The sequence below is a fragment of the Cnephaeus nilssonii genome (genome assembly GCF_951640355.1).
Source record: "Cnephaeus nilssonii genome assembly, chromosome: 1".
In the NCBI taxonomy this organism is placed as follows: domain Eukaryota; kingdom Metazoa; phylum Chordata; class Mammalia; order Chiroptera; family Vespertilionidae; genus Cnephaeus; species Cnephaeus nilssonii.
This window is the reverse complement of record NC_137072.1, coordinates 92,130,949-92,360,803: the sequence shown is the minus strand read 5'-3', so window position 1 is coordinate 92,360,803 and position 229,855 is coordinate 92,130,949. Positions and strand designations below refer to the sequence as shown.

The 229,855-nt window shown below is 41.3% G+C and overlaps 3 protein-coding genes and 1 long non-coding RNA gene across 8 annotated transcripts; 2 read left to right on the top strand and 2 right to left on the bottom strand.

Moving 5' to 3' along the window:
* Positions 1 to 31,566: 31,566 nt before the first annotated feature.
* TMEM33 (transmembrane protein 33) lies at positions 31,567 to 49,612 on the top strand. Of its 3 annotated transcripts, none has more exons than XM_079773599.1 (9): positions 31,567 to 31,721; positions 31,898 to 31,977; positions 35,969 to 36,063; positions 36,730 to 36,917; positions 37,613 to 37,680; positions 39,148 to 39,281; positions 41,037 to 41,120; positions 43,367 to 43,487; positions 44,351 to 49,611. In XM_079773599.1, exons 2-9 carry the CDS (start codon positions 31,933 to 31,935, stop codon positions 44,354 to 44,356), a joined length of 741 nt encoding a protein of 246 aa, XP_079629725.1. In that variant the 5' UTR covers positions 31,567 to 31,721; positions 31,898 to 31,932; the 3' UTR covers positions 44,357 to 49,611. The 3 variants fall into 3 exon arrangements, with proteins under 3 accessions (XP_079629725.1, XP_079629724.1, XP_079629723.1); XM_079773598.1 differs by having other exon boundaries at positions 43,367 to 43,528; XM_079773597.1 differs by having other exon boundaries at positions 43,367 to 49,612.
* Positions 49,613 to 62,730: 13,118 nt separating this feature from the next.
* Positions 62,731 to 66,147, bottom strand: LOC307103480. The gene is made up of 3 exons (XR_013813819.1): positions 66,082 to 66,147; positions 65,473 to 65,655; positions 62,731 to 64,300 (listed from the first exon to the last, which is right to left on the bottom strand). It is a non-coding gene; the product is annotated as an uncharacterized lncRNA (long non-coding RNA).
* Positions 66,148 to 66,175: 28 nt separating this feature from the next.
* On the top strand, positions 66,176 to 141,933 carry SLC30A9 (solute carrier family 30 member 9). The gene is made up of 18 exons (XM_079777818.1): positions 66,176 to 66,473; positions 77,133 to 77,300; positions 87,142 to 87,189; positions 90,901 to 91,000; positions 92,779 to 92,871; positions 93,252 to 93,334; positions 96,015 to 96,073; positions 96,822 to 96,889; positions 100,618 to 100,720; positions 104,264 to 104,319; positions 107,244 to 107,379; positions 111,123 to 111,162; positions 112,239 to 112,310; positions 112,838 to 112,945; positions 115,615 to 115,780; positions 121,579 to 121,708; positions 124,702 to 124,815; positions 134,938 to 141,933. The coding sequence occupies exons 1-18, from the start codon at positions 66,362 to 66,364 to the stop codon at positions 134,980 to 134,982; spliced, it is 1,701 nt and encodes a 566-aa protein (XP_079633944.1). The 5' UTR covers positions 66,176 to 66,361; the 3' UTR covers positions 134,983 to 141,933.
* Positions 141,934 to 153,057: 11,124 nt separating this feature from the next.
* On the bottom strand, positions 153,058 to 202,453 carry BEND4 (BEN domain containing 4). 3 transcript variants are annotated; one of them, XM_079773413.1, is made up of 6 exons: positions 201,708 to 202,450; positions 200,835 to 201,538; positions 192,282 to 192,854; positions 178,939 to 179,030; positions 172,195 to 172,435; positions 153,058 to 168,285 (listed from the first exon to the last, which is right to left on the bottom strand). In XM_079773413.1, exons 2-6 carry the CDS (start codon positions 201,298 to 201,300, stop codon positions 168,068 to 168,070), a joined length of 1,590 nt encoding a protein of 529 aa, XP_079629539.1. In that variant the 5' UTR covers positions 201,301 to 201,538; positions 201,708 to 202,450; the 3' UTR covers positions 153,058 to 168,067. The 3 variants fall into 3 exon arrangements, 2 of the variants coding, with proteins under 2 accessions (XP_079629539.1, XP_079629540.1); XM_079773414.1 differs by having other exon boundaries at positions 168,143 to 168,285; positions 172,266 to 172,435; positions 201,708 to 202,451; XR_013813617.1 differs by lacking the exon at positions 153,058 to 168,285 and adding an exon at positions 168,308 to 170,472 and having other exon boundaries at positions 170,547 to 172,435; positions 201,708 to 202,453.
* Between the last annotated feature and the right edge of the window lie 27,402 nt (positions 202,454 to 229,855).

The window sequence follows — 229,855 nt, the reverse complement described above, 5'->3', positions numbered from 1 at the left end:
GGGTTGGGCTTGCTGGTCCGTCTTATTTTTTTCAGGAAGACGGGGCCTCAGCCGACAGCCACACTCTACAAAACAGGTTTGACTGGCCTACTCTTTTTAAATAAATAAATGACATTAAAGAGGCTGGCAGTTCTGGGAGGCAGGGTTTTATGAGCTAACCACACCCCTGAGGGGGATTCGGCTGTGTGTGTAGTGTAGTCTCACCCTAGGGGTGTGGTAACCACACCCACCCGTCATGCTTTATTTCTCAGCTAATAAATCACTACAAATGATGTGATCTGCACAGCTACAGCCCTCGGACCTCTCCAGGCACACGCACACAGCCCCCTCCGGTGACACCAGCAGGGAGAAGCCATGTTCTCCAGGCCTCTATTCCCCATCTCGCCCTTTTAAAACACGAGTGTGTTTTAGGCATGCTTATTTTCCTCTACTTCTATTATTCAGGCTTCTTTTAAAAGGTGGCTAATGAAGTGAGAATTTATTCTTTCATTTTATTTGTATTTATTTTATTCCCCCCTACGCTCTTTTCAACCTCCCCTATTCTACTTGAATTCTACAGGGTGGCATTCCCCTGAAATCACCACACTGTTGTCCATACCCATGAGTTCTTTCTCTCTTTTTTTTTTTCCTTTTTGCTCAGTCCCTCCATCCCCCACTACCTCCACCCCCAACACCAGAGCTGTCTGCCTGCTCTCTATATCTATGGGTCTGTCTCTATGTTGCTGGTTAGTTCAGTTTGTTCACTGAACCCCACATATGAGTGAGATCATATGGTACTTATCTTTTTCTTACTGGCTTCTTTCACTTAGCATAATGCTCTCCAGGTCCATCCCTGCTGTCGCAAAGGGTAAAATTTTCTTTCTCCTTTTTAAATTTTTTTTTTATGGGCGAGTTGTATTCCATTGTGTGAATGTACCACAGCTGCTCTACCCACTCATCTAACTGCTGGACACTTGGACTGCTTCCAAATCTTGGCTATTGTAAATAACACTGTATGATCCGGGCATTTAAAACAGTCATTGACACCATTCTTTTGCCACTTGAGATCCTATTAGCTGAGGAAACCCCTTTGATTACTCCGGAAGAGCACCCAGTCTGGATTGTACTAGAGTTGAGGAAGAGGTTTCCCTCAGAATTCTGGTGATTTGCCATCCTGGGGTGAGCAGGCCAGGCTTTGTGTCCTTGCTCTTATTCAAGGCTCTGCTCAGATCTGCGCTGCGCTTCCAGAGGTCTTGCAGCACAATCGGTGTCACTCCCATTGTACGCACACCCCTCCAGCCTCCTTCCTCTCCCTCCCCATGTTCCATCTTCCTCGGCAAAGCATTCTTTCGCTTTAGCTTCACCTAGTCTAATTGACAGGATCCATTGTTGTCTGCCTCACACTTTTGTGCTTCTTCTCTCCCTCCGTCCCCCCCCCCCAAAGTGGGGAATGCTGTGCCCATCTTTCTTTCTTTTTAAGATTTCTGGGCCGATTCTATACAGGGCGGCATTCTACATGAAAGGCAATGGTTAACCCAGGACAGAGAAACTTACAGATGCCAGAAGCCCATGCTAGAGCTGGTCACCAACCAGAAAAAGGGGCCCCCCCATCCACGGTCGGGCAAGGGTCAAGAAGACAAACCTGAGTTTACAGAGTGGCGTTTTCCTCTTGGGGTTTTGCAAAGCTCAAGAAAGAAATATAGCCGAAACCGGTTTGGCTCAGTGGATAGAGCGTCGGTCTGTGGACTGAAGGGTCCCAGGTTCGATTCCGGTCAAGGGCATGTACCTTGGTTGCCGGCACATCCCCAGTAGGGGGTGTGCAGGAGGCAGCTGGTCCATGTTTCTCTCTCATCGATGTTTCTAACTCTCTATCACTCTTCCTTCCTCTCTGTAAAAAAAATCAATAAAATATATTTTTTTAAAAAGAAAGAAAGAAAGAAAGAAATATAGTTAAACAGGAACAGAACTTGTACTCTACCTACTTGAGACAAATTTGAGAACTTACTACCAAATCTGGAGGCATCACATTGGGGAAAGAGATTCCGCCTCCAACGTAAGCCCCGAGGGGAGGTGGTAACTGTGCCAGCATCAGTGGCCAGGACAGCTGGAAGCCTTGCCTCGCAATAGCCACAGTTGCCTTCTTGGCAGTTGACCTGGGCTTCCTGGTAAGGGGTCTCCAGGCAGTGGTTCCGACCCCACTGCCCATGAGCCACGGGGCCTGTTGTGTTTGGGTGGGAGGGAGAAGGAGGGGGCTTGGTGAATTGTCCCTGGAAGATCATCAAAAGGGGCCTCCGCCATTGATGGTTAGCTAGAGAATCTGATCTCCACTTCTCAGTTACTTCACATTAGGGACATGCCACTTTCTCATAGGTGAATTTGGAGCTCAGGGGCTATCCATTAGCTTGGCTAGTAAAATGTTTGGTTAATGGATTCTACTAGACATTCTAATTTAGATTTATTCTCTGTTCCATATTACGCTCTTGCTAAGTACAAAAAATTTACCAAACCGTTCTCAGCCTCAGAGGCACACCTCTCTGTCCAACAGTAATTATCATCAAGGAAGGTTTACCTGAGAGCTGCCTGCCAGGCTGATTAATTCCGCTCCTCAGCTTCCACAGTAACAGTGCGGTCAAACAGTGTGTCTCTGTAGGGACCAGTTCTTCAGTATCTAGTCTAGGGGGTGCCTTACGCTGCCATACTTTCCCCCACATCTGGAAAAGCGAACCATTACATGCACATTGATTCTTTCTCTCTAGCCTGACTCCTCCTCAACTTGTCTCCTCAACTTCACATTTTCCTGCCAACCCACTTCTTTGACCTCTTCCATCTTTTATCATTTTTTGTAACTTGTGCCCGGTTGAAACTGTGGCCTCCCTTCTGTAGACTGTGAGGGTTGACACGTGGAAGCAGAAAGAGCACTGTATTTGGAGTCGGAGGAACTGGCTCTGGGTTCCAGCTTTGCACATTCCCACCGAGGATGGAGTAGAAGAGGAATAACTCTCTTACAAAGCATTCTTGTTTAATTAGACTGTGATGGAATCTGAGCCTCAGTACTTTTTACAACTCACCAGGGCATTCTTATGCAAACAGAAGGTTAAGAACTTCTGTTCACACCTTAAACTTACACTACATTATATGTTAATGATATCTCAATAGAGCTGGAGAAAAAGAAAAAAGCCCTCTATACTCTTGGCTTTTATTTTATAGTAGTGATGCACGTCTATTTCAGGCTGAGAACGGTTTGGTAAACTTTTTTGTACTTAATAAGAGTGTAATATGGAACAGGGAATAAATCTAAATTAGAATGTCTTGTAGAATCCACTAATCAAAACATTTTACTAGTCAAGTTACTGGATTTGACTTTCCCTTTAGCTCAAATGCATTGACACAGCACGTGGGGTCCATGAATTACAGGGCCAGAAGGCTGGGAAAGCCAATGGTGGGGCATCTGACTTGGACTCTCGCTTTGTTCTGTTCTTTAACGGGGAAGAAACCTCTACGATATGTTCGTGTTCATTGTGAATAGTGTCTAGGAACATTCACTGAAAGGGGAGGAAGCATGCATGAGCCCAAGTTCAGGCTCGGTGACCTTGGACACACCACTTATTTCTCTTGGACCCAGTTTTTCAAGGCCCCGTGGAGATGGCAATCTCTAGTGCACAGGATTGTCATTAGATCGAATTGTAACAACAGCTGCCACTCGTTGCACGCCTGCTCTGATGCCCAGGCACCCTCCACGGGCTTCATGTGAGTGATCTCTTTGCACTCGTGCAAGATCCCATCTGAGGAAGGTCTATGGGGAGGCAGGGCATTGAAAAGTGCTTTGTGATGGGGAAAACTTTATGAATATATGATATGATCATGCTCCACATGGTAGAAAAACATACAGATCTGACTTGACTTTATTTCTTTTTTATGCCTTCAATTGTAGCCCTTCATAGTTTTCCAAAACTCTCTTACCTACCTCTGCCCAAGTCTAACTGAGAAATAAAGGCACTAGGATTTCCACTTGGCTCTTTCAACACTGAGATCATTGCTATTTCCACTATACTTGACTGGTTCCTGGCTCATTGCAAACTGTAGTATCTTTGAACCCAACTGTCGCTTAGTTCCTTGCTGTGCAAAGGGTGATCCTTCGAGTTGCAGCATTGGCTTCACCAAAATCCAGAGAAGGTTTAAAGTTTAAAATGTTTAGTTTCGCCCCAGCCAGGTTGGCTCAGTGGATAGAATGTCAGCCTGCGGACTGAAGGGTCCCAGGTTCACTTCAGGTCAAGGGCACATGCCTGGGTTTCGGGCTTGATCCCCAATAGGGGGTGTGCAGGAGGCAGCCAATCAATGATTCTCTCTCATCATTGATGTTTCTATCTCTCCCTCTCTCTCTTCCTCTCTGAAATCAATAAAAATATGTTTTTTTTAAAAAAAGATTAAATAAAATGTTTAGTTTCATTCTGACATTAAGTATGGCTTTTATTTTATGGTAGCGAGGCACATCTATTCCAGGCCTAAATGTCAATTCTGGGCAAATAGAATATGGTCATTTCTTTGGATGCGAAGTCCTTCAGATTTGCCAAAATGTGTACCAGTTAAGGATGGATGTCCTAACTGAGATGCCCATCATTGTTCTGCTTTTACAGATACTGTTTTTCTCACCACGTTTTTGGGGAGGTAGGAGACATAAAACACCCCTTGGTGAACATGTCTGTACTATAAGCCTGGATTGTCCCACTAACTGTCACTAGTTATTTTGCATTTAAATCCTGTTCATTTCAGTGAATTTAGCCTTGATCCATTTCACTTCCTTCATCTGCCCCGCTTTGAGACTGGGTTGCATTTCAGTATCACCTCTTGTTTTCTCCTTACTCTTGATAGTCTATCTGCCAGGGAATATTAACAGAGACCAGTTCTGCTATGTGGTTGTAGCTCTAGTAAAAGGTGTATGGAAATAGACACTAATTTAAAAAGTTATTTTAAAAAAAATTACGGATTTTATTTATTGTCATTTCTGTCCTTGTTTTTAAATGAGTGGACTGCCCCCTGGTGGACAAGAATTGTAAGCTCACATGAAAACTACTATTTTTGCTACTTGAGCTAATAATCTGAATTATTTCCTTTAAGTTAATATGGATTCTAGTCACCTAAGCAGTAAGAATTGAATCAATAATATCTCAAATTCAATAAAACACAGAACTCTAAGATTCCTTCAGATAGTCTTGGAACATCCTCCAGCACAAGGACAGGGTCTTTCTTAATCTTTGCAAGTAAATTTCCATTTTCTGGAGTGGTTGAGGAGTTGTGAGTTCCAATTAGTAGGTTACCCCAGAGTCACTGATGTATCTTACATAAAATAATCATCTGCAAAAAAAATTACTACACAGTTTGTAACAGAATACATGGACTGCTAAATATCAATTTCAGTAGTACTTGACAATAGCTAATACTTATATAACTCACGCTGCTTGAGTATTTAATTCTTTAATATCCCCTTTCCTATGAGGTACGTGTGGCTGCTACCTTTGTAGGTGAGGAAACTGAGACCCGCCACACAGCTAGGAAATGACAGGGCTGGGATTTAAAACCTTGGTAACTGGGCTCCAGGGAGCATATCCTTCTTCTTTTTAAAACAAAAAAACAAAAAACAAAATAAGTCTGATATTGTTTGGTGACTTATCATGTGCCAGGCATCGTGCTATTGGCTCCTCATGGCCGCCCGGGGCGGTGGGGACAGGTGCTGCCCTGTGTTACAGATGAGGACGCTGAGGCACAGAGAAGCGAAGTTCCTTGCCAAGGTCACAGCCACCTCCAGGGGAACAGGGCTTCGGTTGAGTCTGGTTCCAGAGCCAGCCTTTAATCATACACTCTGATGCCTGTGTCATAGTTCTTCTGCAGCCAAGAATTTCAGTGGTGCCTACAGAGCTCAGAACTGTAGAAAGCGAATGTGCTAATAATGTAACTCTGAGTATTAAGAGGCAAGGAGAGCTGATGCTCTGGGTACATCCTCCCGGCATTGCCCCGGGCCATTGCTGGGGAAAGATTGTGCAATGGGGGCCAGAGAGCATCTTTTTAACCCTCTCATCCCCACAGCACACTGCAGGATGCCACAGGCCTCTTCCCTGAGCCTTGCTGCCCATCATGCCGGGCTATCCATGTAGACGTTGTAGGACAGGCGTCCTCAAACTACGGCCCGCGGGCCACATGCGGGTGTTTTTGCCATTTTGTTTTTTTACTTCAAAATAAGATATGTGCAGTGTGCATAGGAATTTGTTCATAGTTGTTGTTTTTTTTATAAACTATGGCCCGGCCCTCCAACGGTCTGAGGGACAGTGAACTGGCCCCCTGTTTAAAAAGTTTGAGGACCCCTGTTGTAGGAGGTTAGAATGAACCTATCGCAGACCTTCCTGCACCTTCCACTACTTAGGTGTGGAAGGTGTGACACCTATCAGAGGCATATATCAGAGGTGCAGTAAATATCTCTTGTCAGTGAGCTTAGATTATTCAAAGTTTTGTGTTTGTTGTTGTTGTGTGTGTGTGTGTTGTGGGGGGGGGGGGGCGTTAAAAGCTCAGCTCTCAGTGTGCCATTCATTTCTACTTCACAAAACTATGGTGGGTCCTATATAACCCAAATCTGGTAATTTGACTGTTTAATTAAAGATAACAGGTTAGGTTCTTCCCACACGTTGGAATCCCGTGTGGCACATCCAGGCCAAAGCAGGCCTTCCCCAATTTGCCAAAGGAGGTTTCATCCTTTTGGGGCAATTTTTCTTGTTCAAGTCAGACAAACCAGGTCCGCACTTCCACACACAGCAACTTAAAGGGGATCTTTGACACCAGACCTCATCAAGGTCATCAAGGGTTTATCGAAAATCGCTGAACTCCAGAATGAGATCTATACAGCAAACTCTAATATCCCGTGGTTCACTCTCCCAAGGGGAGGGGGCTGGGAGCACGCCAGTCCTGAATGCCATTCTGGGTGACCTTTTCTGGCTAGCCCATGTTATTTCTGTTGGAATATTTGCTTCTGGTTTCAGGCTCCTGTGGACTCGCTCTCTGTCTTTCCCTCCTGACTGCTTTGTGGCCTTGATCTTCGAAGGGGTTTGATCTCTCTCTTGGTAACAAGGGCCATGTCCTATTCAGAAAACCAATGACATCTTCCATTACACAGAAATATGGACTCTCGGCATTTACCAAGCCACATTGCTTAATCCCTTCGTGTCTAACACGGCGTGGATACCCCTGCACACCGCTCAGTGTCAATAGCATTCAGAAACGATGTTGGCCTTCATGCATCACTGGGAGCACTCCACAAACCAATTTTGTGTTTATACAACCATTTTCCTGGGAATCAATGAGGCTCTTGGAAACTGCTTCAGGACTCTGTATACAATCATAGACTTCAAAGATAGTTTTGAAGATACTAAGCGGAGGACTCTCTCCCAGTGGCCTAAGAAGAAGAACGTGGCTTCAGAAGACTTCACAAAACCATGGTGGGTCCTATAGAACTCAAATCTGGTCACATTTCTAGCAACACAGGCGTGTCAACTTGTCTTTAAATTAAATATGAAGGGACCCAGAAATCCTCCTGTTTGTCCCTGCTTCTAATAAAGCTTATTTTATATGGTATTTTGTTGGGTTTTAGTAAGCCTAGAAAGAAAAAAAACACACTTCCGTTAATGATGCAACTTTAAAATATTACATTTTCACACATACAAAAAATGAAATTCTAATACTGCTCAAGCCTGAAGTATTGACATAATTAATAAGGGCTTTAATTAAGTTTCCTTTTTTTTTCCCCCTTAAAAAAAAAAATACTTAGCATCTGCATTCACCCAGAAGCACATTCATGGTTGAAATCAGACAGTCTGGGTGTTGTGGACACAAAAGGAACCTTTGAGAACTCTGATCTGAGCATATGGGTGTCAAGAACCCCCACAACAGAGCCAGTCCCAACCCTGCTACAGTGTTTCCATTCAGAGAGCGTCAATGTGCTTCTTTAATGGTTTTTCAGAATCCCAGGAAATTGAGATTACATGGCATTAGCTTTCGTTTTCTAAAGAATGGATGAAAAGCATGAAAGTCCTCTAAACAATGTGAAGAAAAGTATTTTTGGTTCTGGTAAACTTCTGCTGTTCTCCGATAAAACTACATAGAAAAACGCCTTTAAGATGCCACATGATGATATAGACAATTGTAGCTCGGCCGTGTGGGTGCTGGGGAAACTACAACCTCTCCAGCCTGAAGAAAAATCAAAACAAAAACAAACAGCTATTGTTCTCCCTGAACTCTCACTTAGTCAAGGATGGTATTCATTCTAGTGATATCATGAATTTAATTTTCTCCGTTAGATGTACTTACTTTTCCATGGATTTGAGGAGGAAATATTTCCAAGTAAATCACTGTAGGTGTTGGTAGAAATTTATTTCATCTAGCGGACTCTACATTTGCTATATAGAGGAGGAGAGTACTCAGTACCCCGTGATGGGAAATTGTGGAAATAACACTGACCTGGCTGTATTAGATATGTACTAGTAGTATTTATTGAATGGTCAACAAAAAGCACCAAGACCGGGACCAGATCATCAGTGACTTCTAAGGACATTTACATGAACCCAAAGATTCCTTCAAGGTTGAGGTGAGAAGCCACAGTCTAAATCCCACAATATTTTAGGACAAGATAAGGATTGGGCCTACCACCACTCACACTATTATCAATTCAATGTACTGTTATCATCAGACGATACCAAGTCTTATCGGAGACCTCAAAGGCTCTAAATTCATGCCCCTTGAATTATTTTGTTGTTGTTGTTAACCCTCACCCGAGGATAGAGAGAAAGAAAAACATTGATGTGAGAGAGATACATTGGTTGGTTGCCTTATGCACATGCCTTGACCGGAGCCAGGATTGAACCTGCAACACACGTATGTGCCCTTGACAGAGAATTGAACCCACCATCTTTCGGTGTAAGGGCCTACGCTCTAACCACTGAGCTACACTGGCCAGAGCTGTGCCCCTTGAATTTCAATGAGTAATGATTGCTTGGATAGGCATTTCCTTATTAAAAATGCATATTCTCAGCCCTCCCCGCCTCTCCCCAAAGATTCTGACTCATTATATCTGGGGTAGAACTCAGGCTCCAGATCTGAACCAACATACTAGGTGATTCTGATGCAGTGGTCAATGGTGGACTCTTAAAGAAATAAAGAAGTTTCCTTAACCCCCTTTTTAACCACTTTTCATATTCACCTCCTCTGAACCTTCGGATTACCCCCACCTGTCAACATGCTTTTGCTTAGCTTGTTGAGATTAAGCCGCCTCACAGTTTGTATAAGGAATTTTTATTTCCTCTCTACATAGTCATATAGTCGGAAACGGCCCTTCCACTGTCACCCAGAAGGGGCGGCTAAGGGACAGACACTTGGTGGAGGAGTTCGACCACAGCCACACGTGTCTCGGGACAATTCAGTTAGAATGGGCTTTCCTAGGCCTGCGCCTCTGTTACTTCGCAGTGATCTGGGGAACAGTTACGTGCATTTGTCCCTCGTCATATAATCTTGCTATTCAAAGTGCAGGCCGTGCACCACCGTCAGCAGCAGCTGGAAGTTTATAGAAATACAGAATCCCGACCCTAACCGGTTTGGCTCAGTGGATAGAGCATCGGCCTGCGGACTGAAAGGTCCCAGGTTTGATTCCAGTCAAGGTCATGTACCTTGGTTGCGGGCACATCCCCAGTAGGAGGTGTGCAGGAGGCAGCTGATTGATGGTTTTAGCTCTCTATCCCTCTCCTTTCCTCTCTGTAAAAAAATCAATAAAATATATTTTTTAAAAAAGAAAAGAAAAAATACAGAATCCCACACCCCATCCAGACCCACTGAGTCAGACTCTGCATTGGACCAAGATCCTAGGTGAGCCCGGTGCTCGTGAAAGATGCATATGATGGACAACAGCCATATTCAGAAAGGAATAAATGGTGAGAATAGATTTCTTGGCAGCAAAATCAAGCATGCCCTAAGTGTTATCTCATCAAAATGGCCTGCCTGGCTGGTGTGGCTCAGTGGTTCAGTGTGGACCTATGAACCAGGAGGTCACAGTTCAATTCCCAGTCAGGGCACATGCCCAGGTTGCGGGCTCGGTCCCCAGTAGTTTCTCTCATTGATGTTTCTATCTCTCTCTCCCTTCCTCTCTGAAATCAATAAAAACATTTTTTTTTTAAATGGCCAAGTAAGTTCTATGGGCTGAGGTGGACACTTATTTCCTTCCAAGATCACCTATTTGACATATTGCAAATGGTCAGTCTGACCTCCACCCCCCATTTTTTTGCCCCTGAAGCCCAGAGAAAGCCCTGACATAGATTGCCTCCAGTTTCCTATCGCTGGGACAGGATTTCACCACCATGTGCTAGCTGCCTCCCCCAGCCTCGGCCCAAATCCCTCCAGATGCCAAGTCTCACTTCAGCAGACAGGACCAGCCTCTCCTATGAGCAAGGCCCTGGCAGAGGGGCTGGGCAAAGAGAACCAAGAAGCCCTCTGCCCCCTGGAAGACTGTGCTAGTAATAACTAACCTGGGGCTCAGGGATGCAGGGCCTCCTTGTCAGCTCCTGACAAGTATTAACGCAGTTACTCTCCACAACAACCTGAGGAGCATGTGAGCCGTCACTGGCCAAACACCACCCAACCAGGAAGGCCACGCCTCTGGGCAGGGACAGAGGGCCGGCTGCCGGCCTGGGCTCTCAGCCCCGCAGAAGAGGGCAGCGGAGCTGAAGGTCACTGCTGGGGGAAAGGGGCCACATTGCCCTCCCACAAAACCTCCTTCATGATGAGATCCATTATGTCTGGTCTCCTGTGAAGTCCCCCAAGCTCCCAGCGCTACCCGGACTCCTGCACTAAATCTTCCTAGAGGAGGTTCTGGAATTTGCACTGAACATTGGGTGTGTTTGCAAACTACATCTCTGCAAGGTGGGCAAGTGCCCTGGAGATAACAGCAGAGCATTGTGCACGCCCAGGGAGTCGTAGTTCCCCTGAGGGAATCGGGCCGTAAGGAATCTCGCTTGCAAATTAATTTCCAGGCTTCCTGCAGGAAGCGGCATTTGAGTCAAGCCTGTGGGTCGTGCTGGTGGCTAAGAGGCAGGGGGCCTTCCAGGCAGTGGGCACGGCGTGGGGCGGGCGTGGGACTGGACATCTCTAAGCTCCATCTGATGTAACGAGCTGTGTTTAGGGGCTTGGAGGAACAGGTAAGGGGGGCAGGAGGAAGCACAGCCGCCCTCTCCTCAGAGCCGGCTCGATCTGCCGTGTGAGGTAATAAAGGGAACAGAGGTCTCGGGCCCACGTGCTTGTTCATCAAAGCCAGGTGGCTCAGTTTTCAGGTTAGCCAGTGGGGAGATGGGAACCCACCATCCCAGCAGGGGAACCCCTTCCTTGGCCAGAAGCACTTTCTGCCTTTTGGGAGGAAGCTCACCTTGGAATCTGACCATGTCCGTTCTGGGATTTGCACTGCTCCCCTTACTTGTCCCTCTGCGCCCCTGAACACAAGGTCAGTTTCCCAGCCTCCCTCACAGCTCGGGCCAGGCGTGCGCTGACATCCCTGTCAGAAGAAAATGCTGAAAGGAGTGGAATCCGGGGAGAATCCGTGCTGGAGAGAATGGCAGCAGAGGTGGCAGATACACACGGTGTGAAGAGCTGCCAGTGTCTGTGGTTTTAGCACTAGTGTTTCTTGTTCTGCGGGCGTGGAGGTGGTTCACGTGGGGGTATCTGAGCCCAGGATGGCGGCAGTGGTGGCCAACCCCAGAGCATGATCTGGGCGTTGCTCTGGCTGTGCTCTTCAGGTGAGCTGTTCAGTATCCTTTCATAAATTTCTTTTCTCCTTAAAACAGCCAGATTTGATTTCTCTTGATTGCAACTAGCAAGCCTGTCACTTTCGGGATGTTGGAAAATGGAGGGTATGCCTATAAGAATTTCAGAATTGAGCCCTTCAAGATCGGTGATCTTGCACAGATATTTGAAAAGTCAGTCGCTGTGTTGATTTCCCAAATCACTTGATGACAATGTTTGTGGAGAGCCGGGGCTGACGTTTGGGAGCCTGTCAGCCAACTGTCAGGAGAAATGTAAAGAAAATGAGGAGATCCTTGTATGAAATGGCTCAAATCCAGGCTGTTCTCTCCCATGGGCCTTTCATGGAACCGGAAGAGGAAGACGAAGGGCTCAGACTCCTCGCTTCTGTGGTGGAAAAATGTGTTGTGCAGCTTGTATTCATTTAGTACTTTTTTGGACTCCAAGATTTATCTACTCTCCACCAGCAGAATGGTATGGAGTGGTGTAAGCAAGAGAAGGCCTGCCCGAAGAGCAGGTGTTTACACTTGCTGTAGGTGGTGAGCACGTCAGTGTGACCAAAAGAATTCTCAAGAACATCCATGGCGGTTCTTTTAGGTTAAGCTGCCAACTGAACTGCACGAGCAGTAAATGCCACCCATCGCCGCCATAATCGCCCCAGAAGATATAGACTTTAAAATATGGCTCTAAATGTACAAGTTTGATGAAACCATCCAATTCACTTTCTCATATGATGCAATTCATAATTTTAGTTGCAAAGGTTAAGTTCTTAAGCAATTTGATAGAACATATAAAAGAACAATATACATTGTTTATCACCTCTAGTACAATGCAAGATCCATGAAAATAGGGCTTTTGGTTGTTTGTTTCAATGCACATGTGTTCCAGCACATAGTAGGTGCTAGATGAAACTGGTTTAGCAAGAAGAAGTCATACATAATCCTTTAGAGTTTGTGAAGAAGAGACTGTGTGTGTGTGTTATATATTGCTTATTATCCTGACCATATCTTCGCAGCAAACTCTTATCAATGAACATTTTTACAGAATAAAGCGTGTTACTTTATCGCCTCCATTTCCCTCCATTTTCAGGTAACGGGGTGCTAACCAGCAAGTCATACCTCAATTAAGTCTTGCTTATTCTGCACATCACTTCTCTCTTTAGGATTTTGTGCTTTCGTATTGAACACAGAGGTTACTTATACAAAAAGGAACTTGACTTGGCATTCTTGGATTTTTCCATATATGTCAACATGTTCTGTTATATGATGGAATGAAAGAATTATTTTGACTTCAACAATGATTCTGGTAAAGTGTGAGGCTGTAGAAACTTCTATGAATCTCCAATATGCTCCTCCTATTTGAAGCAAGCAGTCCTTCAAAGACACCTCTTAGACTTTTCAGTGAGTAACTCCTAAATCAGCAGTTTATTTGTGAATCTGATATCCTCCTTCTACTTTGCATAATAAATATTGTAAATAATACTAAGAATGTTCTTTGATGTTAGAATTTGGAATGAAGATTTAATTTTAAATGTATTCCACAAATAACTTGATAGTTGAATGCCATTTTCAATGTTCTTACAACTGTTTTCCCAACAACTGCTCTGGCAAGAAACCACACTATGCAGCGAATGCTCTTTATTTTCTTGGATTAAATAACACACGTAGTTACCTTTGTCTTCATTTGGTTTTTACTTGGTGGGACTCATTTTGCCAGCTCTGAACATTAAAAATAAAAAGTAAATATATCACCTTTTGTTTTCTTACCATATTTGAAAAAGGATATGTACATACTCAAAATAAGAATATAAAATGCCTCTAATTATTCTATTACAATCCAATTGCAGAAGACAGATGACATATTCATTTTGCAGGGCTCCCATCACAAAGTACTACACATAAGATGGCTTAAAACAAGCGAAATGTATTGTCCCATAGTTCTGGAATCTAGTGAACCCAACACCCGGCCACCCTCCCTCAGAAACCTGTAGTAGAACCTTCTCTGCTTCCCCCTGGCTTCTGGTGGCTTGTCAGGCTCTGGCATTTCTTGGCTTATAGATGCATCACTCCAGTCTTCTGTGTCCACATTCTCTTCTTGGCATTCTCCCTGAGTTTCTACCTTCACTCAGTCATCTTCTTATAAGGACACCAGTTGTATTAGATTAGCCCTAAACCCCCACCCAGGTTGACCTTACTTAACTAAGTACATCTGCACTGATCCTACTTCCAAATAAGATCCCATTCTAAAATACTGGAGGTTAGGAATTCAACATATCTTTTTTATTTTCTTTTTTCATGGAGGGTGGGGGGGGGGGGGAAGGCGGGGGAGAAGGCCACAATTCAACCTGTAACAACATTTATTTTGCTATTATAAATTAACAAATATTTGTATAGTTCTGTTCCCACCAATTATATTATTAAAAGTATTTCTGAGTTAGAAGAAAAATTTGGCCTAGCAATTTGAGAGAAAGATTGAATGTGGGTCAGCAAAACCCCAAGAAGAGACAGTATCGTGCTAGTCAAGACATATTAAGAAGAGCTGAGGTTTAGGGGGCAGGTGAATGTAGTCCTCTCCTCAGGACCATGTCATCAGCTACAAGTATTTGGAAGAAAGTAAAATCTGGTACATGTGGGTTGATTGGTTGCTGTAGGCTGAATGGTGTTGCCCCCAAATTCATGTAGAAGCCCTGACCCCCCCATGAGACAGTATTTGGAGGTGACTAGGTTTAGATGAGGTCCTGAGACTTCTGAATCGCTCTGCTATGCTGCCGCATGGTAAAGTCCCATATTCAAAAATCAAACCACTAATCTCTAAGCAATAATAAGATACTTTTTCTCAGTAACATGGTTCTTTTGGGTAATAATACAAATATGCTGGTATGTATTAGCTAAAAGATTGGGTGTAATTTGTATTATTGCCCAAAAGAAGCATGTTACTGAGAAAAAGGGAAAAAAAACAAACCCACAACCCCACATATCACCAGAAATCATCGTAATTCAAACAAATATTTTGAAGAACATCCAATTTATTTCAAATTAATTTCCTGAGAGTTTCCTTACATTCTTGTCTGGACTTGGATGTACTGCAGGGTAACGAATACACTCACTTTCCTTTTTAGAAAAAAATGGTCGGGTTAGAAGAATAATTAAGTTAGAGTCTGTCACCAACACTGGACAAAAGATGGCTGCTGCAACAGTTGACGTTCTTTCACAATCTTGGATTATTCACATGAAACACACATCTTAGGTTGGGTCATTTTCCATTGGTATAATTGCCCTGAGGTTTAGTGCTAGATGGTATAAAGTCTAAAAATTGACAATTGAACCTAACAGAAGCATTGAGTGATACACTTTTTACAAATACCTTGAAATATTGATCAGTAGCCAATTTGCCTTTATTTCTTTTCCAATACACTTAGCAGTGGTTATATTGTACATGGGTATGTTATTAATGCTGTTTATTGATGATCTTTCTTTATGTATTAGATAATATGTTAACATATTTTATATATGTGTAAGAGGTGTATATTTATAACCATAAATGTATGTGTGTATATGCACAGATTTGTATACACACATATTTGTGACCATTTGTGTACCCCTTACGAGAGCTTGAGTTGTGCACGCAAGTTTCTGAACTCTTTGGACTATGATAAAATAAATATACCTGGTACTCTGGCCGGGTAGCTCAGTTGGTTAGAGCATCCTCCCAATACACCAAGGTTGTGGGTTCAATTCCCAGTCAGGGCACATACAAGGATCAACCAATCCTATATAATAAAAGGCTAATATGCAAATTGTCCCCTCGACCCCGAGTTTGACCACTCGCTATGACGTGAGCTGACCACCGGGGGCGGCGCGGAACATGGCGGGCATCAGCGATATGCTGCGACTTCTCACAGGCCACCTGAGGATGGAGGTATGGTGAGAATGCAGGGTATCCTCTGAGCTCGCTCTCACTCCCCCTGCTACCCTCCCCCAGGACACCAGGGCTCGCACACTGGGGAAGCCCCCCACCCCCGCGGTCAGGTGCTGGGCGCCCACGAGGAGCCCGCACTGCACCTGTGTGGCGTCTTCCGGGTGAGCTGGGCCGCAGCCACTGGGACCGCAGGGGCCAGTCTGCGAGGCCAGCCAGGAGAGAGCACACTGCCCACCTGGCTTCTGTGCGGTGCCGCTGGGCGGCCCAGAGGCCCACGCTGCACCCGGCTCGTGGCATCTGGCCGTGCTCACTGCATCTCTGTGTGGCGACTAGGGTGTCGTGAGTCAGGCAGAGGGGGGCACGCAGGGGCCCGGGGGCCCAGGTGCTGCCCAGGGTCCAGAGGTCAGCTGGGACTTTCTCTTTCAGGCCAGACGCTTGCGCTTCAATTGCCGGCCAGGCCTAGGGACCGCACCCATGCACAAATTTCGGGCACCGGGCCTCTAGTGAATGCATAAATAAGTGGAACAACAAATCAGTGTTTCTCTTTCTCTTCTGCTCTCTTTAAAAATCAATCAATAAATTAAAATAATTAATAGACTGCTAAGCAACTGATGAGTGAAGAAGAAAAGTAGAAAAGGGGCATTTGGTAATTACTTGATATTCCAGCTATGTTTTAAGAATGTGCCCCTCTCAACAGCATGGGTGGACCTAGAGAGTATTATGCCAACTAAAATAAGTCAGTCAGAGAAAGACAAAAACCATATGATTTTACTTACATAAGGAATCTAAAGGACAACATAAACTAACAAACAAAACAGAAACACACTCATAGATACAGAGAACAGACTGATGGTTACCAGACAGGAGGAGGTTGGGGAAAGGTTTGAGAAATACAGATTGGTAGTTAAAAAAATATAAAAAATAAAAAGGAACCCAGTGGAGATCACTGTTCCATTCCTGTCATTGTGGGTTCCATCCCCAGAAGGAGGCGTGTAGGAGGCAGCCCCATCAACGATTCTCTCTCACTGATGTTTCTATCCCTCTCACCTTCTCTCTTCCTCTCTCTGAAATCAATAAAAATATGTTCTTTTTTTTTAAAAAAAAGAATGTGTCCCCCTCATGGAGTCAGGGAGCACTGTTGGATGGAAGGACTTGCTTGACAGTGAGCTATGACTGTCGGATCACTTTGTGAGACTCAAGTCTTGACTCCTTACTTCCCTAGGCTGAAGTTGTCCCATTTGTAAAAGGTGATATTTGAGGACTCTTTTATCTCTAACATGCTATGAATTTTCAGCATTATTAACTATTGATACTTTTCATGACAGCAAGTAGTTGAATCCTAACTGCATTTTCTCTTCTGTGTTAGTGTGTTTCAACCTTCTGAGATTTTGTATTAGATAAGAAATATATTGGACTCTCTTCTTCCTGACATGAGGGAATGCAGCTGGCGGAGTAATTTGTGTCCCTTTTGGGGACTTACATCCACTATTTCACGTTGTCGGGCTGCTTCTGGAGACATCAGGCGTCTGGAAGGAAGAGCACTAAAGCCACTGCTGGGTAAAGACCAGACTTAGAGAAACATCCTTTGAATCTGCAAACTAGAACACACAGTGTTTTAGTGTTTAAGATGTTTAAATTCACTATATTGGCTTTGAGTGGTTTTCTTATTATCATATGGTATCTATTTTGAAGCTTAGGATTCCTGAGAGACCTTCAAAGTCGTCTCAGCATTCAGTGTGAATGTCTCGAGGATTCTTGCCATTCTGTTAAGAGTTCCCTGCCCAATCTCAACTCCCCTGCATTCTCCCCTGCCACACACACCACATGCTTCCAGATTGCTAACTTTTAAAAGTATATGTATTTTTATTGATTTCAGAGAGGAAGGGAGAAGGGAGAGAGAGATAGATACATCAATGATTAGACAGAATCATTGATCGGCTGCCTCCTACACGCTCCCTACTGGGGATTGAGCTCTTAACCCAGGCATGTGCCCTTGACCAGAATCGAACCTGGGACCCTTCAGTCCACAGGTGGATGCTCTATCCATTGAACCAAACCAGCGAGGACCCAGATGGCTAACTTTAATTCAATTCAGCAATATTTATGGACTGCACATTGGGTGCCCAGAACTGTGGTAGATGTTAGGGATATAAGCATATCTAAAATAGGGACCTACCCATATGAATTAACCACAAAGCACTCATCTAGGTTAAGTGAACAAACTGAACTCCTGTGTAGCTTCATTTAACATTGAACTCTTAAAAATTAAATCAGATATTTAATTTAAATATTTTATTTTAAACCAGAGGCCCAGTGCACGATATTTGTGCATAGGGGAGGGGAGTCCCTCAGCCTGGCCTGCACCCTCTCGCAACCCAGGACCCCTCAGGGGATGTCCAACTACCAGTTTAAGCCCGATCCCGCGGGCCTAAATTGGCAGTAGGACATCCCTCTTGCAATCCAGGACCACTGGCTCCTAACTGCTCGTGTGCCTGTCTGAACGCCCCTAACCGCTTGCCTGCCTGCCTGATCACCCCTAACCGCTCACCTGACTGCCTCATCACCCCTAACTGCCTCTGCCTCAGCCCCCGCTGCGGCGGCTTCGTCCAGAAGGACATCCAGAATGATGTCCAGAAGGCCGTTCGGCTATCCGGTCTAATTAGCATATTATGCTTTTATTATTATAGATTTTTATTTTGTTAATATTATTTTTTGTTTTCTTTTTTTCACAAGTAATGATGATCCCTTCAGCTTGCTGATACTAGAAACTTTGTCTTGTATTGCTATGGCTGATTCATGACAACAGAATAACTTCATCAGCATCTTCAAGGACACTCCTATTTACTATTTCAAGAGAGAAGGTAAATATTTCTATCCTTTCATCCAAAAGTTATACCAAACTATTAACATACATTTAAAGGAAGTGGTACTCAAGACACATTGTTTATAATCAGACTTAAAATAATGTGCTCTGTCAAGAAGCCATTCCTGCCCACCCTATTTCTGTAGATGGTATTAGAAGGTCGAGTCGACAGAAATATTAATACCAGAAATCTAAGTAAAGTTCATACACTCTTGGCCCAGCTGGCTCCAGCTCACCAAATCAAAAGCTGGTGAAAGGTGAATAAAAGTTGGGGAAAAGTTTTAATTTGCTTTGCTACATTTCTTTATGAGGTGAAAGAGGATATAGCTAAGTACTCAATAGTAATTAAACTGAAGTCTACTTACTTCTCCTGAAAAGTATTGAAACTGCATTTTACAAAGAAGAATGTTGACCTCTAGTTTTAAGAATCTATCTAGCTAATAATCAGTCTGTTTCTATGAGAATATTTAGAGGTTGGATTGTCTAGACATGCAGTCTCATACAATAGTCACTAGCTGCATGTAGTTAGTGAGCACTTAAAATGTGAGTAGTACAAACTAAGAGGTACTCTAAGTGTGCTTTAACGCACTGGATTTTGAAGACTTATATGAAAAAAAAATTTTAAATATCTGATTAATATGTTGTTATATAGGTTACATGACAAAAAGATAATGTCTTGAACATACTGGTTAAATAAATACATTAAAATTAATTTCATGTGTTACTTTATTTTAATTAAATATATTTTTATTGATTTCAGAGAGGAAGGGAGAGGGAAAGATGGAATCATCAATGACGAGAGGGAATCACTGATCGGCTGCCTCCTGCATGCCCCCCACTGGGGATCGAGCCCGCAACCAGTGCCCTTGACTGGGATTGAACCCAGGACTCTTCAGTCCACAGGCTGATGCTCTATCCACTGAGCCAAACCAGCTAGGGCTCATGTGTTTCTTTTTACTTTAGCAAGATATTTTAAATTACATATCTGGCTTGCATCATATTTCTATTGACAACTCTGATCTATAACCTACTTTAAAGCAGTAAGGGCAATGTTATCACATATGTGTGTAATATGTAATATGTTAGTTTTAATTATATCATACAAATGGATATTTGAAAGTCAACACTCTGGAAAGGTATCTTACAAGCATTTCAAATATCTTTATCCCTAATCTTTCTCTCTAATCAACCCCAGAAGGCTTATGAGGTAGGCTGTATTATTGTTCTAAATGTGTACAATCATATTTTTAGAGTCCTTCCTATTGGATAACTATAGTCCTGGCTTCAGGCTTGGTCATGTGACTTACCGTGGCTAATGAAATGTGAGTGGCAATGACATATACCACCCTGAGCAGATGCTTTAAGGACTGTCACATGATCTGCCAACTCTCTTTCTCCTGGGCCACAAGGGACAGTTCCTGAATGAAGAGAACACAGAGCAGAGCCACAGCTGACCCTTGAGGAATATGTTACCTGAGTAAGAAGAAAAACTTCTCCCAGAAGATGGTCAAAAACATCTGTTTTCTTTTCTGCACCAAAACTAAGTTTAAGCATTTCCAGTTTGGCAGGTGGGCGCCAGAAATTGCTGCAACTCTTCAGGAGAGACTCTGAGAAACTCTAGGTAGGATGAATTCTGTCAGTATCTGATTGCTCATTGCTTGTGTTCTCAGCACCAGACAGGGCCTGATACATAGCAGGTGATCTACCAATATTTGTTAAATAAATGAATGATGACTAGGTTTTAATGCACTTGAAGCTCACATATATTTGGGGACATTCCTTAAGAAAAAAAAGTCCCACATTACTAATACAAAGTTAGATTACAAAAGTGAAAATTTATTTAGACTGAGAAAAAAATCTCAATGTATTAAAAGATCTTAGAACAAAAATACTACAAATATCATGCAAACCTAGGAAAATAACATGGTATATTTACTAATTAATTGCTTGACTCACCTCTATATTAAAATTTTCCATAGATGTTTTGGCTGCAAACTCTTTGGTCTTCTCTTCAGAAGACAACCGTTTGCCAACTTATTTTCTATAGAAAGATCATAAAGATAATTTAATCTTTCCTTTAGCATGATTGATTGAAAAAATTATTACCAGTAATTTAGAACATTTCCTTTAAGCCTCACACAACATTATTGGTAATTAAACTTTTTAAATTATTGGCAAACTTGGTTGAGCAAACCTCCACCAAGTTTCTTTCATGTATGACTATAAGAATATATAAGGGCCTTTCAAATAAATGTTCTTATGTGGTGAATACATTATCTTTGAACTGATGAAACTCGTGGTAGTGGGACATTATGAGTTTTATGTTATTTTCATTGATGATTGTATTACATGTCAAGCAGAAAGAAATTTAAATTTAAATATTTTCCCAAAGCATCTATGATTTACATACTAGAGGTTTGGTGCACGGATTTGTGCACATTGAAAGGAAATTAATTAGAAGAAATATTTTAATATCACTATTCGCCCTTTCTCTATAATAGAAGTGTCAACAAAATTCACAATCAACAATGACATATTGAAACACACATGTGCAGTTGGCACCAGTGAAAGCTTTATATGTATCGTGCATGCACGAGTCAAATTAGCCTTTTATATATATAGAATAAACTTGCTTAATTAGACCTGCTTTCTGATTTAGCTAAACTTTTTCCAGCCTAGTGAAGCACCCCAACTTCTCTTTCAGGTAATTGTCAGCTGCTGGGGGTCTTGTTCCAGCATTAAGAAGGGTTCAGCAATCTGGAGAAAGGCTGTGGGTAGATTAAGTAAGAGTCCAAAGACGAAAGACAATTTTGAATGGCATTGGGGGTCAGAGGAGCCTGGCTGAAGAAGCCAAATTCTCCTTGTCTCAGGACCCCTTGATTTTTATTAACACAAATTGTCCTAAGGCAAGGTGGAGATACACACTTCAAAGGGTAGGGTTTCATACAGAAGCATTGTCAGATTAGGGAATAGCCTATGGCTGTTCAGGTGTTTGGCCAGTAGGAGGCAATAACATATAGATTAAGATGCCCTGAGCTGTCTGGCAGCAAACAATCAATTTAATGCATCCTTTTCAGGTTTGGGGAAATGCCTTTAGCCAATCCCAACAGGAGATAACATATATGACTCAACCCTTGTTGAGTCCCCAAGTTCCATCAACCTTTTGATGAAACTCTTGCAATTATGACATGCTGGAATTGGCTTCTGGAAGTCAGCAACACAGCAGTAAATATCAACACAAAGCAGATTATTATTGTAGATCATGCAGGGAGAATGAAGGGTAAAATATTTAACTGTAGCAGTGTTTGACTATATTCTGCACAGTGAGACAACCTGAAGTCATTTTCAAGGTCCACCATTTCTTACTTCTTTTCACTCGGGTCAAGTTTCTAAACCTTCTAAATCTCCGTTTTCCAGCTAATGAAAATAGGATTCTACTGAGTCTCCTACCTATCTACTCCAGGACTTCTGTGAGGATCAAATGAAATTAGGCACATGAAAATGCTTCACAGACATTTGGTTAAAGTGTAAAATGTTTGCACCTGGCTATAAAGCAAGTCGTGTTCCTGGGCTGAAGAAACTCCAAGGAGGCTAGTTGCTAGGGAGAGGAAGCCAGGTGTTGCTATGTGACATCATTACCCGGCGCCCAGAGCAACCATTTCCGGGCTGGGCTGGGCTGTGGGCCGCATTTTGTGCCATGGGGTCTTGGCAGCATTGGCTGTGATTTGGTACGCTGTCGCTCTGGGGTGTGGCGGGGCTTTTGTCCCACTTGGGGGAAGCCGAGTGTTGCTTTGTGGGTGCCAGGTCCGCAGTGCTATTTCTTTGTAAATGGCCAGTGCGCATCACAGCAGCTCCTGTGTTAAGCGTCTACCCCCTGGTGGTCAGTACACGTCATAGCGACCGGTCAGACAGTTGGATGGACAGTTAGCATTTTAGCCTTTTATATATATATAGATTCCTCCTCGTTAATTAGTTTAACAAGCAGTCTATAGTGGCACATTTTTAATTGCATATGCTGCATTATTGAGTATATTGCAGACAGAAGAGAAATCTCATTTTGACTAAGCCTTAATGAAAACCCAATTCTTCACTTACAGTTTTACATGTGAGATGATGAGAACAATTTTCCACAGACCACCTTCCAGTTCATACATTTTAGATGTTCTTTTTCTGCCAGATGCTGTAGGTTATGTTCAAAATCATCTCTGATTTTGCACCTTCGTGTCATGAAACTGGTAAGTCCACACAGTGGGTGGTAGGAATATTCTTGGAAGCTTCCTCTACACCTGAATGTCTTAATATAACTAACTTAACTATACATCAAAGTGACTAGGAACTACTTAAACCACATCCTACTAAACCCAGACAAAGTGTATTTGCAAACTGACTTCCCTTTGGCTGGATTGCCAAAATTCCTACAGCCTTGACATGAGGGGCAGCGCATGCAGAGGAAGCTGGAGTAGGAAGAGATAGCAGCTTTCATTGTGAACACAACCCTCAACCTTTCCCAGCATCTTGGGAAGAGGCCATGCAAGTAATAGAAACAAGCTTAAGCTTCTTTAACTTCACAGTAAATGCTCCTCTGGTGAAGGGAGAACTGCTCTGCAAAGCTCAGTGACCACAGGGTCCAAAGCAGGCCATTTCCTCCATCCCTGGTCATAACAGAGCACTGGCATCTGAGCACTGGAAGGTTTGGGAAGGACTGGAGGTTTGGATGGATAACGTCCTTTGGCATGGCCATCAATGTTTACATTAGGAGCAGTGTCCAGGGTGAGCCTTTACCAAAGGGCTTTCAGGCAGAGATTGAGATTACGGGCCGCTGCTCCAGGCAGGAAGTCAGCCATGAGATGCCTGAAGCTGATAGACTGGTTTGATAATAATGCTAATGATCACAGATATTATCTGAGTGTTTTTCCTCCCTCTTGGCAGACCAGGAAACCCAGTCCGAAAATGACTTCTGAAGCACAAGTGAAGTCCCCCTTGGGGAACTCTAGGCAGAACTAGTGGACCTACTGAACGCAGGAATTTTAGGATACATGTGAAACATAAGCATAGAATAAAATTCTGGAAAAATAAATTCCAGACTGTAATTAGTATTTATGTCTGGATAGATTGTGGTAGCTTTAATAATTATCATTGCTTATCTATATATGCTGAAATGGTTTACAAACAACATGTACCCCTTTTGTATATTTTATGTTATTTTTAAAAATTTGCTGTTATACATGTAAGAAGAAATGCATGAGTTTCCCCCAAAATATTTAGGGAGAACCTATGGGAAGTTGTGAAGCCCTGTGGAAAACTGAACTGGGAGATGTACCCAGAAATAGCAAGGCTGACCCTTATTGCGGGTTATGGGAAGATCCAGACCAAAGACCTACAATCTGCACTTCGCTGTCTGTGGAAACCCACCTAGGCTTTGTTAAAGCTATACCATCAGTTTCAGCCTCCTGGGGCAGCTGAGTCTGAAAATGGGGCCTTGGGCTCAAGAGGTGCTGCTAAACCAGCTTGGGGCCAGGGTATGCCCATTTGATTGACCCTCCCTAAGCGTACTGGGCCAAGGTGAGACTATGGACCACAGGAATATATCCATGGTATAACACCTAATAGCGGTACATTGCCTATTCCTTTAATGAAATTTCATTTTGCAGGAGGGGATGTTTTTATTAGTTTACAAGCTGTCCAAAAGGATAAGTTTCTATTTCTGGCTGTAAATAGAAATGTTAACACCCCAGAAAGGTAACTAGGAACTATTGTGCTAGGGATGTCTTGGACTTAAGCATTACCTGGTTTGTTCTCTCTCCTATGCATGCATCAGGCCTGTCTTTTTGGCTTTAATTCCTGCTCTTCCTTTACATGTAATGAGCACTCTAGCCAAGGAATAACCTCTAGTTCCCATGCAAGTTCACAATATGCCCTCAGCGTGGAATGCCCTCCTACTCCATCTCTGTAGGTCCCCATCTAAACATCCCTCAAGTGTTTGCTCAAATGCCTTCCTGGTCTGCCATTCCTCTGACCCTCCCTGAAGCACTTGATTAGAAAAATTTTAGAGCGCACATTCCTTTCTTCTTTGCATTTGTTTCTGGAGGTAGGGAAGTAGAGCTTTCATTTTAAGAAGTAGATTGTAAAACTTTCAGCTAGGAGTAATAAACAGGTGATTTTAAACAACTCCTTTGAATTAATAGTGACAAAGCTAAGTTTCAAATGTAGGGGATGGGGGGGGAGGGGTAACCTGATCTCTGACCTTCAACTAGTAGGCATTACATTCCCAGCCAGGTCCATCTCCTGCACATGTTGAAATTTATAAGATGCAAGAGAGTGGGGGGATATGCTCATTTTCTGAAGTTCTAGAACATATTTCTAGTGTATCTATATGTTTTTCTATCTTGAGTAGCTAAGTCTCTGATAAATTTCCCAAACAAGGTAAAATTATGACATGTATAAGAAATATGTTATATCTATTATATAAAAAGCCTGGTCGTCACACCATCACGCTGTCATGACTGATAATCAGGAGGCTGCATGCGCAGGGTGGGCAGGGCTGCGTGCGTGGTGAGGCACACGCGGGTGGGCGGGGACTTGACTCTGGAGGACTTGACCAGAGGCGTGGGTGGGTTTTTGGGTCCTGCCTCCTGCGGCAGCGGCGGAGGCGGCCGAGGGACTCTTTCTGGGTTCCGCTGAGACACAAGACTCTGGGTCCTGGATTTTTTGTGACTTCACATGCTGGGCCCCTAGTTTATAAAATAAGAGATTATACCCAGCCAGCATGGCTCAGTGGTTGAGCGTCAACCTATGAACTAGGAGGTCACGGTTGTATTCCTGGTAAAGGCACATGCCCGGGTTGCAGGCTCAATCTTCAGTAAGGGGGCATGCAGGAGACAGCTGATCAATGATTCTCTCTCATCCTTGATGTTTCTATCTCTCCCTCTCCCTTCCTCTATGAAATCAATAAAAAAATATATGTTAAAAAAATAAAAAATAAGAGATTATTTTATAGTATGTGTAAAATAAACACATGTCAAAGACTTTTATGCAATTCATGAAATAATGAGAACTGGGGAATTTGTTAAAAATGATTCAAAGGAGGAGTCAAAGAACTACAAATTCATATGGAGTAAAGGAATGTTGAAATAAATTTGCAAATAAAAGAAAAATTGAATTTTTCTACAGGAGTGAGTGGGTGATTAGAGAAGTCAATTCAACCTTCACCAGGTGGCATTTACCTGTGTGTGTCTATAGATATGAAAGACAGAATGATGCCTCCCTTTCTGCACCTCCAAGATGCCCACATGGTAATCCTCAGACCCTGTGGGTATGTTAGGTTACATGGCAAAGGGAATGGAGGTTGCAGAGGGGATTAAGATTGCCAATCAGCCTAACCGGTTTGGCTCAGTGGATAGAGCGTCGGCCTGCGGACTGAGGGGTCCCGGGTTCGATTCCGGTCAAGGGCATGTACCTTGGTTGCAGGCACATCCCCAGTGGGGGGTGTGCAGGAGGCAGCTGATCAATGTTTCTCGCTCATCGATGTTTCTAACACTCTGTCCCTCTCCCTCTCTGTAAAAAATCAATAAAAAAAAAAAAAAATATATATATATATATATATATATATATATATATATATATATATATATATTTTTTTTTTTTTAAAGATTGCCAATCAGCTGACCTGATCATAGAGAGATTATCCTGGATTATCCATCTGGGCCCAATGTAACCACAAGGGCCCTTGAAAGTGGAAGAGAGTAAGCAGAAGAGAGTTAAAGGGAGCTGTGAGCACTGAAGAAAGGTCAGAAAGATGCAAGATTGCTGGCTTTGAAGATGGAAAAAGAGGTCCAAGAATCCAGGATGTTTTGGCCTCTAAAAGCTGGAAAAGGCAAGAAAATGAATTTTTCCCAACAACCTCCAGAAAAAAAAAGTGGAGCTCTGCAGATACCTTGGTCTTAGTCTAGAGAGACCTACGTGGGACTTCTGGCCTCCAAACCTATAAGACAGTAAAGTTGTGTTAAATTTTTAAAGGAGCAGTAGGAAATTAACATAATAGACAAGAATTAGTTACATTGCTATCAGTTATCTACAATTTATAGAGTTTAAAAATAGCCTAGTCAAAGTTTAAAAATAGCCTAGTGAAGAACAAAGGTGCTGGGGGGGGGGGGACGTGGTGGGGGACGCGCGACGGGCATAATTAAGACCTCATACTTAAGCTACATTAGCAGAGCTTATGGAGCTTCCTTTTCAGGCAGCAAATAAAAGTTGGAGTGTACTCCTAATGAGATGAATGACTCAGCACTTAGCAATTACAAAGATGCCCTATCCAACCACAGGATCATTAATCACTGATGGAAGCAGAAATGAGCAAATTGATGACTTGATGGTTCAGTAGATCTCCCTTGAAAACTGGGGAGAGCCAAATCATCAATAACTCTGGAATCAATTCTTGCTCCATCAGCCAATTTCTAGCCAAAAGGAGTAAATAGCCTCTTGGTATCGAACTGCTTCAGCTTCAGCGTTTATGTTAAAATTTTCTTTCCTTCAATTAAAATAAGCTGTGTAACACTTATGACTGGACTCTTATCTTATGGAAATTCTTACCAAGTAGAAATTGATTGACAAACACTGAAAAAAACACACAAAAATATAAAAAGCACCAAATAAAAAATGAAGTTTAAAGCAGAATTATATAACTTTTGCTTTCCTGGAATCTATATCTCATTCTTTTCATAACAACACTTAAGAGTTTCAGAGGAAGTTGATCTCATACATATTCCTCTTACCACTCCATTCAGACAAGAGTGGGTGAATGACCCAAGCCTGGCCCATCTGTGTCAATGATAGGTTTAAGAATTTATGAGCCTGGCCAGTGTGGCTCAATGGTTGAGCATCGACCTATAAACCAGGAGGTCATGGTTCCATTCCCGATCAGGGCATATTCCTGGGTTTCGGGCTTGGTCCCAAGTACGGGATGTGCAAGAGGCAGCCGATCAATGATTCTCATCATAGATGTTTCTCCCTCTCTCTCTCTCTCCCTCTCCCTTCCTCTCTGAAATGAGTAAAAATATATTTAAAAATAAAAAAAAGAATTTATGGGATCAAATTTGACCTACTAAGAATCAAGCCTGGGTCATTATTTGAAAAGTATCAGGCAAGAGGCACTTTCTATGGTCTAGTCTTGCTGATGTGGTAGAATATGGACTTGAGTTGAATGAGAATCAGCTTGACAATGAAGTCAACTCAGAGGGAAGCAGAGAGGAGAACACAGAGTCATTTGATATCATTCATACTCTGGGGTATTTTTTTAAATGTTTTTATTGATTTGAGAGAGAGAGGAAGGGAGAATAATAGAGAGATAGAAACATAAATAGGCTGCCTTCTTCACAGCCCTACTGGGGATCGAGCCCAAAACCCAGGCATGTGCCCTGCCTGGGAATTGAACCAGGGACCACAGGGTTCATGGGTCAATGTTCAACCACTGACCCACACTAGCCAGGCTCATTTGTACTCTTAATTCCAGTCATGTCTATTACAAAATTATCTTCCTCTTGTCTTTCCAATATAATCAATTATTTTGTCCCCTTTCCCTCATAAGTCTGTTTGGGCTTAATTTCTGTTATTTGCCATCAGGAGAGTGCTGACTAAGACAACCATGTACACTGAGTGGACAGATTATGATGATCTCTGAACACACAATAATCTGGCCACTCAGTGTGTGTGTGTGTGTGTATGTGTATGTATGTGTGTATGTGTATATATATATATGTATATATATATGTGTGTGTGTGTGTGTGTGTGTGTGTATGTATATATATATATATACATATATATACATATATATCCTACCTAATAATAGAATAATATGCAAATTGACCGTACCATCGCTACACCCACAAGCCACGCCCACCAGCAAACCGTTGCAGGGACGCTGGGGTGCGGCTGAGCCCAAGGCCGGGAGCCTGCACTGATCGAAGGCAACCACTGGGGGTCGGCTCCTAAGATCCATAGCAGGGACGCTGGGTGCGGCCGAGCCCAAGGCTGGGAAAGCCTCCGCCCAAGGCTTTCCCGGCCTTGGGCACCAGCGGGGAGCCTGCACAGATCGCAGGCAACCACTGGGGGTCGGCTCCTATGATCCTTAGCAGGGATACTGGGTGCAGCCGAGCCCAAGGCCGGGAAAGCCTCGGGCGGAGGTTTTCCCGGCCTTGGGCACCAGTGGGGAGCCTGCACAGATCGCAGGCAACGACCAGGGGGTTGGCTCCTAAGATCCGTAGCAGGGACGCTGGGGTGCAGCCGAGCCCAAGGCCACCGCCCGGGGCCAAGCCCCGACCCTGAAAGAAGGCAGAAGGCGGTGGCCACAGCCAAGCCCTGGGTCCCTGGTGCCGGCAGAAAACTGGTGCAGGCAGCCAGGTGAATGAAGGTCTATTGCACGAATCTTTGTGCAAAGGGGCTGCTAGTATATATATAAAATACTAGAGGCCTGGTGCATGAATTCATGCATGGGTGGGGTCTGGCCAGCCTGGCCAGAGGGAGGGGACATGGGCAGTTGGCCGGCCTGCCTACTGGTCGAACTCCTGGTCGAGGGGACAATTCGAATATTAGCCTTTTATTATATAGGATATACACTGAGTGGCCAGATTATTATGCGTTCAGAGATCATAATAATCTGGCCACTCAGTGTATATTTGATAAGTTATCTCACTACTGTTAAAAGATAACCCAAGACATATTAAAATTTTAAGTTTAATATGCAAAAATTAATTAAAATCAGGTAGTGCCAAATCAAAAGTGGTTAGAAGCACTCCACTGACAGGAGCTAGAGAAAAGACTTTTATAGGGAAACGGCAGAAGCAAAGCAATGGAATTATTTGATAGGCTATACTTTAAATATTTGCTTTATTTGAAAAAGACTAGTTGTCTGTGGTTGGTTGTCCTTAAGTTTTGCCTTCTTAACCTTAAGACATGTATAGGCTTGTGTTTTGGATGGCTAAAGTATTAGAACTACCTTGGTCTAATGGCTTCCATATTTAATTAATTTAACATTACCAAACAGACTGATAAAGGAAGAAAGTAAATAAATATACTTGGGGGGTGGAGGAGACAAATTTCAATTGTTAAAAATAAAAAGGACCAAATATCATCTATTCATGATACTTCTTGATAATCACTGCATTCAATAGTTAACACTAACCACTAAAAGCTCTTACAGAAACCAATGTCTTGGCAAAGTGGCTTCAACTTCTACGATAATTACGATGTATTTTATACTGTTCCTAAATCGCCTGAAACACTGTCTTGGAATCCATATCAGCATCTACAGCCTGGGGGAATATACAGAAATGGAGAAAATATAGTCTGCCTGTTACATACTTATGCTCTAAGGAGAGATAACAGAAGAAAATCTAGCTGTTACTAAAAATGAGTGCTATTTGTAAGAATAACTATAGCACAATTTGATAAATTGTTAACCCTTATTTTCATCCATTAAAAACAAGTTATTTCTCCTTTGAAACCTTTCTAGAACCTCCATTGTAGGCCTATATCTGTGGTGCTTTTTAGTCTATCTTCAGCACATCTGAGAATGCAGAAGAAGCAAAGAGAATGAAGTGGGGAGTGGCATGAGATGCCAGGGTCTGGCTAAGACGCAGTTAGAATAATATGATTAAGGTGATTCACTCAGCAAAAATGAAGTCAAACTATTAAAAAGAGTTTTAATGGGGAGTATCATCTTTCATAAATCAAGAAAGCAAACCATGAACCATTTGGAAAGCCACCTGGTTTGTGTCCCCTTTTCATTTATCTTAATTTAGCAGCTTCACGGAGCATGGCCTGGCAGTTCAGTGTGAGGTCTAAGGTTGTGGAACAGAGTGTTCCTCCACCTTTCCCTCATACATAAACTTAGGTTGTCCCCTCAACCCCCCCAGCTTTGAAAGGGAAAGGAAAATTTTCAACTCATAACAAAAGACTAGCATCAAAACATAATTTTAACATTTAAGTATACATTTTTAAAGTTCTAACAAACCAATAATAATGGAGAGTAATAAAAGGCAAAGCTTGGATGGCCTCTTCAAGTCATCTTTCTTCTTCTCTGCCCCCACAACATTGCCTCCGTTTAGATTTCATCACTTCTCTCCTATATGTATGTAATGGCCTCCCAATTGATCTCTGGGCTTTTAGTTTGCCCTGCTGTGATCATCTTCTATCCGGTTGCCAGAATGACTTAAATCTCACGCTGTCACATTTCTGCTTAAAATTGTACCTGGATTGCAAGGTTAAATTCAGATTGTCTCCTTAGCACAGCTGCATGACTCTGTAGCTCAAGTCTTTCCTAATCTCCCTCACTGGCACCTTCATTCTGGCCATACTCAACTAACCACCTGACTCCTGTTTGTTTCTTCATGCATTTTGTTGCTGTCTGGAATCCCCTTCCCCAAGTAGCCAACTTTGCCTGCCCCTCAAAACTTAGGGCCAGTATTACCTTTTCCAGGAAACCTTTCCAGATTCCTTCAGACCTAGGAACCCCTCCTAAGTGCTCCCTGTGATTAACTAGGCTTCTGCTGGTATTACACAGCACTGTGTGTGATTTCGGTTTACTTGTCTGTCTCCCCTGCAGTCTGCAATACTCATCTTTTTATCTTCAATCTATGCCAAGCTTCGGGCCTGTCACATAGCAGCCGCCTTAAGTGCCTGTTGAGAGAATTCATTTCAGAAGTAGAACCAGGGGCTGAATGAGCCCCTGGAGGAAAACAGCAAAGAAGACGTTGCTGAGCCTCCTATATTAGGGAGTAAAGAGATTTCGTGGCCTGGCAATGGCAGAGGGCGGGGGGGGGGGGGGGGGGGGGGGGCATCTGTGAGCTGGAGAAGAGAAAAAAGTTGTTTCACCGGCCTCGACTTTTTAGCTTACTGGGCCAATAGGCGTGCAGGGCAGGTGAAGCCAAAACCAGAAAAACTACATTTCCCATTATGCCCCGGGGCCCCGCTCCGGGTTTCCCCTCTTCAGCACCGCCTCTTCCTCGCGGAAGTGAAAGGAGCACTTCCGATCCCGGCAATAACCCCGCGCCGGCGGCGTTAGGTCAGCCCTGTTGGGCCTTGCTCCGAAGCTCCGCCTTCGCTCAGGTCTTTCTAGAAACCCAGCTTTGCTCTCGGCGGTGCCGGACAGGTATTTCGCGGCCGCTACGGGTGTCCCCGGGGTAGTCCGCCGCACTGGTGCCGGGGGGAACTTTTCTCTATGGAGGGAGTTGGAGTTCTCGCGGGGGCGCTCCTGGCTTGTGGCACCGGCAGAAAAGCCGGTTACGGGGGCCGGGGCTCCGCGCTGACATTTGTTTCTTTTCCTAGTTGCAGCGTCCCAGACGCGCGCGCGTGTGCCCTCCATGGCGGATACGACCCCGAACGGCCCCCAAGGGGCGGGCGCAGTGGTGAGTGAGCCGGCCAGGTGATCTGGCTTGATGTGCAAGCGTTGGGAAGGAGCAGGAAGTGTTGCCGGTAGGGTCCGAGGCGCTCCAGAAGCTCTTGGCTTTCAGGACTGGGGTTAGTGATTGGGGTAGGGTTGAGGGTGGGGCAGAGGGGGATCGTGATCGAAGATGGAAGGCACCTACACGTTTCTTTTTCCGAAGCGACATTTGGCTGGTTGCCGGGCCAGCCTGGAGCAGGTGGCCCACACCTGTATGCCGTGGAAGCTGGGCCTTCTTGCCTCTCGCACCCCTCGGTCTCTATCCTAGGTCCCAAGGTTGAAGATGCCACGTGAGATCGTGCCAGGACACGCCTCATTCTGCACACTCGTGCTGGCAGAGAATGTTTCTGCTCAGTTTATGCCATTATCTCTAGTGTGTGTGTGTGTGTGTGTGTGTGTGTATATACGTGTGTATACACATATACATATACATATATATATACATATATATATATACACACACACACACACACACTCTTTTTTCTTTATTTTGCAGACCCTTTTCAGAGTTAGTTGCATACATCGTGATGGCTAACCCATAACTAATTTCGTATTCTTCATGACTACAATGCAATCATCACTGCAGTTTTTGCAGTTAAATTTCGGAAATTTAACATTGATTCATGTTATAACCTAATATTCAGTCCATATCCAGACCCGTTGTTGTGCAGAATACTCCTCAAATTGGAGTTGTCTGAGAAGTGATACTCTGTCCTTCTCAGCACATTATATATATCAGGACGCATTTTATGTTGATTTATCCCATCATCTGAGATACTAAGTTTGATTATCTGGTTAGGGTGGTATCCACCAGATTCTCCATTGTAAAGATATCTTCTTTTTTGCCTTTGTAATTAAAAAGTAGTCTGTGAGCCCTGGCCTGGGTGGCTCGGTTGATTGGGCATCATCCATGGGTTCACCGTCAATTCCCAGTCAGGGCACTTATCTCAGTTATGGGCTCCATCCCTGGTAGGGGGTATGCAAGGTAGTCAATTGATGTTACACTCTCACATCGTTGTTTCTCTCTTTCCCTCTCCTGTCCTCTTCTTCTGAAAATCAATGAATATATATATATATATATATATATATATATATATATATATATTTTAAAGTCTATGACAGTAGTTTGACACTGTGTGAATAGTTTTTCACCTTAATAGTTTTTCACTCAAAGATTCAGTAATATTTTTTGCCTGAACTATTTATAACATGATTGGGCAGTTCACTCTTAAAATTTAGACCAGTGGTTGGCAAACTCATTAGTCAACAGAGCCAGATATCAACAGTACAACAATTGAAATTTCTTTTGAGAGCCAAATTTTTTAAACTTAAACTTCTTCTAATGCCACTTCAAAATAGACTCGCCCAGGCCGTGGTATTTTGTGGAAGAGCCACACTCAAGGGGCCAAAGAGCCGCATGTGGCTCGCGAGCCGCAGTTTGCCGACCACGGATTTAGACCAATACACCTTTTAAAATCTTTTTTGTTGTGTGATAAAGCTACACACACATAAAAATGTACAAAATGTAATGTATAGCTCAATGATTTATCACAAAGTGAACACCCTAAACACAAATAGGTTTTAAGAAAGTGTTCTAAAATTAGAACATTTGTAGAATCTGAATGTTAGTATAGAAACAGCATAGTGATCTAGATTCATCCTTTCACTTGGCTACTGATGATCATTTAAACTTAAAGGTGTCAACAATATAGTTGTATAGAATAAACTAGAGGCATATTTCCAAAGTTACCAGCATACTGTTAAAAAGACATGCAATAAAACATCCTTGAATTTTAAAATATACTAGCATTTTTTTCCAAAAGTTTTTTACTATATCTTCTTGCAAAAGATAATTATATTAGATTAGAGGCCTGGTTCATGAATTTGTGCACGAGTGGGGTCCCTCAGCCTGACCTGTGGGATCGGGCTGAAACTGGTTCTCTGACATCCCCTGAGGGGTCCCAGATTGGGAGAGGGCAAAGGCCAGGCCAAGGGACCCCACTGGTGCACGATCAGGGCCAGGGAGAGACCGGGGAGGTTGGCCAGCCTGGGAGGGACTGCAGGAGGGCTCCAGGATGTGTGGAGCCAGTCTCGCTTAGACCTGATCAGCCAGACCCAGCAGCAAGCTAACCTACCAGTTGGAGCATCTGCCCCCTGGTGGTCAGTGCACCTCATAGTGAGCAGTTGAGCAGCCTTAGCATATCATTAGCATATTACACTTTGATTGGTTGAATGAACAACCTGTTTCAGACTCCAGGTTAAGATGCATTAGTGAGTTTTGAAATCAGTTTAGTGGGAACACTTTAAGTCTTTTTTTTTTTTTTTTTAATGTTTTTATTGATTTCAGAGAGTAAGGGAGAGGGAAATGGAAACATCAGTGATAGAGAATCATTGATCGGCTGCCTCCTGCACGCCCCCTACTGGGGATCTAGCTTGCAACTCCAGGCATGTACCCTGAGTGGGAATCAAACCATGACCTCCCCGTTCATGGGTTGACACGCAACCACTGAGCCACACCGACTGGGCAACAGTTAATTTTTAAAACATTACCTAGAAATCAAAATACCAAAATCTATCACACATAGTATGGGTAAGTATTGTTTTGTGAAACTTTTGTTTATATATTCACACATTTGTGCTGGATCTTGATGTAAAAATTATTTATGTAGGTCCTATCAAAAATTTGAAAGCCACTTTAGAATTTGAATATAAGTTGATTTTTGAATGTAAAAAGATATTTTAAGTTATTGGTGATGGACACATCTATTGGCAAAAAGCAGTAAAGGAACAGAATGAGAAGAAAACAGAAGAAAATGGTATATACAAGTTTAATCGAGGGCCAGTGAAACCAGGGTAAGACTTGTGGGGGAGCTTCCTGGGGATGAGCAAGTTATAAAATCGAAGAGGCAGATGCTGTTTAACACCAGACAGCCATATTTTGAGCACCTAGAGCCGGGGTCAGCAAACTGTGGCTCACGAGCCACATGCGGATCTTTGGCCCCTTGAGTGTGGCTCTTCCACAAAATACCACGGCCTGGGCGAGTCTATTTTGAAGAAGTGGCGTTAGAAGAAGTTTAAGTTTAAAAAATTTGGCTTTCAAAAGAAACTTCAATCGTTGTACTGTTGATATTTGGCTCTGTTGACTAATGAGTTTGCCGACTACTGACCTAGAGTATGTCGTGCCCTTGTGTGTACATGGGCAAATCACCCTCCAGCTGAGTTCAGTAGTGAGTTACTGTTAGCATGGTTTTACATTTCTACTTTGTAGGGTTTACTTAATCCAAACTGGCTTTGTATACTACCTTTTTATTCAGATCTGAGACCTACCTATTTCAGTTTGAGATTTTTGTAAGAATAGGCATTCTGGTTCTCTTGAGAGCAGTTCTTATTTAACAGTCTTAAAATAGATGAAGTCAGTTTTACAAGTATAGAAGGAATACAGACAACTGTAATTAAATCTCTGAACAAATTTTTCTTTCCTGATTAGTCTTTTTTAAATCAGTTTTAGAGAGAAAGGGAGAGGGAGAGAGAAATATCGATGGGAGAGCGAGACATCAATTGGCTGCCTACTATGTACCCCCCTATGAGGATTGAGCCCACAACCAGGGCATGTGCCCTGACCATGGGGAATCGAACCAGCCACCTCTTGGTGCATGGATCAATGCTCAGCCACTGAGCCACACTGGTGAGGCTCCTGATTAGACTATTTTTTTATATGTCTACTGGTATTTTCCTATTTAAGTACTTCCTGTGCTTTCCACATCAAAACAGTAGGGTGTTTGGACTTGTTAGGTGAAGTGATTGCTTTAAGAGTTTTCACCTAATGATCTTAAAAAAACAATGTATTATTACAGAATTGTTCAAACATTTTGAATAGGAATAAAACTACATAATTTTCATCTTTAAAAACATTTTGCAGCCTTAGCTTACTACAATATTTTTCTTTTTAAATTCAGCAATTCATGATGACCAATAAACTGGACACAGCAATGTGGCTTTCTCGCCTGTTCACAGTGTACTGTTCTGCTTTATTCGTTCTGCCTCTTCTTGGGTATGTATTATATCTATTTCTGCCTTTGTTATTCAGTTCAGTCAGTTTTTATGAAATATCTTTTAAGTGCAAGACTTGCTAAACTGCAAGGGATTCAGGGACAAATAAAAGACAAGTCTTTAAGGTACTAATAACCTAATGTTACTAACAAGAGGAATATATTACGTGCTATGTGGAAACTGACATCACATTGAAATCTGAGAGAAAACAGATGTGTGGAAATGAGTTTATATTTTTTTGCATTTTTTACTTAACAGGAAAAATGGCTGCTTTGTAAAATTCAATTGGGCATATATATGAAATGATGCTTCTAATGATTCTAGTAAATTCTAAAAAGATATTTTTATTGATTTCAGAGAGGGAAAGAAAGATAGAAACATCAATGGTGAGAGAGAATCATCAATCTGCTGCCTCCTGTGCACGCGTGCGCGCACACACACACACGTTGGGGATCGAGTCTGAAACCCGGACATGTGCCCTGATGGGGACTTGAACCATAACCTCTTGGTTCATAGGTCGCCACTGAGCCACACCAGTGTAATTTTTTTCTGCTTATAATTAAGTAATAGATTTAGCTGTTGTGCAATTATGATGCAATTCACAAAGGAGGAAGAGGCATGGTAGTTGTTTATGTCTCATGATAACCTCTCCTCTGGTAATTTGCAGGTTGCATGAAGCAGCAAGCTTTTATCAACGCGCTTTGCTGGCAAATGCTCTTACCAGTGCTCTGAGGCTGCACCAAAGATTACCGCACTTCCAGTTAAGCAGAGCATTCCTGGCCCAAGCTTTGCTAGAGGACAGCTGCCACTACCTGCTGTATTCACTCATCTTTGTCAATTCCTACCCTGTTACAAGTATCCTTTGTACCTTTTGACAATGGAATTGCCCATTGCTATGGACAGAGTAGAAAATATAGTCACTGGATAATCTCTGGAGCTAATGAAAATTAAAGAACTCATCTGGAATTTGTATGTTTACACATTCAAAAGTGTTGTGGGATGATAATAGGTATTCTAAAAAATGGGGAAGGGATAAAGAAGGGGGTGGGCTGTTTAGTCTGGAAAGAACTAGGTTAACCCATAGGTTTCTTTACTATAGGACCTTTGAAATGCTAATGTACTTTGTGAGACTAAAAGTTACTAGTGTTTTCTAAACTTACTTGTTTTAATTGTTATTTTCCTCCTGTGGATCATCTCTCAGGAAAGTGATTTGTGCTTTGAGAAGTGAGAAGTGCTGCTCTTAAGAGTTTTTGAATAATTTATACAACTATACATAATGGAAGCACAATAAAATATATCTTTTAAGACTAAATGCTGCCTTTTTAGATAATAAGTCTTAAAGGGAATAGGAGGAAAGTGAAATTATTTGAGCACCTATTTCGCCATTATATATGAATTTGACATATTTAATCCTTGTAACACTGAAAAAAATTGTCATTGAACTCATTTTAGCAGATGCCATTTCAGATGTGAATATTTGGACATAATACATAGCCTATTTTGCAAAGTACTTGATAAATTTAAAATGTTTCCTTAATTGTTTTCTTCAGTGAGTATTTTCCCAGTCTTGTTATTCTCTTTGCTTCATGCTGCCACATACACAAAAAAGGTTCTTGATGTAAGTAAAACTATGCAGGGTTGTTTTGTTTGTTTGTTTTCTTTCTTTTTTACTCCTGACATGAGTTTGAGCTAGTTGACATGAATTTGTACCGGGAACCAATTCCAGCATGTAATAATTACAAGAGCTTCACCAAAAAGTTGGTGAAGCTTGGGCAGCTCAACAAGGGTGAGCCACAAATGTAGTTTACCTGTTGGAAACGGCACTTCCTCCAAACCTGAATAGGATAATTGTTAACTGCCAGACAGCTCAGGGCATTTTATTGCCTCCTGTTGGCCAAACACCTCAACAGCTGTAGGCTATTCCCCAAACTGACAATGCTTCTGTACTCTACCCTTTGAAGTGTATATGTCCACCTTGCCTTAGGACAAATTGTGTTTAATAAGTACCATGGGGTCCTTAGACGAGAGAGTCTTTAGTTCCTTCAGCTGAAGCTCCTCTGACCCCCAGTGCCTTTCAAAATTATCTTTCGTCTCCAGACTCTTGAATCATCTACCCGCAGCCCCTTTCTCCAGAATGCTGAACCCTTTGTAAGGCTGGGACAAGAACCCCGGCATTATGGCGCCCGAACAGGGATCAACCTTTTTGATTTTTTAGTTAAACAATTTGAACACTAAGACATTTTGGCTTTTGTCACAAAAAGCTCCTCTAATCCTTACAAACTTATCCTAAATTATTTAATGATTTGAAAGTTTTAAGTTTGGAATATTTTATTTACATTTCATAATACAGTATATTTTGTAGATAAAATAGTGCATTTAAAATTATCCCTTAGTTGCCAGAGGAGTTTCTGAAGTTGAAATAGATCTCTTCATTATTTAAAGGAATTGAATCTTTTAGGTTTGATAAGTTGTTAGAGAGCTGTTCTGTCAGTATTAAATTCTAACATATCAGTCAAGTAGAGTGTACTGAATTTCTTTTATTCTAATGTTCTGAACTGCTACTTTACTAAAATTTCTTATCCTGGGGTTGGAACATTAAGCCTAACATAAGTGTGCTAGGCAGATTGACTGCATATGCACTGAAGTTTGAATGAAAATATCAAAATTTGCCTTGTGTTGGCCTTTTTCTTTATCCCTATTGTTCTTTGGTCACAGCAGTAATTGGACTCGGTGATTTCTACCTTTAGTTAGCTAAGGAGTCACAGATACTTTAACTGTATTACTGGATAGTCAGGTTTTGTTATGGTTGGAGAGAAATAACCATCATTTTTCTAATCTTAAGAAATGTAAAGGACTTGTATTAAAGTTGTTTTTATTTTTAAATTTTCAAGTACATAAAATATAATAAAGCAAGAAAATACACTAACTTTTGTCCTTAAGTAGTTTCTTATTTTATATCATCATTTCCAAATATTTGTCTTTTGCTTGTATGGCCTGTTGAATATGCTATTTATCTAAAGAAAGAAAATAATAGAGTGATCAGAAATGCTTTGTTATTTCTAATGTTTGTTTTCTTCTGTTTTAGGCAAAGGGTTCAAATAGTTTACCTCTGCTGAGATCCATCTTGGATAAATTAAGCACTAATCAACAGAATATTCTGAAATTCATTGCTTGTAATGAAATACTCTTGATGCCTGCTACAGTTTTTATGCTCTTTAGGTAAGAATGAAAATACATTTGTTTTAGGAGGTTGATGACTAAGTGACTGTAATAAATATATTAACTCAAATTTTATCCTGCTTCAATCTGTTGAAGTAGATCCTGATAATGTAGAGCTAGATGGATCTTAGCAATTATCTTTTCACTTTATAGTGGAGAACCTGAGACATTAAAGTAAACCTGGGAACATGTCTTATTTATCATTCTTTGTCATTTATCATTTAACATTTGGAAAGTTAATTTCAGAATAACTACATTTGAAAGAATCTTGGGAAGTCTAGTACATTCTATTATTAAGTTGATTTTTCTTTATACTAGAGAAAAATCTGGAATTGTTACCTATTGTTCTTCTAATTAATTATGGTCTAGAATTAACTGTTGCTTACTACCACCTCAGTAGTTTGTATCTTAATTGTAGAAGTAAGGCGAGGGAGGGAGGGAGGGAGGGAGGGAGGGAGGGAGGGAGGGAGGGAGGGAGGGAGGGAGGGAGGGAGGGAGGGAGGGAGGGAGGGATAATACATGACTAAAGAAAGTCTTCCTTTTAAAATTTAAGAAAAGTAGAGCATTGATCACTCCATCAATATTCTTGCGTTTAAGTCAGGATTATTGCTTTTTCAGTTTTTACTTTCACAAGTATTGGGACAGTACATTTGACTATGAATCCTAGTAGCAATACTGTCCTCTCCTTCCCAGATATATGGAGTTTGATAGTGTACATGTATGCTGTCTTTAAAAACACGCAGATGGGTATAAAATGTATATTATTATATTGTGGGTAAAGGGTTTTGTTTATTTTTTATATTACATCAAAAGTATCATAATGCATCAGTTGTCTGCATCTTGCCTTCTTCACTCATACAGTGTATTTTTGTGACCTATTTATGTTGTCATACAGAGTTCTTATTTGTGGCTGTGTAGTGTTCCATCATGTTAGCATGGAACATTTTATTATGCATTCCCTTATTCATAGACATTTGTTTCCAACTATTTACTTTTCCAAATATTGATGCATTAAACATGTTTTTATTTGCCTGCTTATACTTTTCTCTCAGTGTTATCTCTAACATAGATACCTAAATTGATTTTGCTGAGTCTAAGCTGGATGCATTTTATATTTAATAGACCATGGTTTATGAAGTATTTTAATGTTCATTGCCTGAGGTTTTTATGTACCTGACAGTTATTCCTTTCTTTAACACTCTCTTTTCAAGGTAGTAAGAGTTTTATAGATTTCCTCACAAAGGCATCTGTTCCATTCTTTTTAGTTATGTTTTCCCCTGGAAAAAAAACAGAATCACCACATATTACTTAAGTTGTTGGGTCCCAAATAGATAGTATAACCTAAATAAAGTTCTGGAACGATATAATGGATTTAGATACGATAGGTATTACTATGACCATCTATATATATAAAAGCCTAAGCAACCATCTGACCGGTTGCCCGGTAGCTATGACACACAATGACCACCAGGGGGCAGACGCTCCAACCAGTAGAGGAGGGAGCCCGATTCCTTGTGGAATTGGCATGGGTTAGGTTGCTGCTGGGGCACTGTTGGCCCCAAATCTGCTTCACCCGCACCCCGAATTGTGAGAGGGTGCAGGCCAGGCTGAGGGACTCACTGGTGCATGAATCCATGCACCGGGCCTCTAGTTTGATTAATAAAGACATCCTCCAATTAAATTGCCTTTAAGTTTTGAGAGTATATATATGAATTAATGATGTATACTTATTACCTCTGTATTTGTTTCTTTTAGCGGTCAAGGAAGTTTGCTCCAGCCTTTTATATACTATAGATTTCTTACTCTCCGATACTCTTCTCGAAGAAATCCATATTGTCGGTAAGCTGGAGATTAGTTCAAATTTGTTTTATTTTTTAAGAGTGTTGTTAAATACAGTATTTGTAATGTTTTAAGTTATTTTGCTTTATATATATATATATATATTTTTTTAATTGATTTCAGAGAGGGAGAGATAGAAACATCAATGATGAGAGAGAATCATTGATTGGCTGCCTCCTGCACATCCAATGTGGAGAGGAGACTAAGCCCAAAACCTGGGCATGTGCCCTGACCAGGAATTGACCATGATATCCTGGTTCATCATAGCTCAAAGCTCAACCACTGAGCCATGCTGGCCAGGCTAAGTTAGTTCAGTTTTATGTTAGAATTTACAAGCAAACAATGTTTTTATACATTTAAGTTCTAGGCTTTAGAACTGTCTAGGGTTGGTGAGAAGGTGGTTGTATTTCCTTTTTTTAAAAAAATAAACTTCTATTGATTTCAGAGAGGAAGGGAGAGTGAAAGAGACATCAAACATCAATGAGAGAGCATCATTGATTGGCTGCCTCCTGCACACCCCACACTGGGGCCCGAGCCCACAACCCAGCATGTGCCCCAAACAGTAATCCAACTGTGACCTCCTGGTTCATAGGTTGATGTTCAACCACTGAGCCATGCCGGCCGGGTGGTGGTGGTTGTATTTCTTTTCAAAAACTGAGATTGGCCCTAGCTGGTGTAGCTCAGTGATTGGGCATTTTCCCATGCACCAAAAGGTTTCTGCTTCCATTCTGGGTCAGGGCAAGGCCTGTGTTGTGGGCTCCATCTTTGTTAGGGGGCATGCTGGAGGCAGCCGATTGGTGTTTTGCTCACACATGGATATTTCCAAATTTCCTTCTTGTCTTTGTGCAAGGGCATGTTACATCCCCCCCTCTTTTTTTTTTAAATATTTTTATTGATTTCAGAGAGGAAGGGAGAGGGAAAGAGAGATGGAAACATCAATGATGAGAGAGAATCATTGATTGGCTGCCTCCTGCACCTCCCCCAATGGGGATCAAGCCCGCAACCCAGGCACGTGCCCTTGACCGGAATCGAACCTGGGACCCCTTAGTCCTCAGGCTGACGCTCTATCCACTGAGCCAAACCAGCTAGGGACCCCCCCTTTTTTTTTTTTTAATCCTCACCTGAGGATATGCTTTCATTGATTTGTTTGTTTTGAGAGAGAGAGAGAGAAAGGGAGAGAAAGGAGAAACATTGATCAGTTGTCTCCCATATGTACCATGACCAGGGATTGAACCCACAACCTTTTAGTGTATAGGACAATGCTCTTAAGTAGCTGAGCCACCTGGCCAGGGCTCCTTTTTTATTTGTTATTTTAAGCAGTACATTATTGCTTTTTCCTAACCATAAAAATAACATGGAAGATACAGAAAAGTAGAGCAGGAGTTGTCTTTATACAGGATGAGTCAGCACATAAGTTGAAAATTATTACCTTTGATGATCAATTACAGTACAAGATACATGATATTGTGTCTGCTAGCCTGTACTATATATGTGTGATGTGTACCGTGTATAATAAAGAGTACTTTGTGGGCAGCGAGCGCAATTAAGGCAAAGTCGAGTCTTCAACCTGTTTTGGGCACAAACATGCAACATAAGTGGAACATGAGAGTCGGGGCAGAGAGTGGCAGGAGATGAAGAAGAAAATTTGATTGAGACCAGATTCTGGAGGGCATTAGATGTTAAGGAATTGGGCTTTAGTCTGAAGGAAGACAAGTGCCAGTTTGATCAGTGTAATGATCCAACTGGGAAGTAATATCCATTGAGCATCTTCTGTGTTATCTCATTTAAACTTCACTACAACTCCATAAAGTGCCTATTCCTATTTTTCAGATGAAAGCTCTAGGAAACAGTATGTTTATTTAAGGAAATGGTAGGTGGGATTGCCCATGTTATATAATTTTCACTTTCTTGTTCTCTTTTTTAGAACTAGTTGAATTTGCCTAAGTTAAATGTGAAAATGATACGATTCTACTGTAAAGATATAAATCATCCCTAATCTCAGCCCTCAGAGGTAGCCATTTATTAAATGCTTTTGTTAAATGAACTTTTCTCCCCAGAAGGACAGGTGTTGATTTGAGAATTTTATTTTGTGTTTTCTAGGGAAAACTGTTGGCAATACATTTTAGTTATTTCTTTTACTTCTTCAAATTCTTTAATGGCTGTGGGAAAGTCTGTCATCAGCATTTGCTTTGCATTGTGTTGCTTTTTCCCTTGTGTTTCTGAAAGAAAACTATTTTATCTTGCAGGACCTTGTTTAATGAATTGAGGATTATTGTTGAACATATAATAATGAAACCTGCTTGCCCTCTGTTTGTGAGAAGACTTTGTCTCCAGAGCATTGCCTTTATAAGCAGATTGGCACCAACAGTTGCGTAGTTTAATATCCAGCTAAGTTATATATGATATAAGTAAGCATTATTAGCAACTGGTACTTCTGCCAGGGGTTGTGAATTCCAGGTGTGAAACTGACCTCAATCCAACTTACATAATTTACATAAATGCATCTTAACGGAAAAATAATATTTTCCTGGCATGCTAAATCAAGCCTTTATAAAAAAAAAGTTTCCAAGAAAATTCTGTGTTGTGTTGTTAATGGTTAAGGAAGTTTGTATTTTTGTAATAAATGTATCACATTTTTTTTTTAGATGCTACTGTGCCTTTATCATGTACATTTATTTCTCTTGTGAAAATAGTTCTAAAATTTATTTCAACCTAATTGGTAATCTGAATTTATTTATATCTGGCATTAGTTCATTATGGTAAATTTACATATGTGAATTCAGTATATTTTGAGACAGTATTCTTTTGCCATTTATGAATTTTGGTTGATGATTTTAACTAAAGCATTTCCCCCTGTATTTAGTTTCAAATTGTTATTAAATTGATTTTGTGCTGCTTTGTTAGGACAGATTTATTTGGATGTGCCATTATAAGAGGAGTTCTGTATGTGTCTTACACTATGACCTTCTAAAATTTTATTTCCATAATTCTGTGGATTTGAGTATTTTTTAAAAGGCTCACCTATAAGCTTACTAGCCTATTAAGTAAATATTTGGAATTACCTAACCATTTTACATCAGAGAGCAGTAGTCCTACAACTTTCCTTTCAGACCCATTGAGTAAGATTTCTCAGACAGAAAATCCTTCTTTTACAGTGTAGACACATTATTAGTATAGTTTTAGAATTGCCTAGATCAGATTCTTGACTACCAACTTTCTCTGTTTCTTAGGCTTGAATTTTCATGGACAGTTGCAGCAGTGCAGGTACCTTTTGAAAAGAATATAACTGAAGATCATATGACTGATACTTAGTGTCTGTTCTGAAATAATAATGAAGACTATCCTGTAGTTTATATACCCAGAAAATCTTATTGAAAGGTTAAACGGAAAGGTTTATAGGTAAGGTGATTGATTGGGAATGGTGCCTGAGGAGGCATTTTGGGAGAATAGTGTACATTTCAGTTTCATGCTGGATAAATAAAATTGGGGCAATTGGATGTATTATGCAACTGTGATTTGAGTTGTGTAATATGTTAAATCCTACTTGTTGAGCTTCTATCAACTCTATAAAATTTATTTTGATCTTTGTTGTTACATGATTGGAAATGTCTAAAATGTTGCAAAAATTTTAGTACAGAATAATGTAATGGTTTTTGTAACCAATTTTCTTCTGTCTGCATGTAATATGGATTCTTCAAATACATTTATTGGTAATTTATTAGTAACATCAGGTTTTTGTTGTTCAACTTTCAGATCTATAGGAATGTGACATCTACTTGATAGCTCAACCATAACCAGCTCTTTTTGTAATATTTTTCTACTAAGTTAGAGAAGCAGCCTCATAATATACAGTTGATTTTGTGTATGTACATGTTTGTGGCTCATTATCACTATATATGTAATCTGATGATTTCAAGAACTAAATTTTCTAGAGCAATAAAGTGACTATAATGTTAAGTGAACAGTATATTATTGATTTCTAATGTCTTTTTAAAAATTACGTCTTGAATTAAATCAAGAAATTTTGGCAGTGAAGGCATATTTATTTTTAAGTTTAGGTTTTTTATGTTTTGTTTTTTGCAATTTTTTAAATCTTGAGATAATTTTAGATTTATAGAGGAGTTGCAAAAATAATACAGTTCCTATATATCCTTTACCCTTATGTTAACATCTTATATAACTATACATTTATCAAAATTATGGCATTAACCCTGGATAATATTGTTAACTAAAGTATAGAACCTATTCAGATTTCACCAGTTTTTACATTTGTTAATATTCTTTTTGCTCTGTTTTTACCATGATTATTATGGTTTACTTTTAATGCCCTTTAAGTGTGTCTCTGTTTTGAGTTTTTCTTTTTTATTCTTTTTATTGTTGAGGGTATTACAGATGTTCCCCATTTTGTCCTCTTTTGCCCCCGAGTTTTTCTTTTGAAAATTACTGTTGGTCAAAAAGATTTTCTAAGGAAAAGAATTCATGTTGATTTTAACAAAAAGAATATGAACATTTATACCTAAAAGGCTTTCTATCAAAAACAGGATTGTATTTCTGACATGCTCATGTTTGACTTAAAAGGAGGCTTGATTTATAAATAAAACATTTCTATACTCATGCCAAAGTAAATTTTACAATTTGAACATTGCCAGATGTTCAGTTTGCATGAATTTGTAGTCAGAAATTCTATGGTATAAAAACGTACAATAATGGCATCTGAAATTATAGTGCAACGTATACCTAGCGAATCAAAATTAAGGAAACACAATAGCAGTATATAGAATGAATGCAGTAGGAAAAATAGCAGCATAGCTGAACTTATTTCTACTAACAGGATTTTTAAAAGTTGATTTAACATCCAAAATATCGAATTCTTTAAGAGGTGTTACAGTGCTGCTGTTTTTCTAGCACTTTTAGATATCACACTCTCTCAGACAGGTGGAAGCATCTTACAAAACCTGCTTTATCTAGCAGCAAGTCTTCATTCCAAAGAGAAATTTCTAAATAACAAATTGTATTTAAAGTTACTTGGAATAAAATTAGCAAGGTAGATGCTTCTGGAAGTAAGCAAGAATAAAAGCTAGCTTTTTAAATTTTTTTTAAAATTTAGATATTTAAGAACCTCCCTTAAAGGGAAAATCAAGGCATGTTAATATTAGACCAGAAGTTATTAAAGATTTATGAGGTCTTGTATAACTAAGAATTATAAAGCTGTCAGAATACTTCCTTTCTTCCTAAAAGTCAGGATCACAAATTCAGATTAGGTTTGTAAGTTTAGGACATAAATGTTATTCATCTGGAAAAATAAAATGAGTATATATGTAATAAGACAAGTAAAACTGGTTTAGTTTTTTAAAGTTTGCTATCAGAATGAATGATATTAATTTTGAGAGATTATGGGACTTTTTATTAATATAGTTATTCTAAAGCTTCTTCCTTGCCCAAATCCCCTTAAAGATCTGCTAACATCAACGCTATTACCCAGATGTAGATTAACTTCGCTACCTATTTTGTCCAAAACCTCAAGGGAGAAAATAATTACAGACAGGTAATTACAGATCAGTAGGTGGCACTCTCCTCAAGTACCCTACCAGTTTCACATGCCCTGTTGGAAGGTTAAAAGCCACTAAAAGGGCCGAGACAGCCATAAAACTAAGGATCTTAATTCCACGACCTTTTAAAATACATTACTCAATATTCAACCAGTATTTAGCAAGCATTTATTCTGAATACAATTGTAAAATGTTCAAAAGCTGAAAGAAGTATCCTGCTAATACCTGCTTTCTAGGTAAACAGTAAAATAGGCCACAGTTATGAGTGGTATATTCAGATCATGGTCTCTCTCTTTTTTTTAAATTTCATTTTAAGTTTCTACATCACCTAAACACATCAATTATAAAATTGTTCTTTCTCCTTCATTTTCAGGTGTGTAGAATAAATAAAATTTTTCCATGGTCATTTTGTAGGTACACAAGGTATAGACAGTTCAATCTCTTAAAATTTAAACTTCCATAGAAATACAAATGCATATTGAAATTTTTGGATATTGTATCAGGAATGGTACCTAGCCCTAGCTGATGTGGCTCACTGGATAGAGCGTGGGCCTGCGGACTGAAGGGTCCCGGGTTCGATTCCAGTCAAGGGCACATGCCTGGGTTGCAGACTCGATCCCCAGTGGGAGGCATGCAGAAGGCAGCCAATCAATGTTCTGTCTCATCATTGATGTTTCTATCTCTCCCTCTCACTTCCTCTCTGAAATCAATAAAAATATATTTTAAAAAATTTTTTTTAAAGAAAAGGAATGGTACCTAGACTTGTAAATTCTGTTTGAGTTTCAGAGACAATTAGTTCCTCTTAACACCTCATTGGAATTTCTCTAGGATTAGGAGAATTCTACAGAGGCTTAATGATAGTGTAGCTCAACAGATAGTATACAAAAACATGTTCATATATCCAGGGGTTATTTTCAGAGATTGTTTTAATGAGCATTCCTCTTATGATATTCTAGGTGGGACGTTGTTATGGGATCTGAAATTAAGGATAAGAAAGGAGCTGTTAAAATTTGGGGAGGTGACTTGGTGAACACAATACAATATACAGATGATATATTATAGAATTGTACACCTGAAACCTATATAATTTTATTAACCAGTGTCACTCGAATAAACTCAACTTAAAGAACTTGGGCCGGGAGGTTTCCTGATAGTTGTAGTTATTCTAGGACATATTTACCTCCTAAGGTGACATTCAAGTGGGTTCTTAAAAGAAACACATTCCTGTGTGAGGGATTAACTCGAAGTAGTCTTTCTCTATTTGTGTAGTGCAAATAGGAAAACTGACCTGCATTGACTTTTAGATGATGTGAGAAGAGAATAAAGTACAGTATTTTTTAAAATCTAAAGTAGATTATTTTTCTTAGAAAGTGATGGTAAAAAATTATTGATGGATATCTTTGCAGGAATCTAAAAATTAGCTCATATTCCAGGAGAAAAGGGCCCCAAAATCATTTCACTTTTTCCTTCCTAGCCTTCTGAAGCTACTTTTTTGATGTGTTCAGTATTTTTTAAACATTTTTTTCTTGATTTATGACAGTTTAGCTCCAAACATGGACTATATTTTTATAACTTTAAAATAAAACAGTTGCTTTTGACATGAATTTTTGCATACATACATAAGTTAAGACCAGATGGGCAAAGTCTTGGGCAGGTAACATTTGTGATGTGTTATATTGGAAGAAATGTTAAAGGGTCTCAAAGATTAGAGTAAAAAAAAAAAAAAAACTGCTTGATTTATAAATGCATTACTTCTGGTGCTCTATATAATGGGATATATTGAACTAAAAATTTGTATAAATGATATGTCAGCATTTCTTAGTAACTTCTCGAATCCATTTTTAATATCTAATATTGTACAGGTTGGGGAGTTATACTTTTCAGGCCAATACTATCCAGACTATATAAATTTATAAAATAAATTGAAAAATTCTTCACTCCCTGGTATTCAAGACCAAAGCACATAAATGCTAATGTAGGGCTCAGAGGGGAAATATATTTCTCCTGAATATTTGAGAAAATGTGAAGTCCCTTCAGGAAAATCTAATAAACATAATAATCATAGCCTGCTGACACTAAGGAAAAAGGACCTCATTTGCTCTTTCTTTTATTCAGCGATTTACTGGTCCCTACTGATTTCCAAATTGGATCACTGTAGTAAATTATCTATGCTGGTACCTGTGAAAGTAAGCCCTGGGATCCACATTTGTTTTGTGTTCTGCTTAAATCAGCAAGAATGATAAATTTGCTGGTGTGGAATTGGAAGTGTCAAGGGCTTTCTCTGGTGATTGAGCAAAATAATGTCTCCACTTGTAATTTATTGTGCCCCCTTTTCACTGTATGTTCTTTGTATGTCTAATATTTATTTCAGTACAAATTAAATTGTTGTTCCTTCATCTGTATTGTTATATCTAAGATTTTATTGATGTAAAAATCAAATTGTATAATAAAAACCTCTCTGGATTTAAGCAGATTTGAAAATGTTATGTTGCAGAAAACATTTACAGTTAGAATTCAGCTTTCTGTTGTGCTTCATTGCTTTACTGTTAGGATAAGGTGAATTTGAACATTTCTGTTGTCCTCAGTTCATCACAAATAATAGAAATGGTATAATTTTGTGGTCTAATATGAAACTGGAAAAAAATTACAGTGGATCTCTCAGTGGCTTGCCTGCTTCCTTCTGTACTTTTTTTGTTAGTGAAATTTACAGCCTACTGTAAAAGGTTTTTAACCATAAAATGATTCACAATATACAATACATCCAAAGTCTTAAGTCAATACAGGACGACACAATGTATTTTCCTTGTAGGTGTTTATAGTTGGCAGATATTTATTTTCTGTGGAAATTTTTAACGTGTACTAAGCAAAACACAGTACAAGCAAGTTAAACAAATCTTTGTCCATTTAGAGATCATAATGTAAGAGGCATTATGGAAATCAGTTGTGTAAAGACCATTCTGATAGTTGAATAAATACTAAATTAGTACATGAATTATCCACATAAGGGGAAAAGAGTATTAGGAAAATTGATTTCCTAAAGATTTAATGGTGAAGAGTCTTCCCTAAGAGTCTTATACATTGTTGATTCATATGTTCTTCCCTTTATTGTGTGGGAATACATGGAGCTGTTTTATAACATAATTCTGTGCTTTGAGAAGGGAGGGGTCATCTCATTCCTCAAGGCTGGCTGATAGGAGAGACTCCTCAAAGAAGTGGCCCACTGAGATCCTTGAGAGTTGTCAGTCTAAGCAGGTGATTTGTCAACAAAGTGCTTTGTAAAAGTTATTATGGTGAGTTAGGAACTTACATAAAAATAGAATGTATAATGAACCTCCCTTCTATTACCCAGCCTTAACCAGTCCTGCAACCCTGCCTTATCCTCACCTGTGTTCACTTTCCCTTCTGATTTAAGTAATTTCACACCACTTAGTAAAATTTTCATTATGTGCCTCAAATAAAAATCCCTTTTTAGTATCAATAGAAAAAAATAATTAACAGGTTTTTTTAGAATGGATGACTAGAAGTGACTAAGAATAATGCCCTGATGTGAAAAAAGACTTCCACAATTTTATAACAAGCATGAGATGAAGGGAGAGGGAAATTCTGCTATTTTTCAGAAAAAGACTTTTCTCCCTATATTTGTGCCCTCAGAGAAAGACAGAGGCCACCATCCTCTTGGCAAGAGGATAGATTTTTGCCTTCCCACACTATACTACCCTCCCGTAAAGGAGATAGTTGAAAACATGGAAGTGTGGGATTTTGGTGGTCTTACCAGAACCAGTGGGGCAGGTAAGTTCTCCAAAGAAAGGGAGTACTGCTACCCATAGAAGGGGATAAGTAATTTGGCACTGTGACACTAGATTAAGAAAGGGATTTCAGGTGGGAGAAGGCATAGAGGGGATAAACGGTGATGGGAAAAAAAATGTTCTAAGCTAATATTAGAACCATTGTTCTTGTTAAATTTCCTTGTAAATAGTTCCAAGTAATTAAATTGTGAGATTTAGGTCAGTTTACTCCCAATTTTATTTTTAAATTTATATCCTTTAAAAAATACCCAGTAGTTTGTGGTTTTGTTTTTGGTTGTTTTTTTCGTGTGGTTTTTTTTTTCATTACATTCTTCAAATTTGGAGCTCTACAAACGTTATTACTTACAGTCCCAAAAGTAATAGGACAATTCATTTAAGTAACAAATCAAAATCCCTGAAGACAAAAGAATGAAATTTGCAGTGATCCAGAATAAAGTGGATATATCTTTTTTTCAACTCATAAAAGATACAGTTATATAAACAGGCTTCTCCAATCTGAAATAACAATCTTTGACACTGAATTATCAGGTTCATGTTTCATAGTTCAATTTAGTAAAAGCATAATCTTTTCAAATGTTTATAAATTACATTTTTGTTCCTTTACCTAAAAGGCTAAACTTCATTTTTGGACTTGTACTATTGGGCATATTTTGAATTAGTGTGGGGTTTTTTTAGGTCAACTTTATTTTTATTTATCCTCACTGGAGGATATGTTTTCATTGATTTTTAATGAAAAGGGGAAGGAGAGAGAAAAATATCAATTGGTTGCAACCTATGTATATGCCCTGATCAGGAATCAAACCTTCAACCTTTCAGTGTATGGGATGACACTCCAACCAACTGAGCCAACCAGGCAAGGCTTGAATTAGTGTTTTTTATATGAACTTTATAGTTCCCTTAACTGAGGACAATCCTCAATTTCAAAATAAAAACAGGACATTTCTTTTTTATATATATACTAGAGGCCCGGTGCACAAAATTCATGCACGGGGGGTGGGGTGTCCCTCACCCAGCTTGCACCCTCTCCAATCTGGGACCCCTCGAGGGATGTCCAACTGCCCTCTCACAATCCAGGACTGCTGGCTCCCAACTGCTTGCCTGCCTGCCTTCCTGATTGCCCCTAACTGCTTCTGCCTGCCAGCCTGATCACCCCCTAACCACTCCCCTGCCAGCCTGATTGATGCCTAACTGCTCCCCTGCCAGCCTGATTGTCCCTAACTGCCCTCCCCTGCAGGCCTGGTCCCTCCCAACTGCCCTCCCCTGCTGGCCTAATCACCCACAACTGCCCTCCCTTGCAGGCCTGGTCCCTCCCAACTGCCCTTCCCTGCTGGCCATCTTGTGGCGGCCATCTTGTGTTCACATGGGGGCAGCGATCTTGTGTGTTGGAGTGATGGTCAATTTGCATATTACTCTTTTATTAGATAGGATATTTTTATTGTTTTCAGAGAGGGAGAGGGAAGAGATAGAAACATCAATGATGAGAGAGAACCATTGATCAGCTGCCTCCTGCATGCCCCCCACTGGGGACCGAGCCCACAACCCATGCATGTGCCCCCGACCAGAATCGAACCTGGGACCCCTCAGTCCACAGGCCGACGCTCTTATCCACTGAGTCAAACCAGCTAGGGCAGAATATTTCTTACAAAAATATTGGAACAATGTTTAGAAAAATATTTTAATTTGGGCCCTTCTATATTTTCAGTTATATGAATATATTTCTGGGAATAAAATATATTTCAAAGTGAACAGTAATTAAACACCCTAATAAACCTACCAGAGGGATTTTTTTTTTTTTTTTGCCTTTTTAATATTGTGGTAAAGTCAAAGGATATGTAAGGCTTATTACAACTTTATGTTCATTATGCTCAAAAGGTTTTGTGGAAGTTATAGTTAACTATGCATATTTATATAGTACTAATGTGCTTTCAAGAGCATCATAATCTTTTAACCCTTTGACATTAAAATGTACAAATAACCTTGAAGCAGGTTTATAAAGTCTTTCTTTGTCTATTTTCTATATACTATTATCAGATTCTCAGATTTTAAGACATTAGAATCTTATCTATATATATAAAAGCCTAAGTGACCAGGTGACCAGTCGACCAGTCGCTATGACACGCACTGACCACCAGGGGGCAGTCAACTTGGACAGATGAAAAGAGAAACAGGTGATTGAGTCTATGAAAGATCGCAAGCAGGTGGGGTCGAGCTGCAGTTCGCATTGGGAGGCCAGGCCATCAGCCCAAATTCCGCTGCTCCCAAGGGACGGCTCCAGAGGTGCAACACCCCCGACCCCTGTAAACCCCTCCGGCCGCATCCTCCCCGGGCAGCCAGGACCAAGGGACGGAGGGAGGGAAAAAAGAGACCACCAACTCTGTACCTAGCTCCCACGTCCTCCTATCAGACCGGAGCCACCCCATGACTTGCAGGACAGTTCGTGAAGCGGGCGGCCTTGCCACACAACTACGGCGACTCCCCGGTCTGCCCCGGGCACCCCTCAGGCACTCACCCCACTTCTCCGAGCTTCAGTCTGCACCCCTAGCAAAGCTGTGGGAGCTCCACCCTAGGGACCCACTTCTCCATAGCTGGGTGTGGCAGACCAAGAGATGCGAGGGGCAGTGGGGGAAGACGGGGGTTGAGGGGGGGGCAGACGCTCACCTGACCTGGATGAGTGGAACTGGGATGAGCGGGAGCAGCTCCTCCCTGGCTGCCTGCCGCTTTGCACACCACTACATCCCTTGGGGGAAGTTGGATGCCGGTTTCAGCCCGATCCCCGCAGGCCACGCTGAGGGACCCCACTGGTGCACAAATCCTTGCACCAGGCCTCTAGTTTTAATTATAAACAAACTGCCCCCTGGTGGCAACTTTTCTGCAAAATAATCCTAGTGCCTCTCATTTTGCATGTAATAAGAACCATAGGGGTGGGGAGGAAAGAAACATTGCTTGGCTCTTAATTTTATTTCCAGTTGGTTTTTACATTAAATACCTAACCAAGGTTATAAGGGGCTTATTATGATTTCAACCTTTAATGTTAAAAAAGTTTTTAGACAGTTATCATTGGCTAATACTTACTATTTGTTTTCAACATGCCTAAGTAAGCTAATATTTTTTCCCATTACATTTATGACAAGTATGCAGACTTTTTGTCTGTATTTTAAGACTGAGAAACCCAAATTCCACAGATGAGTCAGTGGGAATTCCTGACTGATAATTCCTGACATAAATCATTACAGAGTACAACCCTCATTCAGGCCAGGTTCACTGAGGATGCATTTTAGAGTCTAAGTGACAGTCTTAGGAAACAGCAGTCTCTGTGGATGTTCTTTGGTGTACCATCCTAATGGGTACTCATACAATCAGCTCATTCTTTTTTAAAATTTGTAGAATAAATGATTCAATACTTAGGAGATGCCTCTATCATATTTGCTGTTTGTCCAATCTCAGAAGGTCATCGTAGACATTTACATGTCTTCCAAGTTTTGAGCAAAGAAGGACAAGCGGAGATACTCTTCTGTAAATGAACATTTTTTGGTTATCAGTATTGGTTGTCTTATAAATGGATGTAACTACCATGCCAAGAAAAAAAGTACTGCATAACCATTTACACCAAATATTCCAATTCTTTCATTGAGTTAGCACATTATCATTCACAGACATCAGAACTTAACACTGGTTATTTTAATGTCATTTCTGTATAATATATGGTTGGGTTTTGTTTTGATTGGCTTTTTCCATCCCATTTCCCCCCAATACCGCCTACCATTTTGAAATTTATACACACTTGCTACTGTATTGTTGTTTTCATTAAACTTTAGAAATCTGAACATGCATACTTAATAAAGTTTGAGGTTAAAAAGATTTACAGTTGCTTCTGCCAGATGCCTGGAGCACTACCAAACTGGGAACACTTTAAATTTTTAGCTCTGGATATTATTTTTCTGTATAGGAAGTATAAATTTGGGGCACAATATTATGAATACTGGCTTTTGGTTATGACTTCTCAGGGGAGATTTTTCTTCACTGCACCTGGCACACAGGTAGAAAAAGGCAAATTTCCTAGTTGTCTCATTTGACTTCAAATACAGTGGTTATGCAAATGTCTCCTATTAGATTTTCCTCCTTGGGTGGTCCTTTTTTAATATATATATATAATTTACATATATATATATATATATATATATATATATATATATATATATATACACACACACAGATATATGATATTTTTTTAATTTATTTCAGAGAGGACTGGAGAGGGGGAGAGAGAGATGGAAACATCAGTGATGAGAGAGAATAATCAATTGGCTGCCTCCTGCATACCTCTCACTGGGAATTGAGCCTGCAAGTGCCCTGATCAAACGAACTCCTGGTTTCATGGGTTGATGCTCAACCACTGAGCCACACCAGTTGGGCTGGGCCTTCTTTATCTCCTGCATTCAGTGTCCTACCCTTTCCCCCACGTTCACTAGGATCTAGAATAGATTACCTGTGTGCATTCATATATTCTGAAAATTCTATACATTTTGCCTTCTTGGGAATTGCTTTTAAGGTATGTATTTCCTATTTAACATGTTTTTGGTTGATTTTAGCTGAAAGATTATTTCTGGTGTGCCTAGTTCACCCTGCTAGCAGAAACAAATCAGTCCAAAGTTGGGCTTTGAGATTTGAGAATCAGTAAGCATTCAGAGAAAGATTTGTTGGTAGGGTTTTATTCTGAAGAATCTGAAGGACCCAAAGATAGATGCACCTGAATGATCCTTTATTGCCCATCAACATGGAAATGGGAACCTAATGGGAAACAGAGGGCAGGAAAAGACTTGGAAGATTGGATGGGTAGAGGGAAGAAGATGGTGGAGAGGCAGGGAGCCAAGAGAGAAAGGAAACTACTATCTATTTGAGGTAGACTGTGATCTGATAAGAGACTCTATGGGAAAAGTAAATAAATGTTGCACCACATTCTCTGGGCTCTTTTTTAATCCAGGATGGCTCAGCTCAAATGCTACAAATACATATGGCATCAGGATAATGTCAGGAAGCCCACAGTGGTACCTCTAACCTGTATACATCCTGTTTCATTGGCCTTCAATTTCTTCATTTGTGGAATGTGGCCAGCATAGAATTATGTTGAGAATTGTTGAAGGTGAATAACTACATTTTATGTTATGCTTCTCATTTTACCTTAGGAGATTCTGGGACTCTTGAAATTTAAAGAACTTCCCTACTTGATGAATCAATGGTGGTTTAAACTTATGTTGCTAAACTTTATGTCAACACCTTTCTGTGCAAAAAAGAAACTTTGGACCTGTTAAGAGAATTTTTTTCCCCTTTCCCTCAGTAAAGTACACAACCTTGTGTTGACAGTTTTTTTTTGTTTTTTTTTTTTAGTTTTTGTGTTTTTTTACTCTCAGGTAAATTCCAGGAACAGAAAGTAAAAGTGCTATTACTTAGCAAAATCAGATCAGTTTCTGTAACAAGAGCTCTCCCAGAAGTACATCTTCAAAATCAGTAACTGATTAAAAGTCCCCTTCAGTACATGCTTTTGTAAACTTCCCCAAATGAATGCATAAAAAGGATGCAAAAATAGTCTATAAAATGCTCAAAACTAAATTTATCTATAATATGCACAGAATGAGGCCCAGAATTACAATTCTGTCTTCTTTAGGGAATCTGCCAAAAATGGGGAGTGACTTGATTCTTATCCTAAGTGAGTAGAGGAAATAAGAACATCATCAGGCAGGCACTAGAGCTTGGCCAAACTGTAGGGTTCAGTCACTTCTTAGCTGTGTGATCTCTGTTTCTCCTATAAAATGGTGATAATACCCCATACATTGTGAGATGACAAAATGAGCCAACCACATAGAGGTTTAAAATAGTGCTTCAGATAAAAGGGCTCAACACATTTTGGCTGTTATGATCTGTAATTTAGAACAATTGTATGGAGTGCATTACTGAATAAATTGAGTAGTTGTTATAATTTCCCACTTATTTATATCTCAAACAGTTAGAAAATAACAAACTATTTTCCAGGTTTGGTGAGTACTAATTAATATTTGTAGTGTTGACCACATCCCATTTTCTCCCCTACCCAGGTGCTGTAAGTTTTTTAATTGTCAAAGAAAGTTTAAATTTTAGAGATTACAGGATATCTATTCATATAGTAGAGGAATATGCAAATTAGCCAGGATGCCGTAACGCCAGGACCAAACAGGAGGGACCAGAGGCTGCATGGCGCCTCGCCCCAGCGCCCGGCCGGGGGACCTCAGGCCGCACCCCCTGCCCAGTGGGGCTTGACAGGGACCTCAAGCTGCGCCCCTTGCCTGGCGGAGCTTGACAGGGGACCTCAGGCCATGGCCCCTGCCCAGTGCCAGGCCAGGAGACCTCATGCCATGCCCCCCACCCCAGCGCCGGGCCGGGGGCCCTCAGGCCGCGCTCCCCGCCTGGCAGGGCTTGACGGGGACCTCAGGCCGTGCCCCTGACCCCAGTGCTGGGCCAGGGGACCTCAGGCCATAGCCCCCACCCAGCGGGCCTTGACAGGCCACGCCCCACCGCCCTTGCACCGGGCCAGGGGACCCGAAGCTGCACCCCCGCACCCGGCAGGGCTTGATGGGGAACCTGAGACTGCGGCCCCCACCTGGTGCTGGGCCAGGGGACCTGAGGCTGCACCCCCTGCCTGGTGCTGGGCCGGGGGACCTGAGGCTGCACCCCCCGCCTGGAGGGGCTGGACGGGGGTGGGGCCAGCCGGGTCTGGGTCTCACCCAATGGGGGTTGGGCTGGCCGGGTATGGGTCTCCATTTTTGAAGCACTTGCGGGTGGTGGGCGGGGACTTGACTCTAGGTCCCGTGGCATACCCCAGACTCTGACAGGAGGGAGATTTTCATATACATTTTACTAATTTTCTTTCATCTCTGACACTTCTATTATAGAGAAAGGGCAAATAGCAATATTAAAATATTTCCTCCAATTCCCTTTAATGTGCATGAATTTTGTGCACTGGGCACTAGTTGTAATATAATGGTAAAAGCATAGAATACGGGTCAGAACCAGGTTTCAGTAGTTACCTACTTCACACAGATCTATGACTATCTGTAATACATTTAACCACTCTTCATATCTGTTCATTCTTTTAAAGAATAGAGCAATATAAGATCACAATTATTTATGTATGATGAGATGGGGTGTTCTTCCCTGCCATTCCTTTCCATTTTCTAGAACACTGAATTATAGAGGCTACATTAATAGAAGGGTGTGGGGTTTTTTTGTTGTTGTTGTTGCTTTTTAAAAAATAGAAGTGTGATACCATCTTACACCTGTCAGAATGGCTATTATCAACAAATCAACAAACAGCAAGCGCTGGCGAGGATGTGGAGAAATAGGAACCCTTGTGCACTGCTGTTGGGAATGCAGACTGGTGCAGCCACTGTGGAGAACAGTATGGAGTTTCCTCAAAAAATTAAAAATGGAATTCCCATTTGACCTAGTGATCCCACTTCTAAGAATATATCCCAAGAAAACAGAAACACCAATCAGAAAGGATATATGCACCCTTATGTTCATAACAGCACAATGTACAATAGCTAAGTGCCCATCATCAGACGAGTGGATTAAAATAGCCTAAGTGCCCATCATCAGATGAGTGGATTAAAAAACGGTGGTACATCTATACAATGGAATACTACGGTGCTGAAAAAAGAAGAAACTCTTACCATTCGCAACTGCATGGATGGATATAGAGAGCATTATGCTAAGCAAAATAAGCCAGTCGGAGAAAGATAAACATCACATGACCTCACTCATTTGTGGAATACAATGAACAACGTAAACTGATGAACAAAAATAGATCCAGAGACATCAAAGCTTCGAACAGACCATCAAATCTCAGAGGGAAGGCAGGGGAGGGTGGGTGGGGAGAGGGGGTAAGAGATCAACCAAAGGACTTGTATGCAAGCCTATAAGCATAACCAGTGGACATAGACAGTTGTGGGGTGAGGACTTGTGCTGGGGGTGGGAGTGGCCGGGGAAAGGTCAATGGGGGGAAAAGGAGACATATGTAATACTTTAAACAATAAAGAATTTAAATTTAAGAGAAGAAGTGTGGTAGGCAGATAGACATGAGCAGAGCAAGGACAATGAACCAGGTACAAAAGGTCACCAGGATGGAAAGCCCCAGGTGACTAGCAAAGAACAATGTAGCTGGAACCTTGCCCCCAGGGTGTCCTTTTCTCCCCTAGCATATCTTGGTCATGTAGTTTTGAGAAGGCTAAAAAGGCTAATTCCAACGTCACCTTGATATTTGGGGGGCTAGCAATCTGAATCTGTGCCAGCAAGCCCAGTGTACATTCTTGATAACCTATAATTAAGTCACTGCCTCTTTCCCAGAAGCTGGCCTTATAAAACCTGTTACTTAAATACAGAGGCCATAAACTCTGAACAATGCACAGCCCCAGAGGGTGGGGGTTATTAGTGCTGGCGCCAGGCCAGACCATCAGATAGGGTGTCAAGACCCCCAACACCTGGGACCTTTTTGCAAAGCCCGCAAAGGGACTGGAAGCATAATCCATATTTGAGGGACAAAGACCCCAGAAAGATATAAAAGAGAAGCCCCCTGCATGTTACTTTACTCAGATTTGGGAAGTTATTTCGCTGAGTCCGCCGGCATAATAAACAGTATAACTCCTTTTCTCTAAAGTGTTGCTTGGTTTTTCTCTGGTCTTCTGCAACAGTTTGGGCCCCCTGACCTTTCCTCCCTAGAGAGAACATTTACACCTCAGTTGTATTTCAGCTCCAGGCCCAGAAAAGCAACAAAACTGAACCGTGTACAGCACAGCCAGGGGTGAACCTGAGGATGGGCGGTGAAGGATTAAAGAAGACAGACAAGAGAGTACATTTGGGGCTAGATAGGATCACTGCTCCATCCATTGAGCCAAACCGGCTAAAGCAAAGATAGTTTCTTACTGCAGTTTCTATTGGAGACAGTCATCATCATTGTGGGGACACTCTCCTGGACTTCTGCCCCTATTACCTCTGAAAACTGGATGTATCTGTGCCTTACATCTCTTCCCTTGCTAGAATATATTCCAAGAGGTGCCTTGCTTTTCCCATTTTTTCTTTCCGTTTGAAGCCTTTCTAATGCTTGGTTAGAGCCTCTGTCACATCTGTGGGCCCTAGCTGCAAAGGAGCCTGGGAAAGCAAATTCCAAACACCTACCTTGGGGAGGTAAACCCACAAGTTAATAAATTTCTGGGCAAAAGAGAAACTTTTGACCTGTTAGGAGAATTTTTTTTCCTTTTCCCGCAGTAAAGTACACAGTATTGGAAGTATGTTCAAAATATGCTGGGCAGCCACAAAATATAAATGTCCTTCACTGGCACCGAGTTCTATCATTTAAGGAAAAGTTCCAGCCCTGGCCAGTTGGTTGGGCATCATCCCACGCACTAAAAAGATTGCCAGGCAGGAGGCAGCTGATCGCCGATCGCTGTTTCTCTCTTACATCGATGTTTCTCTCCATCTCCCTTCCTCTCTATCAAAAATCATTTAAAAATATTTTAAATAAATAAATAAATTCCAGATAAGGATACCTGAATTTAGTAAAAAACTTTGTTTAATCCAGAATTTGTTTTCAATAGCAACTGTTATACAATCTGTCTGCTTTCAAATTTATATGTCTTCATTTCTGACCTTGGTTCTAAGCTTTAGCAGTTGCATATTTTCTCTTTTGACATCCTCATAAATAGCCAAAACCCATTGTCTGGAGTACAGTTTCCATCACAGACTGTACTTCTTGGCTGGGGGTGCAGCGACTAAATAATTAGATGCTTTCTTTACTTATGGAAAAGGAATAAGAGAACAAGCCCATTATTAGAAAAAAAAATAGGGAGGGTGTAAAATATTGAACCATCTTAGAGGTTCTCACTTGTTGCCATAAAAACCACTGTATTCAACAGCTAGGTCAGTCAGTGAGCAGCTGCTGGCCAGTTTGAATGTACTCAGTATTAGATTCTATGACTAGTCGTGATACTATTTAACCACTTTTTCAATAAATTTTTTTTTTTTTGCAAATATGGAACAGGAATGACTGCTAAATTATTAGATACTTAAGTTTAGAATTCTGTCATTACTGTGTAATTCAGTTGCTGAAATAACATGTAGCAGATGCTACAGTGCAAGTTAATGAGTAATTATTTTTGTGTACTCTGGCCTTTCATTTGTCACAGCCATGTGGGTTAAGTAATTATTCTTTTGCTGCTTATTTAAAGATTTTCTTTTGTTTGTTTCGTTCTTTTTTATTTGTTTAATTCTTCCATTTACCCCAAATTCTTTGGAAAGTCTTATGGCTCTTAATAGCCTACTTCTGTTTAAGTAAAAAGAGAAATTTGAAATTCTTCAATTGATTTACTCATTATTGTAAATAAGCCAAAACCACAGTCAAACTTGTTTACTATTTCACGGGCGTTGTGCTGGCCTCAGCTTTCAAGGGCATATATTCAGCTTGGCTTCCCTTCTCCAAAGCTGGCTCCTTCTTAACCAGGAAACAAGGCAGGGACAGGCTTCTTCCCTCTCCTCCAACTCCACCCCCTTGTCTCAATTTCTCTGTAGCTGTTTGTGTCCAGAAGTAAATGTAGCCAAAATTAATACCAGAATCAATTCAATTCAACCTATTTTTTAATTTAAAAAAATCAAGCTATAAAATAAAGGCCTGGATATTTGGTGTAAACTTTTCACAGAAATCTGATACATGTCAGATGAAGGTTTTCCAGCAAGCTCCCCAATGACAAGGGATGTTGGAGGTGTCAGGAGAAAGTGTACTAGAGTTAGTGGGAACAATGAAACTCTAAGGAAGATGTCCATGCTGTTGAAATATTTGGAAGATGGGTTCACAGACGGTTGAAAATAAAACAGAGCAAGAATCTAGGCCTGTCCTATCCCACTTGTATAGATATTTGAGGCAAAAAGAAGAGGAAGCCCTGGCCAGTGTGTCTCAGTTGATTGAGTGTTGCCCCAAAAGGTCACCAGTTCAATTCTCAGTCAGGGGTGCGGGAGGCAGTCAATCAATGTTTCTCTCTCTCCTCCCTTCCTCTCTCTCTAAAATCAATAAAACCTTTTTTTTTTTTTTTTAAGGATGATGGATATTACCACCTATTTCTCTCTCCTTGATTCCCAGCAGTGATGCTAAACTGGGGAACTGGCTTTAGACATGGACAGACCTGGTGGATGGGAAAACCTGTTAGTATTAAGATGCATGTGTAAAGATTTAGGAATTTAAAAAATATATAAATACATACACTGCCTGGCCGGCATGGCTCAGTGGTTGAGCGTCAACCTATGAACCAGGAAGTCACGGTTGGATTCTTGGTAAAGGCACATGCCCGGGTTGCAGGCTCAATCTCCAGTAGGGGGCATGCAGATGCACAGGTAGGGTGCCTAGCAGCTGCCAGCTGCCAGCCAGGGCCTCCCTTCGTTTCATGCTGCCCCCTGGTGGTCAGCACATGTCATAGCGAGCGATCGAACTCGCAGTCGGTCGAACTCCTGAGGGGACACTTTGCATATTAGGCTTTTATATCCTATCTAATAAAGAGGGAATATGCTAATTGACCCTCATGCCATCTCAAAGATGATGGTGCCCACAGCCAATAAGGAGGGAATATGCTAATTGACTGCCCCGCCCTCAAAGATGGTGGCGCCCACAGTCACAAGATGGTGGCACCCAGTCCCCTCAGCCCCGCCGGGGCAGCAGGCGCATGGCAAGGCTGGGCCCATGCGCTTGCCTCCGGAGGCCCCCAGTCACCTCAACCCCCCAGGGCCGGCCCGAGGTGCAGGCAAGCCTCAGATGGCAGCTGCCCAGCCTCTCAGGGCCTGCCCGAGGCACAGGCAAGCCTCGGATGGCGGTTGCCCAGCTTCCCAGAGCAGCCTGAGGCTTGCGCTGCTGGCAGTGGCAGCAGCAGAGGTGTGATGGGGCATCGCCTTCCCCTGACCACCATGTCGCCTCCCGCCCCTGAGGCTCCTGGACTGAGAGAGGGGGCAGGCTGGGCTGAGGGACCCCCCCCTCCAGTGCATGAATTTTTATGCACCAGGCCTCTAGTATATAGATAAAATACACACATATTTGGTAGAAGCTGGTGGACATTGCCTTTATTTTTTAAATATATTTTTGATTTCAGACATTCTTGCAGGCATTCTGGTGTATGGTATTAATCAACTGACACTTCACCTCTCTCCTACTTCTATTTTCATCTATCTGACTTAATAGTTACCTATATTTAGGCATCTATTTATATCACAAATCCTCACAAAATGAAAACAATTTAATATGTTGATCACACATAAATGGTGTAAGAAAATCTGGGGAAATGCTCTTTCTTGATCTATATTTTAGAAAACAATGAAAGACCACATTGCCATTCACATCTTTTGAAAAACCTCTTATTTTCTTTCAAAGGACAAAACCCACTGACATAGAAGTGTGGTGGTAAAGAGCAAGATCTTTTTGCCTTACTTTCTTCATCTATAACTTGCTAAAGTGTCATGAATGAGATAATAGAGGGTGTGGCAATTAATAAATGATCAATACTACTACTATGAATATCACTATTTAAAAATGTTCTATGTGTTTATTGTAAAATTTTGTCTCCTCCAATAGAAAATAAGCCCCATGATGCTGGAATCTTACCTGTTTATACATATAGGCAACTGCCGAATGTGTCTCAAGTGGAGCATTAAAGCAGTCTCTTGGTAAGGATGGGACTTCTCAAAGAATTTAGGGTCAAAGGAAATTCCTCTAACGAACTCTAAAACTGAAATTGCCTCAATTTCCAGCACTAGGGGAAATTTTGAAGACTGCCTAGCAGAACAAAGTATATGATGACAATATAGGTATAAGCACCAAGACAACTGCAGAAATATTTTAATCCAAGTCCTTGGAGACCTTATTATGTGATATAGCATTGTGAGGGTTAAACAAGATAAAAAAGCATAATCCACTTTATTCTTCAAACTTATTTGGCAAGCCAAGGTTTCTGGAGGTTTATAAAAATTAATACAGTGTTTAAGTCAAGTTATACCCCAACTATATCAGTGGAAAGGAGGGTAGGAAATAATGCTGGTGAAAATGTACTGTGCACCAACATTTTGCATATCATGCAGCTGTATTATTTTAACAACCCCACAAAAAATATATTTATCACAGAAGGGATGAATATTCCTCTAAAAGAATGATCAGAAAATGTATATAAACAAAAATTAAAATTCTATAGTACATAATAGACTCTAAGAAGCTTTTATCAGTTTGATTAAAATGATAGTTGAAACCAGGGGCTATTTTTAAGAATTAAAGCATTTAAATAGTATTACAGCAAACGTTAGTGATATTTACATAGTTATCATAAAATTAAGAGTTAAGCCCTTATGTATTTTATATCATAAAGTTGAATTTCTGTTAAAGTCTATCTTAATAGTAATATTCAGATATTTGAGCCAATTTGAGATTATGAATATTTACGGAACAGCATTTTTTTGATATGTAATAAAGGTTAACTTTTATTTTTACTATTAGTAGTAGTAGCAGAAAACAGTAAAGGCCAGTGGTAATGTCTATTAATTTGCTTGGGTTATCATTACAAAATATCAACAGACTGGGTGTTTTCAACAACAGAAAATGTATTTTCTCACAGTTCTGGAGGCTGAAAGTCCAAGATCAAGGTGTGGCAAGTTTGGTTTTGATGAGGCCTCTGTCCTTGGCTTGTAGATGGATGCCCTCTCACTGTGCCTTTGCATAGTCTTCCCGCTGTGTGTGCACATCCCTGGTGTTTCTTCGGATGTCCAAATTCCTCTTCTGCTAAGGATCCCAGTCAGATTTTATTAGGACCCACTCTGATGACCTCATTTTAACTTAATCACCACTTAAAAGGCCCTATCTCCAAATACAGTCACATTCTGACGTGATGGCAGTTCGGGCTTCAACATAAGAAGTTGGGGGGATGGCACATTTCAGCCCACATCAGAAGCCAATCTCAGGACCAGGATCTCTGAGGGTCAGACAGAGAAGGCCCTCCTCGGGAGCCAGAAATAAAAGTGGGACCCAAGCATGTCTGGGGAAGCAGTGGGCCACACTGTGGCTGCCCAGGCAACTCATCCAATTGGACCTTGCCAAGGTGCTAGTATAGTGCATTTAGTTTCATAGCCCATAGTGGGTCTGCCTGACCCCAGCCTGGCAGGTGTGGGTGAGACCAGCTCAATGGGTAGCATGAGGAAGTGAGTATGGGAGATCCCGAAAGGAAAGAACATGTGGTGGTGAACAGCATTTTTAAATGTTTGACCACTTAATGTTTAAGCTATGTTTGCCTTAGGAAGTTAAATTTGCTTACCAATCTTGATGTAATTTAATCACCAGGACTTCACTAATTTGGCTTTACTTATCTCAGTCTGTAGAAGACGGTTGATTCTTTTAAAATTAGGAATATGCTAATTGATTTCCCCTCGAAATAGCTATTGTGTAGTAATATAGTTAAGTGGCTGAGATTAATTTGAAAATAAAGTACTGTGCTTCCCATTCAACCAATTTATTTGTGCCACACATTGTTTTAACCCCTGGGAAACGGCAATGGACAAAACACAAGATTCCAGCATCACGACACTTTATTTTCTATTTTGAGACAGAAAATAAAATTGATACTTTCACATAGTGATACGTGTCTTGAAATGCATACAGGGCAACAAGGCAGAGAATAACCAGGCCTAACCAGCAAGGGTGGTCAAGGAAGGCCTCTCTTAAGTTTGCGCTAAGACCCGAATAAGCATGTCAGAGATAAACACAGTTAACGCCGCGGCGAATATCGGTGCGGGCTCTTTCTGGGACCAGCCTGATTCCTGGTGTCGATGTCTGCGCATCTCGATTATGCAGACAAATCTCGAATTTATAAAATGCTTATTCTACCGTATTACAGACCAGAATCTGCGGTCCAAAGGTTAGTAGGGCAAGTAACTGATTCCGAACTCGGTACTTGCCTTCGTGGTCCTGGGTGCAAAAAGGCATTACAGGCGAAGAACGATGTGCTCCGGTCAAGGTTCGGACAGCACTGAAGACATGGTGGCCTCCTTTTGGACTTATCCGGGCAGGCACCCGAGAGAGAATCAGAAGACCAGCGTCCGTCCTTCCTTCCCACCTTTCTTCCCACGAACAACACATGGCTCGGGTTTCGAGTTCGGAAAAAAAAAAAAAAGTAAAAAAGCAAGCAAAAGCCCCAAAGGCTGTCACTTCTCTCAAGGCTTTCTTGACTGTTAAGGTGCAAACCACGTACGCGATGATTTCCAGGCAAGGAGTAAACGTGCAGGTGCGGAGGAGGACAGGAAGAATACACACCAGGGGGGCGGGTCTGGGGTGGAGGAGGTCAGTGGGTAAAAAAGGGGACACCTGTAATACTTTCAACCGTAAGATACATTTAAAAAAAGAGCATATGAGCCTAACCAGCGGTTAAGGACAACAGGGGGGTGGAGGCATGTGTGGGGAGGGGTGTGGGCTGGGAATGGGGGGATGAGGACAAATATGTGATACCTTAATCAATAAAGAAATTTAAAAAATATATTATAAAAGAAAGAAAAAAAAAGAATACACACCAAAATTCACCTGCAGCCACGCCTTCCCCACCCCGGCCCAGTCTAGGTCCCCGGACTCAGAATCTCTTGATTCGCGCTCCGCGTTACGTCACTTCCGCTGCTTCCGCGCCGGCGTCCATAAATGACGTTTCCATTTCCGGGTCACTGAGGCCGCCAGTGGCGGCGCAGGCGTCGTCGCTCGCCGGTACCTCGTTGGTCCCCGGTCTATGGAGTCCGTTGGTGCCGGTGGTGGCGCGGAGGCCGGAGACGCTGTCCGAGTAGGGGCCTTTGCCCCGCCAGGATGTTGCCGGGCTTGGCCGCCGCCGCTGCGGCCCACAGATGGGGCTGGTCCTCCCTGTGCCGGCTCCGTCTGCGCTGCGGGGCGGCGGCCCGCGGCTCCGGCGAGCTCCAGGGTGAGTGTCGCGCCCCGGCCGGCCGCCGATTCCGCGGAAGCCGGACTGGAGGGCCAGGCCGAGCTCGGCGCTCGGCGCCTCGCCTCGGGGCAGTGCGCCCGCTAGCCCTCCTCCGGCCCCAAACCCTTTCGGGTCTCCGCCTTTGCAGTTTGGCCCGCCCCGCCAGGGGGGCTCCTGACAGGCCTCGGTGACCCTGGTGTCGCCTCCGATCCTAGCACAGGGCAGGTCTCGCAGAAACTTGCGGACAGGGTCGCCACCTTGAAGCCGTCCACGTTGCACCTAACAAACACTAAGTGCACATCGCCGTGTCCGCGATGACACCCTCTCCTCTCACCCCCTGGCCTGGGCAATGACTGACTCTTCCAAGTCCCAGGTCTTTTGAGCTCACGACTCACCTTCCGTGTAGCGGAGTAGCTTTTCTTGCCCTGCTCCTTTCTCGTATTCCCAACTTGTTTTCTTAAATTTCCTAAAAGGATGAAGGCGCGGGGGGTTGCTATTTGACATTTACAAATCATTCTTTTTTTAATGAAATGAGGAAACAGTTCTTTTCTTTTTTAAAAAATATTTTTATTGATTTTTTTACAGAGAGGAAGGGAGAGGGATAGAGAGTTAGAAACATCGATGAGAGAGAAACATCGATCAGCTGCCTCTTGCACACCCCATACTGGGGATGTGCCCTCAACCAAGGTACATGCCCTTGACCGGAATCGAACCTGGGACCCTTCAGTCTGCAGGCTGACGCTCTATCCACTGAACCAAACCAGCTAAGGCTACAAATCATTCTTAAATATGAGGTTATGGCCATCTCACAGTCATTGAATTGAGCCCAATTTTTGGCTGAAAAACAAAAGAACAATCTTTTATTTTCCGTTGAACAATCTTTTTGGTGAAAAAATATCTACCGAGCTGTAATTTTTTATCCCTCTACTTCAACATTCTTTTCTAATTCAAATTGTCCGATAGTTTCCAAAATAGTTTTGAGCTTGTAAGTCTTAATCAGGCTTGTCTCCCTTTTGGCCATAGATTGGCCTGCCGTAGGGTGACACTTGAAAACTGTGATAGAAACAGTGAGGGGGGAGACTGAGCCAAATCCACCCTTAGTCCTCCAGCTTCTTGAGGATACAGAGTATTTGCAGAGACATTTTTCAAAAATTCATGTTTGAAACACTTGTAGGATGTTTGTGACTTCGCAATAGAAGTTGTCAAGTTATTCAAATGTACACTATAAGCTCTGGCAACGCCTATGCTGTGCAAATAATACATTTGTATTTTTTATTTGCAATAAAGGTAAAAACAGGCCCTTAAATTTTCAGAAATGTTCTTGAGGCTTTTTGGTGGTGATGGAAAAGTATAATTGTTGAGCTTTCTTATATTGGCAAGATACCTGATTCTCTTATGAGCAGAATGAATCATTTGGTTATACTCACTTTAAAATACCCAAGTAAGGCCCTAACTGGTCTGGCTCAGTGGATAGAGCGTCGGCCTGCGGACTGAAAGATCCCGGGTTCGATTCCGGTCAAGGGCATGTACCTTGTGTTTCTCTCTCATCAATGTTTCTAACTTTCTATCCCCTCTCTATCCCTTTCCCTTTCTCTCTGTAAAAAAATCAATAAAATATATTTTTAAAAAATGCCCAAGTAAGCCCTAGCGGGTCTGGCTCAGTGCATAGAGTGTCGGCCCGCTGACTGAAGTGTCCCGGGTTGGATTCCAGTCAAGGGTACATACCTCAGTTGCAGGCTCAGTCCCCAGCAGGCTCCTGCAGGAGGCAACCAATCCATGTGTCTTTCTCAAATTGATGTTTCTCTTTCTGTCTCTCTCCCTCCCTTCCACTGTCTAAAAGTTCATGGAAAAATATCCCCGGGTGAGGATTAACAACAAAAAATACCCAAGTAAACTTTATAGCATTGCCTCTATTGACCACATAATTTCTGCACTTTGCATTTAAATTAGTTGTAGTGGCTGTTGAATTTAGGCAAAACTGCCCTTCAAATATTGGTTAAAAGGAGTTGAAATAGTGTAATATGTAATCCTATTCTCTGTAACTGGCATGTCAAAAATTATGTGCTCTTATCATCTGGGAACCATAAATAATAATTTCCTATCTCACCAGTCAGAATGACTTGGCAGAGTTCTTTGGAATGTTTATTGCTAAAAAATTAAAATGTGTTTTCACACTTAAAAACACTTAGTGGGTTTTAAAAATAATCTTGTTTCTGAAAATTTAGTTTCAGTAATACTGAAATTGTTTTAAAAGGGTTACTATAATTATGGTAAAATTTAAAAATCATTTAGAAAAAGAGTACTGTTTAAGTGTAAGAAGAAAACAATATTTGAAGAACTTTTGGGAAAAAATTCTAAAAACATACTTTTTTGTCAAGAAATAAAGTTTATTCTATGCTTATAAAATTCCTGTGTGGGAGAATATGGGATTGGGAAAAACTTATGAAGAGTAAAGAGAGGAGGAAACCTTGAGGGAAACAATTGCTTCATTTGTATACTTAAAATGAGAAATATCTGTTTGTCAAACTTAACACAGAAAATATTTAAAGGTGAAAAGGAAAACAGTATTCTAGAGCAGTACTGTCCAAAAGAAATATGTGAGCCATGTATCTAATTTTCAGTTATCTGATAGCCATATTTTAAAAAATAGAAATGAAATTAACTTTAATATATTTTATCCAGTATATTAAAAATATTTCAACATGTAATCAATATAAAAATTATTGAGATATTTTACATTATCTTTTTAAAAAATATTTTTATTGATTTCAGAGAGGAAGGGAGAGGAAGAGAGAAATAGAAACATCAATGATGAGAAGGAATCATTGATTGGCCACCTTCTGCACGCCCCCCTACTGGGGACCGAGCCCACAAGCCAGGCATGTGCCCTTGACCGGAATCGAACCCAGGACCCTTCAGTCCGCAGGCCAACGGTCTATCCACTGAACCAAACCGGCTAGGTCTACGTTATCTTTTTGTACTAAATTTTTGAAGTCCAGTGTGTATCTTACACTTACAGCACATCTTAGTTTAGAGTAGCCACATTTCAAGTGTTCAATGAACAGTGACTACTTTATCGGATACAGTTAGAGTTAGTATCCCTAATTTAAAAAGAATTTTTGTAAACCAATGTACATTTCAGTGGAAAAGTGGGCAAAGGAGGTAAATAAAGAGTTCAAGTGACCAATAAAAATGCAAAAATGTTTTATACTCACTAATAAACATAGAAATATAAGTTTAAAGGGTTTACTACTCATCGCCTGTCTGTGTTGGCTAAGTTTTTCATAATGATGCCTCATATTGAGAGTCCAGGAAAGCAGGAACTTTCTTACTACTGATTGGGACATATAGTTGACCAGTGTTTTATAGATCAGTTATTCTTTGTATAAAAATAACTTTAAAGGTTACAAACTTTTATAAAAACTTCTGACCCAGCAATTCTACTTAAAGGGATTTACTTTAATGGAATAATCAGGTATGTATTAAAATGTGTGCATAAGTTCATTATTCATAGTAATAAATTGGCAACATAATTATAAATTATTAAAAACTGAAATATAGTAAATTTATTATGGGCTGGTGATATATGCAACCCCTTTTTAAAGTAATAATTTAGAACATTTAGTGACATGGAAAAATGCCCTTGTACTATTAGGTAAAATTAGAAAAAATTTAGTAAGAAAATATACTGCGATATTAACTGAGTTTCTCTAGGAAAAATATTTAGCTTTGTGTTTTTCAAATGATCTACAATAAACATATACTTTTAAATAATAAAATGTTACTTAGTTTCTATAGTGAATATATCTTTTTTGTTTTAAGTTTCTTTGGCTTTGCATAGAACACTTAACTTTTTTTTTTTTAAATATATCTTTATTGATTTCAGAGGGGAAGGGGGAGGGAAAGAGAGATGGAAACATCAGTGATGAGAGAGAATCATTGATTGGCTGCCTCTTGCAAGTCCCCTACTGGGGATCAAGCCCACAACCCAGGCATGTGCCCTTGACCGGAATCAAACCTGGGACCCTTTAGTTCGCAGGCTGACGCTCTATCCACTGAGACAAACCAACTAGGGCTTATTTTTTCATATATTTATAAAAAAAAAAAAAATGACCAAAATTTGAGGTCAGAGGATGCTCCTTTAAGTACTTACCGCATATCAAATGAACAGACACATGCTTTTGTTTAAATCTGAGATTAATGAAAGTTTTTAAATAAAAATATAGAAATTAAAGCTTTGTATTTTATTCCTGTAATGTGGTCATATTTACTACCATAAGAAAAGTAGAGCCCTAACCGGTTTGGCTCCGTGGATAGAGCGTCGGCCTGCAGACTGAAGGGTCCCGGGTTCGATTCCGGTCAGGGGCATGTACCTTGGTTGCGGGCACATCCCCAGTGGGGGGTGTGCAGGAGGCAGCTGATCGATGTTTCTCTCTCATCGATGTTTCTAGCTCTCTATTCCTCTCCCTTCCTCTCTGGAAAAAATCAATAAAATATATATTTAAAAAAAAAAGAAAAGAAAAGAAAAGTAGAGTAGGGATTTTAACAATTTAACTTTTGTCCCCAGAACTCCCTCCCTTAAATAACTAATAGGAACATTGACAATTATAAGAGACCATTTTGGCAGACGGACAGCATGATTCTGTGTAGTTCAAGTTAATGATCGGATTTATAACTGTAAAATGAGGGTAACCTTAGTATGTTCTTCATCGAGTTTTTGTGAGTAAGGATTATTCAATAAAGAGGTGCTAGACATTGTAGTTACTATGGTGTAATGCTGAACAAGAGACACAGTTTTCACCTTTATTGGGCAGACACTAGGAATGAGAAAACGTAAGTGTTGTGCAAGAAATACGCAGGGTGCTGGGCTAGAAAGTAGCCAGCATGGACTGTTTCATTACATATGCTGGCCTGGGACTCTAGCTTTCCTGTTACTGTTTTTACTTTTTTTTAAAGCAAATATTAACAAGAATTAAGCAAGGCAATAGAGATGTATGCCAAGAAGCAGTGCAGGAAGTTGCCAGCATCTCATATTCTTTACTTAAAAAAAAAAAAGATGTCCTATTGCTTACTCTGTTCTGGAGAAAAATCACATCAGCACTAGTCTTTTAGGTTTGAGCTACCCAGTTGAGGTCACACTTTTGCTTGTTAGCTGATTAGGCATAAAAGAGAATTCTCTGCATTTTTGCCTAGCTGAAAGCATAAAAGTAAACTAGAGATAGTGTGTTAATACTAGCAGTAATAATATTAAAAGTAATCTAGCAACGATAATATTTTAGTTTTTAAAATTTAGGCATTTTTTGAAAATACAGAAAAGTATGGAGAAAAAATTATGCAAAATCCAAATATTTTACCAGTAACATTTGTAATAGTTGAATTCAGACTTTATTCTTTTGTCTCCTATAAATACATTATAGCATGAGTATTTTTACATGTTATTAAAATTTTTTGATGAACACACAATGAAAATACAGGGATGTCTCATAATGTAATCATTCTCTTGGGGAACATTTAAGTTGTTTCTAGTTTTTGCTATGATAAATAATACCATAAAGAACAGTTTTTGCATATAGTATTCTATATAATAATAGTATATTGTATGGGCCAAGCAAGCTTTTGCTGTGCTATTCTACTTATTGTCTATTTTAAATTCACGGTTACTAACCTCTTTAAAATTAAGTGATTTAGTAACCATGATTTAGTTTTCAACATGTCAGTGCTTTAGAAATTTTGGGGGAAAACTACTGAAATAGTTTCTTAAATAATGAGACTGGCCTCTAAAAGACAGGGTGCACATTTGCCTCTGATTCTGTTTGTTTTTAGTTATTGTTACTACCTAACAACATGTACAGTATGTCAGTTTACATGGGAGAAAAAGTGTTTCTTGTGTTGTTTATTGTTGTAGTCTGAAAAAGAAGGCTAAATTTCCTCTGAAAGCCAGAGTAAGTGGTAGATGACAAACCAGATTGGAGAGGGATGACAAGAGGTGATCAGTAGCAGTGGTCATTAGGAGCTACAGAGGTACAGTAAAATAAAAGCGGAGAAGAGGAATTGTTGTGACCAGACTGATAAAATACCAGTAGCTTGCAGTCTTGATGAAGAAATCGCTCTTATTTGTACAGCAAAAAGAAGGTCCTTGTCTAGACCTGCAGAAGAGTGAGCACCAAACTTAAGACTGATCTGTATGTAGCTTATTTTAGAAGTCACCTTGAAGAAAGGGTATTAATGGTGGGTAATATTTTTTAATGTTTTTCTGCCTCCTAGAATTAATTAATGAATTAAATCATTTATTTGACAGATGTTTGTGTTTTTACTGCTATGTGTAAAGTATTACTAGTATATTTGCTTTATTGACTCAAATGTGGTCGTGTGTATTTTTTAGAATATAAAATGTTAAAGGTAGTAATGCATTCTGTAAGTTTTGTGTAATTTTTTAATAGTGTAAAATTTTAATGCCAAAAATTTTTAATGTATTTATTGATTTGAGAGAGAGAGAGAGAAAGAGAGAGAGAGAGAGAAACATCGATGTGAGAGAGAAACATTGATTGGTTGCCTCCTGTATGCATCCCAACCAGGAATTGAACCCACAACCTGGGTATGTGCCCTGACCCGGAATCGAACCAGTGATCATTCAGTGCATGGGACAGTGCTCAACCAACTGAGCCACAGAAGCCAGGGCCCAAATATGTACTTTTAAAGTTGCTGATACCTGAAATTTTCCTGAAGTTAAAAATTAAGGACTTTTCAAAACAGCTGGCAAGGAAGCTATCAAAGGTTACTAGGATAGTGCCAAAAGGACACAGGTGTCCATTTGAAGAGACTACTAGCCAAAAATGGGACAGTCTGAGCATTAATCAGGATAATGACTAAAATGGATTGAAATACATCAAATAATGTTTAAATCTATGAAATCATAACAGTACATGCACACACACAAATTAATTGTCACTACTGTAGGATGGTAATGAACTCATTATTTTGAGAACTAAGAAATAAGGGAAAGAGTTAAGTATTTAGCCTGATTTTCCTATATGAACTATACTGCTGAATAACCAAATAAATGAAGGGAATGTTCTCTTTGTAGAAGTATTTGATGAATAATGAAGAAGTGATAAAATTAAATTATCACTATTTTGTAACCACCTAATGAATTAATGGTTCTAGGCTTTGAACAACAGCATACACTGTCACAGATAGACAATCAAATATTATGTGGCTCTTGATGAAAGAACTCATCACCACCTAAACAAATAGTGTTGTAATAAAAAGAACCAGAATTTGAATGAAGCCTTTATTTATTTATTTTTCTTTTTTTCTTTTTCTTTTCTTTTTTTTCTTAAAGCCTTTATTTTTTTATTGATCTTTAGAGAGAGAGAGGGAGAGAAAGATGGATTTGTTTTCCATTAATTTATGCATTCATTGGTTGATTCCTGTATGTGCCCTGACGGGGATCAAACCAGCAACCTTGGTTTATTAGGATGATGCTTTAACCAACTGAGATACCAGGCCTGGATAAAGCCTTTAGTTCCATCAATATATAGAACATGATAAACTATACAGGGAATTAAATCAACAAAATTTAGATTGGAAAACTACCAGGACAAAAATTTAGGACAAACATCTTGGTCTCTTCAATATAAAAACTGCTCTTAAAAAAAAAAAAAAGACATCCTGTAGCTTAAAAGAGACTTAAAAGGTCACAGTATGTGGACCTTGTTAGGATCTGTTCACACACACAAAAATTGTAATACCTATAACAACTGGAAATTGGAAATTGATGGTATTTGATGATATTAAGAAATTGTTATTAGTTTTTACTTTTAAAAGTTCTTGTTTCTAAGAATTCATCCTGAAATGTTTATGAATGAAACTAGAGACCCGATGCACGAAATTCGTGCAAGGGGCTCGGCTCCCACTGCAGTGGCGGTGGCCACCTCTGCCTCAGCCCCTGCCCGCTGCCACGGCCACTGCCGCGGCTTCGTCCAGAAGGATGTCTGGTCTAATTAGCATATTATGCTTTTATTATTATAGATTTTTTTATGTCTGAGTTTTGCATCAATTAATATGGAGGTGAGGAGATACTGGTATAGATAGAGATGAGACAAGGTTGACTCTGAGTTGATACTTATTGAAAGTAGGCATTAAGTATGTGGGTGTTTATTGTACAGCTTTTTCTACCTTTGCATATGTTTGAAAATTTTTATAATAAAATGTTTTAAAATCTAAGGAGGAAAAAACCCCAAGGATCAAGTCATGGAAACATTGTCATCTCCTGAAGAAGGATTTTTAGACTGTGGAGTAATCCCTCTTTCAACACCTTAGTGCAGTCTCTATAAAATCATTTCATTCAGTGAGTGGGGGGAAAAAAGGTGTTGTGGCATATTGTCTTTGTTATGTAATAATCACAAAAGATATTTCAAATAGGGCTAACAAGACAACACTATTGGCCTGCTGTGAAGATGCTTTCCTGGAGGATGGGTTTCTTGGGAGAATTTGCTTTAGCCTTTGCTTCACTAATTTTGCTGGTAGCCTACATATTTTAATGTGCAAGAAGATACACTGTTATATTTGCTTTTCTCAGACTTTAAGAAATAGAGGCAAATGACCAAAACTATACTGGGCCTTCAACAGTTATTTGCCAAATGAAAAAGTACGTTGACATCAAGAAGTTTTTAAAGCAAATAAGTTCCAAGCCTGAAACGAGTGAATACTTATGCTGCCTCTGTCCCTTATGCTTTTCAAATTATCTTCAACATTTACAGTATTTTATGTTCCTGATGAATTTGCTGAGCCATTAAGAAAGTATTTATTTTCATTTCAGAAGGCATATATCTGCCTTCTGCTCTTACATTTTGTAAGATCATTATTAAGCATTTAGAGAAGTTTTAACTCTTAAATACTTAACCAGCCAGTCTTGGAAAAACAATTATTTCACAATATAATTTCATTAATACATCTAAACCTTTAGAAAATACAGGGGGTCCCCAAAAAATGTATACACACTTTAACAACTGATAGCTCAATTTTGAAAATGAAATGTATTGTAATAAACACTGTGTTTATAATTATTCAAAGTGGCCCTAGCCATTTTGGCTCAGTGGATAAAGCATCGGTCTGCAGACCAAAAGGTCCCAGGTTCAATTCCAGTCAAGGGCATGTACCTCGGTTGCAGGCTCTTCCCAGGCCCTCCCAGGCCCGGGTTGCCTCCCAGGTCAGGGCTTGTGTTGGAGGCAACCAGTTGGTAGGTTTCTCTCACAACAGTGTTTCTCTGTCTTTCCTTCTCTCTTACTCTTCCTAAAAATCATGGAACAAATATCCTCGCGTGAGGATTAACAAAAGTTATTTAAAGTGTGTATATACATTTTCTGGGGACACCTTATATATGTTATTGCTGAACGTTGGGCACCATTTATCGCCGGTGGGTCTTGATCTGGCATCTAGAAGGGTTCTGGAATCTGGAGAAGGGGCTGTGCGTAAATTAATAAAGAGTCCAGAGACGAAATGTAATTTTGAAAGGCATTTGGGGGGCGGGGGCAGAGGAGCTGGGCTGAAGAAACTAAGTTCTTGTCTCAGGACCCCTTGCTTTTTATTAACAATTTGTCCTAAGGCAAGGTGGAGATATACACATCATAGGCCAGGGTTAGTCTACAGAGTCCATTGTCAGATTGGGGAATTGCCTGTGGCTGTTCAGGTGTTTGGCCAACAGGAGGCAATAACATGTAGATGAAGATGCCCATGAGCTGTCTGGCAGCAAACAATCAATTTATGTATCCTTTTCAGGTTTGGGGGAATGCCTTTAGCCATTCCCAATAGGTGATAACATGTGACTCAGCCCTTGTTGAGTCTCCAAGTTCCATCAACCTTTCGATGAAACTCTTGAAATTATGACATGCTGGAATTGGCTTCCGGGATGTTATAACTAGACAGGATTTGAATTCTTTTAGGAAGAATTATAAGTAGACGTATAAATAAAAGAGAAGGGTCACATGAGCCTAGAGGTAGACAGATTTGCTTTTCTACCACTTCAGGGCAAGTGTGGAGTCTTTTTTTTCCTTCTGTATTTCAGCCCTCTAAAGCCCATAACCAACCCAGATGCAGCAGCTGAAGTGCTTCATAATTAATATTCTATTCCCTCAATTAAAATCCCCATAACTCACTCATTGATTAGGAAATGAAAGGAATAAATCTGCAGCTAGTAGAAAGAGAACATAATTTTGAGTAGTTTAGTATATGGGCATTTTAAGTAGGAAGCCCTCCTGATCTCCTCCCACCTCAAGATTTCTATATCTTGAAAAGTACATGCCTTTTTTTTTTTTAACATGTAAGCAGCATATAAAATGAGTATTTCAGAATAGCTGAATAATATGAATTTTTAGAATATATTTTAAAGGTTTCCATGTGATTAAGTTTACAAATGAGAGAAAATAGGAGTATTATCCTTTACTTTTTTCTTTACAAAATTATATCCCTGTATACCTAGGTGTCAGTGAACCACCTCCAGGGGAGAGAGTGGTTTGGCACTGTACATTTGGGTATCTTGCAGTATGAAAGTTTTACTGTTATTCTGTAAAACTTCTCATACTAATCATAGTAGGCATGTTTTATTGGGTATAAAAATTCTTGTGTTTGTTTGAAATTAAAATAATTTTTTTCCTTTAGAATGGCAGAATTTGGTGACATTTGGAAGCTTTTCAAATGTGGTTCCCTGTAGTCACTCATACTTTTGTACACTGAATCAAGTAAAGTTGTATTCTACGAATGTTCAGAAAGAAGGGCAGGGATCAAAAACTCTCCAAGTGGAAAAAATACCGTCATTTGATGAAGCAGGTATGTATAAATCTTTTAAAATCATTCTGTATACTGGAATGATTTGTTTGAGAATATTTGTTTCTTGAATATTTGATAGAACTTAACTATAAAAAAATCTTACTGATGTTTTTATACAGTTCTGGAATTCTATAATTCTCTGTCACTGTCCCTTCAAATGTTGTCTCTTTCCATTTCTCTCTTATCTCCTTTTGGAACTCTCATTAGAAATATGTTACATCTTGCTTTATTTTCCATGTCTCTAAGCCTGCCATATTTTCTATTCTGAATTTTATATTTCTATTTTTGTCATTTTTATATTTCTATTCTGGATTATTTTTTTTAGGTCTGCCTAATTCACTAATTACCTCTTAAGTTACCTCTAATCTGCTGATTCATACATATGTTGGGCTTTTAATTATTATATTTTTCATTTTTAGAAAGTATTTGTTTTTTTATCTTGCTTGGTTCATCTCATGTTTCTTGCTTATATTTTCAAACTTTTCTTTTCTTACTTAGCCACATTAAACATAACTACTATATATTCCAACAGAAAATTATACTATCTGAAATCTTTTGGTTCCTATTACATTATCTTTTTTCTCTGTTTCTTGCTTTCATTTATGATACCATATTTGTGTTTTTTAACCAAGAGTTGTTCATTTTCTGTGCAGTTCTGTATCTTGGAATTATTTGATGTCTCTGGATTGAAGATGTGGTCCTGTATTGAGAGTTTGCTTTTTGCCTTTTAGCTACTGGGAATACAACTTGGGACCATATTAAATTCTCTGCTTTACATTTTTAGACCACATTGGCAGCATGAATTCTGAGTGCAAATTTTCATGAGGGCTGGTTTATTCTTAGGGTTTTCAGGGGAGTTTTCCCCTTGCTACGTAACAGGAAAGTAAAGGCAGGCATGCTTCCCTGTTGTTCCCTTCTGTGTGTATTATTTTTAGTTCACGGTTATACCAGGTGTGTGGCTTTTTTCCTGAGTGTTTTCTGTTAGCAGACACTTTTTTTCTGAGTGTCTCCATCTTGAGCAGAAATAGTCATCTTCTCTGGTCTCCCATGCCCCCTGTAGCCATGAAGTTCTGTAGAAGCTCAAAAAGTATAAGTTCAACAGAAATCACTAAGGCAAAAGCTGGCTTTGGTGTGCTCACTTACTCTCTAGAGGCCCAGTTTTTCCTTCGCTTTGCCCTCTTAAGAAAACTTTTTGCTACTTTAGCAATGCATTTGAAAAGATTTTGTTCAGGCTGTCTAATTTGCTGTGCAGCATTAAAAAGAAGTCCTTTATTCACGTATTTATTATTTTATTCAAGAAGTGTTTATTGAGTACTTTTCATATGGCAGCAAGTGAGAACCACTCTTTGAGTTTATAGTCTGTTGCTTAAACAGAAAATTAAGCAAAGAAATATAATACTGTATAGTAAGTCCTTTGATAGGAGAAATACTGTGTGCTGCAGGAACATACTGGGAAGGGCCCCTGAGCTCAAGTGGTTAGGAAAGGTTTCCATAAGGAGATGATATCTAATTGGGGAACTGAAGGATATCTAATTAGGTATTGGTGTGATGAGTGGTGGAAAAGAAGGTAAAAAGTACAAGTAATATAGTGTGATTGAAGTTGTGAGTAGAGGATCTTGGTGTTGGGGTGGGTAGTTTTGAAAAGTTCAAGGGATGAAACTCAAGAGGTAAACAGAGTAGTCGGATCAGGGTTTTGTTCAGGAGTTTGGACTTTGTAGGCAATAGGACTCTATAGGTGTATTTTTAGTAGAGGAAATACTTGACCAGATTTAAAGTTTTAGAATGATAACTAGTTGCAGACTGGAAAACAGATTGCAAAGGAGGCAGTAATACAAATAAGGGTCTAGACCAGGCTAATGGCAATGATTCTTTTAAAGGAGTAAATAAACTCAGGAAATTTAGAAGCTGAATAATTAGGGCTTGGTGATTGAATTTGGGGGAATGAAGGAAGGGGTCAAGTAAAGGTCAGTGCATGGTTACTGCATTGGGCAATTGTGTAGTAATGTCATTGGTTTCTAAAATTAGCAATACCAAAGCTAGATGGAGTATATTTTGAGAAGATGATTTAATTTTGGACATCTAAATTGTAGGTGCCTCTGAGACATTTTAACAGATATCTAGTAGGCAGTTGGGTATACTACAGACAATCCTCAGAGATATTGTGGGGTCAGTACAAACCACTGCAATAAAGCAAATATTACAGTAAAGTGAGTTATAAACTTATTGGTTTCCCAGTGCATATAAAAGATGTGTGTACACTATATGTAGTCTATTAAGTGTACAATGGTATTATGCCTAAAAAAGGTCTGCACCTTAATTAAAAAATACTTTATTGCTAAAAAATGTTAAGCATCATCCGAGCCTGCAGTGAATTATAATCTTTTTGTTCATGTTGATGAGAACTCATTATCTGTGAAGTGCAATAAAGCAAGGTACAATAAAACAAGCTGTACCTGTACTAGACCACTGTGAGACATCATCGTCTCTTGACTGGATTACTGCAATAACCATTTCCCTGGGCTCCCTGCTTCCACTCTTACTTGCTCATTATGTTTCAGCCAAACCATCTCCTTTTGGTTCTGGAGAAAACCAAGCTTTTTCTCATTTATAGGGCCTTTGCTCTAATTGCTTTCTCAATCCAAGGTGTATTTCACATGGCTGACCTCTGCTGGTCATTACATTGTAGTTGAAACTGCATCTCTGCACATCATTTTTTAATCACTCAATCTAAAGTAGCCACCCAATAAGTCTTTAATATTATCTTAATTTTAATTCTCTTTTAAATTGTATTTATTACTGACTGGTATTTTCAATATTTATTTACTTCCCACTTCCCACTTCCCACTTGTTTGCAAGCCCAATGACAGCAGGAACCTCAGAGCCTAGAGCAGTGGTTTGCACATAGTAGGAGTGTAATAAATATTTGTAAATAAATGAATTTAGAATTCTAGCCTGGAGATACAGATTTAGAAGATGTTAGCTATATCTAGGTGGTGACTGAAGTCATGGGTATGTTTGAGACAGTGCGGGAGTGTTTGAAATGAAGAGATAAAATCTCTTAGTACAAAACCCCCAACGAGCAGAGACAAATGGAAGAAGAGGAGCTTGCAAAGAATACCTTAGGAGGAGCAGCCTGTAGAGGTAGGAGAAAATCCAAGGAGAGTAGAGTGTCAGGAGAAGAGAGTGTTTGAAGAATAAACCTTTCAAGGCCATCTTTCCCTTTTGAATGTCTTTCACAAGGGAAGGTTTTACAGATTCATTTAGAGACATGTATTCATGTAATGATGTCTTTTTTTTCTTCCTTTTCCCTAAGGCTCACACTCCCTTTGGGCTTACTGTGCAATTTTATTTTATTTTTAGATTTTTCATTTTTAATGAAGTATTATTTTTTTCCCTATTTCTTTTTTTAAAATAAATCTTTATTGTTCAGATTATTACAATTGTTCCTCTTTTTTTCCCCCTCATAGCTCCCCTCCACCCGGTTCCCACCCCACCCTCTGCCCTTACCACCCACCTCACTGTCCTCATCCATAGGCGTATGATTTTTGTCCAGTCTCTTCCCACCCTCCCCACACCCCTTTCCCCCCCAATAATTGTCAGTCTACTCCCTTTCTATACCCCTGATTCTATTATATTCACCAGTTTATTCTGTTCATCAGATTTTTTATTCACTTGATTTTTAGATTCACTTGTTGATAGATACGTATTTGTTGTTCATAATTGTTATCTTTACCTTTTTCTTCTTCTTCCTCTTCTTAAAGAATACATTTCAGCATTTTATATAATACTAGTTTGGTGGTGATGAACTTCTTATCTGTGAAGCTCTCTATCTGCCCTTCAATTCTGAATGATAGCTTTGCTGGGTAGAGTAATCTTGGTTATAAGTTCTTGCTATTCATCACATTGAATATTTCTTGCCACTCCCGTCTGACCTGCATAGTTTCTGTTGAGAAATCAGCTGACAATAGTATGGGTACTCGCTTGTAGGTAACTAACTGTTTTTCTCTTGCTGCTTTTAATATTCTCTCTTTGTCTTTTGCTCTTGGCATTTTAATTATGATGTGTCTTGGTGTGGTCCTCTTTGGATTCCTTTTGTTTGGGGTTCTCTGTGCTTCCTGGACTTGTAAGTCTGTTTCTTTCACCAGGTAGGGGAAGGTTTTTGTCATTATTTCTTCAAATAGGTTTTCAATATCTTGCTCTCTCTCTTCTTCTGGCACCCCATAATTCAGATGTTGGTACGCTTGAAGAGGTCCCAGAGGCTCCTCACACTATCTTCATATTTTGGATTCTTTTTTCTTTTTGCTTTTCCAGTTGGATGTTTTTTGCTTCTTTGTATTTCAAATCTTTGACTTGATTCTTGCGATCTCTAGTCTGCTGTTGGATCTCTGTATATTATTCTTTATTTTAGTCAGTGTATGCTTAATTTCTAGTTGGTCCTTTTTCATATCCTCAAGGGTCTCATTAAATTTATCGGCAGTTTCTAGAATATTCTTGAAAAACCTTATAACCGTGGTTTTAAACTCTATATCCAGTAGTTTGCTACCTCCATGTCTGTCATTTGTGACCTGTTTCTTTGTCTCTGCATTTTGGCTGCTTCCCTGTGTTGATAGAGTGGCTTTGTGTGCTAGGTGTCCTATAGAGCCCAGTGGCTCAGCCTCCCCAATTACCTAAGGTGGACACTCTTGGTGCACCCCTTTGTGGGCTGTGTGCACAGTCTTGTAGTTAAGCCTTGATTGTTGTTGGTATCACTGGGAGGAATTGACCTCCAGGCCAATTGGCTGTGAGGATCAGCTGTGTCTGCGATGGGAGAACTTCTGTGCTGGAGACACCCTTATGGGGCAAGACTTGCTTTAGTGGGGCTTTGGTGCTCTCTGAGTCTGCCCCCTGAGTGTGTCCCTTATGGATCTGAGGAGTTGTAATCTGGATGGACCCACTCTGACCACTGGGTACACTGGCTCTTGGATCTCCAAGGAGGTGCAGATTTAGCCTCTGCCTGAGGCCACCTAGCAGGAGCTATTCCTTGTCTTTGTTTGGGGTTTGGAGGCCCAGCTGTGAAGCAGTACAAGCTGTTGTGGGGCCTTGGGCCTTCTTTTGGAAGTTCGGGGGCTCTCTGACCCAGCTGCAGTTTGTTAGGTAATTTTAGATTGCAAAGGGCCAGGCCATTCAATGTAAAAGCCTCTGCGCATAGCTGGGGTGGGGTTGTAAATTGGGTGGGGCGGGGTCTCAGGGAATCAACAGGGCAGAGCAAACAGCTATGGCTGATCCTCAGCCCTGCACTAAGAGGCCCTCGGGTCTCGGTGTCCCTCGGTAATCGCTACAAGCACCTCTAAGAGAAAGCTGCCCTTGAGTTCCGCCCGAAGCCAGACAGTCCATTTTCTCTCCGTATGAGTCTGGGTCCCCAGAGTCTCACCCAGAACTAGAGTTTAGAGCAGTCAGGAGCTTCTGTTTCCTTCCCTACTGAAAAAGACAACCGCATCCTCAGTTGCCAGTCCTTTCCGCTCGCGCGCCTCCGTACCTCCGCACTTTACTTCTGCACCTCCTCTGAGTCTCAGTGTGCTTTTTTCTTTCCTTCTAGTTGTAGAATTTCCACTCAGCCAGCCTTCCTGTGGTTCTGGATGATGTCCATTTTGTCTTTTAGTTGTAGTTTTGAAGTGGTTGTGCGAGGCAGCAATTTCAGGTGTTTACCTATGCCGCCATCTTGGTTTCTACTCTTACTGTGCAGTTTTAGTCATTTCTTTTTCTTGTGGTGATGGAGAACTGCTGGGGTAAATATTGATTGAGAATTTTGATATTAAAGGATGAAGGAATAGAGAGTGTACCGAGTTCTTAAGTTCCAGAAAGCCTATTTATTAGATCATTAGAATGGGAGAAGAAACAAGGGATGAAATAATACAATTAAAGGTAGTTTATGTTATAATGCTCTTCTTAGGTGAACTTAGACTCAGGCAAAAAATACTTAATGTTGGTCCCTCTATATAAAATACTTGAAATTGAAAATATGAGTAGTTTCTTCTTTGCTGACTGGAATAAAAATGATAGTTTATTTTCTTATATTAGAAATATATTGTTTGTGATGGTTTTATTTTGGGCTCAGTATTTCAGAATTAGCTCAGGCCAGATTAGATCTTGTTAGCCATCAGGTAGACAGCAAGTAATTGCTTGTTTGAAAGATAATTTGTATATTTAAGAGTTTGAGATTGACTTTTGAATAATTCAAATTGCATGATACAGTCAGGAACCGTTCATCAAGAGGCAGAGATTTGCTAAGGAATCCTTAAGTTTTTAAGGAGCATTCAGATGTTTTAAATTTTAGTAAAATTAGTTTTAATTTTGCTAATGACAGCAGATGTGTGGCAGACAGCCAGGACTTGAGCTTAAAACAAAGTGTGTAGAGATATTCATGCATAAAATGCCTGGTTACTTATGAAATCATAAAGATTCTACTCCAGTGATAACATGTAAGTTTATTAAGATGGCAGTGTGCAAAATAGGTATCAGTACCTATTTTTGAGCCACTTGCTAGCATTTCTTGTTTGTAATTCTTAACACTACATAATTAGTGACATCTAGACAGTCTGTAGTGAGAATAATATCCAGAAATTCTTAGAGGACTTCATTTTCTTGTTTGGTTGAATGACTTTGATTATTGTGGAAAGGAGGGCTGTTGGAATGTTTGACAGTAGATTTCAGTTCAGATATTAGGTGAGTGTTGGAAGCTCATTATTCCACCACCCCATTCTCTTTTCTCTGCTCTATTTTTTGTTCACCAAAGCAAAAATTTAAGAAATGGATATATAGATTCTATAAAGATGCTTTAGAATTTGCTTGTAAACAATAATCAAATTTGAAGGTAGACAATAATCAAATCATAATAATCATTTAACTGTTAAATGTCAAATGTTATAAGGTATAGTTATTAAATAGAAGTGTTTTGAAGCCTATTTTAATTTATCAATATGCTATTATAACCTACTTAGGATTTGGTGAATAGTTAAAAAAAAAAAGCCTTTTGGATGCCCTAGCTTAGTGGTCAGCAAACCGCTGCTCGCGAGCCACATGCAGCTCTTTGGCCTCTTGAGTGTGGCTCTTCCACAAAATACCATGGCCTAGGCGAGTCTACTTTGAAGAAGTGACGTTAGAAGAAGTTTAAGTTTAAAAAATTTGGCTCTCAAAAGAAATTTCAATCGTTGTACTGTTGATATTTGGCTCTGTTGACTAATGAGTTTGCCGACCACTGCCCTAGCTGGTTTGGCTCAGTGGTTAGAGCATTGGCTTGTGGACTTAAGGGTCCCAGGTTTGATTCTGGTCAGGGGCACATGCCCAGGTTGTAGGCTCAATCCCCAGTATGGGATGTGCAGAAGGCAGCCAGTCAATGATTCTCTCTCATCATTGATCTTTATATCTCTCTTCCCCTCTTCCTTCCTCTCTGAAATCAATAAAAATATATTTTTAAAAAGCCTTTTGGAATTTTCTGTAAATGTTTTGGTTATCAAAACATAATAAACATACTATGTTAAGTCATTTGATCATTGACTTTCACTGAAAAATAATCAAGACATATACTGAAAGTTACATAAAAGATTTTTTGCTTTTATTTCAAAGGGAGTTTTACCTTTGTTAGTATCTAATCTATAGACATTTAATCCTAATATATAAAAGGCAGGGTTCGTCATGACCTAAACAATTGAACGGATGACTGAGCAGGAGGCTGTGTGGGGTGACCAGGCCGGCAGGGGGGGGCAGTAAGGGATGACCAAATGGCTGGGCCCTGGGCCCTGGCTGGGGTGTGGCAGCAGAAGGGAGCTCTGGGCCCTGGCCAGGGCAAGGTAGAACGCTGGGTCTCCCCTGATCAGGGGCGTGGCCAGCCTTCAAACCTGGTGCCAAGTGCTCCCTGTCATTGCCGCGCCCAAGCCACACCTCGGCAGGGGGAACAGTGAGGGGCTACCAGGCCAGCGGGGAGGGGGCAACCAGGCTGGCAGGGGGGGGCAGTTAGGGGTGACCAGGCTAGCAGGGGGGCAGTGAGGGGAGATCAGGTTGGCAGGGGGCGCAGTTAGGGGCGACCTGGCCAGCAGCGGAGGGCAGTTAGGGGCGACTAGGCTGGAAGGGGGGGAAGTTGGGCGCAACCACGCTGGAAGGGGGAGCAGTAAGGGATGACCAGGCTGTGGGGGGCAGTGAGGGGCAACCAGGCCAGCAGGGGGGGCAGTGAGGCGCGATCAGGCTGGCTGGCAGGTGAGCAATTAGGAGCCAGCGGTCCAGGATTGTGAGAGGGATGTCAGATTGCCAGTTTAGGCCTGCTCCCCAGGGTCCTGGATTGGAGATGGTGTAGGCTGGGCTGAGAGGACCCCTCACCACCGTGCACGGATTTCATGCACCAGGCCTCTAGTTTATCCATAAAAGCCATGAAAGAAGATAAATCAGAAATTCTGATCAAGATGGCATTGTAAACAGATGCTTTAGTACCTGTTTCACTTCTCACTCATTGGAGTCATAGATAAAATATAAAAAGAGAAAATTGAAGGAACAGCTCGATTTAAAAAAAAAAAAAGACATGCTTATGTCCAAGAAATGGAACAGAAAATGCCATACTCTGGGTCTGTAAGTAGGCACTTGCAGCCAGGAGTTTGGCTCGTTTGGGGTAATGGATTTGCAGGTGCTACATTCATAGTGAGGTACTGGAGGCAGACTCACTGTTTGAACTTATGCACCTACCCTTATGCAGGAGGCTGAAAATAGTCTCTTCCATTTGTTACCTGAGACTGTGTCTTGCAGGAGGCGGTAGTAGGGCAGGGTGGTAAGAGGGAACAGGGAACTGAAACCTGCCATTTGCTGGTTTGGAGACTTGATTGAGTGGTAGGAATTCTAACTGCCAGACTGAGATCTGGTTCAGAACAGACTTGAGTTCTGAGCCCTGGAGCATGAGGAGGAGGGGGAAAGGATATAGCTTATTCAGAATAACATTGCAAATTCCAAAATTAAAAAATATAGGAAGGATCATATTGCAATATATAAATGCTTTTCTGTGCAATTTTGTTCTTGTCTTCTGCCTTTTTTTTTTTTTTCTAGTGAGTTGTGTTTTATTGATCTGGAGGAATTCTTAAATATTCTTGATACTTATCCTTTGTTGATTCAAATTGTTGGAAATATCTTCTCAGTCTGAGACTTTTCTTTCTTTTTTAAATGGGATCTTTTGATGAACAGATGTTCTGAATTTTAATTTAGCAGAATTTGTCCATTTTTCCTTGTATTGTTTATATCTTGTTAAGAAATCTGACTCTACCATAAAAATAGGCTATATTGTTTTGTTAGGCATGTAAATGTTATAACATTAAAGTCATTAATCTACCTGGAATTGGTTGTTGATGATGTGAGGTGGATTCCAACTTCCTTTTTTTATTTTTTTGGGGGGATGGGATTATACGGTAGTTTCAATAACTACTTCATTCTTCTTTGAATAGTATTCCCAGGACAGTTTTAAGTAGAAGAATCAACAGTGTATCTGTCCTTGTTTTGTTCCTTATTTTAAAGGAATGCTTCTAGAGTTTCACCATTGAATACAATGTTTACCCTTTATGGAAATTTCTTTTTGTCCTAAGTTTCAAAAAGGGTTCGAAACTTGTATGGGTGTTGAATTTTATTAAATGCTTTTTCTTTACCTCCTGAAATGATTCTATAGTTTTTCTCCTTTAATCTGTTAACGTTTAACTACTCTTAACATTCTTAGGATAAATCCAACTTGTCTATGATATATTATCTTTTTAACACATTGCCAGATTGTTAGCTCATAAGTTTATAGGTTTGTATGCAAGCCACTGCTTAATGTAAATTTTTTGAAACTTTACAGCACAACTCAAAGCTCCACTTACTAAGCAAGAACCTCTCCAAGTAAGAGGTAAATATATCTTTTATCCTATTTTTTGTGATGATGTTTTGAATTAAATATTTAAAATTAGTTTATATAGAGGTCTTTATAGTTATATTATCACTAGAGGCCTGGTGCACCGGTGGGGTCCCTCGGCCTGACCTGTGCCCTCTTGCAATCCAGGACCCCTCGGGGGATGTCGGACTGCCATTTTTGGCCCAATCCCCGCAGGCCAGGCTGAGGGATCCCACTAGTGCACGAATCTGTGCACCAGGCCTCTAGAATGCATATAAGATCTTTGGTTAATCTCTTCCCATCCTCCCCACTTCCCCCTTCCCTCTGAGATTCATCAGCCTGTTCCATGTTTCTGTGCCTGTGCATTGAGCGTCTGCCCCCTGGTGGTCAGTGCGCATAATAGCTACTGGTTGAAAGGTTGCTTAGGCTTTTATATCATATGTACATGTGTGTGTGTGTGTATATATATATATATATACACACATATATATCCTATCTAATAAAAGAGTAATGTGCAATTTAACCATCACTCTGCTACACCCACTGGCCATGCCCACCAGCCAATCAGGAGCAAATATGCAAATAAACCCAACCAAGATGGCTACGGCTACAGAGAGCAGGATGGAGGCTTGAGTTTCCCAGGCAATGGAGGAAGCCAAGCTTTCCGCCTGCCCTTGCCGGCCTAGGCCTCCACTCAAGGCTACAAAGTTTAAATGATAGAAGATACATAAATCCAAACAGAAATGGCGGCAGCCACGGAGCTGGAAAGAGCAGGAGGCTAGAGTTGTCCCCGGCAATGGAGGAAGCCAAGCTTTCCGCACACCCAGGCCTCGGCTTAAGGCTACAAAGTTTCAATTACAGAAGGTAAATAAAACCCAACAGAAATTGCTGCAGCCATGGAGCAAGCAGAAGGCTTGGCTCCGCTCCAGGCTACAAAGTTTCAATTGTAGAAGATAAATAAACCCCAGATACCAGGGCCTCCATTTGGGTTGCGAGGGGGTGTGGCCGGCCTGCAAACCACCACAGGCCCCTCGCCCAGGCCGCCCACACCCCAATGGAACCCCCACCCTGATCTGGGACATCCTTCAGGGCAAACCAGCTGGCCCCCACCCGAGCACCAGGCCTCTATCCTATCTAATAAAAGAGTAATATGCAGATTGAACATCACTCCAACACACAAGATGGCTGCCCCCATGTGGTCAAAGATCCTGCCCCCATGTGGACACAAGATGGCCACCACAAGATGGCCAGCAGGGGAGGGCAGTTGGTCGGGACCAGGCCTGCAAGGGAGGGCAGTTGTGGGTGATCAGGCCAGCAGGGGAGGGCAGTTGAGAGGGACCAGGCCTGCAAGGGAGGGCAGTTGGGAGGGACCAGGCCTGCAGGGGAGGGCAGTTAGGGGTGACCAGTCCTACAGGGGAGGGCAGTTAGGGGTGACCAGGCCTGCAGAGGAGGGCAGTTAGGGGCAAACAGGCTGGCATGGGAGCAGTTAGGCATCAATCAGGCTGGCAGGGGAGTGGTAGGGGGTGATCAGGCTGGCAGGCAGAAGTGGTTAGGGGCAATCAGGAAGGCAGGCAGGCAAGGGGTCTCAGATTAGAGAGCGTGCAGGCTGGGCTGAGGGACTCCCCCTCCCCCGTGCACGAATTTCGTGCACTGGGCCTCTAGTATATATATAAAAGGCTAATATGCAAAGTGTCCCCTCAGGAGTTCAACAGGGAGATCGGGAGTTTGCTTGCTCACTATGATGTGTGTTGACTACCAGAGGGCAGCGTGGAATGAAGGGAGGTCCCGGCCAGCAGCCGGGAAAGGGAAGCCCTGGTTGGCAGCTGGAAGGCCCTGATCAGCCCTGATCTCGGCCAGGCCTAAGGACTCTACCCGTGCACGAATTTTGTGTACCGGTCCTCTATTATATAAATAAGGGCTAGGGTTAGGGTTATTGACCATAAGGATTTAGTATCTGATTTATAAGCTAATTATCTAATGATGTTTACTTTTCATTTTGGTCACAAATTTTGTGGTAATTGTTTTTTTCAAAAGCCCAAGGAAAAGAGTAATGGCAAATAAAAATTATCAATTACTTTATCATTTTAGAAAAGTAATGTGATTAAAGAACAAAACAAGAGGTCAACACCTTTCAGCTTCAACTTTTTCAAATCCAGGAAGAGAGATTGGACATTCTTATCTGACTTTTTTTTTCTAGGAATAATTGCGGCTCTGTTCTTTATAATGAGCTATGACTCCCATTTCCAAATCAGTATGTTTCACTGAGGCAGTAACTCTGTGATGAGGAGCACTGTGGCTTTGGAGTCAGACAAAACTGGGTTCAATTGGTGGCCCCAGCATGTACCAACTGTATGGCTTTGGGCAGTGTACCTGACTTCTCTAAGCCATAGTTTTCTCCTCTGTAATATGGTGCTAAAAATAGAATTTCTTTTGTAGGATAATTTTGAAGATGATACATACTAGTAGTGTGCACCAGGCCTCTAGTAATTAATATTATGATATTATGATAGCAATCATTATTATTAGTAACCTTGGCCAGGACAGGCCAACAGGGATTTCTAGCTACTTTGAAGAAATTTTACAAAAGTAATTAAAAAAAACAACTAATCTTTTAAAAGAGAGATGTAATCCTCACCTGGATTTTGAGTTTGAGGGTTATTGGAGAAAGGCAGTTCAGAGACTTGAACTCATGTAAAAAGAAACTTGAACTTCTTTATATATTGCTTTTTTCAAATAAGGTTTTGATTTTTATATTGAACTTTTATTTTTGAAATGTTCTTAAGTATTTTTTGTACATTTTATTTTAATCATGTGTTATTTTAAGAGTCTTTTTACCTACTGCAGTGATATATAGTTTTAGTCTAAATTTGCTCTTTGAACTTGAAAGTAGAACAGAAAATTTATGAATTAATAGATATAAGACTAGAATGTGAAGTGACTAGGTGACAATTTGTAACAGAACAATACAAGTTTCTTTCTTTGTTTTTCTCTTGAGCTTCAGATATTTGCTTATGTTATTTATATCGTGACCAGAAGTCGACTTTATAATATGACTTATAAACATAGATCAATGTTATTGATGTGTCTGGCTTGTTATGAACATTTGATCCTTGATATTAGGTAAATAATTTAATAGAAGATAGTATTTTACTTAAAATCTGTAATAAACTTCTTATAATTTTTAACTGATAAAAAATGTTCCTTTTGTTTACTCAGCTTTGTTGCATTATGTGAAACAGTCCAGTGGCTTTCAAACATATAGAGATTATTTAACTGTAACAAAAGTGTTCACAAAAAGTACTTGTTCTTAATTTTATGCAGTACTCTGATTACTTCTTATTTTCACTTTTTATAAAATGCTGGTTTTACTCCACAGTTTTAAAAACACTGAACTAGCCTGTAATTTTTAACTGAAGCTGAAATTAATTTTCATTTAGAACCTAAGAAATTTAAGTTTGTTAGTACAATTTAAACCAACAAGTGATATATACAAGGTGTCCATTAGACAAAGGGTTGGCATTTTGGCATCAGTTACAGATGAACTATGGAAATAAAAGCTAGGTGGCTACAAATATTCCATTCTATTCTGCACTTGGAGAAGATTTTTTTCCTGATGTCACTCAGTGCATCAGGAAAAAGATTGATATTTTATGGAATTCATTAGTAAAGCCTCAGTATGACTTTTGTTGTGTATACTTTTGTTTTCCTATGTTTTTTTGGTTTTAGTCAAAGCAGTCCTTAAGAAGAGGGAGTATGGACCAAAGTATACTCAGAATAATTTCATCACTGGAGTCAGAGCAATAAATGAGTTCTGCCTTAAATCCAGGTACAGTTATTATTTTTAAAGGGTAGTTTTATCAATCTAATGTAAATATCCATGTATTTCTTAGAATGTGTTTCCTGCTATCTTCCATCCATGTGGAACTTTCCCATAACTTCTTCCTAATTAAAGAAATATGTTTATTTAGTTTAAAAAATGTTAAAATTATTTGTTTGCAACATTGAATTCTGCTTCAGCATAAGCAGTTTCTGTCTTTCTGGGCTTCTTAAATTCAAAAAGGCAAGTTATTCAAAATCTCTGTGTCACACAAGATCATAGGAGTTTTATTGTTATGTTCACATATGTCAGAATTATTATTAATAAGATAAGATTATTTACTAATTTTCTTGCCATCATAGAGATTTATGGAAATTATACTTGTCACATATTTCTAAATTTTCCCTTCCTTTATGTGTTTATCTAAAAAAGTCATATTTATATGGAAGATTTCTTGGTTTTTTAGAGATCTATTCTCTAAAAATAGATGTGATCTATTCTTTCTCCCCCTCTCCCTCATGGTTATTCTCTATGGTATAGTATCAAGAAATAGGGAATCCAACAATCTGGTTTACAACTTATATAACTAATAAAATAATAATCAATTATAACGTTATAAAAATATATTCTGTTTCACGTAGAGTATTTAATTTAATTCTCACAAAAATTTTGGGAATTAAGTAGGTTAAGTATTGCTGTCTCCACTGGCCAGGAAACATAATAAGGGTGTTACTGATGACCCATCTTATTTTGTGAGTCAGTGACAGAGAGGAAACTAGCATAATCTTTTGGTAGTTGGTCCAAACTGTCTTACCTATGTGTGATAGTTGGTTGTTGATATTTTTAAACTCCAGGTTTAGTTTCTAGAACTTAGTAACAGTCCATCGTTACCACATTTTAATTTATAGGTCTTTTCATTGCCGTTACAAAATTTTCTTAGGAACACCAATGATCAAATATAGAATGACTATTTAGTTGTGACTCGATGAATATATAACCTTTTTAGAATATAAGAGAAGGAACAATTATTAAATAGCATGGACTTGACATTAAACCTCTGTGACTTGATACCTTTAAATGCTACTAACACTTAGTATTAATCTGGATGTAAACAAAAAGGACTGTAAATTTTAAATTCTTAGAGGGATGATACTCTAATCCACGTTCTTTCTACTTTTTGCATTTTTTTATGATGCATGAGACACTGCAGGGTTGCGTACATAGCAGATAAAATGTAAGCACTTTGTAAGGAACTTAATCTCTACATGTTTTGTTACAGTATCTGTATTGAACAACAGGAATATTTCCCTTTCTTTCTACCTCCTTCCCCTCCCCCCTCCCTTCCTTCCACACCCAAGGATGTGTTACTGGAGGGAGTAGAGGAGGGAGGGAGGGAGAAAGGGAGGGAGGGAAGGAGGGAGGGAGGGAGAGAGGGAGGGAGGAACACATCAATTGGTTGCCTCCTATTTGTGCCCTGACTGAGGATCAAACCCACAACCTAGGTATGTGCCCTGGCCTGGAATTGAGCCTGAAACTTTTTGGTGCACAGGATGACGTGTCAACCGAGTTACCCAGCCAGGGCAAGAATAATTGTTTCTTCATTGTCTCTAAACCAGTTTTTGTGTACAAAGTGCAATCTTTATAAACTGATCTTTAATGTTATGCCGATCTATAGTCTTTTAAGATGAGGATCAATGTAGTGGTTTTTATCTGTTCCTAATAATTTCTTTAAGTACATAAACTGTATGAATATTGTCCAAATAAATTTAACATGTTTCTTTCTTTAGTGATCTGGAACAACTTCGAAAAATCAGACAACGAAGTCCCCATGAAGATACTGAATCCTTTACTGTATACTTGAGATCAGATGTGGAGGCAAAGTAAGAATATAGTTCTTTTAGGATAAAAGTACAAGCTGAAATTGGGATTAATAAAAACACATCTTAGATTCTGAATTTTTTAAAGGATATATTTTATCTTTTTAAAGGTAGAATATTTTTATAATTGTAAATTTTTCTGGGAATTACTAGTATATACTACTTAACTAAAAATACGTCCTAATTTATAAGAAAATTTGCTTAATTTACTGTTTTGTTTAGATGTAGTTTAGCGAAGTTTCTTAAATGCTTTATATTTTTTCTAAAGGACCTTATGTATTGCTGTAAGATCCTCATATAGTTATTTAGATGGTTCATCTAGATTTAAATATGATTACAATAAAGTCATTAAAATTGTTCATTGGTCATGTGTTCATGCGTAGATCTTTGGAAGTTTGGGGAAGCCCTGAAGCTCTTGCCAGAGAGAAAAAACTGCGTAAAAAAGCAGAAATAGAATACAGAGAAAGTAAGTATATTCAATTTAAAGCTATTGCAGGTTCATTTCCAGACCACCACACTATCTTTGCTGGTGGTGGTGGGGCGGGGGGTTGCCTTCAGTTTCTGAAATAAACCATTTGTGAAGCACAGTAAAAGCAAAGTTCAATAAAATGAGATGTGCCTGTAACTAACTGGTAGGTAAGAATAGTGCCTGTAATTATGTACTCCCTGATGGTTGCATACTTTTGGCTTTGGCTCTTTTGGTTGTAGCAAATAGTAATATCCATTTGGGACTCAATTATTTTATTAAAAAAATACCTATTTTTTTCTCCTCTGTAGCTTTTTAAAGATGATGAGAGGAAGTGAAGTTAGTTTGTGGTTTCCATAAGACATGAATATTAAAACCAATGGTTTAATTTGAAGATTATGCTTGTTTTAAAAGTGATAGAATAATGGTGCTTTCTTAGAGAAAAGTCTGTTAATTCAGCTACCACATTTCTACCTTAATTAATTAAATCAGATATTTATTCAACACCTATGAACTGGAAACTGCATGATGCTTGAGATTTAGATGTACATAAGACTCTTAGGGAATTTAACAACCCAATGGTTTAGTGACAAAACCACCTTATAGAATTTATATAATATAAAATAGGTTTCAGATAATTTTTTGATTTACATATATATGTACTTATTAATGACGTGATGCATATCTGTGATTTTAAAAAGGATACAAAAACGTGAAGAAGTCTCCTTTTATTTTTTCTAGTAACTGTCTCATTTTTCTTCCTAGACATAACTGTTGTTGAAATTTCTTTGTGTAAATAAACCATCAAATAAATATAAAGCATTTACATGATTCCAGTCACATCTTACAAAATATTTCAGAGAAATTTAGCTTCCATACCAGACCTTTCCACCCTGATCCCTTTCTCTCACATAGATAACCACTTAAAAAGTTAGTCTTAGGGTTATTTTTTCTATTTTTAAACATAAAATAGTATAGGTACATGCATATATTACATACAAAATATAATAAAGTAACATACCACCTCCCTTTCATAAATAAGACATATTAAACATACTTTCTGTCCTTGCTTTTTTCATTTGAGAGTATGTCCCAGGGAGCTCTATAGTAATAAATAGGGACTTTTCTTTGTTTCTTTTATAATGCTCCATTTTGGTGGGTATACCATAGTTTATTCAGTCATTCTCCCATAAGTTGTTTCTGGTCTTTTGCTATTTCAGATAGTGATACCATGAATAGCTTTGTGCATATATTAAAGGAAATATTTAAAGTAACAAAATTTGAGGAAACACGCTAATAGAAAAATATTTCATCCTATATTTTTTAACTTGGAGTTAAAAATGAAGAATTGATTCTTATATCAAGCTTAAATAACTCATTAATTTTAGGTAATTTTAAGAAGAACATCTTACCAAACCGCCTTTATCTCATTGCAAATCCAGATTTCTCCCTGCCTTTATTTTTATTGTGGTTAAAAAATGCAATGTAAAATTCATCATTTTAACAAATTTTAAGTGTAAAGTTCAGATGTGTTAAGTATATTCACATTGTTATAAAACAAATCTCCAGAAAGTTTTCTTTTCCAGAACTTTTTCATCTTACAAAACAAACTATACTTGTTAAACAAGAACTCCCTTTTCCTCTCCCCAAGCCCGATAGCCACTATTCTACTTCCTGTTTCTATGAATTTGACTACTGAAGATACCTCATAAAAATGGAATCATACAGCATTTGTATTTTTTAAAAATATATTTTTATTAATTTCAGAGGGGAAGGGAGAGGGAGAGAGAAACATCAATGTTGAGAGGGAATCATTGATCAGCTGCCTCCTGTACACCCCTTACAGGGGATCGAGCCAACAATCTGGCATCTTCCCTGACTGGGAATTGAGCACTGACCTCCTGGTTCATGGATCGATGCTCAACCACAGCAACACTGGCTGAGCAGCATTTGTATTTTTGACTGAGTTACTTCACATAACATAGTGTCCTCAAGGTTCATCCATGTGACAGGATTTTCTTTTTAAGTCTGAGTAGTATTCCATTGTATGTACATACAACATTTTGTTTGTCTATTCATTCATCCTTGGAAATTTTGGTTGCTTTTATTTCCTGGCTGTTGTGAATAGTGCTGCTATGAACATAGGTGTGTAAATATCTCTTTGAGACCCTGCTTTAATTTGTTTTGGATATATATCTACAGTGGGATTGCTGGATAACATGGCCATTTTTAATTTTTTTAGGAACTTCCATATTGTTTTTCATTGCAGTTGTACCATTTTACAATCCCACCAATGTACATAAGGTTTTCAGTTTCTCCACATCTTTGCCAACATGTGTTATTTTCTGTTTTTATTTTTTAAGGATAGTAGCCATTCTGAAGGGTGTGAGGTGATACTTCATTGTGGTTTTGATTTGCATTTCTCTGATGACTAATGATATGAGCATCTTTTTATGTGCTTGGCCATTTGCATATTATCTTTGGGAAAAAGTCTTCAAATCCTTTGCACATTTTTTTAATTGGGTTGCAAATCCAGATTTTTTATAATAACCTGATTTTTTTGCTGGTAGCTAATGGAGCATATGTAACATAGTCATAAAGAGAATACTTGTGTTAATCTAAAATGTGATTGATAAGAATATATATGAGCTAAATGTGTTTTGTAATTCTTTTCTTATAGGGTTATTTAGAAACCAAAGCATATTACGAGAATATAGCGACTTCCTTGGAAACACCAAGGTAAGGATCTTTTTCTGATAATGATATGTAGGTGTTGCACAGTGAAATTCTAGTGTTAGTTCATTGCGAAATACTAGCACGTACTACTCTTGTGCCAGCCTAATTCAAGATTTTCTTGAGCACATTGTAATTTACAATCTATTTTTGCTCCTGTCTGCTTTATTGAAATTTTAAAAATCAGGACATAAGTTCTCTTTAAATTCCAGACTGTGTTGTAAGCCTAAGATATAGGTAAGAGAGAAAACTATTTTCTCAGGTTTTTAGCAAGATTAAGCTCTCTCATAGCCACTTTTAATTTTCTTTTTTAAAAATATATTTTTATTGATTTCAGAGAGAGAAAGAAGCATCAATGATGGGAATCATTGATCAGCTACCTCCTGCATGTCCCCTATGGAGATCGTGCCTGCAACCAGGGCATGTGCCCTGAACTGAAATCAAACTGTGACCTCCTGGTTCATAGGTAGATGCTCAACCACTGAGCCACACTGGCCAGGGTCCTTTCTGGAAGTAGGCAGGAAATCAGTTACAAGGAAACAAAATAAAAATTAAGATTCTGGAATAGGACCTAGATGTCCTTTAGATTTCCATCTTCCCACTTTTTATAGGGGAAATTATGGAGAAACAAGTAAACCTAGTTGTTTAGAGGTATTGATAGAGGAGATGTTTTCTGGTGTGTCAGAATCACTTATAAGCATTAAAATGCTTCTAGAAATTTTTGAGATTTTTAATACATTGTGTTTTTTTTTAGCCACGTTCCAGAATGACATCAGTTTTTCTTAAGGGGCCAGGAAAGGTGGTGATGGTTGCCATTTGCATGTAAGTACTGAAAAATACGGCTTTTAAAATAGACTTACGTTATTTTATGTATATATTCTTTTTGTTGTTCTTGTTTTTCCTACTGATTTCAGAGAGTAAGGGAGAGGGAGAGAGAGATAGAAACATCAATGATGAGAGAGAATCATTGATGGGCTATCTCCTGCATCCCTCCTACTGGGGATGGAGCCAGCAACTCAGGATGTGCCCTTGACCGGAATCAAACCTGGGACCCTTCAGTCCACATGCCAACACTCTGTCCACTGAGCCAACCCAGCTGGGGCAGTTTATATTCTTTATTAGTTGGTATCTTAATAAAAAGTTAGAGGCTTACATTGTTTTAGGAGGAAGTTGAATGTCTTTGTTTTTGTAAGTTAGTTGATGGGGGAAGAGTCCATATACACTGAGTGGCCAAATTATTATGATCTCTGAACGCATAATAATCTGGCCACTCAGTGTATATCCTATATAATAAAAGGCTAATATGCAAATTATCCTCTAGACCAGGAGTTCGACCAGCAGGCAGGTTGGCCAACCACCCATGTCCCCTCCCTCTTGGCCAGGCTGGCCGAACCCCACCCATGCACGAATTCATGCACCGGGCCTCTAATATATATATGTACACACACACACACACACACACACACACTGAGTGGCCAGATTATTATGCATTCAGAGATCATAATAATCTGGCCACTCAGTGTATATACCCATGCTTGTGCTGTGTATATTTTTTATGTGGTTAAGGTCCAAGAACAGTTGCTATCTGAAAATTCCTATTTTCATTGAAGTTGATAAAAGTCTTTTATAAAAAAGGTTGAGATAGCCAAACTTATTTTAGAGTAATTAAATCAACATAGGTTATAGCTGTTGAAGAGTATCTGCACTATTATTTTTCTCCCACTTACCTTGGTGTAGAACATAATTTCTGTTTTTGTCATTTTTGTCCTCTGTCTTCTTGATTCCTATTGTTTTGTTTATCTTTTTTCCATTTTGTTGAATAACCTATTTTAAAATATTTAAAAGCATTAATTTCATAAATCATTAGTTTGTTCTTTTATTTCCAAAATATATATAATATGTGTGTCAGGAATTGTGATAGGGTCTGAAAATACAAATTTCTTATCTTCAAGGATTAGAGGGGCACTAAACTAGAGGAAGTCATTTACAGTTATACAGAAGAGAGATGATGTTACACTAAACTAAGATAGTGGTAGTATTCATGGAGGGATAGAGACATGGTTAGGTTCAGAAAGTATTTAGGAGGTATGGAAAATGATGTTGCCCATATTTCTGAACAATCTACACTAATAAAAGAGAAAGATGCAAATTGACTGTACCTCTGCTACGCCCACCAGCCAATCAGGAGTGAGTATGCAAATTAACCTGGCGAAGATGCCCCCCCCCCCCCCCCCCGGCTGCTCTGGACCTGTGGGAGTTGGAGAAGTCGGGTGCCAGCACCTGAGGCTGGCTGCAGCCAGGGAGACCAATAAGCCACCTGCCCCATGATCCCAGGCCGCAGCCAGCTGCAGAAGCCACCCACCCCACGTCCGCCCATCCCATGTCCTGGGGGAGATGGAGAAATCGGGTGCCAGCACCTGAGGCTGGCTGCAGCCCGGGATACAAAGAAGCCGCCTGCCCCATGATCCCAGGCGGCAGCCAGTTGCAGAAGCCTCTTGTCTGCCTGCCCCACATCCTGGGGGAGACAGAGAAACTGGGTGCCAGCACCTGAGGCTAGCTACAGCCTGGTAGACAGAGATGCCACCCCGGCCCCCCCCCCCTACAGTCCCGGGCACTCGCACTTGCTGCTGCAGCCCAGGTGAAGCCAACTGCCCACCATCCCCTGTGAATGCAGCTAGACCAGGCGCCTATGGCTGACCAGAGGGAGGGAAGCCTGTATCCCGGGTGCCTGTGGTTGGCTGGAGGAGGGAATCCTGGGTCCCGGATATGGGACCGAGGCAGAGGTGGTTAGGGGCAATCAAGCCAGCAGGGGAGCAGTTAGGGACGATCAGGCTGGTAGAAGCAGTTAGGGGCAATCAGGCAGGCAGGTGAGCAGTTAGGAGCCAGCAGTTCTGGATTGTGAGAGGGATGTCCCACTGCCGGTTATCCCCCGAGGGGTCCCAGATTGGAGAGGGTGTAGGCCGGGCTGAGGGACACCCCCCTCATGCACGAATTTCGTGCACTGGGCCACTAGTTCGATAGATATTGCACCATCCCTGAGAGAAGGGACACACTGGAAGGAGGAGCACGGTGAGAGCAAAGGAAATGTTGAGTTTTGAATTGGAGTTTTTATAGGACTCCCCAGTGGAATTGGTCAAAGGATTAAATTTATTTTTTTTGTCAGTAAAACTGGGTTAGTAATTAAAGTTTTTTTTATCAGAGGAATATATGTAATATATGTAAATTGCTTAGCATAGTATCTGGTATATAATAAGTACTTCATAATTATTGTTAATATTTATTGGTCTGAAGCTTAGGAGGGAGATTTGTATTAGAGATTTAGGGTTGAGAGTTTTTAGTATATAGGTAATAATTAAAGCCATAGAAGAATGTGTATAGTGTCAGGAAGAAAAAGCCCTCAGGAAAAAAACTTGATGAATGCTTAGGTAGAAGAAAAAGAGCCTACTGAAGAAGAATAGGGAGCAAGGTAGGAAGAAAACCAGGAGCTTCATGGAAGCCAAGGAAGACAGTGATTTAAGAAAATAGTGGCAACCCTGGCCAGTGTGGCTCTAGTTGTTTGGAGTGCAGTCCCATACACTGAAGGGTGGTGGGTTTGATTCCTGATGAGGGCACATGTCCAGGTTGAGGGTTTGATCCTCCTTTGCGGGGAGGGGGAGCACATGCAGGAGGCGCTTCTCTCTCTCTCTCCCTCTCTCTCCCTCTCTCTAAAATCATTGAAAAACATATCCTCGCGTGAAGATTAAATAAAAGAAGAAAATAGTAACAGATGCTTCTCTGAGATTAAGAAAAATACTAAAATGTTTCTAAGAACTTTATAGCAAGAAATAGTTGGAGGTATTGGAGGCAGAAGCCATTATTTAGTGCACTGAAGACTGTACAAAGTGGGGAGAATGGAGAAACAGGAGCAGATATGCTTCTTTCAAGACATTATTTGAAGTGGAGGAAGAGGATGTACAGTTTTCTCATTTATGAAATGAGGATGATAATATTTGTATAATAGAATTATAATAAAACATGGTAAATGACTAGTATAGTGCCTCAGATAAATCATGCTAGTCATTACTGTTGGAATCTGAGCAGCTGGCTTGCTCAGAGCTAACCATATTTATTTTAACATCTATGGTCTAGTATGACTCAGAGACTGCTTGGTCTACATTTGTCTTCATCTATTTAACTAAACAATTTTCACCAAAGTCTTGCCTTAGACACTGTTCTACTGGACAATATTGATGCAGATCTTTTACCTACTTAAGACACATAATTTCCTTTCTAATTTTATTTTGTCCAAATGTAGAACATCCTCTTATCAGTTCTTAAAATGCACTTAATTTGCTTACATGCGTCATGCCTCTTCATTTGAATATTTAATACCAAATCTGTATTTTTGAAATTTGTACTCTTGTTACCAGAAACAGTTTTTGAAGGCTAGAGATTCTTTTTAATTTCCTTTGACACAATCTAGTATAGAGGTATATATGGTCAATTAAATAAGCTTTAGGTGAAAATTTTTGTCTAAACCAATGGTAAATTGCTTTCTCTTTCTCTCCTAGCAATGGATTAAATTGCTTCTTTAAATTTCTTGCTTGGATTTATACGGGTTCAGCAAGTATGTTCTCCGAAGCTATTCATTCTTTATCTGATACTTGTAATCAGGTGAGGGATAAAAGCTTTACTCTTATTAATTTTAAAGTAATTTTTTACTGATTTAATCTAAAAGTTGGCCTGTTTTAAAAACTGAATAATTCCTGTAGTTGGCATGTGGAAGAAAAAGAAAATTGTTTTACTTTTGAACAATGAAGCACATAGAAATATGAGCATGATATTTTAAAACAGGTTTTTAGGCTTTAAGGACTTACAACCATGGAATATGAAGTGTAAGATTATCATTCACTAAGTGGGCAGAAGTTTTTGTAGAAGAGATTCTTACTTTAGGTGGAAATTTATATCTGAACATAAGTTCTTATGGTCAATGAATTTAAGAGCCAATGAATTTAAGTTTTTTAAATAACTATGTAAATTAGTCCCATGTGATTCATAAATTAAAATTTCACATTAGACTTGTACTTTGAATTCCTTTTCTGAATTTGCAAATGAAGAAAGATTTTTATAAAATTAAAATACCTTCTTTAATCCAAATTTTGAATACTGTAAATTTAAGCCTTTTTAAAGAACACAACAAAACTTTCTACTTGTGTTATTATTTCACATTTTAAACAATGTGTTGTTTTAAGAGAATGCCCTTTCAGTATTCATTTATTTATACCACTGTTATATAAGAACTAATTTGGGAGAACTTACAATAAAAGACAGCAGATTCAATAAGAATATTTAAGACAAAGTTAAAAATAATGAAATGGTAGGGAGTAGGGAGAGCATCTTAACTAAAAATTAAACCCAAGAACTTGCCTAACTCACTGTCAAGTAGATTAAAACCCTTTGCAAAAGTAAGGAAAGAAGTCAAACATTTGCTATCAGTACTTAACAAATCTTTTCCTTGAATTAAATTTTTGTGCAGTAAATATTTAATAACTTGTATCAATATAATATTTTCCCAGTCGGTTGTGGAGTGGAGAGAGAGGAGAGTGGTTGGGGAGAGATACATATCACATAATCTCTATTTTTTTAAAAACTTACTTGGACTTAAGAAAATTGAAATGTAAAAATATTTGTACATATGGGCCAGGAGTTATGTACAAATGATTAGTTTCATTCTTAGCTGTTATTATTAAAACATTGAAGATAGTTTTTCAGTGTCCATACTCTGAAGGACTATTTAAGGGTTTAAAAGAATGTGGTAATTATAGTTATGTACTGTTCTGAAATGATAACATGATAAATTAAGAAAAAAATCAAATTGTAAACCATTATGTAAAGAACCTTTTCTTCCCGCCATGATGCACTAATGGGAACTGAATTTAGTCTTTTTCTGTAAACAACTAAAAAACTACATAAAATATATGAAACAATATTTTTAAACTTTGGACAATAGTCCATGATCCTGGACAAGACCATGATCCTGGAGAGAAAGAAAACAAATTAGTTGAACTCTATGATCTCTGGCTTGGAACATGTGGGATGGTGTAGTATGGTGGGAGATAACAGTCTCATTAAGCTGAGAAGGCAGAAATTAGAGTTTATCAAGTCTGAGGAGGGTAGCAATTACAAGGCAGAGTTCCACAGAGGGTCAGCGCTCTAAAGGATCAAGCTGTAACTTACTTACCTGCCAGAACAGAGCCCCACACTCTAGAAGGAAGACAATGGAATTCAGAAACTCAATATAACATTCATGGTATTCAGCTTTTAATAATAATAAAAAAAAGTATTTGACATCCAAGAAGCAGAACATTTGACTTATAACCAGGAGAAAAATCAGTCAATAGAAACAGAATCAATTGACGTATGATAAGGATGTTAAATAGCTATTACAACTACATTCATGTATTGAAAGGAAAACATGTATATTGACAAGAGAAATGGAAGATAGAAAGAATGAAATGGAGCTTGTAGAGCTAAAAAATATGTCTGATATGAAAAATTAACTGTGTAGAGTTAATAGCAGACACTATAGAAAAAACAATCAATGAACTTAAATATATGGCAGTAGAAAACAAACATTCATACTGAGGGAAAAAGATCGAAAAAAATGAAGGGAGCTTCAGTGACCTGTGAGACAATATCAAGAGAATACTATCAAACATTTAAGGAATGAGTAATACCAATAGTACAGTCTTTCAAATATAGAGAAGGAAATGCTTTTCAACTCCTCTAATAAGGCTGGCATAACCCTGATACCAAAACCTTACAAAGATGTTACAAGAAAGAAAAATGCAGACTAATATCCCTCAAGGACATAGATGCAAAAATCCTTAAAATATAATGAAATTGAATCTAGCAATACATAAAAATGATAATATATCATAATCAAGTGAGTATTATCCTAGGAATATAAAGTTAATTTAACATTCAAAATCAATAGGAATAGAAGGTTAACATGCAAAAATCATTTGCATTTCTACTATCAGCAAACAAATGGCAAATTAAAAATTTAATAAATTTTATTTAAAATCAGATCAAATAATACTAAATACTTATGAGTAAATTTAATGAAAGATGTGCAAAACTTTTACAGTGAAAATTTAAAATGTGTCTGGGAGAAATTAAAGAAGACCTAAAGAAATGGAGAGATATACCATGTTCATGAATTGGATGACATGATGTAATATGTCAAATCTCCTTAAATTGGTCTGTAGATTTAATGTACTGCAATCATCCCAGAAGACTTTTTTTTTTATAGAAATTGAAAAAACAAATAAAGTCTAGAACTTGGAATGGAAATGGAAAGAACTCAGACTATTCAAAGCAGTTTTAAAGAAGAGAATTTGAAGGACTTCAAAATTTATAAAACTACAGTAATTAAAACAGTGAGATATTGGCCTAAGGAATGACAGACCAATGTAACTTAATAGTAGAGGATCCAGTAACAGAATCATAGTTACATGTGGTCAATTGGTTTTTGATAAAGGCACCAAAGCAATTGAATGAAGAAAGGAAACTCTCTAACAAGTGGCACTAGAAAGGTTTGGATAGCCTTATGGAAAAAAATCAAAGTACCTTGATCCCCGCCACTGATCATATACAAATTTGAAGTAGGTCATAGGCCCAAACTTAACAGCAAAAACTATTAGGATTCTCCTAGATATTAATTTATATGATTTTATTGCACACTTGAGTTTGCCATGTATTAAGTGTTTAGGAAAAGAAGACAGTCCTTGCTCTATCTTTTGTAAGAAGGTCATACACACAAAACAGCTACTAGTAGAAAGATATTCTAAGACAACATTTAAACAGTTGCATGATAGTATGAGGAAAACCTTAAAAGGTAAAGATGATTACAGAAGGGGTAACATTAATAATGCTTCTTAATTACTACGTGCTAATAATTTTAGTTATTTTGCCATTACTCAATGATGGATTTGAGGTTGCTTTCGGATTTTTCATCTTTATAAGCAGTGGTGTTCTGAACCCCTTTGTGTTCATTTTTATTTCTCTCGGGTAAGTATTAGAAACCAGATAGCTTAGCTATTGGACATTAGTGTTTGTGTTTGTCATTTTCAGATTGCATTCTCCAGATTGGCTTTACACTGTTATACTCCTCATTTGCTAGTGATTATTTATCTTTTTGCTTCTTCTCCATAGGGTTTACTGGCATTGGGCATCAGTAAGTCTATTCAAACACCAGATCCTAGTCATCCGTAAGGACAATGCCTTTATCTTTTTTGTTTGTTTTGGTGGCAAGTCATTGAAATAAAAGCAACTTAATTTTAGAAGCCTGCTGTTTCTGTACCTGCAGTTCGTGTTAAAGATTTGGTTATTTCTTCCACTGAAGTGTACTCACTGCTGTGTCAAAGTAAATTTAAGATATAATTTGAAATTAGAGTTTAAACTATTTATATGCTTTGTAACATGGCATAGAGATCTTGTACTTTTTATATTTGATAATTTAAAACAAAGCTCATATTTTGATCTTAGAGTTCTGTTTTATTTGGTCAAAGGAAACATATATTTCATACTGAGACTAATAGACCAATCAATCTAAAATCTTAGCAATAGCCCTAGCCCAGTGGTCGGCAAACTCATTAGTCAACAGAGCCAAATATCAACAGTTCAACGATTGAAATTTCTTTTGAGAGCCAAATTTTTTAAACTTAAACTTCTTATAACGCCACTTCTTCAAAATAGACTCACCTAGGCTGTGGTATTTTGTGAAAGAGCCACACTCAAGGGGCCAAAGAGCCGCATGTGGCTCGAGAGCCGCAGTTAGCTGACCACGGCCCTAGCCAATTTGGCTCAGTGGATAGAGAGCATTAACCTGTGGACCAAAAGGTCGGTCCCAGGTTCGATTCTGGTCAAAGGCACATACCTTGGTTGCAGGTTCCTCCCCAGCTGGGGCCCTGGTTGGGGCTCATGCAGGAGGCAACCAGTCGATGTGTTTCTCTCACATTGATGTTTCTCTTTTCCTCTCTCTTCTACTCACCCTAAAAATCAATGGGAAAAATATCCTCGGGTGAGGATTAACAACAAAATGAATCAATAAATTAATGATTTCTTTGTCTACATATGTAGATAAGAATGCAAGGCCCATGAGGGCTGAGCTTAAAAAAATATAAATAAAATCTTAGCAATAACTCCTACTAAATTCATACTTAATCTATTTTAATCCTCCTGTTGTGATTTGGAAATAGCATTCTGTTAATATTTCAGATTATTTACTTGTAAAATGAGTATGCTTTTTAGCATATATTATTTTGAATTCTACCAGTTGTTTGATAGAGAGAGTTTTTTGTTGCTTCTAACATAACCAGCTAAAACTTTTGAATTCCACATGCATCATTTTAAAAAACACTCCAGTAGTAGAATTCGATGAATCTTAAGACAAAAAAAGCACTTTTATTGCTGTAAAGGAGTCTACCTCTATGCTTTATGTAAATGCCTTTCTTTACTTGAAAGCAAGACACTACTGTTGGTTTTTTTTTAATCCTCACCTGAGGATATTTTTCCATTGATTTTTAGAGAGAGTGGAAGAGAGAGGGAAAGATAGAGAGACATATTGATGTGAGAGAAACACATTGATTGGTTGCCTTCTGCACAAGCCCTGACCAGGGCCAGGGCCAGGGCCAGGAAAGCCTGCAACTGATGTGCCCTTGACCAGAATTTAACCCAGGGCTCTTCAGTCCGCAGGCCGGCACTCTATCCACTGAGCCAAACTAGCTAGGGTGAGACACTACTGTTGTTTTGTGTGTGTGTGTGTGTTTAAATAATAACATTTTTAAAATATTATACTTTGGTGAACAGCTTTGTTCACCAAAAATTTAAAACAGGCTAAAATTTTTAAGTTGTAGGTTATGAAGATTTCTTTTTTGGTTTTTTTTTTGTTTTATAGGTATGAAGATTTCTTAAGATATTTTTAATAATCTGTGTTATTGCTGCCCAGTAGAATTTTCTACAAAATCTGTTCATTATGATAGTCAGCTACATGTGGCTATGGAGCACCTGAAATGTGGCTAGTGCAATTGAAGAACTACATTTAAAATTTTACTTAGTTTTAATTAAATAGCCTTATGTGGCTAATGATTTATTTTGAACAGTGCACATCTACTGAATTAAAAATTTCAATAAGAACCTACAGATTTCTTGAAAATACATAATGAAAGTAATGCTATTTAATTTAGATCTTCATTTACTTTAACTTATATTTATCTCCAATATTACTTTGGTGGGGGAAACTTTTAGAAGCAAGTAAATTTTTTAAATCAAGCTTGTAGAACATTATCACATCTATAAACTAAGAATTCCCTATGTCAAGATTATACACTTACAAAAAGAATTCAAAAATCGTTTTTTAGTAAGAATTCTTGTTTAAATTTTCATCTGCCGAAAGGGTGCCATAGCGTTTTGGGTTTGGGAGTAAATTTCCTAGGAAATAATTTTTATTATTGAGTGATTATTTTCCTTTTATAGTATATCATATTTTTTAACTTAATGCTCAGTATTTTATTGGTACATATAGAAATACAAAAGAATGCACATAAAGACCAAAGATGCTTGAAAAAATAATTTGGATTTTAAAATTTGCCATTAGAAACATTGAGAAAACTGAAGCTCTTAGTCCTAATAATAGTAGTCAGTTACTCTGTGCTAAATTATGTAGAACCAGAAGCAAGTTCTCAGCACCAAATATGGGTAATATAAATCATCCATTGGCTGTACAAAGAGACAAAAATAATCCAATTAGAAGCTGCATTACAAGGAAATTTAAATGTTATCCTGCTCATAAACATCTGATTGCATTTTTAAAAAAGATTAACTTTACCAGCATTTGTTGTGGTACATGATAGTAAAATTCTAAATCAAAACAGACTATATGGAAAAGGAATTAGCAGATACTTATACTAAATTGTATTCATTGTATTTATGTATTTTTTAATGTAAATTTTAAGTTTTGTCCACTTTACATGTTGATTTTCTGATTAGATTTGAGTTTGGCACTTAAACTTTACTTAAATATAAAACCATAACACCTTAATATTGTAAGAAGTTTTTCATTTTCATTATAACATATATTTTAAAAGGAAACCATTTGTATTTCTTGTAAACTATATTACCATTTTTTTTCCAGGTATGGATTTTCAAATATGCGCTATATTGCTTCACTGATTAGTGGTGTTGGTATTTTCATGATGGGTGCAGGATTATCTTGGTACCATGGAATTATGGGATTGCTTCATCCTCAACCAATGGAATCCCTGCTCTGGGTAATTATTTTCCCCCTCTCAGTTTTGAAGTTATATGAAATAGTATTTAATTTTAGTGGAATACCTTTGTGATCTTGATGTTAAAGAACAGGACTAACATACCTTCTTGACTGGGTTATGTAGTGTTATGTATCTGTAGTTGTATTTTTTAGAGTATGGTTGAGCATGACTTCTAAATACATGATTCAGTGATGTCGAACAAGATCATCTCTATAGGTACAGTTATAATATTGAGCAGCCCATTAATTTTTCTAGTTTCTGTTGAAAAATAAGAAGAAAGACTTCTGTTCACTTTTAGTCCCAAGAACAATCGCCTATCAGTGATTAAAATATCCAGTCCCATGTAATAGTCATATGTTGAAATTGTTATAAAGTTAAAGCTTCTCATTTCCCTCATCCTGGTAAGCCTTACTGGAGGAAAGGGAGGAGGGGAGCATAGTCACTGTATGTATTCTCCCACCCCTAGGTTGCCTTCTGGCAGCATTGAAAATAGGGATAGGGGACAAGAAAGTACTACGTTTTGGCATCAATGTCATTTTGCATCAGTTTCCTTTGTAGAGATTTAAAGCTGTTTCTTGGGTTTTGTTTTCTTCTGTCACGGGCACTTCAAGGAAATTACCCTACTTGGCAGCTCCCTTGATGAGCACAGTTGTGTTTATGCGGGCTAGTGGGTTTGGAGCTAGGAGTTGTAAAATCAGGCGTGGGCCACCTATGCAAGGCTTGAATAGATGGTATAGTGCCTCATTTTGGAATGTAGGTTGCTTGTAACCTATTTTGTTCTCAACTGGAGTACATCTCATTTTAATACCTTGTTACACCTATATACCTACATAATAACAAGCCTATTAAACTAGGCTTTTTCTATAGTTCTTATTGATTAGTTTCTTACTATAATACATTTCAGATAATTAAAATGGTATTTCCTCCATTCTGCAGGGGTTTGACCATGTTATAGTTATCTTATTGTCTTAGCATTCATTTAATTAGTACAATATTATTTTATAGAGGCAAAGAAGTTAATCGCTCTGGAGTTAGGGATTGATTAATTAAATTTTCAATTGTGTATATAAATTTTAAAGCTTCTAGAAGTTCTTCTATCTTTTAGTAACTAAATGGGGTTCCTTTTAGTTAGGACTATGACTGTTATAAAAAGTAGATTCAGCACACCATAAACCAGCTTATATTTATTAGGTATTATTTTGGAATCTTGGTGTATATATGGTATCTCCCTTTATTAAATGCTTTCTGGAAAGATATAGAAGGATTAAAAACAATTATAAGGAAGTTTAGTTACTGTGTTTCAGATTGGCAGCATGATTGAGTTTAAAGAACCTAGTATTGAAACGGAAAAGCCTGTGTTCTAATTCTTTTTTTTTTTTTTTTTTTTTTTTTTTTGGTGTGTGTGTTCTAATTCTTACTGTGGTATCATTTTTGTGTTCTCAAGCAAATCACATAGCCTTTGGAAATCTCAGTTTCCTTAACACCGTGGTCGGCAAACTGCGACTCGCGAGTCACATGCGGCTCTTTGGCCCTTTGAGTGTGGCTCTTCCACAGAATACCCCGGCCTAGGCGAGTCTATTTTGAAGAAGTGGCGTTAGAAGAAGTTTCAGTTTAAAAAATTGGGCTCTCAAAAGAAATTTCAATCGTTGTACTGTTGATATTTGGCTCTGTTGATTAATGAGTTTGCCGACCACTGCCTTAACAGGATTATGAAAGTGTTGGACAGGGTTCAAAATTTTCAACCTCTATTTTAGAGAAGCTTAGGGGTCCAAAAAAGTAATGTTAAAAATTCTATAGATGATTGATTTAAATTTCATGTAAAAATTTTAAAAGTTTGTGTTGCTAGTTTAATTCTTTCTATATGCCTTGGATTACAGTTACTGAGATCTTTATTTAATTCCAAGAATGTCCTAGGACTATAAGGAAAGTAGTGTTACAACAAAAAAACAATTACATTTATAGTTATCTTTTGGAATCAGAATTCAGAAAGGATTCTTTTTATACTTGGTATCCAAACAAATCCATACGTTATTTGAGCATGGGAGTGGACCATATTGCCTCTGGTATTCACAACCCCAGATTTCAAATAATTTGTGTTAATCTTGAAGTTCAAAAATTTTATACTAATTAAATAATACTTTCACCTTTTATATCATTAATTGAGCTTAGGTCATGGTATACATTCTGTAATAGTATAGTGCCTCATTTTGGAATGTGGGGTACTTATAACCTAGGACTGTATTATATATAGGGGTGGGCATATATGGAAAATTATATAATAATTAATAAATAATACAGAAATAAACTCTGTTTAGTGTACTCACAAATGTAAACTTCTTTTGCCCACCCATGTATACATTTCTATATATATAAAAGCCTAAGTGACTGCTATGACCAAACGACCAGAGTGAACGGTCAACCAGTTGCTATGACATGCACTGACCACCAGGGAGCAGACGCTCAACACAGGAGCTGCCCCCTGGTGGTCAGTGCGCTCCCACAGCCAACATCCCGCAGCCCTTTCCCTCACCTCCTCCAGCTGGCTGGCCAACCTCCCGCAGCCCCTGCCCCCCCCCCACCCCCTTGCCAGGCCAGCCCCCTGATGGCCCTGATTGGGGGACTGGCCGGCCAACTTCCTGGGGTCCCTCCCCCAACTAGCCAGCACCCCGATAGCGCTGGCCAGGCCGAGGGATCCCACCCGTGCATGAATTCATGCACTGGGCCTCTAGTCCTATATAATAAAAACCTAATATGCAAATTGGCCGAACAGCGGAATGACCGTTGGAACAACTGGTCGCTATGATGTGCACTGACCACCAGGGGGCAGATGCTCAATGCAGGAGCTACCCCCAGCCCACAGGCCCTAGACCAGCCAAGGCGAGTGCCAGCAGGGGCCCCCCCAATCATCCCACCAGTTGCCCTGCAGAGGGAGGCGACCGGCAGCGGGGGGAGGGCCGGCAAGCGGGACGGCGCTGCCCCCTGATCACCCCACCAGTCGCCTCCCGCAGAGGGAGGTGATCCGCAGAGGGAGGTGACCTGGCGCTGCAGAGGGAGGCGACCGGTGGCAGCGGTGGGGGGGCGGAGTCGGCAAGCAGGCAGTGCCAGGGCGGCCAAGGTGGGTGCCAGTGGGGGTCCCCTAATTGCCCCGCCGGTTGCCCCGCAGATTGTCCCTGATTGCCGGCCAGGCCTAGGGACCCTACCCATGCATGAATTTTGTGCATCAGACTTCTAGTAATATATATATATATATATATATATATATATATATATATATATATATATATATATGTATTACTCTTCTGATTACCGTATTTTCCAGTGTATAAGATGACTGGGCGTATAAGATTTTCCTGGGTTAAAAAGTCGTCTATACGCCAGAAAATACGGTAAATATCTATGCAGCTTTGAGCACAAGTCACTTCACCTCTAAGATGGAAATGCCATATTTTCCAGCGTATAAGATGACTTTTTAACCCAGGAAAGTCTTATATGCTCAGTCGTCTTATACGCCAGAAAATACGGTATTATGAAATGAGGTGACCATAACAATTTGAAACTTTTATCTGTTTTCTCATATGAAGATACCACCTATCTCATTTTCCTTGTTTGAAGGATCCCGTCAAGATCCTTATCTGGCTTGAATTCAAATTCATGTTTCCGTTTTAAATATTACAAACTTTATGAACAATTGTGATTTTTAGTGAAATATTCATTTATGCTTTATCTTAATATTTATTTTTCAGGCATATTGTATTTTAGCAGGATCATTGGTATCTGAAGGAGGTATGTATTGTCATAGTATTTCTTTATTCTTAATTTAGTAATATATATTTAGTAGTTAATTTAAAAAACTGGGAAAAGGAATCTAAGCTTTGTCTACTTTTAAGGAGTAAACTCTATATGATGTACTGTGGCTGTTTCTGTAAAGGGTGGGGGCAAGGGGAAAGCTATTTCTTCTAGAGTATCCTATATAATAAAAGGCTATGCAAATCGACCTAACGGTGGAACGATTGGTGGCTATGACGCACAGTGACCAGCAGGGGACAGATGCTCAATGCAGGAGCTGCCCCCTGGTGATCAGTGCGCTCCCACATGGGGAGTGCTGCTCAGCCAGAAGCTGGGCTCACAGCTGGCAAGCACAGTGGTGGTGGCAGGAGCCTCTCCTACCTCCGCGACAGTGCTAAGGATGTCCGACAGCCAATTCCTGCAGGCCACGCCCTCATCAGTGCACGAATCAGTGGAGTGGGCCTCTAGTTATATCATAAAACTCAGAACATTTGAAATGAAGTATAAAAATATAACTATATATGGAGTTCTAAAAAAAATGAGGTTTTAGTATGTTAATCAAAGAAGGCTGTCTTTGTAATACAAGTATGTCAAAGTTTCTGAAAGTTTCAGCTATAGCAGTATTATGACAGAGAAGTGCTACTATCATATGTGAAACTGCCTAATTCACTGCTTTACTCATAGTATGTTTACTTCTGAAACACTGTCACTTTCTATGCATAGTATTTTGTTCATCTTTGTCTATACAATGGTGATAATGCTACTTGCCTCAAAAGGTTGGGAGGATCAAGAATGACTATGCTTACTTAGTGTGGTGCCTGCCAAATAGTAACTGTCCAATAAATTAAGGCTGTTGTTGTATGATATTTAAATTACTGTGGTTTTGAAATATGAGATTCATTATGTTGTGATGATTAATTGGGACCTTGATAATGACTAGTTAATACAAAACTTTCCCTTAATTCCAACCGGCATTAAAGTGTTATACATAGTTATTTATCTTTTGATATACCATCTTTAAAGTTTGGAGGCATGACGTTTCTTCCTTGCTGATATGAATGCTTTTCTTTCAGCAACACTTCTTGTTGCTGTAAATGAACTTCGTAGGAGTGCTGCGGCCAAAGGAATGTCATTTTACAAGTATGGTATGTGCTTTAGGAACCAGGTTTATTATTTTATCTCCTTTATTTGCTTAAAATTGCCTAGTACTATTGCTTTGTTCCTTATAAATATGTACAAAATACTAGTATATCTCAGTGTCTTCCCTATGTGTGGCTCTTATATATGTATCAGTTCATTTTTTTTAATTTAATTTTTTTCTTTATTGTTAAGGTATTACATATGTGTCCTTTATCGCCCCATTGCCCCCCCCCCTGTATCAGTTCATTTAAAAAGAGAAATGTAATGTGATTTGAACATGAATACTTTATATTTGCATTTAACTTAAGTAAACTACAGTATTTATGTATATGCTTATATAACTTAAAAAGCCATTTGAACATGTAAGCCAAGAAATTGTTTGCGCTGAGCAGTGTTTTTAAAATCAGGATATGACACATTTTTAATCTTCATTTATATCTTAATTTTAAATGGATACTTATTAAAATGTTATCTGAGAGTATCAAGTTAAGATTTCAGAAAGTTTCTTTTTTATCTCTCCCCAATGATTAAGTAATGGAAAGTCGTGATCCTAGTACAAATGTTATTTTACTGGAGGATACTGCAGCAGTCTTGGGAGTGACAATAGCAGCCACTTGTATGGGCCTCACTTCTATAACAGGTAAATATTCCTCATATTACAGGTGATTTATTTGTACTACTTAAATAATCCTATGTGGAAATTTTCTTTTACATCATTGAATAATTTTAAATCGATAGATTGTTAGATGCTAATTTTATACTAACCTAACTTATTAACTTATTTGTATAAAACATTTGGTCAGTAAAAGTAAAATTTCTCTGAGTTAAGAATTTCTCTTAGAAATAAAGAAGGCTGTTAATAGAGCATTTCTGTAATACTCTAAACCTTTCTAATTGAGACTTAATGAATTACGCAATTATTCTTTACCATAAGTTACACAATTATTCTTTGTGTAGAAGTATTGATATTTGTTCTAGTGACCTCACAAGTTTATTAAGATAAATGCAAGAGAGAACTTTAATAAACTCTAAAGCACTAAATAAATACATATTGTGGCTCTTGTTAATTTGTCTTTTGCACTATTAGTCCCAATAATAAGTGCTATTGCTTTCCTATTTCCTTGACTCTCAAGTTGGTTCCACCCTCATTTTGGTAGCTAGTTAAGTGTTTTAAAGGCCAGTACAATACAGATGAATCAGAAGTCAGAATGTAAAACAGAGTCATTTAGTATGCAAAGACTCAAATTTCTGAGGTTGGAATAGTCTTGGAATGGAACTCCTTCCATTCTTACCCATTTGTTCTTGCATATTTAAATAATTGGAGGTGATAAGCTCTCATAGTTCTGCAGTGTTTTTAAAAATACTCTAAAATATGAACTGGTCTTTCTCATTTTGAATATATATTTTAAGTCTGAACCAGCATTCTTTGATGTTTTATTGTTTTTCTGGCTAACTTTATCATTTTAGACATAAATCATTACTTAGCAAAATTTCAGGCTTAAGAAAAGTGTGACTTGACAAGTCAACTTTTAATAGATTACTTTCTTTTATATTATAATGTTAGTCAAACATAAAATTTTTGTTTAAGCGTATTCACATGAATTAAATTTTATTTAGTTAAATTAATTCATTTAAATTAAATTTAAATAACATGCCAATAAATAAATATATTTTTAGCTAATATTCCTGTGAATTCTGTAGGATTATTTATATACATATATTTTTAAATAAAAATGATGAAATTTGGATTTCTAAAGTGCAAAGCAATATATTTTATTTCAAACTCTATAATTATATGCCTCCTAGTACATTATACTGTATTCACAAGTGGATCATTTTTAAGACTTTAGTACAGATAAGTCAGTTTACTTTTCAGTGTTATATTTTTGACTAAATATTAGTAAAACTAGTATGTAAATTGAGTTTTTTAGTAAAATATGGTTTATCAAGCATTAAGACAAATTTAATATTGACATTTTATCTTTAGAATAAAAAGATTTCTCTAATCATAAAAGCCATGTGTTGTAATATTAAATTGATGTCTGTTATATAAATACTAGAGACCCGGTGCACGAATTTGTGCACGGGTGGGGTCCCTCGGCCCAAACAGTGAGTGATTGGGGCCAATTGGCGCTGTCTCGTCCAGCCCCAATCGGGGCCACCTGGCTCGGGGGAGGGACCACAGGAGATTGGCCAGCCGCGGGAGGTTGGCTGTGGGAGTGCACTGAGCACCAGGGGGCAGCTCCTGCATTGAGCATCTTCCCTCAGGTGGTCAGTGTGCATAATAGCGACCGGTCGTAACAGTTGCTTAGGCTTTTATCTATATAGATTAATCTACACATTTATAGATGATAAATCATCTCATTGGTTTTGGAAGAGAATTAAGCCCTAACAATCAAAGACAAATTTTAGAATCAGAATTGCCTGGAGGTTGGGAAGACACAGAATCCTGACTCCACCTCCAGAGTTTTTGATTCGGAAGATCTAGGTTAAGGCCTTAGAATTTGCATTTCTACTAAGTTCTCAAGTGATGCTGATGCTGATGGTCAAAGGACCAAAAATATTACTTTGAGAACCACTGCTCAAAGGTACCCAGAGCAGCAATGAATGAACTTTCTTTTTAGTATCCAGAATAGTATTAGCTATGTAATCACCCTTGGTTGAATGATAAAGGAGTAAACCATACACGTTTTAATATGGCTTTTATCATTTTCTCATAGAACTTTGGTAGGAATAAGACACAAAAATTGTTATTTCTTTCCGTTTTTGATCTTATAATTATTTTGTCAACCTGGGATAGGAAAAGTGCTGATACTGCTAACAGAAATGGACTCTTTATTATGTTATTAATCTATCATAATAAAAATGTAATATGCTAATTAGACCGGACATCCTTCCTGACGTCCTTCCTTCTGGACAAAGCCTCAGCAGGCGGGGGCTGCAGCAGAGGTGGCAGAGGCCCCCGACCGCAGTGGTGACGGGAGGGGGCCGGGACCGGGGCCAAGGCCCTTGCATGAATTTCGTGGATCAGGCCTCTAGTATGTAAATGCTCTGAAGCTTCACCCATATAATGGCCAGATGCAAAAAACAGATCTTAAATAATTAAGCCCCATAATACTCCCATGTAATATGAAGCAAGTTGTATCATTCCCATTTTGTAGTAAGGTAACAATCTATTAGGAGAAAGTCATGAAAGGAATCAGAATGAATTTGAAGTCCCTTGATTCATTGATTATGTTCTTTGCTCACTAAAGCTCGTTGAAATAATAGAAAATGTTAATTTACTGACTTCTTATGTGCTTTATTTAGGCAATCCACTGTATGACAGCCTAGGTTCTTTGGGTGTGGGCACCTTATTAGGTGTTGTCTCAGCATTCCTCATTTACACTAACACAGAAGCACTGCTAGGGCGATCCATCCAGCCAGAACAAGTACAGCGGCTTACTGAACTCCTGGAGAATGACCCATCAGTAAGGTCAGTTTATTCCTATGCTGCTGCTAAAGTTTATAGAATCATTAAGAAATAGGTATGTTTGGTTGTAAATATTTCCAGAAGAGGTTTTAGATTCCTAGACTTCAGAACTTTTTAATCTATTACTTTTCAGAGTTGCAAACTTACAACAATTAGCAGGTGAAAGCATTTAGGAAACTCCTTAAGTATCCTTTTAAATTTTGTGTATGTTTAATTTTTAGAATGAGGAACAGAAATTTGCAAAGTAGTTGCCTCCTTAATGTGGAACCACTTGGGTGGATCTTTCATATTTATATTTGCCTTATATTTGTATTACAATTATAAATTGAATATACTAAATTTAAGAAGATTTTTATCATGGGGAAGTGATTACCAAATTTAATATAATTTATATTCCCTTCAAAAATAAATGTATTGTTTTAACTTATTTTAAGTTTTTCCTTATAATCTTTATCTTTCAAATTGTCCTATATAATAAAATGCTAATATGCAAATTGCCCCCTGGACCGAGAGTTCAACAGGAGTTAGACCAAGGGGCAGGGCCTGCCAACCACCCACGGCCCATCCCCCTGGCTGGCCCGGCCCGATCGGCCCCGACTGGGGCAGGCCGGCCAGACCCCACCTGTGCCTGAATTCGTGCACAGGACCTCTAGTCTTATATAATAAAGAGGTAATATGCAAATTGACCATCACACCCTCTCACAAGATGGCCACCCCCATGTGGTCAAAAGATGGCCACCACAAGATGGCCGGCAGGGGAGGGCAGTAGGGGCGATCGGGCCAGCAGGGGAGTAGTTAGGCGTCGATCAGGCTAGCAGGGGAGTGGTTAGGGGGTGATCAGGCAGGCAGGCAGGTGAGCGGTTGGGAGCCAGCAATTCTGGATTGTCAGAGGGATCCCAGATTGGAGAGGGTGCAGGCAGGGCTGAGGGACACCCCCTCCCCCCAGTGCACGAATTTTGTACACCAGGCCTCTAGTATAAGAATAAAGAACAGAAGACTTAGGAGAGAATCAGATACAGAGTCCTATTTTTAAAAAATATATATTTTTATTGATTTCAGAGAGGAAGAGAGAGGGAGAGAGAGTGAGAAATATCAATGATGAGAGAGAATCATTGATCAGCTGCCTCCTGCATGCCCCCTACTGGGGATCGAGTCCACAACCCAGGCATACGCCCTTGACTGGAATCTATCCACTGATCAAAACTATCTAGGGCAAGATAAAGAGTTCTAATAGTATTTTTCAGTGAAATTCAGCAGCAGTGTGGTTTCAGAGTGAAGTGGAAGGAACAATCCTTTAAAATCCCAATTTTAAACTTTAAAATAAGAGTGTATTTTTCTTCTGGGTTATAATTAAACTCTTTGAGTTAAATCTTTTAAGAATGGCCTATATGTCTGAATTGGTAAAACAAATGAGTGATTAAGCCCTGTATGTTTAATCTTGAAAAATAATTACCTAGATGAATCAGGATTAGAAATTGAGCATTCTTTTTGTTGTTAATCCTCACCTGAGACTATTTTTTTTATTGACTTTTAGAGAGAGTGGAAGGGAGGGGGAGAGAAAGAGAGAGAAAGAAACATCAATGTGTGAGTCACACTCCATTGGTTGCCTCCTGCATGCACCCTGACCAGGGCTGGGGATCAAGCCTGAACTGAGGTACGTGCCCTTGATCTGGATTGAACCTGGGACCCTTCAGTCCTCGTGCTGACACTCTATCCACTGAGCCAAACCAGCTAGAGCAGAAGTTGAACATTCTGCGGACTGAAGGGTCCCAGGTTCGATTCTGGTCAAGGGCACATGCTTGGGTTGTAGGCTCGATCTGCAGTAGGGGGCGTGCAGGAGGCAGCAATCAATGATTCTCTCTCATCATTGATGTTTTTTTTCATTATTTTAAATTTTATTGGGGTGACATTAGTCTACATGAACATATACGTTACCTGTGTGGATTACTAATTTACAAAATCTATATATAGGACCATGTGCCCACCACCCAAAGTCAAATCTCATCATTGATGTTTCAATATCTCTCTCCCTCTCCCTTCCTCTCTGAAATCAATAAAAATATATTTAAAAAAAAAGAAGTTGAGCATTCTTAAAATAAGTATTAGGCTTAGTAACTTAATGTAAGAAAATCCATATTAATGTCTTTTTCTTTGTAATATCTTTGATTTTGGTATCAAGGTAATACCTTATAGAATAAGTTGGAGAATGTTTCCTTTTCTTATAATCTTTGGGAGAGTTTGTGAAGAATTGGTAGTATTTCTTTAAATGTTTGGTAGAATTCAGCAGTGATGCCATCTGGGCATGGGCTTTTCTGTGTGACTAGTTTTTTTTTTTATTACTAATTCTAACTCTACTAGTTATACATCTGTTCAGATTGTCTTTTTCTTCTTGAGTCATTTCCGGTACTTTGTGTCTAAGAATTTGTCCACTACTTCTGTGTTATCTAACAACAGTTCATGGTATTTCTTTGTAGTTCTTTTTATTTCTTTAGGTTTAGTAGTAATGTTTCTTCTCTCAATGCTGATTCTAGTAATTTGAGTCTCCTCTTGTTTTTCTTGGTTGGTCTAACTAAAGGTTTGTCAATTTTGTTGATCTTTTTAGAAAACCATCTTTGGTTGAATTCATTTTCTGTTATTTTTCTATTTTCTATTTCATGAATTTTTGCTCTAATCTATATTATTTTCTTTTTTCTGCTTTAGGTTTAGTTTGCTCTTTTTCCAATTTCTCTTAAGATAGTAGGTTAAGTTTTGATTTGCTATCTTTCTTCTTAATACAAGCTTTTACAGTTATAAATTTCCTTCCAAGCTCTACTTTTGCTGGATCCTATAAATTTTGGTATTTTGTGGCTTCATTTTCATTCATTTCAAATAATTTTCTAATCTCACTTTTGATTTCTTCTTTAGCATTGGTGATTTATAAGTGTCTTAATTTCCATGTATTTGTGAGTTTCCCAAATGTCTCTGTGTTATTGATTTCCTACTTTATTCCATTTTGGTCGGAGAACATGTTCTTTAAATTTACTGGTTTGTTTTATGACCTAGCATATGATCTATCTTGCATACTGTTGTATAGATGTCTGTTAGATTTAATTCATTTATAGTGTTTAAGCCTTCTATTTTCCTGTTAATCTTATTGTCTTGTTATTCTTTCCATTACTGCAAGTAGGATATTATAAGTCTCCAGCTATTATTGTTGAATTGCCTATTTCTCCTTTTATTTCTGTCAGTTTTTGTTTTATGTATTTTGGTACCTTGTTAGTTACATATATGTTTATAATTTCACATATATTTATAATTAAAGTGTAAAAAAAGAGCTATAAGTGGAAGGACTGACTGTCAAATTTGAACTTTTCTATAAGAGTGAAGATCTGTATATTAAATTGTTGGAAAAAATAAATGTTAGTAATCCAGAAAGTCTATACAGCTTTTTAGATACTGTATTAGTTATCTATTGCTATGTCACAAAATACCCTAAAATTCAGTGACTTAAAACAACATTTATTACCTCACAGTTTCTGTGGGTCAGGAATCTGGCCATGGTTTATCTAGGTCCTTTACTTCAGGATTTCTCACAGACTGTCATTAAGGTGTTAGTTGGGAAGATAGTCATCTTCTGGGAATGGATCTGCTGCTGAGGTTACTCAGTTATTGATATGATTAATTGTTTTTGCCACGTGGTCTTCTCCAACATGGCAGCTTGCTTAATCAAAGTATGCAAGCTGAGAAGGCAATAGAGATTGAGGGTAAACAAGATAAAAGTGATGAAATGATTCATTCTTATCATTGATGTTTCTATCTCTCCCTCAGTGGATAGAGCGTCGGCCTGCGGATTCAAGGGTCCCAGGTTCGATTCTGGTCAAGGGCATGTACCTTGGTTGCGGGCACATACCCAGTAGGGAGTGTGCAGGAGGCAGCTGATCGATGTTTCTCTCTCATCGATGTTTCTAACTCTCTATCCCTCTCCCTTCCTTTCTGTAAAAAATCAATAAAATATATTTTTTTAAAAAGTGATGAAATGACATCTCATCACTTTGCCATGCTCTGTTGGATAGGAGCAAGTCACCAGGTCTAGCTCACATTCAAGAAGAGAGACTTGTACAAGGGCTTTAAAAACAGGAAGCAGGGATCATATGGAACCATGACAGATAGTACCTATGACAGCTTAGTTTTATATAAGAACACAAAGAAAGTGTGCTTTAGAATATTTTCATTACCTGCTACTCATGTATTAGCCAAATAGTCAAATTTATTAAATATTTTGTAAGGACTGAGGTAGATATGCTTTTTAAAAAAAGAATAAATTGTATAACCTCTTGACAATCTGAACAAGTTTTATTTCAACTTGAACACATATAACTTTATCAATATTAATTCCTTTTTTAAAAGAATAATTTACTGATTTTTAGAGAGAGAGGAAGGGAGCAGGAAAGAGAAATATCAATATGAGAGTGAAATATCGATTGGCTGCCTCCTGCATACCCCCTACCAGGGATTGAGCCTGAAACCCAGGCATATGCCCTTGACCGGGAATTGAACAGGCAACCTTTCGATGCATGGGATGACACCCAACAAACTGAGCCACAACAGCCAGGGCAATATTAATTATCCTTATTTTTACCCTAGATAGTCAATAAACATGTTTCTTTATATAGATAAGACTTTCAGACTCAGTATTTAGTAACTTGCTCAAGATCACTCAGAAATTAGAGTCAAATGTTTTAAGAGTACTTGGAGTCTCATTTAGACTTGTTTTCCCTATAGCTCTCTATGTCCCTAGGATTCACAGTGTTTTCTTATTCTCTTATATATCCTATAAAGATGTTATAGTGATTATCATAGAAGGAAAATAATTTCTCAATAGTTTTTTTGGGGAAGATTGATTCCAGAGGGTATGGGCAGAAAGGATGAAACACAGTTATGCTTGAGCTTCCCTTTCTGGGAGGCAAAATGGTATAATGGAAAGACTCCTGGGTTTGGTTATCTGAAGATCTGGGTGAGTCCTGGCTCTGCTCTTGACTAGTTGAATTACCTTGGACATGTCACTAGTACCCCTGTGGGGCTGTTTTATCATCTATAAAGTAAAGATATCATCGTACCTACTTGGTAAAAGCCATTCAATACTGATTGGTAAATGTCTGCCATGGAATTGGTAACTTTAGGCATTTTATATATGTGTTGACTCAATTTGTTACATTTGTTTCATTAGGTAGTTATTACTAAGCTATTCTAATAGAGTACTTTAGAGCGTTGTTTGAAAACTTTTAAAGAAGCTATTTAGCCCTAGCTGGTTTGGCTCAGAGCTTCCGCCTGTGGACTGACGGTCCCAGGTTCGAATCCTGTCAAGGGCACGTGCCTGGGTTGCGGGCTCGATCCCCAGTAGGGGCCATGCAGGAGGCAGCCAGCCAATGATTCTTTCTTATCATTGATGTTTCTATCTCTCCCTCTCCCTTGGTCTCGGAAATAAAAATATATTTTAAAAATATATTTAAAAAAGAAAAAAGGGACTATGAGATAGAATGACCAGATTATAGAAAAGTAGAGTTGATTATTAAAAGTCTATCAACTTTATAATTTGTATATATACAGATTACCATAAAATAATGTTTATTAAGTTTACACCTTTGGCATTATGTAAAAATAGCTAAATGGACATTTGTTTGGAAAATGATAGGTGGCACTTAATGGTAAACACTCTGAAAGCCATTTTAGTCCATTTTCATCACTGGTGGAAAAAATAATTCTAGACTATGCCATTAAAACATATACATGTAACCATTTGTAACCATTGTTATTGATTGCAGGGCAATTCATGATGTTAAAGCCACAGATTTGGGACTAGGTAAAGTAAGATTTAAGGCAGAAGTAGATTTTGATGGACGAGTTGTTACAAGATCATATTTGGAAAAACAAGATTTTGACCAAATGCTACAGGTAAGTGTATGTATTTATTGTTTTCTTATAAAACCAGCGGTTTAAAAAGTTACTTTTTAAGTAAATGAAATAAATCTTTTAAAAAATATTTTTTTGAGAGAGAAAAAAAGAGAGGGAGGGAGAGACAGAGAAACATTGATGTGAGAGCGAAACACTGATGGGCTGCCTCCTGCACACCTCCTATGGGGATTGAGCCTGCAGCCTGGGCATGTGCCCTGACCGGGAATCAAACCAGCAGCCTTTCAGGGCACGGACGACGTCCAAGAAACTGAGCCACACTGACCAGGGCTAAAATAAAACTTTTTTTTTTATAGCTCATAAAGTCACTTTAGCCTTCAACTTCTTAGGGTTCCAAAATTTGACAGAGATCCTTTTATTTACTGTAGAGTGGACTAGAGGAGAGAGAAGTGCAAACGTATAAAGTGCTGGCCAGACATTTTATATATATTACCTAATGTACTTTTAACAACCTTGTGAGGTAAAGAAATAATATTTTTTCCTGGCTGACATGGCTCAGTGATTACAGTGTCAGCCCATGCACCAAAGGGTCTCGGGTTCGATATCCCATCAAGGGCACATACCTGGGTTGCAGGTTTTATCCCCTGGCCCCAGTGGTCAGGTATGTGTAGGAGGCAACCGATCTAAGTGTCTCTCTCACATCGATGTTTCTCTCCCACCCCCCACCCCCATTCTTCCACTCTCTCTAAAAATTAACAGAAAAAATATCCTGAGGTGAGGATTAACAAAAAATAAATAAAGTTAAAAAAAAGAAACAATATTTTCATTTTTATATATAGGCAAATAAAAACACAGAGAGATTAAGTAACTTGCCTAAAATTGGAGAGCCATATATGGAGTCACACAGGAATTTATATCTCTGTTGCCTCCAGAATCCATTGTTTCTTTTATTAAGAATAGTTTAAAAGATGCTCTAACTGGTTTGGCTTAGGGCTGTGGTCAGCAAACTGCAGCTAGCAAGCCACATGCAGCTCTTTGGCCCCTTGAGTGTGGCTCTTCCACAAAATACCACGGCCTGGGCGAGTCTATTTTGAAGAAGTGGCGTTAGAAGAAGTTTAAGTTTAAAAAATTTGGCTCTCAAAAGAAATTTCAATCGTTGTACTGTTGATATTTGGCTCTGTTGACTAATGAGTTTGCAAACCACTGGCTTAGGGGATAGAGCATTGGCCTGCTCTATAATATTCCATTATATGAATCTCTGAAATTTATTTACCCAGTCTTTAGTTAGTGGACATTTATATTGTTTCTGATGTTAAGCTATTAGAAACAGTGCTACAGTGATATTCTCATACGTGTTTCCTTGTTCACATGTATGAAGAATTTCTTTAGGGAAATATATAGCTAAATTTAAAATAGGTGGGCCTTTGGGTGAACATATCTTCAACTTCTCTAGATATTGGCAAACTTTTCTCCAGAGTTGGTCAATTTAATTTCCACGATTAGTTTATCAAATTTGTTGCTTCACATTCTTCCTAGATTGTATTGATAGTGTTTTGAAATTTTTGTCATATGGTAGGTGTGAAATGGTATCTTGTTTTAATTTATATTTCCCTGGTCGTTGTGAGGTTAATAAATATTGAAATTCATTGACCATTGGGATTCCCTCTACTTGTTTCTTTTTTTAAAAAATATATTTTTATTGATTTCAGAGAGGAAGGGTGAGGGAGAGAGAGAGAGAGAGAGAGAGAGAAACATCAATGATGAGAGATAATCATTGACCTGCTGCCTCCTGCATGCCCCCTACTGGGGATCGAGCCTGCAACCCAGGTTTGTGCCCTTGACCAGAATCGAACCTGGGACCTTTTAGTCCTCAGGCAGACGCTCTATCCATTGAGCCAAACCAGCTAGGGCTTGTTTCTTTTTTTTAGTTAATTTCTCTTATTCTGACAGATTTGTAAACATTTTATTTTTAACATGCTTGATTCTAATTCTCAGTTGAGTATATGCAAATATCTTTTTCTAGTTTGTGATTTACCACTTCAATGTACAGAAGACTTAATGGTAATGTGGTTTGTAATTTCAATGTCAAACTTATAATCTTCTTCTCTGCGTGTTTTATAATCTTGCCCAAGTAATCCTTATCCCATTATCATAAACATACTTCTTTTATTCTCTAAAAGTTTTATGGTTTGATTTTTACTCTTGGGTTTTTAATCTACTTAGAATTGTTTTTGTTTTGTTTAATGGTCTGAGGTAGAGGTTTAATATTTTCTTTATAGAAAAATAATTGCCCTGGCACTATTTATTGAATAGTGTTTTTGTTTTTGTTTTTTTACCACTAATTTCTATGCTACCTTAATGTGGCGTTTTACTCAATTTTTCTTGAATATAAGTTTTTCGGAAATAGGTTGTTTATTGCCTGTGGCTTGAAAGTTGTCTTTTTATTTATTTATTTTTAAAAATATATTTTATTGATTTTTTTACAGAGAGGAAGGGAGAGGGATAGAGAGTGAGAAACATCGATGAGAGAGAAACATCGATCAGCTGCCTCCTGCACACCCCCTACTGGGGATGTGCCCGCAACCAAGGTACATGCCCTTGACCAGAATCAAACTTGGGACCTTTCAGTCCGCAGGCTGACGCTCTGTCTACTGAGCCAAACTGGTTAGGGCATCTTTTTATTTTTTTAATCCTCACCTGAGGACATGCTTATTCATTTTAAGAGAGAGAGGGGAGAGGGGAGAAAGACAGACAGAGAGAGAGAGAGAGAGAGAGAGAGATTAATACAAGAGAGAAATGTCGATATGAGAAACATCAATGGTTGCCTTCTCGTAAGCTCCCTGACTGGGAATCAAAACCACAACCTTTTGGTATATGTGACGTCACTCCAACCAACTGAGCAGGGCTGGCTTGAAAAAGTTTTTCATTTTTCATTAAACTTAATGGTGTTACAACTTTTTTAAAGAAATCATCAACATATTACTATGATTTTATAAAATTTTTATTTTGTTTTTCTGCTATCATTTTCTTTATAGGAAATTCAAGAAGTAAAAACTCCTGAAGAACTAGAGACATTTATGCTTAAACATGGAGAAAATATTATTGATACTTTAGGAGCTGAAGTAGATAGACTTGAGAAGGAACTAAAAGTAAGATATATTCATTATAATATAATATAATATAATAATGTAATAAAATATAACATAATATAATAATTTATTTTTTGAGTACTTACTGTATGTCATACACTATGCTAATTGCATCTTATGTATATTCTCTCAATAACCCATGATGTATTGGTTGCCTTGGGTGAGAAATGATTGGGTTGGAAAAATTAGATAATTTGTTCAAGAAAGTAGGGTAATTGGGATTTGAACCTATGTAGCTCAACTCTAACTTCTTTACGTCTATCACTATTCTATACTGCTTGCTTAGTATTTAAAATAGTCAAATGTTTTTGTTTGTTAAGTTAGGGAAAAAATGGTGTGTGACCTTAAACATACACATGCATCTTGCTTTTTTAGTCCATCTGACGTTATATTTCCTGTTTGTTTTGTTCAGTTGGAGATCATAACAACCTATTGGTTATTTTACTGAAAAATTTTAAAAACTCTCAGTGTTCTCAGATTGTCATTTATTGACATTTGAGATTTGTTTGCAGTAAATAAAACTTGTAAATGATCTTTAACATAGCTTTTTGAAGGCCATGCATTTTTTTTTTCAGTTAATGGTGACCATTCTTTTTTTTCTTTTTTTAAATATATTTTTATTGATTTCAGAGAGGAAAGGAGAGGGAGAGATAAGAAACATCAATGATGAGGGAGAATCATTTATCGGCTGCTTCCTGCACGCCCCCTACTGGGGATCGAGCCCGCAACCCAGGCATGTGCCCCTGACCGGAATCGAACCAGGACCCCCCATTCCGCAGGCCAACGCTCTATCCATTGAGCCAAACTGGCTAGGGCGACCATTCTTTAGTTTTGTTAAAAATTGAAGGGAAACAAAAGCAAAAATTGAGGGGAAACGTATCACTACTTACTCTCTTTTCTTTTATAATCTAGATCTGATCATATTAATAGAAGTACTTCAATTAAGATTATTTTATTAATGTTAATATTATAGTTCACAGACTTTGTCAGGCAATATTTTTGAAGTTTGTACATGAGCAATTCTCACATATTTTATATTCTTAAAAATTATTGAGGACCCAAAGAGCTTTTGTTTGTTTATAGTTGTTGATATTTACCAAATCATAAATTAAAACTGAGAAATTGAAAAATATTTTATTTAAAAACATAAATTGATTACATTAATGTAAATAACATTTTAACAAAAAATAAGTTTTCTAAAATGAAAAAAAATTAGAACAGTGGTATTGTTTCACACTTTTGTAAAAATCAAAGACAGCTAGATTCCTATATCTTTCTACATTCAGTCTGCTGCCATATATTGTTTTGGTTGAATAATATGAAGAAAGGAAGGAGCCCTAAACATATTCTTATACCTTTTCAAATGATTGTGTTATTCTCTTTTGATATACCAAAGCCTGACAACTGATAACCTCTTAAAAAAAAATCCTATATAATAGAAGCCTAATATGCAAATGGACCGAACAGCAGAACGATTGGTTGCTATGACGCACACTGATCACCAGGGGGCAGATGCTCAACTCAGGAACTGCCCCCAGCCCAGCCAAGGCGGGTGCCAGTGGGGGCCACCCGATTACCTCGCTGGTCACCCAGCAGTGGGGTTGGGGGTTGAGGGGTGGGGGCGGGGCTGGTGAGTGGACGGTGCCAGGCTGGCCAAGGCGGGTGCCAGCAGGGGACCCCTCAGTTGTCCCGCTGGTCACCCCACAGATCGTCCCTGATTGCTGGCCAGGCCTAGGGACCCTACCTGTGCATGAATTTCATGCACCGGGCCTCTAGTATATAGCTTATTGATTTCAGAGAGGAAAGAAGAGGAAGAGAGAAATAGAAACATCAATGATGAGAGAGGCATTGATCAGATCCTGCACGCCATTACTGGGGATCAAGCCCGAAACCCAGGCCTGTGCCCTGACCAGGAATCGAACCCCGACCTCCTGGTTCATGGGTTGATGCTCAACCACTGAGCGACACTGGCCAGGCACAACTGGTAGCCTCTTAAAGCTTAGTTGCAGTGTGGAATCTGAAACCATATCAATGAACTTTTTATATCGTTATGAAGTTATGGGGCACAGTCCATGGGGCCACCCTCATTTCTAACACTGTTGCAGAGTTTGAGGGGTTCCTTAAAAGCACCATCAGGTTAGATAATCCACTAGGAATTTCAGAACTCACTAAATGCTATTAAACTCACAGTTACGGTTTATTACAATGAAGAGATACAGATCAAAACTTGCCAAGGGAAGAGAGGTGCATAGGTCTGAGTTCCAACACAGAGCTTCAGTTATCCTCTCCCCATAGAGTCCTGGACAGTATTTCTTTCCTAGCAACTGTTTGACAGTTTGCAAAAAATATTGCCAATTATGGAAGCTTAACTAAGCCTTCATATCAAGAGATTTTTTTTTAGGCTTCATAGTTCACTATCTAAGCAACTGACCTTATATCTTCAGCTTCTTTTGGAGGTAGAGCAGACACTGTGGCTGAAGGTAAACAAAGACATAATTATCAGGCAGGATATTCTAAGGAATTGGAGATCACCTCCCAGTAGCACCTCTCTTTGGGTATGATTAATTCTCTACTAGATACTTTTATATTAAAATCTGTTGGCCTGTCTTGGTACTCTGAATGGATCTTTTACCCATGCATGATTCTGTAGTATTATGCATTGGTCATTTGGAAAACAAGTGATTTGACTGAATCTATGCACATTTTGAAGTAGAAGCTGTCAGGTTCACAGTGATGGTTATGAGTTTTCCAACATTCTGATTTTCACAAATACTTTTAGCTGTTTTCTTTGAAGTAACAGACTCATTTTGTTTATTTTTTAGCAGATGCCTGCCAAATACCCAAATTTGAATAACTGTAGTTTGTTAATTGTTCTTTTAAGTCAAAATGGTATTTAGATTTTTTTTAAAAGCATCTGACTCAGTTCATAACTGAATCAATCACAAAAGTACTTTTCTTTGTGACATCAGACTGAAGTCTGATGACATACTTTCTGTTTGGTCATAGAATATTTTTTAAAGTGTATTCAGGAGTTCAGGTTTAATAGACCAGTACTTTTTAAACTTTTTTATTGATTTCAGAGAGGAAGGGAGAGGGAGAGAGAGATAGAAACATCAATGATGAGAGAGAATCATTGATTGGCTGCCTCCTGCAAACCCCCTACTGGGGATCGAGCCTACAACCTGGGCATGTGCCCTTGACCAGAATCGAACCTGGGACCCTGTTAGCAAGCTGACGCTCCTCCCACTGAGCCAAACTGGCTAGGGCTAAACCAGTACTTTTCACTACTTCGTAAAGGACAGTTTAAAGTGAAATTACCTTTTTTTTTTTCTTTTTTAATTGTGAGTGGCAGTAAAAGAACAAAATGACTGCCATTGTAGTTCGTTACCATTTGCCTTGAATTGTGCAATGGTGCCAGCAGTTTTATCCACCATTGCTTTTATGCCATCAGAGGAAATGTCAATATAGTGAAAAAGGCAAATTACATCTTAGTGTTATTATGAAAATAGTTTTACCTTGGAGTTCCCCTAAAAAGGTCTCAAAACCCCAGTGATCTTTGGAGCACATTTTGAGAACCACTGTTTAAATAAAATGTGAGATGATTATTTTTATGCAGGGTTACACAAGAATGAATAAACTTCGCTTTTGCATTCTATCTGTTCCAGAGAAAATAATCGACTTTTAAACTCAATATTTTAGCTTTACTCTTTAATAGAAACAAGAAGTCAGAAGCCAGATTTAAGAATAAAGACAAAATTGATCATTCTCAACTATACTCATATTATAATCAGACTATAGAGGCCCAGTACACAAAATTCGTGCATGGGGAGAGAGGGGTTCCCTCAGCCCAGCCTGCACCCTCTCCAATCTATATCCCTCTTGCAATCTGGGCCCGCTGGCTCCTAATCGCTCACCTGCCTGCCTGCCTGATCGCCCCTAACCACTGTGCCTGCCTGCCTGATTGCCCCTAATCACCTCTGCCTGCCTGCTTGATCACCACTAACTGCTCCCCTGCTGGCCTGATTGACCCCAACTGCCCTCCCCTGCTAGCCTGGTCGCCCTCAACTGCCCTCCCCTGCCGGCCTGGTCGCTTCTGACTGTCCTCCCTGCAGGCTTTATTGCCCCAACTGCCCTCCCCTGCTGGCCTGGTCGCCTCTGACTGTCCTCCCTGCAGGCTTTATCGCCCCAACTGCCCTCCCTTGCCAGCCTGATCTCACCCCCAACTGCCCTCCCGTGCCAGCCTGATCGCCCCTAACTGCCTCTGCCTCGGCCCCCATCACCATGGCTTTGTCTGGAAGGAAGTCGGATGTCCAGAAGATGGCTGGTCAACCTGGTCTAATTAGCATATTACCCTTGTATTAGTATAGATAGATTTTATAGGATAGGATTGCTTAACTGGGGGGGGGGGGGGGGGGGGGAGAAGCCTTTTTCAGCAGGAGGAGATGCTCTTGGCAGACAAAAATACATAATCCCTACATCTGGACTGATAGCCAGCCATATCCACTATACTGCCAAACCAGTCACGAAAAAATTGAACCGCTTTCTTACACCTTACACCAAACAGCTATTGCCCTTAAAACCCCTCCTCAGCCCCCACCTTAGGTTCTGCCTTCACAGTTCACCCAGATTAGGTTCTGATTGGTCTGTTTCTATGCCAGTCAGTGTCAAAAGCTCTGCCTCCTAGGCAGCCATTGGTTCCTCGCAGTTCACCCAGATTTGGTTCTGATTGGTTGGTTTCTGTGCCAGTCAGTGTCTCCAGGCCTATCTCCGTGGCAGCTGCAGATCAGGCCCTGCTTCTCTCTTCAGCAGCCTCCGAGGCAGCTGTGGATCAGGCCCTGCACACCTCTCTCTCTCTCTCTCTCTCTCTCTCTCTCTCTATATATATATATATATATATATATATATATATATATATATATACACACACACACACACACACACTAGTAGCCCATTTGCAGGAAAAATCCTGCAAGCGGCCGCTGCGGCCGCATGCGCTGCCGCTGCCGCCGCTGTTGCGGCTGCTGCGCCTGCACCCGCTCGTTGCTGCCACCCGCCCTGCTCCGCCCCACTCCGCCCTGCCCCGCCCCGCCCCACCCGGGCTTTCCCTCTGGCAGCCACCTTGCTTTCCGCTTTTCCTCCGTCTTCCTTCTAAGTTGTCTTCAGTCTTCACTCCTCCCTCCCTCCGCGTATGCAAATTAACCGCCATCTCTGTTGGGTAATTTGCATACTCGTCCTGATTGGCTGGTGGGTGTGGCTTTGGATGGTGGGTGTAGCGAAGGTGCGGTCAATTTGCATATTACTATTTTATTAGGTAGGATATATATATATTATATATATATATATATATATATATATATATATATATATATATATGTTTGTATATATATATATGTGTGTGTGTGTATATATATATATGTATATCTGGGCCTTGCCAGCAGCCACTGCAGCTGCTGATAAAGCCCCACCTCTCTCTCTCCGGGCCTTGCCAGCAGCCGAGGTGTCTGCTGATCAGGCCTCACCTCTCTCTCTTTCCAGGCCTCACCAGCAGCCGCGGTGGCTGCGGATCAGGCCCTGCCTCTCTCTCCAGGCCTGATCTGCAGCCGCCGTGGCAGCAGTGAGGTCGTTAGGCCTCTGGCTGGGCCCCGGACTGGAGGCTAATGACCCCACCTTGCCCAGCCCACCTCCCCCCACCACCACCACCCCGCCCGCCCGCCAGCCACCAGCCTTGCTGTGATAAGAGCCTGTGGGCTACAGGCGAGGAACCAAGGGTGTTCCATGCACTTCCTGGTCGTCCATCTGGTCGTTTAGGTTGTGACGGCCCCTGGCCTTTTATAATGTAGATAAGCTTACTGTTTTTTTGCTAACTTTATGTTTTAATAAGAAACTATTTAATCATTAATAGTTTGGACTATCTCATAAGTGTTTTTCAATTATATAAGCCTTTCAAACCAGGAAGCCCACATTTTCAGGTGGAAATATCTCTGACTAAGATAATAAGGCATAAGTAATCTTTTTTTTTTTTTAAATATATTTTATTGATTTTTTACAGAGAGGAAGAGAGAGGGATAGAGAGTTAGAAACATCGATGAGAGAGAAACATCGATCAGCTGCCTCCTGCACACCCCCTACTGGGGATGTGCCCGCAACCAAGGTACATGCCCTTGACCGGAATCGAACCTGGGACTCTTGAGTCCGCAGGCCGACGCTCTATCCACTGAGCCAAACCGGTTTTGGCGGCATAAGTAATCTTAAGTCAAAGAAAGTTCTTTATAATTAAGGCATCAAACAGAAAATGCATGAATATAATTCTCCTTTCTTCTTATGAAAATAAACTGATTTTCTTTGAAAACTGAACCATTGTACACTGGCATATTTCCTCCTTTTTAGTATCTAAGAATGCTTGCCTTCTAATTTTAAAATTTCCTAATTATTGAATTACTTTGGAAGGTCACACTCAGTGAGAAAATTCTGCAGCAGAATAGTGATCTCTGTTGAGTAATGCCATTGATCCAACTACTAGAATAGGTGGTAGTTTTAGCTTAAACTGTATAATTTGCATAGTTGTATGTAAAGATATAAAAAAAATTAGAAGCTAATTTACAAAGTCCCATATTATAAATGTGAGATATATCTTGTTCTTATTTTGTTGTTCTTTGAAATGTTAACTTGAAAGATTTTTATTGTTGTTGTTGTCTTACCTCTATATTCCAATCTATTGGTCAACCCTTCTCTATACCTCCAAGAAGTTTTTTCTTTGTAAGGAAATAATTCTGTTGGAAATGGGAAAAATGCCATAGCATTTGCAAATTCCTAATAAGTAATGTTCCAGTTAAATACTCTGCCCTGTACTTTGTCTTTTGCTTCTCTAATTGCATCCTCCTATAGCATTTTCTTAACTTGAGACTGCAGCATTTCAAAATAGATTACATAATTGGGTCTTTATTGCTCCATAGTATGAGTGTTGGAATAAAATCTGTGGTGTGTAAAATGTTTGTTTTCATTGAACAGAGCTTGGGACACAATAGATCAATAAGTATTTGTTGAATAAGTGAAGGAAAATTAAAAGTTGGACACAGTTATTGATTTTCAATTCTATTTAACAAATATTTATTCAATTTCTATTATGTACATGGCAGCTTCTTAGGTACTAAATATTAAAATTTAAGGATATTAATCCTACTTCTTTTATTTTTCATTCATTTGGCAAACCTTTGTGTATCTGCTTTGTGTTGGACACATTATATTTTAGGAATGTGATTAGTTTTTTTTCTGAAAATGATTTTTAAAAGAGCAAATTAACTTTTTGGTGTCTTTTTCTTGAGACAAGATATTTATTAGTATATATATATATAAAAGCCTAAGCGACTGGCCGACTGACCATCCGACCAGTAGCTATGACGTGTACTGACCACCAGGGGGCAGACACTCAACACAGGAGCTGCCCCTGATCTGCGTTGAGCTCCTGCCCCGTGGTGGTCAGTGTGCATCATAGCAACCGGTTGACCGGTCTTTCAGTCGCTTAGGCTCTTTTACATATATATATATATTCCTTTAACGTGAGTAATATGTAAATGTTCCTAGCATACCTTTTAACCTTTTGCACTCGGATGTTGAGTGTGACTCGACACGGTTAGCATTAGAATAAAGGAATCGAGAAAAAAGGAAGCGAGTGCAAAGGGTTAAGAGATTAATGTCTGGAATCAGGCATGGAATCCACGCTGACTGCATCACTAACCAGCCATGTGACTTTGGACAGGTTAGATTATTTCTTCAAACTTAAATTTCCCCATATGTAAAATGGAAACAATTGGGTTATTATGATAGACTAGGGGCCCGGTGCACAAAATTCGTGCACTGGGGAGGGGTCCCTCAGCCCAGCCTGTCCCCTGTCACATACTGGGAGCCTTCAGGGGATGTCCTACTGATGGCTTAGGCCCGCTCCCCGTTGGGAGTGGACCTAAGCTGCAGTCTGGCCTCCCTTTGCGGGAGGCCACCGGGCTGATCAGGGGAAAGCGCCAGCCCCCTCACCCCGCTGCTGTAGCCACTGCCAGTCACTGCAGGCACCAGGGTATTTTCATCAACACGGACTCCAGTCCCTTCACCATGAAAAAATGACAACTTTCTTTAGGCATTTTCAAGATGTGTCTTTCATAGGATATGACATTTTTTTCTTTATTTTTCTTTTTATCCTCACCTGAGGATATGTTTCCATTGATTTTTTTTCCCTTTCCCTCCGATCGCAGGCTCAGCCCCTTCCCAAGCCTAAAGCCTCCACCCCAGGCTTTAGGCTTGGGAAGCGGCACCCCCTCTCGCCCCTCCGATTGCGGGCTCGGCCCCTTCCCCCCTCCAATGGCCGGCTGAGAGTGACCTGGGTGCCGAGGAGGTTCCCGGGATCCAGGTATGTATGCAAATTAACCGCCATATTTTTGGGTTAATTTGCATGCATACTCTGATTGGCTGTGGGCGTAGCGGAGGTACCATCAGTTTACATGTTTCTCTATTATTAGGTAAGATTTAAAACTACATGCATGTGTGGGGGCATGAATGGGGGGTGGGGGGTAATGGGGGCATAAGGACATATATGTAATACCTTAATAAAGAAATTTTAAAAAATAAAAAATAAAACTACCTGCACGTGAAACCCTTTACTAGCACAGTTCTTGACACGAGTAAGTGTTAATTAAATGTTAACTATTATTATTAACTACTAGAGGCCCAGTGCATGAAATTCATGCATGGGGGTGGTGGGGGTCCTTCAGCCCAGCCTGCACCCTCTCCAATCGGGTACCCGTTCAGGATCCAGCCTAAACCAGCAATCGGACATCCCTCTCGCAATCTGGGACCACTGGCTCCTAACTGCTCGCCTGCCTGATCACTCATAACCCCTCTGCCTGCCTGCCTGATTGCCCCTAACCCCTCTGCCTGCCTGCCTGATTGCCCCTAACCGCCTCTGCCTGCCTGCCTGATTGCCCCTAATCACCTCTGCCTGCCTGCCTGATGCCCCTAACTGCTCCACTGCTGGCCTGATTGCCCCTAACTGCTCTACTGCCTGCCTGATTGCCCCTGCCTCAGCCTCTGCCACTGTGGCTTTGTCCGGAAGGACGTCCAGAAGATTGTTTGGCTGTGTGGTCTAATTAGCATATTACTCTTTTATTAGTATAGATCAGTGATGGGCAACCTTTTGAACTTGGTGTGTCAAACTTCACCAAAAAACTGAGCATAACTCGGGTAGTGTGTCACTTTGAGGAAAAAACATTATTTCGCAAATGTTTCATCCTCGGCATGCAGCCGCCTCAGCGGCCGCGTGTCATCAGAAATGGCTACGCGTGTCGGTGCTGACACGCGTGTCGGTGCTGACACGCGTGTCATAGGTTCACCATCACTGGTATAGATAGTGCTTAAGCTCATGGATGGTTATTGCTACACTTAATCTCCCTGTCTAACCTAAGTTCCTTAGCATCTGAGTATTAAGAGTCTTATTTAATCATAGCTCCAGTTCTAGCCGGTTTGGTTCAGTGAATAGAGCGTCGACCTGTGGACTGAAGGGTCCCGGGTTCAATTAGTTAAGGGCACATGCCCAGGTCTCAATCCCCAGTGGGGGGTGTGCAGGAGGCAGTGGATCAGTGATTCTCTCTCATTATTGATACCCTCTCCCTTCCTTTCTGAAATCAATAAAAATATATTTAAAAAAATAATAATCATAGCTCCATTTCCTGGCAAAATGCCTGGCCCAAGACTATATGGATTGTTACTAAAATAAGTGAATATCAGTGTATTTTTTTCCAATTATTGTTTTGTAGTGCTTTTCTTTTTACCACAAATGAGCATATTTTCAGTGCTTTGTAATGCTTAGCACATAATAGATCCTTAAACCATTACTGTGTTAATGGACATGTGAACAAACTCATATTGGTGAGACTACTTACTCTATCGTTTATAGTATGTTTGATCTATTCATCTATTGGTTTTATTTTTTTCCTTATCAGATCATTTCTCTTGCTAGTATGCTACAATGAAATAGTTTGATCAAATGTTTTCAATGGCTTTAGTGATCAAAAGGAATATAAGAAAGAGAAGATTCTGTTTTGCTCTGAATAACATGGTGGTGATTTTTCCTTCCAGAAACGAAATCCTGAAGTTCGACATGTTGATTTGGAGATATTATAGATTTGATGGAATGAATCACTTCAGAGGAACCTTGGAAACAATTTTGTTGAGCCTTCTCTCCCACATTGAAGGAGTCAACGCCATTCAGAAGCCACTCTTTTTTAAGATGAAGGAAATATTTTATGTAAAAGGGCAATTCAACAATCTACAGAACTAAAACTACTTCTTACTTCTAAGAGACACATTACAAGTTGAACCAGTTTGGAAATCATCATGTTTTTATGTTTTAGTAGGAAACAGTTAACTTAAATTGATCACAATTTCTCATTTTGGCCTGTCAGAGTATATTGTACCTTACAATCATGTTTCCTTTCTTCATATTGGTAAAAATAAGCAGCATCCATAGGGTTATTAATTTTATTTCCACTGAAGACTTCACTCCATCGAAACCTGCCAATACTGAACATGCTGGATAAATCTTGGTTTGTGGTTTTTAAAGTAATGCCGCTTCAGTCTGCCTTTATAGAATATGGAAATTATTTTTACATACCTTATAATTTTGCCCTGAGCATTAAGAGGAGCACTCTCCTAATCTGGTTATCCATAAATGTTCATTCCAGAATGGGCTTGGTTACTGAATTGAAGGAAGGCATTTTAATACAGCCTTTGAGGTCAGAGTAGTTGCCATTTTGTAAAATTTCTTATTTCTCCTTTGCTTTTTTTCTTATTTGGTTTAATTTTTCTGATGGCAAAAGATATAAAATAACCCTATATGTTTCCATGGGCCAGTGTAATGACTGGCTTTTTGTTTTTTTAACTGGCTTCAGTGCCATCCTGTGTATTTATTAGGACATAATGCATTTATAAGTATTTTGACATTCTGTATAATGGACTAGAAATATTTATAATTTTATAGATAAGGTAACATTTTACTTTTAATTTATTTAAAAAGGCACTACTTATGTAAATCTGAACTGTGGGATATTTCTTGCTTTAAGAGAAAGGGAGAGAAGTAAATCTCTTATGCAGAACTTGTGTCCTTGGTTTTTTATAACACCATAGTCTGTAGCATGTCTGTAACCTGAGTTCCTCACAGTTATAAATGGGCATATAGCATAAATATGGCTATAACATTAGGTAAGTAGCTTTCTAATGATCATAAGGTCTCAAGGTGAAAAGAAATACAATTGAGTAATTAAAAATCTAGTGCAAAACTACAGCTCTGTCCCCTTCCATCAAAACAACTCATGCACTTTAAATGGTTCAGGTAGCACTGAGCATTGTCCACACGAGTGATGGCTGAGTGCTCTCTTTGCTGGGTAAATGAGTGCTTGACATAAGGACCTAACTACCTATATGAGGTCAGTGTCTAAAACTTAGATCGAAGTTAATGAATTACAGCAAATTGTAATGCTGAAACAAAACAAAAAAAATAACATTTGATTAAAGGGTTTATAATGATAATTTTTGATCCATAAATGCTATCTACTGGAAAATTGTGAAAGTGTACATTGTGGTACATTTATTTTTACCATTACAGAGCATTTTGCATGCTGTACATTTTAAATGAAATTACATTCCAGTTTTATTTTTTAAGATAAAAAATTATTGTATATATATATAATTTGATTCTCTGTTCTTATGGTTTCAAATTCTTCACTCATTTTTTTTCTGAAACTGTTTATTCCCCATTATAATTCACTCTATACTTTGTGTTCTTCCTCTCTCCCCTTTTCACCTGCCATTTGTTTTTTTATGTCAATGCCAATATGGGAAAGTACCAAATTCTATCCAATTCTCTCCTTGTAAAATTACTCTGAAAAATTTCACGTAGTTACACAATAATAACTTAACTCATTAAAAAATATCTCAAATTTGGTTTTCTAATCTGATTTGATTGAGTTCATAACTATTCTTAAATAATTGAAGGCTTATGTTTGTCTTATTTTCAGTGCTGTTGTGCACTGGTATTTTACAGTTTGTTTAAGCAAAATTGGATATGAAGAAGCATAGTACATATCAAGCAATTTGAATATTTCTGTGGGATCAGGAAATGTAAGACCTCTCTGGACCTTTTTCCTTTTAAACTAGAGTCAAATTTGAATTTTAAAGCCAGGGATTTTGGGTCTCTCTTTTAAAATAAGATATCTCATTCAGGTTTCTTATTTGTATGTGTCTCTGTGTGTGTGTTTCCAAATTAATACTTCTTCTTTTAAGTCTTGTCCTATTCCATAGCATTTGAATATTTAAACATACAAATCTTAATATTTTAAAGGAAACTAGCTCCTGTAGTAGAATAGTAGTAAGAATAATGTTGGACAGAAGAGGACGGTCAAGGGCCCAGACCCCTCTCTGTACTAAGCTGAAATCTGGGAACTATTGGAGGTCAAGTGTGCTTGTTTTCAGCTTTGGCTGAGAATGGATCTCTAATCAGGTCCCGAACTAGGTAAGGTGGCACATTTTTTGACACCATGGCAGAGGGAGGGAGGATGAGGGATGGAAACCTGTTTTTAAGTGGACCATATTGTTGGCCAATAGTATCCAATTACAAAGAGGAAGATTTCTGAACATGGAGAGGAAACTGAGCTAGGATCAGATTGGAAATCTACACCTGCTCCCCCCCCCACACACACCCAGAAAAGTTAATCTCTGCATACATCATCCTACGCACACCCCACATAACCCAGAATAACAAAAGGCATAACAACACTTGAATTTGGGGTATATGATTTTAGTGCTACCTTAATTATCCTATAATTTGGATAATACTTTTTGCTAAAATTATACCATCTAAATAAAGGAAATTACTTATGTCTTAAATCTGGTAACTTTTTGAGGTAGAATTCTAGGAACTACAGAAAGTTGCACAGGCATTTGGAATTTATACTGTCTTTCTCAAATTGTATTTGTCAAGTTTTGGCACTTAAAAATAATGCTGACCTCCAATTCACCAAACTGTCAGAAGTCAGTGAAGCAAAGAATTGAATGTAAAAGGTGGATTCAGAGATTGTCTCTCCTAACTCCCTCATCCCTGTCTCTGAAATGGGACTTTGGAAGGATTTATATAGAAAATTGGTCTTGCAGCCTTTATATTTGCATTTAAGTTTACTAGCATTCCTAGACTTGGTTTTATGGAAAAAGAGAAATTTCATTTCTGTTACATTGTGTTTCAGTTGTCTGATTTCACTGGCAGATTAAGATGGTCCTGGTCCCTCAGGATGCTTTTTTTTTTTTCTTAATAAATGTCTTATGTAAATAAGAGCAGTTCACTTACTAGTTTGGGATTTTTCCCCCTGATAAATAAATGTATTCTTTTGGTAACAAATCCTTCTTTACCTCATGTATTAAAAACTAAGCTCTGTGTCCTGGCTGGTTTGGCTCAGTGGATGGAGCGTCGGCCTGTGGACTGAGGGGTCCCGGGTTCGATTCCGGTCAGGGGCACATGCCCGGTTGCCGGCTCGATCCCCAGTAGGGGGTGTGCAGGAGGCAGCCGATCAATGATTCTCTCTTATCATTGATGTTTCTCTCTCTCTCTCTCACCTTCTCCCTTCCTCACTGAAATCAATAAAAATATTTAAAAAAACAAACAAAAAAAAAACTAAGCTTGTGTAATTGGATACATTTTAGCTTAAAAATCATGCTTATGTTTTTTAACAGAATTTATTCATTGAGTATGTTTGTTAGATTGTAGTTTCCTGGTTTCACAAAACTGTAACAACTTTTTTTTTTAATCCTCACCCAATGATATTTTTTCATTGATTTTTAGAGAGAAATATTGAAGTGAGAGAAGCACATTAATTGGTTGCCTCCTGCATGAGTCCCAACCAGGGCCCGGGGCCAGGGAGTAACCTGCAACTGAGGTACGTGCCCTTGACTGGAATAGAACCCAGGACCCTTCAGTCCGCAGGCCGATGCTCTATACACTGAGCCAAACTGGTTAAGGCTTCAACAATTCTTAATTCTAAAGTCAGTTTTCAGTATAAAGAGAACTGTTTGTTATTAGTCTGCTATTAGGATGTCATGTGTTTGCTAAAGCACAAATCTAAGAAAGTATATCCTTTAGCGATAGATAATATTACATTTTGATAAACTAGAGCAAAACACAGAATTGTGTGTTCGTGTTTAAGGGCTATAGAGGGTTAAAACGAGATTTTAAAGTAAAAACATACCTGTTTGTATTATAACTAGAGGCCTGGTGCACAAATTTTGTGCACCAGTGGGGTCCCTCAGCCTGGCCTGTGGGATTGGGTCGAAACGGGCTCTCTGACATCCCCTAAGGGGTCCCAAATTGCGAGAGGGCGCAGGCCAGGCCGAGGGATCCCACCGGTGCACCATGGGGGCCCGGGAGGGACACAGGAGTTTGGCCAGCCAGGGAGGGACCGTGGGAGGGCTCCAGGGTGTGTCTGGCCAGTCTTGCCCAGTACTGAACGGCTGGACCCCAGCAGCAAGCTAACCTACCGGTCAACTGTCTGCCCCCTGGTGGTAGTGCATGTCATAGCATAAGGTTGAGTGGCCTTATATCATTAGCAAATTATGCTTTGATTGGTTGAATGGCCGACAGGACACTTAGCATATTGGGCTTTTATTATATAGCAGGCGTCCTCAAACTACGGCCCACGGGCCATATGTGGGTGTTTTTGCCGTTTTGTTTTTTTACTTCAAAATAAGATATGTGCAGTGTGCATAGGAATTTGTTCATAGTTTTTTTTAAACTATAGTCCGGCCCTCCAACGGTCTGAGGGACAGTGAACTGGCCCCCGGTTTAAAAAGTTTGAGGACCCCTGTTATATAGGATAGCTATCAACAGGATAATTTTAGCTAGTTATGTCAGGTACCATTTTATATGCATTAACCCATTTAATCCTTACAAAGAGCCAGTGAAGTAAGGGTCTTACTCAGTTTTGTATACGAGGAAACAGATACACAGCGAGTCTGAGGATACTCAGCTGGTAAGGAGCAGTTAGAATTTGAAATCAGATGGTCTAGCTCTGTAAGTCACTGCTGAGCAGAAGAGCCCAAGAGAAGTAACACTATATAGAAAGTAGAATCAAACTATTCATTGTGTTCTAAAATAAGCAAATGAATGAGTTTTCAGTAGTCAGAACAACTAGCCAGATCTAACAGGGATTGCTTGCAACGGGGATGGCAGGATGGATTTGGTGTGGGATGTTGATATTAATGGAAGCCAAGGAATTGTCTGTTACAGTGGAGGTTTATTTTCAAACATTACTTACAGGCCACCTTTTACACTTATCCAGAAGATAATATTTAATTCAACTGCCAGTCATTGACTTGAACCATGTAGGAAAGAAATTTGGGGCAAGGTGTGGAAAATAGCATTAATCAAACTATTAAAATTTTAAAATTGTACTTAATCCCTAGTTACCCATTTATTTTTCTGAGGCATCTAATGTTACAAGCTTGTGATATGTTCTTATATTTGATGTATACATAACCACAAACATAGTGTCCCAAAAAATGTATACATACTTTAACAGCTGATAGCTCAATTGATGTTTCTTTCTTTTCAGATTTAACCCATTGGAATTAAAAATTATTCAAAGTGTGTATACATTTTGGGGGGACACTCCGTGTGTACATACATATAAGTTTGTAATTTATATTTCTTCTGTTCTACACCGATGGTAAAATACATATACATTAATGGATCTTATAATTTTAAAAAGTACACAGCCAGTTTTCAGAGTTTTGTGTTCACTGAAAGTTTTTACATCAAGAGTATATAACAATGTAGTACTGTGCTTTAATATGGTAGCCACTTGTGACATAGGGCTATTAAGTTAATTAAAGAAAATTAAAAATTCAGTCCTCCAGTGGCTTTAGCACATTTTCACGTGCTCAGTAGCTACATGTGGCTGGCTGGTGGCTACCTGTTGGACAGGGCAGGTATGGAACATTTCCATTATTATAGAAAGTTCTTTTGCACAGCACTAATATGGCAGATAAAAGTAATCCTAATCTCTTTAATATTTGAGAGCATCTTTATAGTGTATAATAGAATAGTGCCTAGTTTTTATTGGAGTCAAAGGTAAATTCTAGCTTAGCACTTATAAATGTATTGATATATAACTAGCTCTTGGGCTAAAACTTGAAGCTACCAACTAGTATTACTTAGAACAAGTAAATTTCTCATCTTCAAAATAGTTTGAACTTGACTTCAACTCTCATTCAAATGCACAATAAACATTCTGAATGTTAAGTAACAAGTCAACCAAGAAGTGTTCTTGAGCCATTAGAAGTTCTTACCCATGTTTATTATGTGATTATGAAGGATAATATTGATTTACATGGTGTTCCAGCAAGGTGCTAAATCATTATCACACCATTCATCACCAAATTATGATGAAACTGAGGATTGGTGGGCCCAAATGGTGAGAAGTTACAAGTTTACCACATTTTATATAAGAAATAAGTTCCTGGAAGTTGTGTAAATTAAATATTTTTAAATCTGTATTTTTGAAAGCACCTAAAGATCATGATTTAAAGAAATCTTTTTGCCATGTGAATCTTGTTATCTCTGTTTTGTTTAATCCTGTTGAAAGGAGATTGACTAGATTGCTCCTGGAACTATAGCAGGTCAGGTGAGTTAGAAGGACATTAAGGAATTGGGTGATAGATGGTCTAATACCAATAGTATTGGAATTTCCAAGGAATTGCTTGGATTGGTTTAATTTTTTAAAATATATTTTATTGATTTTTTTACAGAGAGGGATAGAGAATTAGAAACATCGATGACAGAGAAACATCGATCAGCTGCCTCCTGCACACCTCCTACTGGGGATGTGCCCACAACCAAGGTACATGCCCTTGACCAGTATTGAACCTGGGACCTTTCAGTCCGCAGGTCGACGCTCTATCCACTGAGCCAAACCAGTTAGGGCGGTTTAATTTCTTTATGGTACTTTTTGTATGGATTGACAGCCCATGTCAAAATTTATTGAGCACTTACTATATACTGTGTGTGTGTGTGTGTGTGTGTGTGTGTGTGTGTGAGAGAGAGAGAGAGAGAGAGAGAGATGTACTAGAAGAAGGAAGATAATGCAGTGTTAACAAAGCCCCGGCTTTGTCAGGAAGGACATCCGGACATCCGGAAGGTGGTTCGGCTGTCCGGTCTAATTACCATATTACCCTAATCCCTTCTGCTGGTCTAGGGTGGTGGATGTCTCATCCAGATTATCCCCTCCTCTGAGAACCAGAACAGTGAAATTACTCCTGGCTGTGACCTCTGGCTTTCCTAGGTTCACTGAGGTCTGCCTGGATCAGAAACAAGCAATTGGTAATTATGGGTCAGTGATGGCCAGGCTATTTCAGGTATAGACTATGTTGTGATCCTATTATGAATTCACTGAATGGGAGGTATTCTGCGCTATGCCAATAAAGAATTTATTTGTGGCTCTAGCTGGCTTGGCTCAGTGGATAGAACGTTGGCCCTCAGACTGAAGGGTCCCAGGTTCGATTCTGGTCAAGGGCATGTACCTCAGTTGCAGGCTCCATCCCCAGCCCTGGTCGGAGACAAAATTCCTGGATTTTTATAAACGCTGTTATTTCTGCCATCTTGGAAAAACAGACTAAAACAATAACACTAAAAACCCCTTCAACTACTTTCCTATTTCCCTTTACAGCAAAACTCACAGGAGTTGTCTATACTTGTAGTTCTTCCATTTTCTCAGAAGCCCACTCCAATCAGGCTTTTGTCAGTATCTCCATTCACCCTGTCCTTGACCTCCATACTATTCAGTACAGTGGTCAATCTTTTATATATATACTAGAGCCCCGATGCATGAAAATTTGTGCAAGAGTAGGCCTTCCTTACCCTGCCTGCCAGCACCAGCTTCCTTCTGGCACCTGGGACCCTGGCTGGCTTCCCCCGGGCTGCCCGCAGGCACCCAGGATCCTGACCAGCTTCCCTCGGGCCCCGGCTTTGTCAGGAAGGACATCCGGACATCCGGAAGGTGGTTCGGCTGTCCGGTCTAATTACCATATTACCCTTTTATTATTATAGATTTTTAAAAATTGATTTTAGAGAAGGGAGAGGGAGAGAGAGATAGAAACATCAATGAGAGAGAAACATCAACATTGATTGGCTGCCTCCTAGACCAGTACACCTCCTGCTAAGGATCGAGCCCACAACACGGGCATATGCCCTGACTGGGAACCTAACTGGTGACTTCTTGGTGCATGAGTCCATGCTCAACCACTGAGCCACACCAGCCGGGCACAGTGATTAATCTTAAATTCTCATCTTACTTGACCTCTTAGCAGCATTTGACACTGAATTCTTTGGCTGCCAGAACTCCACTCTGAGTTCTCCACCTACCCCACTGGCCACTCTTCAGTGCCTTTTGCAAGTTCCTCCTCATTTCTCTTACCTCCAAGCATTGGAGTGTCCCAGGGCTACACGTTTCAGGCCACATTCATTTTCTTAGTGAGTCAATCCCATTACTTCAAAAACTATTGTTGAAACCTGAACCTGAACCCCAGACTCAAATCTAGTTGCCTTCTTGACATCTCCACTTGGCTGATGTGGTAGATTATATGGTTGTTCCCAATTATTCACTGCCCTTATGTAAGAGGACTATACATCCCAGTTGAATAATCATCCCATTGCCATACCATACTATACATCCCATAATCATCCCATTGCCATGCAGTACCTCCCATTGACAGTAGACTACGCCATGAAACAGGCTTTGGCCAATAAAATGTGAGCATAAGTGGCATATGCCATGTTTGAGCAGGTATTTTACGAGCTATCGCACTATTCCGCCATAGTTGTTTTTCCTCTTCCCTGAGAATGGTATGTTTCAGATAGGGGCTGTTTTTCTACCTAGATTTTTTAATGAAAAAGACATGGGCCAGAAAGGCAACCAACCAATGTATTGTGAGCACCACTGAGATTTGGGAGATGACTAATATCTCAAACTCAACATATCCAAAAGCAAAATCCCCAATTTTTTCATTGTCAAAAAAATCTCTTGCAGTCTTTTTCTTAACAATAAATGGTATTTTCATAATTTCAATTGCCCGAAACCTCGGACTCATGCCTAACTTCTTTCCATTTCTTATACAATGGACATTCAACACCTGAGCAAGATTCACTGATGTATATTTGGAATCCATTTATCATCTCAATTATTATCTAATGTTGGCCATCATCCTATCTTGCTTGAATTTTCAAAATAGCCTCTTAACTGGTTCCCCCTGCAATCCTAGCCCACACATTCTATTTCAGCACAGCAGCTTGTCATGTTTTGAAAATATGTCAGATCATGTAATTTCTTTTCTCAGAGCCCTCCTATGGCTTTTCATCTCACACAGAATAACAAAGTCCTGAAGAAGCTAACAAGTCCTCCCTGAGTTTCCCCACTCTCTCTCTCTGACCCCATTTCCTACTGTTCTCTCTCTCACTGTTCCAGCCAGACTGGCCTTTCTGCTTTTCACACACCCTAAGCATGCGCTCAACTCCAGGCCTTTTCACTGCCTGAAGTATTTATCCCACCACTGCCTGCACAGCATGCTGCTTCAAATATCTGCTCCAAAACCACCTTATCAGTGAGGCCTTTCCTCGCTGCCCCTTATAAAATGGCAAACCCTTTATTTCTCCCTGTCCTATAGGGCCCAGTGGCTCAGCCTCCCCAATTACCTGAGGTGGACACTCTTGATGCACCCCTTTGTGGACTGTATGCACAGTCTTGTTGTAGTTAAGCCTTGATTATTGTTGGTATCACTGTGAGGAATTGACCGCCAGGCCAATTGGCTGTGAGGATCAGCTGTGTCTGCGATGGGAGAACTTCTGTGCTGGAGACACCCTTATGGGGCAAGACTTGCTTCAGTGGGGCTTTGGTGCTCACTGAGTCTGACCCCCTGAGTGTGTCCCTTATTGATATCAGGAGTTGTAATCTGGATGGTCCTACTGTGACCACTGGGTACACTGGCTCTTGAATCTCCAAGGAGGTGCTAAGTTAGCCTTTGCCTAAAGCCACCCAGCAGGAGCTATGGAGAGATCTGCAGATTCCTCTTCTTTGTTTGGGGTTTGGAGGTGCCCAGATGAGGCCCAGCTGTGAAGCAATGCAAGCTGCTGTGGGGCCTTGGGCCTTCTTTTGGAAGTTCTGGGGCCCTCTGACCCAGCTGCAGTTTGTTAGGTAATTTTAGATTGCAAAGGGCCAGGCCATTCATATGCAAGCACCTCTGAGAGAAAGCCGCCCTCAAGTTCCGCCCGATGCCAGACAGTCCAGTTTCTCCCCATATGAGTCTGGGTCCCCAGAGTCTCGCCTGCAACTGGAGTTCAGAGCAGTTGGGAGCTTGTGTCTCCCTCCCGATTGAAAAAGACAACCACGTACTCAGTTGCCAGCCCTTTCCACACACGCGCGCCTCCGTACCTCTGCACTTTACTTCTGCACCTCTTCTGAGTCTCAGTGTGCTTTTCTCTTCCCTTCTATTTGTAGAATTTCCACTCAGCCAGCCTTCCTGTGGTTCTGGATGATGTCCATTTTGTCTTTTAGTTGTAGTTTTGAAGTGGTTGTGCGAGGCAGCAAGTTCAGGTGTTTACCTATGCCGCCATCTTGGTTTCTCCTCTCTTGTTTTTAACTTGGGTTAAATTTAACATTACATTTCAAAAGTTTCCCATAGGGATTTCCACCCCCAGTGATAGGGGCATATACTGTTGGAACTCAACATGGTGGTGTGCTTAACTCTGTTTTAGAGAATCTGAACTACTCTCAGATCTCACTACTGGTCATTGTAAAACAATGTCAGAGAAGACTGCAAAATAAAATCTAAAAACTGAGCCTTTAATCATTACATTCACTCAACGAATATTTTTGAGTGCCTTGTGCTACCCTGTAACTACCTGGGCAGCGTGGGTAGGAAAGCCTCCTCCTGGAAGTGCCCTTCAAGGCCAGGCACACAGACAGTGGGGGTGGAGAGTGTTCTAGACAAGAGGGACAGAACATGTGCAGAATATGCCCATTGCTCTTCAATGGATAGTACGTCCCATCAGTCTAACCCAGTCTTATTCTAACAGGAATTTCAGCGTGCATTTTCATTCCCTGAGTGTAGATACAGATGGTCTGTGGCCTTCAGTATTGAGTGAATTCCACGTGGCTACATTTCTGCAGGATCTGGAGAATCATAATGGATAAGACTCTCGTGTCTGCTTTGAAATGGTATATATACTGTCTCTTGTAGTTCTGTGTATCTAACGTGTTTCCTCCTAAGTGTAGCTTCAAGGTATTGTTTCCTGCTGCAGTTCTGAATTGTGGTTTACCCACTCTCAGTAGAAATATTAAATAAATCTGAGAAAACTCTAAAACCCATTTTTATTGTAATTTTTCTTATTGAATTCTAGATATAGCCTTAGATGATTTAGTAAGAGATGAAAGGAGAGGTGGCTGTTAAGCTCAGATTGAAGCGATTTAAAATTTTATGGGCAGTGTATATTTGATATAGAATTTCTATTTCTTATAAATGTGAAAAAGTCTGGACTTCCAGAAGGAAAGAAATATATGTCAGAGTTGTTTCCACCTCATTTGATCCATGGGACTTCTTTTCTGCCCAGCCTGGCGTTCCTCGTGGGGGAGGGTCTCAGCTACCGTCACTTCTCTGAGGCCCAGGGCCTTGCTGTGTCCTGAAGACCACCCCTCAAAGCTTGGCAGTGTTTTCAGATTAAAGGAATTCAATTTTTCTTATTAGTTATTTACTTCATTTATTTTTTGGAGGTATAATGGACATACAACATTATAGTAGTTCAGGTGTACAGCATAATGATTCAATATTTGCATATATTGCAAAATGATGACCACAATAAGTCTAGTTAAGGTCTGTCACCATACTTAGTTACAAAATATTCCTCTTGGGATGAGAACTTTTAAGATCTATTCTCTTAAAAACTTTCTTTTTTAAAAATTTATCTATTGATTTTTTTTTTTTAGAGAGAGAAACATCGATTTGTTGTTCCACTTATTTGTGCAAAGCTCGACACTCAGTCACTGAGTCATACTGGCCAGGCATGGCTGCAATAAGACATGATAGGTAGTTATTGGTGTTGTAAAATTTAAAGAAAAATCACTATGAATTCTCTTATAAAATAATATTTTTTACCTAATTAATTGGGGGGGGTAGATTTGGAATTGTATCCAAAGTATGACCATAAAATAATGTTAATAGTATTTTTAGTAAACATTAAAGTTCAACTAAGAGTTCCTTTAAAAAGAAATCTCCTATGAGGCTATCTTATTCTAACAATGCTGCCATCTTCAGGATATGTTTGGAACGCCTGTTTGGGAGTTAACTAGAGTATACGTCACCCACCCATTTGTGAAAATAGGTTTGACGGAATGTCACTATTTCATCTGTTGAGGATAAATTTGATTTTTAGGAAGCAGTCAAACCTAGTTAGACCCAAGACTGATGAAGATGGTGGATGGGTAAGGTGGGTTATTGATTGAAAAAAAGGAACACTATAACAAAATCTATTTTGTGTTTGTGAATCATCAATTCATTTTGTAGGAGGAGACCTAATCATGCTATGAACATTGTTAAAATAAGTTCCTGTCGTTTTGTTGCAGACAAAAGGGATCTGGGATTAGCACCCTCGGTACTTGGGTTCTGGCTAGGAAAGAATTCAGAGCCAACACCCAAACTATAAGAGAACATCTATCTATATATATAAAAGCCTAAGCAACTGGATGACTGGACAACTGGCCAATAGCTATGATGCATACTGACCACCAGGGGGCAGAGGCTCAATGCAGGAGCTGCCCCCTGGTGGTCAGTAGCAGGAGCCCCATTCAGCTGACAGATGGTGCCAGACACCAGGCTCACAGCTGGCGAGTGCTGCTGCAGGGCACAAACCTCTCCTGTGGACACTCCCCTGCATGCTCAAGTGCGGCAGGTGCAGCAGGGCTGGGATGAGCAGAAGCGTCGTGGCACCCAGCCCGGGCTCAGGCTACTCCACGGCCACCTGCTGCTTCCCCCACCACCTTGTGCTGTGTGGGACTGACGCAGACAGTGGGCTGGAGCCTGATGAGGTGGTGGATAAGGCCAGACTGCGGCAGCATGGAGGTCCACTGATCCCACAGGCCAGGCCGAGGGGCCCCCGGTGCATGAACCCGTGCACTGGGCCTCTAGTCCGGACAGCCGAATGACCTTCTGGACATCCTTCTAGACATCCAGCCGGACGTCCTTCCGGACGACCTTCCAGACAAAGCCGGGGCTGCGAGGGCCAAGGCAAGCTGTTGCAGCTGCAAGGGCCAAGTCTCTTGCACGAATTTTGTGCATTGGGCCTCTAGTTTATTTATAAAATTACAGAGGTAGGAAAAATAATTTCTAGAAGAAATGGGCTTAGGAAACAAGTTATAGAATTACTAGAGGCCCAGTGCACGAAATTCATGCACTCGGGGTGGGGTGCCTCAGCCTGGCCTGTGCCCTCTCACAGTCCGGGAACCCTCGGGGGTGTCAAGCTGGCAGTTGGACATCCTTAGCGTTGCCAAAGAGGCGGGAGAGGCTCCCACCACCGCCGCTGTGCTCGCCAGCTGTGAGCGGGACTCAGGGCTTCTGGCTGAGCAGTGCTCCCCCTGTGGGAGCGCACTGACCACCAGGGGGAAGCTCCTGCATTGAGTGTCTGACCCCTGGTGGTCAGTGCATGTCATAGCGATTTGCATATTAGCCTTTGGTGGATTCCGCCATTTGGTCGATTTACATATTAGCCTTTTATTATATAGGATTGGAAGGGCTCTAGTTGCTTGGGAGTGAGGAAGGTAATGGTAACCCGCCTCGGGGGAGAAGAAGGAAAAGGGAAAGGCTCAGGGGAAGGAAAAGGGAGAGGACCCAGGAGGGAGAGAGTTCTGGGTCCTCTGTCCTAATGGTTTTAAGGTGGAGTTTTTAGGAGAGGTCCCAGGGGAAGATCTTAATAGAATATTCAGCAGTTTCCCAGGTGTGTCCTTTCAGGGTTGTGGTCTCCACCGATTGATTGACCGGCACCAGGGCAGGGGTCATTATTCAATGCAGCTGGTCCTGAGGTTAGCCATGGAGTCACTAGTCTGGTTTTGTTGCCTTCTGGGACCTAGAGCTGAAATACCACTGTGGCCTAAATGTTGTCTCTAGGGAGAAAAGGTCAGGGGGCCCAAACCACAAGACTAAGGATATGCTAGAGGAGGAAAAGCCACCCTGGGGGTGAGGTTCCTCCCAGCAATTGTCCTTTGCTAGGCTCCTGGGCTTTCCACCCTGGTGACCTTTTGCACCTGGCCTGCTTTACCCCAGCTTCAGTTTTCTTAACTATTAAATGGCGAAAACAGAATCACCCAACCCCAGATGGATTAAATAAGACATCAGATGTAAAACACTATCCTATTTCATGCCTAGTAAGAGACTGATATTATTACTACTAGAGGCCTGGTACACGAAATTCATGCACAGAGGGGGGGTTCCTCAGCCTGGCCTGCACCCTCTCCAATCTGCGACCCCTCGGGGGATGTCCAACTGCTGGCAGTCAGCCATCTCTCTCCCAATCCAGGACGACTGGCTCCTAACCACTCACCTGCCTGCCTGCCTGATTGCCTCTCAGCCCTCTGCCTGCTGGCCTGATTGCCCCTACCTTGCCCCCCTGCCTGCCTGATCACCCCTAACCTCTCTGCCTGCCTGCCTGATTGCCCCTAACTGCCCTCCCCTGCCGGCCTGATTGCTCCTAACTGCCTCTGCCTGCCTGATCACCCCTAACTGCCCTCCCCTGCTGGCCTGATCGCCCCAACTTCCCTCTCCGCCTCGGCCCCCACCACCATGGCTTTGTCCGGAAGGAAGTCGGACGGCTGGAAGATGGCCAGTTGACCCTGTCTAATTAGCATATTACCCTTTTATTAGTATAGATCATTCTCGAAGGTAATTCAAATAGAAGTGGCCTTGACTATTGCCTCAGCTTACTGCCTCGAGCAGTTTCTAGGCTGCAGCACAGATAAAGATAACCCAAACAGCCTGGAGATCTCTGAGGTGGAATTGGAGTTCAAAGAAGATAGAATTTGTGGAGCATATTATAAGAGAAGGGAAATACACAGACAGAAAGCTCTACATATCTGTAAAGACATTCCCTTGAGTGTGGTTAAGTACTGATTAGTGCATACATGTGGTGAAATTCCTCAAAACTGGGAAAAATTGGAAGTCAGTAGGTCTAACAATTCCCAGAGCTCACGCAAAGCTGGGAACAGTTTGTTTTCCCATCAGCCAGAAGGGAGAGAAACCTTATATTCAGAACATTCGGTAGAGTCCTTGGAAGGGTCACCCCTTAGTGAGGTTAAGTTAGTAAAGGCTTCTCTGACCTGCCCTACAAAGCATAAATGCAAACCTCAAAAGAATCAAACTGACCTGCAAGTATTCCATACGAGAACAAAATCCAACACTTTGTATAATACAACAAAATCCATCGGTCAACAACCTAGGATCCACAATATTTAGCATCTGATCAATAATTCCCAGCAGGAAAAGATGACCCATAACTGGGGAGAAAAAGCAATCATTAGGTACAGACCCAGAAAGGAGAGAGATGAAGCAATCAGCAGACAGGTATATAAATGTAGATTTGCTCAGGATCGTAAATGAAAGCATTGTGGGTAAAAAGGGGTTCTATGGAAAGCAACCTCACAGGGTGATCTGATCCTAAATTCCTAACTGGGCAGGTCATAGAGGGTAGTCATGCCCCAGGCATATAACTTCTTTACTAAAAAGCTTCTCTATGTCTTAAGCAAGCCCTGTCCATTGTTCCTGTGCATCTAGGTTAACACACCTTTGAAATAACCCCTTCTAAAGCATGACCATTCTCAAAAGAGTTTAGAATCTTAAGTAGCCGGTGATCTGATCTCTGCCTTGCTTTCTCCCACCCTCATGTAATCTTCCTTATATTCGCTCTTTAATTTTAGATGCATAAAAGAAACTGCAAAACTGCTATTCTCTGGAGCCTTTGAATCTTGCTCCCTGGCATATGTCATCAGTTTGGCTCAAATACAGTCATAAAAATTCTCTACAGGTTTGTATGTTTCTTTACATTGACAATATGAACATAATGAAGACAGATGTGAATGAATATATATATATATATATATATATATATATATATATATATATTCATATTTATTTGTAACAAATGGAAACATCAAGAAATAATAATGTATTTGGAAAGAAAAAATACATTAGATGGGATTAATAGCAGATTAGGCACTGAGAAAGACAAAGTTAATGAATTTTAAGCAATATACACTATCTAAAATAAAGCACAGGCAGAAACAAAGGAGCCCATGTGACCTGTGAGACAATATCAAGCAGTGTAATATATGTGTGTATTTGTTTGCAATTCTATTATAACAGATTAACACACATTGATGGCTTGAGACCACACAAATGCATTACCTTATAATTCTGAAGACTCTGCGTTCAACGAGGCCTCACAGTGGTGACGGGGCTGCATTTCCTTCTGGAGGCCCCAGAGAAGAATCCTCTTCCAGCTGCTACAGGGCACCTGCATCTGGCTTGAGGCTTCCTCCATCTCTCTTCAACACCAGCAACAGTGAGTCAGCTCCTCACATTCATCACTCTGACTTTCTCTTATGCTTCTTTCTCTCACTTTTAAGGACCGTTGTGATTACACTGGCCCACCCAGATAATCCTGGGTAATCTCCCTGTTTTCAGGTCTCCTTTGCCATGGAACCTAACATATTAACAGATTCTGGGGGTTAGGGATGCCTTTGAGGAGTCATTATTCTGTTTTCCACAACATGCAATCAGAGTGCTGGAAGGAGAGGAGAGAGAAGTAAGATCAGAAAATATATTTGAAGAAATGAGTGAAAAAATTTCGAATAGAATGAAAAAGAGAAACCCACAGATCCAAGAAGTTCAACACACTGCAAGCAGAAATATAAAGAAGTAAATATAAAGAAAGCCACACCAAGGCACATCACAGTCAAATCTGAAGATGTGATCATCTAAAGCAATCAGAGAAAAAAAAGGACATACAGTTACAAAGATACTTAGATAAGAAATATAGGAAACGTAACATTAGAAATTATGCAAGCCAGAAGAAAATAGACTGGCATCTTAAAGTGCTGAAAGAGAAAAATGCTCAACCTAGAATTTTATACTCAGTGAAAATATCTCACAAAAATGAAGGTGAAATAAATAATTTTTTCTGACATTATGAAACTGGAAGAATTAATCACCAGGAGGCCTCGACTACAAGAGATGTTAAAGCAAGTTCTTTAGGCAGAAGGAAAATGAAACCAGATGAAAATCTGGACCTACACAAAGGAATGAAAAGCACTGAAGTGATTAAATATAAAAATGTTTTCTTATTTTTAAAATTAATGGATGGTTAAGGGATTAGCCAAAAAATATATACACATAACCTATAGACACAGACAACAGTGGATGATAGCCAGGGCGTAGGAGGAAGTGGGCAAAGTGGGGGAAAAAGGGGATGGAAAGAGACTTTGCTTGGGGTGATGGGCAAATGGGGTGATGCAGTGTGCAGATGATGTTTTATTGAGTTGTACATGTGAAAGCTGTATGGTTTTGCAAACCAATGTCACCCCAATAAATTCAATAAAAAAGACTGATAATATCCAAATAAATGAATAAAACTAAAAAAGATAAAATGGATGATTTACTGTTTAAAGCAAAAAATAATATAGAATATTATGTGGTATATTTTAAATGTAGAACTGAAATGTATACAACAACAGAACAGACACTAGCAGAGAAGAAATACTATGCTGTTATTAGGTTCTTATATCTGCAGGAGTATGATATTGCTTGAGGGCAGATTGTGAAAAGTTGAAGATATATATTTTAACCGGTAAAGCAAAGACTAGGAACAAGAAAAAAAAGAAAAGAGATACAATAAGCCTACAAAAGACATAAAATGGGATCATAAAAATATAGAACCTAAAACAAGGCCAAAAAAGAGTAAAAAGGAAATAAGAAATGGGACTAGAAAACCCATAGCAATATGGTAGATTTAAAATAAACTATATTAATCAAAGTAAATGTAAAATGGTCTAAACACTTCAATTAAAAGGCAGAGATTGTCAGATTAGATAAAAAAAAAAGCAAGAACCAACTATAGAATGCCTATAAGAAATCCACTGTGATTATAAAGATTCACATAGATCAAGCATGATAGCATGGAATGAGATATACCATACCAACACCACTCAAAAGAAAGTTGGAGTAGATATATTAATATCAGACAAAGTAGATTTCAGAATAAAAAGTAGTACCAGGGATGAAGAATGCTATTGCATAATGATAAAGGGGCTAATTCTTCAAGAGGTCAAAAGTATCCTAAGATTTATTTATTTAAAAACAAATAAATAAATTTGTGGCTCAGTGGTTGATTAAAAACCCATAAAATGTAGAATTAAAATATATGATAGCAATAGCACAAAGGACAGGAAGGGAGAAACGGAAGTGTGTTGTTGTAAGATTCTTACACTACTCATGAAGTGATGTGACTTCATTCCAAGGCGGACTGTGATACGTTAAAGATGCACACTGTAAATCATAGAGCAACTTCTACAACACACATGCACACACACAAAGAGGAGTAGCTACTAAGCCAACAGTGGAGATGCAATGGAATCAATACTCAACTAATCCAAAACAAGGCAGTAAACAAGGAACACAAAAAACATGACAAAACATAAAAAATAGCAAGATGTTAGCTTTAATCAAAGAGAGGGAGAAAGGGGGGAGAGAGAAACATCAATTTGTTGTTCCACTTATTTATACATTCATTGACTCATTCTTATATCTGTCCTGACCAGGGATCGAACCTGAAACCTTGGCATATGAGGACAATGTTCTAACCAACTGAGCTACCCGGCCAGGGCTTAGAAGAAGTAAATGTAATATAGTCAAACACTGCTGCAGTTAAATATTTTACCCTTTGTTCTCCCTGCGTGATCTACAATAATAATCTGCTTCGTGTTGATATTTATTGCTGTGTTGCTGACAATTACCTGAAAGAGAAGTTGGGGGTGCTTCAGTGGGCTGGAAAAAGTTTAGCTAAATCAAAAGCAGGTCTAATTAAGCAAGTTTATTCTATATCTATAAAAGGCTAAGTTGACTCACACATGCGCAATCCATATAAAGCTCTCCCTGGCGGCAATTGCACGTGTGTGTTTTGATCGTGAATTTGGTTGACACTTCTATTATAGAGAAAGGGCGAATAGCAATATTAAAATATTTCTTCTAATTAATTCCCTTTCAATGTGCATGAATTTGTGCACTGGGCCACTAGTACAAAATAATCCTGAAGGTAAACTGTAATTCAAAAATAAAGTTTAAAAAAATAGGAAAGATATAAAAAGGTGAAAAAAATGGTCCCCTGACATCACAGAGCTAAAAGTATCACGAGGCATACACATTTAGTGACAATATTGTCATAGTGCTATGAAAGCAACAGAATACGGTGACAGATAAAGGAGGACCTACTGGGAGCAGTTGGAGGAGAAACGGTGGAACAACCCCTGAGTCCCCTGAGAATTATTACCCCGGTAACGTTGCTTGTTTTCCTTTCAGATTTCCAGGGTATTCCTGTGGCTATTCCCTGCTATCCACAATTTCAACGGGAAGAGCCATTTTCTTCCTTTGCCAAACATGTTGAAGACTTTGAAACTATCACAAAACCACCAAGCCCAAAGATGACAATAAGGAATACAGTTTAGTAATAAAACCATCTTTCAACTTTCGCACGTCTGGGCCCAAGGGATTTCTTTTTCACAAGGCATTTCTAGCGTACTCTCTTGAGTAGGAAGGACTGACGCCTGCAATTATTTTGAAAGTTACTCATCCTTTCTACTCTACTAAAAGAATGATGGTTTTTAAGAATGAAGATCTAACTAGGGATTTTTTGCTACAACACAGGCTCTAACCATGGGACTCCAGGAGAAAACCCCTCGCTTTGGGCACGTCATTTAAAAATGGGTGTGGATTTTTAAAAAGCTGTAAGGTTGGCTGTAACCTATGTGACCTAAGTATAAGGGACCCACCCAGATCCATGTATTCATTACAAACTGTGTCCTGGGAGAAACTGAGCCGGGCATGGTCCCTGCAGGAGCCCACTGCCCCGTCTCAAAAAGATCAGCTCTCCGAGGGGCTATTTCTGATTCTTTCCAACCAGGGCCCACTGTTTGGGTGGAGCCCAGTGACAGCTCAGCGGGTGTGAAAGGTGCCCCCGTGTCTTCCTGGAAAAGATCATAAGACTCTTCCTCCATATCCCATCTTCTCCCAGGGGATGGGAAACTGGAGAGCCAAGGGCAGGGCCCAGGACTGACCGCTCACAGAGTGCCTCCATCTCCTAACCACTCCATGAACGCTTTGAAAAAAGGCCCTCGCTGGGTGGCTCAGTTGGTTAGAGCATCATCTTGATATGCCAAGGTTGTGGGTTCGATGCCAGGTCAAGGCACAAACAAGAATCAACTAAGGAATAAGTGGGACAACAAAAATTGATGTGTCTCTCCAATCGATAAATAAAATTACAAAATGTTTCTTAAGGAAAAAGAAGAGAAATAGAAAATAAAATGGGTGTTTAGCTTTGACAGTTCAAAAGGGAGATGGAACTAAAGTTGGTTTTTGTTAGTTGCTGGGTAAGAACCAGAACAAGAGACAAGAAACAATGATTTTAAAGGTACTTGGCAAAAGCATTGGGTCCTTGGTTACTTGTTTGTAAAAGTAGCTTCATTTTAGGAACAAATTTAAGTGGCCAGATTTTCAATATTCTCCCCAAGTGCTTTCATGGCAAGGCACTTAGTACCTAGGCAATCGAAACATCTGCGTGCTGAACAGATACCACTGCACAGTGAAGGCACTCAAACAATTCCACTTGCTTTTCTGATTAGAGCACCGGGGAGGGTGGGGAGGGCAGGAACTCGCAGGGAATGACGCGGGTGGCTCAGTCTGCAGCGTGTCCTGCCTGCAAAATAAATGGGCAGGCTTGTCTGTCTAACAAAATGGGAAGGATTGTTTCCAGCATGGAATAATTGTCCTTAAAAATGTCTCCCTGTACATATTTTTATTAGTATACCATAACGTTTTTAAACAAAAATTTAAATTGATTTTAGAGAGAGGAAGGGAGACACTATAACCAGCTAAGCAGTTGTTCCAAATTATGCATCTGGCCAGGGAAGTTATACCATAAAGTTTTTAATATTAAAGCACCCATCGGATTAAGGCTTGGCACAATTTTGAGAAGTGCACGCATTAATGGTTAGGGTATTTTGGGGAGCGAAGCTGCTTTGCTTCAATAATGATGGTAGCACAATGCTTTTTTAAGAGTGGAATTTTCATTGTGGGAACGGGCTCATCTGTTTGCCTTTCTAATACTCTCTTTCTAGACTAATAGTTTGAGCAATTCATTTAACATTTTACAGCAGTTATCAATATATTTTACTCCAAAGCCTTTCAATGCAGCCAAGTGCTATAAGAAGAAGAAACGAAGTGTAAGATAAACTGTCAGGGAAAAAGTGATTCTGAGCAGAGAATAAGGTTCCCGATTCGGAATTCCTAATGTGGGGACCATGGACTAGCTTTAGGGGATTCAAGAAGTCCTTGAAATTTCCTGGGAAATGCTGAGTACATGCTCATCTAGGGACAGAGTTCCTCATTTTTATGAGATTCTCAGAACGGTCTCCTTTACCCAAGAGTTAGAATCACTCTTGTGATAAGTCAAGATAAGACTAAGTTATGCGGCAGTAACAAGTTAACCCTGAGGTCTCCGTGATTTAAACCATAGTTGTTTCTTCTTAAATTACCTCCCCTTCCAACTCTTTTGTCAGATACGTGCTCAGAGCTTGCTCTGCTTAACGGCTCCCACCTAGGACCCCAGAGAAGGAGTGATCAGGAGCCTTGGCGTCTCATGCACTTCCCTCCAGGCAAAATCCTTCCTTTTTCCTTATCCATCAGATTTTTATCCTCATTGTAGACAAAGAGGGGGCAGAACCCTGGAGGTCCAGCAACAGCAAGGCTGAGAAGATATCGACTCCAGGTGCCTAATTTGGAACAAACAGTTTTAAATGTTTTTGTTGGTGTGGGGATGCGGGGAGTAGACGGCAGAGAGGGGGGAAGGAGATGTCTGATTTCTCAGGTTAGTTTTTGAACACCATTTATGTTCCAGGAAGCATTCTAATGTACATCACCTACTTCCAGGTAGAAATAGGCAGCTTATAATAATAAAGCACTGTTATAATTTCCTAAGATTAATGCAAAGACAGGAATAGAAAAAAGGTGGTCTATGGTGGTAGAGAACATGCTGTCAGAAAAGTTGAGCTAAGAGAAGCATCAACTGAGATACAACTTGACACCGAGTTTCCTGGCAACCAAGGAAAAAAGAGACACACCCAAATAAGGAATTTGGACAAGTGGTTGTAAAAAACCTCATGGTTCCAGGGGACTGGACTATTTTGATATTCATTTAGATATCTGTACTAATAAAAGGACAATATGCTAATTAAACCAGGAGACCTTCCGGGAGACCGGCCAGGGAGGGCAGTTGGGGGCCATGAGGCCGGCCGGGGAGGGCAGTTGGGGGGAGAAGGCTGGCGGTGGGGCAGTTGGGGGTGAGCAGTCTGGCAGGCAGACTGGTTAGGGGCGATCAGGCAGGCAGGCAGGTGAGCGGTTAGGAGCCAGCAGTTCCGGATTGCGAGAGGGGTGTCCCAGATTGGAGAGGGTGCAGGCCAGGCTGAGGGACACCCCCACCCCATGCACAAATTTCATGCACTGGGCCACTAGTTGATAATAACTGCATGAACTTGAGCAAGTTAGAATTTTCTAGGCCTTACTTTTCCATAAGTGATGGCAACTGCCTACTGAATTAGATCTATAAATTTCTTCTACCCATAGAAGGAATGGATTGACACTTCAAAGGATGGGCTTCCTTCATACTTTTCACCAGGATTACATACTTCTTCATTAAAGAAATGTTTATAGTTCCCTATAGATGCATGAGATTTTCTCTGTTATCTATCCTTAAGGAGACATGTGTCAGAGTTCTTCACTCTTTACCCATTTTAAATCTATCATGTATTTCACACGTCATGAGCCTAGTTTTGGCTTTGACATTCTTCTGTAGTCACAGAAAAAGCAGTCTATCCAAAAATACACCAGAAACTTAAAGGGTAATTATTTAGCACAAAGTGTTAATAGAAAACACAACAAAAGCCACAATTAAACACAATTATTATGGGTTTTTTTTCAATTGAATTAAAAATGCTTCTGTGTTGCCAGGAAGGAGAAAAAAATCATAATTGGCACAAAATATGAGACAGACTAGGAGACATTTTCATATCCCTGTTCCTCACATCCAGACAGGGCCTGGATTTCTTCCTGGAATCTGTGTAGAGTGAAGAGTGTCGGTTTTAAATCTCACTTACTGCTGAAAAATGGACCTTGGATTTTAAAAAATATCTTTGAAAAAGTTATTGATCTTAGAGCAAAGGAGTGAGACGAACATCGATTTACTGTTCCACTTATTTATGCATTCATTGGTTGATTCTTGTATGTGCCCCGACTGGGGATTGAATCTGCAACATCGGGACAATGCTCTAACCAACGGAGCTACCAGGCCAGAACTAAAAAAATTGTTTTTATTTTTGGTTACATTTTCTGACCCTCTGCTTCTATTTCACTACGCAGCCTACTGTTAATTGTATTTCATTTTCATTAGCAATACTCTTACATAATTCTTGTGGCTTGATGAGTTTTGAGATTTAATAGTAAAGATGGTAAAAAAAAAAAAGGATTACTCTGGTCCATAACATTTTTATGAAATGAGAATGTTTATCTTAAAGCTGTATTTCAAAACCATGGTTGAATGCAATATATAAAAATTTGACAACTGGTAAGTACAAAGACCAAGATATTCTACTTTATCATTTATTCATTCATTCATAGAAGCAAGCAGGTTTCTTAAAATCAGGAGCAGAGAATACTGCTTGGCGGAGGCACTGAGGCTGTGTCTCTGTAGAGCATCGGGACTGAATCAGAACCAAGACTCGCCTGGCACCCAGGAACTGCACCTGTATTCATCCGTGCATTTTTTCCAGGGTTTTGAGCAGCCGTCTTCTCAGGCCAAATTGAGATGAATTATAGTTTGATCAGCCAGAGCTGGGTAGTCTTAAGAGGTAGTTACTGTTTTACCAGGCTCACTGTCGCAACTTCTTTCTCTCAGTCTTGAAAGTCTTATAGATATTACCTTCGAGGATCAGTTGTTCTGGCGTTAAAACATGGGCTTCTCACCTGGAGTTGGCCCACCTGGTTAGTAACTTGGCTTCACCACTGCGAGCTCTTGACCTTGGGCACATGTTGCTCAGCATCAGTTTTCTCACCTTTAGAGTCGGGGGTGGGGGGGTAATATTAGAGTTTACCTCATGGGCTCGTTAAGAAGATTCAATGCAATAATGATAGTAAAGCACTTACCTACTGACTTAATAAATGTTAACTATTCAAATTATTAAGAGTTAAGGTCATTTATGTAAAGAAGTTAACTCTAGATTTCAATGAGGTGGAACCAGAGGTACCTTTGAACTGTCTGACTTACCCCCATTATCAACGGCGCCCAGTATCTTCCCTTTAGCCCTTCTGCACCCTGTTCATGAGCGAGGGGGCTCACCTGCATGGACATCAATGGGTGCTCCTGCCCCCAGGTTTCGGTGGCTCTCGGCTGGCGTGGCGCCTCAGAGGAGATGGCAGGGAGGAGGAGGGGTTTTGGTTCCCCGGCTGCCTCCCGGCAGACTCTTCACATGAGATCATATGCCCTCTCTTATTGTACAGCCACCAACCAGTCACTTATCAGATATATGATTTGCAAATATTTTCTCCCCTTCTGTGGGTTTTTATTTTTGTAGTGTTCTTTGAAGCACAAACGTTTTTCATTTTGATGAAGTCTAATTTACCTATTGCTTTCTTTTGTCGTTTGTGTGTCATATTGAACAAACCATTGTCTAATTCAAGATCATGAAGATGTACTCTTGTTTTACTAGGAGTTTTATAATTCTAGCTCTTCCATTTAGGTCTATTTAATTTTTGTACACGGTGTGAGGTAGGGGCCCTCACCATTCTTTTGGATGTGGATATCCTGTGGTCCCAGCACCATTTGTTAAAAGGACCATTCTTTCCCCATTGAGTTGTCTGGGCACCTTTGTTAAAAATCAATTGATTGCAAACGGAAGGCTTTATTTTTGTTGCCCATCTGGGTTTCTTGCATTTTCATTTTTGGTTAGCCTGCCAATTTCTAGAGAAGTCAGCTGAGATTTGGATAGGTTGCAATAAACCTGTAGATCAATTTGGGGAGTATTACCATCTTAACAATATTAATTCTTCCACTCCTTTATCATGGGATGTCTTGCCATTATTTTTAGATCTTTTAAATTTTCTTCTAATGATGTAGTCTTCACAGTATACAGAGCCTATATATATATATATATATATATATATATATATATATATAGTTAAGTTTATTTCTAAATATTTTATTCTTTCCAATGTTATTGAAAATGAAATTGTTTTCTTAGTTACTTATTGCTAGTGTCTAGAAATACAATTAATTTTTATATATTGATCTTGTATCCTGCAGAATTTGTTCCTATTTTTTGATCTATAGTTTTACCTTGTACAAACTGCCACAAAACATCCAAAACCCCAAGTCATTTAATCCTTTTACTATTTTAGAATAAAATAATTTTAATTGTGATCCCAATTCAAACTCAGATTATTTGGACTAAATTCTTGCTCTTCCATTCATAACTATGGGTTAAGACATTGCATCTTTCTAGTGCAAAAATAAAACATCTTTATATTTTCCCTAAAATGAAACAATGTGTTTTGTCTTAGTGTTCACTTAAGTCTGATTTATGAAACAATACTTCAATGTTGTTCTATAGGAGTTGATATGTCAGGTTTGTATTTTATGCAATAACTCAAAGTGAGAAGACACCATCATGCCACTTTAGCCATGGCTACTTTGCTTCTGTACTCAGATCACTATTTAAAAACCATAAGCAGCCCGGCTAGAGTGGCTCAGTTGGTTGAGCGTTGTCCTGTGCACCAAAAGGTTGCCAGTTCAACTCCCGAACTTAAACACAGCCATACCTGGGTTGTGGGTTTGGTCCCCGGTCGGGGAGTGTATGGAAGGCAACAGATCCAGGTTTCTCTCTCACACCAATGTTTTTTTCTCTCCCCCCGTTTCCTCTAAGCATGTCCATGGTGAGGATTAAAAATAAAGTAAATAAATAAATTAAATAAAAGCCACATATACTCAGCAACTGTTCATTGTTCAGGGTCATGAGCAGCAGCGGCAGGGTTTTTGCCCCCTCCTGATAGAAAGATACGGTGAGTAGGAAAGATGAGTTTAAAGTGTGAATGTACAAAATACTGGAAGGAAATCTTGGATTCCGTCTCTCCTAGAGAGATCATCACTGGTTGTCCCTTCCATTCGCTGGATCAAATGGAATTTTTTGGACGATTTTTGGTCAGTTCCCTGACATAACTGAGAGCTTTTACTTGGGTATCAAGTATTTCACATTTTCTTGGCATTCAGAGATCAGGAGAAAAGCCTTGGCATTCAGAGATAAGGGAGAAAAACGTTCTCTTAAAAAAACACCCAGAAAAGTGACTTCGAAGAATTGAAGAAAGATACAAAAAAAGCAAGTTAAAACACTTAACAGAGACTTGACATTTATTGTGCAATTTTATCTCCAACAGAACATGTGGCATTCTAGAGGTATATGAGGTAATAAAATCAATACTCCAATTAGAACACCTGAAATAACTGGCTCTAGTAACAAATGTTTCTCATAATTAAAAATATTAAATGCTTAAAAAACTCTTATAACATTTTAAGTTCCTAAAAGAAATGTGCCTAACACTTAAAAAACAACTTACTCTTCTATATAAATTGTTCACAAAAAAATCTTGCTATTCTATATTACACTATGCATTTATAGTTTTATTAACTTGTCCCTAGTGGGCGTTAACTCTACACGGTACAATCAAATAGAAGTGATTCATAGAGAATCAACAAGACTCCAACAATAAAAATATCAGGATCAATGGATTTGTCACAGTTTCTCCACAAGTGTTCATCATAGAAAACAGAGTAAAGGCAAGTTGGCCCCAGTGCCAGGCTGCTCCATGAAGTTCCAGAGGAGAGACAGAAAGGCAATGCTCAAACTGGGCAGGGGCAGTCGGACCAGAGACTCGGAACGTTTCAGGACCCATCTCTGGGTTTGGCATGCCCTGTTTCCAAGAAACACAAGCCACGCCTTCCTGGCCTCGGCATGCTCTTGAACTTAAACACAGACAGAGATGGTAAAGCCACCACCACAGGAAAGAATCGACAGGTTACTGTATTTTCCTACAAAATCTCCACAACAGTTTTCACAGTGACATCAAAAATTAAAACCCTCTTTTCCAACCAGACTCATCAATTCAAAGGCTACGGACACATGTGAGAAGCAAATGGAACATTGGCTAACTGATGCCGTTTCTAACATCTAGGAGGTCACCCCCAAAATATCACTTCGCTCAGTTTAAATTTTTGCTTTTATATCCCTGCATTTTTATACTGGGAAAGTATAGAATAAATCTGAACAAATAAAAGATTTAAATTTATTCACTACTTTTTTAAAAAGACCTTTTTTTTTACTCTTCATCATAGGATCTTAAGTGAATCCTTATGTAGAAACCCTGGCAGCTCCCAGAGGATATATGGTTTATGTGCTCCTACTTAAGCATCAACGGACTTAAAAGCTGGTTTTTAAATAATAACACTTTCCCTCAATGGCATAAATAAAAGAACAAATCCATTCCAAAGGGTTGGGCTTTGAGAACTTTGACTACGGAGAAAACTGAACTAGGCATTCTGCGTAATGAGCCCAAATTGATCCTCTTACTAGCTGAGCATCCTGGGCAGTGTCCTTACCAATAAAACGGTGATGACAGTAACAGCCTTAGCAAAGCACCTGGCACACAGGAACCCAATGACCATCAGCTATAGTCATTCCTGCTGTAGTCAGCGGTTCTGGAGGGGGCCTCCGTTTCCCAACAAGGCGAAGACCCATGGGGCCCTTGTATTGGTGCAGTTATTCTGAGAATGAACTGGTGTTTGAACAAGTCTCATTAGCAGATGTATTTTCATTGCAATCTGGGGAAGTGTGATTCAATGAAAATCCAGCCCTTATATTACCAGCTATGGATGGTCACGAGAAAAATTAAACTGGTCACGTTTACCACAAATACTGGTAATTTAGAGGTTTCAATAGCCAAACTGATCAAGCTAGTCATTAGATGAGCACAGTCCTTCCTTTCAATACTTTTTACAAATGAGTCTACGGTGGAGGGTAAAAATGGTCTCTCGTTTGCAAATATATGTTACAGCTTTAAATTTTACATATTAGGAGGCAAATATGGATGGCTTATTATTTTTGCACTCCACGTTGTCTGGTATCAATTCCTCATTCTCCTCTAAAAAACACAACACAAATATCAGAGCCAATGCCACTGGCTGACAATGCAAGAGGGCCATTGACTGGGTGACATTTTCCTAATTATTCCAAGCAAAGTGGTTATTTTTATCCAGTACTTATACCACTGCAAGAAGCATGTTTAAAGAAATAAATCATGATGATACATACTGCTGTTTAGACACATTTACATTAGAATTCTGACTCAAGCATTCCGTTTGACATGTTTTGCCAGGCAGTTTTGGTTAAGTGTTGCCACATTAAACAGACATCAGCCAGACTTGCACCATATGTGCAAAATCATTTTCTATTACATTTCTAAAAATTTGTATCTGAGCTGTCAAATATCACACAGCTCTGTACTGTGAAATGACACAGTACTGAATGAGAAGTTATACATTTAAATATTTTCTAAAAATGAAGTTACCTAAGAATGAGATATTTTAAATGATTAAAATCTAAGAAAAAAATAAGGAGGCAGTCAGTGGGTAATAGGTTTAAGTTCTAGAGCATATAATAAATGACAGAATCTAAATAAAGGCTATGTTATGTTTGCTTTTCTGAAACTAGTGCACATTTCATCTTATTTGATGCTTCATCCATATTCTGACAGCAACAGAAGGGAGGAAAAGCCATTAAAGGTGGCAGAAAGATGCAGAAATCATGAACTTGTAGACTCCCAAGCTTGGAGTACTGTCCAAATTTGGGGAAAGCATCTGATATTTACTGGACTGAAGAAACCATTCTACTGATATTGGACACATGGAGTAGTTAGATCAAATATATTGTAAAAATTAGACCTCCTTATAATCCTAATGAAGGTATCTCTAAGGTCAATGTTTTTATGACTTAGGCAGGGCTAAGAAAGACCCAGATTATAAAAGTATCCACATCTAAAGCTGTGAAGCAGCCAAATGCACCTGATTCCCCTACCAAAGGGGGTGACAGCAATCTTGTGCAGATGCTGTAATATTATCCTCTACGTTCCTAGCGACGCCTATGAAACACCAACGGTGACAATAACCTAAACGCTTTGGTGAACATGAGGAACGAGAGAGTGATGCCAGGGCTCGAGGGCTGGATGAAATACTTTCAAGCAGAAGGGGATGGTGTGAACTTTAATGCTTAGAGTTTATCTCCAAAGCACTTGGCATTGAGGTTAACCGTTCAATTCTGAACAGTGCACCTTCAAAGACAGTGAGAAATGTGACTTTAGCAGCTCCGCATAGACTATAGTGCCCACAAGTTCCCGGCCTGTGTCCTCCAATGCAGACCACTGAACTAGTATCCTGAGCCCAGCGGAACTCTAGGTCACTGTGAAAGCAGGCACGCTCTGTGACAGATTTTAATTTGGAAAAACCCAGGACACATCAAGACGCTGTCAGTGTTGGAAGGCATGGGCGCTTCTGACAGCTGGGTGACGGCCCACACCCGGTCACTGACAGAAACATCACGGTAGTCGTCGGTGGCAGGCCAGTCCTGCGAGCCCCTCCTCTCGCTGCATGCGGAGCTGTTACCTCGGTCTGTTTTATACCCGTGCTCCACCGACTCAAGGAAGATTCTAAAAGCTGAGTCTACGTTTCTTGTCACGAGAACAATTTGTCCAATTCCAGACAAAGATGCAGAAAATTAAATCAAGAAAATAAGATACATCTTCAGGTCTCCAAAGAGGTCAACGGAAGGCTGACAGCAGGGACAGCGAGCTTTTAACCGTCCTACACAGCGGCCATGCTGGTCCTGCCGAAAAGTGAGCCATCTCTGCAAGCCCCGACCATGCAGGCAACCACCACGAACCAGCCAAGATACTAGCCTTAAAGGGGAAGCCTCGAGGATGGCAGGGGACATGGACCACGGAGACGGCAGAATATCTAAGCAGATCCTGTGTCACAGCCCAGGCGTGCTGTAGCACCTGGGTGGGCTGGGCTAACGGAATATGAATACACGGCGGTGAAGACCATAACAGAACATCTGACCAGGGGCAGGGGGGCGGTAGGTCCTAGTTCCAGGACAGGCATCCGAACGGGCTGTGTGATGCTCAGTCACCTTTCTGGGCCAACATGAAGTTCCAGCATTTTGCAAATTGGGAAATATTGGAGAACAGCCGATACCGAAATAACTCACCTGGGAAGGGGATGAGGGCAAGAGACCAGGGGAGCCTTTGGAGCAAGGCTGTGTGCAGCCAGGTGGCTGGGGAGCAGAGCCTTCCCAGCCGCCTTCTTCAGGGGGTGGGAACGGGAGGGTGTCAGCACTTCGTCATTAGCACGCTGGCCACGAGGCCGTGGAGAGTGCAGACGTGCTCTCGTCGTCGCCATCAGCGAAGACCAGCACGGCACAGGTGGGCACACACCAAGTGATGCTGAGATGTGAAGATGTGTGCAGTCCTCAAGAGTTTAGGAAAATGGTAAGAGCTGATTGCTTTTAAAAGCAGTGGGCAGCCCTAGCAGGTGTGGCTCAGTGGATAGAGCGTACCCTGTGGACTGCAGGGCCCCAGGCTGCAATTCCGGTCAAGGGCACGTACCTTGGATGCAGGTTCCCTGGCCTTGGTGGGGGTGCATGCAGGAGGCAACCAATCGATGTGCCCCTCTCACATCGATGTTTCTCTGTCTCTCCCTCTCCCTTCCACTCTCTCTCTAAAAAATAAAAATAAAAGCAGTGGTCAAATATTGTTGCTATACAAAAAAAAAAAAGGGGGGGGGGGAAGGGGACATGCACTCAGCACTATGGATAACAAAATCCAATGCAAAAAAAGAAAAAGAAAGATGGATTGACAGATAAGGTTATGGTGGTTATTTTTCTTCTGGCCAAGATTTCATGTCACCAAAGAATCTTACAAAATATTGATTTCCTAGACCTCTAAAACTCTTCAGAAGTATCTTTTTCTTTGTATAGCCAGATATTAGTCTCCTGGTTCCCATAAACAACATCTCTTTTGCCCTTATCATTTCTTAAAAACAAAAAAATCCTCAAGATTTTAGGTAACTTTTCCAATATAGGATCAAAATATTAGTTCTCCCCTCACAACTTTACAGATCTGACAAATGACCATCTCTATAAACATTAAACTTTTCAATGGTTGAAACTATTTAAAAAGCTAAAGAAGGACCTATTTCTAGGCCTGTTCATTTCGTTGATGCAAATTATTGAACATAAAGGAATATTTTACTTTAACAAAAAATGGCAAAAATAACTGCTTTATAAATGGATGCTCATAAACTTCAAATGAATTTCCAAAATCTTTATAGTCGTGTCTGTAGATGACATTAACAGCCTTCAACAATGCTGTCCAAAAAAGCCAAAACAAACAAACAGACAAAACCAATGCTGTCCACTTAGCCCTTTGCTTACAAAGGATGTGGCATCGGCATTAGTCGAAGGTCCAAACCTCTCCTGAGGTCCAAACCCGAGGCCCTCAGAACAGATCCTAGCCTCTCTGCAGCATTTGGGTAAGACATGGTTCTAAAGACACTACTGATTCACACATGGGACTCAACAAATTAAACCAGGGACGGTGGGTGTTAACAGAGCTGGTAGCACAGGGGAATATTGGGGGAAGCAGGCACACACAGTTGGGAAGAAACAATTTTCATCAGTGACAACGAGAAACAGAAGTTTTATGCAAATTCTGGAGATCAACGGAGCACAGAAAGACCCTCAGATTTCAGAGAAATTAGACAAGCCCATTGCATAGCTGTCAGAATGGCCTTGAAGCTGTGTGTACGCAATTCCCGGACATCTGGTCAACTCAGTCGATACCATCAGTCACACCACCTGTTTGGTCTTCAGTGCACCAAACAACTGACTGACTGCAATTCTCATTGTTTAACCCGCCACATTGGCATTGTGTCAACAAAGCCTGACTTAAGGTTATTGGAACCTACAAAATCAAGCATTTTACAATGGCTGGCATCTTTGGATGTTTCTTGACTGACATAATGAAAACTATGACTGTCTGTAAACTCCAGAGATCACTTAGTGCCTTCCTGATCAACATGGTAGAGGACTTTTTTGGTAAAAATAATCGAGAAAAATAGCTGACTTTCAACTAATCACTGTCTAGAGATGGCCTCTATTCTCTGGCTTCTATTTAATAATAGGCTCTGTCGATGGAGACAGAGCGTATTATGTCACCTATCTGATGTCTTTGCTGCGAAGCATGAATTCAAGTCTTTGGAAAACATAAAGACGACTTATTTGAATTAAAGAGAATGCTTGTTCCTGTCCCTTTAAGTAACCCATGTCTCTACCTTCCCTCGTGGGCAGGAACGCAGCCCAGTCTTCCACGGGGACCAGCTCTGTGCAGGAAGCAGAACTTATGTGAGGATCTCAGACAGGTGACCAGGCGTTTGTCTCCACCTCCTCATCCTCACCAGGTAATCTTTTAAAATCAATGATAGCCTTTTCATTTTATAATATAGTATTCTGAAAACCTGTGGTAGGCTCCACAGACCTCCCCAACAACCCCAAAATGGATTTCCACCTGGGAACCGCGGCAGAAGGTCAAGAGGGTTAAGACTGAGGATGTGCATTCTGACAGATGCCATGCTGTGGGCTCTACAGTGATGGGGACAGGACAGTCACAATGGCGACTCTGGAGAGGACCGGCTGCTACGACGGAAAGGTTTTGTCCACTAATCCCCAGGCCCATCCTGGGAATTCTTACTGAAGACTTCGTCCTGGGAGGCCTGGTGATCGAGCCCTTCATAAAACGAGCCACCGTTGTGCAGGAAAGTCCCCACCGCGCGCCCCTGCCGGGCGTGACCCACCGCGTCGCTGAACACCTTGTTTATTTGCTCCTCCGAGGGCATCCACCAGTCGGGGTTGGAGGTACAGTGCATCCTAATGAACTCTGTGGGAATATACACAATAAAAAGAGAGAGAGAGAGAGACAGCTGGTTTTTGCAGAAGATGGTAGAAGAGGCTGCGTATACGTTAACGGAAGCTCTGAAGAAAAGCTTTATGAGAACTCCAATGCAATGCCATGATGATGACACTCATTAAACCGTAAGTTTCCTACTCATGCGCAAGAGTCAAGTCCCATAAGCAAGAGGGAGATCCTTTCTAAGGACCATTTGCTATTGAAATTGAAAGTAAACTTGATTTGTAAGACATGGTAGGCGCCATGCCTGGTAAAAGTTAGTGAGTCACATTTTTAAAACCCTTGTTACTGCCTCACATTTTTAGGATGTTAACTATCTCCAGAAGCAGAGCAAATAGTTCACATGGTATTCTTCAGTCAGCTACTAATTTGTAGATCAAGTGCCATAAAATCACAAAATCGCAAGGAGAAATGGCCTAAGTTTCTAGAAGAGGTTTGCACAATCTTAAAATGTTATAGGTTATACTGATTTCTCTAATTGCCTATATATGCACTGACAAATATTTTAAAAATGAGGTTTCCTCTAAATATTTAGTTTCCCCAGAAAGCAATCAGCATGCCTGGAAGAGCAAATACATAAAAAATAGCTAAGCCCCCAATGAAACCAACTTGGCCTCCTGTCGATGAGCCCAAATGAGCCCTTTCGGTTTCCTCAGGGGGTGAGGGCACCTGCATCGTCCCTACGTAGCTATTTCAACAGGAACCGCTGTAAAATGCAGTGACCGCTCTGGGAAAGTTGTAAGTCTGCCTGTGTTTTCTGCCCAGCTGACTGCAAGTTCAGGATGACTGCTGTTCACACGTCTTTTCCTTTCCAGCAATGCTCCCTCTGCAGGACAATAGTTCTGACTGTACAACTGGATTGGTCTGAAATTGCTTTGTGAAATCCACACTCTATCTGCCCTGGGGAGAAGCTAATGCTTTGAGTTCCTGGACCAGCGAACTCCCTCGCCCTGAACTGTGCCCACGTCAGCGGACTCCAGCTGAGAGAAGCGGGTGGGGTGGGGGGGGGAGGAGGGGAGAGGCACCACCCAGGCTGCTGGCTTGGCAGACCCTCTGATTCTGCCTGAGGTGAGATACTCACTCTCCTCCCTCAGTCCCAGCCCTGGTGGCCCTCCTTGGGGAAAGCGCTCTGTTAATTCAGCTCCTCCCTCTGCAAACTGCGGGGAACCTGACGGCCCATCCTGGGGTGCGAGCCTGGGAAACACTGAAGGGCGATTCTAAAATCCAGGTCATCACAGTGCCGGGCAGAGAAAGGAGGTATTCTGGGACCTCAAGGACTCAAACATCTACACCTTATTCTCTCACCACTGTCCTCCAATCATCGCCAGCCGGGCTATTTATTAGCTCCAGAAGCCAGGGACTGGTTCCTATTCCTCTCTGTCCTCCTCAAGTCCCTACTGTATTCAGTAAGCATTCAACAACTGTTTAAATAATTCCCCTATCTGTTCAGATGCCCACTCTCACAAGAACCCAAGGAAATGAGAGACTCAAAAGCATCAGCGAGAGGAAAGAGAGGCTAATGGATGAGGACGCGCTGCTGTGACACTCCCCCGCCTCACGCGCTCCCCATCTACCGCTGTGACAGGACTTTCCCTGGAACTGACAGATATTAAAAGCTAAAGGCAGGGCTCATTCTGTTAAACAGATAGGAAGCATTTCGGGAGCAGGCCAGCCCAGGCTGTGATTCTGTTCCCCGAGCTCCCTGCTTTCCATCACTAAGAGTGTCCAGTGGTCTGAGGCTTCCTTGGCCGCTGCAATCCTGTTCACCACCCCTGGGAGTCACCAGGCCCAAACCTTTAGGGCGGGAATCCCATCTGGGTAACAGGAGGGCCCTAGGACTGCAGCCTTAGGGACAGACATATAAATGCGCTAACCAGCTGCCCTGGGCAGACAACTACCATTCCGTGCCCACACGTTCTCCAGTGGAGGTCATGGCCCCACGTGGGCACCGGCTGGAGAAGGCAGCTCTGCTCAGGCAGCCTGGCTGGCGTTAGTGTCGCAGTGGGTGTGGCAGCATCCTGAGGGCACGGGCACTGGTGCTTTGGGACGTATGCCCCTGTTTCACATACTGGCTAGTGAACATGTAAAATCCTATATAATAAAAGGCTAATATGCAAATTGACCGAATGGCAGAACAACTGGTCGCTACGACATGGACTGACCACCAGGGGGCAGATGCTCAACGCAGGAGCTGCCCCCTGGTGGTCAGTGCGCTCCCACAGGGGGAGCACCGCTTAGCCAGAAGTCAGGCTCACGGCTGGTGAGCGCAGTGGCGGTGGTAGGAGCCTCTCCCGCCTCCGCGGCAGCGTTAAGGATGTCCAACTGCCAGCTTACATCCCCCAAGAGCTCACGGACTGCAAGAGGGCGCAGGCCGGGCTGAGGGACCCCCCCCCCCCGAGTGCACAAATTTCGTGCACTGGGCCTCTAGTGTTTCATAAGGATTTCTGGAAAGGGACACCACTTGAGGCTCCTTATTCCGAGTCCCTTAGCCCCAGGGCAGCTTCTGCAGCACACATGGAGCCTGCGTTCAGGGGAGTCCCAGGCCCGCTCCTGCCTCTGGTCCTCGTGGTGAGTATCCCATCAGCTCTGATGATGTTGGAAAACATAGGACATCATGGCTAGTTGGCTCAGAAAGACCCTGAAAATTTCCATCGTACCCACTCTGAGCAAGTGGAATTTCCAGAACTGCCAACAGGGGGTGCTCTGGAGCACCTGTGCCTGGTTAATATGGGCGTATTCATGCCCGTGGTATTCTGAAGTAAGGGCCACTAGGACCACTGGCATCAGGATCACCGGGGATGGTCCTGAGGCACAGCAACGCAGGCCTCCCCAACCCCGCCCCCGACCAGGTGAATCAGACGCTCAGGACGGGCGTGGGGGACTCGGCTGCTAACAAATACCACACAGGCGCTTAGACACACTAACAGCCACTGTGGGCACCCCAGCAGGGAGCGCAGGAGTGTGTCCTGGGTACAACCGAGGCCTGCTCAGTGCTCAGGCTTTTCCCTGTGGCTTCCTCGTCAGGAAATATTTGATCCATGTCCAGGGTAAGTCACTGTGAAATCTTTCCAACCAATTAACTTACTACTGACCTACCCAGGTGAACAGTTGAGCTTTTTAGTATGACATTTTTCAGGTGTGAACTGTTTTTTTTGTTGGCTCTCTAATGTTCCTAGTTGTCTAATGTCTGTCTGTTTATTTGAACCTGCTGCATGAATGGTGTATCTCTTGATTCTTCCTCCTCAACCCCTGCCTGGCTTACCAAGTGAGGATCAGCTGCAAAGTAACCAGTTATTAATACTGATCAAGTATTACCTAAGTGGTATTTTTAATACAGGAACTTTTTTGAAACTAATAGAATAAAAGTTGGATAGGGCCAAGTAATACTTTAGGCACTGAGGAAAATGAATTATAAATAAATTTAAGGAGTGGGGGGCACGTATTCTTGAGGGAAGCTAGATGGGGAGGGGGTGGGCTCCAGGCTGCAAATGACAATGGGCTCTACCTACCACTTGGCTAACGAAAACAAACCATTTCACGTCTTCCTTCCTCTGTGCCTGTCCCACGGCTCCAGGGTGGCTGGAGACGGCCTCCTCGGCAGCAGAGCAAGTCGGAACGTAAAGCGTGAAACGTGAGGTGCTATGCAGTGCTACGTGCCATTCAGGGACAACACCAAGGCTAAAGCAAACAAGGATGTTTAAAAGAGAGCTTGTCGATACCCGGTAGATGGGCCGCATGAAGCCTATGAGGTCTCAGTGGGGAAAAAACCAAAAAAAAAAACAAAAACAAAAAAAGGAAGGGCTACACTTGCACGCGAGCCACAGCCAATGCGGTGAAATGAGATCACAGATGGCGACGCTGAGCGGAAGGATGCAGTACCTCGGAGGCATGTTACTTTAACTGGATCCAGAGGGCGTCTTTCGGGACCTGTCTCTCCTGACTGCACTGACCTTTTCCTTTTCCCAAGGCCGCATGAGTACTTAAGCTCATCGGTGGTGAAAACAAATCTGATGAGGTATCGCAGGAGCCGCCTCCCATCTTTCTTTGAAGAATTTACAGCCTCGTCCCACTGTTTGCTCGTTATGTAGACAGGATAGTTGTTCAACAGCTGCTTGCTTCCCTGGAAAAGCGAAATATTTTCTCATTACCCACTTAGCCAGCCAGCCAGAAGCCGAGGCGATCTCCATTTCAAAGGCAAACGTGCCTTCTCACCAAGTGGCTGTGTGCTGACAATGAACCAGGTATTGGAGAGCCCACGTAATTGCTCCCACTCATAACGGGCACTTTTCAAATTACATTTGCATTTTCTATAACAAGAGCCAATGAGGTATAATGAACACCTTTGAGAGAGGAGCTATTTATAACTTGCATTTTAACAGGTAGGTTAAAATGTGTCAGGATCCAATGACAGGGAACACTATTTAAATAGAACCCGTAACTTTCCTTTTCAATTTATTAAAATATGCAGAAATGGCTTTGAAGAGTGTGATCAAATAGGCCCCTTCCTCCTGTGGAAATGATGCTGGGGGTCTATTTTCATGAGGTATCACTTGTGCGTATGCACCTAACGCCTCATAGCCATTGATTACATTATAGTGGAAATGTTAAAAAGTAAAATTTAAAAAGGGAGAATTGTGGAAACTGAAAAAAAATTAATAATAGTACAAAACAGGTTTTTTTTCCTTCCTTCAAATTATAGCTTTTGCAAATGCCACTATGTCAACTCAAAATTTTTCGCACTTTTCACCTTCATAATTTATGTCTGCTATAAAATTCCCAAGCTAAATAGCTGCCGTGGGACTAATTATGGGAATTTCTGTAACATTTATAATCCATGTTTAGTCAACTGCTCCTACACAACCATTACTTTAGTTCTGGCTGTCCATAAAATTCTACAGTCCAGGACAATTAATTAACCCATGATCTCAGTTTTAATGTAGTCCTTCCCCAGTAATTAAGGTGTACCAAATAAAGAAGGGGAAACGCGTTCCGTTTTACAACTCTGCAAATTTACTACAGGTTATAAATTTGACAATGTTTGGGTCTATTAGGGTTTTATTTCAAAAAGTGCTCTGTGCGGTTAAGCGCTGAGAAGGGCAAACGGCACAGACGCCAACAGGAAGGGGATGGCCAGATTTGGCTATGAAGCTGTCACCGAATTACACTCATCTCCACAGCATGCATCCTTTCTTGAATTAGCAGTAGTGTGACTCAGCAGTGTGACTCCCATTTTAAGGGAGGATGTTGCACATGGTTTGTATTTGAACTTAAAGTCACCTTGTTCTTTTTTGGTTAATCCTCACCCGAGGATATTTTTCTATTGCTTTTAGATAGTGGAAGGGGGGGAGGGGATTGATGTAAGAGAGACACATCAATTGGTTCCCTCCCCCCACGTGCCCTGATTGGGCGGCAGGGAACAGACCTGCAACTCAGGTACGTGCCCTTGACTGAGACTGAACCCATGGGCCATGGGCTGACGCTCTAATCACTTAGCAACATTGGCCAGGGTTCCATTTGGGTTTTAACTTAATCTTGGCTCCGGGTCTTGTTGTGTTTCTTGAGCAAGTTATTACTTCAACTTGTTGGATCCAAGTTTCCCTAACCGTAAAACGGAAGGAATGAACTAAGTTATCATAGGTTTAAGGTTTAAGATACGAGTATTTGGGAGCATAAATCAGCCCTGACTCTGTGTATTACAACAACAAATGATCAAGTGATGGGCAGGAGCCCAGAGTACCAAGGGCACCTCAGCCAAGGCTGCTGTCTCATGGGGGAGGTGAGATGGAGGAAGGGCTCGAGCCTGTGGCAGTGTAGCTGCAGAAACCAGCATGAAAGATGTAGACTCAAGGGGGTCAGGCAAGCAGTTCAGAGAGCCACGGTATGGGAGCCTGGGAGTCGGGATGATCCCCAGGAGAAGTGGGGTGCCCTTCACAAAGATAAGGATCAGAGGGGAGGTCTGGGAGCAGACAGAGGCAGGTAGCAAGGAAGAGAATTCCACTGCTTCCCCTGCACAGGGAGGGAAGGGGTCACAGGGTTCTGATCAGTTGACCCGTCAGCCCTGAGCGCAGCCCACTGGGGCCTGAGGAAGGTGGGATCCAAGGCTCGCTGCCTCACACCACGAACTGTGTCAAAAGCACTCCTGTGGAAGAGCCTCACTAATAACTATCACCAGGTATCGAGCACGGGTGAGCAGCCCCAGGCTGCCACATGCACTCTGTACCCCTGGCCACAGGCCGAGATGCTGGTGCAAGCACAGTGGTGGGCTCTGGCGCAGGCCCCGGCCAGGTGACAAGTTCTCTCAACTGAAGCCCTCTTCTGTCCCAATAAGGATAATAATCCCAGCCTGCGGGTCTATGGGGAGGAGTCCACCAATCTCCCCACCAGAAGATAAGCCCACGGGGCCTGGGATGATTATCTGCTTTAGTCTGTGCCTTCTTCCAGGGCCGAGAACAGTGCACGGGAGAGCAGGTGCGATGAACATCTGTGACTAACGACGCAGCGTACGCCACCGTGACCAGCACACGGCAGACACTCAGCAATGCGCTGCAATGCAGGCTTCTTGAAGAGCTTCTGACTAGGGAGCAGTCACAAGATCAAGCTGGGACTTGTTTGTGACTTTGCCAGCAGGTCAGTCCGAGGCTTAACCCTATAACTGCTCCCAACAAAAGTTCTTTAACTTTCCAATTTAAAGCACCAGCTTTGCAGTCTGGATCTGTTCTGTGGCCTCAGCCGGGCACAGAAGATCCACCTAGACCCAGCTTTTTCTCTCTGTCTATCATTTCTCCATCCTTCACCACTTCCCTCAGGCTCGCCGAACCCTTGGCTGTGCTGGCGTGGCACAAACTTTAAGGAGACCATCAAAGTGAGCGGGCCATAAAAAAGGACGATGAAGACAGTGGACTCCCACCTTCCGTAAGTGAAAACCAGCTTCTCAGTTGTGGTCCCTGTAAGTACCTGTCAGCCTGGGAAAAGGAGACTGTGCAGCTAGTTTTTAAACCTTGTGGTCATTCAACACTGCACAGGTTTTACAAGGGCTTTCCCTTTGGCGTGTGAGCTCATCTGACAAGCTAGGGTTCCCAGAGCTGTGTGGCCAAGGAGGTGAAATCCTTTCCCGTGGTCTCCCATGCCCCCAAATTCAGAGTTCATCTCTCGGACCAGAGTTGAGTCTATTTGAAGACAGGCGGTACTTGAGATTAGGGAGCCACAATACAAGGAAGGAGCTTTCTCAAATCCTTACAGAATATACTCAGACACCTTTCCTTGAAATGTAGCCCTCATAAAATACAGAAATAGCACTTGGAGGCAATTTTCTTAAAAAAGAAAAAAGAGAAAGTAATTTACAGCTCAAAACAACTCAGAATGCTCTGTGTTGTGGATGAGATTTATCGTACATAGTTAATAGAAATAAAATGTAGTAAATAATACCAATGAGAAAATGCTCATATGTCTGACATGACAATAAAAATAACATAGCATTAATGATGACAGGTCAAGTTTAAGTAGTCCTATACAGAGGAAAGGTAGGTATTTCCCCTACTTTTATGTTTTCATAGAATTCTGATTGCATACTATCCTCAACTAGCCACCCACAGGTTATTAAACCCTGACCTACTGCGGAGCCAACTTTGAAAAAACCAAGATGAACAGTGCTCTGTGTCTTCATAGATTCAACCAAATAGAAGACTCAGGTGGACACGGACTTTTCAGTAAGTGCAAAATTCACCTTATGAACCATGTGCTCGTGGAGCAGAGAGGGTATGGCAATCAGGGAGAGCTTCCCGGAGAAAGCGGGCTTTTCAGATGTGCTTTTTGTACAATAGAAATGTTACGTTAGGAAACCGTGGGCCCTATTCCGGGGAGCAATCAAGTATGTGACATTCATTTTGTATCTGTACTTTAGAAAAGTAAGTTCAGTGTGGAGAATGGAGAAGGCAGAATCTACTGTCAACAGTCCAGGTGAAAAGTGATGAGCGTGAACCAGAGACAAGGAGAGAGACTATTCAACATGGCTGTCAAAAACGTGGATGCCAGGAATGAGGATGACGAAGGAGTCAGTGATGCCCCAGAAATTTCTGCCTAGGGTTGGTGCCTTTTTAAATTTTTTAAAATATATTTTTGTTCATTTCAGAGAGGAAGGGAGAGGGAGAGACAAATAGAAATATCCATGATGAGAATCACTGATCCGCTGCCTCCTGCATGCCCCCGACTGGGGATTGAGCCTGTGACCTGGGCATGTGACCTGACTGTGACCTCCTACCTCACAGATGGACCCTCAACCACTGAGCCACGCCGGCCAGGCAGTGCTGCTTTTATTGTAGATAAAGCAGGAGTCCAGATGGGCATTCAAAGGCATCTTGAGTTCGGGGTGCATGGCATCCACTGCTAGTCAGGCTCTGGACTCCCTGGTCCAGAGCTGAGTCCTGGGGACTGGGGGTCTGGAGCTGGATTAGGGGCTCGTTAACCTACAGGAGGCTAATGTTCAGAGAGAGAGAGAGAGAGAGAGAGAGAGAGAGAGAGAGAGAACGAACATGACTGACCGGGAAAGGGCCATGGAGAGCAAGAGAACAATGCAGGCCCGGCTGCATGGCTCAGCGGTTGAGCATCGACCTATGAACCAGGGGTCACAGTTTGATTCCCCGTCAGAGCACGGGCCTCGGTTGCAGGCTTGATCCCCAGTGTGGGGCGTGCAGGAGGCAGCTGATCAATGATTCTCTCCCTTCCTCTCTGAAATTAATAAAAAATATATTTAAATAAGAAAAGAAAGAAAGTACAATTTAAAAAAAAAGAGAGAGAAAGAACAATGCAGGATGAAATTCTGGCGAACAAATTCTGGCGAACACCAGATGGAAAAGGCTGGGAACCAGAAGAGAGTCCTGACGTGAAGGCCACAGAGATAGTGAAGGGGGGTGAAGTGCTGGGGATGACGAAGGCTGAGAAAGGGCCCCGGGCTGGACAATGGGGCAGTTCTGAGGCTCCTTACAGGGCATTCTGACACGTAGTGGAGCTGGAGACAGATTACAGGTGGTGGGAGAGCAAGTGGAAATTAAGAGGGTGGAGATGACGAATAGAGACCCGTCTTTTGAATGTTTAATCACTTTTAAAAGACGAGGTCACCATTTGGCAAGTGCTTTCAATGGTAGGCACTCGGGAGGCTAATGGGGATGAGATCGGGCCTAGGCTTTGAGGAGGGAGATGTGCTGCGGTGCAGAATGAACGTGCTGACAGAGGATTCTTTGGGTGAGGGAAGGAGAAAGAAAAGAGAGTAATTGGTGGAGAGGAGGAGGAAGAAAAGGAAGGCTTATTGTCAGGGCGGGAAGACTTGAGTGTGTTTGATACTCAGGAGAATGGCCCAGAAACAAGCGAGAAGTCAGTGCACAGGACAGAGTAAAGGATGGCACAAGGTCCTAGAAGAAGGAGGCGGCGCTGGGTGAACAGACGTGGACCAGCGGCACTGGCAAGGGCAATGCCCTCGGTGGGGGTGCAGGGTATGACGAAGGTTGAAGTAAGTGTGGCAGAAGGCAGTACACTGAATTCAACTTGGTATCTTACTTTTTTGCTGAATTCGAGGGAGGGGGTGTGGTGGGACTAGGGATAGGCCGCGGCTGCCGGAAAGCGCCAGACCTCTGACACCCCTCCTCCAAATTTCAGGTCACAAGGCACGTGAGGCTCAGTCTGCACGAGATGACGCCACCCTTTTCATCCCGTCCCTCACAGAGCGGGGAACTGGATCACCCCGTGGCCTTGTATTTCTTCAGCAGAGAGGCACGGGGGTCAGGTGGGAACAGGTGTGCGGCAGGATCTACTAAATGGTAAGCACAGCGATGGTACTTTAATGTTATTTAACTGGACACGGGGAATGCCAATGGATGCATGACCACGAGATGACGGAGTGGGTCAACATCCCATGGTTACTAACTCGGACAACTCACCCGCCAAGTGGAAAAACTGAGCTACTTCAATCCACTGTTATCAATCCTAGACAGGGGTAACCCCCGTAAGGTACAGTGCAGTGGATTTAGGTTCTAAAGTCCCAAAGATGAAAATAACACACCCAGAAAACCGAGCCTTAGATCCTGTACAAATGTACAGTGGTTTAAGAGGTACAACCATTACCATCAAAACAGACCGCTTCTCCTACACGTTGGAAGAGACCGTGGTTTCTTCCACTGGGGTCCAGAGGAACAAAATGCTCACGTTCCGGGGCCCTAATGTTCAGAAAATATCTACCTGAACACTTGAGAACCTCAGCTTGGGTGACGTCTCACAGAAAGAGGCGTTCTGGAACCCTGGCTCTGCCTGAGGAACAACAGGTGGTGACTCCCATCTCCAGCCCCCTCTGTGCCAAAAGAATGGCAGAAAAACTTCCCACGTAATTTAAACTGCTATTTCTCTCTTATTGCCCCCAGAGTACAGACTGACTCTGTGAGTTAAATACACGCATCATCCATCATCTTTTGCCACAGTCCACACACTCACAGGTGATAGACCCATAAGCCTCAGCGAGTCAGAAATGTATTTCGTTAGCCAACTTGTTCTGGTACATGTGGGTAAGCCATCAAGACGCTTCATTTTGAGGAAGTTCCCAATGGAACAACATTTACCTTCTAACAAATGGAGACCTACCTCGGAGGGCTGCTCAACCGGCTGTGGGATCATGAGTTGGTTGTGATGCTGTAGCACCGTCTTCAAGTAATCTAGAACGGTCTGGCAGGGCACTGGGTGGGAGAAATTGCAATGATTATACATTAGCTATCCTGCCACAAGGAAACAAAACACTTTTAAGGTCTAAAAAGACTTTTGATGTAAACTTGTAAAAAAAAAAAAAAAGACACTGTCTAAAGGAAATAGAATCTTCTTGCATTTGACATGTAGTTATTTCCATTTGTGAATACAGAACAGATGCTAAGGTTTGGGGGGAATTTTTAGGCTCAGCACCATTTCCTGAAAACTTTCAAGTCAAACTTAATCTAAGATGAATTTAAGGAACATCTCACGGAAGGAACATGATTTGTCTTCTTTGACTCCAGTTGTAACAGTGGTACCCAATGATGCTCTTTAAAATTAAAATACTGGAAGCTAATACTTTACTACTTTTTAATCAATAACATAACACTAATTTTTAATGACAGATTTATACCTAGTTCTTCAGAGAGCTGCACTGCCATGCAATTTAGTCCTGTTTAATAGGAATACACCTGCCCACACAGTTTCCACTTAGGTGTCCTATTCTCTCTCCTCTCAAGAAACTCAACTGACCTGGCCCAATTCAGACTTGGTTATTGTGTAGTTCATTAACTGTTCATTATTGTTTTGAGGCTTAGTCTTACAGAATCACTGAATAATTACAATAAAATGGACCAGACAGTAATCCAACATAGAGCCTGGCATTTTTTGTAGCATTGCATAAGCAATTCCTACATCTTAAGATTTCTCTCAGAGGCCTTTCAGGAGTACTAACTAATTGTTTTTAATGGCCTTGGTAGCTCAGTTAATAGCCTCATTTATACGAATTATTGCCAATATGTCTTAGCTGTGTGTTTTCTTAAGATGGTTTTGTCACTTTAAAGAAAATAAGAAATATTTAACCTAAGCTCCAATTTTAAAGTACCACCACTGGGCTTTCTTTACGTTTTCTTACCACCTTTTTTTTTTTTTTTCTTTAAGAAAGCAAACAGAAATGATTATCTTTATTCACTGCTAACAGCTTTGGGATTTTTAGGCAACATCACATTGACAAAACAAATCAAAAACCCCATCAACACCCTTTGAAGAATTTGAATGACAGGAAGTAGCAGTGGGTTAGGAAATTTTTCTTGTTGCCGAAAAATTTTTTTCTTAAATAACCATCTTTATAGGCTGCTGCCTTACAGTCCTGTGTCACAGGCCACTCTTGAATCATCATTTAAATATATTCTTCAAAAGTCAACAAAAAGAAAGCGTACCTGTACCAGTCTGAAGTAGGACTTTCCTTAAACCAAAGTTTAATAAGACCAGTCAAGTATCCCCAAGGTCACCTGCCTATTCAAAGTCTAACCCACTTAACTGATTCCACAGTGAGTGAGAACCAATCTCGCAGTGGGCATTAATTACGGGAGGAAAAGCAGCAGACTGGAGAAACTAATGGAGGCAGAACACAGGTTTGTGTCTGGTTCTGGTTTTCACTGACTGCGATCCTCTGGGACCCACGTGACTCACGGTGTGGAAGCCTGCTCTGCACAGGCTGAGCGGGCGGACACCAGAAGCAGCACTCTGTCCTCACCGTTGGTGGTTAGAATCGAACACAACTAGACAGATGTCACTGCTTTGCCAAGTGACACGGGCAAGGTATTACTCTGGATTTAGTTTGAGTTTCAGTAAAATATGTCAATACTGGTGAATGGATTAGGATTTGAATGAAAACTTCATTTGATCCCTTACCCATATTTTACAGCCATTAAGATGTTTATGAAGAAATGTTTAAACGAATCACAAAATGCTTACAAAACGAAATGAAATTCTGCCATTTGAATAGGATGGATCCTGTGCGTATCATGCTAAGCAAAGTAAGTCTGACAGAAAAGGACAACAGCCATGTGATTTCACTCACGTGTGGAATATAAAACAGAAAGCAGCAAACCAACAGACGCATGAACACGGACAACAGGGTGGTGGTCCCAGCGGGAAAGGGGGTGGGGAGAAGTTGAAGAGGGTAGGAAGGGAGTCAAATATATGGTTATAGAAGGAGACTAGACTTTGGGTGGTGAGCACATGATGCATCAAGCAGATGATGTATCACAGAACTGTACACTCAAAGCTAATATAATCTTACTAATCAATGTTGCCCTAATACATCTAATAAAATAAAATAAATTCTGAATATTCAGTATGACTTCCATCTTGTTCAAGTAATTATGTGTCTAGAGAAAGAGACTGGAAAGAAATAAGCCAAAGTGTTAATAATTAGTAATTAACCATGATTATATTTTAGGAGCAGGATTAGTGTAGTTATTACATTTATCCTTTATCGCGCTTGCAAACACCAGTTTTAAACAATTTCCACAGTGGGCATTTATTAGAAGAATCTGACAGTTGTTTGAGGGATGTCTCCATTCCTTTGCTCTGTTACCCTCGGTGCTGATCACGGGCCCTGGAAGTGCTTGGAGGTTGACTCTCCCATTCTTTACACTCCAAATACTAGTATTTGGGCAGCAGTGCGAAGAGCTATGAGCAAGGTCAGCTGCTTCAGACATATTGCACTTAAGGGGCTCCACTTAGGCAAGTGGGTGCTATCGGTTGGTGCCTGGCACAAGGCTGAAGGCCAGGAAGATAAGGCTCAGATTCAGGAAACTGCTAAAAAACGGAAATCACCACTGCCTGGGCCCCGGAGCAGCCCGCCCCTCCCGCCCCCCATGGCAAACTCCCAGGCCTGGTCCTCAGGAGGCAGAGGCGTCAGGACCCTCTCCCCAGGGCCCCTGCCCTCCCGGATCTGGGACATCACCCCTGAAAGAGGGCTCTTTGGAGAGTTGCCTAGATTTACACAGGGAAGCTATAAAATCAAGTGAAATGTTTTCTGTGGAAAAAAATAAACCAGTCAGCCTGGAGAGTGGAGGTAGTTGTGTCTCTTCAAGCAGAGAGGACGGGGAAGAACCATCCTGCCCACAGCGGCCCCCTGCTGCCTGCCCGGGGCACACACAGGGCGCTGAGCAGAACGGTGGAAAACCCGCTGTCCTCTTGCCCTTTGTTCTGTTACCTACAGTTCTGTGGACACACGGGTTTGTGAGTGAGGACGTGGGGCCCTCACGGACGGGGAGTAAAGGGCCAGGGCGTCCTAAGTGGTTTTGTGCAGTCCCGGCCTGACACTGTTCCTTTGGCCTCTCGGGAAAGAGCGAGAGAGGTCAGTCAGGGCTTATGGCAGCAGAAAGATCTCAGAATTCCCAAGGAGCTGACTGATGCTCCAGAGGCCTTCGCATCTAATTGTCTCCTGGTGCACATGATGACTTTCAAGAGTTACTGCTGATGGAGAAGCCACCACCCTCAGCCCCATCGGGCAGGTCTCACTCATGCACGCATTCTGACAGAGAGAGTCAGGTCCATCTAGAACAGTGGTCGGCAAACCGCGGCTCGCGAGCCACATGCGGCTCTTTGGCCCCTTGAGTGTGGCTCTTCCACAAAATACCATGTGCGGGCATGCACATACAGTGCGATTGAAACTTCGTGGCCCATGCGCAGAAGCCGGTTTTTGGCCTGGGCGAGTCTATTTTGAAGAAGTAGCGTTAGAACACTCAAGGGGCCAAAGAGCCGCATGTGGCTCGCGAGCCGTGGTTTGCCGACCACTGATCTAGAAAGGTTTAATAAAAAAAAAAAAATGAGGAACCAAAACTGTAGCAACTTCTTAGTAAAGGAAAGCGAGGCTATGAAGGTACCCTGTGTCCCTACTGCCTGTCCTGATATTGACATTTACCATTTTTCCCTCCTCTACATAGTGACATTTTAAAATGTGTACTTGACAATTCTGGGAAAAGTATAAAATACCTGGGAGGGAGAAAGCAAAGTAGAAAGATCTTTTGCGTCAATCAAGTCCAAACTGAGAGGAGTCGGTTGCCACTATCAGGTTGCAAATACCTGAGCTACCTAAATGAATGTGCTGCTCTCAAAACAAAGATGCCCCTAGCCTGGGTGGATTATGTACGTCATGGTCAGCACACAGACAGGGTCTTCAAGATAGACTGAGAGACCCAGCTGGTGTGGCTCAGTGGTTGAGCATCAACCTATGAACCAGGAGGTCACAGTTCGATTCCCAATCAGGGCACATGCCGGGTTGTGGGCTCAATCCTGGGTAGGGGGCGTGCAGGAGGCAGCCGATCAATGATTATCTCTCATCATTGATGTTTCCATCTCTCCCTCTCCCTTCCTCTCTGAAATCAATAAAAATAAAAAAAGAAGACAGTCTAAGAGAGTACTAGTATGTAACAGTTCACTGACAGAAAGGCTGGGGAATTGGTCCAAAAGTAATTGTTGGATACTATTTTTTTTCCCTTCCTGTACTGACTCTGGCACTTTTGAACTGTGCGATCCTGGGCAAGCTACTTAACCATTTGTATACCATAAGCGTCCATAGACGCAAGCGGCGGACCTTTTTAAATTAAATTTAAAATATCGTGGCAGTTAACTGGTTAACCTCTCTTAGCCTCTGTTATCTCAGTTATGTCATCTATAAAACAATATTACGCCCGGCCTGGTGGCTCAGTTGGTTAAGCGTCATCCTGTACACATAAAAAAGACTGCGGGTTTGATTCCCAGTCAGGGCACATACCTAGGTTGGGGGTTTGATCATTGGGAGGCAACAGATTAATGTTTGTTTGTTTTTCTCTCTATATATAAAAAAAAATCATTGGAGCCCTGCCAGTGTGGCTTAGTTGGTTGAGGGCCGTCCCATGCACCTAAGGTTGCTGGTTCGATTCCTGGTCAGGGTACATGCCCAGGTTGTGAGTGTGGTCCCCAGTCAGGGTGTGTGCTGGAGGCAGGCAACTGAGCCATGTTTTTCTCTTACATCGATGTTTCTCTCCCTTCCTCTCCCTAAAATCAATAAAAATATATTGAAGAAACAAATCAATGGAAAATATCGAGGATTAAAAAAAAGGGCTGTTACTTACTGCATACATGAACTAACTGAAATGCATGTAAAGCAGAAGGCCCCAGTACATACTGCCTAACGTAAGCTATTGTTATTTCATGAATTGGAGCCTAGTGAATTCCTGAGAGGCCACTTACTTGACTCTGCTGACTTGGCTGCTGTCTAGTCTGAGTGACAGCTGCTAAGTACAGCTCTTCCAAGGAATTGCTGCCATTCTCTTTTTGCCTGTTTTAAGGGCACTTGGGTTTCAAGGGCCTAATTTTCATGCAGATTATTGTATGAAAATCTCGATCAGAGTTTCTCTTCTCATTCCTCAAAGCATTATGTAATCCACCTTGCTATATAACTGTTTGTAAACCTCAAAACTCGATCTCAAAATACACCACACACAATTTCACAGGGAGACCTACATTCTTCACTGTCTTCGACGACCATGCCATCTGCGCTGGTAACATCTTTGAGTGTCCTATTTACATCGTCGCTGTAAAGTATGAGCTCCTGAATTGTAAATATCTAGAAATAAACAATGAGCTTTAAGTATTACTCAGCCATCAGATGCATGGTTATGCTTTTGATAATGACAACATTCTGTGTAATTTAATTGACGTGTGGATGCTACATTCCTGACACTGGGCTAGAAAGTAGAAATACAAAGATGACTTGTCTCTGTCCTCAAGGACCTTACATGGCCCGCCTCTCCCATTCCAGGCCATCAGGAGAGAGACACACACAAAAACTAAAACCTTCCCCCGATACCGACGTTAACAGAAATAGGCTTGATGGGAAGTGGTTGATTTTGCCTGGGAACCGTGGGAGAGGTTTGTTGAAGAGGAGTGTCACCTGGACGGAATACTGAAAGGTGAGCTGGAGTTTCTCAAGTGGGAAAAAGGACAGTGTGTTCTTAGAAGGAATAGCAGGCGTAAGGGGAGACCAGAGGCAGGAAGTGCACGGCTCCTCAGGAATGGCACACTGTCCAGTGGGGCTGGGACACTTGGTGCATGGTGGGAAGTGAGAGTCAATCTACAGAGACCGGCAGGGAAAGGGCCGGCAGCAAAGGACCGCGCGTGCCGCACGGAGGGTGGTGGCCTTGACTGTGTGAAGCCTTTAGAAGCTGTTCAGCAGTGGGAGAGCCTGGCGTCTGGGAGGGGAGCTGAGTGGCTATTGCAACAGCCCATGCTGTGCGACAGGCCCCATGAAAGCAGAGGGCGAGAGGAGGGACCCAAACTGATGGGTATGTCAGAGCTGGAATCCACAGGAGGAGACTGAGAGCAGCAGAGAGAGATGCTGTACGGACGGATCTGAGGTTCCTAACCTGGGGAACTAACTGAACGGTGCCTCTTTACAAGGTAAGAATGCCACTTATGATCTAAGAAGACCACTTAAGATTTCTGTCTTACTAGGCAAGGAAGTTTCCCTCTCTGGTTCTTAAAGTCACCATTTACTGAGCGCCTACTGGGAGACCTAGCAGGCACTAGGTGCTACCTAATGAACACAATACTTCCAACATTCCTACAGTATTACTCACCTCACTTTACAGAAAGAGGAAACTGAGGTCAGAATCATTAAGTGATTTGCCCAAAATCACAGCCTGCAAATAGCAGAGCAGAAATCCAAACTCAGGTTTGACTTGAAATCCATTCTCTTCACCTCACGTTGTTCTGTGTCCTTCAGTCTCACCTACGGCTATAACAAGGGGTGTGACGACTTTTACCAAGTTCTAAGTAAAAAAAACTTGATTCTCTGTTCATACCATATGCTCTAACTTTGAAAAAATATATTTTTAATGATTTCAGAGAGGAAGGGAGAAGTGAGGGAGAGATAGAAGCATCAATGATGAGAGAATCATTGATCAGCTGCCTCCTGCACGCCCCACACTGGGGATAGAGCCTGCAACCTGGGCATGTGCCTCAACTGGGAATCAAACCGTGACATCCTACTTCATAGGTTAACACTCAACCACTGAGCCACACCGGCAGCCTCTAATTTTTTTACAATGAAAAATTTACATGTATTCATTGCCCCCGCCCCCCTCCACACACACACATTACAAATATGATCACAGTGTGTTTCTCAGGCCCAGGAGTCGGCCCGAGCATTCTTCCACAAGCACTTCTGGGCACACGTGAGTTTGGAGGGCGGTGTGAGCAGTGGAGGGTACGCGTGAATCCACACTGCCTTCACTCCAAGGGCTTTTTGTTCCGGCAAAATTACTATTACCCCAAAGCTGACATGGATTTCCTTTTAAAAATCTTACTTAGCAAATGACATCTGCGGACTGCCAGGATCAGAACTGCGCAATCCGGGGTTAGTTCTCCAGGTTGTAGCAGGGCGATCCTCTTTATTTGCGGCTTCTGTCTTTGCAAGTTTGCCTGCTCTCTAACGGTCAAATCAATACTCATGGGGCTCGTGCGGTCACTGGCAGGTCACTGGAAAGTTTGAGCAGCCCACGCACACATTCCCAGCTGAGGCCGAGCAAGGTAACGCTCCGCCTATTTCAGCTCTCACTCTACAAACAAGTGCCCTTTTCACGGTCCATTCGGTGCCACACGATTCACATTTTTGCGCTTACTGTTGGTGATTTCGCTGTTTAAAATGTACTCCGAATGTACAACTGAGTGCGTCTAGTGTGGCCAAGTGCAAAAAGGCTGTGAAGTCCCTTACGGAGAAAATCTGTGTCAGGTCAGTTTCATTCAGGCACGAGTTATAGTGCTGTTGGCTGTGAGTTCAATGTTAATCAGTCAACACTATATATTAAACTAGAGGCCTGGTGCACAAAATTCTTGCACGGGGGATGGTCCCTCAGCCCGGCCTGCACCCTCTCGCAATCCAGGACCTTTCGGGGGATGTCCGACTGCTAAACTGGCAGTCGACATCCCTCTCACAGTCCGGGACTGTTGGCTCGTAACTGTGCGCCTGCCTGCCTGGTCACCCTTAACCACTCGCCTGCCTTCCTGATTGCCCCTAACCACTCTGCCTGCCTGCCTCATCACCCCTAACCACTTGCCTGCCTGCCTGATGGCCCCTAACCACTCGCCTGCCTGCCTATTGCCCTGGTTTCTGGTCATTCTGGTCATTCCACTGTTTCGGTTGCTGGGCTTTTATTATATAAGATAAGGTCTCCTTAAATAAAAACAAACATAAAATAAGGTATTAACCGGCTGATAAAAACGCTGTGACCAAAAGCTCACAGTAACCTAGCTCTGCATTTCTCCTAGGAGCAATGGTTCAGTATTCAGTGTCCACGGCAACTTGAGAGAACATAACTACCGTGAAAATGAGAATCGACTGTTCTGAGGGTGGAAGTTGCTAATAAACCAGATCTGGAGTAGAGGCCTGGATTACTCCTAGATCTGCCACAGATATCACCTGTCCAGGTTTCAACACTTCTGTCTGTAAATTGGGAATACTGGAGTTCCGAGGATAAACTGAGATATTAAGTATACTTTTTAAAAAAGTAGAAAGTTCTTTAAAAATATCAACAAGTATTTCTCCCCTATAATGTGTCATAATAATTTTACTTAAGTTATTTTTAAATGACCGTATCCTATGGATCTAACACCTGTATTTTCGTAGTTTACAATCTCTGAACTTGGTATTCGAAGATAACTATAATCTGCAATTACAATTTGCAGTGTTTTTCTTCTTTCGTAATGGAACATAAAGTATTGGTGTGCCTTACATTCACTGGGGTCTTAATTTACATGAAATAATGATATTTTATATCCATCCTCCCTTATGATTTTTTTGTCACGTAGTGCTGATGGTAAGCTTTTTAAATAAATGTGAGTGCTCTAAGCTGAGGCCCTCTCTACGAAAAGTTTCCCCACCATTTTCATTCATTTATTATTATTATTTTTTAATCTTCACCCAAGGATATTTTTCCATTGATTCTTAGAGAGTGTGAAAGTGAGAGAGTAAGACAGAGAAACATCTATGTAAGAGAAACAATTCAATTGATGCCTCCTGCACGAGCCCCGACCAAGGCCCGGGCCGGGGAGGAACCTGCAACCAAGGTATGTGGCCTTTACCAGAATCGAACCCGGGACCTTTGGTCCACAGGCCGAAGCTCTATTCATTGAACCAAACTGTCTAGGGCCCATTTTCCTTCCTTTAATAACCTCGCAGCTCTTTGTATTCCTGATCCAAATATCTTTTCCTGTTGTGGCTTTTTTTCTTTTAACCTGTTTTCACTTTACTTTAAAAAACTTAAACTTTTATACAGTCTGTCTAATTTCTAGTGTGATCATGTAACACAGAAGAAAATGTGCTAATGCGTCTTTGGGATAAAATATTTAATTGCCTACACGTGCAAGTTAACTTTGGAACGTTAAGTTAGCGCGTATTGTCCAGAGCCCTTTGCTTGCAGGTAGCTGATAATTAGTAAGACTTTGTTGAATGTTTCACAAATAGTACAGTAACACAGACCCTCTCAAGTGGTGCTGGAAAGAACACCTCTCCCAACCTTTCCTTTTGGTAAGATCTACCACCACCTTCCTTTCCCCCTTGGGTAGCTACCCACGCGAAATCTTTTCTTCCTGTAAACTAACAGGCTCATTTCTTTTGAACTTTCACATCAAGAACTGCTCTCAGGTACGAATGCTTTATCTCAGGAAAAAAAAACAAAAACGAAAACAAGAATCTCAGTGCTGCTCACCAGCATGACTGTGGAGAGGCAGAGAAGTGGCTGAGGAAAGTGTCTTGGCTCTGGCCTAGAGCAGGTGCCCCCATCTCCCTGTTAACCTTATTTCCTCTGCTAACTGCTGGATGCTACCATCTATACATATAAAACCCTAATATGCAAATAGACCGAATGGTGGAACAACCGAACAACCAGTCACTATGATGTACACTGACCACGGGGGGGGGGGGGGGGTGTGGAACATGGTGGGCATAGGCAGCAGGGGGCAGAGAGTGGAACATGGCGGGTGTTGGCTGCAGCGGGATGGTGGAGCAGGTGAGCAGGGGTGCCAGACCAAGGCGGGGCGCCAGTCGCTGTCATCAGGGCGAGCCTCTGGTGGTTACTGAAAATTCTTTGCTCCTGCTCGCCGTGGTTTCACCCGGTGCTTGCACCCGCTGCTGGCGCCAGAGTCACTGCTCGCACCTGCTGCTGGCCCCGATCACCCCTCAGGACTTCTCCACCTCCCCCTGCTCCTGAGGGGTGATCAGGGCAGCAGCTGCCGCTCAAACCTGCTGCTGGGGCCGGCCCCAATCACTCTGTGCCATCAGTGGGTACAAGTGGGGCTGATGCTGTCAGCATGTGGGAACAGAGGCAGCAGGAGCGGGGCTGCCAGCAGACAGGGGACCAGGGGCCATGGCGGGAGGGGCAGGACAGGGGCACGGAGGATGGGCCGAGACCCACCCCTGTGCCCACCGCAGCCTCGCAACCCACAGTTCCTTTCAAGGTGCATGAATTCGTACACTGGGCCCCTAGTCTCATTATAATCATCCATTCTGATTGGCTGTAACTAGGTTCCACCGGAAGAAAGTCCCAGGTCCTTCCATGCAAATGTACTGGCCTCCAGGACAACAGAGGCCTGCTGGGGCCAGTGGGAAGCGTGACACTGATCCCACATTACACTGGAAAGTTACTGCTTGCAAAATACTCTTGTTATATGCAAACCCAGAGTACTACTTGCTGCATTTTACTTCAAGTAGGTATCTAAAAAGAACAGATTTCCCCCCTCAAAACAGATAGCTCATAGAGTGAAAAGTGGATTCTTGGGTGATCATCAGCCTGGTTGGTTGTTTAGCCAAAACAGAAGTTGGGAGATGAAGGCAAGAGGGCAGTGACGTCCCTTTTGAGTCGAGTTTTCAGCTCCAAGTGACATGTTCAACCTGATGCCCAGTGTTAAGGTGTCCCCAGGTAGTGAGGACTTGCATAGAGTAATCACAAATAAATTATTATTTCCTGCACTTCACAGTCATTATTTTCTATTCATAATAGTCAAAACTGATTTTCATCTCTATAGCTGGGTTTCAGTATAGATCATTAAAGCAATCATTGTTCTCCATGTAAAATGTCTATTGGTTCAAGTTCAGGGTTATCAACGGGGCTGAAATGCTTACAGTAATAGTAATTAGCTAATATCAACCTGTGCTATTCAATGTCTGAGCATCAAGAGGGCTCAAGAAATTGCAGCATTTCTGTCTTCCTGGGAAGTAGACAAGGACAATGATTAGTGGCAGGTCTGTGATGAGCTACCCCCAAACACAGACATTTCATCTGGGACAGATTCAGGAAATGAGAGGTGGACTGAAACCCCCTATTTGCTTAGAACTTGCCAAGGACAGATGGTTTGCCAAATATTTAGGATTAGGAATTAGGCAATAATACCCTGGACATTTATGTCACCAGACCTTGCACTCTAGAACTCTTACCCACAGTTCTGAATAGCTGATATAAGTATCCACAATTGGTTGGTCTCCAGGTCATGATTTTCTCCCTCAATGAAAGGGAAGGAGTGGGGAGTAAAATGGAAAATACCCCTTTGGGGGTAAAACCCATGGTTAATCGACCATGACTTATGGAACTGTGAAAGCTGTAAAATCCCACAATGTGTTAGCTGCACCCATATCTCTCAGACTTGGAGTTCTACTCAGTCTCTCTCCTGCACTCAGTGCCAACCTGGTGGAATACCTGGCAACCTGGCAACAGACACCGTGACTCTGTATCTAACCCCAGGGCTCAAACACAAAAGAGAGAATGGATTTACTGTACCTCTTGCTTCTCTCCCATAAAACTACTGTATTAAATCTAATTCAAAAATATTCTGAACCAAACCTTAGGTCTACTTGAAAATTTCTTTTAAATAAAAAGGAAATAAATTTCTGATTTGGCAATTCTTCACACTTGTTTTTGCTTCCTATGTGTACTAATAAACAAGTGGGTAACTTTTTTCAACATGCCCTTTCTAGATTCAGCCGCGTAATTGGGTGGCACAAAGACACTGAGTTAGGAAAAAAAGTAACTTGGGTTTATATTTATGTATCAGCTTTCAAAAATTTAAATGTAGCCCTGGTTGGGTGGCTCAGTTGTCCTGTACCACTAAAAGGTTGCAGGTGTGATCCCTTACCTAGGTTGTGGGTACATATGGGAATCAACCATCAATGTTTTTATCTCACATCAATGTTTCTCTCCCTGCCCCTTCTAAAACAATCAATGAAACATATCCTCAAGTGAGGATTTTAAAAGGTTTAAATTTATTATGTATGCTTTATTTTGAACACAATGTATTAGTAGAGTAGAACACGTACTATGTAATTAACCAATAAATGTGTACATTGGTGCTCAAAAATTTTTATCAATGGCTATGTAATTAAAGAGGTTAGAAGATACTGCTCTAGCTAATGATCTTAATATCTTTTTAAAAAACGTGTATATATATTTTTTTCTTTTTTTTAGGGAAAGAGGAGAAGGGAGAGGGGAGAGGAGAGGGGAGAGGAGAGAGAAATGACTGGTTGCCTCCCATACGCACTCTGACCGAAGGCACCCTGACCGAGAATTAAACCAGCAACCTTTGGGTGCACAGGACAATACTCCAACCAACTGAGCCACACTGGCCAGGGCATAATATCTTTTGTCAGCCACAGACATGCAGGCATGAATTCAAATACATAAGCAAAATCAGTACCTTGCCATAAAGGTGACTTTTACTTTTGTGCAAATCTAGTATCTCTAAGAGGCAGAAAATGCCTCATATTTTGCCAGGGGCACAAATAGTTTGGGATCAGACTAATTACTGGTCTGTCTTCGATCTATTCCTTTTAGTTTACAGCTGCTTATTAACTTTACGGAGGAGTTTGCATGCTAAAAAGAGACCCTGCCTGTTGAAACTTAACAAGAAAGGTAAGAAACTGATGGACTAGAAGAGTTCATTTGTTCATTACTACTTGAGCCCGGTCTCTCTGAAGGTATCATTTAATTTAATTTCTATCACTGATTAATAAAACACATATATCAATGTCTGTAAAAATACAAAAGGAACAAGGTCATTTTTTTAAGGAAACCCAGGCTCACAGTACTCGGCCTATTCCGATCTCACTGTACCACACCTAGGGATCACTTTTATATCCACAGAGACATCTTCCAGTGTGACTATGGCCTTCAGGCCTATACCCAAGAATGTGGTGGCTTAAACACAGACAGGACAAGGCTAGTGGCTCATCCTGAAATTTCTGTTTGACGCAGGCAGGCTAAGGGTACCCTGTCCATACCTGTTTTTCCAACTTTTCTACATCGCTGGCCAAAAACAAATAAACAAACAACATATATACGTGCATGCATACACACACACAGATGAGACAATGGAAAGAAAGAAGTTGCAGTTGTCTTGTAAGTAACGTGACAGGGTACCTGGGATGCTCTCTAGTTTCCTTCGGAGCTCTTCATTTTCTTGTTGCAGGGAAATGACCTCATGCTCCAGCTCCTGGCACCTGGGGCAGTAGCCTTCCTCCTCCTCCTCCTCCTCCTCCTCCTCTTCGGGCAGCGTAGAAGACGACGGGTGACCATGGGACTCAGACGTTGCCGGGGAGGTCCAGCCTCCTAGGGTATGCACGGGAGAGGTTGACAGAGGGTCCACGTCGGCCAAGTGGCCGTACTCGCTGACCGATGAGGTGTTTGGGGTTGGAAAGCTCCCCGAGAGCAGGTAATTTTGTAGGGAGTCCGTGAAAACTCTCAGGAAGGCAGACGTCTGTTGTTTCCTTTGCATATATTGCATCTCTATGTCCACACTGTCTGAAGTCTGACTGTGGACCCCTTTCCCAACGTGACACGGGTCCTGCCTTTCCGTGTAACTTGAGCCTTCCTGCTTCACGTAAGAAATCATGGACTGAGAATGGCTGGAGTCCAGAAGTTTGCCTCCACAATTTAGGAGGCTAAGCACTCGACTGCACTGCTGGGCAAAGGCATCCAAGATCATGCGACTCTCTGAAACACAGGAAGGGACACGTTAGAGACCAGCAGCCAAAGCCAAGAGATAAGCCAAGTCCCCAATTTTGAGTTTACCATTAAAAAATGTTAATAATATGCATTTCTACCATCACGTATCAAGGTGACCTGGAGAATGCGCTCTTAATGGGATGCACAGCTTCCTGCTGTTCTGCCTGGTGGGGTGCCTGAGGAGGTGTCCCCAGCCCCTTCCTCTGGGACACGGCTGGACGGTGTGCCTTTGGGCCCCGCGGAGAGATTTCCCTCCCTGTGGCATTAACTGGCCTGCACAGGTCTGAACTCACACCTACGGCTTCATTAATGTCGTTCCTCTAATGAATCGAGCCAGCCACTGCAGACTCGATTTCTCATTGATAGGAGGGCTTAGAGCAATCATTACTTCTATTTCTGGAGTGCCCTCTCGCCCTTGCTATTAATCAGCTGGTACAATCCCTGCCGAGAGTACGCTGCTCCCAGATACAAATGGAGAAGAAAGATAAGTCTTTTTGAAGAGCTCACTAGACACCTGAGATAAAACAGAGAGTGGGCCCATCAGGCATACCGTGAGGAGCCCCAGAGCAACACTGCACGTGCCATCCACTATCTGTGCCCACTGCTCCTTCTAATTTCTCGGCCAACTTGGAGTTCTCGTCAAGGCCAATGTTTAGGCTGATCTATAACAGCGTCATCTGAAAAGCAGTAGTGCCTCTTCCGTCAGGTTGCCACATCTCCTAAAATGGCATGTGCTGAGAATGCCAGTTGCTCACATACACGAATTCTAAAGCATATTAACTGTTAATCAGCGAAAGCAAAGAGCAAAAAGAGAAAGCAATCAATTCACTGAAAAAACAAAAGAGAAAAAAAAAAAAACCACCCCAAAACTGTGGAAATGTGATTTAATATTGTCTAAATGTCTTGAAAATTCATCTAAATATAAATGTCACAAGGTAGATTCCCTTCTTTCCTGACCACCACCCAGCATGGATGAGCTACTTATAAGTACAGAGAGAGAGAGAGAGAGAGAGAGAGAGACACACACACACACACACACACACACACACACACGTTTTAGGGCTTTTAGAGTGGTAAGAGGAAGCTTCTCCCTTCCCAGACTCCTCCCTCCCCCCCCCCCCCCCCCAGAATAATGGCAACAAACAAAATTGTAGATTTTTGGTGTCAATTAACTGTTGTTTATGATAGAAGTGTAACCAGCTACTTGCTGTCTCTGAAAATGTTGACTAGCTATATTTTTCCCCCCTGAAAATAAACAAGTAAACAAAACCCCCCACAACTTTTAAAATGAAAAATGGTGAGATCCTCCAGGGCTTCTATGGGAACAAGGAACCAGAACAGTTGTGATTAGAAATTGATTTCTCCAGAAATCCAGGATATATGACCAATGAAACCACCCTTCAGAAACCTCCATGCTCCACTTTGCTTTTTTCTTTAAATTTTATTTATTTATTTTTTGTTAATCCTCACCTGGGGATATTTTTCCATTGATTTTCTTTTTAGAGAGTGGAAGGGAGGGGAAGAGACAGAGAGAGAGAAACATAGATGTGAGAGAGACTCATTGATTGGATTGGTTGCCTCCTCCCGCGCCCCGACCAGGGCCGGGGATCGAACCTGCAACCAGGTACGTGCCCCTGCCAGAATCGGACCGGGGACCCTTTAGTCCACGGCTCTATCCACTGAGCCAAACCCGCTAGGGTGCTTTTTTCTTACTATTCTTTCCTGAAGTAATTAAGGTACTGGGAGAATTAGAGGGGACGGGGGGGGGGGGGGTCCACATCTCCTGTTTCGATTTACCTGGCATACAGGAAGCACCCCTCATATTCCCCCAAATCCACACAATGCTACCGTCCCCAGATCCCTCCGAAACAATCAGAAGTCAGCACACAGAGGCCGGCGCTCTCAGGTTCAGGAGAGGAATAAAGACTACTTTCCGTGAGCACAGTGGGATGGAGTGCACTGGGGTCCGAGGGCCGGCATAGTACCTCAAGAAATGCTATTTACTGAATGCATGAGGGACCCCTGTAAACAAACAGAGGCTCTTATTAGTTCAGGGCAGTGCCAGATTTACTTGGGTGGGGGTGGCAAGACCACTGTAAGCGGGCTGGGAGGCCACAGCAGCATTTTCTTCTTGGCTTGGTGCCTCCTCACTCTTAGGAGTACTGCCCTAGACACAGGCAGGAGGGCCCCGGCCTAGACCCTCCCCCTCTAGCCCACACTCTCCCCACAGAGAGGAATGGAATTCCCTAGTCAAACTGCCCCAAGGGCTGGTCTCTTCCCTGAGCCATCTTCCCGAAGACACACCATGGTGCCAGAGCTTGGAAGTTTCAACTGGGGCATCCATACGTGTGCGCATATGAGGTCCCGGCTACAGGAAGATGACACTGGGGGTGGCAACAGAAGGCCATGGGCTGGCTGCAAGTCAAACGTGGTCATGATGCTGGTGTCTTTGCCAGGGTAGACAGATAGAACCTGTTTTTGTTTGTCAGCTTGAGTAGGTCTTTTAATTATTTAGATATATGGTATGTGGGCTTGCCTTTGTACTCCTGCCCCGAATCCCACAAATAATAGACCAAGGTCTGTTGTGTTACACCACTAGTTTGAGGGCTAAAGGAGGAACCAGATGCCGGGCATAGTTTCAAGCCAGAATGGATAGATGGGCTGGGAACTGGGCTGAAGATGCCACCAAGGTAGTCTATTTCCTGCCCTGGAGAAAAGGGGATATGGACACGGCAAGTATCTCTACACACAGACCACTGGAACTGACGACCCTTCCGCCCCCTGCCAGGTGGAGTGAAGAATTGAGCCCGTGATTCAAAACTTAATGGGGGAAAGACCTCAAATATTTGGGTATCATTTCTTCACCATGACCAAAAACAAGATAGTGAACAGTTGAACCATTTAACGGGGGAGGGTTAAGATGTTGCCCCCTCATTTCTTTACTTCCGGGTTTTTGTTCTTTTATTAGTAAAATCAAAGGATGATATTGATTGGGAATTTTCAATTCTAGCACGCTAGCAGTTTTCATTCATTTTAATCCTATAATCCTATTCTAGACCTGAAGTTGTATTTACTGTTTGCATTTTAATCAGCATCGTCCCAATTGATTTACAGCCTATACACTGTTAACATAACCTTGATGAAAGGAACAAAATATGAAAGGGAAGGTTAAAATAGAATTGTCTAGAAAAGATTGCTCAATATATTTGTTCACTATCCTAAATAAGACTCAGTAGTTTTAATCATATTGATAAATCACATTAGGGTATAGATTTAAGGGAAAAGAATCTGACTTAGGGACAAGTATGATTTGTTTTCTTAATTGAAGGATAAACTCGTAATATGCTGAAAAAGGAATCATTATGTAATACTCTACATTATGAAGATAATGTATTAAAGTGCACTCAGAATATCAGAGAATAGCTACAACCATAAATAAGTTTCTGCCTGCAGTTTTTTTTAAATGCTTCATTCTCAGACTTGACATATGCAAAAACAGCAACTATAAGCGTTAAAATGGAATTTCTTCTCTTTTTAGCATGTTAAAATATTTGAATAGTTTTAATATCAATACATTGAAGAGTGTGATGAAAAATATTACTATTACACTTGGTAGAAAACAGTAAATCTTCCACTTAATACATATTGCAGCCAGCAATACTTCAGCTTTCCAGACAGAACGTAATTAGAAATGCAAGTGTTGTGCTATGCCCGTTATCGCTAAGAAATGGAGAAAAGTTGTTTTCATAGGCACACATTTGAATGGCCACTGATCCATGATTCTTAATTGTGCAAAGTGTGAACGTGTATTTGGAATTTTTAAACTGTTTCCCCCCCTAGTCACAGAATGCTCCACTCAGATGATGGCCGAGAAGTACAAAGGGACTTTAAAACTACTTATTTTATCCCTAACTTCTCTGATAGACACATAAAATGTCAGTCACAAACCACCCTAAAATGACCACTTCCGTCTAACTTATTTTGCTTTATTGTGCAGTCTGTTGGGAGATTATCAGGCTGCAAATTGTACCTACTCTGATTCCAGAACCTGAACCCATGATTATTTTTTTAATTACCAAATTTCATTTCTAGAATTTTTCTGAATTTAAGTGGTTTAATCCATCTTGAATCTGTAAGTGAATAAGACGGATAGGAAGTCAGCAATCAAACCCAGGGCTCCTACTTTAATGTCCTTCTTTGTAAGCAAAGCCTTGGGTGGAATTTGTCCATCACAGCATACCCCCAAGAGTATTCTGTTTCTATGAAGGAGATCACAGCCGTTGAGATTAGTGGTAACCTTTTGATTTTAGCCCAGCCAAGGGTGAAATCTATTAATATTAAAAATGCAGAAGCCGAAAAATTTTTGTGTGACCTACTATTATGTATTTATACAGTATACCTACCCAAAGGATTTCCAGCTAGTTCAAAATAGATTAATTTCCTTAAAACATTAATATAACTTCTTTTTAAGAAAGGACGTCATGGCATAGAAAGTTAGAAAATGAAGGCCTCTTTGGAAGCATCACCCTTGTCTTAAATCAATGAACTATGTCTTTTAAAAAAAATGTCATCCTATTTTTTTTCCGTAATGGCAAACATCAACACAGCAAAACAGGATGCAATTTTTCTAAATAAATAAATCAATGATGTGTCAAAAATTAACAGATGAGTTAATATACTTGGTGCTATCAAAACCAGATGGTGCTTCCTAATACTCATCCTGCTCAGTCAATCCCTGAATATTTTCTGGACCATCGGTATATAAAATAGGATGCTGCTATTTGTGATGGCAAACAAAAGCAATCATGCCTGCCAAGCACATACTATAACAGGCAGCATTTCAGCTCTGCTAGACAGAAAGTAATTAGAATGCTTTTAATGTCCAAAAGAATGATGCTGATAGGCTGCCACAGATGTGTAGATTTATGAATATTTATATGGTGGTTTATAGCTGACACTTTTATCAGTTGAAGAAGATAAAATATCTGCCTGACTCAAAAGCTTGACAGTCAGGTTAATAAAATCTCATTAAAGAGAATGACCTATGCAATTATATAGGATTTATTGTAATTCATTTTTGATTGTACTCTGCTTAAAGATGCAATTTCCCATTTCCTGATGCCAAATTTAGGCTGCATATCAAGATCTACGTGGGTTTTAACTCTAAGCCTCCCACAGAGGAAAAATATGTTTTAAAACCATGGTATATCCCCCCTTTTAAGGAAAATTACACTCTTCATGATATTTTATAAGAATGTTGAAAAAAATTTATTTTTAATCACATATTTCTCCTCTCAATGGTTTATGGCCCATACATAAGATTCACTTCAACCCTTTCATCTTTTCACTGCATTTACTCTGGACACACTTATCTCTCTTCTTCTATCCTTGACTCATTTAATCACACTGATGTTCTGACTATTTTCAGTTTTCTTTACCAGGTGGTTTGAGAAAATTGCAATAACACTTTTGTTAGGGGGCAACAAATAAGTGATCACCCCCACCCCACCCCCACCCAGTATGCTTAAATGGTCATCCCTCTGAGCACACATGCTCATTGGTTCAGAGTGGAACCACTAGTTCATCAACAAGCCAATCAGCACCTCAGGCGACTGTCCCTCTGATGGTCACTCACATCACTGTGCCTGTTAAGAGATGGCCTTGTCCATCAGTGATTAATAGGAACACAATTCATGATGTCTAGTACCATGGGCTATATTTTCCCTCCAGACCAAGCACGTGGTATCCTGACCTTTGGTGTTATCAAACTTACCACTCTATGACCTCTAAAAAAAAAAAGAAGAAGAAAAAAGAAGCCTTGAAAATAAAAGGGGGCATCAACAAGCCCCTTTTTACTTCTTTAGATTGAGTGATGTGATTTCCACCTGGGGACAGAGACAAAGTAGACTAAATAGGACATTAGAAGAAACACGAAAAGAGAGCATTTAGAACATGGTGAGAAAGGAAAACCCCCCCCACAAAACTACTTGTGAATGTACGCAGCAGGGAAAGTGCCAGAGTAGGAAAGACTATGGACAGGATAGCAAGTGACTAGTGCAGAGAAAAGAAGGAAAAAGCAAGGTTAAAATAAAACTACAGGTAAACGTGGAAATGAGAGGGGCAGGTTTATTGTGTATAAAAGGAAGTAAAAGACTAAAAGTCAGCAATGACTGACAAGAGAAAGCAAGATGAGAATAGACTAAACAGGACAGCAAAAGGAGAGGGAAAAACCCGAATGAACACGGTGGAACTGAGGTTATGCAAATGAGTTAAGCAAAATATAGAAAACAGGAAAAGGATTCAAACTTCTGAAAAACAAAATAAAAATATAGGAAGATAAAGCAGCGCTGGGGAATAAAAATGGGCATGAACAAATCAAGTCCCGGGAGAAAGAACACAAACCCCTCCCGGGGGTAAAACAGAAGAATAAAGAGGAAAATAAAAGTGGGCAAGTAACCTGAGAATGAATCTAAAAACACAACAGAATACTGGGGCCAAGAGCAACTGAAACAAACAAAACACCACAGTGAACCATAAGGACACCCACAGAAGAACCCCATTCAAAGCAGCCAAACATCTCCAGATCAGTGAGGTATGTAACAAAACAAGTCTTCACTAAAACCTGCAATTAGATTTTCTTTCTCAAAACCAATCCTTCAAGTGTCAAAATATTGACAAACAACACAACATTGGCGTCGGGCACCTAGAACTCATTTAGAGACAATGCTCGGATTTTCATGAGAAATAAAGCCCTGGACACATTGATATGCAGAATTTGGGGCAAGGGGCCTCTCAAGTGTCCTGAAAGGCCTGAGCAGGAACTTTTAGTTCTGATGAGCCAGAAAAACGTGTTTGCCTGCATGTCCTCAGGGAGCAGAGAGGGCCCTGGTTCGCAGGCCCCGGGCTATGCTGGCCCACCTTCCCTCCCGCTGCCAGGCAGGAGGGCTGGCCTTTCCCCAGGGCTCCCCCTCCTCCCCCACCCCGCCCCGCAGGCTCCAGGTGAAGGAGAGGAACCTGGTACCCTGGGGTGGACCCCGCTCCCCGAGGCATTTCTGCAGGCCCCGGCCCAGACGCTCCGGGGCGGGAGACCCCGCGGCGCAGCAGGGTCCCACGGCGGGGAGGCGCGCGGGGTGGGGGTTTGTGTGCCAGGGCCGGGAGCGCCCGGGCTCTCGCGGCTGGGGCGGGGGGCAGGATGCCTCCTTCCCGGAGGTGGGCCGCGGGGTCGAGCGCCAGTTCCACCTGGTGGCGGGGGCAGAGGAGCCCACGGGCCGGGCTGAGACTTTGGGGTGGGGTGGGGGGGGGGGGGAAAGACACAGAAGCAGAGGCAACGCGCGCACCAGAGCCAGCCGAGCAGACCGCGGCGCAGAGTGCATCCAAGAGGAGCAAAACAGGACCAGGAGGCAGAGGACGAGAGAGAGAGACGGAGAAACGAACGGAGAGAGGGAGGCGAAGGGAAGAAGTGGAAGGAAAAATATCGCGGCAGCGGAGGCTAGGAAGGGAGGGCGTCCCCCCCAGATCGCCGGAGCAGCTCAAGATTCTCCGGGAGCGGCCGCGGCTGTCACCCTCGGGTGTCCGGTCTCCACTCCGGGCTGCGGCCTCGGCGGCCACGGCTGCCTCCCGCGTCCCCGCCCCATCCCCGCCGCCGCCGCCCGGCCACCCGGGCATTTGCCGGGCGCCACGCCGGACCCGAGCGGCGGAGCCACCTGTTAGGAGGCGCGCGCCGTCGGAAGCCCGGGATTCGGCGGCGGCGGCAGCGCTGCGGAGCCCCCCAGAACTTGCTGCCCGCGCGGGGAGGCCTCCGGGGTGCGCTCGGACGCCGCGCCTCTTAGCTGGGTGTTCACCCCCCACCCCTCCTGCCCCGCCTGCCGGGCCCGCGGCGCGGGAGGGTAGTCCGCCGTCCCCCTTCCCCGGCGCCCACCCCTCCCCCCGGCCTGAGCGGGAAGGAAAGTTGCGCGGAAGAGTTGGTACCTGCGCTGAGCTCCAGGCTCGCACCGTCACTGCCGGCGCTGCTGCTGCCCGCGGCGGCCGCCGGACCCGAGCCGTACCGGACGACGGCGGCGAAAGACGAAGATGAGGAGGCGGCGGGGGCGGCGGGAGTCCTCAGGTGGCCCTGGGAGGCGGCGGAAGGCGATGACGAAGAGGGGGCGGCGGCGGCGGCGGCCGCCCGGCCGGGCCCCGGGGGGTAGGTGCTCTGCGCCGGGAACGGCGGCGGCGGCGGCGGCTCGCTGCTGCTGATGGAGCCGGCGGCGCGCGTCGCGAAGGGCGGCGGGGGCGGCCGGACGTGCGGCAGCTCCACCAGGGTGGGTCTCTCGTAGCGCTTGGCCAGCGCCGGTCTCTTGCCCGGGAACGTCTTGAGGACGCTGTAGGGGCTGCGCTGCTTGTAGATTTTGGGGGCGCTGGGCCCCTCCTCCGCTGGCTGCAGGTCTTCCTCCATGCTGCGCCTCGGGGCCGGTCCCCGGCCGCACGCCCCCTCCCCGCCCGGCGCCGGGCTCCGAGGGTGCCTCCGCCGCCCGTCCGCCGGCGCGGCCCGAGCGCGCGCGTGCGGGAGGGTGTGTGTCTGTGCCGTGGCCGCCGCCGCCGTCACTGCCGCCTGTCGCTAAGCCTGGCATCGCTGAGCCCCCGCGCGGGGGGCTGCCGCCCGAGAGCTGATTGACAGGCCGCCTCGCCAATGCCTGGAGGGAGAAAGGAAGTCAAGAGCAAGTGTTTAGGGTAATAGCTGCTAATGATAATGGGGGAGGGGCGGGGCCTGGCGCCGCCGCCGCCGCCGCCGCCCGCGGGGTGCGCCTTCGACGGGGTGGGGGAAGGGGAATGGGGACAGTGGGGGGACCCCCCGAGGGCGACCTGGTGACCGGGAGGTTTCAGCCTAGGTGAGACTTCGGAGTCCCAGATGTAGAGTCGAGGCTTGGGCTGCTGGCGGCGTCCAGTTTCGGGAAGTAGCTCCTGGCACCCCTACACACACACTACCCCAAACTCCTGGCGTTGCTCGGCGAGGCTGGCGGTAGTTGGGACAGACGGGGCGGGGTGGCTAGAGTGCGTGCGTGCGTGCGCGCCTTGCAAAGGGATTCCAGCCAGTTCCCCAGATCGGGAATTAGCCCCCCTCCCCCCAGCCTTGCGCATGTTGAAGGGCTTGACCCGGGTTGCTGCGCCTTGTTTGCGCGCCCAGGGTTCTGCCCACACCCAGCAAGGGGCCTTGGAGTTCATGCTGGTCATAAGAGTGCACAGGGCGTTGCATTTGCACATGATTTCGTTAGTTTTCTGTAGGGGCCCAGAGAGCGCACAGCAGAATCATTTCCCCCATTCTACAGATGAGAAAACCGAGGCTCCTCAAGGAAGAAGCTCAAAGCCACACAAGTGCATCTAGATCGTTTGAATTCACATCCTCACTTCTTTCCGTAGCAGATAGACTCTCTGTGCAATTGAGGGTAAAATATGACCTGACACTTCCCTTTGGGATGGTGATCAGATACTTTCAAATGTTATTTGATATACAGGGTGTCCACCCGCCCCCAAATGTATACACACTTTAACCGCTGATAGCTCTCAATTTTGAAAATGAAATGTATTTTAATAAAACACTACCTTTATAATTATTCCCAAAGTGTGTGTGTGTATGTGTATGTGTATGTGTATGTGTATATGTATATGTATATGTATATGTATATGTATATGTATATGTATATGTATATATGTGCTTGTAGGGCCAAGCTGGCCGGAGAGCTCTCACTCTGCATTGAGCAGGCAGTTCCTCTCTGCATCTGGGCCACCAGGCCACGGTTTCTGGAGGACACCAATGAGAGAAGAGCTTCTGTGGTTTGGAGGGGGGGTCCCATGGCATTAGAGATGTCTCCCAGCCACTTTTTAGAGCAAATCCCCCTTCCCCTAGGCCAACTTCAATATCAGCATACCCTCTTCCAGGTTTGTTTTCCCATTCTTCAATCTCTTTTCTCCAGGTTGGAATGACCCTCTCCTTGATGAATGACCCTCATCTTTCCACTGGGAAGTTATGTTGGTTTTCATAGCTTTCCTTTTAGTCTTGGGGAATGACCCATTTTTCTCTTTCTGGGGGTTCAGGTCTTTGGCTTCTCATCTCCCGCAGCTCCTCCCTTGTTTCGAAGCCTTCTCTCTCTTTCCTGATTCAGCTTCTGTGTTCCTCCACCCTGGATAGTCTCCCTTTCTCCTGCAGCCTCAGACCGTGCTGTGCTTCCTACCCAACCTCCATTTATTAGAGATGAAATAAATAATGCCATAAATAAAAGTATTTGGGAGTCCAGGAACTGTCAGGGCTGATTAGGGCATAGAGGACATTTTCTTTCTCATTATGCAAAAGCATTTCATGGGGAAATAAAAGAGGTTTCATTGTAACTCATGCATGTCATATTTCAAGGAATTCAAGATATTAATCATATTTAACATTATTTGCAACGTTTCTCCCTGGCTTCTGAAATCTGCTAAATGAGGACACGTGGATCACTGGGAAAAAGGGAGACAAGCATGAGAGGGACAGTTAAAAAATAATGAAATGCTGGTGAAAGACAGGGAGAGAGAATGAGATGCCAGGAAGATGTTTCTTAGGCACATAAGTGAGAAATGGGGGAGCTGCTTCTGAGATGCTAGACAGCTGAAATTGAATGATATACCGGAGGAAATAAATGATAACAAACCTCCCCACACTCTTCTTTCTGTAAAGCAGTTCTGAATTTTGCATTGAAATGTTTCCCTCCCACTTTACTCCCAGATAATTTGCCAGTAAGTCCAGGCTTTTGAAAAGAAATCGGGGTAGTGGCAGTGTGTGTGTGTGTGTGGGGGGGGGGGGGGGGGTAGAATTCTTACTGAAGAAGTAATTTCCTATCCCCAGAGCTTCCTCTTTTGCTTATGCATTTTTAATTTGTATCATCTTCATCACTTAAATCACCGTAAGAGACTGGGAATAATACTTCTGTTGTTATATTTTTCCAACTGAAAGGACCTGCCATCCTGTATATCAAAAAGTGGTTGTTTCTATAAAACTAAATGCTGAAATTAGTGATTTCGCTTTTAAAAAAAAGTGTGGGGGGTGGGAGAGTGGGTGGAGGGCTCCTAAAGGGAAAAAATATAATAAATTTAAAAATGATCAGCTTTCAGATCCTCTTGCTAGCAGTTACCTATGTCTGGGCCCATAGAAAAATGAAGTGCTTGATATTCACTCTTTAGAAAAGAAAATGGGTATTTATTCCAAGTGTGGAGTTGAACTCAATTAAAAAAATGTAACTGATTTACTAATTCCTGCCTGGGGTTGTACTTAGTTGAATATTGTACATAAATGCTATGTATTGAAATGTTTATAAAATCACTGGTAGCACTTTGTAAGCTTACAGTCTAAATAAGTGATTTTCAACCCTTTTCATGGCATACATAAACTACCAAAATTCTGCAGCACACCAAAAAGTATATTTTTTGCCGATCTAACAAAAAAATATAGGTATAATTTTGACTCATTCACACCGGATGGCTATTGTGTGGGCTGTTGTCATTTTTTAAATTGGACAATCTAAGGGAAAAGAAGTCAGTACCCCTGACTAAACAGTCAGGTATTGCATATTTTAAAAAGACTGGTTGAAAATCGCTGGGCCACATGATCAGATGGTGACTTTACTGATAGCTTCTCTTTAGGGTCTCATAGGGGCTGGTAGGATAGCAATTGCACTCGTGCTTTAAATCCTTGTAGATATTTACTCTGTATTTCAGAAAAAACATAGATAGTAAACTTTTAAAAGGGAAGTGGCTATTTATGGACGGGGTGATTTTTTGATTGGCAGCATGTCAATTTCTTGAGCCATCCAGAATATGGCTTTTAAATAATGTCAGCCATGGGAAATGCTTTTTATTGCACCAATTTCAATGATATTTAATGAGCTTCTGATTGACTGTTTGATCTCTCAATGTTTTGTGCTACTTTTAATTCATTTCATAAAATAAGGAAAAAAGTAATTGGAATAAAATTTTGTGACAAGATAATGACCTTCCACTTTGAAATTAAATGTCTGATTAGCTTCAACATTTTAATGCTGAGATGATACTGCAGCAGGAACAGGGGGTGCACATTCTGTCATTTGGTGGAAAATGACTGGGGAATGCTCCTTTGCGTTTCTCAGTGCATAGCAGAAAGGGGTGGTGGCCATAAAATCATAGGTTGATAGTGCAAGAAGGAACCTTAACAGTCTTTTCGTCGTGTGACTGAGCTTATGCCTACAGCTTTTCTATGACCCTGTCAGATGCTTAGAAACCTCCAGTGACGGGCACCTCGCTACTTCCAGAAGCATCATTTACTCAGGGAGTTATTCAACAGATATTTATTCACTGTCTACCATATGCTAGGTACCTTTCTAAGCACTGGGGGTATAATGGAACCAGATTCCCAAATCCTACTATTATGGAATTGGGGTGGGCAGATAATAAACAAACTAGTAACTAACTGAACACTATTAATATACAGGTGCCCCCCAAAAAACTGTATACACACTGTAACAGCTGATAGCTCAATTTTGAAAATGAAATGTATTTTAATAAACACTACCTTTATAATAATCCAAAATGTGCATATACATTTTGGGACACCCTATATTTATATAATATATAATAAATATATTATTATAATTTATAAGAACTATGATGCAGTATACTTATATAATAAATATTATAATATATGACATATACTACATAAGACTGCTATTATTTCAAGTAGAAATAACTGATGAAGAAATAGGGTGGGGATGTTACTTTTGAAAGAGTAGTTTGGGAAGATCTCACTGAGGTGGCACAATTGAGCTGAGAGTTACTTATGCTTATGAAGAAAAGCCGTCCATGAGATGAGCAGCCCAGGCTGAGAGAGAGCAGGTGTGGGAGCCATGAGCAGGAACAAGCTTGATGTTCTCAGGGCTGAGAGAAGGGTGAATGGTCAGCGTGTCCTGGCCAGGGGCAGAGTGGAGGAGATGAGGCCCGAGGGGCAGGCTGGGGCCAGGCCGTGCAGGGCCTTGTACACCCGGGGAAATGTTTGGGATTTATTCTAAATCCAACGGGAAGCTTGTAACACTGAGGAGTGAAATGACCAATTTATGTTCTCAAAAGATAATTTTCAGAAAAGGTACAATCATGGCTCTTATACAGACATAGAAATGAACAGATTTTGAAAATGTTATTTAACTTGTTCCATGTCCTCATATTATTCAAAGGGGAAGTCAAAAAAGCACAAATTGATATGAAATAAAGGAATGTTCACTTGAATGCATATATGTTTTTTGCATGTGTAAACAGGTTTTTTCACGGGGATTGTGGGTGAAAGGGGGAAGGGAATCCCTAACAGACAGAAAGTCGGCATGTTTATCAGTTACCTATCTAAACTTTCAAAGTTGTAAAAATAGTTCAAAGGAAGGAGTAGAATCAGATAACTGGGCACCGTATGCTGTATGTAGACAATGCATACTTTTCCAGTGAAACAATTTATTTTCTACAATGCTTTCTTTAAACAACACTTTTTATTTAGAAACTATAGGCCTGGTGCACGAAATTCGTGCATGGGGGGTGTCCCTCAGCCCAGCCTGCACCCTCTCCAATCTGGGATCCCTCGAGGGATTTCAGGCGACCCGGCTGATCAAGGGAAGGCACCAGCCCCATTACCCCTCTGCTGCAGCCACTGCCAGCCACTGCAGCCGCCAAGGTGTTTTCATCAACACGGACTCTAGTCCCTTCACTGTGAAATAATGACAACTTTCTTTAGGCATTTTCAAGATGTGTCTTTCATAGGATATGACATTTCTTTTTTTTTTTTTTTTATCCTCACCTGAGGATATGTTTCCATTGATTTTTAGAGAGTGTGGAAGAGAGAGGGAGAGACAGAGAGAAACATCAATGTGAGAGGGACACTTTGATTGGTTGCCTCCTGCATGAGCCCTGACCATGGGCGCCCGGCTGGGGGCGTTGATGAGGGGAAAAGATGAGGGGAGGGGGCCCTGTTGTGTAGAATTTGCATGTTCCCCATCTCTGTGTCGGTTTTCTCGGGGTACTCCTTGTCTTCCCACATCCTAAAGACGTGCACATGAGGTTAACTTGAGTGTCTGCATTGTTTCAGTCTGAGTGTGTGTGTGTGTGTGTGTGTGTGTGTGTGTGAGAGAGAGAGAGAGAGAGAGAGAGAGAGAGAGAGAGGAGAGAGAGAGAGAGAGAGAGAGAGAGAGAGAGAGAGAGAGAGACCTTGTAATAGAAGGGCATCCTGTCCAGGGTGTGTGCCAGCCTTGCTCCCTGAGCTGCTGGGGGCGGCTCCAGCCATTTGCAACCCTGAACTGGAATAAGTGGGGTGGAAAATAATGGTTTTACTTGTTTTTATCTTTCTTAAATATGTGTATAGCTTACATTTATCTTAATGTTTAATATTAGAAGTGTTTTGGTTCTTTATTTAGAAGTTTGATGATGCTTTTGTGACCAGAAATAGTCTACAGTCGTTCTCGTCTATATTAGTCTATGGTAGAATTGGTTTCCTTGTACATCATTTTGCTTAAAGTCACAGTTTCCAAGGACCTATCCATGTGGTACTCCCTTCTCCTTTCCTATCTGGCACGTGTCACCATCTGTCATGCTGTACATTGTACTTGTTTATTGTTTGTTTGACTAGAATTTACATTTCTTTTTGTTTGTTTGTTAATCCTCACCCAAGGATATGTTTCCATTGATTTTTTTTTGAGAGAGAGTGAAAGGGAGAGACAGAAAGAGAGAGAGAAACATTGATGTGAGAGAGATATATCTATTGGTTGTAGGCTTGATCCCAGGCTGAGGATCAAGCCTGCAACCAAGGTACATGCCCTTGACCGGAATTGAACTTGAGACTCTTCAGTCCACAAGCCAATGCTCTATCCACTGAGCCAAACCGGCTAGGGCAGAATGTACATTACTGAGGGCAGGGATTTTTGTCTGTTCTGTACCCTATGAGTCCTCAGCATTTCGAATAGTGCCTGGGGAAGAGTAAAGGCTAACAAACGTTTGTTGAAAGCATGAATGATTTTAGGAGGCTCTAGTAGATCACAGTAGAACTGGGCCTGCTTAGACCAGTGTAGCTATAGCGACAATGGAAGAAAGTAGACATTATGTAGAATGTATTCAAGAGGCGGTCCATTCCATTTCCCCTTCGGTCCAGTCCATTTTATACAGCTCTCAACAGTGGAAAGATTTTCCTTGCCTTAAACCCAAATTGGCTTCTTTGCTTCCCAACTCTTGACCCTTGCAGCTATTCAGAAGAAGTTTAATCCCCTTCCCCAGCCTCTTTTTAGAATAAATCTACAAGTTTTTTCTTCCCTTCCAGCGATGGTTTCTAGAACATTTTTGGAATGGATACATCCTTTCAAAGAGTAGAAAAGGACAGTCATCTTTTATTAATTACTATTTATCTCACTAATAGGGTTCTATATTCATTAGAACTCTTTTAATAGCACGTGACAGTAACACAGCACAAATGAATTAAGCATAAAGGTGCTTATAGCTCACAGGACCCTGAAGACTAGAAGTGTATCTGGTGTAGAGCAGCTATGGAGTCTCATGGTGTTATTAGGAATCCACCTTTCTCCATTTCTTGTCACCAATTTTCATTGTATTCATTCATTCTCTGGCAGGCTCTTCCTTTGTGGTACTCACCTGGCCACCAGCAGTTTGCCACCTCTGTCAAAATGGAATACCTCTTTCCTATCAGCTCCAGTAAAAGCACTAGAATTGACCATCATTGACTAATTGGCTCTTGATAATGGATTAGTTTATTTGTTCATTGACCCTTCCAGTGTTATGATGTTGGGACTGTTTCCCTTAAAGCTAAAAGAACTTTAAAAAAATACATTTTTATTGATTTTAGAGAGGAAGGGAGGGGAAGAGAGAGATAGAAACATCAATGATGAGAGAGAATCATTCATTGGCTGTCTCCTGCATGCCTCACACTGAGGATTGAGTCTGCAACTCAGGTATGTGCCCTGACCGGAAATTGAACCATGACCTCCTGGTTCATAGGTCGATACTCAAGCACTGAGCCACACCAGCTGGGCAACCCTAAAAGAACTTTAAAAAAAAGGAATTGAAGAAAATTGAACTCACATCAAGAAATAGTCTTTGTCAAGCTTAGTAAACTTAATATTTTATTCTCTATTTTTTAATTTTCTTCACTTTACTTTTCTTATTTTTTTTCCTTTCCTTCAAGTTCTAAAAGAATATTTCTCCCATAGAGCTGAAAGCATCTTAGACAGAATATGCTTTAGATGTTTATGAGAATAAAGTTGAATATAAAGTTGGAGGGGGGAAATAATTCAGAGAAAGTTGAGGAAATGTAGTAACAAGTCAAACTGTGGGTGATTCCGTTTCTAAGAAGAGTATGCAGTCTCCACCAGCAGGATCAATTTTCATTCTGCCCTCAATAATTTTTTCTCTATGAGCATTATATTGCAATAGGAAATGATCAGTCCATAATGTTAATTAGTGGCTAAGCCATCATTTTATTGCATAGAACCACTGGAGGACCAGCTTCCACGGAGAAGGTTCTGAATTGAGCCAGTGAAACACAATCTTAAATATTGGCAACTTGAGATTTTGTAAGATCACATACTATATGCTTTATTGGAATTTTTACAAATTAATCCACCCTATAGGTACCCAACCGAGAAAGCAACTGGATTTGTCTGGTGCCTGGAGGATTTCATGGTTTGCTAACAAAGCTTCTGTGAATACCCATTTTTGAAAACCAATAGACATGTTTTTGCTGCAAGAATTGTGACAATTTTCTAACTGCTATAATGTCTAGGCAGCTGGGCTTTTTGGGTTTTGTTTTCTAGGCTAGGAAGAGGAAAGTTTTGTTATTTTTCTCTTTTTTGTATTTAAAAAGCAGCTGGTGATAAATTTCATGTGTTGCATGATGATCAGCAGTGACCCTTTAACTTGTTCAGGTTATTCAAACTTTTGGGTCTTCTCCCCAACACTACAGACAAGCATCAAAGGTAAATGATTAATGAATCACAGACTTTTCTGTAAGGGTCTGTGTTAGTTTCCTAGAGCTGTTATAACAAAATATGGCAAACTGGGTGGTTTACAGCACAGAAATTTATTGTCTCGTGGTTCTGGTGGCTAGAAGTCAGAGATCAATATGTCAGCCAGATTGGTTCCTTCTGAGGGCTGTGAGGAAGCATCTGTTTCATGACTCTCCCCAGGCTTCTGGTGGTTGGTTTGCTGGAAATCTCTGGGGTTCCTTGGCTTATAGAAGTATCATCCCCACCTCTGCCTTCATCTTCACATGGTGTTCTCCCTGTGTACCTGCCTGTGTGTCCAAATTTTTCTTTGTGGTACTTTCTTACTGTAGCCCTAGCAAACTGATACATAGGACATATAGGTAGGTTAGATAACTTCTATTAACCAAAATGTATTATGTCATAAAGGTCAAGTATTTGATATTTTGAAAACAAGTCTGCCAAAATTGTATGGATTAGTATATATAGACAGAGACTTAAATGCACACAACAGATAGACACTCTTGGGCACACACAGTGGGTTCTCATGAGGCTACAGACCACAAGGCCAATTTGTAAGTGATGTTAAGAACAGGGACTTTAGATAATTGACATCACACCCTTGGAGATATCCAATATGCTTTAATGAATTCAAGCATAGCCCAGGAAATGCTGAAGGAAAGTTACATAAGGGTAACACCTCCATGCCATCTCCAGCCCCCCCCCCCCCCCCAAATTATGGTCAGACAACAAGTTATTCTGGTTGAATCAAACATAAAAGTCACTTAAAATGTGGATAAGTGTATTTTTAGCCAGCCAATCTCAATCTTTGCTGACTTAACCTTGGCTGGGTGAAGTTTGGAAAATGTTGATACCCACGTCCTTCCCCAGACCAGCGTAAACAGAATCTCTGGGAGAAACCAAGATGGCGGCATCGGTAAACACCTTAAATTGCTGCCTCGCACAACCACTTCAAAACTACAACTAAAAGACAAAATGGACATCATCCAGAACCACAGGAAGGCTGGCTGAGTGGAAATTCTATAACTAGAAGAAAAGAGAAAAGCACACTGAGAATCAGAGGACATGCAGAAGTAAAGTGTAGAGGTACAGAGGCGCGCGCGCATGCGGAAAGGGCTGGCAACTGAGTACGCTGTTGTCTTTTTCAATCGGGAGGGAGACATAAGCTCCCAACTGCTCTGAACTCCAGTTCTGGGCGAGACTCTGGGGACCCAGACTTATACGGGAAGAAACTGGACTATCTGGCATCGGGTGGAACTCGAGGGCAGCTTTCTCTCAGAGGTGCTTGCATATGAATGGCCTGGACCTTTGCAATCTAAAATTACCTAACAAACTGCAGCTGGGTCAGAGAGCCCCAGAACTTCCAAAAGAAGGCCCAAGGCCCCACGGCAGCTTGCATTGCTTCACAGCTGGGCCTAATCTGGGCACCTCCAAACCCCAAACAAAGAAGAGGAATCTGAAGATCTTTCCATAGCTCCTGCTGGATGGCTTCAAGCAAAGGTGAAATTAGCACCTCCTTGGAGATCCAAGAGCCAGTGTACCCAGTGGTCAGAGTGGGACCATCCAGATTACAACTCCTGACATCAATAAGGGACACACTCAGAGGGCAGACTCAGTGAGTACCAAAGCCCCACTGAAGCAAGTCTTGCCCCATTAGGGTGTCTCCAGCACAGAAGTTCTCCCATCGTAGACACAGCTGATCATTACAGCCAATTGGCCTGGAGGTCAATTCCTCCCAGTGATACCAACAACAATCAAGGCTTAACTACAACAAGACTGTGCACACAGCCCACAAAAGGGTGCACCAAGAGTGTCCACCTCAGGTAATTGGGGAGGCTGAGCCACTGGGCCCTATAGGACACCTAGCACACAAAGCCATTCTATCAACACAGGGAAGCAGCCAAAATGAGGAGACAAAGAAACAGGTCACAAATGACAGAAATGGAGGAAAGCAAACTACTGGATATAGAGTTCAAAACCACGGTTATAAGGTTTTTCAAGAATCTTCTAGAAACCTCTGAGAAATTTAGTGAGACCCTTGAGAATATGAAAAAGGACCAACTAGAAATTAAGTATACACTGACTGAAATAAAGAATAATATACAGAGATCCAACAGCAGACTAGAGGATTGCAAGAATCAAGTCAAAAATTTGAAATATGAAGAAGCAAAAAACGCCCAACCGGAAAAGCAAAAAGAAAAAAGAATCCAAAAATATGAAGATAGTGTAAGGAGCCTCTGGGACATCTTCAAGCGTACCAACATCCAAATTATGGGGGTGCCAGAAGAAGAGAGAGAGCAAGATACTGAAAACCTATTTGAAGAAATAATGACAGAAAATTTCCCCCACCTGGTGAAAGAAATAGACTTACAAGTCCAGGAAGCGCAGAGAACCCCAAACAAAGGGAATCCAAAGAGGACCACACCAAGACACATCATAATTAATGATGTGAAGAGCAAAAGACAAAGAGAGAATATTAAAATCAGCAAGAGGAAAACAGTTAGTTACCTACAAGCGAGTACCCATACTATTGTCAGCTGATTTCTCAACAGAAACTATGCAGGCCAGATGGGAATGGCAAGAAATATTCAAAGTGATGAATAGCAAGAACCTACAACCAAGATTACTCTACTCACCAAAGCTATCATTCAGAACTGAAGGTCAGACAAAGAGCTTCACGGATAAGAAAAAGCTAAAGGAGTTCATCACTGCCAAACCAGTATTATACGAAATGCTGAAAGGTATTCTTTAAGAAGAGGAAGAAGAAGAAAAAGGTAAAGATAAAAACTATGAACAACAAATACATATCTATCAACAAGTGAATCTAAAAATCAAGTGAATAAAAAATCCGATGAACAGAATAAACTGGTGAATATAATAGATTCAGGGGCATAGAAAGGGAGTGGACTGACAATTCTCAGGGGTGTGGGGGGTGCGGGAAGAGACTGGACAAAAATCTTACACCTATGGATGAGGACAGTGGGGAGGCGGGTAAGGGCAGAGGGTGGGGTGGGAACCAGGTGGAGGGGAGCTATGGGGGGAAAAACGAACAACTATAATAATCTGAACAATAAAGATTTATTTAAAAAAAAAGAAAACAATCTCTGGGGTGAGAACTTTCATTGGTGTTTTTAAATCTCTGGGTGATCTGAATATATAGCTCTCTTGAACACCACTGCTTGAAGTAATGGCAGTGTGACTGGAATAAACACATCATGGTATCAAGGTAACCACTTGGAAGAGCAGTCCACTTTGGGATGTCTGAGCATTTTGCTGTTTATGAGCAAAATAGGGTATCTCCCAGTCTCCTCAAAGACAGACTAAGTTACTACATCCGCTTGAAGTCCAGGCTAAGTGAGGAGTGAAAGAGAAAGAAATGGATTGAATGCAGAAGATAATGGAGACTAGCAAGATGACAAGTTTGTTGTGTATAAAACTCAGTCTTTTGTGAGAGGGAAATACCTTCAGCTCAGGTGGACACCTGCTGTGAGTGGTCAAGGCAGCGATTTAAACTTCTATATGTTGCAAGAGACAGAAATCCAACTCAAACCAGGTTAAGTACAAAGGGAAATTTATTCGCTCATTCAACTCAGAAGGTTGCTAAGGTATCTCGTAGGAAGGAAAAAGGACTGCAAGAATTAGAGAAAAGGGGGCTCACTGGTTCCAGGATTTTCTCTGTCCATCTAACTCTCCTCTCTCCATGTTGGAGGAAAGATGGCCGGTAGACACAAAGTGTCGTCTTCCCAGCTTAAAATCCACAATAGACAGACAGCTGTCCTGTGCTATCCTTGGACCAATTTGTTGTTGTTGTTGTTGTTGTTGTTGTTGTTGTTGTTGTTAATCCTCACCCGAGGACATTTTCCCATCGATTTTTAGAGATAGTGGAAGGGGGAGAGAGAAACATCGATGTGAGAGAGAGACATCCATTGGTTGCCTCGTGCACGCACCCCGACCAGGGCTGAGGATCTAGCTTGCAACCGAGGTACATGCCCTTGACCGGAATTGAATCTTGGACCCTTCAGTCAGCAGGCTGGTGCTCTATCCCCTGAGCCAAACCCTAGGACCTTGGACCAATCTTTATTGCTTGGGAGAGAGCGTGCTGTTATGAGCGAGGCCTGGGTCACAGGGCCACCCACTGGTACCACATGGGGGAGTGGTTCCCTAAGGAAAGGATGCTAGGTAGACAGAGGCAACTGCTCTCTACTGCATCTTGGAGCATGAACTAGCAAGCTTCTCTTTCAACCTTTAACAAAAACCACTGTGGGATAAACATGGTCCTTATACAAAGAAAAAGCCTTTGGAATTGTAAGGGAAAAATGAAATGGCAAAGGAAGACATTGTTGAATGTCAAAAGCAAGGGTCAGATGGTTTTATGCTTTGCTATCTCTTTTCTAGTTGGTGAAAGTTAAGAGGATTGATCTGGACATGTTTGTTCATAGACAGATACACCTATTCAAACTGGACTTACTCTGGACACATTCTGCTCTGGAAAGCAAGTACTGTATTTTCTGTAACGCGTATGACAACGTCTGTTACTTGGGCTATTTTCCCTTTAATGAAAGAGCCTAGTGGTTTTGTGTGTTTTTTCTCCAAGTGGGACTCCAGGCTTCATAAGAAAGGTCACCCACAAATTCGGAAGATATAAACAGACACATGGGTGTGAGTCCTGCCTTGTGGAGCCTCCATCTTGAACCTGTGGGAGCAATGTGGTTTCAGCCTTCGAAACTATCACAGGTGTTCTGGGTGTGAGCCCTGCTTTGGGGAGCTCAAATATAGATTTCTTTTTCTTCAAGTATACGTTTGTTTTTCTATGGAGTGAAGTTGAAAGAGAACCTATTTTTTTCAATCAAAGCATGTAAGCTGCTCTATGTCCCCAAGTGTCTCACTTTCGCCAGTAGAAGGGTAGCATGAGTGCTATTCTGAATTAAAGTCTGAGTGGCACAGTGTGGAATTATGCAGTTGGAGGCTGTGCTAACTAACCGTTATCTGTGTGTCTGAGAAGCAGGAGAGCATAGAAGTTAGGAGTGTGAGCTCTGGAGCCAGTCCCGTGGGTTTTATGTTGGCCATTCCACTTCACAGCTATGTGTCCTTGCACTAGTTGCTTAACTCTCAGTACTTGGTTTCCCCATCTATCGAATGGGATAAGAATAGTGCCCACTTGGCAGCATTGTTCTGAGGGTGAAAGAAATTAACACGTGCCACACAGACAGAACCTGGTGCACGAAAAGCACTCCATAACGTTTAACTCTTACCATTGTCTTCCTCGTCTTTAGATAATTAAATGAAATCCTTTGTGTGTATCTTAATCCCAAGTGAACAGTGGCCCAGGAGCGGGATCCTTAGCTTAGGCTCCTCTCCCGGCCTCACTGTAAGCCACGTGAAGAGCACAGACCTTGGAACCAGCAGCCCTGGACCCAAATGTAGGCTCCACCACTTATTGGCTCTGAGATGGTGGACACGTGGTACTGGTACCATTGTAATGAACTGCTTTCCCTTTTCTGGGTCAGACCAAAAAGGCCCACAGTTCCTCATGGGGGAAATCTTAGGATATTTACCTTAATTTAATTTAGATTAAGTTTGGTGGACATAAGGGCTTCAGACAGGCGTGACGCATCTGCCACAAAGGAAGCCACTCTTCCAACCTAACCGGGGACACTGTAAGTTAGTCTTTCCATTTATCACCTGGGTGTTTACCTCTCACTAGACCTTTAGTTGTTATGAGTCTCCTCACTTTTGAATTATGCTTTTTTGACTTTCTTCTCAAGTTGGTCATTTCCAGACTACAACAAGGATGCCGGCTTGTCCACCGCATCATTCCCCTGGACATCACCCATATCACCTCCCAGGAACACAAGACTGACCTGGACTGTGCAGAATCCCTCTTCCCTACATGCGACTCCTTTTCCTTTTTGCATCCCCTTCCTCTTCTAGACAGGGAGAACCTCCAAACCTTGGAATAGGCAGATCTACGCCCTTCTGACAGCTTGAAGCAGTTACAAGTAGACAGAGACCTTCTTCTCTTTCTCCTTTGTAAGATTACAAGAGGTTCCTTTTGTCTCAGGAGGGAATAATTAACCCAGTTATGAGTAACTGGAAAGAAACAAAAGGGAAGACCAAATATTATGGGCATGCCCAGTAAAATCTGAGTGAGCTAGAGAAGGTACTTGTCTGTCAGTCACACCTGGGAGCAGGTCATTGGCCAGAGTAGGTGTGGCCACTGTAAGGGTGGGAAAATTTGAGATACTTAAGCTCCTAAACAAAGGAGTTCACTCTCTTGCCTCCTGTGCTCTAGTATGCTTGACTCCTGGCATGCAGGGGCTCTCATGCTCTTGCATTCGCCTGCATGGCCCACAGTCTTGTGGATGCCATGCAATGACTGATGGACCACAATTAGCCTAATGCTAAACTGGACCCAATTCCACCATGGAAAGGAAACTTTGGACACTGGCTTTGCTTCGAGCTCTACTAAATCTCTAGCCGCATATCTTCCAGGACTGGATTAAAGGAATTGGGACTCTGGAAACCCAAGGATATAATTCCATGCAAATAAAGCGTTCTACAACATCTCATCATCTCATGAAGGCGTCCAGAAATTCTTATTCCAGTAGTACCCCAAGTACCCCACTCCCACTAGCAACAGAGAAAGGCCATCCACACATTTCTCTAAAAACAGTACAATCCTGAGGCCCATTGGGAAACCAAGATAATGACACGACCTCACATCTCTGCTGAGTGGGCCGATCAAAGAGACCATGTTTACCAGCTGCCCCAGGCGCAGCGTCCATGAGCAGCCATCGGCTCAGTTACACTCAGCCTCTCTTTTCTCCCCCCACTGGTAATGTTTCAATAGACGGAAGACACCCTAAAATGCATTGTGATTTGTTTTTAATAATCTCCCATTTTGTACCTTCTTGCTTTCAAGTTTTTGCTATTCTGGATTTCAGAAAATAGTTCAGTTGCCAGAATTGGTTGGATAAGCTACTTTTAAAGTTCGTCAAGTGATACAAGTTCTGTTTTGCAGAGTAGTCCTAGCAATTTTCCTTTCACAGAACCATCCTATAAGAGCGTTTTGACAAAAGAGGAGGATTTATAAAATCCACATTATGAGAACTCTTACTATCCATACCCAGGAAAGTCCTTAAGCCATATACATCTCTTCCCTTCCCTTCCTCTTGATTTATCAGAACATCAAGATGAATCAAGACATTGATTGTCATCAAATAATCTAACATGGAGGTATCCAAAGATAGGACATTTTAGTTATTTATTATTACCCACTTCAATAGTGAATTCCTTTCTTGGGCTACTGGCTTAGTGGTATCTGGTGGCCTCATGTTTTAACTTTAACTATTTAAACTCAGTTCAATAGCTCATGTTTATGGATAAATGAGCAAAACAGTAAAGATCAAAAGCAAAAAATAAAATTACTATGGAATTTAATATGTCAGAAAGCAGAGTCTGGTAAATGTTAGGGAAGTGTGTCTGTTCAGAAAGAAAGGCCCGCACTTATGATGATGCGGCTAACAAGGAAATGAGATTGACACAGCAATTCTCTGTTTTCGTTGTCCCCTGAGGTTAGAGATTATGCAGCGCATGTTTCTGCTTTTAGCTTCTTTGGTAATTCCTTTGGTGAGAGACTACACTCTGCATATTTGTCAAGGTTGCACTCCTGTTAGGTCCTGAGTATTTGAGGTAACACATTAAACACTGTTCTCATAGGAGCTTTGAGCTCCATCCCTCCCCACCCCAGCTGCCCCACAATGCCCCCTTCCCATGGCTAATTTATTTATGCTCAGTAACCAGGGAATTCCACAGAGGTAACGTGAGTCTATCTCAACAATTGTTGCTGTGAGAAATGTTGAAATGGTTGGCCTGATGACAAAATGTTTACATTCTCTATTTGATGTGTCATTGTAATCCTGAGGCCTTTTAACACCAATTGAAGGTAGACTAAGAACAGGAAACTGTAAGAGATCAACATGGATTTGAATGAAAGATAAACTAATTAGGCTTCTTTTATGACAAAGAAACCTCGGTTTGGATCCAGTGCCTCTTTGATAATAGTTATTGTAGCTGAATGCTTGGGTAGAAGTGTCATCAATAAACCCAACTCAGGCCATTGAAGGAGCAAAGGGCTATGTTGACTGACTTCCTGGGAAGGTTACAGGGGTAACAGAGTCACTATGTGTGCCACGCCAGCACAGCCAAGGGTTCGGCGAGCCTGAGGGAGGGCTGGTGAAGGATAAAGAAAAAGACAGACAAAGAGAATAAGCTGGGTCTAGGTGGATCTTCTGTGCCTGGCTGAGGCCACAGAACAGATCCAGACTGCAAAGCTGATGCTTTATTTATAGTCAGGGGTAAACAAGGTAATTTACAATGTTCTTGTAAGTTTCACTTGTTTTGGCAGCACTTGCTGCCCCTCCCACAGCCCATTAGCTACCCAGGAAAGATCTAGGGAGCAGTTACAAGATCAAGCTTAATTATGCTTAGAGGGCTGTGCCCTCCAAGCTGGGACTTGTTTGTGACTTTGCCAGCAGGTCAGTCCGAGGCTTAACCCTATAACTGCTTCCTACAACTATGGAAGTCAAGGCTGTGGCGACTGGAACTAAGTTCTCAGTGCTGGCAGGACTTCTTCCTTCCCACCCACTCTTTATCCCTGCTTCCATCAGTTTCTCTTTGTGTTGTCCTCATTCTCTCCTACTGAAGATCCACACTGTCTACCTGTCAGAGCACACAGCCACCCTCCATCTCAGCGGAGTACCCCGCAAAGAGAGCTTCTTTCATTCAGTGCTTGTATAGAAATCCCAGGCTAGACTCCACTTTGAGACATATGCCCACCTCTTGGGCCAATCAGTCTCTGTTGCCAAAGGATGGATATTGTGATTGGTTGATCGGGGTGTGATGCTTACCTCCATAGCCAGAAGCGAGAGTGTGTTCCCAGGGGAAGAGGGATGAGGTAGTTTTCACTGTGTTATCGGTGGAAGTTGGGTTCTTGGAGTACCGCTGGAATAGGCATTTCTGGAGGCCCCCAAGGGGAGGGTGAGATATAGTGGAAAGCTTTATTTCCATGGAATTACATCTGTTCAGTAAAGCTAAAATCAGAGCCAGTGTCCAGAGTTTTCTGTCCATGTTGGAGCTGGGTTCAGTACAGCATTAGGCTATAGTCCATTAGTCCATAATGTGTGGGGTCCACATGGCGATGGGCCATGAGGGCGAGTGCAAGGGAGCCCCACAAACCAGAGTCACACAAGCCAAGAGTCCCAAGAGAAACAAGAGAGCTGGTTCCTTTGTTCGGGGGATTAAATATCCCAATTTCCCAGTACTTGCTGTGGCCACGCCCATTCTGGCCAACCATCTCTTTTCCCAGATGTGACTGACAGTAAGCACCTTCCCTAGTCATCCCAAATTTATTGGGCTTTCTTCTATCTTTTCTTTTGTTCAGTCCCCTGGGGAGTGTAAAGTTGTAGCTTCCTGGGAGAAGCTGTCCAAATGACATACCTATAATGGCTGGCTTCTCCCTTTTCTACTTTCCTGTTATTAATAATTAGGTTAATTTCAACAGTATCCATTGGAGTTACCAGGGAATTCTATGATACCAGTCCATGCCTTGACTGCCTTATATACATATCATACAGTCACAAGAATGTATTCATTTATCTTAACTGTCCCATATTTAGCCAAAACACATTCACATACTTCCTATGAGAGAAACTCCCTATGCAGACGGCTTTCACAGGAGGTGGGGGCAAGGAGTCGGGTGCTGGCCCTGCCTGGGCACAGCCTGGTGCCGGAACTTCCCCATGTCAGGTGACCTCCAGGTTCTTGATCCGTGCAGGAAAAATTTCAAGACCCGAGTCCAGGTGAAAGAGAGAACAAAGCAAGTTTTATTCAGAGAGAAAGGAAGAGGCCAGTGCGTGGGCGCTACTATGAAAGAAATGAAAACTACGCATCTGAGTGGACGTGGGCCATCTCAGAATGAGTTGTGCGCATGGTCAGTTCTTGGGGATTTTATGTGTTTCCAAGGGGGAGGGTTGTCCCAAGCTTCGTGGTGCCAAGTCCTGACTCTGCCTTCTGGTTGGGAGGTGGGTCTTGTTCCTAATATGGTCGTTCCTGAAGTGCCATGGCGTTTGTCCCCCTGTCTCGTGGTGCCCATTTTCATTGAAGTGATGGTATAATGAGTGTTGGGATTGTTCTCTGGTTAGTTTCACCTCTCTCTCGGATTAGTCTGGATCTAATTGGTGTTTGTTATCAACCTTCCTGACTATGGTGATTTAAGCCATCTGCTCTAGGCATCTTCAACTGGGGAGGATAGGGTCTTGTGATTTATTAGCTGGCTGTTAATTGCTCAGCTGGTCTGATCATTTGTTTAGTCATTTGTCTGTTTCCTCATTCCACCTGCCAGGGAATTTTCCTAGTTTCTTACTAACCTGCCTCAAAATAACCTAATGTCATGTCCAGTTATTACATGTAGTTGTAAGGGTAGCATTTCTGGGCAATGACTTTCCTCTAGGTCAAGTTCATGTGTTCTTTAAAGACTGGCAACCTATAACTAATCATCTCCAAAATACCTGGCATGTAATAATGGAGGCAGGAGAAGATGAATGCAGTAAAAACTCCCAGTTAGAAAAAAGGGAAAACGGAAAGCAAAATGCAGCAAGCACCGATCCTTAGACGTTTCCCTACATTGCTAGACAAGTTGGCGGATGGAGAGGAGCTCTTTGGGAGTTCAAGTCTTAATCTTCTTTGGGGGCTTCAGGTCAAATACATCCTGCACTTGTGCTGCTGCCGGCACAGTGATGCTGTTTAAACAAGCAAAGTTGGGTCAAGTCATTTCTCTGCTCAGACCCGCAGTGGTTTCCCCTGTCACTCAGGCCAAAGCCCACACAAGGCCTGCAAAGGCCCTTATTATCCATATCCCCCTTATCCCTGCTCTCGGGTCTCACCCTCCTGCGCTCACCCCACTCCATCCACACCAGCCTTGCTTTTTCTGGGGCACGTGAGGAGCAGCCCCATTTCAGGGTCTTTCTGCTTGCTGTTCCCTCTGCCTGGAACTCGCTTGCCTCTGGATCCACAGTGACTTGCTCCTCAAGCTTCTTTAAATCTTGGGTCAGATTTCCAGTGTGAGTTAGCACATCCCTGAGTGAGATATCAAAATCTCACCTTCTCAGCGAGACCCGTGCTTCCCCCACACTCACTCACTCCCTGACTTCTCTCCAAAGACTGTGTCACTCATGCCTCTTCCTGCTTCCTTCCTTTGTTGATGGTCTACCTCTCCTCACTAGGATGTGAACCCCATGGAGGCAGAGAGTTTTATTCACTACAGTCTCCCCAGCATCTAAAACAGTGCCTGGCTCAGTAAGCATTTGGCAAATGAATGAACTGAAAGCAGTTTCCTCAGAGGCTGAATGATCATCATCTAGAACTCCTCCTTTTTACCAATACAGATGTCCACTCATTAATGGAATAGCTATCTTTTTGTAAGTTGGCTATAAAATCAAATCTGTTTGCCTCTTGATTTCCATTACAGAATTAAAGATGCATTTCTATGGGGGGAAAATATCTCCCAGGAGATTAAACAAGGATTAGGAAGACTTCCAAGCCTTTGACATTCCAGGCGTCATTGTCATGCTATGCTACTTGCTGCTTTGGCAACTCATCACTTCTTGCTCCTTTGTAACATTTGCAGCCCGTAGTGGTGACTCTAATGCTGTGTCTCTCTCTCCGAAAAGGGAATTTTTTTAAATGCCAGAATGCCCTCACTCTATACTCATAATGTTCTGGACTATCTTCTCTTTTCCTTCTCTTTATGCCTAAAGTGTAATGATATTATCCAAAGGTTACTAAGCACACCACCTTACTGATACCAACGAAGTCCCAACGGCATCAATTTAGATTTCCTGTCCTTACTCTCATTTGCAGTGCAGAGTCATTTCCAGAACCAAACCCTTTACTTAAGCTGTGGGACTTCGTGTTCTCTAGGTGTGTTTTAAAAGTGGTCCATAGCCTTGTGCTTTGGTAGGCTGAATCTGCCCATGGAAATCCCCTAAGAGGACATACATATTAGGAAAATCCCTGGATACTGAGGTGCAGAAGAAGAAGAAAAAAAAGCCATTGGGGTAGCAAGAATTTCAGTATTGAGAACTTGGACCTCAGGCCTGGCTGCTGTGGCTTGATGATAAGCACAGTTAATGTCCTATTCACAGGAACAAACTGTTTTCTGGTAATGGACATGAGTTTTCTGGAAGGGGGGGGGGGGTTAGAAGCAAGAAGCCAAGGACCCCTCCCCCACTTTGTGTGGAGATCTTTGGATCTGGTGGGTTGTTCACGCATCAGCATCATGGACTACAACCCTTGGTGGACACCAGAAATAAACATCCAACAATAGCCTTTGTTTCTGTCATTCTCATATCCTGTTCGATATTCCATGCAGCTTTGAGGAAAAATAATTGGTATTCATGAGATTCATTTCCATCAGTCACAAACCCATCCTGGATCTAAGAACAAAACACAGAATGTGGATGTCCAAACAGCCTGTACTTTTGGGTGCTGATGGCTGTGACACCTTCAGTGTTTCTTTTTTATGCCATTTTTGAACAGAGTGCCCATATTTGTCTATAGAATAGTATTTACTTACGCATCACGGAAGTTTAAAACTGCCTCGTGAACCATGCGTAGGCATCTCATTCGTTCATTCAATCAGCACATTTGTTGAGCACCTACTATATATCAGGTGTTATTTTATGAACTGGTGGTGAACAAAACAAATTTCCTATCTGAATGAGCTCAAATTTAGTTGAGAGACAGAGGCAATACATAAGTATATACATCCATAGAGAAATATGCCAATAATGTAAGTGCTAAGAAGAAAGAAATGACTGGATTGAGAGCAATACAGGTGGGAAAGTATCACTTTGTACAGACAGCCAAGGAGATCTCTCTGAGGAGATAACCTTTAGCAGCGACCTGTGGTTTTGTGGGGGAACAGCATTTTGTACAGAGGGAACAGCAAATGCAAAGGAGGTGAGGAGCAAGTGTGCTTGGCTTGTTCCAGGAATAGCAAAGATAGCAGTGGTAGTGAAGTGGACATTGAGACGGTGGTAGTAGTGGGATAGTGGTGGGTAGGAAGCAAAATGTTTTAGGACATAAATGACTGAGACGTGGTCAGAGACCAGAACAAGCCAGGCAAGCGATGGACTGCAGGTCTTAATCTCTGTGCGAGGAGCAGCCGTTGGAGGGTCTTGAGCGTCATCTATGACGTGATCTGACTTGTGCTTTGGCAGAGACCGTGGTTGCTGGGCTGGAGTGGTGGTTCCTAGAAGGGCTCCTCACCTCCCACCTCCCTTCAGCCAGGGCGACCCCGCCTTGATCTGTCTTACACATCTGGCTTCTGGATAGATCTTTGTGTGTGTATTTAAAGAAAGGTTGTTACGGTTTTAAAAACTTCTGCCCTAACCGGTTTGGCTCAGAGGATAGAGCGTCCGCCTGCGGACTGAAGGGTCCCAGGTTTGATTCTGGTCAAGGGCATGTACCTTGGCTGCGGGCACATCCCCAGTAGGGGGTGTGCAGGAGGCAGCTGATCGATGTGTCTCTCTCCTCGATGTTTCTAACTCTCTATCCCTCTCCCTTCCTCTCTGTTAAAAAAAATAATAAAATAAAATAAAATAAAATATATTAAAAAAACTAATAAAATAAAATATATTAAAAAAACTTCTAAAACTTATTGTCTTATATTGTCTAGATATTTATAAAAATGAGTGGCAAGTGGCAAAGTGAAAGTGATAGCAAACGAGTATCTCATACATGTTACCTCATTAAGACAAAGAGGGAACCACCCTGCAGGCAGGTGGCCGTCGTTCTTAACCTCAGCTGGACCACCCGCTTTTCAGCCGGTTGAGTCATTCCTTGGTGTTAACTACAAAGGAAATGGCAAAATTAAAGGCGAGGATAATATAGGGAATTTAGGATACTTTTTAGTTGCGTGGGCATAGAAGTCTGTCCAAAATGGGTGGATTGTTCACATCCATCTTTAGGAACATGCACTGCAAATTAATGTTACTTTTAATAAAACTTGTTGGTTTTGCTTTGTATTACATTGTGCATGGGGGGAAAAATCTGTTTGAATTTAAAAAAATTGATATTGTAGGAAATTTTCATGAATTTTTAAATTCATTACCCTGGAGAGGTATTGCCTTATTAAATTGTTGCCTGGCATTTATTGAGTGACCACACTGTGTTAGGGCCTGCATTTTTGATATGATTGATTTAAAAAGGCAAATCCTTTAAAACTCAAAACCGAGGTATGTCATTCCGTATAGGAGGCCTGCTTCCTGCGAGGCTCTGTGTTGAATGACCATTTTTTACGCATTAACTCTTTTAATCTCCACTCAACACTCGGCATGAATGTGTCCATGTTACAGATAAGGAAACTGAATCGCAGAAAATAAAGCTATTGACCCGGCAGCATTAGTGAAGGAGTGGTAGAGGGGAGCTGGGGAGGTGGGCCTGTCGGCCTCGAGGCCGGCTCTTCGCTGCTGAGCGGAGCCATCTCCCAGGGTGGGCAGGTGGTGTTTCTGGAAGGCTCTAGATCAAATCTAGATCTGGGTGGCAGAGAGAGAAATGCACATCCTGCGAGCCTTCTGTGAAACTTGTCTTCATTGGAGCCCATCATCCAATGAAGACACATAGACACTTGCTCCTCATGCTCTGAGTTATGGAACTTTAACTTATCTGCCCTTTTGTGTTCTTTTGGGAATAGATATTTATGGTTTGAAATAGAGTTTTAAAATTACCTAATGAAAATCTCAGAACTTTGATATCCATAAAATTATCTATACTAATAAAAGGGTAATATGCTAATTAGACCAGGAGACCTTCTGGACGTCCTTCTGGACAAAGCCATGGTGGCAGGGCTGAGGCAGAGGCGGTTAGGGGCAATCAGGACAGGAGGGGAGGGCAGTTGGGGGTGATCAGGCAAGCAGGAGAGGCAGTTGGGGGCGAGCAGGCTGGCAGGGGGGGGCAGTTGGGGGCGAGAAGACTGGCAAGGGGGGGCAGTTGGGGGCGAGAAGGCCAGCATGGGGGGGCAGTTAGGGGCAAACAGGCTGTCAGGCAGAGTGGTTAGGGGCAATCAGGCAGGCAGGCAGGTGAGCTCTCCTAACAGTGGTCCCGGATTGCAAGAGGGATGTCTGGTGGGATCGGGCCTAAACTGGCAGTCAGAGATCCCCCAAGGAGTCCCAGATTGGAGAGGGTACAGGCTGGGCTGAGGGACACCCCCCTCCCCATGCATGAATTTCATGCACTGGGCCACTAGTATGTATATATATATATATATATATGTTTTAATCCTTACCCGAGGATATTTTTCCATTGATTTTAGGAGAGTGGGAGAGGAAAAGACAGAGAGAAACATCAATGTGAGAGAAACACATTCGTTGCTTCCTGCACATGCTCTGACCAGGACCCCAGGTCAGGGAGGAGCCTGCACTGAGGTACATGCCCTTGACCAGAATTGAACCCTTTGGTCCACAGGCCGACACTCTATCCACTGAGCCAAACTGGCCAGGGCTCCATGAAATAATATTGATGGTTCTTGTCAACAAGCTGTATCCCTGGATGTCAGTCCCTCATACTGAGATATGTTGGTTAAACCTCAAAAAATTGAGACACCTAGGAATATCGGTCCTTAGGATATTCACCACTCTAATAAATTTATTCCGTGGTCGTGAAAACATAAAGGCCTTGTCTGTATTATTTGAGCTTTACAATATAAAAAAGAAAAGAAAATGAAATTGATTACAAGTTAGATGTTGACACTAAGGGGGAAGGAACTGACATAATTTATATGAATATGCTTAGGTCATAATGCGTTCATTAAAGGCTGATGGAATCTGAATTTCTTCTGCTGGAGAAAATCTGACGGAGGCGGGACTGAAGTAGCCCTAGAGTCACCTCATCTTCAGCGTCCTCTTTCCCCTTCTCCTTCTCTATCTCTGTTGCCCTCCCTTCATCTGAAAGAAAAATGTACTAGGCTAACCAACAATATTTCAAAAGAGTAGGATAAAACATGGGAGCCTAGCCCAGCAGATTTAAAGACAGATTGTAAGTGTACAAATATTGAAACAAGTGCTTGGCCAGGAATCAAGCAGCAGATGATGAATCGGAGAAGGTCAAGAAACAGACTCACTTCCAGTTCAGTAAAGGAAAACAGAATCAATGAGGACGCGACTGGATGGATTATTTAAAAATAATTTTTGTAATTTTCTAATTTCTTAGGAAAGAGAATGGCCAAGTATTTTCTCACTGCTTACATCAAAAGAAGTTCCATTTGGAGAAGATTTTAATGTAAAAACAAACCTCCATAAAATATTAGAAAGACAAGAAGTAGTTTAGGTGGTAAAGGGCTTTTCAAGCATAACTCTAAAGCAGAAACAAGAATAGTTGATTGATTTCATTAAATTTTAACTAAGCACCAATTGAAAAGCATATAAACTAGAACCAAAATGTGCAGTCATATAAAAGTTAATATCTTTACTATACTGAGAGCCCTTATAAGTAGAAAAGATCATCATCCCAATATCTTAAGTTAATGAACAGAAATTTCACTGAAGGTACAACTAACTGTTCAGTAAGTGTTTAAAAAATACCTTCAGCCCTAGCTGGTTTGTCTCAGTGGATAGAGCATCAGCTTGCGGACTGAAGGGTCCTGGGTTCGATTCTAGTCAAGGGCAGGTACCTCAGTTGTAGGCCGCATCCTCCGCCCCGGCCTCCCACCTGGGTGTGTCCAAGAGGCAACCAATCCATGTGTCTTTCTCATATTAATGTTTCTGTGTCTCCCACCTCCCTTCCACTTTCTCTAAAAATCAATGGAAAAATATCCTCAGGTGAGGATTATCAACAATAGAAATACCTTTAATGTCACAAGTAATCAAATGTATGCACACTGAAACAAAAAATTCAAGTTTCTGCATATCAGGCTCTCCGAGACTACAAAGCTATACCTAGTCCTGCCTGGGGTACAGGGAAATTGGCACCATACAATATTTGTGGCAAAATATTGGGCAATGTGCATCAGAAACTTTGAAAACGTTTATAGCTTTTGATTCAGTAATGTCACTTAACATATTCATCCTAAGGAAATAATTAGAAATGTGGACAAAAATTTTTTTGCAAAAATATTTATGTCATTAAAAACACAAATATTTAATGCTTTAGGAAATTTCTCATGGCAAAGCTATAAGTAAAAAACAGAGTATCTCATTTTTTATTAAAAACAAACATATACACACGGTTACTGGAAAAAAAGACATCAGATTATTTGCAGTAATCTTTCTGGCATTATAGGTGACTTTTATATCTATCTTGTGAGTTCTCTGAAATTTCAACAATGCTCATGTATTTCCTCTACACTAGAGGCCCGGTGCACAAAATTTGTGCACGTAGGGAGGGGTCCCTCAGCCCGGTCTGCGCCCTCTCGCAGTTCGGGAGCCCTCGGGGGATGTCCGACTGCTGTGCAGGTAGGAGAGGCTCCTGCCTCTGCCACTGGGCTTGCCAGCCATGAGCCCGACTTCTGGCTGTGTGGTGCTCCCCTGTGGGAGCCCACTGACCACCAGGGGGCAGCTTCTGCATTGAGCGTCTGCCCCCTGGTGGTCAGTGCTTGTCATAAAATATTAGAAAGTAAAGAAATATCTTAGGATGGTAAAGGGCTTTTCAAGCAACCAGTCGTTCTTCTGTTGGGCCAAACTGACTCTCCGACATCCCCTGAGGTGTCTCGGATTGTGAGAGGGTGCAGGCCAGACTGAGGGACCCCACTGGTGCACGATCAGGACTGGGGAGGGACGCGGGAGGTTGGCCAGCCAGGTAGGGACTGCAGGAGGGCTCCAGGGCGTGTCTAGCCCGTCTTGCTCAGTCCCAATCGGCCAGACCCCAGCAGCAAGCTAACCTATCGGTCGGAGCGTCTGCCCCTGGTGGCCAGTGCACGTCATAGCAACTGGTCAACCGGCCGACTGTCTGACCCCTGGTGGTCAGTGCATGTCATAGCGAGTGGTTTAGTGGCCTTAGCACATCATTAGCATATTACGCTTTGATAGGTTGAATGGATGACCAGACAACCGGACACTTAGCATATTAGGCTTTTATTATATAGGATATACATATATATATATGTATATATGTGTGTGTGTGTGTGTGTGATTAACAACACACATATTTCTGTTGTTAATCCTCACCAAAAGATATTTTTTCCATTGATTATTTTTAGAGAGAGTGGAAGGGGGAGAGAGAGAGAGAGAGAGAGAGAGAGAGAAAGGGAGAGAAATGTGGATGTGTGAGAGAGAGACACACATTGATTGTTTGCCTCCCACATGTGTCTGACTGGTGCCAGGGATCGAACCTGCACCCCAGTTATGTGTCCTTGACTGGGAATTGAACCTGAGACTCTTGGGTGAGCAGGCTGAAGCTCTACCATTGAGCCACACTGGCCAGGGCTAAATGTATATTTTTAAAAGTTCCTTTTCTTTGCCTTCAGACAAATTTGAAGCCATCTTCTTTGGATGGCTAACCTGTTAAATGATCAATCTTTGCTGCTGCAGTGTGAATTAATTTATGTATCTTTTCTTTTGTAGCTAAGAGAAGGGCCCTTGGCAAGGTAATCAGAGAAGGAGGGCAGACCAAGGCAGGCTGTTTTATGCCAGAAGCACTCTTGCTTTTGTGGGCCCCTTCTTCCTTAAAAAAAAAAAAATCAAAATACTTACTTTATCATAGTGTTAGTATATGCATGTGTATAACTCAGGGTGGATTGCATTCATGTTTGTTTTCTAACTTTAAAAGAAATGAGATTAAAATATTCTGTAGGCTCCTACAAGGATCATGGTTCCAGACACTGTGCTAATTGTGCCTAATGGCGGAGTGAACCCTGGGCCCAGGAGCTGGGGTTGGGTCGGGGGGTGTCGCATGGAGGAGTAGGATTCCAAAAGGCAAGATGGAACAATCCCTCTGCTCCACTGAGTGGCTCAAATTTCTTGTTTGTCCTGGGAGAACAATGTCAATTTCAGGCTCCCTGGGAGTCCTCTCTCAGCCCTGTTCTGAATTGTGCATTTCACGTCCCAAGCCTTTCATGGGAATGAATGCTAGAGTCCATGTGAATTCTGTTTGGGGATGAGAGTGGTTACCAAGAGGCAGGTGACTCCCAGATTTCTGACCAGGACACCTGGCTCAGCGGTAGTGACATTCTTCAACACAGAGTTCAGAGGATGAGAGAGATTTCTATTTAGATATGTTGAATTTTAGGTGACTTGGGAGATGTGCTAGATTGGCGGGCTTGAGACATCCATCGACAGACAGGAGGTGGATGGTGCTGCACCCAAGGATGAGCGACCTGAAGGGTGGGGGGAAGACAGGTGGCCTGCGGACAGAATGCCTGCAGAGCTTCCAGAGGGCACCGCAGAGGGCACCTGGGAGCAGGGAAGAGGGAATCTCAAGACAGGATGTGGTACCAGGAAAGGATACAGTTCCCGAAGGAAGACGCGATTCGCAGTTCCCAAAGCCACAGGGAGGTTCTGCAGGATCAGGATTAAAAAGTAAGATGATTTTGAAATATTTTTATTGATTTCAGAGAGGAAGGGAACGATGAGAGAGAAACTTTTATCAGCTGCCTTCTGTACGCCCCCTACTGGGGATTGAGCCTGCAACCCAGGCATGTGCCCTGACTGGGAATCGCACCGTCACCTCCTGGTTTATAGGTTGACACTCAACTACTGAGTCATACTGGCCAGGGAAATGTAAGATGATTTAAAAGTTAGATGTTTGTTGGTGACAGTGCTGAGGACATCTGGTGCCAAGCCAGATTAAAGTGGGTTTAGGAATAAATGGAGGAAGAAGTAAAGAGATTACTCTTTTTGAGAATAGAGAAAATTAAGCTCATAATAGAAGTTATTATTATTTTAGTTTTATTTACAAGAAGGGAGCCCTGGCTGG

Excerpts from the sequence above, each read along its gene's own strand:
- TMEM33 (XM_079773597.1), top strand. The coding sequence starts at position 31,933 with ATGGCGGATACGACCCCGAACGGCCCCCAAGGGGCGGGCGCAGTG. Across the intron at positions 37,681-39,147 it reads ACACAAAAAAGGTTCTTGAT|GCAAAGGGTTCAAATAGTTT; the intron begins GTAAGTAAAACT and ends CTTCTGTTTTAG. Across the intron at positions 41,121-43,366 it reads CGAAGAAATCCATATTGTCG|GACCTTGTTTAATGAATTGA; the intron begins GTAAGCTGGAGA and ends TTTATCTTGCAG.
- SLC30A9 (XM_079777818.1), top strand. The coding sequence starts at position 66,362 with ATGTTGCCGGGCTTGGCCGCCGCCGCTGCGGCCCACAGATGGGGCTGG. Across the intron at positions 96,074-96,821 it reads ACTTCCTTGGAAACACCAAG|CCACGTTCCAGAATGACATC; the intron begins GTAAGGATCTTT and ends GTTTTTTTTTAG. Across the intron at positions 104,320-107,243 it reads ACACCAGATCCTAGTCATCC|GTATGGATTTTCAAATATGC; the intron begins GTAAGGACAATG and ends TTTTTTTTCCAG.
- BEND4 (XM_079773413.1), bottom strand. The coding sequence starts at position 201,300 with ATGGAGGAAGACCTGCAGCCAGCGGAGGAGGGGCCCAGCGCCCCCAAA. Across the intron at positions 172,436-178,938 it reads CGGTTGAGCAGCCCTCCGAG|GGAAGCAAGCAGCTGTTGAA; the intron begins GTAGGTCTCCAT and ends TCGCTTTTCCAG. Across the intron at positions 168,286-172,194 it reads TAAAGTAACATGCCTCCGAG|AGTTCATTAGGATGCACTGT; the intron begins GTACTGCATCCT and ends ATATTCCCACAG.